Source organism: Scomber japonicus, chromosome 21 (genome assembly GCF_027409825.1).
Source record: "Scomber japonicus isolate fScoJap1 chromosome 21, fScoJap1.pri, whole genome shotgun sequence".
Taxonomy (NCBI): Eukaryota; Metazoa; Chordata; class Actinopteri; order Scombriformes; family Scombridae; genus Scomber; species Scomber japonicus.
The window spans coordinates 8,133,819-8,422,176 of NC_070598.1; the positions used below are offsets into that span (position 1 = coordinate 8,133,819).

A 288,358-nucleotide genomic window follows, 5' to 3' on the forward strand; every position below is an offset into this window, starting at 1 on the left:
AATAATTTTGTCAATTTTCAATTATAATTGTTAATAATTATAATACACTTTTCATATTGCCACCTTTTGTAAGTATACTTGACAATACTGTATTATTGCACAGCCCCAGAGGACAACTTCTTAAAAACTAACAGAAGAGTACGTCCAAAAAAAAGTCTAAACCAAGGCGATCCTACTTTGTCAAACAGCTGACGTTATAAAGATAAGATTTTCATCAGACCACAACGATACTGAACTGTCACCTTTATTGAAGATCAGCCTAAATTTGCTGCCTGCTAGGTTTTCCCCAGAGACTGGAAGCAGATGTGGACCTGTTTACATACTGAAGAATGTTTGTGTTGTGCACCTGAAGCAGCTGTTTGGCAGGTTACAACTTGCATGTGCGCCTTCAGGCTGATGAGCGCATTTTGATAGAGGACCATCCTGCGTGATTTGGCGCTCCACTACACAGTTAATGTGTTTTCAATACAAACTTCATGGCTGTGGGCCATTTTGTAGGTGTTATGTCAATAGCTCACTTCACTTGTTTTCATGCCTAGCCGTTTCAAACCACGTGAAGAAGAAGTGAAATCACAGTGCTGTTTGTCCACCTCCGCATGCACGCTGCTTTATTGATTGCTGTGCAATGCCTGCTACACCCTGCTCCATGATTTTCCAGACATCTGGTATCTGTGCACCTGTTACCCGCTGTCTTGTAGTGAGTGAGTCAGCATTGCCATCATAGCTCTTTTGACATTATTGTTGCAGCTATTCTGAAGCTGTCGGATACATCAAAAAGCGTCTGATATAAGGAGTGAGACATGTAGTAAAGACACTCTGAATAGCACAGTGATGAAAGGAAAGGAAAGCTCATATTGTTGCAGTTTCAGATCCTATGTATTGTCAGCTAATTCATTGTCTAGTTTTTCAATTAATGGATTTATGGTTTAGTTTGTGTGGAAAAATGTGCATTGCCAGTTGTTCAAGCCCACAATGTTCAGATTTGACAGTTTAAAACCTTAAGAGATCCAATTTATAGTGTTTTATAAACTGAGAAAAGTACCAAAATCTCAATAGTGAAAAGCTAAAACGAGAAAATGTTTGATGCCTTTATGCAATTGGTGTTTTTGATCAATTATTGAACTTAAAAATGAATGTAATCTGAATATATTTAAAAGCAATAAATGAAATATCCTGTCAGTTGACTAATGATTTAATTGTTTTAGAGCCATATTTGCATATAACTGCACGCCATTATGCCTTAGGGTTAGGTAAAAAGACATTCAACAGGTAACAATTATAGAGCTGATAAGGAAATTGTCTCAGAGTATTCCAATTTGCGCTCTTAACTATTTAAAAATTGTCAGTAAGTCAGTGCCACTCTGAGCTGGCCCTTCATATTGTCTGTGGGTGCTTGTGGGATATTTATGCACTTGATTGGGGTCAGCTTTTTTTTGCAAAATCAGAAATGCGGGATGCTCTGACAGGGGGAGTTGATTTATAGTGACCTTTTATGCGGGCCACAGTTTTTCAGCGGTGCCAGTGCACATTTCAGGCAGCATTTCATTAGGCACACTGGAATCCATCATACTGAGTGTCTCCCCTTCGGCTACATTTGTTTGTGGAGCAATCAAGCGAGACTGGCAGATGGCTAGAGTTATCAGCGTTTGCAGCAGAGGAGTCTTATGACAGGGGTAGTTAGTTGATTTTATTTTGTCTCATGTGAAGCCATCTTGTCTTCACGAACAGGCTCTTTACCTGTTGTTTGGTGGCAGAGGATGGGTGGATGGCAATGGATGATGCGGAATGACTAATTGTGCTTTGATGACGATCAATAAGATGTGATTTAAGGATCACTTTGTCTGGCGTTGGTATTTCTAACTTTCAAAACTCACTTTCGTGCATGTACTTTGTTACACAATGAAAATGCAGCTCCTGCTCTCTCGAAACCAAGATAAGCAGTGACAGAATAGTTTTGCAGTTACATGACAGTACTGTAGATTGCACTCTTCTTTAGATCTTTTTGTCAGATCAAATGCTGTAAAACATTTCTAATTTGGAAAATGTGACTTATGGACAGAGCTTACAGATGAGACAAATCTTTGACTGCCAATACAGGTTCATAAATGTCAATTTAATGCTACTGTTATAGTATCCATGGCTTTCTGTGTGTTTTTAAGGGGTTCATAGATCACTATCTCAGATTTTTTTATGAATGTCTAGCCTTTGCAGTGGTCTTCAGTTCAAGATATTCATTTTCCTAATGTAAGTAGTAGTTGTGGAAGGTGGTGGTCTTTATTTTTTGTCAAGAAGTTCCCCTCTTAACCATGCTATTGGTGAAAGTATTAGAGTCTGATGATACTTCATGCTGCTTCTACCTTTTTGTAAAATCCTGGATAACAGGGGATGACAACTGCCCACTGCTGATGTAATGAATGTTTCTCCTTGACCGCAGCCACATAAAACCTCCCTACAGTGAAATCTGATTTAATTTTCACATTTCATAAATTCACTTAAAACTCAAAAATATGTTTTTCTCATTTTTTTTTCCTTTCGCTTGGGTGTTTGAGCTGTGCTGTGCTGTGCCGAATGAAATATGTGCAGACACTACAAGGCTGTTTTCACATTCATCTGCTGAAAGCTGAAATGTTCCCTGTGTTCATTGTGAATCTGAATTTAAGAGTTAGGACTATGAGCAGGATTTTTGAAATCACTACTAGTTTGGAAGCCAGTATCCATCTTATACATATGTGATGTAGAAACTTGAAGCCTTCAGTGCAAATACATTGAGAAAGGACTACATAGGAGATTACTTGTGCCAGTAGTTAAACTTGAGAGAGAATATTTGCATATTCATAGATTCTGGGAGAAAGAGGAGATGCCATTTTTAGGATTTTAACATGCTATTCATACTTTTTTTTGCTGGAAAAACCTTATCAGACACACATTGTTCAAAGCAGAGTGTTTTTCATATGCCTTAATACATGTCTGGAGAGGAAGTGCTTTTTGTTAACATTTATTATTCAATTAAAGAGTGTTCCAAGTGTAGTCCTTTCATCCTGTCTTAAAGACCCGATAATGATTAATTGATTTTTGTTAGTTTGGGTTTTAAGTCTAAGTCTGACATGATGGTCTGTTTCAGTTGCTTTTAAACCCTGCCAATTGTAGGATTTCAGAGAAAACAATGAGTATTTGTATAATTTTTGGCATGCAAAGGCAGCCATTCCAAGCCATTGAAGATTTGTTCACAATAACTGGCAATCAAACCCATGTGGTAGCCGCCCAGTATACTGTACTCGCTTTTATTGTTGCCTTATTTCTTTTATTCACACCACAAAGATAATTGAATTTCTTAAACCCTTTACAGTGGTTCCACGCTGCGTGCTAGTGTCTCATTTTCACTGTCTCACGCATTGAAATATCCCACATAAAATTCCTTGAGATGTACAGAAGCGTTTTTCCTCTTTGTGCATACAGTATGTGCCGCCTCTGTCTGTTTTACCCTCTCCCTCGGCCCTGAGCAATCAATCAACACTTAGCCAGGCAACACCATGCTGAGTGCTCCAGCAAAATAATGAGTATACAGTAGCTGAATATTTCATACAGACCACCCCATCCATCCCTACATTGTTTGCATCTTGAGATTAAGGACCCATGCTAGTTAAGGTCTGATTGCTACAATGTTCCTCTTTTATGAGGAGACGTAGTAATCGGCCTTGTTCAAGTAACCGTGTTGATTTCTTTCTACTCTGTTTTTATGTGTGGTTATTCATCATAGTGAAACTGAGATAGTCTCCGTCTGCTCAGTATATACTGAATATGCAATGTAATATATGAGTGACACTTTCTGTTTTAAATAAAATATATTATTCAGGTGAATCCAAGTAAAAGCCATTATGCCTTATTTCTTCCATAATTAGTTAGGTAAGTGTTTTGAAATGCCATACCAGTGATTTGCATTGTTTCATTTTCATATCAGGTTTGCATCCCAACATTTTTCCCAAGAATACCATAGGATCTAAGAATATATACAGTATATATACCGTGTACAGTAATGTGCAAATTCTAAGGCAGTAAAAGTAAAGTGAGGATGTGTGTGTATATATAATATTTTGGTGTGACCACTCGTTGCCTTTAAAACAGCACCAGTTCTCCTCTTGCTGCAGTTCTTCTCTGGATTTCAGCATCTGAATTGCTTCTTTCTCTTCACATAATCCCAGACTGACTCAATGATGTTGAAATCACGGCTTTGTGGGGGTCATACCATCTGTTGCTAGACTCCTTGTTCTTGTTCTTTTATATTCTAGTTCTTCATGATTGATAAATATGGGACCCACTATATGCTTTCCTGGTGGTAAGTTGATGCTGGATAAGAATCTAAACATTGAAAGTGCCTGAAACCCGTGCACAGTATTTAAGATCCAGAAAAATCCACGGTTTTGTAATCAATTATCAATGGAATGTGTGGAAATCAATTATCCTCACAATTCCAGTCCATGACAAAATTGAATATCAAATAGTCTGTTTGATTAGATAATTGAATTCACATAATTTGTACAGGGTTTTGGACAAATGCACCACCTGCTGGGCTGCCATTGACATGAATCTAAGATATCAGGTGCTCAAGCTCTCTTAAACACACCACTAAGGACCATTCACAAAAAGGTGATAATGAGATAAGTTACAGCAATATAGGGAGGGAGACAGTTAGAAAGTTATTGCTTGCATATAAAAGTCGCCTTGGTCCAGACCTCTTAACAAGTTAACAATTGTTTCGTGTTTCAGGCACTTTTACAAGTAGAGAAGAAGAAAACTGTACATTCAAAGATGCTTCAAGAGATTTGAGTCAACATTGGAACACCTTACATTCATGATGCATAATGTAAAAGTAAAAATATAAATAAACCCTGACAAAATGACAAAAGGAAACAAGAATGCTGTGAAAAGCAAAATGTAAATTGTCTGTTCCTCAACATTATGAGCAGGGCTGCTATCAGAGTGTGCTTTCCAAAACACGAGCCCATTACTTCATAACCTTGACAAAAAATAAAGGTGAAGAAACATTCAGTGTGATGGATTATCCATCTCCAGCATGTTTAAAGTCTTTGCAAGTTGATTTTCATATGGTGCACTAAATTACTGGAAGCTGCCTGCAAGGAAGGAAATTAATCGAAAAGCATATGGTATACTTTGGAAGGCGGACAGCAATAACTGTATATGCAATTTGTAGTTAATGGGCTAAAAAATCCAAAGTACGGTATGGTCCCTTAAGCTTGAGACAGTCAGCTAAGATGTAGATTGTGCAAAAGGCACAGCAACTTAACATCAGGACAATGTATATTTTGTACTTTAAGACTAGTATGGTGGATTCAGACTCTGTTTCTGGACACAAAGTATACTGATTGTGATCTATACAAGCAGACTTCTAAAAGTGAACAGCATTGTAATTGGAGGCATATCTGGCAGTCTGTTGTGGTGATGTTATAGGCGAGGTTATGGGCTGAGACTGCAAAAAGTGTGCAGAGATTGGGTATACTTGTACTGGGGAAGAGAGAGATGAGTCTCTGTTTCTCTTACTGTGATTATCCCGACCTACAATGAGGAGGAAGGTCTCAGGATAATGAAAACAAAAGAGTACTGGTTTGTTTCATGAAGGCCTGTTTCCTGCCTCGCTGAGGATCTCTGTCTTTGTGCCTGGCATTAATGATGATTTCCCTCAGTACCACTCGTTAGGACTCTGACATGATAAGCTGGTTTCCACCACATACTCGTGGCATTGAGTGTAATTGCATTTTACAGGCGGACTGTGTGCAGAGAATCAGCAAGCGGGCAACTTGACTCAGTTTTTCTGAAATCACTACATCTCACTACACTGTTTACCATCTCGTGTCTACAGTCAATGCTTTCTCTATATACAGTCTATAGATATAGGGAAAGAAAGAGAGTTGGTTAAGTGTTAAAATCTGCTGAAAAGCTTTGTGTCCTGATGCAATAACATGAATGAATGATGGAGACAGGCAGAAAAAGAGTGGAGCAAACTGACAGACAGAAGGGCAGATGGAGACAGAGAGAGAGCGACTAAAAAAGGTGCAATGCCAAATTTGTGACTTTCAAATTGGACCACACAGCCCAATATGATGAGGAAGTTTGGAAACCTATTAAAAACTAAACTGAGAAAAAAAACAATTCGGCTTAACTTCTGCCAAGATTAGCTGCATGCTGTTAGACTGGGCAAATAAACATCTTTCTTACTTGGACTCTGATTTGAATCTACAACAGCAGAAGGCAGCAGAATGGGCAAGCTTACAACACTGTCTACAAGACACAGAGTGGGGATGAAAAATCATCCTGTCATGAATTTGCACATGGAAATCTTCCAGCTGGAACGTGTTTGGGATATTAACCTTCAAATGACTTTCAAATTTCATAGTTACCATTTCCTGACTGTACTCAAACTATACTGTTTTATTTTGTGCAGTAGTGAATGCAGATGACATTTCATTTTTTTTTCATTCTCAAATGAGCCACTGTAAAATGCATAACATTGTTCATGATGACATTGTAAAATAAGTAGACGCGTATCATCTCAAGAATCTTTTTGGGTAATTTACAATGATGACAAACCGTAATGTGTCTGACAAAAGCATATTGGATATGAACATATTGTATGGCAAACCTTTCTGTGCATATACCTGAAAAAAAGAAGAAGAAGAAGATTCAGAGCTGTACTCTGAAGTGGAGGATGTGTTATGTGCTTGTCTGCTGTGGGGGAGTCTGTTGTAGAAGCTGTATGATCAGCCTATAGGACCATTTTCCTCTCCTCCTTTTGCCATCAGGCAACCTATGATTAATCTATGCCATTTGATTCCTGGCAGAGGAAGTTGGGGAAACTGCCGGCTAGAATTCTGGGTAATGATGTACAACTCAGTCTAACAGGGTTCTTAGCTTGCCACTTTAGTCTCTGTGCAGCAGGGAGGGCTTTGTGCACGACCGTACATGGGGAATTCAATTAGCCTTTCTAGTACACTCTCACAGTCTTGTCCATCTTGTAAGTAAGCAGCTTCTGTTACAACTGTGACATCAGACAGATGCCCGGCCTCCCTCTTCTGCTCTGTTGTTGTACTCCCTGTCGTGTGGTAAAGATGCCATAGGCAGTTCCCCGGTTAGAGTGGCTGTCTAATGAGATCATTAAAGGTAGCCAGACAGAAAATGAAAAAGCACCTGTTGTAGAGGGGAATGTTGTGTATTCCCTAAACATGAGAATAATATTACCTCACAGTGCATTGGGAGAACGCTACATGCTGCTAAATTAACTTTTGTGCATCCTTGTGTGGCTGATATTATGATATGGATGTTGGGGATTCATTTGAATTAATTGGGGGCCTCGTGAATGCCTCACAGCCTGCCTTTTTCCTTTTTTTTGCCATTTTGTTTTTTCTTCAGAGCAACAAAAGCTTGATATTCAGTCGTCTTACAAGTGAGCTTTGATTTGCATCATTAGAATTGAGAAAAGAATCCCAACAACAATAACAGTCCTCATAATGCATTTTTCATGGGTATAAACAGACCAGTCTTTGCATCTCATAGCCAGCAGTGTCCCAACGTTTCAAAGGCTTTGCTGTCTGAAATGAATCGAGGGAGAACGTGGAGTCAAGATGAGGTGAAATGCCGACTCAATGTAGGCATCTCTTTCAGGATTTATTATGACTCCCTGCAGCTGCAAGAGTCTGCAACTTTGCAAGGTTGAGGTTATCAAAAAGCTGGCACATAAAACAGCTACAGCTACACCTGTGCAACTTTGGTTTAAATCCTGCATGATTTACTGTTTTTCAAAAAGAAAAAAAAGTAAAGTGAAGTGAATTTGTAAGCTGATTTAACAGCAATTAGCTTAACTGATGAAATTTGGTATTAAGGATAAGGTAGTCATTTGGTTATAGCTGCAGTGTCTCCAGTATGTGAACAAGTGATATAGCAGTTGCAGTTCTTTGGAGACCATTCTGACAGTCGCTGCACACCCACCTACAAAAGCTGAAATGTTATGTTTCTGCTCAGCTACTGTTGTCTGACTGTACATTACGCACAAATCCAGGGAGCATCATTCACACACATACACTGTCTTGTAATGTCTCATGCAGGCAGCTCAGTGAAGCTGAAATAATGGATTACAGTAGCATTCCAGGTTCATCTGCCAGTCCCCACTGATTGGGAAGATGCTCACTGGCAGGTATCCACACCAGCAGTACAGTGCAGGTGGTGCATCTTGCACTCATACACGGCTATTAATACAGGTACAATATAAGCTCATGGAAGATTTAGAAGAAGAATCTTTTAGCTATCTCTCCTTTGGCAGCATATTTTGTAAAAGCTTCCCCATGTAAAATCAAGCTTTGCACGTGCCTAGTGATTCATTTCTTCCAGGATGAAAACTGCTCACCTTGACCAGAACAACTGGATTGTGCTGCACAATGTGCAAATATCAGCATCACGATTGACACGTTCATATTCATTATTACTTAATAACATCATAACTGCATAATTGCTATATTTCAATAAAAAGAATTTTCTTTTCAATAAAAAATTTTTGGCCACTTGAGAGCAGCAGGAACAAGCTGTAAACACCACAATTATATTTGTACATTTGGGAATATTATCATTCATTTGCATTCATGTATCTGTAGACATGGTGATGTAAGTCCAATAAGGTCCAATATTCATCTCTTCATCAATACTCATCAATACTCATCTTTTAGCTCTTTTTTAGTCACCCCACTATCTAAATTCTTTATGTTCACCAGTTGGTCGCTTACTTAACCTGTCTGCTGTTTGCGGCTAAGCAGCTAGTGTATAGTTGGTTAATCAGAGCTTTTGGGCTGAAAAACATCTGCTGGCTGCATCTGGAAATGTCGTTGATCAGAGCAGTGAGACTAAGCCAGAACGGTAAAGTTAGAGGGTGTAAAACTAAAAGTTGGGTAATGATTTTCAGTGTTTCACATACAAGTTGTTATTGAAGCTGCTTTTAAACTAAATTTGATTATGTCATGTTGACTTTCAGTTGTCAGCATTTTGATTGCAGTAGAAATAGTTTTGATGCTCTAGTCAACATATATTGAATAAAAACAGTTCCCAATGACTGCTGGTTCTGTTACTGTCCATTTTTTTCTGTGATTATGAACTAAAAACTAGACTCAGCAGCATTCATGTCTGTATGTATTGATTGTAAGGGATATAGTAGGACATAGCCAATTTGTCATGAACAGTAGAGGCACACACCCAATGCCACTATACAGGTTCAATTCATCACAGTGTATTGACTCGCCTCGGCTTCTTCCTGGCCATCAATTATAATCTTAGGTAAAGGCATCAGCACTGTGCTCAGAGGATTCTCTTACGTTTATCATTGAAGCTATGAAAGTAGTTTGAGCTTCTAGTTATCGACTGATCTGTGTTTTAGAGCTGGTCAGTCAGCTTCGGGATATATCTCACAATAATAGCATTGAGAGGCTATAGCAGTAGTAATGGGTTACTGCACACATGCACTACAGTACATCTCTCCCTGCATCATCTATTCCTTTCATCCTTTCACTTACAGAGTTAACCTCTCATAACGTACCTTCCAATATTCCGCATTTACCCTTCGACACTCTCCTTTAAATGACAACGGCCTCAAAGCGTACTTCTCCTCCACAAACCCCATGGCATTTAATTTTCCCAGAGAACCAGAGAGAAAGTCTCCTGTGTAGATTGATAGATTTGGGCCATAATGAGAAGGCTCTGACTCGCAGGCTGTCAGGTGAGAGCGTATCTCAGCGCCCCCTGGAGCCTTGGAAAGGTCAACGTGCCTCTTAATCAAACATCAGGCAGGCCAGCCCCACTGTCAGCTGGACGTTGCTGCTTGCTCCCTGCTGAGTTTAAAGTTCACTCCCATCTGCTCCCTGAAACTTACCCCGAGCCACAAAATGGCGATGGTTATGCTGTCATAAAGCTGTCGTGAAGCAGATATGATAGCCGTTTATGGTTGAGCCCGGTGATGAAGAGGCTTTATGCTTTTAAAATGAGCCCATCTCAGCTAAATGGGATAGTGCATGTCAGTGATGCTCAAGGAGGTTTTCTTTTTACTGACTTTCATAAGGTATGCTTTATTTGCAGGGTGTCATTGCACATTATGATTTTAATAATCTGAAAGTGTGAAGCACATGAGACATGGTTGTTGATGGGGGGTGGGGGTAGGGGGGTTCACAATCTATCAGCTGATCCTTTTTATTGTGAAACCTTCAGAGGAGTTTTCTACAATCTCACCTGCATAAACAAACATCTGGGTTATTTTTCTCAGCTAGGCATTAAAAGCTTCAAGAAATTATTTATCACCTTTTTCAACATTTGTAGCAACCAGTCTTCACATTTTTATGTTTTTATTCATGACAGTGTGACGTGCGGTCTCTGGCCAAATAGCCACAGCCTCCGACTGCCTCTTTGAATCTCAAACTTTGAATGCCTTCCTGAGGAGTATCTGAACATTCTTGACTAAGCACGTGGAACTCATTACTCATTTATCTTTTGACACATTATTCTCTGGCAGAGCGAGCCTCCTCAAAGAGATTTTTGAAAATGAGTCCACTCCAGTTTCGAGCCCTTCCCAGATAGAGCGTTTAATATGAAGACAAGTCGTTCATCTACAAAGCCTGGCCAGGAGGAATGATACATTACTACGAGGCCTAATCAAGTTTGGTGTGGCTCATTGGTCCTCTGTGGGCTGCGGCACACTCAAGCACTACTATTTTCCGAAGGCAAATTGGTCGTGGGGATGATGTCCCTCTAATGATTGTTTCTAATGTAAAGCTAATGTACTGGTGATCAAAGCTTGCCTCTGGAATTTAAATAGTGTGTGTCTGAGAGAGGTGGAGAGAGAAGAAGAAGATAATTGCCTCTCGAAGTTTATAGGAAAGTAATTAGGAGGAAAGTTAAAAAATGTGTAGATGTTTTGAATATTAGCTGTGGCTGGTGACAATGAATGCATGTAGGAAGAAAAAAAATATCCAAGACAGTAGGTGAAAGAAATACAGAAATTTGCTTTAAAATTGTGCTAAATGTTAATGGAATAACTCGTGTGTGTTCGGGTGTGTCTTTTCATGTCAAAGTCGAAGTGACCACTACCTGGGACAGCAGCCATCTTTCTCAGCTGGCACTCTGGCCGCAGTGACATGAGCCAATGCCAGGTCTCTCGCTCTCTTTCTCTGTTTGTCTGTCTATCTCTCTCTTGTCCTCCACCACATCCTCTGTCTCCATCTCTCCAGTATTCCCCAAAGCCAATCCTCTCATTGCCAATAGCTCTTTTTTTTTCTTGCTCCCTCGCTCTCAGTCCATCATTACTGTTTGACACTTCAACTGCTGTTTAAAGCAGCATGTCATGCTTTCTGTGGTATTTATTTACTGCCAGATGTCTATATATATATATATACTACATTTATTTATAATGTCGGATGTCTATGTTAAACATGGACAAAGTTCTTAAATGTGATATGAATGCATGTAAAACTGCTCCCTGTAGGTCAAAAGCCAGGGCTTCAGACTTCTACTCTGAACACTGTGTTTGCAAAGTTACCTCTACATCCTCCTAATGGTGGCGACAGATTGTTTGTGCATGCCTACAAACAGCCATACATACCATAATATTTTGCTATGGTTGTTCCGTGGGCTGGTTATATTGTACACCAGCATATTTCGGACTGGTTTTAGGCTTATATTTCTGACTTCTGATTCTGGAGTCTGCAGACTACTATTGTTTACATTAAGAGACAGGAGCTAAAACGGCTTGTTTCAGAGACTGAAATGAGATGCCTCATTAAGAGCAAGTGGAAAGATGAATAGGGAGTTTTCTTTAAACTGTAAATCATATACAAATATTCAAGTAGAGCCCCAGAACACGACCTGCTCTACTGAAAATGTGTCCCTTATTTGTTGCATGGTAATCATATAATCACAGTTGTAGTGGCCTAAATAAAATTGAAATGCAACCCTTAGACAGCTTTATGTCATTGTATACACTACATGGTCAAAAAATATGTTGTTAACCCTTTCCACAAACATTGCCTTTTCCTGTTCCTGTTGGTCATTGTTTGGTTTAGACCCCTTAGCTCAGTTGAAGGGAAATATTAATACTATAATAATATTAACTTATGTTTCATTTTATGTTTGCTTTTGTGGCAAAAGCTTGTTGAAGGCTATTTCATGTTTCAAGAAGGCCCCCATGTACAAAGTGAGGTCTGTAAAAAAAAAAAAAAAAAAAAATCCCAATTTAGTGTGGAAGGCTGCACAGAGCGCTGACCTCAGCTGCATCCAACACCATTAGGATGAACTGGGACGCTGACTGTGAGCCAAACATCACAAATGTTCTCATAACTGAATGGGACCAAATCCTTGCAGTACGATTCCAAAATCTGAGAGTGGAGGCTGTTAAAGCAGCATGTTAATGCTTATGGTTTTGGAATGAGATATTTACCTCATCACATATGGGTGTAATGTTTTGAGTGTCTAGATAGTTTTGGCCATTCGATTTATTTATCATCTGTGTGTGAGCCTGTCTTCATGGTTTGTCTTTTGTTCAAATTCATATTAAAATATATAATAAAACTGAACAGAAAGGTATAAGAACAGCAACAGCAAGGGAGCTGCTTGCCTACTTAAGCCAAAAGTTAGCTGTGCCCTCTGGAGCACGCCACTGCTGAGAGAGATGTTATGTACACAGCTGGCTCTTCAGAGATAAGCAGGCGTTAAGAGGAACTCATAAAGATGAAGTTTATGAGTCATATAATCACAATATCTTGCAAAATAGTCAGGATTATTTTTTTATGTAATTGTGCAGTCAATTTGTTCAGCGCTGGTAACAACGACTTCAACAGAAGTCTTGAGAAATTGACTCATTTGCACCAATATCCTGCATCTAAGTAAATAAAAAGGAAACAGACATTCACTGCTGAGCAATAATAATTGCCTATAATGGATGTAATCACTTAATTGTGGTTTGATTGATGTTTGTGCTCATATAAATCGGTGTCTGACTTTTTTGTGGGGCGTCTGTGTCCATTCCCATAGGAAGATGTGTGAAGTGAAGTTTGCCTCTGCTACGGGCGCTTGATCTGCTTCCAGACCAATCAGCTGCGCCGTAATTATTGGAAATGCCAGGTTCTGCAACACAACACATTCCCTGAAAACTGCTGACATTTCAGAGGACAGACCAAAGCAAAGGAAAAAGGAAAAAAAAAAAAAGTTTACCTCACTGAACACAATCTCAGTGGAAAGTTGTTTTGGCATAATAGGCTTACTGTAGATGTATTTTTTTAATTAGGTTATGCAAATGGGTGTTTCTGTCAGTGTTTTAGTTTTAATTTGCTAAATAGCTCAATGCTTAACAGATGCACTTGTCAAAATGTTTTCCTAATTGTGATTAAATCTAAACTCAGTATTTAATTCACTCATACTGTAAAATAAAAATAATTAAATGTCAAGAAAGTAGTTGAACTAATAAGCAGAATGTGAATTTTCTACCTAGAACAAAAACTTTAATTGGGACTTGTTTTATGCATTTCATGAAACTATGGGCCTTAATTAAGCAAAACATCTGTCAATATAAGAAGTGACACTTTTATAGTGAAATCTTCACTTGTGCCTATAGCATACTAATTACGCTGCAGTTTACACTGGAGCATAATTGCAGAATTAGCTCTTATTCCCATGTTAACTAAGGCACTCATTGAAATTCACAGACTGGGAAGTGAATTTTGGCACTGTGCTGCTTCATCGTTAAATTGAGCAAAATATGTCCTCTGAAAGGATCTATGCGGTAAAGAAAGCCACACCGTCCCCAGGGAAATATACCAACATGTTTGTTGTGTTCCTTGCTAAAATGTAGCCTCACTATGGCTCTGTTTTGGAATCCAGAGTGAGATAATGGCGTCTAGACAAATTTGTCATTGACATTTTGCATGTGTCTCTCACACAGAAAGGAATACAAATGAATATGGTGGCCTTGTGAAGGTGGTGTTTACGTAGCGTGTCTAAGGAGTTAGTCTAACTGTGCTGCCTCCTTACTGAGATATAGTGGCACTTGGAGTGAGGGATGGTGTCAGAACTCTGGAGTATCATTTTTTGTGGTGTGTTTATTCAGTTCTTTATCAAAAGAGAGAAGGCTGCAGGTTGAAAGGGGTGGAGTAGTTAATCAGACGTATTGAAGTATTACAGATTGCTTTCATAAATGCAGGATGACAAATCTTTTATATGGGATTTGGCAAATATTTTATTATTTATTTTGTTTATTTAAGATATTAGCTTTAAGAAAAAGAACAAACATCTAAGTATTGTCATGCAAATCTCCGGGGAGGGAGGAGAGACATTTCAAACTGTCAGGTTTATCTCATGCATAATCACTTTCACAGATAATGAATGATAAGGCGAGAGCAGTGACAGGGCTTCATACCTGCAAATGAAAGGCTTGCCTCTGCGGCACTGCGAAAGAAAATAGATGGAGGAAAAACCACAGTAACCTCTACAGGGACAAACTTTGTTAGAGCTTCATAAACAATAGCAAATAAGCATATGTCTTTATGGCCTGGTAGAGCTACAAATAGCTTGTCAGAAGTGTGAACAGAGCAGTTGCCCTTTATTGCCTTCGGTGATGTTATGGTGCCTTTGAGTCTCTCTCTCTCTCGCTCCACAATAAACGAGGAGCTGCTTGCTAACTCAGACCACGTTTACCTTTGGGGCCTGTGTGACTGAAATGCCCCTTTCATCTAGGAGGGATATGTCTGTCTCAATATCCCCATGGTGCTTATGGCGCTGTGCACACAGAGGAGGGGCTGAAGGAGGAGACGAGATAGAGGGATGTGCTATTTCTTTGTCCACTATAGCGTATCCCCGTTTATGTACCCTCTCCCCCTCCCCTAATCTCTTGGGAAAAGTTTGGAGAATGCAATCAGGACAAGACGGGGGGGACACCTGGACCTGACTACAAGGAAACAAGAGGATGGTTGACTGGCAGCGCCTCCAACCCTCCTCCACCTTATTCTGTTGAGCGTCACTCCCCTCCCTTTCTTTCTACTTGTACCTGTCAGCGGTGTAGTGGTTGAGATCTCCGAAGTTCGCCGGGTGCTATCCTGCTCGCTGCTTGCACAGTATCTCTTTATCCTACGCCCCAGTGGCCCTAAAGATCGAGCTCACCGAGCGGAGCCACATTTGATATGCTACGTCAACACTTTCTGTATTCTCAAAGGCTCAACTCTGAAGATATGACATTGTTTAACTTGGAGCCAATTTTCTAAAATACACCCAATCAGTTTAGAAGTACATCTGATCCATTTTAAAAGGAAAAGTTCCACCTTAAAAACAGTACATTAATACAGCTTTTAGTGAAATCCTTTGTGATCCTAAGGCCATGTTTTTGTTTTCCCCTAAAAGCCAAATCTAAAAGATGAGTCATCACATAGACATATTTCCAGGAGAGCTAATACAGTTGAATAGCAGAACAAATCAGATTGTGGTTTCAGTCCTACAGATTTAAAAAGCAATGCCTCTTTATCTGTGTAGTCTCTCCAGTTTTCACAAATCTGTGATTAGAAGGAAACTGCTCTTTAGTACGATGAAAGGAAAATAATAGAAATTCATCCTGCGACAGCTTCAACAGCTCATAACTATTACAAGTTACAAGCAGCAAGATGCATTTCAAGTTGTCTGAAAGACCTTTTCATTTACTGGAAAAGCTGCAGCTCACATTACTTTATATCATGTAATATGATAACCTTTTCCAGAATGATTAGTACTAGTCAGTAATGCTCTGTTACTTGCACATTTGCAGTATAGCTTGCAGTCTTACAAAGAGTTTGGAGGGTTAGGGGGCCGGAGGTGTGGGAGGTAACTCTAAGATTATCTTATTTACATGTTGTGTATTATTAGCTGGCTTGCTAATGCTAACTACTATTAAAACTTAGATTCAGACACCTGGTTTTGTTCAAAGTTGGCAGGTAGGTCAACCATTGTGAGGACTCATGCATACAAACTGTTGAACTTAACGTTATAAATGGTTAATACCTTTTTAAAGTAGGCTGCCTGCTTGAACCCAAATGTCTTATTTTCTTTATGTACTATACTATATGTTATGTTAAATACAGAGTATGCAGTATTTGATTGCCATGGCATTGAAGTTGTTTGTCCATTGCCCGACTAAGTATTGATAACACTTAGTTTTTTACAATTTTTTTTATTTTTTTATTTAATGAATATAGGCTCTGATAGGTGAAAATGAACCAAATGGGTTTATTTTTATGGAAAAACACAGAAAAGGTTGACGGGCAAGTAATATAATTTGTGTATGCCCTATCACTATGTATCATTGGTGACACCTTTACAGATGGCAACACATTTTGCAACACCGCCCTGCTGGGCCCTCTGACTTTCTCTGGCGGAAACCTTGAAGATGAGACTGGTTGAGGCAAAGTGAGAGGAAAATCCATCACTGCTCCTGATGTGAGAGGTATCTGAGGGTGGAAAATTTCCTTTACTTATTTTTCATCCCCAGGATTTGTAGCTCTCCATCCCAGATAGATGGCTATTGTGCAATTGTTGGCCAGAAGATATAGCCCTGAAAGGCTGAGGGTTACGATACAAAGGTCACGGTCACAGAGTGACAGAAGCAAAATTAAATTGTAGCTGTGAACAGTTATATGACAACCATGCTGCAGTCTGGAAAATACAATTTAAAAAGAAGTGAATGTTTTGTTAAATAAATATGAAACAATTAATCCTCTTATAAACCGGTTTCACTGAAGGTTGTCATAGCAGTTTGCAAAGTCTGCATCAATTTGACTAATATCAGCTTCTTCGCTAAGAAATTTAAATTCATTGGGGGGAAAAAAACGACTGACTCCTCCACTTAAAACCAACTTAAGATTTATGACTGCAATTCATCACTCATTTATTACTAAAAATCATGCTTACATTTGACAGTGTTGAAATATTTCAATTTCATTTATTACTAAACCTCAATTTCTTGCTCTTCTCATTCTAAATGGCTTAGTACAGTATAAAACTGGCAACAAATGTTGTGATTAATCAATATCAAATCTACCACGTTATTCACCACAATAGCTCAACAAAATTAAATAAATGTGAATATGAAGTAAAGTATTTGCAGTATTATCCTCAGACATAAATCAGTCTGGATTCCAAACAAATTAGAGGAGTTACAGGAGTTCCTGTGTTTGATAAATCTGAGTGATGCAAGTATGTATAGCAGCTTTATAACAAGGTTTAAACCTTTTACATTATTGCTTAAGTGATACTCATATCATAATCATAGGGTTTATTCTCATATTGTAGTTCATGTAATTTTTAGGAGATGGTTTAGTGAGAGGAAATAGACAAGGAAAAAAAGCAAAAAGAGAGAAAGAAACTGCAAACTGTTGGTCTTACAAACCATTTGACACCAGCAGCTGTTCTCGGATAATGTCAAGTTTTCCAAGTCGCTAAAAGTTGCCTCGTTAAGATTTCCAGATGTCCTGATCACTAAATTGCTGTACAAACTAAACTTTTTTTCCCTCTTTGCTATTGTTTCTAATCTTCTTTTAAAGTTGGGTACAGTCATTTATCTTTCCAGCATGCAGCTGATCTGATGGTAGAGCTGTACAGATGCAGGAAACCACATCAGCAGGTAGTGTCTGACATTGTTGTGGGGAAATTACATTCCGCCTCCTGGTCCTCCTGTCATTTACCTTGAGACACAGTATGACAAGGCTTTACATTATTAAACACAGTGCACATGCTCCTCCATCTGTCGCCATATTGTCCTCTCCCCACCTGCACTACCTGATTGGCTGAGCTTATCATCAATCATAAGCCGCTGAATTGACCTAGTGTTCAGATCAATGGCCTGAGCGAGTAATTCTGACCTTGGCCTCATCACACCAACTCAAACCAAACTCCATGTTGGAAGGAGGAATTCAATTCCAAAACTGAGTATTTATGAGTGCTGTAAATTCCTTGACCTAAAGCATTTACTCTCTGCCCATCCCTGTCTCCCTTCAGCATGGCATGAAATTAACTATATGCCAGTGAAGTGGGCTTTTCCTCGCTCCAATTTCACTTCTGACAAGCTGGGGCTAATGGACAAGGTGCCTTGGATTAATGTCTCAGTGTTTTGGTTAAAACACCCTCTTGGCTGAGTGACAGGTAGGGTTGTTTGTTGATGTCAGTGATTTACTTTGCCCTTTTGCGACAGGCAGAAGTCAGCTTAAAAGGCAATTAGTCAAAAGGGGCCATTGTCCCTCATTTATTCTGTCCAAGACAGATTGCTGTCTTGAACACAGTATTTATTTAAATTAATCTCGCTCTGCAGACTTCTCATTAAATTTGTATTTTGTTACTCCTGAGCTTTTTGGTTGTTTAACTGGAGTGTAATCTTCCATTAAAGATTTGCTTCAACAAATTAAGGTTCATCTTACCTGTAACAAATCAAAGGGAAATTAAAGTTTCTCTGCAGTTTAAAACTCAACTTGGTTCAGCCACTTTGTCATCCTCTGATATAATGGAGATATATCTCTAAAGCTGCACCCATGCTATTAACAAAATCCACACTGACATTTTACATTTTTACTACATTTCTATGATATTGTTGTAGGTTAAAAATATTGGTATTGATTGTGTCATTAAAAATTCCAAATAAGAGGGAAAAACATAAATATAATACGTTGGGCTGCAAGTATAGTCTGCAAAGTGTAACTGTATTACTAGAGCATATTCAGAAATGCCAACAACTTTGTGTGAACACATAAATTAGTGTGGAAATCATTTAAACCAATGTCCTCTGGGTATTTTCTAGCAGCTCTGTGGGGCTGTACTTGCACCATGTCTACACAGAAAGTGTAGCATGAACAGCACTTTTAGCAGAGAAGCAGCACCGACTGCTCCATCTGTGTGTCTAACAGGAGGTGTTCAGGTATAATGTACTACACGTTTATCATCTTACTTTACTACATTAGAATGATAACAATATTGTTGCTAATTAGCACTAAATATATTCCAGTTACAAATAAGGGGGAAATCTTCAGTCAGACTTTGGGGGTATGGGGTGGTGGGTGGTGAGTGGTAGAGGTGCAGTAGTTTATTTGTAGTAATCATCAGCATCTTGCTTAGAAAATCAACATAATTGACGATTCATTTAGTTGAGAAGCTGGAGTATAGAGATGGAGACAGCAATCTCTGAGACAAAAATCTGCAAAAAAACATTTAAATGCTTATGTTAGTTGTTTTTTTCCTCATATTTTAGTAAGTTATGTATGAACAGAAGCACATTCTGAGCTATACTTGCTGCGAATGGATCTCATTTACTGCAAACTGCGGTGAATTGCATCATACAGCAGAAAATCCAATACTGTGTATGAACAGACTGTACAATCCCTGTAAAAGTGAGGGTAATCCATACTTCTCCTTCCAAAAACTTTGGTTTCAGAGTAAATTTGTATCATTTTTTAAATGATCTTTCACCTAAAATGAAATTGGTCACAAGAATGAAGGAATCACTTCTTACACAGCTTTATTTGCTGTGAGGCTATTGCTCTCCAGTGATGATTGATTAAAGTGCTTCATGGCACCGAAGTACTTTTTTTTACAAAACAGTGGAAAATGTAGGTTGAGCCTCTCCATATTGTGATATTGCATTGTGTTTAGGGATCTTTGTCTCTTTCTGAAGTGTCAGTCATTGTTCTCCATGTATTCAAAGTGAGAAATTTCCTTGACTGTTCCACTCGGTCTTCTCTTTAGAGTTTACTCACTGACTGTTCTCCTCCAAGCTGCCTCTGTAGTAATTGAGATGAGCCACAAGAGAGAAGAAACTTGGAGCCAAGTCAAAAGTTTCATATTTTATTCACAAGCTGTGTCATGAATGCCATTTCAGACTTCCTTGATCTCCTGAAATCCTCCCCAAAGATTCGTCTTGGTGTCTCTACATTTGGACCCAGCATTATATTCTGATAGTCCTATTAATAACAATTCCAATAAAATATAACAGCAGCGACTCTTTCAGACACAGGTTTTATTATGAGCAATGGGGCAATTTGGCATAGAGGCATGTGGGTGTTCAAAGAAGGCCCATCACTTATCTAAATAGCACAGAGTCATATGCTGAATGTCAAGTTATTAACTATGGCTGTAATACAAATTCAATTCAGAGGCTAGATTAAATTAGCAAAATGCTGAACCGCTTGCTAATCAAAAAAATGGAAAGCTATTTTGAAATGGATTTGTGATACATCATAGTCATTTTTCATTGGGGTGACTTCGAGTAATATGTTTTGCTTCCTATTTTTCACCAAATGATGCTTGGATTAAATTTGCCAGTTGCCTTATTAAAAGCATTCATAGCTGCTTACTCCCATTTTTTTTCTAACCAGAGTTTAACTGTCATTTCACCATTTTATTTCATGATTGATTTTTTTATTTTTTTTTATTTCAAGCCTGTTCCTTTCCTTACTAAAGAGGGGTAGCGATGAGTCTTACTTGGCTGTTCCGGCTCCATCAAACCTCATCCTAGTAGACAATATGTTGGAATTGCCTTCAGTGCTTCTTCAGACCTCAGGGACTTTTTTCATTTTGTCTCCTCGCTCCTTTCTTGTGATCTGGTGGAATTGAAAAGTCAGTGCTCAATAATGGAATAAATGTCGTAAAGGGTTGAGGTGGAGAAACCGTGTCCTTATCCAGATAACAACCTAGATACAATATCAGGCTAGTTTTTGATACTGGATACCTCCACCAACTGCATATGTGTCACTCCATTGTAGATCTGTAATGTATATGTTCAAATATTTATGTTGTATTTAATGTAATATAAATAATGTTACTTAACTAATCATCTAAAATATTACTAATTATGCTATAATAAAAAAGAGATAGACTAAATTGCAGTAATAAATGTGTTCAGCTCTTGTTAAACTCAAAGACATAAAGGAAATTTACATTTTTTAATCAAATCTCACCCTCATCGAGGCTGAAAGGCGTCGCACGGCACTTGATGCACAGTTGATGCATTTAATTACATCTTTTGTTTATTCCTCAACATAATTCAATACACAAATATGTAACCCAACTAGAAAATCAATCCATCAAATTCATTTTGTTGCTGTAGTTTTCATGAATGGAACGCATCTAATCACATGGTCTGTTGAGCTTGTGAATCATAGAATCAAAGCAATTTAAATTAAAGTAGGACTAGATGCCATTTCTTTTTCTGTGGCGGCAGCAGTAACCCGGCAGCGTGGAGTAAAACATCTGACGTCAAGGTAAAAAAATGCTCAGCCAGCGCCTGAGCCAGGTCTTCGGATAGACCAGATGGACCTGCTGAGTTTTTTTTTTACACATGATTTCCTGAAATGTCCAAAGATATTGCTGATCTTACAAAAAGGTTTTATACCTGAATGTAAACTCTACAATAGTTCACAGAGCCTTTATTTACCTCAACTGAGTGGAGAGTCAAGATTTTATTGGAGGCTTTTATTTCAAATTTCTCTTTATTTGGTCATATTTTAGCAAGAAATATCTGCCACTTTTCATGCCAGATTTGCTCCTGTTAGCAATTACTTGGCTGTCGCTGCTTTTGCTTTTAATGCATACTCAACCCTTTTTTTCTCCATTTGCTTAATTTGTTTCACATTAATAGCCTTTCAGTGGTTAAGGAGACATCATTTCTTCAATTTACAGTAATATTTTTTGTGTAAAACAAAAAATGTTGAGTTTCATCTACAATAACTTAAACCAAGAAAATGTAAAGTTGAATGAGCCTAATTAATTGATCAGTGCATAAGATAAATTATTCTGTGATGTAAAGTAGGCTAAATTTACCATGAATACTATTTTAGTGCTACTGTTTTGTTCATTTTATTCTTTTTTCCTTTGTGACAGGCTTTGGAATTGAACCAGCCTTTAGGGCTCAGCATTCTTGAAATAAACTAGGTCATACGTGTTGTCCAAACACATTAAAAAGAGTTTATAGCGGTTTCGAATGGCTACACTTGAAGGTGTGGCGAAATACCCGCTGTCATAGCCGCCATCTTCCGACTGCATCACACTGCCTTCCTGATCTCTCTCCATGAGCTCTTTTCCTTTTTGCATGTCTTTGTAGTCCTGACACAGTGAATCATTCAAATTGTAGTGTAGCTGTGTGAAGAATGAAACAAGACAGCAGAGAAGTTCAAAACCTGACTTCTTTCACACCTTTGCACACCTGACATTGTGATTATCAGACTGCCTGTTTCATAAAATTACAAAATTGACTGAAAGAACCCCAATTCTGACAGTAGAAAAGAGGATTTCAAATATGTAGCTATGCACCGATTCATTATCAGTGCTGATACTGAGTCATATTATGGACAATATCAAATCTTTTATTTGTTTGTGTGTTTCTGCTACATTCATTTGATCAACTTTGGGTGCCACAGACATACCTGACCTTATATTAACTTGATAAAAGTGATTACCATGACTTTCCACAAACAGTCTGCTGGTATTGGATTAGTTATCTTTACAGGGATATGCATTGAGAGAGAAAAAAGCCTCTCAAGCATCCCTAGAAGCTGTTTGACAATCTTACAAACTCTTCCATTTGAACAGATAGAGGTTGTTTATTAGTTCTAGCTGGATATGACTTGTATAATAGATTTTATATAAGAACATATTTGGCATACCAGGAAAGGCTGAATTATTTTTATGACGCATACCCTGGCTACATAAAGTACTCGTCTCTGAGAGAGGTTACCCAAGTTACATTTCATTCATCCTCACAATAGTGTTCATCAATATCCAGCCCAATATCACGTCAAGTAGATGCCTCAAATGTACGATTATGACCTGCAGAACAGACGCAGTTCAGATGACGTCTATATGAGATGACAAATGTTCTTTTGTGGCAGGAGGCAGTTTGGGTGAATTGGTAGATAAGCAGATGGTAAGAAGGGGACTTAACTGCAGGAGACCGCTATTCACTTCCTTTCCCGAAACACAAGTCATATTTCCAACTGTGAGTCAAGACAGTTTATTTAAAAACCGTAACTACGCTTGTCATGGTGTTTGCTGTTGTAGTGTAGACAAAGGTTGCTTAAGGTTGCAACAGCAGCCAGTTTTTTTGTCCCCCTTGTTTTCCTGACTTAACAAAAGTTGCCATTGAAAGTTTGCAGTGTTGGACCAATATTGACCAAGCAAAGTAAACATGAAGGGAAACTTCCAGAACAGTTCTGTCGCAAGTGAAACCATTCAATCATTTCCAGTTCCGGGTCAGTGCCTCTCTTGTAGTCATTCACTGCTTCTCCTTTACTAGCTGGCCTGTCCAACATTGGTCGAGGGTACAACCGGTCGTTCCACTTTGGCTCCCGACGCAGTAGCTGTAAATGCAACATAAATTTAGATTGGTCTTGCATCGTGCCCAGGACCAATCTTCCAGAGAGGTGGGGGTGATTTACGAGGGGGAATTCGTGGCATGCTTATACTGCCACTTTATTACAGCCCATCACAGGACTGATTAAATTGATCTGCAAATTGGTGGACAGCAACAGAGATTTCATTCAGCTGGTGACCTGCAGGAACACAAACTCTACTGTAGTATAAGTAAGCCACACAGAGGGCATGTAGAATATCAAGTAACATGCAGTGTAACGACTACTATACATGTAGTTTTTCTTTAAATATTACAACCAATCATGCATTTCCTTCATTTATTTTATCAGCACACATATTTTTTTTTCCCCCGTCTGTTTCCCTCACCCTCTCTTCCTCTGTCTCTCTGTCTCTTTGCCCACCTGCCAACTGCAAGCAGACTCACACACACCTTTGCCTTACAAAAGCTGTGATGGAGATGTAAAGAATGCTGTTTGGCTGTGTTTGCTGGCACATGCCTCTGCCATAGCCAGCCTGAAAGATTACATTTAAACCTCCAATTTAGTTCAGGTGCTGAACCCGCCAAAAAAAACCCCACCTAGTCTCTTGTGTGTAAGAGCTTAGCAAGGGAGGGAGAAAGGTAGGGATAAGACTGAGAATGAATCAGGGTAGACAGAGAGAGAGAGGGAGAGAGAGCAGCCAAACAAAGACTGTCTGCAGCTTCTACAAGTGAGAGTTGGAGAACATGACTTGTCTTTGAGAGGCAAAGACTGATAAACCCTAAAAGGGAACAGAGTCAATGAGAAAGATCGAGAGGCTGCGAAAAGTCAAAGAGGGATAGGCAGAGAGCTGGGGAGGAAAGAGGGGAGTGTGTGGGGGGTGGGGGGGGACAGCCAGAGCGAGTGAATCTGGGGAGCACACATTTCCAAAGAGCCCATCTTGGCGAACGGATCACCGTGCATCAGACCGAATCCTTGTCGCTATGTGATTGATTGGCTAACGTGGAAGTGGGCTTGGAGTGTATTAGTCAGATGACGGCGGGGTCTCCACTAATCCTCCCACTTTAGGTGAAGACTCCCACTCATTCTGCACTTGTCCAGAGGACTTTTCGTGTATTGAGGAAAAGGAGAGAAGAAGAGTGTTTGAGGAGCTGTTGCTGTCACTTTAGCCATGTCAATGCTAATTGCCACCCATCAGATCGACACCACCACCTCCAAAATGGTAAGCTTGAAGCTGCGCTCAGAACTAGTTTGCATATTGAAGAACTGTTGAGGCGGATCTTTGACTGTGACTGCAGCTTAGTGTTTGTGAGCCATGTCTCCTCTTAATTAGTGCTGTGGTTTGCATGATATTAATTTATTCTAAACAAACTATGCATCCCTGCTCTCCTGTCATATTTTTGCTGAATTATTCTTAATGGTAATTACTTAGGAAGGATATTTGTAAATATTCTCAGGCATGACTCTCATGGATTACAATCTGTAAATCTAAGTGTGCCTCTGGATGATCCTAGAAGCTGGCATGAGTAGCCAGGCCAGACTGTGAGTGTTATATTGTCCTGGTAAATGACAGAAGGGCTGCTTTGTTGATGGGCTGGCGCTGCCCCTGGGGCTCTCTCTTCATAACTCACTCACCGTCTCTCAAGGCTCCTGGGCTAAGGTGCGAGTAAATTCAGACTCTCCACCTGTCTCGTTAAATCAGCCTTCCTCCACCTGTGATTTTGTCTTCTTTATTTGCTTATTCGACCCCCTTAATTGAACCCTTGGAAGTTTTGTCAGGTTAGTGGTTGTAATAGAATGTGGCTCAGGCCCAAAGTGACTCTTTTATTGCTTTCATTTGCTTGTTTGGGGGGTGAGATGTAACACACTGCTGCAACACACTTATCAAGTGGCCTTGGCTGCAGTGACTTGTTTTTTAGACTTGTATGAGTTTCAGATAATGGAGAATGTATGAGTGTAATAACAAGTTTTCACTACAAACCTGGAGTTTCTGGGTTGTGAAGTCATTCACTAGACTCTGCAAAATAATTTCAACAGTTTGATCCCTTGACAAACCAAATGCCCTGAGGCACTGTGTATTAAAATGTGAGTCCAATTCATTTAAGTCATCAGTGCAGTGAGACTGAACATGTACAACTGAGATCAAAGCAAAGTAGCTATATTAACATGTGCTGCACTCACTAGATACATTTGCATTTATAAACCGTACTATTCACCTCTTAGTGCAGTTTCTTGAATTGTTACACTCTGTAAGTGGGAAGGGGAAGTGTCGCTGGAATGAGAACCAGAACGATATTTCAGGTGACAGGAGTTGGCACTTTTGGAGCACTAAAGAGACTTCATACCATATTGGCCATATCATACCAGTTCATATCAGCAGAAACGCTAATAGCTGCATTTTTAGATGAGTCATAGGGAAGACAATGTGAGGAAGGTGCTTTTTTCAGATCAAGTGTAAAAGTGAAATAGTTATTGTGAAATAATTTGAGGCTGTAACAAACAACAGATTGTGGCTTGATAAGGAATAATAATATGAATGTATACCAAGGTTGGATGTAATCCTCCAGTTGTCTGGTCTCACTAGTCCTGATGATACCAGTAAAGTCAGTTTTTAAACCAAATCTTCACACTGTAATTGATGCATCTCATACTTTTTTACTTTTACATTGGACATTTTTACCTTTTTTAAATAAAACATAAATCAAATTACACTTTACTATCTGGTCTATGTTCCTTCTCTTACAATGGACTTCCAGCCAAATGGCTTCCATCCTTCATGACAAGTTACAGATTTTAGCTTTAATGCAGAAAACAACACTTTTGCTTGTTTGTTAATTTAACAATGAAATCCATTCTAATCAGAATATTAAGTGAACAGGATTGTTATGGGGAGTTGTTGCATCATGGAAAGATCATCTCACTTTTACATTATTATCATGGTAATAGGCAAACTTTTTTATTCAGTTTGTCCATCAGCTGAATGTAAAATTGTAACATTTAAAAACACCTCTCACTATTCTTGTCATACAAATTGAAGCTAGTTCTTAGTGGCTTGGCTTGAATCTTATATCACCAAACTATCTTAACTCAGATATCAGATAACAGGCAGGTTACAAGAGAACAATGTTCATTTTACAGTGGGCAATGTGGTTATTACTGGTCGAAAGTTTTTTTTCTTTTAGCTTCATTGACATTTTGTGATCAAACCATGGACTTTAAAAAATAATGGACGTAGCCATGACATCACCCATTGGTTTTTGGGCTGCTGTTTTGAAGCCATGAGTTTACATTTTGACCTTCGCCATCTTGGATGTTTGGAGCCAGAAGTGACCCTATTTGGACGAGAGGGTGGAGCTGACCGAAACGCACAGTGCATTTAAAGTCTATTGTTAACTGTCATAATGCAAATTTACACTAGCAAGAAACTGGCTTAAAACAATTAGTACAAAATGAATCCAGACATCCAAGTCCTTAGAAGGTATTTTAGTACAACCAAACACTGAACAAGGCCTTTTTAAGGGGCCAAATGTTACAATTAACTTTCATGAACTAAAGCAACTAAGAACTGGCAACCTGCCTGTGATGCAACCTATCTAGTAAAATCAGCCACACCCTTTAATGATGTTATATAAAATATAAAAGTTATATACAAATGACCCCCCCCCCCCCCCCCCCCCCCCGGACAGTTATGAACAGGGAAATTAGCTGTACCAAAACAGTTTTTTACACCAGGCTGTAAACATGTTTATTTTTGCTGTAAAGTTAGGCAATTTACAGTAACATGGGGGTTTATGGGAATTGACTCTGGCTCTCATGCGTTGGTTTAATGTTTAATTGTTTTAATTGAAGAGAGAAAAAACAACCAAAAGCTAAACCAATTCTTATTTGTCTCAGGTGTTGGTCTCAACCAACATCCCATCTTCTCTCCGTTTCTGAGCTTGAATCCCTTAATATCTGTACATACTGTTTCATCTACCAGTCACCAGCCATGCACTTGAACACTGATGTACTGGATCCAATGGTCTCCTCCCTCGTGTCCCTGAGCCTGGGGTCAAGCTTTTCATACTTGCATATCACATGGTTTCCAGCCCAGTGGCTGCAGCCAGGCCTGTCTGAGGTTTTTGGTGTGTCAGATTTAATACAGAGCTCCCCTCATACCTCCCCAGGCGGACAGCACACATCACTACTCTATGTTAAGATGTCTCATTTCCCAGCTAATGTGTCTAATTCCAATCACTCTGTTACATTAAATTGGTTTCCACCTCATGAACTATTATCCCTGATGTCAGTTCCTCACCTTAAACACTAGTAATGCTTTACTTGCTAAGTAAGAAATGGAGAATGGGTGTGTAGCAGAGTGTAGGAATGTATTTTAAGGACATTTTGACACAAATGTTATTGGAAAAGCACTTGGTTTATGGTTCGTATATGTTACAAATTCTACTCAGGTTTCACTCCAGTGTGAAGAAATATTTGTGTGCTATGCAGCAGATTAGTTCTGTAAAAATGGGGGATATATTATAGAAGAAAAGCTAGATTCAATATTGATTCTTTTTGAAATGACAGATGATTGACTGCAACACACAGCAAAGGCTGAAATATGAATAAGTGATTTTCTCTGTGGACATTTGTCTCTGGCGCAGCTCCTCTATGACATTTAAGTCCTACTTTTCTTCAAATAAATCAATAATTACTTTAAATCCACAGTTTTCCTTTTTTTTCCTCCCCACATTCACACAACCTTTTCTCTTTCCAAGCTCGAATACCAAACCAAAAAAAAAAAAAAAAAGGTGAGTGGACAAATGACTAATGTGGGATTGAATGTATTGATTCTTGTTTTTTGTACTAATTGAAGCCTTGGCTAACACATTCTGGCCAGTTCACTTGGCCTTGAGTCAAAATTGTGACTGATACCCTCCAGTAAAACAAATTACAAAGCCATCAGATAATGACAGCAGGTTCTTGTAGTAATAACAAAGCATTTTCACAGTCATGGCTTCGAAGTTTGTGTAAGTACATGTGTGGTAAATTTTAAATGTCAGCAGTCCAGGTGAGGCAAATTTATTTTAACTTTCCTCCTTTCCCTTCCTCTCTTTCTTTTTATATGATTTCCTTTTATTCCTAGCAATTTATTCAGTTCCTGTCCACTCTGCTCTTTCTCCTTTTTTTTTTTTCTTCCTACCCCGACCTTGCCTTCTGTAAACCTCTCACAGTTATAATTTGAGGACATCTGGAGGTACAAATAAACAGAGGGCTCGGGGTGTGTGGTGTGTGTTGTGCTGCAGTCAGCAGTGCTTGCAGCAAAACAACAAGAAAAGCGATTGAGTAATAAGTGGAGGGAGCTGCAGCCAGACGCCCTAATTCTTACTGTTTTTTTTTCTAATGCTTCTCACCTGATCCTGATAACTCTACTTATAAAGTGACTGGTATAGTATTAACAGCAGCCTGCCAGTAGATCAGTCATTTCAAACTCATACTGTGCAGCCTAACATATTTCAATCTTGCAAAACTTTATTTAAATTTCTAGCTAACTTAAAGATCTAACTTAAATGTTCCAAAGATACCAAATATTGCAGGCTAGATTTTGGTGAAAGGTGTATAAACAAGAGTATAAAGACATGCTAACAGCTCTGTGAGGCTGCACTGAGAACTCATTTCAGTATGTTAATGTCCTCACAATGGCAATGCTTAAATGTTGGTATTTAGTAACTGTAAAGATTTGCTAATCACAGTAGTACTAAACACAAATTACAACTGAAACCGATGGATCTGTGATTAGTGTTCAGTCATAAAAACTGGATTTTTTTTTTAAACCTATGGAGATGGCACAAGGTTCTTGAGAAGGAGGAGAGGGCAAAGTTATTCCAATTTATCCTAAGTGGGATATGAATGTGTGTACAAAATTATATGGTGATGCCTTCAATAGTTGGTGAGCCGTTGCACTCAAAACTCCATATGTCAACCTCATAGTGACGTTGGGGATAAAAGTCATTTGGATTTTCTTTTGTTTTTTGAGTTGTTTGTTTTATTATTTACTTGAGATATTTCACTGGATAAGAGAAAACATTGACTTGCTAGAGGAAAAGTCAGACGATTATTAAAGTCAGCCTCTTCAGTTCATTCAATAGTCATTGAGATAGTTCAGTCTGGACCAAATTGTTGGACTAATTGAGCTAAATCCAGACCATCCCTAGACGTACTAGCATGGTTTGAAAAAAAATGTGTCCTAACTACTACTCATGTAGTTTCAAAGAAGGAACTGGAACAAGCTGATACAGAATATATGTCAAACGATGTACAATAATTTGGTTTTAACACCCTTTCAAGATCAAGTAAATGAGAAACTGAAAGTTAAGTGTAAAATAATTACAGTTTTTGTTCATGACACACATTGTGTAGAATAATGGTATGATTCATGGCATTTGCTTTTAAAAGCCGGGGTAGATTCAACAAGATATTGATCAACCCTGCACAGTATCTAGTCCTTTTCAACTCAGAATTTCACTTGCTTTTTCAGTCAATGTTACTGGATTTGCTGTGTTATTGCTGAGCTACCAGAATGACAAATCAACCCTCAGCAAACAGACTTTTTTCTACTTGGACCACCATCTCCACCATACGTGAAATTATTCTGCTGGCCCTGTCTGGTAAATGGGATCCAAGTCAACAGAGAAGCATGAGATAACTGAAATGCATTTTTTTTTCTCTCCCTTCCCTCCCAGTCTTGTATCTGCAAATTACCTTTGTGCCTCTTACACTTTAAATGTGCCCCATGTTTCACCCACCGTTCCAGCTCATGTCTGCTCAAAACTCCTGGCTTTTTTTTCCCTGTTTCTCCCCTTCAGCCCTCCTCCTGGCTCATTCTGTCCTTCTAAATTTCCGGGGGACTTTATCTCGCCCATTTCAAATAGGATTGGAACTCAATTTGCCATGCTTCATGTCACTTTGCTGGAGAATTCCACAGTTGATATGGACACATCATAAAACTGCAGAATGAGCAAAATATGATTTGTCAAAACTTTTTCCTCCCTATTTCTATTTGTCATTTCTGAGATTTGTTTCTCCTTCGTAATGCTTTGATTCGTCATGAGAGATTGGCACTGTGGCATTGGACAGATGGAGGTGTCGATCAAAAAATAGGTGCCGTCGTCAGATTGGTGTGGAGGCGAGTAGGTGGTTTTCACAGCAGCAACTGACAGCACCTATTAATTTGGCCATTTAATTTTAAGTCCAACAGCGTCAGGCTCCAGCTCCTTCAATCTCCCCCTGTCATTCAAAACAAGCCTCTAGCCAGCGGCCACAAACACACACACACACACACACACACTCACACACACTCTAACCGAAGCGAAAAGCTTTTAATCTAGAGTTGAAACTTATCCTAGTCCTTTCCTAAGAATGCATGAAGCCTTTAAATCAATCACTCTCATTTTCTGCCACGTTTTCAATTGATGCAGCAACATCTGGGTGATACTTGGAGACAGATGTAAGAGTGTGTAAAACGACTGCAGTTGCAAATTGGGCGCTCTTGTCATAAAGTAAGGGTCCAACAGGCCCAAATATATCGGGTAATGGCCAGATTGATCCTCCCTCTGTGAAGCTTGGGTATGAAGGTGGAGGTTTATGACAGTATTTTCTCAGTGAGAAATGGACTGCAACAGAGAAATGTGACACCACAGTATAAATTCATGAGCTCTCTCTCTCTCTCTCTCTCTCTCTCTCTCTCTCTCTCTCTCTCTCTCTCTCTCTCTCTCTCTCTCTCTCTCTCTCTCTCTCTCTCTCTCTCTCTCTCTCTCTCTCTCTCTCTCTCTCTCTCTCTCTCTCTCTCTCTCTCTCTCTCTCTCTCTCTCTCTCTCTCTCTCTCTCTCTCTCTCTCTCTCTCTCTCTCTCTCTCTCTCTCTCTCTCTCTCTCTCTCTCTCTCTCTCTCTCTCTCTCTCTTTCTTGAAACCCTGAAACTTTTCTCCTGCTGCAAATGCAGACCTCCATCACAGCTTCAATTGCATGATTTTCTTGGCTTCTGACAAGGTCAAACTTCTCTTTTTGCCTCACATATATAGATATATTTTTCAGGTTTATCAGATAAATTAATCCCCAATTGGGCCCCCAATGCGTACATTTAATCAGAGAAGCAACACCATATGACTTCCCTTGATTGAAGTTCTTTAATATTTCATTAATGTTTTATTCAATTTAAATATATCTAATGAAAAGTAGTCATGCAAATAGTTTTGGTTGAATACTGTTTTCACTGGAGCTACTTGACACTGACAAACACATTTCTGTGAATTTTTGATGTGCAATTTTTCAATGCTGTGAGAAACAAATGGAATTCCATTTTCCTCCATCGTGGTGAGGTCGAACCAGAAATCCGAGACAGCATATGTCAAAACCAGGGCAAATAAAGCCAAAACTATCTGCATGGCTTGAGCAAACCTCTTAACAAGCAGCAACTTGTTTGTGAATTTATCATTCGTCATGCTGTGCAGTGAATTCTTGAGTTTGTGTTCACACCATATGGCTTCAAAACAAGTGGTTCCTTATGCTATATGATAGCAAAGCACACACACAGATATGTGAATAGTTGATGAAAGACAGGCTATTAAATCAATTAAACCAATTACAACTTCAAATACAATGGCTCGGGATGATTTCCAAGTGTATCAAGCCTCAGGGTGTGCTGATGTTTATTCCACGTGCTTAGGTGCACAAGAACTGAAAGCAAATTTTCTTATTTCAGAATATAAACGTGGAACTTGGAGCACAAGATAGTCATTTGATTGTATATGATAAGGACCAACTTTCTAGTCTAGCAATGATGTAATATAGAGAGGTAGTGCCTCACAGATAAACAGATAGATCTATGCTACCCAACATCAAAGATAGAGATCCTCTTGTTTAATTCATGTTATTTAAAGTATGTCAGGATGATTGACCGCCTCCCTTAAGCCACATTAATTGCTTTCTAGCAGCCCGACACCTTAAAATGTGCTGGCAATGACACAGCTTTTTGGAAATACTTTGACCTGACAACTCCTTCTGCAACTTTGCTGTGGCAGCTGCTTCTACACTACCTTCATTTTTATGATGGAGGAAAGGATTTAGAGACTGGAGCTCTCCAGAGTAGTTCCAGTCCGGGGAGAGACATGTGGTTTGATAAGCACAGCTCTTGCACGGTGGCATGAAATGAGAAACTATCCATCATAAATCATGGTGGTCTGCTGACAGAACAGGATGCGCTGATAAATGTGATTTTTTTTTTACATGAAAGCACATTTGCATTTGAACTTAATCTAAATACACATAAATGACGCTATCCACTAGATGCCAGTGTTGATTCTGTTTTTGAAGATGTCATATCCATTGTTAACACATTGACTGTATTGAAGATCTTTTGTAAGGAGGTTTAACTGTTTGTTTGGTTGTGGTTTTTTTGTGTTTGGCTTTAACCTGAAATGGCTTTGTCATGAGGGAAATAAATGAATGCATAACAGGGGAAATAATGTGAGAAACAGACACAATTCCCTGTCACTGGCTTCCAGGAATCCCCCACGGTGGACCCTTGGGGTAGAGTTGCATTCATGCTTGATTACATGAGGACTCAATGATAATTGTGAGCCAAATGAAACACAAGTGAAGCGGAGTTAAAATCACAAAGAGCAGATTTTTTTTAAAAACCTATATACGTTTTCAGCAAACTGACATTTTTTTCCTCTTCTTTCATCCTCTGGAAGTTTGCAATGTTCCACATGACTGATATCAGGCAATCCTCTCCTACAGACAGAAGCTTCTGCCTTGGATTAAACCACACAGCTCTGCCCTCTGCTGCCCAGCTGCAGGGCTGATGCGTTGCAGCTTCAGAGAGCCACAGCCTGTTGTATTTAAGTCTTCGTCTAACTATATGGGAGCCCTAGAAATAATCATATTTTCATGTTTTCTATGCTGTCTTGATCAATATGATGGGGTAATCTAATAAACTGTGATGGCAAGAGAGACTCCACTGCAGGACAGGGAAATGTGTAACTTTTTTATTTTTTTTAACCAAATTAATAATCAAGTTGAGGATGTTCCACATATTCCATCCACCTTAAATTGTACCACATCAGTACCCTCAGGATTTCTTGGAGTTTGACAAATCTTGCTACCCAGCTCCCCCCCTTCCTAATCACATCACTACAGTGCCTGAAAATTGAATTACATTTCTGGGTCCTGTGCCAGAGTCTGAGATGAATATGATGTGCAGAAACACATGGAAGCGTTTTTTTTTCTTCCTTCTTTTCTTTTATGAAACCTTTCCTGAAAATCAATGGTAAAATGTTTTGCAGCACCAGAGCAGAGCAGGGAGTCTGTACTATCTGTATATGTGGGTTTGCAGCTGAGTAATCAAGTCATGCAGCGGCGGGGTGTGTTTTTAATCTTTTTTAAGAAGTCATCTTAATTGAAAGGTAATTCTAAACAGATGTGAGTTGTTTTCTGATAAACGTTGGGTAGAAGGAGGATGTTTGCATTTCATGAGGCTTTAAGCTTCTCCTCAAATCAGGTGTGCCTCTTGCTGAAACTTGTCTGTTACCATGGGCTGCGGTGAATGGATGAGTTATTCTGTGCATTTTTTTTTTTACCTCTGTGAGGCAAAATTCCCAGCATGCTCAGGGACATGCTCTGTATCTTGTGAGGTTATACAAGATCAAATCAGATTAGAGATTTGGGATTTGTCGTGTGAAAAATGACTCTTCCTTTGCAGGATTACAAATAAAGCTGTGTGATGTAATATCAGTCCTAACAGGATATTATCATATGTCATATGTCATCAGTTTGATTGTCTTTTCATTTCCTTTGTTGCATATAGACATACAGTATTCATTCCTGGAGGAAGTATTCAATTCATTAACTAAAGTATTAATACTTGAGTATGTATAAGTACTCAATTATAAGTCAAAATCCTACTTGGGTAAAAGTACACAAGTGTAAACAGCAAAATGTAAAAGTACTCAATTATGCAGAACAAATGCCCCTGTGATTGATATATATTTTGTTATTCCCAGATGCATCAAAGCATATTTTACCTCACTTGTATTGTTTTAGTTCAGCCTATATCAGTTCATTGTATTTTATAAGCTTAACATGTTTTATACTCAAATATAATAAGTTACACTCTTATATGGTAAATATATTAACTGTGATTTAACTTTAGGTTTGCATGACCCATTTCCCCAAACATGCTGTGTGTATGTCCTCAGTTTATTTTTTTTTAAAGATAATGTCTCATATATGCATGCAACACTAATTGGATGTGCTTTGCTTTGTGACTGAATGTAAACACTAAAGTGCTGTGTGGGTAGAATTTCTACAACAATACAACCAAAACACTAATGATTTGTCACCTGTCACATAAAACCTGAAAATAAAGAATACATGGTAGTAAATCTTAGTGTAGGATGTCACACAAATTAATCTTCTTATATTATGGCCTACAAAAAAAAATCAGTCCCCTTGAAAATGCCTGTTAACGTTCTCTGTGCTTTTCCTCCACATGGAGGCACTCTTGTTCTCTGCATCACACCCCTATAGACCCAAACGAGGAAAAAGATAGGAAACTAATAGAAATACTTAAGCCCTACTACATCTGCAAAGTCACGATAAGTTTCGACTGCCAGCTTCAGATATCTAATCTGTTAATGTTGCGTTGTGTCGTTTGGGGCTGTTTGGTACATCAGCGGGTCTCTGTGCTCACTTGTTAAGCAAAGACCTATTAGGCTCTGAACGTTTGTCAGCGGTCACTTTCTTTCCTACCACGAGGGAGGGAAAGAGAGACACGGGATATCGCTGAGGCTGCTTTCTGCCGTCTTTCGGGTCCGGATCATGATTGCTTTATTCAGTCTCTTGTGACTGTTTTTGCATCAAGTTGAGAAAGTGTGGAAACCGCGTCGCTGCAGCAGCGCTGAGACTCGATCAGTGAGCCTGAAAGTACGTGCTGTGCATCCTGACTACAGCTTGGAGTCTTTTTTTTTCTCCCTCTGTCAACTGAACTGGAGCATCGTCTAATCGAATTACTTAAGCCATTATTCATTGACCTCTTCTAACTTGAAGCCAGTTTGGGCATTTTTGCATTTATTGATTGAAAACAAAGACTCGCCAAGTTATTATTATCATTACATTATTTTTTTATTTTTTATTTTTTTGGGACAAATAATCGAAATGGCGTCACTGTATCAGAGATTCACCGGCAAGATCAACACAAACAAATCCTTCCCCAACCCTCCAGAGGCGAGCCATCTCCTCGGGCAAGGTGTCGAAGGAGAGAGGGCGGTGGAGAACCAGCGACCCGGGCTTCAGCATCAGTACAGTCGACACTCCGAGGACGAAGATGTAAGAAACTTACCCTGTCATCACATTTGCTTGTCCGATTAGTTACCGCTGAACCAAATGTGCTTTTAAACACGCGGTCAGTGACTTTGAAATGACAAGCTGTATTGATCGCAAAGCCAATAAAAGAATGACTTTACTTAATGCCCTTTGCTGTTAATTACAACTCCCCCTTTTTAAAGGCAAAGTTGTCAAACTTGTGCGTCATTGTCTCAATTGGCTGGCTTGTCTGTCAATGAATGACGCGTCGATTACGTCTATCTCTAAAGAAATATACGCTCAGTGGCGCTGTCTGGTCACTTAATACATCTAACAAATGTTAGATCACGTCAGCTTTTAACTACATGCTGCTGTTAGTTTATGATCGTCTGCTGGTTAAACATGTGTCAGGATGCTGTTTTACTTCAACTCTGCCTTAAAATTGGAACTAATGTCACAGAATTGATCATTTTCATCCTTAAAAAAAAATCCTTCAAACATGCTAAATACGTGTTGACTGTTTTGCGTGTTTACCCGCAATGTTATGTTGTTAAATTGCAATGGAAACTGAATAGCATAACTGAATATGACTCAGACACTGCGTTTGTTTACCCCAGATTATCTATTTCTGGAGGGATTTTAATACATTTCAACGGGGTCACCTTGGCTCTTCATGGCGGCGCTATTATAATCCTTGTTTGACTGTTGGAAGCACCTGCCTAAACCTGAAACGCTGCCAAATGCTCAGGTGGAACGAGCAGACTCACGGCGCTGTCCGTGGTGCTGAAACCCAGACTGACTGGTGTTACCCGCTGTTGTCTCTGTCTATGGTGCTGAAACACTAACTCAGGAAAGTAGCTTTTAGTAGGGGTCTGTGTTTATCAGTGTTTTATTCAGACATATAAAGTACTCCGTCTTTCTTAAGAATGCATTTGCATCATTGGATGTCTCATTTGTCATCAGCTGCTGTTGTTACTATCCATGCTTGGCCTTGTAGTACACTTGATATTCTATTGTATATTTCAAATGAGGTTTCATAGATCAGATGGATAGATGCTATTGTGCCTCTTTCTGCTGCTGTCAGAACTCACCTGGTGTCTTTTCTGCTCCCAGATTAGCTTCTATTCTTTCACCTGGATCAGCATTCATCATCATTTATTCATCATCATCATCATCATCATCATCATCATCATCATCATCATCATCATTGTTAGTATCTGGCTATATTGCCATTATGTATCCTGCAGTATACTGATTATAAACAGACATAATTGCAGTTAAAAGTATGGTAAAGTTAACATCACAATCACTAAGAGATAAGATGCAGTTGTATGAGCTGTGAGATTATCATTAGTAAGCTAGCGGCATGGTAACTAGTTGCACTGATGGGTGCAACAGGCTTCTGTGCCAGGTAGGTAGAACCTGAAATAGAGGAACAGAGAACATTTTATTTTCAAACGTTTGACAAAAATGTCTGGCAGAACCTGAGAATTCCAAGGTCACACTTTTTTTAATTGATATTTGCTTTCCATTGTTAAGCTCCATCTAAGCATTATACTCACAATACTATTTTTTGTGCTTTCATGTTTAAATGGCCGTTACTGTTGCTGCAAACTCCGGTGGTGCTCAGTAAGGTGCAGGAGATAAAACACTGGTTGAGGTTTACATGAATATAACATGAGGTTGATTTATTGACCGCCGGTCCTGTCTTTGTGTTTGTTGGTGCAGAGAACTCCAACATGATCTGAAATCAATAACAACGGTGATGTATGGTTCCTATTCATCAACCTGAGAGCGTGATGGGAGATACTACATGCAGAAGCAGCTTTGTCAGATATAAAGACTATTTGAAAACAGGTCTGTGCAGTGATTAGTTCACAGCAACATGTTACTTACAAAGCCATGCTCCACTGTTCCACCAGGGTTTGTTACATACTCTTTCCCATTCATATATGATATACACACTTTTATATGTCACAATCAGGTGCACACGACAGACAAATGCAGACTCAAGAGGCAGATAGTTTGAATAAGGGGTTTTAATCTTAGAATCAAAACGCAGGCTTACAGATCTCATCAGGAACAGCTGGAAACAGACAAGGTTGACTAGAACCAGGCAAGCCATAATAACAAACTAACAGAGAACGAAGAAACACCACTGGTATAAGCAGTGTGTCTAATGAGGGAATGAGTTGCAGGTGAGGAATGGGCCAAGTAGCTGCAGGGCTCATTGAAAGTGGGAATAGATGTGTAGATGGGGAAAAGAGGGAAAGTCAGAGAATATTTGGTGGATAACTTAAGGATAGAAGATCTGGAGTAGGAGAAAAGAACATGACCTGGGGAACTGAGAAGAGACCAGAAACAGAGAAAGAGAGCAATGCAGATGACTGGGTAATGAACGAGTGTGGCTGCAGAAAGGAAGTGAGGAGAATATTATATAATAATATTAAAAAGTATTTATATGGCAAGTTTATCCTATCTTATACTAGTACTGCATATGGGTTTTTTTAATGTCATTCTAAGCTTTGGCATCTTTCCAGCTGTGTAGCCTTAATGAACGAGTGTGGTGGAGGTGACATTTATATCACGCTGTGTGGATGAGAAGTAGAGCCCACTGGGATGAAGAGCTCATCCATGACTCAGCCTCCCCATAGGGCCGCCACACAGCCCTGCTCTGCCACTTCAAAACTTTATCCACCCTTTTCTCCTCAGCTGCTAAACCCTCCTTACACAGCACTTCTCTGTCACACATGACAATTTTATGCCAGAACTATAATCCCTAAGAGTAGCGTTGTTTTATCTAATTTTGGAACAAAAGCTGCAATTTACTGCAACATATTTTCTGTTATCATACTGCAGCACTGATTGATGCTTGCTTGTGAAGTTCATTATACCCATTGTGCTCATTGTAAGCCTCTCTGAAAGTGAAAGTGTTAGTTAAACCCCTTAATTGTTACTTCCATGGTCTCAAGACCTTCTTTTGTTTCTAACACCTCCCCCCTCCCCCACCCCCATCTCCCTGTCATCCCTAACTCTAGTTGGCTGTTTCTCTCTGCTGCATTTGTTTCCTTCCAGTCATATTTTAAACTTTTACATTTAGCTTAAGGTTGAATCCAGGATCTGATAGTGTGTGAGAGAGCAACTGGGGTTCACTGTCCAGCTGAAGGACACTTTCTTATTGATGGACACCTGCACTGTGCCAGGAATCGAATGAGTGACCTTTTTAGTTGCAGAATTACTCGGCTAGCTCATAGCCAAGTTCCTCAGGCCAAAATTTAGCTATTCCCATACTGAGCCAGTGAAAATATTCACATCCTTTTCTTTAGCAACAGTAAAAACACATCAATGTAGAAATACTCTGTTATAGGTATTATAGTTAATATATTCAAAGTCTCACCTAACTGAAAATCTTATTAGCAACATGTACTTAAAGTATCAAAAGTTAAAGTAGTTCTGCAGAGAAAATGTATCCTGTCTAACTAATATGCCATATTGTTATGTATAATACACTTCAAAAATATGTCACTTATTTATTTGACATTTAGTTATTTTCTTATGACATCATTAGATCATAAATACAAACACATCACTACATAAGTATATTTTTGCTGGTGTAGCTGGTTGAGGTGGAACTTAACTCCTTTGTATACAATTGGTTAGTTTAATCCAGTTGTTGGGCCCCTTCCAAATGGTCAGATCATACACCTTGTCGTGAGATGGGTTAATGGGGTTTGAAAGAAGAACGATTAATTTCTGCTATACAAGTTCATTTTTGTGACTTTTGCTTTCCTTTTTTTATAACTCAAACAGTTATTTAAATGAAACCATTTCAAATATAATTAGGGATCCCTGTTAGACACTGCTTTTTTTTAAGGGGTCATTAATCAAAAATATTGGGGAGTGGTTGGTTGGTTGACTCTTTGTAATGTGTTTTCTTAATATATATATTTTTTTATCTAAACTCCCAATCTGAAAAGTAACTTGTAACTATATATAGATCAATCCAAGTTAAGTGAAAGGACCTCAAGACTATACTTGAATCATTAGTTACTTCACCACTATGATATAGTCACATAATGTTAGTTTATATCCCCCATTGTACCTGTTGCACGCTACAGGCTCCAGCCCTTCCATTACTCTGAATAAGAACACATGGGAGTAATAAAATATAGGGGAGAAGGATTGGAATATATATGGGCAGTCATTGTACTGTATATAACACATACAAGTCTGGATTAATTACATAAATGAAACTCTGTCATGCATGTATTGTGATCATGGCATGAATTATAATATCATGATATTAGATTAGTTTAAACTCCCAACAGTGTTTGTTCTAAGAATGAGGAATCCAGAAAGAGGAATTACTCTCCCTCAAACAGACAATGCCTTTAAAACAAGCCATTATCGCTTTTGTTTGGCATGAGCTTGACTTATTCTCCATTGCGGGCTAAATCCTTCTCTGTCAATACATTTGATAGTGATCTTAGTCTGAAATCCTCTCTGATGATGATTCCCCAGCTGGCAAAACAACTCATTACAATCTAATCAAACATGTTTTTTTTTTGTGTTAAAGCTTTCACTCTGAAAATCTGTGTAATCGGCATCTACTCTGGCTGTTCAATTATGATTGTTGGAGTTAGTTCCACTGACGTCTGATCTGTTGACTTTCACAGTTCAGTAGGAATTTGAAGAGTTTAACGTCCAATATTGTATAGCCTTTTGGCCCAGTCCATATCTATATAGATAGCTATATTATGTAAAGCCTTTTTGGTTCCTCTTTGAGCCTCTGCTTTCCTTGGCAGCTTAATTTTAAAGTGTAAAGTCCATGCAGTCTCACATTTCAGCCTCATTAGTCAGATATCCTCTCCTATGGCATTAACACCAGTGAGAAAATGGTGAAAAAGCAGAAATGGATCTTTACTTCCACTATCAAAGGTTTGTCCCTGTGGTGTAATTTTGTTTTTCTCCACAGACACTATTACACGAGTAAACATCTCTTTTTCCTCTGTCTCTGTCTAGTACGATCAGCACAATCGTAATGAGACTCAAGAGATATCAGGCTAGAAACACTGAGATTCAGACAGAGAAAGGTGTGGAGTTTCTCTTTTTGTGTGTGTGTGTGTGTGTTAAGTGTGTGCGTGTGATTTGAGTCACGTATTCCCATAGTTCTCTTCTTTACACTCTTCCAACTCATCTCACTTATTCTGCTGTCTAATGGCTTTGCGCCTGCACTTTGCATTAAGAAGGATGGGGGGGGGGGAAAAAGATAAATCCACAGCCACACATTAATACACACTCCCTTTCTCCTCTTTGCTTTATCTCTCTGTCAAACACACACATACACACACACAGTTGCACACACACACACACACACACACACAAAAAGATATTTTTTCTGGGTATGGATTATGAAACACCGGAGTGCTGAAATGCCCTTTTAATAAGCTGGCCAATATCAGATTCACGTTTTATGATAAGACAAATAATAATGATGAAGAACAGTGCAAAGAAAACAGTAAAAATACAATATATAGTAGAATATTATGCTTTTATATCCCTTCACTGTGTCAGCAGATATAGGGGTTATTTTGGGGTATAATAGGGCTCTGAATAAGTCATGGGAATCATTTTTCCCTCTGTCAGCAGATAAAATTCATTGTTTCTTATATAGCACTGTGCTGTTTTTAATTTTAATGTGTGTCTTTATTATTCTAAAGAGCTAGCACAGTGACGGCTTTATTCTTATTGGCACTGTCATTAACATGAAGCTAAAACTCTTGAGCCAGCTAATTTTATTGAGAGATTATGGTCCCTTATATCACAAAACACACTAGTACTGGAGTTAGTGTGTGGTCTTAGTTTCTTCTGTTTCATACGCCACCCTTCATATACTGAAATATTGATGTCTTTTAAATGTTGCTTATAATCACAAACCATTTAATAGCATTGATTGAATTTACATGCATGTATGTATTGTATTACTTTGTTTGGTTTAGTTTAGTTTAACATGTAAGATCCTCTATTTACTTTTTGATTCTGTTTCAGTTGTTTTACATTAACGTTAAGCCCTCTGTGGCATAGCCTCTTTCATTGTTTACTGTCAGATCTCATCATTGTAGTTTGCATTGGTTCCAGTGCGCCACTGGGTCTGAGTGCATTGCAACAAAATATTAGTACAGCGTAGATGTGTGAGTAAACATACTGCACAGCACGCATTTGTCTAATTGTTGATTCTCTGTGTTGGAAGATCCACTTAATAAAGTCTTGTATTTGACTCTCAGTTCTGTAAAAAAAAAAAAAAAAAAAAAAAGAAATTTTAGGGCACCTTTGCTCACAAGTTACACAATTTGTTATCATGCAAACATGGTAACTTGCTTCTGCCTTGATTGATAACTTACTCTGGTTTTGAAAGATCCTGATCAGCTTTCCTAGATTCTAATGTGTTTTATCCTCTGATCAGTTTAGTTGGTAGATTATGCCCTAAACCAGCCATTTCCCTTAAATGTATGACATTTCAGTCAGGAACACTCTCGTCATAGATCCAACCATGTACTGAGACAAATGGTAGTTTTGCTCTGAGATGTTCCCTGGATTAGCCAGCAGCATAAAGCTAAACTAATATTGTGTACACATCACACCTATCCAACACCTTGTTTTTCTTTTTGGAAAGCCAAATTTCTTTGTACAAGCACACACTGGCACACACATATTCCAGACTTGATTGATTGATTCTGCGTAAAACAACACAGCTGGTTTGTTGGTGGGCTTTCTGTACATCAATGTTGTGAGAGCTCTGTGTAAAAAAGGGCTTGCTTGGACTTTTCTGCCTGTAGTTGTAACACATGAAGCATACGGCAGTCTTTTTCAAAGTGGTTAATTCAATGAAATGAATAGTTCATGTAAGCAGTTGAATGTACAGTATGAGGTTAACAACTAGGTGAATGCATGCATACTATGGTAGCCACTGCCTGTTTTCTATTCCTGGAAAACTGGTCTTAATGAGTTGGGGATAATGAACTGCTACTTGTCTAATTCTACCTGATTACAGAAACCGTGTTTACCACACTGTGCCTTTTTTGTGTGTTGATTAGTGAATAGTAAGTGAGTGATCAATATAGGTACTTGAAGGATGGAGTTATCACTCTACTCATTCGATTCAGGGTGGCATCTGGAGCCCTGTTTGATGATGTGAGCCGGTGTGTGTGTGCTTTTCAGGAGTTTCAGTATATTGCAGTATCTCCTTACAAACTAAAAAATGAGACTAAATGCCAAGGGAATCACTGGCATACATACCAATCAGACAAACAGCACATTTAACTATTTCCTCTTATTTACTGTCAATGATAACCACATTCAGCTTTCACCTGATTAGTGTCATATTCCAAATCAAAGACCTTTTGACCTCCAGCTCTCTTTCCTCATCTAGCTAATTTCTCCTTCATCAACAATTCATCAAACACTTCATGTTGATCAAACATGGCAGGCTCATATGTGTGCCATTTTCCCCGTGATTAATTATGCAACCAGCGGGGTGTAAAACAGTAGTATGGTTTATTTATCATCAGGAAGCGCTTACTAACTAAATCAGGTACACATTAAGGAAGGGTGAAACTGTACATCGCTGGCAGGTCATGTGATTAGATGGAACATAGTTTGGAGTTGATCTTAATGCATTTGTGTCAAAGTTGCTCTAGATATGATGACAAACATAGTTTAGTAATGATTGCTACATTTAGAGATCACAGAAAGGTGAAAAACCAAAATATGCCTCGTATTCACTCTGCTTTCTCTTTAAATCTCTGTGTAGCTGCGATTAAATTTGCACAGAGGGAGGGTTAGCAACATGAGATAATCCTGTAGCACTCACTGAAAGAGATTTGCTAAATAATGGCAGTTCAGAATCAATTTTGTCCTTTCCAAAGGCTGTCAAAACAAAAATAATGATAATAAGAAACTGTTAAATCGGAGCAACATTACTGCTGTCTTCCCTTTCTTTGCTAGACTTGTGTTATGTCCTTTGCAACCTGTGTTTTGCAGAAATGGATAAACAAATGCTCAGTACATAGAGGATAGGCTAGATAACTCTAAAAAAGGCTATTCATCAATACCAAGGTGGCATCATGTGCCTGACTGTTGACGTCTGCAACTCTCGAACTGGTGCTGCATTCCTCTTTGTGTTGCCGCTGCTTGTCTGGCAGCTCACTGACGATAACAGATGGTGGGCATTAATAACTTCATCTCAGCGTAAAATGAATTCATATCCGGCCTTTTCACAAGGCATTTTCACTGTAGGGAGAGGCAGGCTACAGAGGAGGAGGAGGAGGAGGAGGAGGAGGAAGAGGAGGATGGGGAGGCAGTAACCAAAATGCTCCTCCATTGGGTTTTAAGCGAAGCTCTTGCTCGTCCTCCTATCCATCTCTCTGACACATACACATAGCTGTACACTAATGCACACACAAACACACAAGCGCAGGCCTTAAGAGCTACGGCGCGTTTCACTTTTATGGGTCAGAAAACCCGAGTGCTGATTTAGTCATTATTTATGACTGGACGCAGTATTTCTAAGATTAGGGAGGAAACAGCAGAGAGGCAAATAACTCTGAAGTATTCCTACTGGTAAACAACACGTATGTGATTTACATCAACACTGTGAAGTGCTGATCATGCATATCAAATTCATCGCAATGTATATAGATTACAGTTATCAGATCTGTTTTGGCGTGGCTAAAAATCCTCTAATGGGAGTCAAGGCAGGTTCTTTAAGAGTTTGCAAAATTGTAGTTTTCTCCCTAAATGTACTTCTTCAGGCGTGTTAACTTCTGTAGGATTAGATTGGTCTTTAGATATGCCCCTTATGTGAACTGATGTGTTTTTCTTTGAGAAGTTAAATTGATATTGAAGTCTATTTCATATGATTTGACACCAAATACCCCTCAAAGTTAGAGCATGTTGCAGTGAATCTAAGCATACTGAGAAAAAATAGACTGTTTACAGTTTTAACAGTCCTCAAAATGTTGAAAATACCCATTGGATTGAAACTTAATGGCCCATTTGCGTATGCAATTTTCTAATGGGATTGTTAGTATCTGTCATTATCTCTGTTACACTTGAGCATTATGCATCAAAGTAGGTTTGAGGAGGGAAAATAGCATCAGTTGGAGTGCCTCCGGTGCACCACTAGAGGCTGTCCTGTTCCTGTCTCAGAGTGAGGTGTATCATTTTTAAGGTGCAAGTGAGAAGGCTGAAACACATTGTTCTGGAAGGAGGCTGGGTCTACGGGGAGTGAAGGCCAGTCATACAAAGTGAGGTTAAATCAATGATACAGGGATGAGGGATGATGAAAAGAAAGTGCAGAGACAGTGGGACAAAGGTAGGAAGGGACGGCAATAGACGAAATAAAGCATTTGCCTCGAAGGCAGAGGGGCCACCTTAGGAAGACGCTTGATCAAAACCAGAGGCAGATAATTGAATAGTATATTATATAATAAAGATGAATAGTGTATCTAAAGGACAATAAAAGGAGGATGTGACCCGGCCTGCTCAGACGAGGATGGAGGATCACAGCAGACGCCTGATCTGTAGTATTATAGTAACACCAGCAGGGTTTCACACTGGGGTCAGCCCACTAATAATTTAACTATTATACAGTAGTACTTATCTATACTTTTGTTTTTACTCAGTATTCAGTCATGGTATATATGTACAGTATTTGATTGTGTCCTTCAACTTTATAGTGTCTGTTGAATCTTGCACTGTTTGTACTGAATTTCCTTTAGTTATAAATAGTTATTTAGTTCAGTATCTAAAGTTGTTAATTTTGTGAAGTTCTGCTTGAGGCTAGAGCATCAGCTGTAAAACATCAGCATTTGATTTCAGTGCCTGAAGAGAAGCTTACATCTCCACAACTTTTAGCAGACAGTGACGCACATAAATTGATTATTAAAGTAGCATAGATGCTGATTTATCTGTCTAGCTTCAACAGGCTAAAATGTGTATCAAATATCTCACAGTGCTTAAAATCACCCCTAGAGTTATTTTTTAAGACCATAAGATTGATTTGATTACCTCTATCAGAGCTTTATTGGCTGTATATGCCTAAAAACAACACCGGACTGAAAACCACAATCATTAAAATGGAAAGAGATACCTGCAGTAGAGAATTTACTTTGTGGATTGCACATGTTAATTTAGGCCCCACAGTGGTGCAGTAGTTAGTACTGTCGCCTCACAGCGAGAGGGTAATGGTTTGGAACCCACCGCCCAGCTGGGGACCTTCTTTCTGGAGTTTGCATGTTTTTGTGCCTGCGTGAGTTCTCTCTGGGTACTCTGGCTTCCTCTGACAGACCAAAAACATGCAGGTTAGGTTTACTAGTGACTCTAAATTGCCTGTAGGTGTGAATGTGAGTGTGGTTGTCTTTCTATGTATTGTAAATAAGCCCTGACAACCTGTCCAGGGTGTACCCGCCTCTCTGAGATTGCACCACCACGCCCCTCTAGAGAATAAGCAGTAAAGAAAATTGATGGATGTTAATTCAATAAACTCTGATACTTGTTTTCTAACATTCACTAATGGGAGGTAATTTGCAAATAAGAAGCTATATCACTATTATAACAGCTACTTGTTAAAATACCAGTCAGCAGAAGCTTTAACTTGCGGTAGTTGATGCTGTCTGTTCCTGGTTAAAAACCTATTAAGATGCCTCACAGATATAAATATGTCCACATAATGTATCTACACAACAGTTTGCTAATGTACTTAGTGGTTTCACTTGTTAAACTAATTGCTTCTGCCATGCCATCATTGCTACACATTCTGTACAACTAACAGCTAATAACTAAAGCCTTTTGTGTGAGTTTAAACTTTTTCTGCAAAATGTAGAAAACAACATGTGGGTGTCGAGGAAGACGAATCAAGTTGATGAGCAGTAGTCAGAGGACAAAAGTTAGTTCCAACATTTACATACAATTAACCTTCACAGTGCATTTAAGGTTTTAAGTTTTTTTTTTTGGTCCACTAGATGACACAGTTTTCACCAGTCTATCTGGATGTGACTACATAACAGATGCTGTTCAGTGTACCATCCTGCCTTGAGTCTAGACGGTATCTGTGGAGAAATATGTGATAATATACAGTAATGGCAAAATATACAGAAGGGTTTTACATATGTAGGATTGCAATTAGGTAGTGTTTAATCATTAATATCAAAATAGTTCATTCTGTTCAGCACATAAACATACTGATCAGAATTCCACAAGATACACTGTAGAGGGCAGAGTTTCCTTGCAGGTAATGACTGGTGACAGGTACAGAGGTTTACACGGCAGCACACTACAATCCACTGAACAAAGCATGTCTCGCTGTTATTCCTGCACTTTTCAGAGAACAAAAAAAAACAACCAAAAAACAAAAAGAACACACTTTTCTGTTGTCTCTTCCAAACTTTGCTTTTTCAGGTGGATCCAGTCTGCCAAGTTTTGGCTGAAACGCTTTCAATCACCCCGCCTTAAATGCTGAAAAATCTCAGGAGGGAGGGAGGGGGGGGGGGGGGCTTTGACATGTTCTTTGATGTCGAAGAGTAGAAGGGCTGCAGTTTACCTTTCAGTTCCAAGGTGGGTTAGGAATAGGAAATAGCACATCTCTGATTGTCGGGCTGCTCTGAGTGGAACATGGCAGTTCTGTATTCATCTATGATAGAGAGGAGTGCAATCGTGCATTATTAATGCAGGGCGTCTGAAGAAACAAAATGTTGAAACTGTATACAGACAGTAAGGGATTTTGATTGTCACTGATGAGGGCACAGAGTACTTGTGGTGCCTGTGAGAGAAGAAACACTGCTGATATTTTTCACCTCATAATCTGAATTCAATTCAATTTTCAGTGCAAGCCAGTTTTTTTTTCCTTTATTGCTTTAAATCGATCTGTGTGTTATCTTTCCCTCTATTGCTACTTGCTCACTGATAGACAGATATGTTGCTTTAAGCCTCCACATAACCCTTTTTTCCAGTTTGCATTGCTATTTTAAGAGCATTATCTTTCCTCCCCACCTTTCACTTCTCTTTTTTGATCTACCAGAGACATATTTTAACAATTAAACATCATAAATTAAATTCAACTTACCTGCTGCTCCTCATGTGGTACTCTTAGTGCTTTTGATCAACAGAACAAATGTTTCTGATATGTCATTGCTAGTGTGGCAAGTACCAAAAATTACCATCAACAGCCAATAAGCCAGGGCCTTGGAGGTAAGTGTCCGCTTAAGCTAAAAAATAATACCACAATCATACAGTTACAACAGCATCCCTCCTTGTGTTCTAGTTACAATGGTGCTCAGGTACAGAAATACATTTGTACTAACATACAATGATAGTTAACAAGCCTCATTTTGTTACCCAACAAGCCCAGTTTTGTTACCCAACAGATCCTTTCAGTATTTATCCTCTGATCCATCACTGATTTAGAGTTTTTTTTTCCCGGAGTTCTTCACAAACTGGAATTGCTTTCTTTTCCTTTCCGCTGACCTGTTGAGAGCCCTCTGAATAGAACCGAGCCCCGGGCCATCACCACCACCACCACCGCTTCCTTCCCCGTCTGATCTATTTCCTTTTTTTCCTCCGTCTCATTGCTCGCCATTTTGACCTGGTGTCCTATTGAATGGCGTCGGCCTACTGAAGCGTAACATTACATCAGCAACCTTGCCTCCTGTCTCTGACACATGGCTCCGGCTGCAACTGTGTTGTCCAAGCTCACACATCTTTGTTTTTCCTCAGCTAAAATGAGTTGCATTGACGTGAATGTCTACGTTTTAACCTGTTATGCTGGGTGAGGTCAGGCTGGGTAGCTATGTTTCAGTCTTGCAGTCATCATCTGGAGTTCTTACTTTGTAAACTAGCAGTACAGTTTCTCTTCCAGATGTTGTTAAAAGTCTGATTTTCACACCTACAATTAATGTTGGCTTTATTTGAAGATCACAATCTTTTCCTACCCATAAGTAACCTTACTTTAACCATTACTTTTATCTACATCTACTTTATCTTAACCATACTGTATCCATACTTTTAGTTCAGTTGCCATAACCATCATCTTAACCTAATCATAAACCAAATACTTAATGTTCTACTCCTTTTTGCATTTATTGTTGGACTAATGAATGAAAAGCCACTGGCATTAAATATTTTGAAAACATGATATGGAACATTGTAGAATAGGTCTGGGGAGTGGGTTGGAGAGCATCATCCCTCCAGATTGTGTAAAAATCGGTCTGGTAGTTGGCAAGATATATTTAACAGATGATACAACCAAATCCTAAACTAAATCCTAATCCCCTCTGGCACGGAGCACAGCAAGGAGGAAGAACACTCACTTCTCAGCTGTTTGGGCGGAGTTTGTATGTTCTCTCTCGTTGTGTGTATGCTGTCACCTCACACCATCCAAAAATTTGGAAAGTCCATTGGAATGGAGACAGAAGATGCACTTCACTATCTCGTATGAAATATCTTAATGTCATTGCAAAATATTTATATATAAATGGTCCACAAATAGTACTGTAGGTTCCCTGGAGCAGGTTTCAAATCTGATTTCCTCAAACACCGTGCTTAGTGGCTTGATAAACTGGGTTGATTTGAGGGAATATTTTTATGACAAAGCATTGGGTAGGTGCAGTTGGATTTCTGTCTGGCTAAATATAATGGAAAGTGAAACAAAAGTATCAAAATTAGGTCTAACATAATGTGGTTTAAGCTGAAATTTCCCTTGAGTATAAATGTGATATTAGTAATTTCAGTTTGATCAATAGTGCTTGTATTTTTGAATGGATTTTACCTGTATGTTTCTTTATCTATAATAAAACAGGTACTGGCTTCAACTTCAGTTTATCAAGTGAAACCACTCAAGGGGTCTTGCTCTCACACATACTCCATGACCTCTATGGCAAAACAATGATGTATTATTTTCACATTTGCACCAATCATAGATCAAGGTCTTATATGGCCTCTAATCAAAAACTTCAATATAAGAACCTCATGACTAGTTGTCTTCTTCTCTCAGAGAGTTTTCACATTTAACATCTGTTCCTCATTGTACCCCACATGGACCACAGAGATTATCCACAACTATGTGTGTTCAGGCACACATAGCATATATATATATATATATAGAGAGAGAGAGAGGACATGTGTTGTGAGTCACAGTCCGTAACAAATGACCTCAGCTCTTTTTATTTGTTTCGAATCCATACAGCCATTACAGGACATTGTGGGGCCATGACTGGGCCCACGATAAATGCACCTCCCTCTATGTGTGTGAAGAATTACTTTCAGATATGAACCGAAGGGAATGGAAAAAATGTTCATTTTTATTTTCAACCAAGTATATTGGTTTTTTTTGTGGCTGCAGAGATGTATGTGCTTAGAGTGGAACTGCCTAGAAAAGGACTTTATTTGAACAATAGAAATGGAAAATAATTTGATAGAATGGTAGACAGTATTGTGATACGAGTTCATTTTCTCAAAGGTTTTACTGGATGTTGTTGTGAAAAGAATGAAAGGCAGCAGAAAGCGTATGATATAGGTTCAGAAAGAGACAAAAGGACTGCAATATATCAAAGTGGCTCACAATAACAAATGTACATCTATGTTGTTTATCCTTTCACAGGAAGTTCATCCATTTTTCCCACTTCAGCTTAATGATATAAAGGATTTTCTTGCTGCTGTTTAGAGTCACTTTGTACACAGCAAGAAATCCATCTTCATTTTTGTATTATTGTTATTGAATCCTGAATATATTTTGTCTTTGCTAAAAAAAAGGTAATATTAATTGGTTTGCAGTATCAACATGTTTTAACATTTCTTCTAAAAATGGGCAGTGGCTTGGAGACCAAGATAGCAGCATGTATAGATTCAGCTGTCCCTACAGGTCCAAATGTATGTATGTCTGACTTGCACAGGACCCTTTAGAGACAATGTATTATTCAGCTTTATGTGAGAAGTCACCTGTGGTTTAGTGGACACTTTCTGGCCATTGAAGAGGATGAAGGTTTAAGATACTTCCATATTGACTTCACTTTTCAGACCTGGAGCTAGCTGCTTGGTCCAGTAGCTTTTGAACCCCAACGTTGGATTAGAGGGGCTGTGTGCAACCATTTATGTTGGAGCCAGGGTTTGAACTTCTCTGTAGATCTTTTTTTTCATCTTTACACAACTATTTCTGTCACTTTTCACATCAACAACAACAGAATAACAGAGGGCAACACTATGAATGCCCTTCAAGAGAGACTGTCTGAAAATGTGCTGTTATCCACATACCATGGCCCCCCAACCTCCCCTCTATAATGGCAGGCTTTTCACTCTGCTTTCAAATGGAGCCATTTGGAACAACTACAGGACTTTTGATTTTTGACATGGTTAGACAACACATTATACAAAGTAGTTCTGATGGAGCATAACCTGACCTGTTCTCCTACCAATTAACTGCTTAACATAAACTCCTGTCCACTGGCCAAACCCTAATACTGTAGATAATGTTCTTAGAAATTCTGCCAAAGTAACATTTTTAATAGAAATAACTCCCACTATGCTTTCCACGATGCCCTTGTTTGCTTTTGGTTGGGTTTGGTCTAGGTTTCATTTTCCACCAACACAGTTCACAAAAACAATGCTAGTAAGCAGCTTAACCCTCAATATTGAATGCTGGAGTGTCCTTGAATGCACCCCCAAGGACAGTTAGCAGAGTGATCTCTTCTGGCAACTGCATTACCACACAACAACAACACAATCATGTTGATGCAGAAGACAAAATTACATTTTTATTGAGAGTACTTCAAAAGTAATTTGGCCATTACAGCAGAGACCTTTCTCATCATTACTCTCTCAGAAATTTTTGTGAATAACTGTAAAAAAAATGTAAAAAAAGGAAAAAGGAAAAAGTACAAAGCAAAATACAACAGAGACCAAAAAAGCAAACAAGCAGACAATACAAAATAAACAAACAAACAAAAGAAACCGGTAAGGACATCTCTCCTCTCATCTCATATTCAATCCATCTCCCATCGTGTTTCAAATCTTGGCCAAGGGTGGTGAGCATTTGAACGACTGAAGCCTCTCCCTGTAGCTTGAGCCATACACAGTTTTTTTCTTGTCCAATATTCCCATTTTAAACTGGAATAAAGACATCATAAACACATCACATTGATTTCCTTTAAATGATAATGGTAGGCGATTTATTTAATTTCCTGTACATTGCTTCTCTCTCATATTCAGTCCACTTCCCATAGTGTTTTAAATTTTGTCCAAGTGTGGTGAGCATCTGAGCAACTGAAACTTCTCCCTGAAGCTTGAGCCATACACTGTTTTTTTTCCTGTTCCATATTCCCACTTCGCTTTATGCCAGGTTAGTCGATGTGTCCAATCTCTCAGTGATTCGGGTGGATTAATCAGTACCACCCTGAAGTTTCTTGCTACCATACCTTTTGTAACTTCCTCTGCAGAGTTGTATACTTTAATTCAATCTTCATAATTCACTTGCAGCCTTGTGAAAAACATTGTTCTAAAATGGATGTTGTTTAACACTCCTCACCTTGGAGAACTTCTTGCGTTCCATTAAAACTTCTGGGGCATAATTATGGTGAAATTTGATTCTCTTTTCTTGCCAGATAAAGCTCTTTTTAGTCCAGGATAGCCTTGCAATTCTCTCTCTGACTCTAAAGCTGGCAAACTGAGCTATGATAGATCTGGGTTTAGCAGCATCCATAGACCTCTTGGTAAGTGCTCTGTGAGCCCTCTCAATTTACAGGAACTCCAAATTCGATTTCAGGAAGTTCTCCAAAAATGTTGTCATGGTGCTTCTGTCTTTTGAGCCTTGCAGTACTCCGTAAACTCTGGTTTACACTTCCTGGTCATTTAGCAGTGTAGCACTAGCTCTCCTCCATAGTCTGAATATGTGTCTATGCCTTTTGATGCATGTTTCAACTTCATCTCTTGTTGAACGTCTTTCTTTCTATCTTCCTTTATGTCGTTCAGTTGATGTTCATCTCCAAAGTTTCTGAGATCCCCAAAAATGATCTCAAGGCCAACCCAGGCTTGTTGTGGATCTGCCCTATCATTAGTGTTAACAACAGGCGAGCGGGACATTTTTACCCTTGTTCAGGTCAATGAGATTTTTTCTGTGGCTTTCCATGCATACTCACCCCCCCCACCCCCTTTTTTTATCAATGAGTAACAAATATATAGTTCTATTTTTGCTATGTTGTTGCTTTCCCCAGACCAGAAGCCCACAAAATTAAATTTTCACATATTAAATTGACCGTCAGAAATGTTGTGATTGACTAGGCTATAAAAATGTTATGATATGCTTTTGGCAATGCTTGCTTTGAATGCAAAGAAATCTGATCTGAGCAAATGAGTACAGGGGAAGGAATTATATTTTTGTGTGCTTCTAAGGGGCAAACGCTGAAAGGCTCAAATTAGTCGAGAGAGATTGCATTTGAATACTTTGCCATGGAGGATTTAAAGCCTCCAAATGAGACAGTTATTAACTGGTTATAACATCATGTCTGTGTGGTACCAGTCGTACCAGGGGGAGGAGTATTTGTAAATGAGCTTTGTGCAACTTGGGTCTGCTGGAGTTCAGATCATTACACTGCTGACGCTCCCATGTGATGGGTGTTTGGCTTGTGTCAGCACAATCAACAAAGCAAAACAGCATGAAATGCACAGGGACTCAGAGGCACATGCGTGCAAATACAAAGGCATAGGAACACTCGCACATTCCCTTCATTCTTGCTTACAAGTGCTTTTCACATACAAGTTTCGAATTGCTGTATGGCCTTAAGGAAGCATTCTCCCATCACCTCTGAACTGACAAGAAATGAATAAGCAGGAACAAGACATTAATGACTCTTTTCAAGTGCTGCAGTGGCTGTGCTTACAGTGGTGGTCTGTCTTGTCTGGCAGGGCGGAGGAAAATACACCTTTCCTCTCCTCTCCATCCCAGCAGATATTTCTCCCCGAGGGCCACCAAACCGAGCATTCACTGGACCGTTCCTCAGAATTGCCTTTTGAGTTTTTCAAAAGTGTCACTTTCTCATGGCTTCCTATTCATCTTCTCCTCCTCTTCCCATCTCCATTGCTCTCCTTTCACATTCTGCTCCTCCCTGGCTCCCTCCCTGGCTCTCACCATGCTCTCTCTCTCTCTCTCTCTCTCTCTCTCTCTCTCTCTCTCTCTCTCTCTCTCTCTCTCTCTCTCTCTCTCTCTCTCTCTCTCTCTCTCTCTCTCTCTCTCTCTCTCTCTCTCTCTCTCTCTCTCTCTCTCTCTCTCTCTCTCTACCTCTACCTCTACCTCTCTTGTCAAACAGACAGGTAGCAGCCTCGCCAGCGTTGCCCACCCCCTCCTGCAGTAGTTTGTCTTTTTTGCTCCATCTCATCCATTAGTAATCCATTTCAGGGGCTGTCAGCCATATAGCAGCCTCCAAATGCAGCCTGCACAGTTTATCTACACTGACTGGTGAAGGCCTTGAATGGGGCTGCAACAGTGGTTGGACACAGCCTAAATTATACACACTACTGATAAATACTGTAATGTCCTGTATGTCAAAGAATAGGAGATAGACAGGGCTTCTTTGGGGGTTTGGTGAGAGGAACAGTATTCTGAAAGTGCACTTTTGTTTTGGGGATGGGAAAATATAGACTTGACCCAAGACAATGTTGAAAGGAGAGAAACAAAACACTTGACTTTCTCCAACAATGTGGCAATGCCTTCAGTGTAAGTTAATTTAATCATGACTCTAAAAGCTTTTTGCTGTGTTTCAGTCATGCTGTTGTCTCCCCTCCAATTAACTCACTCCTCACTTTTAAAAGGACTAGGTTTACTCATTCCAGCCAAGAGACTGCACAGATTATGCATTATTTTTTTTATTATTTCAGCTCCAATGAAGACCCTATGAGGCCAAAACATGTTATATTTTTAGCCATTAATATCCCAAACTAAACATGTTTTTAATATAAAGTACATTTTTCCTTTAACAGTGTGTGAGCTTTAATCCTGGTTGCTGTAACAGTTTAGCTTGGTTGATAAACAGGTTTTGTGAAGCCTCATATTTCAGGTTGTAATCCTGACTGAGCCCATTTAGCACACAGCTTATTATGAATTAAAGGCTGTGTTTTTTTGCTGTGGATTTTTATTACATATTTGTCTTTGCCTGTTTTGCATGTATTTCACATCCCAAAATGAATATTGCTAATCTGTAAAGAACACATTTTACACACTGTAAATTGTTCAATGGCAGAGTTTCAAGTGACTTGTAGAAAAAAAAAGAATGCTTTGTTCAAAATGTATATTTTTATACCACTAGACTGTGTCTGTCTTTGCATTACAGACAGGATAAAGTATGCGTATGTGTTTACTGTTAGTGGAAGCTTTTTATTTTTTTAATTACTAAAGTGTGTCTTATTGTTATCAGGAGTAGCATCTCAGCTACATTAGGAGCAACTAATGAAATATTCAAAATTCAAATCAGCATTGTCAATACATCAACAAGAGTGCATGAGATTCATATTATCCAGGCTCACCAGTATTGGCAACTCAAGCTTTAATGATGAAATATATTGTTTTAAATGTGTATGCATGTGTGGGAAGAGAATGCAAATCACACTACTTTGAATTAATGTGTAGAGTTTCATTCACCATGATCAAGTATTCCCTAAGTGGGCAAATATTACACTTGTGCTTACACCCACACACTTGTACACACGCACACACACACACACACACACACACATATACAGGCGCACAGGTACACATAATTTCTCATAAGTTAACATAAATGTGCAGCACATGCTGGGGTCCTGCTGGATCAAGTGTCCTTCAAGCTAATAGAAAGTGTGAACAGCCTCACCTCTGACACATATGGGCAATTGAAGGATGATTGCAGTGGACATCAAAAGAAGATTTGTCATATTTTATAGGCTCTGGCTTAGTCAGAGATCAGATCCTGACATGGATGAAATAGTTATTATTAGGCTTCTGTTGAGATTGATTGTGCACTGAATCAGGACAGAAGAAAAACAAGATTTAATAGTATAATGATTGATTTTCTATTTATGCCATTGAATAATTTTGGTAATGTTACGGTTAAAAGACCAGCGTATAAATTACTGTATCATCCAGCTGTTACATAGCAGATTCCAACCAAATACCCCTCCCTTCTCCTTCCAAATGTGTCTTAATTATTTATCTTTAACTTTAATTTAACATGTCCTTCATTATTTAATTTGCCTTAGACTATGATGAATACTTTAATGTTCTTTGTGGATGCCAGAAAGACTAACTGGTACATTAGTTGTAGCCAATAGGAGTCCTGAATACTAACTACAAATGTTGAACTGTTTCTCACTCTGGTAAAGCTCTACATTCTGCACTCTGCAAACGCCTCCACTCTCAGCTGCAGACTTATGAACTCAAATCAGCCACTTACCTGTCAGTGCACACCAACAAACTGTGGCTCTAATGGCTGCATAAACAGTTTAGCACTGATTGTTCCTTCAGTGGCATCTCCTACAGAGGTGTTGAATTACATCTGCTCACTCTCCATCGCCTCTCTGCAGTCCTTCTGCATCCATATCTCCAAACTCTTCTTGCTCATTATCTTAAGCCCTCTAATCATATTGTTATACTGATAAGGGTAGGCATCATGCAATTTAAATAAGTTGCTGTTTATGAGGACTCTCTTGGCAGAGGTTGCCTCTAAGCATAAAGTGAAAGCTAATCTTGGCTGTGACTGTCTCTGGCCTCCATTAGGGCCCGTTAATGTGCGGGCCATGCAGCAGGGTTAGGAGACAGAGGGGCTGGCGGTTGTTTTGTTGTCATGCAGTTGCTGGGAAATACAGTGTAATGGGTCTGGGTGTGGCAGCTGTTTCGTAAATGGGATTGCTGGTGGGCTGTCAAAGCAGACAGTGGCTTGTTGGCAGAGCAGCTGTAGCATCCCCAGGACAGTAAGTGGCAAGCTTAGCAGGCAGCAAGAAGCTAACTACCTGCCACAAACTGCTTCAAAATGATGTTCGAACATCAACTGGGGACACCGCTGGGCCTTCACAGGAAGCCCTCCAGGGTGGAGACGGCTAAGAGATTCTGGAGGGTGAGTTGTGGATTAAGTCTGATTTTGAATGATTGAAAGGAGCTTTTTGCCCATGTGTGTGTGCAGCTGCATGTGTGTTTGGAAGCATCAAGTGGTGAAGCTAAGATATTTTGTATGCTGTGTGAAAAGCATGTAACCTGTTAGAGAATATAAAGTGCATCACTGTTAAAGAGCATTGCAAGATCAATTGTGGACTCACAACTCCACTATAAGCTTTCGGAACAACCGGTGAAGCACATATGTAGCAGATTGAAAGAAAGAAAGATTATACACAATGGAGTTTTAAATGCATTTAAATGAAGATTAAAGTAAAGACAGGGTTTTTATCTTCATCTCTTATACATGATTTGAGAAGGAAAGGATTACTATCAGGGCAGGTTACTGGTGTTTCAAAGAAAGATCACAGCTCTACATGTTCTTTAAATGTCTTTAAAGTAAGTTAAAAAGCTTTACTGTTGTCTAGAGAGCTGTTCCATCTTGCTGATAAAGACTTGTCCTTATCGCTCCCAGCAAATCAGTCTAATGAGCCTGTAAAAGACCAACTTCTAGTTCCTTTGAAAAGCTGTCCTCAGAAAAAGGAATCCCGTAGATCAGATTTGCCTTAGAGAGAAGCCAGCCTCAAAGTTTGTCCATTTCTTTAAAAGTTATCCCAGGAGAGGAGAAAACCTAATGAAACTCTATGCTGTCTGGAGCTATGACCAAAATGCTACAGAGAGTGTGTGGAGCACCCGCTGGAGCCAGTCAATATTGCGTTCCCCCAGGACGATGGCTTTAAAAGGGTAAAGGCAGACTCTTTTTGCTGGAGTCGGGCACTGAATACAGATGCATACGGTTTAGGGGACTCAGCTGGGTGGCTCCTCAGAATGAAATCTGGAGTTAAATCAGGAGTGTGTCTTGATCCCCCTTGTCTCGCTTGCTTTGTTTTCTTTTCTTCCAGCCTACATCAATCTTGCCTTTTTCCAATACCCAGGAGTGTTCCCTTCACTTTAATCTCTTTCACTCATCATGTGTGCGCAGGCTAAACTCTCCCCATCTCATACTGTCGACCTTTACTCTCCACTATTTGATCTGCACTATGTAGTGCTCCACCCCACTTGACTCCACTCTGTTGAGTGTCAATCAGGACGAGTCTGCACGGACACCTGGCTTTGCTCTCTAGCTCAGACCTCCTTAGCACATGTTAGATGTACACAGTTCACATTTCTGAATCATTGGCTTACAACACATTTCTGTTTGGGAAGTTTTCTCCTTTCACTCTGACCCAAATGGATTCTTTTGACTCAAAATACAACCTATATTCACAGGTGGTGAACTCTGTAGTTGAAAAGTAGATTTAATACTGCATTCTAGCACATACGTGGTTTCTTGCATTCAACTTCAACTCAAGGGTAGTCAGCTACTTGCAGAAACCCAAGACTGTTGATCTGCACATTTGTTGATGATCTGCAGTTGTGTAAGGGGCTGCGCAGTGTAATTATATTTTAATGCACAGTAGACCTTTATTATTGGCAAAAGCAAATTAAAAGTACAATGTGCAGAATGTAGTGGCATCTAGTAAAACAGACTTGGCAGAGATGTAATAAAGTAAAGTATGTTTTAATTAGTGTATAATCCCATGAAACTTTTCATTACCTTAGAGTGAGATCTTTATATCTACATTGGGAGTGGGTCCTCTTCAATGGAGGCTTCATTGTTACACCACCATGTTTCTACAGTAGCCCAGAGCAGACATACCAAACACTGGCTGTAGATAGGGCGTTTTGCATTTATTATTATTTAGTTTTTTGCAAGTTTTGCAATCTGCAATCTCACCACTAGATGCCACTAAATTCTGAATACTGGACCGTTAACTTCTTATTTTCTTCCCTAGTTTCCTTACAAATGTTTTTACATGTAGGCTTTTCAATTTGAGCATTTTCATTTAATCTTTCCTACATTTTCGCCCATTAACATTATCTTTTATTCCTAACATTAAATTATACCCTGATTGTCCTTAGGGGAGTAAAATAATCATCTATTTAGCATGTTCTCTTTTAACTTTTCTTTTAAATTTTTAATTTCTGGGTAAAATGACCATCCATATTGCAGTACACACTTTTCATGCCACTTTTCCTTTTCATAATTCAAGCCAAATCTATCATGATGATGATTACACTTGCTCTAAGCTCTTGACAGGAAAATTACTGAGCACTGTGAAAGTCCATACTTGTAAAAAAGATGACTCTCAAAATCTGCGAGAAAAACAGTTGATGATTCAAACCTCCTCTTGTGCTCACACAACCTCTATTGTCCTCCGTTCTTTAAAGCAGCGACTTCTCCACTCACCACAGTCAATGCACCACAACATCCTTTCTTATCATAACAGATTAACCTCCCACTGTCATTTTCTTCAAAATCAGAGGCCGTGATTAGAGTCCTGTTACCAATCTCCTGAGGTGTTTGTAATTCTGACGTGTCTGATTTGCCTGTTTGAGTTCATATTGAGATCTCGCAACTTGCTGATGCAGTAATTCTCTTTGTCTGCTTTGGCAGTTCATAAAGTCAGTGATGTGGAGTACAAGTCATTTCAGGGTCAGTTGAATTCTCCCTACTTCATCCCCTAGGGCAATTGTTGTTCTTCCCCCAACTGCTTCTGTTACCAGTCAAAGGCAATTCTGCTCATATCCTACTGAAAATCTGTTGTTACTTTTGATTACATGTAAAGTTGCTGAGGCAACAGGCAAGTCATTCCAGGGTCATCAAAGTTTTCTTTTCCTGGAGTATTGAAGTTAGTGCTAGAAGCAGGCTTGCCCCATCATTATGTTGAACCAGTCAGCAGCAATTTTGTTGTGTGCGCAGTTTGCAGTGATTCTCTATATAGCTTCACGGAAAGAAAAAAGAAACATGATGTGTTTTTTTGGGGTTTTTTTTGTTTTTTTCAATGCATCTGATTTCTGGGTCTTTTATCATAATTTCTGTAGTCCTGAAGATGTCAGCTCACTACAGGGAAACCAGTGCTGATACAGTATCTGTGTAGGGCAGCAGGGCGGCTTTGGCAAAGAACAGAAAGGTTACAAGTTCAGTCTTCACAGCAACCAATCTGTGTCAATCAACAGCTGGATGCGTGTGGAAGAACTTGAAGAATTTGTTGTGAGAGGTATGGTTTTGGATTTCTTATGTGTAGCTTGTCTCCTTCTGAACAAAAGCCACCCCAAAAGACTCCTGGCTAGCATGTGTATTGAACAGAGCTGCTTGCCTGTCATTAAGACTGCAATCTTATTTTGTTAGCAGGCTCCGATGAACTTTGCATAATCTCTAAGTTTGTCCTTGATGGATTTTGCTTTGCTAGACTTTCAAGTGAAGTCTGTGCTGCATATCAAAAATGTTCCCACTCTAAAGGAATCACAGTTACCTTGGAAGAGAAACAAGACCTGAATTGGAGGTTGTCTTGGTGCAGTTCTTTTTGTTTGAATAGAGCTCAGCAGATATTGTTTTTACCTACCCAGATGAACTGGACCAGAGGAGTAAAAGCACTCCAGAGTTCAAAAAAGTCCAGTCCAAGCTTGCTGAATGATGTACAATGTGTCTGAGGTCACACTGGAATGAAAGTGTGAGTTCAATGACTAAAAGGATTTGGCAGGAGAAGGTTATAGAGAAAGCAGACTAAATGTGCCCGATTGAAATGTAAGTCAGGTAAATGTGACATCAGAGCTTCGACCCACCCTACCACACTCCATCTTTACATTAGACTGGTTAGCTCACCTTTTAAAGACAGACTTTCCTAGTATAGTGAAAGTAAGATGCATTTGAAATCACAGCATGACTTTGGGTCAAAATATCAGGGCAGAAGATTACCATTCTGCCAAACCCCCACTCTTTTCACAGCAAAAACAGATATAGCATACTCTGAGATATACTGTAGCTTATGTATTTTTGGAGCTAGTTGTTATCAGAGCAAGAAACCAGTGCTACTTTAGATGTGTATTGTATTCAGTGGATGATCCGAGATATACTGATTTGCAATTCCAACTTGTTTTTTACCATTTTCTCCCCAGTTGTATGCGTTTTATGCATGGCTGCACTCAGTAATTTGACTGTAGCTGAGAGTGGTGCAGTCTGCCTTGTACCTTGTCTTGTCTTTTTTCATCAGCTCATGAAACAGGAACAATACATTTCTCCTCATTTATCAATGCCTCCCCATAACCTCCACTCGTATTCTCCCTCTCTAGCTCTCTTTCTTCATAACTCTCCCCTTCTTTTGTTGGAGCTGGGGACGTGACAGGAAGGGTTTTTTTTTGTTTGTCTGATTGCAGGGGAATCTGGCAAATGCCATTTCAGTCATGTCTTTGGTTTTATTTCTTTTCCTGTGCAGGACTCAGCTCTAAAGGTTGAACAAATGGGAACATAATGAAAATAATGAAAAACAAATAATAGTGCTGTCAGTAATAATTAGTCAGTCAATCAACTGGTTGATTTGTAGAAAATTAACAGCTGTTTTGGTAACTGACTAATTAGTGAAGCAATGTTTCTAGCAAAAATGCCAATGAACACTATCTGTTCCCAGATCCTACACTGTGAGGCCTTTTCACCTTGAATATCATAATAAGATCATTGGGGGACTGTTGTACTGTTTGTTGGCCAAAACAAGCAATCAGAAGCCACTACTTTGGGCTCTTGACACTAACTGATTGTTATTTTTTAAAGTCGATAAACAATTATATTGAATTCACCCAGTGTGCTATCGAATAAATGCTATAAGCCTTCAGTGTTTCTATTTACTTGCATCCCGCATAGTTCCTATTCCTCATAATATTCAATAAAATCTTTACTGAGCTTTTTTGTTGTTCAATAACAACACTGTTTTTCCAGCAATTATCCATCATGCTGTAGGTGTAAGGATTGTAGAGTGTTGTCCTTTCTCCATTTTTGTACTCAAGGCCATAACTCAGCTGATAAGGGTCTGAGAATGAATGTGTACAGGTAATTTATGACCCACTTAGACAAGGTACTTTATAGCCTCATACAGTATTTATATACACTGTACATATAACCTCACTTTAAGGTATATGGTCAGATAGAAAAATCCAACCCATATGACTGTGTATTGATAGAGCGATAACGAGGAGGCTGACCTTTTAAGAATTCACCTTTGGCTGAACTTGCCTTTATCATTGAATCTTTGAACTCTACACTTAAAATGTAGCCTACTTGTGCTCCAGCTGACTGTGCTACTGCTCTGATACTGTGTATTGCCATCTTTTTTTTAAAAATCTTGTAACAGTAAAAGGAAGCATAAAGGAAAAACAGAAGACTGGAGCATGTAAATGTGTTGCATAGCATTACACAGCAATAAAGTCATGTCTCCTTACGGGAAAATTGGCAGTAACTTAAACTGATATGATAGTATCAAGACAACAGGCAAACAGAGTCAATGGAGAAAGTTTGTGTTGCATTCAAATAATTCCTGAGATAGTTAAAGTCAGACCACTACATAAGAATTTAACAGCACTTTGAAAGATGTTGTTGACTGTCTTATGTTGACTTTTACATGGATCACATTGCTTTCTTATTATGCTCCAACAACCATGGTTCTACAAACCAGACAGACAGGTAGATGATGTAAAAGTAAATGAATTTAAAATCGCTTTGCTTTGTAAGTGACACCACAAAGAAAACTTAGTTTAATGTGACTCCATTTTGCAAGTGTGTGCAAGTCTGAAATACAGGATCTGGTGGTGCCCCTTATTGAGAGTAATATTGCAGTGTCAAATGTTAGATGAGGTGGATGTCTGACTGAAGAATGGGATCAGTGCAACCCCTTTATTATTCATGAGCAGGAGACTCTGGTCACTGCAGAGAAATTTATTAGAGGGCAACCTTTAAACAGAGAGCAAGAGTCATTGGGGCTGTGCATCATGTCTAGTCATTCCTCAAGCCAAATGTGAGTCTAGCTGTGTGTGTTAATAAACAATGTAGGTGATAGGGATATTAACACTAAGCCAGTATGAGTGTCCTTTAGTACTTGTGGCATGTTTCTGATTGCAGGCGTTCCTTGCTAAATTTTATTTTATTTCTTTTACAATCTGAGTCTTCTATTTTGCAAAAGTGTCCATATCAACTCTGTCTAATCTGAAAAAGATGTTCTATTTTGTTGCTGAGATCTGAGAAAACATATTAGCACAGTTTTATGGCTATGCTGTCTAATTACGGTAACTTGTTACTTAATCTGTTGAGTGTTTTTTTAGCTGAGTTGAATTAATCGTTTAAAAAAAAGTAAAATAATGCCCATTGCTTGTTATAAGGCACGTCCAAATGTTTTTAATTTTTTAATCACTTATCAACTGTAGGCTTCTCTACTATTTGGAAGTTGTTGTTTTATGACACATTCTTCCATTATTAGTTTATATAACTGATCTGCTATTCACCCTGGATAGAGGTCCCTTCATGTTCTTCTCAACGTGCTTTCCATTGTCATTCTCATACTCAATGTTTCCTCTTGAAGAGGTTAGTCCTTGACCTGACTCTATTTGATAAACAAGTAGTAAAAATGATTGTTATTCTCAATATTGGCATATATTTGTGTCAGATTTGTACAAATCTAGTTCAGTATAAGTCAACGTTGAAGCAGACAGTACCATGTGTCTCAAAGATGTGTTTATAATGGACATTTTGGGTAGCAATGTTCATAATAAACTTAATTTTCATCTCCAAATTAGGTGCTAAGGTACAGAAAGATTTATCTTGGAGAGTTTGAGCAATGATGTTGAAGTGTTGAATGTTATCATAGCTAGTAGGAATTTGAGCTTGATTTTAGGCTGCCAACTCACACCTGGCCAGGGACAACAGATGAAAACTAGCCTTTGGGCTAATTCTAATTAATATGCACTGTCCCTGACAAATACACTAATAAAATAAATAAATGATGGACAGAGCTGCAAAAATAAGATGTACATTTTTGAAAAAAATAAAATTTCCTTTGAGGTTTTTTACATTTCTGTCTTTGTCTTATGTCTTTTTCCCACCTGTTTGATAAAGCGCTAATGAGATTCTTTGTGAACATATCATGATAATGATGAGTGTGAATTTCATTCTCCCTCCCTCTGCTAATAACCTCCCTTGAACATTGCATATTGTTCATTGTGTGGTTCATTTCTAAAAATGAAATTTGTTTCTCTGAGTGTACTTCTGACATGCAAGTTGTTGATGTGAGTGCATATTTAGTTTCATTTTGTATTTATTACACACACCACAAGAGCAGCACAAGATGTGGACATCAGAAATTGATGAATACTCTCAATTCTGCTGTTATGCTCTCATTAGGCATTGTGCACCAGCACAGATTTTAAAGTTCTACACTGCAGTAATCATGTAGATTATAAGATTTAGCAACAGGATTTTTAATATTTAATGAGCACCAAAGAACACATTGGTTTTATGCTGATCTAAAATTGTTTGACCCACTGTGGTATACAGCCACACTAAGACTTAAATCCCCTCTTTGTATGCATGGCCAGGCTAACTTACAAGAGAGACCTTTTATGTTGTAATCAAATATTTATGTTATAATGATTTAGATGACAAGGCCTCTTTCTTTCTGCAATGTTAATGGCACATTTGTCTGTTCCCCGGCCTCTGTTGTATAAAAATAAGACAAGCTGTAGAAAGTTAGAGAACATATTGTGGGATAGGGCAATGACACTCTAAAATGTCTAGTTTACAATGCCAACACTGCAGCATGATGGGAACAATATTATGAAAGGGACTACAGCAGAGCTTGTAAACAACAGTGTCCCGAGCTCTACAAAATCACAGTGTTTGGTGTAGATGGCTGTAGTTTGGGATCAAGCTTCACTGGCTCCCCATGTCTAAGCTCTGTCATCTGTCCTTTGGAGTGGAAGGGGTCTTTGGTACAAATCGAAACTCTGTAGGGGTTTATCTTGTACTAATTTTAGCTGAGGTGCCTCTGAGTTTATCCAGCTCTGACTGTATGTCATGCATTGGATCTTAGAAACATATCTGCTCATTTCCCATCACCCACTTCCCTATATGTTCCAAAAAATGATCACCTTCTATTAAAAACTCAGATATTTTCTGACAGAACATCGGAGGTACTGTTTGAATCTGTTTTAACTAAATAAATTCCTTCAGTATAGGTTCTCGAAGGTTTTACGGATAACTACAACTATTAACTATTGAAGTTGCTCATTGACAACATTGCTGATTTTCAGAGTTCCATACAGACAGAAAGTATCTTAGCAGTACAGTGATCTGTGCCTCCTGCATGTTTGCACAGAGAGCACGGTGGGAAAAAAGCCTGAAGAACTTGGCTGCTGGAAAAATATATATATTTCAAGGCCTTTAATAGAACTCGACCCATGTTACCTTTCTAATACCATTAAAAATGTATTGATGCAACCTTTTAATAAAAGAAAACAAATAAAGCAAACATTTCAACAGTTTAAAATTAGTTTTCTGGGCTGTTTTGATGTAGCTGAGGTCTCATAACCTCCATCATCCCCACTTTTTTTTATTTATTTTTTTAATAAAGCCTATTATCTGCCTGAAATGTTGGCAAACAGATATAGCGCTGTAACCCACTGCGTGAGCATGTGTGTGCATGCGCAGGTGTTAGGTCCTGGCTGCCGACTGTGCTGCAGCAGATAACAGTGGAATTACTGAAGGCCGACAGCTGTAAAGGCCTGTTGATGAAACCACTGAGAGGTGATAAGACAGTGACCTCACATGGGCGGTTGGGAATCAAACAGATAGAATGCAGGGGGAGGGCTCCCTTGATGATAACAGGATGCTGTGGTTCATTGTTGAATGCTGCTGCGCCTAATGGAAAGATGAGTCAAATTGGACAGATTCGTTCTCTTTCATGCTGTCTCAGAATTGTAGTCCATACAGGAAGGACAGGTTTTTTTTATAGGATTTCCTTTTTTATTTGGATTTTATCTCATGCTTTAGGTCTAAATCCAAATGTGTGCACACACTGTACCAGCAGAAAGAAGGGTATTCATTCCCCCTATCTATACTGAGAACTGTGTACACTGAGACTCAGTTGTCATCTAAGAGCTAATCCACTACCTTTGTTTACTCTAGGAATTTATTTCCCCTCTGATCCTTCAGCACAGCTGCAGCCTGCACGTCTAGGGTATGATATGTACAATTGGCCCAAAGCCTTCCAACAACTCCATTATGCACTCTGTCTTTGGCACCAATGGACACTAATTATCGCTTCCCCACTGTTGCTTTGCATCCATTTGATGGAAAGGGGAGAGAGGGAGTGGGATGTGGACTTCCTGTCTCACTGGTGTCACTGAATCAATCTGTAAACTCTGGTACATTATTCCTCCTCAAACCTACATTTGGCTTCAGTTTCGATTTTTTTTTTCCTTGATTACAGTATCACAGCTGTCTAATGGCATTTTCATAATTACATCAATGATAAGTTGTTGTTGTCAGGGCAATCAAGTAAAAAGTCTTTTCAGCCACGCTTTGGGAGAACAGTTTGTCTAGCTTGCATGTCAGAACATGAAATTATTTTTATCTCAATGATGTAAATGGGTGCCATATTTCACTACGTCAGGCCAGGTGCTCCTGTTATCTCTTGCCTCTCTGTGGCACAAAATCAGCTTATCTCTCCTTCACCAAAATCACTGAGGATTTTCAAGATGGTGTATCAGGTGAGGCGCTAAATCAGGATTTATTTGAAGGTTAATTCCAGCACAGCAACCAATACTAACCGGATCCTCACAGAATATTCCATAAAGTTCATATTTCACGCATCGTGTGGAGCCCAAATCATTTTGTTGTAGACAGGAGGCAATTCTACACAGTGTATTTGTACTATTTAATGAAAACACAGCAACACAATCACAACAGCATCAAATCTGGACCCTTCATGTGATAAATAATAAACAAGAACAGCATAATCTTTTCCATCTCCTCCCTAGATATTATTCTGTATTGTTGGTAGAAAACATTTACTGTCTGTCCTCCCCAGATGCCTGCATCTTCTATCAAACAGCTTGTATTTCTTCTCAGCAGGAAGCGGCACAGTCTCAGAGGTCCTCATTGACACTTTGATCAGCCGACCATGCGCTGTTTTGATTTCCCTTTGATTTGACAGTCTGAGTGCACCGTTTCCCCCCCAGAAGCAGACCTTGCCTGCTTGCGCTGTGCATTGGTATTTTCAGACTGTCATTCATAGCAGATGGTGGGCAGAGTCGTCCAAATGCAACAGAAGTTGTCATTTTAGTATAAAATAGTGATTTCTGATTTATGACTATCGTTTTTTCTCTCCTGAAAGCTCAAACCTGCCAGACTGTGATGTGTGAACTGTACTGTGTCATTCTGTCAACAGCCTAGATACACACCGCGAGAGATGGTGGAAAAATGCTTCAAACTAATTGCTGGTCTTAGGTGTTTATTTACTCAGGGGCCGATGTTCACCCTTTTTGATCCATATTTACTTAAAAAATCTGACTCATATATATATATATATATCTTGAGTTGGCCCTGCCATACTTATTTTTTATTACATTTGTAAGAAGAGAAATGTGTTCTCAGTATTGCATCAAATAACACTGTTAGTCCTGTTGCACAAACAGCTGTTTTGGCTCTCTGCTTACTTTCTCTGTTGTGTTAGCAATGTTTTCCATTTTTCCCTGGCTACTTTTCCCTTTTTCTGTCCCTTCAGATAACCTTGTCTTTGGTAAAGGCCCTTTCCTGTTTCAACATGATAATGCCCCTGTGCACAAACCAAGGTTCATAACGAAATGTGTTTTTCCAGTTTTGTTGCAGAAGAAATTGAGTAGCCTCAACCCCGTCCAACTCCTTTGGGACTAGTGCTCTTGTTGTTGAATAGGAGCAAATCTCTGCAGCCAGTTGTTTCCAAAAATCTAGTGGAAAGCTTGCCTGAAAGAGTGATGGCTCTTGCATCAGTATGGTTTTGGGCTGAAATGGTCAGCAATCACATATGGGTGTAATGGTTAGCTGTCCAGATACTTTTGACCCTGTAATAGATTTCCTCTTAATGTGTTATTTATGGCATTATGTCTTATTGAAATACTTGAAATACTCATTTATATTCATGCCATAAAAATCATGCCATTCATTCATGCTATAAAAATCACTTATATTTTAATGGGTCTTTTGTGGGACCATAAACTACCTTCAGCCTAATTGAAAAGTCTGCCCATGAATTCAAGACCCCGGTAACAGTACATTAGCTACAGTAAGCTGTCTTTCTTTGTTCCTCTCTGTTATCTGTCTTTAATTCTTTCTTCTGAGCTGCCTCCTGATGTCAGACTTTGTTCTTGTCTTTAAGAGGCTGCCAGGCCTGATATATGTCGCAGTATGCATTTGCTTACAAATCCGTTTCAAGTAAATTAGTTAGGCAGGTTTTGCCCCGGCCAATCGGAAATCCTTCTGCAGCTTGTGTCCCTTGCTGGGGAACATGAGAAGGTCAAGTCATCCACCTCAGGCAATTGAGCAGCTGGCCTGTTGCTTGATAGGAGGATGAGTACTGCCAGAGAGAGAAAATGAGAGAGCTGGCTCCTGGCAGTAAAATTTCCTCTCTCCTTTACCACCTCCCCTTTGTTCTCTCCTGCTGCAAACAAAGCAGGTCATTATGTTCAATTATGTTGAGCAGCCATACAGCAATTAGCCATCAGATCAAACGTGCATCCAGATCTTATCCAATAGTCTTAAGCACTAGCTGGATGTGTGTGTGTGTGTGTGTGTGTGTGTGGTTGGACATTTGAGTGTAAAGGCTGTGTTAATTGTTATGTTAAAACTGGTTTGTTTGACACTGCAGGGTGCTGTGTTCTATCTCAAACAGACTCCTCCCCCTACTAGACTCCATGGGTAATATTCTCCTCCCATCACAAGCACACAATTTCCATTTACATAGCTGGCCAGTCAGGACGTGCCTACTTTAATTACATGTGTCTCAAATATTATAAAAGGCATCATCTCGCTACTGCTCTCATCCTTAAGATTTCAGCTACAGCTAATTCTGCTCCATGCTCCAAGCTTTTCCTGCCCATTGTGTCCTGGTTTCATCACTACTGCCGACGGGCCTCTATTCTGCTTTGAGTGCCTACGAGGGGACCATTCAGAGAGTGGCATGTTGCAACCATCACCCTATGTACACTGCAGAGGACTTTCTATGACTTGAGGGTGGCAACGGTGGGACCATTTTCAGATGTGTGACATCTTGCTCCACATGGAGACAGGCTGTCCCGGGATGCTCTCCCTGGAAGAGGACGTTGCAGCCCTCCTGATTCCTCGCTCAGCTGGCTGGGCAGCAACCAGAGAGCTGCAGGACATGATGGAATATTTTAATAAAATTGTATCAGAACTGGCAGCTGACAACCTGGGAGTGTTGGAAATTACAGCATCGCTGTAACACCCTGCCTCTCCTATAATGGTGCAGGCCAATTTTCTGGGTCGCACCATTGCCAGATAAAGAACCTGTTTCTGGGTGATTTCAGGTCCATTTCTGGAAGAGAAGCCATCATCTGCTGCTTGCAACTTCCTCTAGCCCAGAGAGGAAACGAGATGTATTCCAACATCACTATTGATAGGAGTTTCCGCCCTCAAGTGAGACCTAGCGTTGGTGCTCGAGGCCCTAGTAAGTGATCTCTATGAGCCTCTGGAGCGCTCCTCTCTGAAGGAATTGCCATTCAAGTGATAATGTCTTCAGAGTGCTGCTTGCACAGATTTCAGCTAAGAGTGAGTCAGCTGTGTGCTGCTTCATGGTGACCACATCTCCCAAGCGTACAGGCAGGCGGGTACGGACCCCCAACCTGAATTTATTCCATATGTGGTATAACATTGTCTATAACCATTTTCAGTGGGATCAGTGTCTAGGACATATGCATGGCAGCATCTTGCCTAAACACCTCGTCTGTTCAGAAGGTTATACCCATTGAGTCCGACAGAGGGCTCCATCTGTACATTTTGTTGCAGCGATTTATTTGGACTTCTTTTCTTTCTTTTTCTTTCTTTAGAAGGAGGTTTGAAGTTGTAAACATTTGTGTGAACTCATAATGCAGTCTTGGGAGAAATTGTGTTTAGAGTAGCCTGCGATAGGCTTCACATTCTTTGGAACGGACATCTTAGTTTGACATCTAATCAAACTTCTGTCTCCTCAAGTTCACAGTGTTCTCGAGACAGTCTTCTCAAAAATATCTCCTGGAACAGCACCTCTGGCAGTGCAGCTTTATTGTTATGTACAGCAACATCCAACCATGTCTACAGATCTCTGTGAGCTTGACGAGAACAAAGTCTGGTTTTGAGGAATTTGTCAAAAATCAAACACACACAGATCCATGTCAACTAATTAAGCTATTGTAAATGGATGATAAGCTCATATGTTTTCCTTACTGAAACTAAAATTGGTTTCCATCACTAATTGTCTACACTGGTATGCAGTTTATGCTCAATATTTCATGCAAGAGGGCTAAGCAATTTTTAGCAACGTTTACAATGTGCTCTATAGAAAATGTTGTTTCAAATATGCAGCCTCTGCACACACATTCGTTATCATCTGCACTTCATAATCAACTCCATTCAGGCAAAATCCTTGTTATTAAAATCCATGTCATTACTGATATGCATTGGGCTTTGACATTTAATCAGAAAAGTTTGATAAAAGGGGGTGATTTTGATAACGAATCTCTGCCATTGAGGTTATTTGGTTTGTCTTTGTCAGAATCCATCCTCTTTACCCCGTTGCTTATCTTCTGTCTTAGGAGACGAGAAGTTTTAATGAGTTATTTTATTGCCTGCTTCGAGGAAGTATCCCCCTGCTAGCAATCTCACCTTTAATATTTCGAATCCTCCTCACCTCATCCTCATACAAAAGAATACTCCGCGGGTATAAGCCACGTATCTGAAATACTTTTACTTCTATAATTAGCTCTTAAATCAGCTTGTGATCTAGGCTGATTTGTCCCATCTTAAAAGTGCCAGACAAAGTCATTGACTTTTAAATTTAACAGTATGGATCTGTTTTGACTCTTGGGATGCAGACAGAAACCTTGTTTGTAGGTTTACTTTCAAACCCTCACTTCCTTCATGATGCTTTGTTGCTCTGCTGCATTATTTTGAAGTGAAATAACACACATAGTAAGCTATATCACATCAAGGGCAGCTTTTGTTAGTTGCAGTACTCAGAGGGATGTGTCAAGTAAAATATACCAGAGCCTATAAAAGAAGATCCAATTACAGCGTTTCCCTCCTCGGGCTTCACCAAGGCTCCCTCATCGTCAGCATCCATTGTACACTTTTTTATTCATCTTTCTACAGCACTGTCACCCATTACACATATGTCAAGCACCATTTCAATGTGGCGTATGTCCATAAAGTCACAGTATTCTAATATTCCCTGTGGCACCAGCGTCCTACCTGTCAGAAACCTGGCCGCGAAACCGCCTATTCTTCATCTGGCTAGGTTAGCGAGAACCCCTCCGAGCTCCACTCTTGTCTCAGAGCCACCATGCACTGCTGGCCCTATTAGAAACCCGAAGGGCATGGCTAACACGGAGGCTCAGGCAGTGACAAATTCACAACAAAGCTTTTCTGTGAGGAATGAAACTACCATGGAGGTTGAAGGAGTGAGAGGCGAGTGGGAGAGTGAGACCGAGTGAGGGGGGAAAGAGAGAGAGACCTGGTGTGATGAAAGGACATGTGGCCCACTGTGACAAATGTTCTCCCGACTTGTGATTTATCATGGTCTAGAGACTGAGAAAGCAACATACACAGCAGCTCCAGCTCAACCATTGCAGTTGTGGATAATACAGATGACTTCTTATAGAAAAAAAAAGTAATGTAAACCTTTTTTTTGCTTTTGTTTGTGCTGTATGAGTCTGAGTCACAACTTCACAAACTGTTTTTAAGGTCATGAAGAGGTAGAACCTGATTGCCGGTTAACATTGATCACCCTCTGTAATTTAGGGGAATCCAGGCATTATCTTAATGCTTGCTGGTGTTTACACAATTCGGAGTCACACTTCTATTTCTCATTCAGGCAGAAGAACAAAACTGCTCAACCACATATTGTGTGGCTCACTGTTATTGAATAAGCTTTAATGGAGCACACTGCAATAACGCCTGACCAGTTGAATATAATTAAGAGGCAGCTTATTTTTTCCCATTGTTAATGCGTTCTCTGAACCACATTGCATTGGAAAAAATGTGTTTTCTTTATAGAAGCTTCCCAATTAAGTGAACTGATGTGAGCAAAATCGACCAGTGGTTGCTATAACGTATTTGTGACCCCTTCTATGTTTATACTTGCAGCCCCTCACCATTGGTTATATGTCCGTGTTATGAGTTAAATGAAAGAAAGATCGGAATTTAACGGTTAATTTGTTTTAATCATAGAGGTATCAATCAGGTTATCAATGTATTTCAATGGGAAAAAAATTCAAGATTAGAGGAAAGTGCGAAAAAGTAAACAATTCACAGTAAATAATTTAGTCCAGGAGTGTTTATTTTCTCCTTCCCCACTCATTTAATAATCTAATGACCCTTTAGATTAGCATTGTGACCTGTTGTTAGGGTTCTGACCCTGAACCACTGCCATTGAATGTCAGACCTTGTAACCTCCTTATGCTTGGTTTTGGGAGGGTTGAAGCATTTTGCCCCTAAAAAAATACCTTAATCGTATGATCTTTTTAGCAGAATTAAAATCCACCATTTTGCCATCAACTGTATTTTAATTAAGTTTCTCTGAAAGGAACTCAGAAGAAATAGTTTCTTTTGCTGCCAAGAGATAAAGAAAACACAGTATCTTGCCATTAATATGTGAGTTAGAACAGCATGCACATTCAAGAGGGTCATGTTGTCCCCTCTATTCACTTCCTCTGGCTTCTCTGCTTTGCTTTTTTTTATGTCCTCAATCACTACGCCATTAGGAACAAGGTGGTCCCTTTTGACAATATAGGAAATTATAGGACATATTCAAATTGTTGCTCATCACTGTCACTTCTTGGGAACTCTAAACACATTGATAGTCAGTCCATACAAGGAAGGTAGGCTGAGGTAATATTAGTAAGTACTCTAAGAGCTGTACTAAGGATGATTTGGAGGTACTTTGTGCTTCTTAATGCTTAGATCTACTACATTTAATTGTACTCTTACTCCACCACAGGTATTTTACTGACAAAACATATGATCCAGGCCCTGCCAGCATACAGTATGTTTGCAGTTACTGTGCCTAATCAGACCTGCCTTGTTGGAGTTGTGCAAAATTATGTTGGGTTTTACATAAGATCATCCAACTCCATGCTCTTATGAGAATGATAAAATGAATGTTGAACTCATCCTGCAACAAAGCTAACAGGAGTGACAGAGATGTTTTCTCAAACCCAAGATATTAAATAACTGAGATTTGAAATGTCATATTAAGAATTTTAGTGGCATTATTTTTAATATAATAATTAGTAAATAACAGTTTGTGAATTCTGTCTTCTGCTGCTCTTTGCTCTTTCTCACACTCACCTTAGACTTGTTTTGGGGATTTAGCCAAATCGGCTTTCTGTGTAGAACTATGTATTTATTTAGTTTTAGTTTCAGCAGATACTAAAATATTAATTGGCTCTGACTTCCAAGATAAATGGTAATGTCCAGTATAGCTTACCTTAAAACCTGAAAGCTGCAACCTTTTCATAACCTATACCCTGCTATATATTGTCTCAATTCTCTAATATGTTGCTGTCAAATTGGCGTTGGCCTCTGATGTATCAGTGAAAAATTAGTTTTCAGCTTTTTGCCCAGAATATTGCAGCAGCTTTGGGATTTGCAGGAAACTATAGAGAATATAACGCTTTTAGATATGGTAAAAAAAAACACATATTTTATTCTAATAACTACCTTCTTTCCCTTTTAGTAAAACTGTGAGCCTGTAGCAATTAAGAATAATGGGATGTTATTATTAAGAGCCTGTCATATGAATGAATCTGGTTCGAACCTTATGACATTTGATGCCCATACATATAAGATTACTTCCTCTGGCTTCTGCACTCACCATCTACTGTAAAGGGGAAAAAGCCCATTGTGCTGGTATTTTTCACATCAGGTTCCCTCTTCTCAGTGAAAGGAGTCCTGGATGAGGTAGTGAAATGCTCCGTTGGAGCTGTCCATTAAGTGGTGCTGAAATCTATTTCAGCACAGTGAGGCTTTTGATGGTGCCTGGATCAGTATCGAGAGCTGTCTTTTTGCCTGGTGCTGAAATGTGTTACAGTAGACCTATACCGGCCTTTTAGCATGGTCCTAAATGTGTTAGCAGGTGCACCTTGGAAGTGTGCTATTATTCTTGGTACAGCAGAAAGTGGTAGTCCTTGAAGGAGTGATAGTGTGCTGAATCAGCCATTTGTAATCACCTCAAAGAGCAGGTAGGATAGTGTTTTCTGTCACAGTTACTTTGATTGGTTTGATTTTTTTATTTCTTTTGGTGCTGCACTCTCAAGTCAAGTTCATCAGTTATATTTTATGTTGTTTTTGCTCTCCAAATGGGCTTAAAGATGACTTTAAAAAAGCCATCCACATTCAGCTCTGTTTTGCATCACATAGTATGATTTCACACAAAGAACTGACTTTAAGCAATCCTGAATGAACCCCATTTAATGCACGAAGCAACTGCTGTTGTCATGACAACAGAGCCATTCAAAAACAAGATGATGTTCATGCAACACCTGTTAAGAATATGTCATTAGCTCAGGGAGAAAAACAGGACTGTAAAGTGAAACCAAGAGTAAAACTTTAACAGTGAAATAAATAAAAAACCTACATTAGGCTTTTCACTCTATTTTCTTTGCATGCAGTTGCTCAATGTTACAACAGAAACCTCTAGAAGTGCCAGTAGTGTATGTTAATATAAGCAGTTTTTTAAAGCCTCACTAGTCAAAATCGTACTATTTGAAGACTTGATTGGCTTCTGCCTCTGTCTTTAAGGTTCGGTCTTACTCTCCAGCAGGGAGGACATACTGTACACAGACAGTATGCTAATAAGGACAAGGCTAAAAAACGCATTCACCACCATAGACGTGCTCATCAGCCGAGCAGTGGAAATGCAGGCATGCTCGTGGAATCTGGCTCTGTTGACATTTCACGGCTGAGTGGTATGAAGGCTGATGAGTCACACCTGGCATAAAGTGCTATATGCCTGCATGCATCCCGTCTCTGCCAGGGTGATGGGTCCGAGCTGTATTTATGTAAGGACCTCACATAGAGTATTCGGAGGGAGTGGGAGCAGAGGGGAGAGATGGAAAAGCAATTACTTTTTTCCAATATCCCGATGGTTGCCATCATGTGTCAGACAAATAAGACTGGAAAAATTGAGGCACACAGTCCTTCATCCCTCCATCTGCTGGGAAGCAGAGTTTCAGAGTGTGAATCCCAGACCTTTGGTCTTGCTCCATGTCAACGGTAGAGTAATCACTTATCCATCCTCGACCTCTCTCTGGGGCGATATTGGTCTTATTTTATGAGCAAGCTTCCTCCATCATACAAGATATAAGATTTGTCCATATCAAAATTTAAGTTCCAGGAAATAACACAGTAGCCCACAAGGGATACCTTCATAAAGTATTTAATCAAAACAAGTCATGGGGTGTTACAGCACTGAACAACTTTTGTTTTTGAAACATACCATTACACTTGTTCCCCTGGCTATTCTACGCACTGGGGGCTTGCTGCATTGAAGGGTTTGATACAGGAATTAATGTAACACTGACAGATGACTTTGGCCATATGCAATGACAGAATATGTTCTGGGAGAGTGGAGCTGGCTATAACTCAGAAAATACATTTTTTTAGATTCCATTTTCTCCACAAATGGTTGTATTGGGACACAGACGTATGTGCACAAGCTTAGAACCGAAGAGGGTGTGCAGATTGTATGTCTGTATGTGCAGACACTGAAAGAAAACAAACATTAAACATTTGGTTTATATATTAAATTAGTAAAAGTTTTATCTAACTTGAACTTAAGGTTTTGTTTTGTTAGAACATTCCGCTCCATTCTATCTGGGTATGATTTTAAGATAGTTTCAGCAAGAGACTAAATCACAAACACACCAGATTTCCATGTAATGTGCATGATCCCTCTCGTACCCAATGGTGTTAACAGGGATTTTATGCCTTAGCTCTCCAAATATCTCAATTAAAAAGCTGCACAGCCCAAAAAGTCGAGGAAACAACAGTTTGCTTTGAGCAAACTAAAACTCTTAGACGTTCTTTGTTCGGTTTCTTCTTCTAAAATGAAATAAAATATAAAATCAATACTTTTCGGATGCTTATTTTTCAAATTTGCAATTTTTAATGAATTAATAGAAGATACAATGGAAAATTTGAATTTGTAAGGCTAATTGTCTCTTTAGCAATAGCAGTTATTTGTATCTACATAGTCTTCAATCAGTAGCCATGATTTTGTTTCCAGTAATTCAGGAGTATATTTTAAAACTGCAGCATTTATTGATTTGTTGAAGTTTTTAATAGTGCAAAAGTGCTTCCACTTCATTACATTGGCTCCTAGCTTGGCATTGGCAGTGCAACGATTGGGCAAGAGTGGCTGGATGACTCTATTAGTTTACACAGGTTGGCACTGTCAGTCAGTTAATTCCTGACTTTCCAGGACTGTGTATTTAAACAGAGCCACCCCCAGGAGCATTCATCACTGCCGTCTCTTGTCCATTTGTCAGCATCAGACACTTGAGGTTTGTACATTCACTCTGCAACACAGTCACAGTAAGGTGGTTATTGTGTTCTTGGCTGCCGCAGTCTGACCACGTACAGTAGCATCCGTCAACAGCCAATAGGGCTTTGGCCCAGAGTGGCCGTCATTCGTTTGGAGCTGATTGATTGGCTGTTGAGAAGCCATTTCAGTTTAATACATCATTCTAGTTGTTGGAGGAGGCTTCTAATGTAATTTTGAGCCACAAGTAGATGTTATTGTGAACACTGGGTGGGCTTTCATTCCTTGTCATGAGTCAAAAATAGCATAAAAATGGTTATTATTGGCTTTGTTTGGTGAGAAAATGAAAAATGATTTCTCCAAAATTACACATTTTTAATTTTTAACATTTTGAAGAAACCAGGGAAATTAATGTTTTTCAGAAGATTACTCGTCTAAAGGTTTTGTTTGAGGCTACCGTTTGAAAGACAGTCCTTTTTTTCTGCCTGTTGCGCTCCGCCGGTCACATGAACAACACTGCAGACGTTCATTTGGGATTACAGGTTAATTGACTTCACCGAGCTGCCACCTGATTTTAATTAACAGTGCAGCACATTCGGTTGCAAACTGAGAATATAAAGAGTCAAACTGGGGACTAAAGTATTAATTAACAATAAATACATCTCAGAGCAAATCAAAGTAAGTCATGTCCTTGCTGTGTTTAATAGGGGCAGTACAACACTTCTTGTGGATGTAATTAATTGAACAAGCCAATGAAAGGAAATTTAGTTCTTATTGTTAAATGTAGACGACATGAGATGTTCACCTCTGTACTGCTGCAGTAAACTGAATATCCCTTTTCCCTGCTAATTATATTCTGCTCTCAAAGATTTAGTTAAAGTCTCAGATGGACTGAACTTTCTTAAGAGCAGTTTTTGCCTCAAAGTGCAGTTTATTGCAGCTATTTCATCTCCTGGATCATAACTTTTTAGAACCACTTGTATTTTAAACACTATTTCAAACCTTCTCACTCTTGACTCTTGGTGTTATTACTTATGCAGCTCCTGTATAAATACAAGGTTATATTATTTCATTAAAGCAGCTGTAAGTGGTAGAAGAAGCTGCTAGTGGTAGAAGAAGTATTCATTAATGCTACCCTTACCTTTGTTATATTTTTACACATTTTTTTGTTTAAGTTAAAATGCTATTAATAAGGTGATAACTCCAATCATATCATTCGGTCCGAATGATGTGATCGGCTGAGTGACCTGCCGGTTTTCCCCTTCCGCATTACGTAATCGCGCGCACACCCCCCACCCGGAAGATAATCTGTTTTGGATCCACAGCATTATAATACATCCATGATCCACAGAGGTGTGTGTGTGTGTGTGTGTGTGTGTGTGTGTGGGGGGGGGCTGTTGCTGTTCAAGTTTTTTCAGAGTGCTGTGTGAAATGCAAAAAAGGTAAGAGTCACTTTAAGTTAAGTAGAGTAAAGATTGTATATGCAGAATTGTGGAGCAATTTACATCTATTAGCCATAAATAAATGAGACCTTCCCTGACCTTCCTTGGTGCCTGTTACAGCCTGTGGACTTATTTCTATTTGAGGTTACCCGTGCTTTGTCTTGTCTCTCTCCTGCTAATGTCAACACATAACTGGCATAACTACACATTTGACAAAAACGGTGCTCTCCTAGCTAGAAATACCCTGCAGATATTAGCTCTGCAGCTAATGACACAGCTAGCTGATCCCACAACACATTTCACGACAAAACACACAATGACCACCTGTAATAGTCTTGCGCTATTAAAAGCATAAAAGTTTAAAGGCTAAAGGTGTCGCTAATGATAAGGAATTTCTGATTCTTTCATAAATAACCTTTTAATGTAAAAATAATCAAAAAAATACTTACAGGTAAAGTAAAACTAAAAGTACTTGTTCGACAGAAAGGTTTTGACTGTGATTGACAAATTACTGTAAACTACATAATTTTGGACACTCCTTTCCATTCACTTCAATGAGAAAATGGGCCCAACTTTTGACTGTTAATGTAGAGGCGAGTGGTTTCCAAATTAGCTTTTTAACCACCTGAGGCTCTGAGATGTAAAATAATAGCCTGATAAATATAAAAATACAAGTTTTGCATCCCAAATCTTTGTTTCTTTTTTTTCTTTGCTGTAAGTGTACTTTCCAACAATGCTACTCCCAGTTTACCAGCAGCTTTACCACCATATTTCTGACAACTAAAGTGGGAAATTGGACTTAGCCTAACAAGATAGGCCTTTATACTGCAATAAATATGAATAAACATTTTATGAACCGGATATTTGATACTGTTATGTTAAAATGTTCTTCTGGTTGCAAATTAATATATTATGAACTTTTATTCCTCATGAATTCAGCATTAAAGTTTCAGTACTTAATTTCAATGCGCATTTTTAATTGATATCCACTCACTCTGCAACGCATACCCACCCTTCGTTTAACTGCGAGCCAAGTAAGTGCCTGTGGAATATTGAATTGCTTTACGCGGAGTCCCGCATCAAGAGATGCGAAGCTTCTCTCTCCCTCGCTCTCTCTTCGCTGTCTCCTCCTCCTCTTCTCTTTCGCTTCCACTGAAAATCTTCTGCCTTCTCTCATCCTGAGCTGCGCGTCCTTCCACCACTTGTTATTTCACACCTTGGCCGCTGCAAAACGCAGCCTGAACAGACCTCCTTCTTGTGCCCACCAGTTATCTGCTGCACCGATATATATTTTTGCTTCTTTTTTTCTCCTGCCGGGGGAACAACAGTTTCTCCCAGCTGTAGAGAATCATGACCACGGCGAAGGAAGCCAATGCACCGTCGAAAGCGGCTCAACAGCAAGACCAGGTACCGATGAGCTTTTCTCTCACCTCTCTTTGCCCTGGCATATTAATATAAGCGTTAACCTGTGTCACCCAGCTTTGGTTGGCCAACACTGACTAATATTTGCATGCAGCGCTGCAGTGACTTTTTCTCACCGTGCATGTTGTTGTAGGAAGGGGGGGAGATCATTCGCTATGTTCGTTTGCACTCGGTGTCAATTGAAATTGATAACCGGTGCTCTGCAGCCAGTTCATCACGACTGGGTTTTTTAGTCTTTTTTTTTTTTCCCCTCCCCAGCCTCGTGTTCGGTTGTGATCATCATCATTATTATGCAGTCATCATTATTCAGTGACTTTACGCACGGGAGACAACGACCAGTTTGTGTTTTCCATTACATCCACTGCGCTTCACCTTGCAGCAGGACAAGCAAAATCAGCTCAATTAGCTCACCGGGCAACTTGAATCAGATTGTGCACGACGAAAGGCCTGTAAAAGTGCCTCTGATTTTCATACTAACAGTTCCAAGCGCATTCAAATCATCATGTCATGGCCATACATGATCTCAGATGGGAGTGAAAACCCTTAAAAGCCTCTGACCTCTGCCGAAATGCATGAGTTAAACTGTCTCTCCAGACTGGAGGTTGAGAACACTGTTGCATTTTAGAGTGGTGAAAGGTGGCTCTGCTGTTTCTTTGCAGCCTCCATCACACAGGGAGCATTTGCTGACCTGGCACCATAGAGGTATACAGGAGCCTAAACTGGAGAATACAATTTGTTAATTGTGATTATCATGATATGCATTTCTGTGCTCTGTTAATGTCAGGGTTGTCAAATGATACAGCGGCTCCTCAATCTACCCTCTACATGATAGTGACAGTAAATTTGAACAAGAATGCTCGTGAATGAGTGTCACTGTTTACATTGTTCATTAGAAGTAGTTGGGGGTTTGTGGATGAGAAGAAACACAAGTTTAACTTTTAGAACTTTGGAAAACAGGTTTTTCTTCTATATAAAAATATAGTTACATACCACAATATTCTCTTTTCATAGCGTTACCACACCACATTCCTCAGCAGTGGCTTTTAGTTGTTATACAGTTTCAGTTTGATGTCTTTGTATTAAATAATAGCTAATTATTAAGGAAAGGAAACTCTTTTTGGCTAATATCATGTTTCCCCCCCAAGGGTAATCACATTTTAAAACTTGTTCTAAACCAGACAAGACCTTGAGTGTCTGGGAATGTAAAACGTGCTGCTTACTGTCACATGCAAGTGAAGTTGGTAAATCATACGGCTATTTTCCCCCCTGCTTCAAGTAGGTCTATCAACACAATCTGTAACTTTAGACGGCATCTGTCACTGGCAGCCTCCACCTGTGTGCTGCACCTGTCTAAAGATGACAGAAAAGGTGAGAGGGACACTTGGCTTTATCCTGCCAAGCAGACAATCTTCCCCTGCTGTGATTTAGCTGCAGACTGTCAGTCACACCCTTGGATAAGAGCAAAGGTCCAACAGTCCCACCTTGCACATTTTGAACATAGAGTGCAGGCAACATAGGCATAAACATCAATATGAGCAGCTGATGGACTTTGAAGTAATATTACATACTGTTGAAAGGAACTATAGATTAATCAATAATTGAAAATTAATATTTTTGAATTTTGGACTGTTTGTCAGACAAAACAAGCTAAATTATAGTATGCATATGTTACTGTATAATATTTTTGGAATAGATCTTCCAGTTTTGACTTTTACTTCTTAGGGTACATACAGTACACATTAATACTTCGACACATTCATGCAGCAGATGTATTTTTTTTTAAATGTTAGCATCTATTTTCCCCCACTTCATTTCAAAGGTCTTTGTAATTACTGACGAGATTAGAGACCTGGTAATGCTAGAATAACAGTAAATAGTAAATGGTGGCTGTCAGTAGATATTCCTGAGGCGTGAAGCTTCAGCAAAGTGAAAAATTGCTTCAAGCATATTAGGTTGTAAAATCAGGAGTGTAACATAGACATGCATGCGTGCACACGTAAGCACACATCTGGTGTACTCAGACACACACAGTCACATACACACAAACATACACACTCGCTGTGATTACGTGAGGTCCTGTTGTGGCCTTCTGATTGATGGTCTGCTAGCAGGGCTTATGGTCCAGGGACAGAGGACGGAGATAGAGGGCAACTCACCAGAGATAGCAACAGCAGCAATAGCTCTCCAGTAATCAGTTAGCTACAGAACAGAGAGAGAGAGAGTCACACCACTAACCCTCATTACTGCAACAGGGTGGAGGTTCTGAAGGTGCCAAAGGTTGAGTCTGAGTTGGGGCAGTAATGCACTTACACAGGCGAGAGACTGTGGGCAAATTTAAAGCTACAGTAGCACTTTTTTGTTGATAAAATACACTTATTTTTGGGTAACTGCAAAGATGGTGCTGCAAAAGAGTGATTGAAACCCTACAAATGTTGTAGAGAGCATTTGTCCATATTCAATTCTGGTGCTTGAAATGAACACTTCTTTCCTAAACAGCAGCAAGACAGAAAACTATCCATGTCCTTTTGTATTCCTCCTTTCACAGACCACCTGGGTTGGTAAACATGAGCATGCTGTGCACAGTATATTGTGATAAATGGGTAACTGGATTTCTCCAAGTTCAGATTTCTCAGTTACTTCTCGGAGCCATTTGCAGCCAAGTGCAGCTTTTAAAGAAGAATCACTGCTCCCAACATTTAATGGGGAAATCTTCAGCTGAGACATCTCTGCCATTCAGCCTGATAATCAGCCTTTTACCGCTTTTGCGCATTCTGTGTGACTCACAAACCCGGGAAGCCTTAGCGGGTAATGCATGCTAAAGGGGCAGAGACTTATATACTGTCAGAGCCCAGCTGAAAAGCAAGGTCTGCCCTGCTAAAGTTGAATCAGTAGCTTCTCATACTTGCAAAGCAGTAAAGGACTTTGGCGGAGGGATTCAAAGTCAAAACCTTAGATCAGGCCATGGAGTGAAGGCAGCTTGAGAAACAGACGAGTGAGGCAGCATGTTGGTACCAAAGGCCCAAAAGAGGAAATGAATCATAGACAAGCCATAGCACAGGTAGCATGATAATACTTAGTTCCTCGTCACTTTGCTTTTTTGCTGTTTCCAGATCTTTTTTGTAATTGCTACTAGCATTTGATACATGAATGTGTTTGAAAGAATCATAGCTGTTTTTGCACTTGAGTTCTTTGCTGGCAGATGACAGTGGCTGGTGTCATTATATGTCCTGGAGGAAGCACGTGGCTGTATTTTTTCAGTATAGTTATGTGTATCGTTATTTTTCCTTTAAGATACTCTGACACCAGCTCAGTAAAATGAATGTACTCACTCAGTGTCATATATAAATAGGTAAGCTTTCTGACAATGTGCTCTTATATTGAAATGTTGTCTGTCTGCTATGAGCTGATAAATTCAAGCGTAAAATGTGAAGGTGCTTACTTGAAAGTCAAACCAAAATATCGACAAAAAGTCAAGAACATGCTCTTTTAAGATGGTGAAAGGTTTAAATATTGTAGAATTGACTTTTTCTGCTCAGAGAAAACAAATGTGGTTTTAATCAGCCATGTTTTGTTTCATCCACCTCGCTGTGGTAGAGCTGCTGCCTCAGTGGCCCGCTGATGAATAGCTCAAGTGATAAGTGCTTTAACAGATGTTAATTAAACTAGCAACTTGTACACAGAACCCAGGCGTATGACGGGGAATCATATGCGCTGCACCTGCTATGATATTTGGTGTTTATACATCAAATCTTGATGTGCTATAAAGCATCACTGCAGTGATGTATTTCACTGCCCTGCAGGTCTGTCTTTGCAGATCAGTGCCTCTGTATATACACTTGTCTAATGGTCTTGACATGAATTAATCTCCATTCAAATTTCCATATCAAAGCTAACATGATAAGCCTTTAATGGTGAAAGTGACCTCAACATATTGCCAAGGTGACCTGTTGAGTCGTATATCTGGATGGTCACAGATTAGATCACACTAAATGCAAATTTGCTCAGTTTGTCATAGTGTGTGTGGGAGGACTGGATTGCCTTTTGCTCCTTCAGTGTGAAAACCCCTCTGCATAATTAGACCCCCCCCCCATCCTGTCAGGTCCTACTGTATGACTAACATAGTATATAGAGTCAATTTTTTAAAGCAGATTTGATTTTAAACTGCACCATGCATCAGTTGTAGTCCTTTCCTTGCTTGCACATCTCCATCTTGCACAGTAGCTAGGGTGGTGTTAGGTCATCCACCGTTATCAAACACATACACACACACACACACACACACACACACTTAAGCTCTTTTGCTTATTTTCCATCTCACTGTGTTGTACCTTTCCAGCTCAGCCACTTCTTAATGAGACAGATAAGGAGCAAGGCCAAAATAGGTTTTAGAAAAGCAAAGAGTGACGAGAAGATTCACTTTTGGAATGCAAATAGATAATAGGCCAATTCCTTCTGTTTGCTGAGTGCACTTGACTGACAAGAGGGAATGGGAGATGGATTTAGAGGAGAATTGGATGCCCCCAACGTTTGTGCCATAGTTCATTTTAAGGGCAATTATGAACAATTGAGCCGTGATGTTGGGGTCTGAAGTGGAGATTAGAGGCGAGATTGCCAGGCATCCACAACAGCGATTCATCATGATTGTTGTCATGATTTAAATGTTCTTTGCAGAAATGGCTTATAACGACGGGGAGGGGAGTGCTTTAATACAGCAATAAATATTCAGTGTTTGGAGCAACGGTCAAACTAAATGTCATGACAATCCTCCATCTTACTAATAGTCGGTGTAGACATCAGGTGTGTGTATCTGTTTGTGTGTGTGTGTGTGTCTGAGGCTGTGTAAAAAAAAACAACCCCAGGAGGAGGAACTGTGTGTTAAATTGGATCATTTAGGAAAGGGTCCGCATTTTCTTTCTGTCAAGTATTGAAAAAGAAAAAGTTTTTCTTGCTTTGTGTAATTACAATCTCTATGTTATGGGAGTCAGCACAGTCAATGCATATAGATCCCATTAAACACTCCAGCTTTTTCTATATCAACCTGAGTGGTTATATTTCCATAAACGAAGCAATTCACTAAGGATTATAAACTCTTGCTTTCTTTCCTGTTTGCCTTGCATTCAGGTGAAAAGCATGGTTTTATAAGAAGGTAAATAAGCTAAATGCATTTAGAATAATTCATGTCAGAATATATATTTTTAGATGAACTACATTAGGTTTTAAACCAGAATTTTCCTGTTTCTATGGTTGCAAGTACATTTCATATGCATAACAAAAACAGTGAGTGTTCCTTCTGCTGTTAAGGCAGATAAATGATCCTTTAGACTGTCAGAGTGAATCAGCTCGTATCTGTGCGTGTGTGTGCAAATATATAGCATGAGTGGATTAGTGTGTAAGTTAATATGTCTTTGAATTCTTCCCTTTGTTTGCGTGTGTTTATCTGTGCCTCGCCTCAGTCCGTTCGAGCTGTGTTTTCTGGCCTTATCGACCCGCTGTAATTAGGAGCTCAGAGCTGTAGAGCAGGAAGGCGATCAGAAGCCGCCATGTTCTGCCGAGTCTCTAATTGAAACGTTGAGCATTGCCAGGTTCACCGTCGGCCCCCCTCGGGTCCTGCTGTCGTCTCGGCGCCACCTCCACATCGGTGACAAACATTCTGAAGAGCGAGTGCTAGTCACGAACGATAAGCAGGTAATTGCCTGTAGGCTCAGATGCGAATTAGGAGAAGCTGGTGCTCTAGCTTCATTGGACATGCTGCCAGGGGTTGTTTGTGCCAGTGTCGGGGAAGTGTGACAGCTCAAAGTGATACACACAGCTGAGGTGAGCTTGGAATGTCATTAGCTTTGTTTTATTTAAGCTCCGGTTTCAGACTTTGTCCTTAACATCTGGTGTAGGTTGTTAAAGTCCTTGTTTTTTCAGGGTTGTAATTTTTCTGTTAAAAATAGACAAAAATGCACAACAAATCTCTCCTTCCTTTCTCCTCCTCACTTACTTTGGTCAAACAAATTGCCCTACGAAGCAGCACATAGAGCCACCCGGTTGCCTGCAGGGGGCTAAAGGCTGTGCCCAAATCTTGGCATCTGGCTGCTCTTCCTGGCACAGACCTAGAGGAATGAACTTGCTTTTCAAAGCCTGGCCCCGTCTTCCAACCAGTGTTCCTGCTGACATTTATCGCCTCCAACCTTTAGTGTTATTGTTATGGCTGCAATAATTCTCGACACCAGGGAATACTGATGGCGCTCCAAATTGACCAACTCGAGGATTTTAATGTGACAGCTCATCACATTATGGTGATGGGAGCGTGAAAATAGTGGGCCCGCTGCAATATCATCTTTCTCTACTTGAAAAGCACGCATTTCTGTCATCAGTCTGACAGTCATGTTGTCAGTTCTGTCCTGGACTGCCTATCTGCTGGCATGCATCCTACTCCTGCCTCCTCTGGCAATAAAAAAATAAGTCTAGGTTGAAGGGAATTGGTCAGAGGCGACAATGTCAACCCCCTGCTGATTTTCCACGTTGAAAATATTGGCAGCCATTACATGTGTTCTCAATGGTGTTTAGTGCCCATCCCTGAAACACTGACTTTCATCATGACATTTGCTGGGTACACTCCAAACGCCCAGCGGCAGCCTAGTTTCTATGGAGATGCTGTAGCTCAGTATGCAGCTTTGTACAAAGAAATCACACACAGATTAAAACAGACAAAGTGAGTGGGGAAAAATAATATTGGTCATTAATTGTGTTCTGTCTTGTTTATGCTTTTCCTTTGTTAACTGGCTACTGAAATGGAATCAAATGCTCAGCTAATGTGCGTCTCATTCTGGCAAATGAGCATGCAGTCCTAATTTCAGAGTGTTCCAGCAAATGAGGGTCCGACTTTGTTCGAACATCAAACACCACAGGAAGCTTGATTGGGGCTTTTGATTCAGCTATTGTTCTGCTGATATGAAAATGTGGTACATTGGCACTTTGCTGAAATTGGCATTCAACACAGGGTGCTAATTACTACAGAAAGTCTGTCCCACACACATTTTAAAATGTTTTCATAATCTACTCATTCCCTGGAAATGCTGCAATTCACAGCCCTATGGAACATGCCTGTAGATGTTTTTATGCTATTTTATAGAGTTTGCTTGTTTATATAATATCATCATCCTGACGAAATGTATAATTTATTTGCAGCATATAACCAAGCAGAGATACTAAAAGATCTTAAGTGGCAGTTACACAGCATGATTGAATCTTTCTTCTTTACCATTTGAGAGATTAGGAGTTCACACAGTCACTGGGTTTGCACTCTGGAGTTTATTATCTCATTTCAGTGATCCTCAGGGTGCTGTCAATTGTTACTGAGTTATATGCTCTACCCCTGCTTATATCGGTGAAATACAGGTTCTCCCCCACTCAGTCATTTGCAATCTTTTCAGAGAAGAAGAAAAAAAACGACACTCCCGGGTAATCTCTGGCTCTGAATGAAGCTTTGGAAGCTCTTGAGTGGTTTTTTATCACATATTTATTATCAGTTGTCACTGACCCTTGAGTCCAAGCCAATAAGATATCAAATTAAGAGTGATTTTTACACTTGAGTGATTCCAATATGAATTGAGAACACTTGCCTCTTGACGTTATTGGCTTGTTAGACTTTGAAGTTCTCAATCTAATACCTTTTACATTTTATATACATTTGGAATGATAACATTATATCATGTATAATTATGACATGTACTCTAAGTAAAAATTCAGTCTACTTAAACATTTTATACAGGACCTGAACTCTTAAGTACATAATATACTCTTTGCTAAACACAGATAAGCTGAACCACGAAAAAGGAACAGAAATGTAAATGAACAAACAGAAACCTACAGTACTGCACTCCCTAACCCAAGTAGGTTAACCACAAGTCCATAAATGCTCCTTGGGGACTCATTAGTCCTCAATGTTAGCTAAATTGCTGATTACTGCTGTTCCATGTGCTTCCTTCAAAATGTTGGGCAGCTTAGTTTAAGGAAAATTTCAACGTAGGTTAGCTTGCCTATGATTAAGTTTGAATTAACCTTGATTTTTAGGGTGAACTGAAGTTCAAGATCAAGTTTGGGTCAATTTTAGGATCAATTTAGGATTAAGTTAATTTTAAGACTTTGTTTTGGTTCAATAGATTAGTTTGATTTGTAATCCCAACAGGAATGGGCAAGTAACGCAGCAAAAATGTAGTCTAGTGTAGTGAGTTTCTTGTTAGTTGTTTTGTTGTGGAGCCAACATAGGAACGTACTGTATGTCTACTGCCGCTGTCAATAAAAGGACAGTGTCTTACAGACTTTCTGATGTGTTTTTGTCAATAGGGAACAAAGAGTATGTTGGAAAATCAATTTCATCACACTAGAAAGTGTATGACGTCTGCTTTGTGGCAGCAAAATAGATTAGAGAGCATTAGTGCATTAAGACCATTGAATCGAGGATGTATTCATGTGTTCATGTCTACACACATGAATACAGGGAGAAGCTGTGACTTTACACAGCCAACATTTAGTCCGCTGTAGTGAGGTTCTTTGTTAGTTGTTTTGTTGTGGAGCCAACATAGGAACATATGTCTGCTGTTGCCTTCAATAGAAGAACAGTATCTTAGAGCTTTTCTGATGTGTTTTTGCCAATAGGGAACAAAGAGCATTTTCCAAATCAATTTCATCACACTAGAAAGTGTATGCCAATATCTGCTTTGTGGCAGCAGAATACATTAGAGAGCATTAGTGCATTAAGACCATTGAAAAGAGGCTGCATCAATGTGTTCACACGGACTTGATGCACAAAAAGGCCATGCCAATGATTTTCAATGGAGCTTTAAAAAAGTTTTTTCTTTTTTTTCAATTTGTGTCTATTCTGGTGCAGCAGTTTGATTGAATGTTTATATGTTTGAAGTGTGACCACGGCGTAAATAACACTTCTGTAGCTGTTCTCCAAAGAAAGCAAGCAAGAGTGATGGCATGACAAAAAACAGTGTGAGTCATAACTGTTTATGCCAAGACATAATGATATCGTTCCGTTTCGGTGCTAGAGGGAACATGGAGCATGACGCTTTTGCAGCACAGGAAAGCGTGACGTCTAGACCCAATGACAAACAGTCCTTCTTGTTCATTAGTCTTTTCCCTCTGGCCACTGCTAGCATGGCTGCAAACTGCACTATCTGTGGCAACAAGGTCCCAAGTTTAATTTGAACATGATATCCAAGTGTGAGAGCTTTTATCCTTCTTTTTATGATACAGTGTGCATGCCTTCTTTCTTCATGTTTTAAGGCACATAGATGAATCATATGATAGATCCATGCAAGCTGGCTTTTCACCACCCCTACATTCAGAGCAAATAAAGAAGTTGAAATGTTGCAGACGTATTGAAACCCTTATACATGCTGAACTGAAAATGATTTTATTCCCTTTTCACATCCAAACATATAGAGTTTATTTTAATTGTTGAAAATTGTATGTATAATTAGATTATCACAAATGACATCATCTCCACACTGTGAATCTGGTGCATTTGGGGCCCTAGAGAAATTGCCAGTTTTCCTCTGCTTTGTTGGTGTTTCTATGCAAAATGTTCAAATATTTGCATATCACTAAGAGAGGGAAAATGCCAAAGCTGCCTTTTTTTGGTTACTACAGCATGTATGCATAAAAGAAATGTTTGGATGAACACACAGCGATATTTTTGGTATTTCTGGTAATAATGTATAATAATGAATTTATAATAACGGTATGATTTTGTCCCAAAGAATAACAAGCCCCTAGAAGTTACTAATAAAAGCTCTCGTTGCAGAAAATCTTCTGGTTACACTTGCAAAACAACTTAAACCTGAAATGTATTATTTCAATTTCAGTCACATCTGTCATAAAAGAGCTTTGTTTGAATCTGTACTAGTGTGATATTCTCACTCTGTATCCTAATTCATCAACAGATAAGGCACTCACACAAAATCTCCCATTGGAACTGAAGGAAAACTCAATGTAATAAAACATGAAACGCATAAATCAGTTTGAAGACATGAGCTGCTGACTTCTCAGTACCTTCAAAATATTCACTTTCAGAGATGTTAAAACCACCCACATGCTGGTATATAGTAGGAAATCATCTGCTTCTGATCTCCTCGTTGTCATTTAAAGGGTTTTTAAATCAACCCGTAGTTATAGAAAGCATTGATTGACTTTTTTAATAACATTTTCTGACATTTTATACACCAACCAATTAATTGATTAATCAAGAGAATAATCAACAGATTAATTGATAATGAAGATAGTTGTTAGTTGCAGTCTTAATTACAGCAGGAGAAGACAGAGCTTGTTTTGTAACACTGAAATTATTTTATTATAGTCCAGTCAGTTCTCTGTCAAAGGAGAGCTGGGACAAAGAGTTTAGTTTATATGACATCATTGATGCCTTCATGCCTGTTTTTATCTGACTGACAGCTAAAAGAGTCTTTCAACAATACAGCTTGTTATGGGTTGGGTGACGAGGGCGTGTAGGAGACGATGCATCAAGTACCTCAACAAGTGATGGGAAGGCTCTGTATGTTGTGACCTTTCTCTTCAACTGCTGTGCAAACATTTCATGTTCTGCATCTTCCACAGCGATGGAAAATGTGTGCTGGCAGGTTATATTAATGCCTTGTCACCAAAGGTGTTTGACTGAAGCAAGCAAGCCGCAGCTCTCATAAACCTGTATGTATCCGCTGTAAAACAAGTGTTTGCTTCCACAAACACTATAGCCTGTCTTGTATATCATTCCATGTGGTTTTTAGGTCTGCATTGTCCTTTACAGATGATGCTTTGCCCTCTGTGGCTTCATCCTGTGTACTGCCCAACATAGCTTGCAACTTCCTCTTTTGGGATTTGTTGATGTCTCAGCTCAGAATGCTATGTTTCTTCATCAGCTCATCTCAGTGTCATTACTTTATCAAAGTCATATTCTGTATTCCGAAACGCACATTTTTTAGGTTGTATTTGCTGAAGTAGCCTCAGCTAGTCAGCTTCATGTTTTTTGTGTCTGGACCTTGCAGAGACTTCAGCAAGGGTCTCCAAAATTGGGCTAAAAAGAATCAAGACACACAAAGCAGTTACATTATACATCTAAATAAAATGTTAAGCAGCTACTTAGCAGAAAATAGGCTTCTGTGTGAAATGTGTGGGCTGTACACTCAGTGAAAGAGGAGGAGCTGTTTTAGTGTTATTTGTCACATTGCATGCTATTCACTGGATGATGCTGCAAAAAAGGACACCTTCTGATTGGGTGGGCCTAAGTGGCAAGCTACACGCTAGATTGGCACGAGCTGAGAATATAAATAAAGGATTAGATCTGTTAAGAGGAACATTATTCTTTGGGTCTATTTTTAATTATTGACTTCCACTTGGCTCTCATACCTCTCTCTCGAGGTGGAAGGGGCCAGAGTGCTTCAGCCAAAACCAGCCAAATACTCAACCACTGCCTGAGAAAGTTTCCTTGGTAAACCTTTCTTTCTCTCAGTTGACTCTGTACTGATCGCACTTGGGATGAACTCACAGAAAACCTGAGCTACATTTTAATGGGGCTACACTTATTTCAGCGGTGGCAGAGAAGCAATGGAAACACAAATAAGACTCTCTTTATATCCAGAGTTGTTGGCCACCAGGCATTTGCTGTTGGTGTGGAAAAGTGCTGCTTTTATGACCCTTTATCCAGAATTTCCTAAAACATTAGGATTACATGGACATTTATATAACAACAAATCAGTTATTTCTCATGTGCTTAAGCGGATAAGCATTTAAATCCATGATACTTAGTGCTGAACGGGCACAGAAAAAGATTGTAGCTTCTTCTTTGAAATGAAACAATGCAGTGCAGTGCAATGAAAGCAATCTGTTATGACCTCATGAAGTTTTCCCAGCTCATGTTAACCTGCAAATGTACTGAGCCAGCATACTGTGTTCTTGCGTGATGATAAGCCCAAGCAGTGCAGAAAGTCAAACTCTTTCCATCTACCCCACATATCAGAACAGGGTCACTGCTTTACTGCCTGTGGATTCTTATTGGACAATAATAGTGTCTGAGATACCCAGCAGGTGCCTGAATAAACCCTCTAATAGAGCAATTATTCTCAAACAAAAGGTCACCTCAGGCGTGACGACAGGCCCGGAAATCAATAAAGCTCCCAATTACGACTGAAGCACCGGGCCCATATTTGGTCTCCAGCCGCCAGCCATTCAAGAGAAGATCAGATTTCAAGGCAGCCTCATTCCCTCAGTACGTCTTTGAGATTAAGTTACCAAATTTTATTTCAGGAGTCTTTGCTTCACCACCTTTAAAAATGCATAAATGACTTGGGCCCTACTGAAGTGGTCCCCTTGGTAGCAGACACCCTGGGAGTCATATGGCTCTCTTTTCTTAGCTCTCATGAAAGATTACATTCCTTGTCCTGAGTCAGAATATTTAAGCTTTGAGAGTGGTGCTATGAGCTGTTGAAACTCAAAATAGTTTGGAATCCTGCAATGCTTGAAAAGTTCTCGTCGTTGTCAGAAAAGAAAAAAAAATGTCAGAAAAATGCTCAAGTTCATATAACCACCACCAGGTACAGTACATCACACACTCAAGCCCCCAACAGTGTTCAATGATCACTTAAACGCTTGCTCACACATGTAATAAAAGGCAAGGCAAGGCAAGGCAGTTTTATTTATATAGCACATTTCATACACAATGGGCAACTCAATGTGGTTTACATAAAACAGAAAAACATGCAATTTGAGAAACATTAAAACATACAATTAACCCCCCACCCCCCATACCCCACACTAATAATAAAAACAAAGTACAGAAAAATAGAAAGAGAGACATAAAATGCTAGAATAGAGCATTAAATATAAAAGTAGTTGTTTTTTCTTATCTTGTTAAGAGTGTTCTCGACTACTTGTAACATTTCTTCTTACTTAAGAGAAGAACAAAAACAAGAAAACAATGGTGCATCCTGCAAATACGTGGTTTGTGGGCTCTCTGGTACTAGCAAAATAAGAACAAATCAAGAGGACATTTGTCATCTATGCTTCCTTTCTGAATGTTCCTAAATGCTGTGAAACAAAACAACATGAACTGAGTTTGTGGAACTAAATTTGCTTTCTCAGGGCTATTAAATCACTACCATTTTGAAATAGGTGACAACACTGCCTTTTTAGTAACTGTAAGTTCACTGTTAGTATTTTCTGAACTCGAACAGCAATGTGATGGTGAAACAAGGTATATCATCTATGCAGACCTGAAAATGTGTAGGGAAGATACATCTCCTTGGCTGCCTGAGCACATCATAATGTGTGTGATTCTGAACTGCTGGATGTAATGTACTTCCCCCCCCCACACACACACCCTTTATTGCTGGGGCAACATTGATTTTGAGAGAATGGTTTGTGGGCTGGCTGGTTGAACAAGCTATTAGAGTTTAGTGCAAGCCTTTTCATTCAAGGTCATGGCCAAACTAAATTTGCACTGGACTAAATCAGAGGAATTGCTGCTCTTGCTCCAAGGATATGTCAGACGGCTACAAAATCATTAAACTGGCAACTGAAGTCCCTACTTGGTTCCTAAATCAGTGCAGGATTTCTCTGTATGCTCTTATTCTAAATATCTAGTAGTAGTATCATTGAGGTAGACCCTCATTTACCATGATATAAAGACAATTACAAAGATAGAAAATGAAAATAATAGCAAAAAATAGAATGCAATAAAACCAAAGAGAAAAAGAATACATTAAACATAATATAATGCCTATTTTAGTTTAAGGCACATTTCAGTATCAACACCCACCCTTGTATACTCTTCAGTGTATGACTTGTCATTTCCTGCAGTTTCAAAATCCAGTCGACAACTATCTTGCAGAGGTGTAATCCATCTTTATGAGATCAGCTGTGTCTTTCGTGCTTAGAGAAACCTTGTTCCTCTCAGGCACCGAGTCTGACAACAGGGTGACAACTTTCCAATAAGTAGTTAGCTAGTCTGTTTGTCTTGTAAAGAAAAGCATAATGGATGTAAAAGCTCCTATTCTGAGATGTCACTAATAACAGTGTGTATTATTGTCTGATGGTGCAGTAGAACCACTACTTAATGATGTTAAAAGCTTCATTACTTTATAACTGCCTGCTAACAAACTTCATCATGGTTGACAGCAGGCAACACGTTTTACCACTCCTGACTTTGCTTTGTGACAGAGCCTACTTAATGAAATTGTTTCAAAAATACAACTCTAATGGTTTGAACATTTAACCCCAGCTATGATCTACATCTGATAGTCACGTCTTGCCAGTTTTCACAGTAACCTTTGCTTAAATGAGAAGTAATTTAAAAATCCACACATTTGTCTGGAATCTGACATGGGTGATAATTGCCTACATTTTAATTTATTTTTTTGGCTTTATTGGACAGTCGACAGTGAAGCTGGTTACATGGCATGTGAAGTAACCATTCAGCTACCAAGGTGCTCCCAAAACTATTTTATCAATAATTGAAATAACCAAAAAGTTAACATGTTTTGTAGAAGCCAACAGAAAATATAATTAACAAAATTAAGTAGTTTTTCTTTAATGCCAACAGCATAACTCTGTTTAATTACAGTACAGACTTCTCTGCTCTAAGTGTGAACAAAGCATTGGAGTCTCAGCATAATTAGATGGAAAATTGACGAAGTAACATCGATAGCTTTACCCTCTAGTAATTGACATACACTATTGACTCCAGTGCAAGAGGCATTCCGCATGAACAAAAACCTTGTTAGCCATTTTTTTTCTGTGCATATTGACATCAGCATATGCATCAGAGCATTACAGTCCCTACTGGCTTCAACGTAATTGAAGTCCATGCACAAAACTCAGTCTCAGACTCCTTTTCTCCTTCACCTCCAACCACCCAACATCTCCAATTCACTACCTACCATGCAATTTTCCTCTAACCTCTACCACTCCTTCTATTGTGGTCAAGTAGGAGTGAAGAAGGAGAATTCCTCCCCCAAACTCAATGAAAAGCAACTCTCACATTTCTGAAAATTCATTATTGAGACTTCAGTATAGTATTTGCCTCTTCTGAATGTGCAAGCGAATAAGAAATGGCTCTTTGCTTCAGAAGCTTTTCTGTCTTTAAATTATTCCCACATTCATTCTACAAATGCCAGTAACCTATGTTGGAGGGGAAAAAAATACATGTAAGAGATTATGTTCTGTTGATATCTATGTCTAGTAGTAGATTTGCAAGTGTAGCATTGAGTAGGTCTCTATATGTCATGTTATACTGTAGCACACATGGCACTCTTATAAGTATCCTCACACCTATATTAATAAATAGTTTATATACGCCTATAGTTAAGTGTGGCTACGTGTTTTGCCATTTTTGGATATATGCTTCTTTGCATGATAATATCCATACTCCTCTCAAGTACATTAAGTACAGAGCTGAAGTCAGGAGCTCCACATGGAGTTTAATTACAGGTTGGAAACCACTTACCATGTTCTCTCAAAAGTAAGACAACAGGCCTCCAACACCTCTGAAACTCACTAATTATCTAATTTTATATATTTTTTTGTATGTCTTGATTCTGTAACTCTTTATACAGGCAGAAATGTAAAAATGACTAGTTGTGGATTAAGGGACAATTATTTCTCAGTGAACAGCATGATGCAGTGATTTTCCTCTTGTTGTCACAGTGAAGTTGCCAGGGAACCAGTACTGTAGCCAAAGATGCTCTATACACAAGCACTAGGCAGATGGATAATCTCTTTGTCAAGAGTTTGTTATAGCATTCAACTCCACTGGCTGGCCTAGACTAAACGCCTACAAGCTCAAATTCAGTAAGTGGTGTCCGTCTCCTCTCCCTGAAAGGATTTCCCAAAACACTGAACTGTTTTTGAACCATTATTGAACCATTTAAACAAATGTCCACTCCTTTTGTTTTTCTGAGAGAACAGTCTCATCTTAAGGCATCCTTGGAGCCCCTGGCAGTGTGAGCTTACCCTTATTTACCTTATTGATGGACACATTATCTTCATTATAAAGAGACTGACTACCACTTCTGTCTCCGAGTTCAGATTTGATGCACCCACGAAGGCTAATGCACACATTTCTTTTCTCCCTGACACTCTGGCAGGAGACACACCATCGACCTTTCTCTCCACTGTAGCTTGACAGGTGTGCAAACTGCTCGCTGCTTGTCAGAGAAGAGAGCACTTTCTTTGGGCTATTTTCAGGTGGAGGCAGCAGCAAGGTAGAGGGAGGAGGGAACAAGGCGGCAGGGAAGCATGTTTTTTTCTTTATTGAGAAATCCATTTGCCTTCTCTGTAATATTACAGTAAATATTAAAAGGTTACTGCATCAGAACTTTAAAGCATTTTAATTTGAGCTCCATCTATACTTTATTGTGTGACTTCAGTCTTGCAAGACATATTGACTTATTGCAAATAATGAAAGCAGCTTTTCATCGACTGTGAGGCAGAGTGCAATTTTCATGTGAAGCTGAATGTTACCTTTGCATGTTTAGATGTGAATGTGTTACCTCGTGTGGCTCATACTCATCCATCTGCAACAGGTCAACACTACAGCCTCTCTTGCAATCCCCGAGCCTCACCATCAGTGCTCATTAGCTGTGGCCCACTAAGCACATCCGTTAGAGCTGACTCCCTTCTCAGTCTCCTCGATCACAGCGACTGTTTTTGTGCACCTGAGGATTCGTTCAGGATCACAGATTGTTTCATTAAATGTTGTTTGAGAATCGTCCTTATTTCAGTGCGTTCTCTTTGGCAGTAATTGTCTGCTCTGCAACTGAAGTGCCAGCCTTGAATTGAAATGTCAAGCTTTGTATCCAGAAAGACGTTGCGAAGAGAGACTCTATGGGAGAGTGTTAAGCTGCATTGATGGGAATGGTTGAAAGCTATTGAAACCATGTGGTTGAAACCATGATTAATATGACTGCTTGTAATTATCATTTTAGACTAAAGGACACAACATCTGATTTGTCTGTATACCATGAGACATCTACCACTATTTAAACATAGTGTGCTTCTGTAAACACATTATAGAGATATACTTGAGAATACAAAGCCTTATACTCTGTGAGGAAACTTTCCGGCACATTTTATGCCTCCCTTTATTTCCATAATTTTCTTTTTAATGAATGCACTGTTTCTCAATGCACGCCACCCTTCATCTTTTGCATGGCGTAAAGTAGCCTGCAGCAGTAGCGTGTCTGGTAACATGGCCCTGTTGTTTAGCTAATTGATAGCAAAATATGAATTTGAATCATGAATAGTTGACATGCAGAGAAACTATATTGGTTCTGAATATGGTCCATTTCCTTAAAAACACATTTCATTTCTGTTTTTCGTAGTATGAAAAGCACATTTTTCACTGTACTGTACTGTAACTTGAAGCCAAGAGATTTTTCCTCCCTGCTACCGGATACAAAGATTACAACATTCCAACCTTGTCTTCTTTTATACAGAGTGTAAAACAGCCTTGTGTATTCAAAGTCTTTCAGCACAGGACAGGCATATCTAGTTTTGTGAAAGAAAAAGGGGAAAGGCTGATTAATATCACACATACAAATCTAAAATAACATGTATTTGAATGTATTTCTTAAGTACAGTTGGCCTGTTGCATAAATTCTTATATAACTCAAATCTAATAAAAATGAATGTTGAAGCCAGTGGTTTCTTACTCAGTATATTCGGTTGAATGCATGTCTTTAATCTTTATTAAACCACAGAGGAAGACTGACATTGACAGTATCACTTCTGCTCTTCAGCCCAGCTGTGATTCACACCATTTGAACACTTGACATATGGGAGATGCCCAGAACATTATGTAGTTCCACATATTGAGGCTGTACTGAAGTCAGCAGGAGCTATCAGGGGGTTCAGTGCCTTGCCCTTCGCTGTCTTGGCTGTAGTTCTTGATGATCAGGAGGTTATTTTGATTTTGCTGCCTGTATCCTGATTTTTCAGCACAGCAAATTGTTAGTTATGATAATGCATCCAAAAACAAAACAGGTATCTGAATGATATGGTGTTGTTTTGCATTTTATCATGTTCACCATATTAGCTTGTGTTAGATCGCTAACATTTGTAAATTAGCACTAAATACAAAGAATGCTGGGAATAGCATTAGTTTGAATTATAGTAGTATAGTTTTATTTGGTTATAAACCAAAGTATTGGACATCTTTACTATTCATCTAGTGCTTTTATTGGGTCAACATTTTAGAAGAGCACTGGAATGACTACATTTGGAGAGAAATGAAAATATATTCATCAAAATATCATATGTGGTGATGTGGGATCACTAACGTCATTCAGATTATGCCTGGGCATCATAAATATACATATAAGGTGAAAGACCTTATATGAATATACATATAATATATAATATTTGTGACATTTCAGTCTGGACCAGTGTGATGCACCAACCGACATAGCAATTCCTAAAACCACATCACTACCATGCCTAAAACATATCAAAACACATAGGCAACTTGTTTCTCCACCAGACTTCCCTATGATCCAAAACTCATCAGCTAACCAAAGAACCTGTATTTGGCTTTTGTTGGTTTAAATCCCTACTGTTGTTTACTGATGGACTCCCAGGTCAACAGGTACTTCCTCTATAAATAAACCACAAGTCAATCGCTTGATCGTCATATGGTGGTACACTTTTGTTGTAAACGCCTACGCAGTCATGCTACATCTTGTTAACATGAAGTGTCAAATGAGTGATAGAGTGCCATCTGCCCTTCCTGTGAGCTTGACAGGGAAAAAATACAACTGAACCTACTGAGATTGCAGATGGTTTGTGAAGTTTTTGTTTGTTTTTTTCCCTCAGTGAAAACTTATAATTATTGGTGTAACTGACTGCAGCCTCTGTTCTCTATAAAGAAACTAGAAAATAGTGACCTTTCAAGCCCACAGGGGGGTGAGTGTTTTATACTCACAATAGGGAGATCTTAAAACAGTTATTTTATTATTTCTGTAATGTTCCAAAAACAAATTCAAAGTAGGCTTATCAGGAAAAACAGCTTTAGAGGAATTTTGAATGAAGAAGAAAAAAAACCCCACTTTTTTAGATTTAAAGTTCCTCTTTACAACTTGTCCCCTTGTGGCAGCAGTCAGTGTATTGGTAGTCCTGCTCTCCTCCCCCTCAGCTGGTGAAGTTCATGCCCTGAAAATTCGATGAGCTGTCTACCTTCAAACAGCATATATCCTGAGGAGGGAACCAGATCCATAGAACCTCCACAGGCCTCCAAGGCAGCAGAGAGATTCGGCTTTTGTTACTGCATCCACCACAGTCCACTACTTCCACCTTGTTGTTATTCTGACAGGTTTGGATAATACAAACGGGACATTCACTACACAGACCATACCTAAATCAAATGGCACATGCCTGAAAACATCACATGTAAAGACCTACAGATATGGTGTATTTTACCAAAAAAGAACACCCTAGAGCTTTAAGCATAGGCAGTTGATGGGGGAGAGGAATAGGGAGTGACATGCATTTGAACTCCTAGGCCAAAAGGGGAACCCAAGAAATAATTTTCAATTCACCTCAAGTTGTATCTAGCCAATATAGTTCATTTGTCTCTGAGATTTCTGCCTCCATCCTAATACTTTATTTTATATCATTTCTCATTTTTGGTGCTTACAGCATAAAAATACAACTTCTTTTTTTTTAAATCACCAAAATTTCTCTCTGAAATCAATATACCTGTCACTCTGGATAATCCACAGATCTCCCTTTTAACTGTTTTCATAGTGACTACTTGTTCGATAGAAAGAAGTTCTGCTGAATGTTTTCACTGAGACATCTGCCTGTAGCTTATGTTAGGTAATGGAGATATGTGCACATCACAACAAAACTATCTTAGTATATGTTTTTGGATGTCAATTGAGATGTCTATGATCTGACAGCCTATTAATTCTTGGATCCACAATAAGCCTATATGGATACTAAACATAACACACAGTTTCTCTATGAGCAGCTGAGTTTGTTTAGGATTGCACAATGTTTCTGTTAGAAAATAATTGAATTGACCCTGTATTGCCATTATTTGACCAACACTAATTGTTCACCAGACCAAGCACAATATGGTTGCTAGGCAATTGGTGAAGCTACTGCAGAGCAAACATCCAGGTTTTTTCCTTGGTGACATTCTTGCAGGAATGTATAGTTTCAGCGACTGAAATACACAGGGGTAAATTAATTCACAATTTATACATTCTGCACATACTAAAAGCACTCTATACATATGTGCATGAATGCTGTATTGAGTGCAGAAGGCTGTAATAGGTAATAGTCCAAAATAACCTTTAATGGAAAAAAAGAGAATAGAGTTCATTTTTGTCACACATGTACTATACACGTGCTTCAACCAGCATTGAAGAACCGAACTTGAAAAGTGCTCATGTAATATGCAGCTATATGGTGCATTGATTGTTGAGCACAAAAGCCTTAACCACCAATTATTAAATAAATATAATACTTACAATCCTGTTAAATCATTCAGTGGCCACTCTTACATGCAAAGCACGCTCTCCCATTTTCAGCTGAATAGCATGAACAATTGGGTTGCGGCAGCAACAACAGGTGGCCAGACGAGGGTAAGGGGTGAATTATTTTTGCGCCTTTGACAGGGTTGCCATGGAGACCCAGCGAGGGGCCACACAAACAAAGTGGATGAATGGCTGGAAATACCTCATATACACTCTGGCGGTACAAATATTTTGATTTATTATTCAGAATGATTTTTTTTTTTTTGGAGCCTACTGGGTCTTTATGGAGAACTCACTGAGTGTATTTGAACATCCATCGGGCAGAGACTGGGGTGCTGTTGTGTTCATAATACATGAAAGCAGCTGTCAATGTCCTGCTTCTTCTGTCTCACACCACAACTGTGGCTGTATTTGCAAGTGAAGTAGATGCCTCAAGCAGTAGATTGTTTCTTTCCATTGGAGAGAGGAGAAACTAAATGATTCTATTCCCCCCCCCCCCAAAAAAAACGAAAAGACTGCTCTTAACTATCACACATTTTTCATTGTGAGAGCACTTCAGCCAAATATTATGCCAATTATAAGAGGCTGAAAGTCTATTTTTTGTCAGTGAAAGCGATAAAAAAACAGCAGTCCAGAATATATTAGCCTGGGCAAACATCAACAGGAGCAGCAGCCTCTTTTTATTAGACCCCTGCGCCTGGAAGCAGTGGGTTGTGGGGCATTTCATTTCCAGGAAGCGAGTGCGTCTGCCGGTGCATATTGTTTCCATGACGGCAATTTATTTTGCTGGAGTGGCACGACAAGTGTGCGTTATGGAATGAAGGCTGATAGATAAGAACAATAGGAAAGATACTTTTCAATTCTTAATGTTCCTGGGAGATGCAGCACACACTTGCACTGCCGCCTGGCCACAGTGAATACCAATCGCCCTGGGTGTGGGCCGAGGGGACATGCTGCTCTGCAGTGAAATCTTCCACCCTGACTTTTCTCTCTGCTTTCCTTTTCTCTGGCTTTCTGTATTCTACCCAACTCTCTCGCCACAGCGGCTCAGATGACTTTCTAGTTAGCTTGCTCGCTGTAAAGATTCTACAGTATACAACACTTGTTATGGGTTTTTTGACAACATCAAGTAAGTCTGAACAGCAAAATAGCATCTCATAAAACTCAAGTAACTCGAGTGGGTACTATTTCCATAACAGAAAGCAGCACACAGCATAACAATGTAACTTAGCTGGTTACTTAGGTCTTAAATATTGAGATTTCCTGAAAAGCGACTTCTTGTAATCATGCAAACAATGACTGTCCCGAAGCAAAAATCAGAAGTAACATTTTTATATTGCCACAAAACTTCTTGGGGAGAAAGGAGCTTGGGATGCTTTCTCCCTAAGTCTTGGCCACAATCTTTCCCTTTACCATAACCAAGTAGTTTTACCTGTGTAAACTTAAAGAGGCTATAATTTATATTTTCATTCAACAGTGGATCAAATTAACACTTGACTCAAACAACAAATGTGAAAGGGGCCGTTATTTTCTATTCTGTAAATCTCACAGGCAAGACCCTGTTTCCACACACATTGACTGAATGATAAGTTATTTTTGACATTCAGTTCTTTCAGTTAGTTGAGAATCTACTTGCCTGATGATGTAGTGACAGCACACTATTTCCACAATTTCATTGAAGTGGCACTGAAATGAGTCACTAATTACACACAGAACATTAAAATGTATGTATATTCAGTGTCAGTGGGGATTAATGTGTACGTGATGTCTAGAATAATGATCTAATCTAACTGAGGCACATTTCTGAAAGTGTTAAATTAACGCTTCAGAGTGGCGACTTGCACAGAAAATCACCTCCCATTGATTTCTACACACATTCAGAGCAAATGAACACTTAAGATTTGCTCTCTAAAGTGAATTCCCACTAAAAAGGCAATGCTACACAGCATATTTCAGAGTTTGTTACCCCAAAGTCTAAACAGATCCAGCTTAGTTCATTTTGCTTCACAGCATCAATGCATCACACATTTTGCACACAAGAGAAAAGCTTGAGATACTTGGCAAATTGGCAAATTAAATGCTGGAACAATTCCCAGGGCTGCTTTTGAATAGACATATGTCATTAAAGTAGCAGTAACATACAACAGACCAAAGGATGACCACCACACAACTCATTTTCTATCAGCCCAATACTCTAAACAGATCTCTGCCTCCCTCTACTAGAAGTAATGTTCCATTTATCTGTTGTATCACTGCTGAAGTTAAGAGATGAAGGTAAATCTCTGATTCTGCGGAGCCGCGGCAACATTTGTGGATACATTTCATCTCCCTTGACAGATATGTAGGCACACACTGCCACAGCAAAAGTGATGAAATGGGAAGAAACTCTTGCTGTATTCTGTATTGTTCCCGTTTCCTAAAGAAAACGTATGTGTTGAGACTGGCAAGAAAAAAGCAAAGACATATATTTTCCCTCATGCATTACACATGAGAGCCAGGTAGGAAATGATTTTCTCTTATGTGTGTATGCCTCATCACAGGTTTATCCACGTCATAATGCATGTTCAAGTAGCAGAAGAGCTATAGCTATGGGGAGGCTTGTTTCCATAGTGACGAAACAGGAAAATAATACAGAATAGATAGGATTAATTGCCTCTGCAGAATGTGCACTTGCATATAAATTGGCATTTTGTCTATTGCTGCATTGGAAATATATAAAGTACATATTATTAAGTATGGGATTAATAATGAGCTCTGGGTTTTTGTCGGTTACTTTCATCACATGCAAATCATGTCAAAGTGTGCTCTGTATCCCAAGGACCATTCCCACAAGTTTATTTCCACTGTCTCAGCAGTGCTGTGCCCCCCCTCCACACACACACACACACACACACACACACACACACACTGATTCATCCTCTGGCCATGTGTATTCTATATGGCATTTTACAAAGATGTGATTTAGTGCAAATTCTGCAGAGAGAGGTCAGCTGGCGGTGGCGCCCTCCCCAGTATCTCTCTAATGGACTGGAAGAGATTCACTCGCAAATCAAACAAACCAGGCAGAAGAACCTCAAGAACAACGCACGCACGCACACAAACATACACACACACACACAAAATGGCCAGTTGGAAATTAGTTCTCCCGCTGTGAGTAACAAACAAGACTGCTTGTTTATGTACAGCCCTATCTTTGCACCTCATTGTATGACAGCAATAACAGTGTCCAAATGGGGTTGGATGCAATAATTACATTGATGTTCTTTGACCTGTGAAGTGCAGAGCTGGAATAGTCATTCAATTTTGGAATGTTTTATTTGTTCGAAAATGCTGATCACGAAAGGTTTAAAGGAAAATCTGTCTATAGGCCTACTAAGAAACACTTAAACAATAGGAGAGGATTTTGATTTGAGATTAATCCAGTCATATTTTTGTAACAATGAAGTCCGTTTAAGGAGGATGAAAGAAGCAGTGACTCCAAATCCCTCTATTTAGGGATTAAAATCACATTTCGATACTGTGTGAAAAAGAGCTGAAATGACACCTTTGCTCTGTCTTCTTATAACAGTAATTAAAGCTAAAACTGATAACAATAAATTGATATGAATATTTATCAAGCATCATTAACAAAACCAATAACATTAGCACTGTTCATAATTTTCATATTTTCTACACAAACAAAACTTATCATACAGAGAGAGAAAGAGAGAGGTGCATAATTGTTTTATAATTTACATTTTTAATTTTTTTTTTATTATTGTCTTATTTTAGTCTCCGTTTAGCTTGATTCTTAAAGGGGACATATCATGCTTTTTGTGATTTTCTGTCATTTATATTGTACACTGTTAAGGCTGAATGTCTCTAGTCAAAGTTCCAAAACATGAGGTGATTCAATGAGAAAATGTTGCCTTCAAGTTCCCCATCAAACTGACTCAGGTTGTTGACATATGCCCAGAAACTTTTGAAATGCATTTTTCATCAGGTATTCATATTTGTTAGTTATAATTAATTTTATGGAACTTAATTCTTATTCAATGTACTGTACAATAATCTGCACATAATACTCTTTAATAGTCTTAACTTAAGGTGTCATATGAATGCTTAATGATGAGTGTGTCCTAGCAGTTGCTGTTATCAGCTTCTGTTGCTATCCACTGCATCAAATATAATAATAAAACCTTGTCATCCTGAGAGACATCACTGTAATTATTTGCATCTGTTGTTAGTGAGTCTGAAGTTACAGGTTTGATCCATTTAGTCTCCAACTTTTGTCTGTCAAAGTTTCAGTGAACAAGCCACTGAACATCTGGCTGCTTCCTTGGGTGTCTCTGGATAAGTGCTTGAATTAAAAAGCATATTATCAGTTTCTCAATACTGATTGATTTGTTACATTCTGTTACTTTGATCAGTTTGATTTTAGTAGGAAAAAATACACATAATAACATTTGCTTGTTTCAGTCTGTTAGTATTCCTTTTCTGCTCTATTAAGCCTCTTCAGCTCCTTCCCCATATATTTCCGATGGCACTGTGCTATCAATGAATAAAGATATATGCTGAATAACAATGCGTTATTTTTGGCAACATTATTCATTTTGCATATTGTATAATTAAATAGATAGAATTATGTATGAAAGTACAGGAAATATGCACACCCGTGCACCGACGTACAGGCCCTTAAATAACAGATACCCTGCTATAGCTTTTTGCATGTCCATTGAGAGTCAGAATTAATGACCTATACACTGCTAATGCTGGACATTATCATTTTGTCCTCTGGGGGAATGCATGTAGCTTACTCATGTACAAGACATTTTAGTTTGGGCTATTAAAGCACCAAAGGGAGATTGGCCAAGCCTTCACCTCCACTTTAGTATCCAATAGAGCTAGCACGAATGTGAGCAGTTACTCATGCTAAACAGCCTTTCTCATGACTAGTGATTTGTCCAAATGTCTACATTTATTCTAACTATTTTGTGTTTGAGAGAAAATTATGTTTGCCATCATGCTGATAGATATAGATCAATTACTGGTAAACAGCAAAGTGCTTTACAGGGTGATTAGGCAAACAAAATGTTAGATAGAGACATAATATAAAAATAGCTACAGTATACTAAGCAGAAATGTATTGAGAAGACAGTGTTGGTGCTAACTTCAAATCAGCAGGCTGGCTGTGCTTAAGCAGCTGAATGCTCCATCACCAGATATAAAATTAGCTCTGGAAATGAGAAGTAAACATCTGTTGAGACCCAAGAATTCTGTTGGGTTGATAAGCTAGAGGCATGTCAGGTAATCAGAGGCCAGAGTTTCATAAACCAGGAGAAGGATATTAAAATCAATTTTGTATTGAACAGGCACTGAAGTGGAGATGTTTAAAAACTAGAATGAATATGTCCTGTAGGTGTGTGCTTTTTGAATCATCTGACGCTATATACACAACTCAGGAAAACCGGTGAAAAGGTGCATTTGAGTAATCTAGTCTGATGATGACTAAGGCAAGTGTGTCTGAATCAGCCTGATACAGAAAGTGTTGCATTTTTGAAAGATGCCTGAGAAGCTGGAAGGCTACCTTGGAATCTCTCCTGTGTTTCTAACCTGGAGTGGTCCTAACTCCAAATGTGGACTTTGAAAGAAAAATCTTTTTTGGGTATTGAAGTGTTTTTGTTGAAATTACTTTGGAACGAAGGCTTGTTGTTCATTAAAAAAATCTGTTGTAGTTTTGTGTTACCGTGGAAAAAAAGATAACTTTGGTAGTTGTTTACTTACTTTGTGACACATTGGAATAGTGTTGAGTTTTATACTCTCAGGTAGGAATCAACACTGATGATTCCTGTGCATGCTCTGCAGATTTACAAGACAGCTACTGAAGGCTAGAAAACACCAGGATCTTGTTTTTATTCCAGTTTGGACCTGAATCCATCTACAGTATCCCATACATATATATATATCTTTTCTCTCTCTGTCTGTCATGTTTTGGTCACGCTTCAAGCTTTCCTGTCGGGTAACTTTCCTGCCAGCCTCTCAACATGTTATTTATTTACTGTTCCTGCAAACACTGATGCCTGCCTCCTCGTATACCTCATCTCTCTTCTTCTATAGTCGCTTGTAATCATCCCGTCATTACTTCAGCACATAAGGTCTTGCTAATTAGTCCAATCATTATCATAATTACAGATCACAGAGGCATGATCAGGAAGGTTATGCAAGGTTTTTTAGTCTGTGTCTGCATCCTTATCCAGGCTGAGTATATGACTACCATTATCCCCCCCAGAGCCAAGGAGTAGGATGTCACTAGTTATTGGTGAGGTTTCTGTCCTTGCCCTTTTTCGACAGAATCGTTTGTTGTCAAATTGTTAGTATGCTTAACTCCCAGCAAGATATGGATCCTGCTGCTCATTCTTTTTCTCTCTCTCTCAGAGGGGGCTTCAGAGGATTTTTATCTACGGCAGGTGTAAGCCTGGGGGGGGGGGAATCATGTGTGGCGGAGATCATGTGTTTGGTCGTGTGTGTCCATGTGGCTGTGTGTGTAATCTTGCATACTATTGGACCCATCAACCTAATATTTTTTGTGCACATTTATGAGTCTGCAGGGACATTTTTTTTTGTTTGGGAGGGGAGGGGAGGTAGATAAGGGATTTTATTTTGTGTAGTGTGTTATAACAAAATGTTATAAATAAATAATGTTTAAAGCTTACAATACTGTAATACTATTTTATGCATCTTAAAGAAACTGAGACTAAAAAGACACACCTGGTGGAGATCTACACTTTGCACTCTTATAGTCATTTTATTTTTTTTGGATATCTTCCAATGTCAATATGTCCCCACAGAGATGCTGATCTATATAGGAAATGCTCTTTGACATTGACTCTTTAGTCATTGTAACAGTGCAATAGATCTTTCAGCATGGTGGATGTTTCTGTGGCAGAATGTGGAGAGAAAATAAGAGAAGCAATTTCTGCTGCTGCAGACTTACAGCTTTTGTCCTCTGTGTGTGTGTGTGTGTGTGTGTGTGCGTGTGTGTGTGTGTGCGTGTGCGTGTGCATGTGCTGGCTTGTTCTACGGCAGTAGAGTCGAGCATTTACTGTGATTGGACAGCCCACTCAACTTTTATACTTTCTTCAACTAGAAAGAAGTACAGTTAAGAGGAAAGGTGATCCTGTCTCTCATGTCTGTCCACCTAAGCAGAAAGGTTGCTCATAATGATAAAGTTTCGTCCACTTCAGTCAGGAAGGTTGAGTGAATCTAAAGAAAAATTTTGCTGGAAATGAGTTGTTGGTCTGAGATACGCTGTGTTTTAAGATTCAATGAGGAGCTGAGTTGATTCTTGTATAACAGATAATGGAACAAAATTGCTTGGACCTTTTAGAAGAGCCTGTTACCTTTACCAAATCACTTTAGTTTCACTCTGGAGCTTAACACAGAGTGTGAGACACGCTATAGCCCATCTAGCAACAGTATCTTCTTTAGTTCAGGTTGTCCTGCAGTATAGCTGAATGTACACACACATACTGTACACACAGATTACATTTAAGACATGATGGAATCAGATATCTACAGTGCTTATGTAGCACATATAACAAAGTCATTACTCAGCATTGTCTAGGATTTCTGTGCTCTCTTTTATTGTGTATTATACAGATTGAGCACACTCACTCTCTCACTTTATATCCCATTATTGCATGTAAGACAAGTATTTGCTCTCTATAGAGCAGTTTTTCAACAATTCTGTCACCATTTGCCATACTGTAAAACCCATTCACACCTCCCTGCAGTCACATAGTGTACTGACCACAACAATCAGCAGTGGGCTCCATGCCACTCTCATAAAATCTCCAGTCGGATTTTCATCTTTGCAGACCAGAAAAAAAGATAATAAAGATGGTTCGGAAGTGATGGCTCAGCAAAGAATTGGAGAAAATAAATCACATTGTAGACTGTCAGCTCATAACATAAGTCATTGTAGGTCTGTGAAATGATCACAGCTCAACAGAAACAACTGGACTCATGAGCGAGCAGGTTTGTTGTTTAGGCTTATAGATTGATTCATTTTGCAATAATCTGCCCTGTGTTACATTAAAGGCTTAGCTATTTCAGTTTCATTATGGACCTGTAAGAAAGTTGATTCATTGTTGAGTTTTATGAACCAGAGATGAACACATTTTTATTCTCACTCTGCCTTTGGTTCATTTTTTACTTTCCAAGAGGTTATTGTAATGTTTAAGGTTTGTGATTGAGTTCAAGTCTGCCCTTAACACGCAGATGGTCTTAGTTTTCTTTTAGTTGGCATTATTTAAAAAGATTTCTTAAGTTTATGCTGTAGAGTAGCAGTTGAAAGTTTGGTGTAAAAAGTCCTCATTATTTTTTATAGATGTAACAGGTTACAGACGGTCAAAGCAATTCCAAGGTTTGCACAATCATAAAACTCTGGCGGTTAAATATAAAAGACGAGCAACTGTGTTAGACCCATGTCACTCATGGGTATTGTAGTATTTAGAGACACTGTACGGTAAACCTTATATTTTGATACCCAGAAGGCTGCTGTGGTCACTGATTGATGGAACATTGAGTATATCATTGAGAGAAGAATACTTCTAACTGTTTGCTCTTCTAACTTTCAAACTCCTAAAGTATGTTTACCCTACTCAACCTGTATCATAAGCTCAGTAAATCCCACCTATTGACAGTAAATCCTCCGCATACCTTAGCTCACAATCTGATCTCTACATCCACAGCAAAATATGTGAAAGCTACCTAAGTTCTTTCTCAATCTTGTCTCTGCCTGAGGTGTCCTTCCTAGCTGTCACAGCTCTACAATGTGGCCATACAGCTAACTAACAGGTTCCTGTTTTAATGAATGTAGGTAATGGGTAGTCGAATAAATAGCCCCGATTGGACTTATCTGCAGGCTAATGATGTCTCAGGCTCCTTTCAATTAAGGTGGGAACGAGGTCACTCAAAGGTTTGCTTCATAGCTCATCCATTCGGCTTCATTAAAGCCGCAGTGTGTATTCATTAACGCCCCGGCCACAGGTCCCTGAAGCACATGCTCTGCTTCGCTCGTTTTATCCTCCATAAACTAATTAAGAATGTATAATCCTCCACTAACAGTTAGGGCTTTGGACCCTTTCGGAAAAGTCCCTCTTGGTCAGGGTTTTGGCGCCAAGGTATCTGTGTGGTAGCCAGACCAACCAGGCCTGAGGTGGGAAACTTTCTGCTGCTTTGTCTTGAAAGTCATATTGAACTATGGAGCTTTTTTTAAAAATTCATCTGGGTGCTTTATTGGCTAAACTGTTTCTATCCAATTTCTTCAAAGCTCTAGACTTTTAACAAGATCTAATAGCATTGTAGATATGTGGCCATCCCAGTTTTTAGCATCTCAGCAGTGCTTGCTATTATAATATATTGTGAAAATGTTGTGCTCATTAATTTGTTTTCTGAATGCAGCCACCTGCTGCAACTCACCATGTGATAAATGCATTTTACCTGCACATTATTTGATTCGGGAATGAACAAGAAACCAGAAGCTGCTTTCCCCCTGTATTGTTCAATTTCATATCCTGCGGTGATACTTTGCCTAGTGCCATATTCATTCTTTAAAATTCAGTTTTCACTTATAACAATATTAAACTGAAATAAGTTCATTTGTTTCTTGGTTTGTCAAAAAAAAAAAAATCGCCTCAAGGTTTCTCATAACTCAGACTTGTTCTCCCAACCCGAAGCCTCTCTCTACACTATTGTCAAGCATGCAATTCAGCAACGTGTCGTGGGCTCCATTTTTATCTGTCACATTCGTTTGCGGGTGATGGCCACTGATGCTCGGCTCATTAAGAATTCTCCCCCTCCTCCTCCTCCTCCTCCTCCTCCTCCTCCTCCTCCCGCTGCTGCTGCTGCTGTTGCTGCTGTTGCTGCCGTGTCTCCTTGAGAGCCGAGAGGGTGCGACTCTGACTCACGTTCGTCCTTGACTGACACCCCCCCCCCCCCCATCTTTTCTTTTCTAGAGTTTGCCATTATACTTCCTCAGATTCTTTTCCTTTTCTTTACTTTGTTCTTGTTAGATATATCTTGTCTCGCTTTTTCTAATTTGCTACGTCCCACATATTGTTCTTTTCAATTCTTTCATTTTGCCCTCATCTCTTCTTCGTAAATTGTTCTCTGATTCACTTCCACGATAGTCTTTTTACTGTTTCTGACCATGTCTTTCTTCTCCTCTCTGTCTCTCTCCGTAGGAGCTGGTGGGCAGTAACCCTCCGCAGAGGAACTGGAAGGGAATAGCGATCGCCCTTCTTGTCATTCTGGTCATCTGCTCGCTGATCGTCACCTCCGTCATCCTGTTGACACCAGGTACACAGCACAGGAAAGGGGGGGAGGAGCCGCGACACCGTACACCACACATTGCTCTGTTTACACAGCTATTATTATGCACAGACATGCCCATTAGATTTCACAATCAATCTCACCATGAACAATGCAAAGAATAATCTGTGTGTGTGTCTCGGTCTCTGTCATGTGTGTGGTCCACACTTTCGTACGATATTTGCAGTGTCACCCGCTGTAATGTCACAGTTTACTTCCACATGGACACACTCGTTCTAACGACCATTTCAGTGAAGGTCAGTAAACCTCATTGAAGTCAGCTTGTGCAACATTGCTTTCTTCATAAATGCAGTCCCCATCTGTCTCCTTCACTTAGTCCTTCTTTTCCCTTTTACACACTCAGCATACACATTTGCCTTAGTTATTTTAAGGCACCTGAGTTTTATTTCAGAATGACCTTGAGGTTTTCTGTTTGGAGATTTACATGAAAGTTTAATCAATAGGCCATCTGTTTATATTCAAGCTCATAAAGCCCGTTGATATGATTTTATGCTCTGGCAGAGCCAAATCAGTCAATACAACTGCCAATGTGTCTGCACTATAATTCAGTTACAAAGACTGTAATCACTGTGCCCTTGTTTATGATTTCTTGTCGCAGAAAATTGCAGGTAATGTTTCCCCTAAAGCCTGGGGCATGGTGGCAAAGCAGGATCAAAGATTATATAAGAGACTGCATTTTGATGTTTTTGTCTTTGTACATAATCCATAGCGGTCCAGACAGGTGTCTGAGCAAAAATATATCGCCGGTGTAGACCTTAGTTCAGCAGCAGGTGTCAAAGCAGCGAGGCCTACAACACCTCGTCACCTCCTGCTTGTGACCTGTTCCTGTCCTGGGGTGTTTGTTATGGACTCAGATGAACTCTAGCTGTTTAATGTGCCACTTCCAAACAAGGTTGGCCAGCGGGAGTCAGGCAGAAATGACGGCCGGGCAGGTGGTGTCTTCAGCTTGTACCTCAGCCTAATCTGTCCCTTACCCGCAACGACTGTGTGCGCTCAAGTAGAACTACTGTTCCACTCCAAGTCTCGACACAGGCCGGGTCTTTGCAGAAGCTCTGGGGAAGCTCTGAGGCCTCCAGCAGACTTCCTATTACAAGGCTGTTTGTAGAAAATATTTGGTATTTTAGAGTCTTTTGGGATATTAAAATATGTTCTGGCCTCATAAAATCCAGTTCTGAAAGTTGGTGCAGATTAATTAGTTATCTTGAGCAACTGAGATGAGCTTCAGGATGATGTAGCTCCATAAATCATTCCTCAAGGACATAAGTTTGTTTGTACAAAGACAGTTTCTTTTATTCTTTCTTGGGGTTATCGTAGTCTGGATAGACTGTTAATTGAATCCCTGGATTCTGTAAAGTCAAATGCACTTTCTGTATGTACTTTTACAAAGTTAGAGGAAATGTTTACCCTTAAATTCTCTTGTGCTAGCACAAATCGTCAATCTGAGATGTTCACTCAATATAACCTACAGATACATTTATTATATTATAATATTTCAGACTTTTAAGATTTGACGAGATTTGATGAGAATTTCAGGAAATCCTGTCAACATACTTTTGTAATTTAACTCAGAGACAATAATTTTGTCATAAGCCATGCCTGGATATTTAAATGACAAATAACCACTGAAAAGGCTGTTGTATTTCACATACTACTGATTATTATCTCCAAAGATGCACGTTGTGGTTCTGTTACATGCTGTTCTATATTGCACTGCAGACTATTGAGGCTCCTGTCTGTGGAGATACTGCTATCTCTTAATGTTGTGTCAACTGAGAGAAAAAAAGGAAAAAAGAACCTTATCCCTCCAAACCTGCAGAGGGCGACCCCAGAGCCAAAAAATACCAAAATAATCAGGAACAGGAACAGGAAGTGCACCTGAACACCCATGAGGTTTTAAATGGAAAAAAAGGAAAAAAGAACCTTATCCCTCCAAACCTGCAGAGGGCGACCCCAGAGCCAAAAAATACCAAAATAATCAGGAACAGGAACAGGAAGTGCACCTGAACACCCATGAGGTTTTAAATGTTTGTCTGCACTTCAGTCAGGCCCTCTCACCTCACACACGACCGCAACTGATGGTTGACCAAAGGACGCAACTGGTAGGGGAAATCAGATCTTAATAGCGGATATGTTGTGAAATTTGTAGGCAAAGTATATTAAGTTGAATTGGTTGTGTTATGATTTAAGTGATTTACTTTATTGCCTATATATTATTTATGGAGTAGTGAAATTATTGAAAATGTACTGAAATACTTTCAGTTAATGTAACAAACAAGACTTAAGTTAATTTGAAAGTTAATTTGAGTTATTACTTATACTTGTACAGTTACATTTATTTAGAAATCTTTTGAAGAAGATGTTGATTGATTTGAAACTAATTCACATTTTCTGTTGTTATCATAGATTATCAACCTACTCCACCCTACCCTGATCCATCCATAATCTGTTCTGTTCAAAACCAAACCTACCTTCAACGAAAATAAACAATACAACTATGGATTGGAGTTGAGTTGTCCCTTGCATCCCTGCGGTGAACCAAGCAGTTTTTCAAGTTTGGGCAAAGTTGTGGTCAAAGTTCACATAACTTGACAGTTGATAATCAGCTTCAACAGTGAAGACAAGGATAAAAGGCCGGACGTCAAGCTGTCGACGCAGAGGGAGAAAACTGGAAACTCTTCACCATGGCAAAGGAAACTCTCGGGAAAACAGTCAAGCAACTGAAACAAGAGAGGACACTAGCTAAAGCAACCTTCACCAAGCAAGCAAATTACCTGAGCAGGAGTGCTGAGAGCATGATAAAGCATGAACTACAAGAGGAGTTCAGCAAGCTTAATTCTCTGGCAAGGCATGTCAGCGATGCCAATGATGACTACAGGGCTGGCCTACTAGCAGACATTGAAGATAAAGTTGATGAGGGTGGAGAAGTCAAGTTAGAGAAACAGCTGCAGGACGATCTTGAAAAGACGATGGCTGAGTGTGATGCAAGACTGGATGAAGTCTGGAAAACAGTCCAATCCAACCTCTGGCAAAGGTACGGTAGGGATGAGGTGACTTCTGCAATCCAAGAAGCAGGGACAGCCTGTGACAGAGCGAATGCTTTCCCCATCACTGCCATAAATAGAGACGGCTACGAACTGCAGCTGGAAGGAGTGAGGAGACTTGTTCAGGATGCAACAGCAAGTTTGAGAGCCTGGGAAAAATGGATCCCATCAAATCAGACTGCACCCCTGGAGGCCACAGTGAAGGACCTGAGATCACATGGCAACAAGCTTGAAGCCAGGAGGGCAGAATTCCTCATTGCACAAAGGACGGCAGAGGAGGAAAGGAGAGGATTAGAGACTCAACCTATGGTAGTTCCACAACCAGTGGTGAGAATAAAGCCAACCAGTCTACCTAAATTCACTGGATGTAAGAGGACTTTCCACAGATGGAAGAAAGACTGGGAGAGCCTGCAAAGACAGGGAGAGCCGACTGGTTCAGTGGAGGTTAAGAAGTTCCAACTCCTTGACAGTGTGGATGAGCGAATAAGCAGAGACCTGCACCTGTCAACATACAACACTGCCGAAGACATATTCAGAGTTCTCGAAAACAGGTATGGAAACAAGCCAACAATCGCCTTGGAAATAATTGAGGATTTGGAGAGGATCCCCCCTTTAAAGTCACATCAGCCAAGGAAAGTAATTGACCTGATTCAAGCTGTAGAAAAGGCACTGAATGACCTCACTGAGCTTGAAAGCACTGGAGCCATCAAGAATCCCCTTGTGATCAGATCGATTGAGCGCAAACTGCCAGACGATATGAAGAGGGACTGGCTCACATTCATGGTCAATCCAGGTAACACAGTCACACCGGACAATCACTTTGACAGCCTTCTCACATTCTTAAAGACTCAGGAGGAGATTCTAGAGAAACTAGACCAACTGAGTGTGAGTGAAAAATCTGAAAAGAAGCCCACTTACCTGGAGAAGAAGTATGCCTCCACAAAGACCACAAGGAAAGGGGGATGTGTTGTCTGTGGAGACGAAAAGCATCGTGAGAAGATATTCTTTTGCAAGCGGTTCAAAGAACTAAAACCTAGTGAGAAGCTAAATGCTGTTGAAAAGCTGGGAGCATGCAGAAGATGCCTCATATGTCATGCAGAGGATGAGGAATGTACGGATACTTACCTGTGTAGGAACAGAGACTGCAAAAGAGGAAGCTCTTCGGACCACCATTACTTCCTTTGCCTGAGAGAAGGATTCAAGGGGAAGGAATCTGTGAAAGGAGGAAAATACAGCACCAGAAGGCAGACACTCACAGAAGAGCAAGAGAGGTTAATATCTGAGCTCACCCCAGACATGGCAGAGAAATTCAAGAAAGCTTTCACCAACATGGCTGCAAAATCACACTGCACCGGAAGGAACCTACCTGGAGTGATGGACTCAAACACATGTGAGTTACCAGTTATTCTCATGCTCCTTGAAGTAACTACCAATGCAGGGCAGAGAATTGGAACACTCATTGACTTAGCATCAGATACCAACTACATCACTCACAGAGCTGCCAGAAGACTGAAGCTAAAAAGTGAAAGAATCACGCTTGTTGTTCATGGAGTTGGAGGGATGGCCATGAAGGTAAAGACCAAAAGATACTTACTCAAAGTGAGGGTCAAGACACCTAGAGGTACGGAAAGAGCTCATGAACTGATCTGCTATGGCTTGGATGAAATTGCAAGAGTGCAGAGAGTCATCAAACCTCAGCAACTCAAGAAGTTCTTCCCTGACATCAGCCTAGAAGACCTTCACAGACCAGAGCATGTCGAGCTTCTTATTAGCCACCGTGAAGGAAGACTCGCTCCACAAAGGGTAAAGGTAGTAGGAGATCTCGTCCTATGGGAGAGCCCTTTGGGAAAGACTGTTGGTGGAGCACATCCAGACCTTTGTGAAGTAGTGGACATGGCCCTGCACAGTTCTGAGACTCACTTCGCACGATCAATGAGAACCACAGCAGTGAAGTATCAAGAAATTGCTGAGAGGCAGGAGTTCAGAGCGGAAACCAAAAGCACTGTCGCTGGCAGAGAGTTCTTGGACTGGTGGAAGTGGGACAGCATTGGGGCAGCTTGTGAACCCATGTGTGGAGGATGCCGGTGCGGTAACTGTCAACCAGGAGGCAAAGACATGACTTTGAGTGAGGAGAGAGAGCTGGAGATCATCAGACAAGGCCTCACCTATGTGAAAGCGGATGCCCACAGTCAGGAGCCTCACTGGGACACAAAATATCCATGGATTGAAGATCCAAATAGCCTGCCCAACAACAGGAATGCAGTGGAGGCCACTTTTCTGAGGACAGAGAGACAGCTCAAGAAAGAACCAGAGTGGCGTGCAGCATACACAGCTCAAGTCCACGAGATGGTGGAGAGAAAAGCAGCAAAGAAACTCACCAAAGAGACCATCACTGACTGGAAAGGACCAGTATGGTATGTCAGCCACTTGGTGGCGCCAAACCCACACTCCATCACAACACCTGTGCGACTGGTATGGAACAGCAGCCAGAAGTTTAAAGGGCTCAGCATGAATGACCTACTTCTGAAAGGGCCTGATGTACTCAACCCCATCCGAGCAGTGCTACTAAGATTCAGAAGAGGAGTCCATGCTGCCTTAGGGGACATCAAGAAGATGTACAATTCTGTGTGGCTTGAAGACCTGGAGATGCACCTTCATAGATTTCTCTGGAGAGACTGCGAAGATGGAGAAATTGAGGAATATGCCATCACCAGAGTTAACATTGGTGACCGACCAGCAGGGTGTATTGCACAACTGGCTATGAGGGAAACAGCAAAACTGCCCATGTTCACTCACCTGGAGGGGGAGCGTAGGATCCTCGAAGAGGATTCCTATGTAGATGACATCCTGACATCCCACGATGACCTGGAAAAGCTGGACAAAGCCACAGAGACAGTCCAAGAAATCCTGAAGGCGGGCGGATTCTTCCTCAAGCCATGGGTCCGGTCAGGCCAAAGTGGGAGGCAGGAGGATGCATCAGAACAGTGTGCACCAGCAGACCAAGTATTCATTCTTCCCAACCAGATGAGTCAAGGAGACAACAAAGCCCTTGGAGTTGGCTATCTTGTTGGCAAAGACAAACTGTACCTCATGACCTCTATCAACTTCTCGAAGAAAAGAAAGAAGATGAGGACTGACCAGAATCTCCTTGGAGAAGAGGTGAGAGGAAAAACTCCAGACCCACTGACAAGAAGGCAACTACTTAGCCAAGTCGCTAGCTTGTATGACCCAATAGGCCTTGCAACACCTGCCAAGCAGAAGGGAGCCATTCTGGTCAGGAAAGCTTTTCAAGAAGCTGGAGGCAAAGCTCTGACCCGTGATACATGGGACCAACCTCTGTCTGGAAAACTGAGGGAAGAAGCCATCCACCTGTTTGAGGAATACACACACCTCAGCCAAATCACCTTCCACAGAAGCCTTACACCAGCCAAAAGGACAGAAGGCCCCTGGGGAATAACATTCTCTGATGGAAGCGACCAGAGTTATGGAGCTGTTGCATACTTCAGATGGGAGACCGAACAAGGCATCCTGGTTCGACTGGTTGAATCCAAAGCAAAGCTCACACCACTTGACCAAAAGGGAGAACCAGTGAAGGCTGAAATCTGTGGTGCTGTTTTTGCTGCAAGACTCAGAAAATACATTGAAAAGCACATTCGAATGCAGGTTGAACGCTGGCTCCATCTTCTGGACAGTCAAACCGTGCTGGGAGCAATCCAAAGAGACAGCTATGGGTACCAGACATTCTTCGCCAATAGGGTTGGAGAGATCCAGAAGTCCACATCTGTCGAAGAATGGAGGTGGATTCCAGGTGAGCAGAACATCGCTGATCTCATAACAAGGGGAGCAAACCCAGAACACCTCAAAGAGGACTCTGAGTGGCAGAATGGACCAGAGTTTTTGAAAAGACCTGTGGAAGAATGGCCGACAAAGTCTGCTAAAGATGTAGCTGCATACGCCAGAGAAGGTATAAATAAGCTCCAAAGGAAATCTTTCACAGCGGTACTGACCAGAGCACAGTCAAAAGGAAACAAACAGGCCCCAACTACCACTGCAACTCCAGTGTCTCCAACCTCTGCCGTGACCAAAGCAGACCAAAGTAAGGACCTGCAAAGCAGCCCTAATGGAGGACAGGAAAACCAAGTCCAGAGACCACCTGCTGGTTCTGCAGTGAAGAGGATCCTTGACATCAGCAAGTTCAGCAGTTTAACTAAGCTGACCAGAGTTCTTGCCTGGGTGTGGAGAGCTGCCACAAAGTGGAGAAAGGTGCTGGACAGAACTGCAGGCACGAGTAAGCCAAAAGGGGAGGGAATTCCTTCAGCCCAGAGAATCAAGTCCAGAATCCAAGAAGCTGCACTGACCGTTAGGGAGTGTGAAGATGCACTCAGGGATATCTTCCTTGCAGCTCAGGAAGAGGCGACCTTTCCAGACACTGCACTCAACAGACTTTCTGTATTCAAGGATGAAAGTACTGGACTTTTGCTCTGCGGAGGAAGGTTCCAAATCTTTAACGAGGAGGAAACTACAGTACCGATCTTGCCCTGCACATCCTGGATATCCACTCTTCTAGCTCAAGAAGCACACAGTGCAAATCATGAGGAAATAGCAGGTACACTTCTGCGGATGAGGAGGAAAGCCTGGGTGGTAAGAGGCCGGAAACTAGCCCAGAAGATTGTCGACAGCTGTGTGTCCTGCAGAAAAGCAAAGGCCAGGAAATGCCAGCAGATCATGAGTGACCTTCCATCTGAGCGAATAACACCAGCCAAACCATTTAAGTACACAACAGTGGACTTATTCGGACCTTATGAAGTTAAGGATGAGGTGAGAAAGAAGGTGAAGCTCAAAGTGTGGGGAATTGTCTTCTGCTGCATGGCATCCAGAGCTATACACACAGATCTTGTCAGTGACCAGTCAGCTGAAGGCTTCCTGCTGGCTTACCATCGATTCACAGCACTAAGAGGACATCCTAGGAAACTGTGGTCAGATCCTGGAAAGAACTTTGTTGGAGCTAGACCTGCCCTCAAGGAGCTTTATATGTTTCTGGACCGGCTGGAAAAATCAAAGCTTGAAAATGAAGCCTCCAAACATGGCACAGAATGGAGCTGGAAAATCCACCCTGCTGACTCACCTCACAGGAACGGAGCTGCTGAAGCTGCTGTCCGCACCGTGAAGAGGGCTTTGCACAATCTGGGAGGCAATGGAGTCTTCACGTGGAGTGAGTTTCAAACCTTCCTTTACATGGCCTCAAACCTTGCTAATGAAAGACCGATTGATGCCAGAATTCAGAGCCGTGAAGAATGTGTAGAATACATCAGCCCAAATTCACTTCTGCTTGGAAGAACTGGACCCAGCGGAGATCCAGGGACTTTTGATTTCGAAGGTTACCCCTACAAGAGACTAAGAGCTATCCAAACAGAAGTGGACCGGTTTTGGAGGAAATGGAGTCAGTTAGCAGGACCAAACCTGTTTGTCAGGACCAAGTGGCACACAGTTCACAGGAACGTGGCAGTTGGAGATGTTGTCTGGCTGGCGGACCAAAATGCCTTGAGAGGACAGTTCAGGCTTGCCAGAGTGGGTGATGTCAACACTGACAAGAAAGGAATTGTAAGGGATGTGTATGTCAGGACCTTCCCCAGCTACCCAGTCTCAACTGTGAAGCCCACTCAAAAGCTGAAAAAGCCATCAACCAAAATACCTGCAACAGTTCTTCACAGGGATGTCAGACGGATAGTCGTATTGCTGCCAGTCGAAGAGCAAAACTGAAAACAAAACCACATCTGGATCGTGGACATCGTTAATGTGGTGTGACCTCCTTGGGTTGAAGAACCAGGAGGTCAAGTGGGAGGTGTTGTGTCAACTGAGAGAAAAAAAGGAAAAAAGAACCTTATCCCTCCAAACCTGCAGAGGGCGACCCCAGAGCCAAAAAATACCAAAATAATCAGGAACAGGAACAGGAAGTGCACCTGAACACCCATGAGGTTTTAAATGTTTGTCTGCACTTCAGTCAGGCCCTCTCACCTCACACACGACCGCAACTGATGGTTGACCAAAGGACGCAACTGGTAGGGGAAATCAGATCTTAATAGCGGATATGTTGTGAAATTTGTAGGCAAAGTATATTAAGTTGAATTGGTTGTGTTATGATTTAAGTGATTTACTTTATTGCCTATATATTATTTATGGAGTAGTGAAATTATTGAAAATGTACTGAAATACTTTCAGTTAATGTAACAAACAAGACTTAAGTTAATTTGAAAGTTAATTTGAGTTATTACTTATACTTGTACAGTTACATTTATTTAGAAATCTTTTGAAGAAGATGTTGATTGATTTGAAACTAATTCACATTTTCTGTTGTTATCATAGATTATCAACCTACTCCACCCTACCCTGATCCATCCATAATCTGTTCTGTTCAAAACCAAACCTACCTTCAACGAAAATAAACAATACAACTATGGATTGGAGTTGAGTTGTCCCTTGCATCCCTGCGGTGAACCAAGCAGTTTTTCAAGTTTGGGCAAAGTTGTGGTCAAAGTTCACATAACTTGACACTTAAGCATCACTAAAGACTCTGAACAAAACAGTAACTCTAGCAAGACCTTCATTCTCAGGAACTGACATCAAAACATTCTATCTATGATTTAGTCCTGAATCATGTTATTATTATTTTTCTAGTGATAAAAAACAACCTTCCAGTGCAATATGAATCTTTTAAACCTGTGTCAAAGGGAAATTTAATTCATCTTTTATATTTGAGAGTGTTTCATTTGTGCTGTCTATGTAAGGTACAGTACATTGTGCTACTGGCTTGAAAAGTCTTATACAAATAAATTATTATTACTGTTATCTAAAAACCAAAACAGAAAGATGACATGTTGATTAACTGCAATCCAGAGAAATACTTGAAACAACAAGCTTTTTTAAAAAGTTTTACCACATTTCAGAAAATATGGCTGTAAGGAGAATTAGAGACAGAAATGATGGAAAGACATTTGTTTTGCAGTGCAAATGGGCCCGGGAGTGCAAGACACATCACTAGCATTTTTCAACACTGTTTAAATGCTTTAGGGAGGATTTACCTATTCAACTCTAGCAGTGAATCAGAACAACTTATTTTGCTGTAATTACATAACAAGGAGAAATGTTTCGGGGACCAAAGGCAGCCTCCTCTCTGCAACAAACAGTAGCAATGTGAGGAGTTATGAGATAGCATGTTGTTTCCACTCAGTTAGGTGACTTTGTTGATTGATGTTCCCCTGCCAGACAGGCCAGACAGTTTCTAACTGCTCCTGACAAGCACTTTGTTCTCACACAGATACACATGCACAGAGTTTTGGTCTCATTCTCCTTTTTCCTTCTCAGACAACCTGCGTCTGCTGTAACTGATAGCTCCATATTACCAAGAGGTTGCTTTGTTCTCTACATCAATACAACTAGGTCAGATGTTCCCTATTGGCATCTGGATATTCCTCAAACTGAAGGATGCCAGACTGACTGACAGAGTGACAGCTCTGTGTGAATGTTACGTTAATTCAACCCTGTCTCCTAGAAATGACGGGATTATGTTACAGGCAGTGTTTCTTTTTAGATGAATTAAGTGCTGCATTTATGTATCCACTGAAGCCAAGGTGAGTGGTGGGACTATAAGATGCAGGACCCTGACACCTGAGAACATTCTTCATATCCTGTGTCATGTAGGTTTAGGGAACAAAAGCACTTTGGTTTAGATGCTTTTGTTGCCTAAGTTGCCACGTTTTGCTTAAATGGTAATTAAAACTTTAACCCTAATCAAGGCCTCAAGCTTTCCCTTACTGTAAACAAGTGTTGCCAGTGCCTTAACATAACCACTAAAAGTTGAATATCCCTGTAGTTTCTATTAGCTAATGTTATGCTGCAAGATTTTAGTGGAAAGGGAAAAAAAATGTCTCTGAACATTTCACTCATACATTCAGTATCAACATGTTTGCAACTTACTAAGTATGTTAATTAACAGCATTTTTCTAATTATGTTGACAGAAAATGTAATTAAGCAAGCATTAAGTTTTTAGCAAAACATATTTGCTGTTGCAATTTAGTCGTATAGCAGCGTAATTTCTAGGAGGCAAGGTTGGTTAATTTTGTGCTGCTGAACGCACACAGTCGCAATGATATGTGTAGAAAGCCAAAACTCAGTTCCAATGACCAACTGAAGCATCTTGTCAATCCGGTCATATGCCACAATGTGAAATATGGGATTAACTGTATTGTACTGTAGATGTTATTTGGATCCATGTATATTGTATTATATATTATTCTGACACTCATCTGCATAGAGTGGTGTCTTTGTTTTAGCGGCACCCTTGCCAACATACCCCTTAAAATATAGATATTAGTTATATTGAATATATTTTTTAATGGATTTTCGTTTAACATACTGCCAGTACTAAAATCATTGGGGAGAAATTAAACTTTTATTTGCTCATTATTTTGTTGGCACTTTAAGTAGTAAAATTTCCCCTATATAATTTAATTTTCTCATAAAATAGATAGGATAACTGTAAAAAAAAAAATAAATAAATAAAAAAATCAACACTCTGAACTTACTGTATTTGACTTGGTCACATAAAGACACTGAAATTATCTTTCAAATTGTCGGATTCTGTGTTGGATCAAAACTCCCTCTGCCATTGCATTGTGTTGGAAAGAGGTCGCGTCACATTAGCATATAAACTACTCATGTGAGTTGACCCTGCTGGGGCTGGCGGATCTTTTCCAGGCTAATTCAAAATTTCTGCCTATGATCACAGTACTCTGCGAGGGAGACATAAAGACATACTTAACTACAAGAAATGGATTTGCCTTCAAGAGATTGTGCAGTGTGTGAACAAATTAAAATTTAAGTGTAAACTCTCATGTGTATAACTTCAACTCTTCATTCACTGCCTCTGTGTTCATTCCATACAGTACGTATGGCTATCATAACTAATTAAAATGAGTATTTATTCCCTTTTAAACCTCACCATCTGATGGGAGGCTACAACTTATGTGCACTATTACATTTCCCTGCAGCCTATACACAGTCTGCTAACTCTGATAATCGCACTCCAAACTCAAGTGATGCACTGAGCAGATGCCTTCAAAGGTGTTTTTGTCCCCCATGATGAAAATGGGGGAGGAACTGATTATCAGTCGGTGTCTGTCCATCTGTTAGGCGCAATATGCCACACACACTCACAGGAGACGTACAAGTTTGGAAAATGATGCAAGTCATTGTTGCGTTCCTGCAATTTAAAACCCATTAGAATTGGTGAATCTACTGTATACTCAGCTCTCAGTGTATGTTTATGTCTCTGCTTGTTGTCATTAAGTGGCCTTGGTTTATGGGTTGCTTTTCTTTGCTCATCTACAGGTCATACACAAACTACTGATCAGATTATGAGTGTTTGATATTGCTTGTGACAGGGAATAAGTTTGTCATTCATAGAAGATGGCTCACATTTACTGTTGTTGCATACAAGTAACACTAGGTAGAGCATCCTTATGTAAAAAGTCTTTAATACCAGCCGACCCAAAGTAAGACAGTAACCTTCCATTGTATGTACTGCTATTCATTTTTCAATTTTTAGTAATTTATTACATTTTAACTTGATCTTCATTTAAACTGTGTTCATGCATCTTTATTTCATGTTGATTTTACATCTTGTCTTAATGTCGTCTTTATGCTTTATGTCAAGCACTTTAACTACCTTGTTGTTGAAAGGTGCAACACAAATAATCTGGTCTTCTTCGCGGGGGCCTCTGAAAGCCATTAAAATCATGTAGTAAAAACTCACACAATGTAGACATACTCTATGATGAGGGGTTACAAGATAAACAGAGGTGCTCAATATTAAAGCATCACAACCAAAAAGCATACATAGAAATTTTATTCATTGCAACTATGATAATCTATTCATGTTTCTGTCATTTATTTAAACAAAAGTGCCAAATAATCACTCATTCCAGCTTTTCTAAAGGGAGGATTTACTGAGAGATGATCAGATAAAACAAGTTATTTGAGGAAGTTACCTTGACATATTCTGTTATGTAAAAGACTAAATAATGAATCAGTTATTTGCTGTTTTAGTGCTCCAAACTCCAGTTGTATGTCTGGAGTTGAAATGCATACATGATTTCTAGACTATGCAGGACTCAAACCTATTCCCCACAATCACTTATAAATAGTTTAGATATTTGTGGGACATTTAACTATCATCACTGTCAAGTTATTTGGTGTCATTTTTCTTATGTACAATCTCTTGTGATCACACCCAATTGTGGATATTTCACACTGATTCCAAAGAGTGACGTTAAAACCATTTTTTATTAAAGCAGTGTGTAATGTGGTGATGTTAACATGACAAGAGGAAGATGTTTAGTGTCATTTTTTTTGTTGCTAACCTCTGTCTGAACCTCCATTTCTTCCATCCATCTGCTTTTTAAAGATGATTTCTGCGACAGCTGCGACACACGGATCAAAGCATGTGTCAGATTAAAATTAGAGGATGCGGTCACAGCGGGGCTTCACTGAGGAAACATTTTGAGAGTTCTTCCTCCAGTGTTGTAGCCGTCATAAAACTTGTTCTATGAAATCCCCGGTGTGTTCATCCCTACTATCCAGTATGCCCATCATCTGAATGTTTTATTGATGTTGAGACCCGGCCAGCTGTCTTCATCTCTGCTGCCTCCATCTCATGTCAGTATGGTGTGCAAAGCAACTTTGAGATACTTTGAGATATAGTCTTTATATGGGCACAGTGGACTTATGACCCTCATGTGAAGACTTTTGGATCAGGGGTGAAGTGTCCTCAAGAATCCAAAGCAAGTCCAGTTGAATTAACATTACTTCTGGATATACTAAAACCTGCATGAATCTTCACTTGAGAATTAAGATTCTTAATTACGATTTAAGAATTAAGAATAGATTTGGTTGCCAATTTTCAAGCTTTTTAAAATGAATAGTTTGACCTTTTGGGAAATGTGCTTATTTGCTCAAGATCAATCTTAAGGGCTGTACACATCAAGAACTATAACTATGATAAGAACTGTAACAATAATGATCTGAGCATCCTCACTTATGGACGATAACATTCTGTAAACAGTGGTGCCAAGCATGCACTGTCTACTCCAGCTGTGTCAGCAGCTTAAGAAAATGGATATTGATGACCTGTTATTGCTGTATGTTGAACAGAGAAGAAAACCAGAAGAGTTCACGGGCGGGTGGGGATTCAATGTGTATTGTATTTCAGGACACTGGTTGCTGTGATGTCCTAGTATTTACAGACCAAACTACACAAACTGTAGGAGATGCTGAAGTGTGACACACAGTGCACGGAACGACCAGCTTTTATTGTGCTCTGTGCAGCAACAGACAAACTCAAATCCTGATGCCTAAAAGCGTCACTGACTTTGTGTGTTTTAATGGAAATGTTAGGCTGCAGATTTTGTCCTGCCATATCGTTTAGGGGGATGGATTTTGACTGGCTGTCAGTGTTTCTATTGTCCATCAAATCGCTCTGGAAAAGATCCCAACGATATAGTTCACCACCTTTGTTGTGGTTATACTTGTGGTATGGACACTGTCATCCACTTTAATTAGAACAATTTTTAAAACTATGTAGTATAGTTATTGTTATCATTCTCAATGTGGACGGTCATTTATTCTCATGTCTGTATGGTGAATATGAAGCTAGCTTTAGTTAGCGTATCTTAAAATAAAGACTGAAACCAGGGGGAAACAGCTTACCTGGTTCTTTCCAAAGGTAACAAAATCTGCCTCTAAAGCTCAGCAGTTACTATGCTATAGCTTTTTAGTTTGTTTAACCCCTACAAAAACTGATGTTTAGAAACAACACTTGTTTTCTTTAGATTTCTTTGGTATTCTGTGACAGTAAAATGAATATCGTTGGGTTCAGTGGCAATTTTAGACCCTTTTTATATAATTTCTGACTTAAGAGCTTAAGAATATTGTTTTTAGGTAGACAACTCTTAAATGCTTTTACATACATTACATGAAAACGTTTTTTCATCTGGCGGCAATATCACAAGTTTCATGTTTCAACAATTTGACCACATACTGTAACACCTGTAATACAGTACATAAAAGGCCATACATGTATGAAGTGAACATTGGCTGGCCTGGAAAGAAGCAAAAAGCATTAACAAATCTGAGATCCAATGGAGAAGTGCAATTTTTAAAATGGCCATCTGTGATGTCAAGTGTTTGCAATTATACTACACTGCCAGCTAAAAGATGCAAACCACCAGTATGGCCTTTTGATTGCTCAGTGCTCGAGTTTCCTTTAGAAGCAAACAGGCGCAGCTCCTTATGATGACTAAAAGCATTTTTATTATTCTTGGTTTCAATAGACACTTTAAGTGTCACACAGTGTCATGCACTGACTCTCTCCCTCTTTTCGAACTTTCTTCTTTGCATGTTTGAAAAGCCTCTTAGCCTCAGTCACTCTTGGCATGAAAATGGCCACATTTTTTCCGCAGATTCAGTTGAAAAATATATTTTCCTTGCTTTTATACTTTTTCTTTGAAAACAAATTCATTTGAACACACACCACAGTGGTATGCATGTGTACAGTATACTGCTTCTTGTCATGTATTTCCATGCATAGCTTTTATACATACATTTATCAAATTGTCTCCCCTATTGAGTATACACCTCTTTTTAGTGATTTATTTTAATGCTGTGATATTATTCTAAACATCTTTTTCTTTTTGTTATTTTACCTATCTTGTTGCTTTCAGTCTTTATTCTTATTTCTTATTTCTTAGGACTGGAAAGGTTTTTGACCTATATCCTTTCTATCAAGAATTCAAAATAAATACAATTCTTATTATAATATATAATAGTATTGCTGTAGTAGTAGTACATACCAGAGATATGTACGTAAACTGGCGTGTTACTGTAACTGCTTAATCCTTAATTTAAACTATTCCAGTAATACTTGTAAATAGATTGGTAAAGCTGATATGTTTTGTTATATAGTCAGTGCTTGTTCATTCCTCTGCTGTCTCAGTCCTCCATGCAGTCCACCTCCACTGTCTCCAATCTCTTATAAGGTACAGGGCTGCAGATTCTTTTTTATTCCTTGCTGTCTGTATTGACATCTTGTGAAGGAATGTAATAACCTCGGTAATCACAGAAATATTCTTGCCATTTTCAATTCAGCAGCCTCTGCGCTGTGTGCTTTCCCCCCCCTGTTTTATCTGACTTTACCTTTTGATCTTGTCTTATTTTTTTTCTTATATTGTAGGTGTGACTCAAATGAAAAATATTTCAGATGTTGCAGCCAAAAATGTTACCCCACAGAGAACAAGAAAGATGCAGCATGGACCTAGACTAGTTTAGCAGAGGGATTAAACATCACACTTTTGAATAGAATTAACATTTTATAAGCCACTTTTAAACAGAAGCATAAAGGAAAAGTAGTAAAATCGTGCAAAATATAAGTACACTTGTACTAATAGAAGTATACAATAGAAGTTCGAGGTGAGAACGCTCTACCTAGAAGTTCATCATAATTTTCCCTTTTGCTTTTTTATCCTCCCACCATGTGTGTATGAAAGTGAAATGACTCATATCATGAAGCAAGAGCAGATATGATGAGCATTGATGGATGAAATTAAGCTGAAATGAATTGCGCGAGGCATCTGCTGTAAATATGCACGTCTGGTCTGATGATCAGAGGCTGAACTAGCCTTAATCAAAGCCCTGAGGGAGTTAAGATGATGCTCTGCTTTGTTTTTTCCATGTTTTCTTTTTCTTTTCTTGTCTGTCTCAGCTATGCTCAATTTCTTTGAAAGGTGAGCAGTTGCAAACTACAGAAAGAAGATTGTTAAGATGCTGTTGGAGGTCAAAATATAGAAAAGAAGCATGCTTATCAAACTTTTTTTCTTCTTGATGGCATTTAGTTTTTCTGACATATACAACATACTTTAACGTTACAAAAGTAACTACAAAGCTACAAAGTAATACACCAGCAAAGCCAAGGAAGACTGTTATGAAGTAAACATATATAAACAAAGCAAGTTATAAAATGTTCAAAAATATTGGCTTTGGAAAGATAATGCTCTGAAGATAACACAGAGCTCAACATTGTATTCTTTTATTCCTATCTAGTCTGTAATTGATTCACCATTATTTGGATTATGACTCAAATAATGAGAGCTTGATTAGAAGCATCAGCCCAGACTTTTATGTTTTCCTAAAACTCCACTCACAGATGCTTACCTTTGTAATGTGAAGCTTTTTTTACCTTTTATACTCAGTCCAGCCTCTTATGAATTCAAAGCCTAAAAGATATAACATTGTTTTCCAAGGATCTGTAATTGCCTCTATATGCTTCTATTTTGAGTCTTCTCTGTGTTAATGCATTTTTTCCCCCTTTGCAGGTGAGGATGACCGCCTGGCTCTCAAAGGCAAGGTGACTGCTGGAGACCTCTTTAGAAAAGACTTCAAGGTTCATGACCCTAACGCCAAATGGATAAGCAGTAAGTAATCCACTGAAACATACGGGTTTGATGAATCAGATGCTTTCAAATTTTTGTTTGTGACTTTCTCAGCGTCAAAAGGTGTTTGTTGATGATGTTGATCCCACTGAGAATCAACACCATAGTCTGTTGCTGTGTGCAGCTTTCAGGCTTTTTCAGCTAATTGATTTAATTGGTTTAATGGTGGATGCAGTTGAGCACCAGCAGCTCTCTGCCTCTCACTAACTCAAATAAGTAAATTCTACACTTTAATGGTCGTAAACCAAGACCACCATACGACTGGTGAGAACATCTGAACACTAAGCAAAAGAAACAGATACTGTTTCTCAACATTGGTTAACCAAACTGGAGCTTGAGAAGGATCATTTGAGTAGGATGTTCATGGTGCACTTTTCCTGTATTTTCTATAAATAAGCAACATAAGAAACTGAAAAGTCAAAGGTTCTGATGAGTCCTAAAACTAACTTTTAAGGCTTACAAACAACTCTAAAATTGCATTTTGTATTAGGCAGACAGTTGGACAGGATATTGTTATTGACTAATCATAATCCAAAAGGGCTGTGTCAGTCAGAGTCAGAGTGAGAGGATACTCAAACAGAGCCAAGCAGTGAGAATAAATTAATCCTGAAAAAAGAACTGATGAAACCATGGAGACAGTTACATTGAGAATAAAATACAAATAATCCAGTTCAAGTTCATCTTCAAAACCTGACAAAACTCATATATAAAGTGTTAGTACTCAATGATAATATTGTACTTATTGAAGGTATTGATGAATGTCGCCACTAATGGTATATTTCTGATTGTAGCTCTATTGCAAATGACAAAAGATTATGTGTCAATGTCACTCACCACAACTTACAACAGCAAATGTAATATTTACAAAAATGATCACTGCTGTTTGATCTTTCTTTGTCTTCTTGTACACCATCTGTCCTTCCTCTGTCTTTGTGAAGCTGCTTCTGTACATTGTGTGTGTGTGTGTATTTGTGTGTGTGTGTGTGTACCTCCTGTCTGACATTTCTCCAAAGGATTTATTCCATATGCTTCAATAGCTACTCAATTACCTGTAACCACAACCCTCATTTTCCTTTGATCAGTGACAGTGTGTGGATCCTGCTATTGTTAAAATTCATCAGCACCAATTTCAAACGCTTGGTTTTTTTTAAATAGCGGGACGGTGACAGTATAAACACTCACAGTGCCATGGGGAGCCAGCGAGAGATAATTATATACTATATTTCGTATCAAGGTAAAACAGCGGCGTGATGCCGACTCACATGTGTCAGAGCGGCTCTGAAGAGAATGATCACAGCTCCAAGATGTGAGGATTCTGTACAGCTGAAGGATTAATGAGGTGGATTTTGTCTTCTCTCGTGCCCAATGAAGCTGTCTCCTCCAATCACAGGATCTAAGATGGCTCTAAGATGAAATGGTGCAGCTGTGAAATTTTGTCTCAAATCCTGAAATTGCAAGCTTTCCCCTCTGTGATTGGCTATAATTAGAAAGCTGAAAACCCATATTTATTATATTAGTGTCAGGAAGATGCTATTCCTTGGTATCGCAGATGATAAGCCGGGTATAATTTTCTGTCCTGATTTCCGCCTTTTCTATTTAGCCACAAGTCCCCATATGTTTTTAAGTATGAGCCATCTCTCATGCGGCCGATTTGTCATCGCGACTAGCTGTGACCCACAAAAGTTGTAAACAAATCGATGGCGTGTGAATGAGCCAAACTGCTGTCGTACTATACACATCTGGAAGCTGACATCTGTTGTGTAGTGTTTACTGCAATACATCAAACAATGAATAGAAGCAACAAAGAGGCTGGATAGTATGAGACTATTATCGTTGTGGAAATTAATAAGGATTATGTTTTACCTGTTCTAACACATTCCCTTAAACTAAGAGTGTTATACTGTATGATGGACAAAAACAAGAGAGGTGCTTGTAAGAAAGGAACTCTGTATAATCTATACGTAGAGCAGCCACCATGAAACAAGACTTGTCATTAGGAAGCAGCTCACTCTTTCATCTCCTCTTTTTTTTCTGCTGTTGACAGTACCATCCTTGATCTCGAGGTATTTTTAGTGTATCATTAGATACAGCTGACAAGGAGGAGAGAAAAGGGGTGAAAGAGGTAGAGAGATCCATCAGCTGATTATTTTGTCTTCGTCGGTGTGTCATTTTTACTAGACTCAGGGCCCTTCCAACGTGCATGCTTTCAGGCCTGTCTATAGGATTTGTAATGATGGCTTCCATTGTTGGGGAGGGGGCTGCAATAGATTTTTTTTCTCAAAACCTAATTTAGCTTAGTTTTATGTTTTCCATATCCCTATCTTTCTCAATCTATCAATCAATTCCCAGGAGACACACTTCATATAACTTGTGGAATCTTTAATGATCATATATTGGGCTATTTTCTTCTCCTGACAGAATTGCTTCCTGATGCTACTTTGTTCTTGTCCAACAGTATTAGAATAAGTATGCTTGAAGATCATTAGGTGCTCTTTATCTGCTCTTCACCAAAGCTTCTAGAGATTCCAAATGACTGCTTGTGCCAACCAATGGATCATCATCATTTAAAAGGATCATTTTGGTTGATTACAACTTGGGTCTTGTTTTTCCTGGTCATTACGAATGACATTATACTCACCAAGTCAATACTGAGACCAAACATAAGCAGTCAGATAATCAAATACCTGGAATGTGTTTTTTAGGGATGTGTTATCAGACACCAAAACACTGCAAGGTAGTTTAAAATGATGATAGTATACTCTCGAATGTTATCATGGTGGCTAAAGAAAAGTAAAAAAACAGTAATACCCTGTTTGTGTTCAAAAGTAATTTAGCAGGATGTATTTGATTGGCCACCTCAGCACCTTACTGAATGTCATTTCATTTCTTTTGTGGCAGAAGTCAAGCCAGGCTCAACAGTGCTGTTGTCTGTCAAACTTATTTGGAGAAAACAAAGACGACGGTCACTTCAGCATTACTGAGTCAGCTGACAGTTTTGGGCTGCATTGCATTGCTGTGAGAATAAAATATCAACCAGGAAGTTGAGCTGGAGCTACATATTGATCCATTTAAAGGCTTAACAGACATCAAAACACAGCATAGAGGTTTGTTATATTCACAGACAGCTCTGGAAAGTTGTCACGGCAACAACTGCTTTATCTTTTGTCATGGCGATGGTGAGGTAAACATTCGAACGCATGAGTAACCCACCAGGAATTTCCACCTGCATGTACTGTATGTGATTGGCCAACACAACACCTTGTCAGATGATGTTGCAGTGAAAGTTGAATCAGGTTCAACTTACTTGCAGGATGACCTTTCTTTGTTTTGCCAGAGGTCTCTGCATTGGCAACCCCCTTGCATCAGTTCACTGCCCCCAATTCAAATGAATGTTTCATGAATGCAATGTTGATTTTGAAGTGGTTCAGATCATCTGGCTGAACTGTTGGCTTGTTTATGGACTGTGGGATCATCTGTTCACTCATTTTCCTCCATCCCATTTGCTGTAGCATGTTGCCCAGTTTCTACATCTTAGCAGTTGCTGTAATGAGTACAAAATTGTCATCATAGTGATTGCTACTCACTAAACTGGTGATTAGCTCTATAATATATCTAATATAAACTACTTTACTCTTCATTAGTATTCTGATCACTGTACTCTAAGTATCACTGGTTAGGTAATTGCAGCATTAGTAGTAACCGCAGATATCTGACAAACACCTTCTTTTTTTTTTTTTTACTACTCTGTCTGAATGAAACAGACGTAACATCAACAACATTCTCACACCAACAAGGTGAAGCCAACCCTCTGGGGCACGACGCAGGCGCTCAAAGCAGCTGCTTGCCATTTTAATAGCTGTGTTCCTCTTGTTTGCCGCTTCAGGATGCCTCTTGTCTCACTGATGTGCGTTAAATATGGTGAATGGGGAGCTATTTGTAAAGTGTTCGGCCAATTGGGACTCCCTGAAAGTTTTATCGCCATGACTTTGAGAGGGTCTTGTGACTGATTTAGATAAGAGTGGAGCATAGTGATGTTTGTTTTGTCTGTGTGTGTGTGTGTGTGTGTGTGTGTGTGTGTGTGTGTGTGTGTGTGTGTGTGTGTGTGTGTGTGTGTGTGTGTGTGTGTGTGTCTACACTCAAGTGTGCATGTCAGGGAATTACCTTGTTTCTGAATGATGCACAATCTCTCATCTCTAATGTTTATGTAAAGCAATCACATTGGAGAAGATTAGCCAGTTGTCTCACTCCCTTATTGACTTTTCATAGCTCTGCTCCCATGACACAACATGAGTAATGATGTGAATGTCATTTCTTAATGGAGTTCTGCAATGGGTCTTTTTCTTACCAATGAAACATATCTAATTAGCTCTTACACTCCCTGTTAGTATCCAGTGTTCATTCAGTGTCACAGACAATCAGCCTTTTTTAAATAGTAACATTATATGAGGCAGAAGATGCAAATATAACCTTTTCAGGTGACCTAGTTTTTCCTGCAAGCGTTACTGACGTTTTATACAAAAGGATATCTTGGCAGAAACTCAACTTCTGCTGTCTCTTTCAACCTTCAGATAGCAGCAAAAGTAGTGTGACAACTAGTCTTTTGACAGAAACAAGCTGTCACAATATACCAATGTTGTTCAGTGTTTTAATACCCAGGGAGGGACAGAAGTGACGAGCAGAAGGAGACTTTGGAGTTATACGGTTGCTTCATGGCGTCTCATGACACATTGAGCAGTCTCTTAGCTCCTTAGCCACTAACGTCGAGGCAACATCTGAAAATTTAGATGTCATATTTCTTCCAAGTTTTGAGCAACAAAAAATGGAGAAACAACTATGTCAGCAGAGTCATGTTTTGTCCAACTTAAGAATCATGGTAAATTACAAATTTCATACATGCTCTCATGAGTCTTGTGTTAATCACTGTATCTTGCTTTCATCAAGCTGCTTTCATTTTGGCAAACCCCTCCCTTGGGTTTTAGAATTGAATTCAAGTTCAGTTTTAAAGCTGAATCTTTAAAACCTTTTATGAGCCAGAGCTCAGCCGCAGGAACTCAGAGTGGGTCTCATTGCAGGTACAAGGTCAACAGATAAATAGAGAACATGACTTTCAGGTTTTCACTGGCCAGAACCCAAGGTCTTAAAATATCATGTCTGCAGGTCTCAGACTGGCTTTATCAGTGTGAAACTGTGGTACAAAAACCAACAATCGACCACTGCCCAGCCTTCTACACTTAATGTTTCTAGTTTTGAATTATGATGTGAGATACATGGATAGGCCTGGGTATGTAATCTCAGTCTGTCTGTTGGCATTGATTATCTGGCTTTTTTGCTTTTTCTTTTATTATTTTTTTTAATCACATAGTGATGTAAATCATCAATTGTCCAGTTTTAGACTAGCATTTAGATCAGAGGTTTTCAACAGGGGGTCACGAGGTACGGCGGGGGGTCACGAAAGTTTTGGTTGATTAGACTTTTTTTATATTCCCCCTGGCAATTTTTTCAACAAATTGAAATGTGTTTACACATTAACTTGAATCTAACACACTGTAGTGAACAGATAAATACAGGCAGAAGACATCTTTCAGTCAGCAATGCACCATATACAGTCTATGCAATGCACACATTCAGCGACACACAGGAGCTATTTCAAGCTGGTCACCGGTTAATTCACCGGTTAACACCTGTCCCGCCAACGAGGAGGACCCGCCCCTATCGCTGCTGTGCCAATCACGAGGCCGTACCTTGCACGTGTTTAAAATAAAAACATGAATATATGAACCTGTGTATTACAGACAGTTCTGGGAGTCTCCCGCATATTGACAGCGGCTCCCTGACGCCAGCAAATGGGATCCAATCTCCCTGAATCTGGAGCGAGCAAGAGCTAGAGAGTGACTGCGCGCGCGCGCGTGTGTGTGTTTGTGTGACTATAAATGCAGCGCATGTGAGAGCAAAGCGTCCTTATACTGTAGCTCTGTGTTGCCGCTTATTAGACCGGCTGCACCCCCCCCCACCCCGGACCGACACCAAGTGTAACAGGAACCCCACCTGGAACGGACCTCCCTGAAATTACTTTTTGCAGGTTGGGATGTGTGGTATTATTTGAATATCTTAGTATTGAATGCACAATAACAAGGTATATTTATTATACATGGCACTATAGGGCCAGTTTAATATAAAACACAATTTTATACAAATAAGTGGCAAACATGTTCATTTTCCTCAAAACAAGATATTGAAAAGAAAATGTTGTGATAGTACCAAAGTGTATTGTAAATAAGTTTATGGTAGTTTATTTGTCATAAAAATTCTTAATATTTTTTGGAACAATGCCTCCTTGATTTCAGACAGGATTAGACAAAGTCATTATTCTAATTTCAGTCGGTCATCATCAATTTAACTATCAATAGCCTAAAGTGATGACAGCTGCCTATTAGTCATTTTAATTTAGTTTTTTCTCACTCCATTTATCTTTTTACTTCCAACCCAAATTATTTTTTACTATTAATTCTATAGCTGCAGCACTAGTTGTAGAAGTAGAGTTAAAAGGATTTTCATGCATTTAGCCATCTTTTATAGCCTGCCAGTGTAGTCCCACTGCACCACAGTCCCACATAATAGTAGCGAGCAAATCAGCTTGAAAAGCACCAATTGTGCTGTCTGGCTCTGCCTGCAGAGAGGAGAGAAGATAGGGGTGGTGTTAATTAACAGCAGAAGTACACCACCCACACGCACTCACACACAGAAAAACAGACATATGCTCCCACGTGCACACTGACATACAAACACTCGTGCAGGGGATGGTTGTGTTTTGTCTTCTGCTAACTAGTTTGTCTGGAGTCTGTTTGTGATATCCTCGTGGATTTACAGTTCTGTGTTGTTAAGGCATAGAAGCAGTAAATGCATGGTGGGATCGTTCTGCAGTATCTACCACTGTGTTTAGACAGACACATCTCTAATACAGTCGAATATCTAGCGAGCACGTCTACAAATCCACATCCCTATTATGCCTACTACACATGGAATTCACATCCAATCCATGAAATGGACTTACAATCCTTTGAATTCACTTTAGCTGCCTTATCACAGAGAATTTGCAGCTTAACTGTGTTTGTGTAACACAGCAGAAAGGCTGTGAGCATCCCCTAACAAGAAGAGCCCCACTGGAAAATTTAGTTTCAGAGATTCTACAAACACATTCGTTTATACTTGTGTTTTTCTAAATAATCCACATGCAAATATTGTGCACTTGTAGACCTTGTAGATTCAAATTGTCATATTATTTGGGTTGAGAATTATGACTAATTATTACAAACAACATAAATATGGAAGTGTGTGTCCAGCGGGGTAACTCCTCCAGGACTCTCAACCCTCTGAACAAGAGAGGCTGATCATGGCTGTGATGTTTAGTGTTGTTATAATTGTTATTTTACTGGTGCAAGCCTGCCTAATGATCTTAATTATTATGAGCAGGGCAGGTCTTTTCGAGTTTAGTGATTGGTTTGCAACCCAAAGAAAACACAGCAGTACTACACTAACATACAGAGAGAAAAGGGGGAGCATGTGATGGCTGTGGACATTGAGTCAAACAGTGACAGTGAGGTTTATGAGAAGTATATTAACAGCTAGAGCTCGGTAGATGAAATGACTATCACCTAAGACAGGGAGTCAAATTGTTGACAAAGTAACTTAAAGATTAATTGCAAATTGAGGTTACAGGTTACATAAAACATGGTGGTGGTAATAAGTTTGTGGAGGGTTTAGTGAGAGTATTTCCATGCTCCCCAGAGAGTCTACTTTGATGGAGTATAGAGTTGGGTGAACAGTGGGTAACTTTTTGATGACCTAATTTTACACTATCTTGAAGTTTATTTTTTTATGTTTTATGCATGTTACTTGAGTGATTATGTTTTGGACTTTGAGCACTGCCAAAATGCAGATGACCTACACACAATACTGTCCTTGAAAACCATCACTCTCTTCTTAAATGCACCTGTGCTACTCAGCAAATCTTGGCGCTGTTTACAATTGTTACCACATTACCTCCCCCAGCTCCTTCAGTTTTGGCGCTGATCACTCAGGTGGTGATCAGCTTGGATTCTTTTGTCTTACATTTGAATTCAAAGGAGGCATATATTCACGTAAGGTTTCAAATTCGATGTGAGCTGACCTGTGTGCATGGCTGAATGTCAAAAGGGGTTTTAACACACAGTGGGCTTTGCAGTCCACAGTAAGGGATAAATTGAATTGTTCTTTGTGTCTGACTCTTCACTTTATATGGTTTGAACATCAAAGATGTTTGATTCAGTCTCATCTAAATGAAAGAGGTGTCCTTATTTTGAAGCTGGTCTTTTCTAAAATTCTGATGGAGAATCTGAGAGAGTTGTATTTTCCCAGCACATCAGGGGTCTTTGAACATGATGCTGGTCCCGTGGAGATGTGTCAACAATCTGCTATTTTATGGTTGGCTTGCATGTCTGATGCTTTATATGCCCAAGTAATAAACATTATTTGTATATCAGGAGTTAAACAGCATAACACCAACATAAATTATTGGACATATAAGTCTTTTCTCTTTTTTTTTTCAATCGTAATGGTGAATTCAGAAGCTGAAGAAGCAGTGAGTAATGAGGCCAGCAGGCACCACTGATTGGCATTCGTGATAAACATAAATGACTTCCACACTGAAAACTGGCCAGCAGCAGGTTGGCTGTAACCCTGTGTGATTTCATATTCTTCCAGCAAGTTCATTCTTGAGGCTCATTTATTAGCATTGCCATTCATTTGCTAGCTTGCTCATTTATCAAATCCATCATTCAAATTCTACTGTGAGTTCAGTTCAAGTTCAAGATATCCTTATTGTCCCCGAAGGGGCAATTTGTGGTGCAGCCAGCAGCAAAACAGTAAGCTAAAGAAAAATACACTTAGTTATAATATGGAATTCCCATTCAAGAACCACACACCATTTAAACAAAAATACTAGAAATATAAGGGGGGGGGGTTTTAATTAAAACTCGTATTGAATTTTTTATGAGCCTACTGTATATTTTACTGCACATCTAAACTGATGGGTGGCAAAGATTTAAGACTGTATTACTGCTTTGGAGACTTCATTTTATTCCGCCACAGACAGACACCATAATTCTCCCTTAGCAGCTTGTGTTGCTTTTATCAGTCCAGTCATCATCTGCAGCCTTGGGCATGGACAAATGACCTGGAACCGACAAGAAAAATCCCATTTCATCTAGAACTTAACATTGCAACCCTGGCTCACCTTGAAGCTAATAATATAGCCAAAAGAAACTAGCTATTTCTATGGCCCGAGTGGGTTTTGTAATCACATGGTGATGTATTATGTGAAGGTTAGGGTTCCTAGATAGGACCATTAAAGCAGTATCTCCAGTGTTGTAGTAGTGCCTGCTTTCAATGTAAATTATTTTATCTGAAACCAAAGAAAAAGAAAAACGTACAAGAGAAGGTATTTTTCTCCTTACTTATCTATCCGATCAACCTGTTAAGACTTACTCTACCAGAACATGCCTGTTGAGGACCCTTACAGTGCTCACTCGGAGTGTTTCAATCCTCTCAACTGTGACAAAACACACTCAGGAGAACCCTGAATGCGGTGAACAAAGCGACTTAAGATGTGACATCAAGAAAGGGTTGAGTGGGAAAGGATATGGAGGATCGAGAAGACCGTAGAATGAGCAACATTCAAAAAACTCTAAATGTGAACAATTACAGAGCAGTAGGCAATTTGACTTGGTCTAAAGACACTATGATATTGTTTCCCTGGAGTATTATTAGCCTTTCTGCACTATTCTTTCTTTTCTCGTCAAATTCTCAGCTTAGTTGAAGCTTTAATGAGGCCTGACGTAGTAGACAAAAACGTGTTTCCAGGTGAGGAAACTGAGGTAGTATAAGAACATGTTTTAGAATCATTTAGTAGTGTGAGACTTACTTATTTTGGTCACTGCAGATAACAAACAAACACTTTTCTCTTAAGGGAGACCATTCAACCTGCCTGTTTCTATAGCTAATGGTACAATAACTGTGTGTACATAGACATCCTTTGGCTAAATTCTTCTTCAAATAAGGCCTTACACTGTTGTTGTTGTTTTTTATGAGAAAAGTTGTATTTAATTTGGGTCTGGTGAGTACATATAACTACAAAAAATAGCACCCAAGTTGAAAAAACTGAACTATCCGATAAGTGGCAATTTTGTTGTAAATTACTGCTGAATATCCCTATATAAGAGGAAGTATATGAGGCTAAATTACACAAATGCAATATATGGCACTGGTCCTTCTATCTCACTTCCTCAGTGGGTCGCCTTGTAACTCTGCCTCGTTTTTTCACTCCTTCTCTGGAACTTCCTCTGTCTCCCTGGAGTTAGGCTGGATTAGGGCTGTGCCCAGGGCAGGAGGCTGTATTAATAAGACATACTGCCACGGAAAGGTATAGATCAGAGGAGAAAACAGCGCCCTGGGCTAATGCACAGCAAGTGAAGGTAGAGGAGAAAAGAGAAAGTAAGGACAAGAGGGGGAGAGAGCTAGAAAGAGATAGATTGAAGGAAAGTCATAATGCCTAGGGTACTGTGAAAGAATAGATGGCTCTCAGTCTTTGAAAAAGCAGAAAACAAAGGTGAAGAAGGGATGATAAGGTCTAAAATGATGAACTCAGCAGGAGGGCTTATAAAAGGGCAGTGATGGGAAGGATTTGAGAGATCTGAGGTATATCTGAGGTATATCTGAGGTGTCGTGGGGCGTGTGGATAAAAAAGGAGATCAGCGATTTGGTGAGATGAAAAAGGTGCCTTCAAGAAGTATACAGTGTAGGTCTGACTTTTTAAAATTAAGCCCCACTACAAAGACAGAGTAAGTCGAGAAGCAAAATAAAACTCATTCCATCACTTTGACCACTAATTTATCACCATATTGTCTTGTCTTTTTACTCATTCAAGCCCCATCAGCCACAATTACCATTTCATATATATAAAGGTAGACCGTTTATCAAGATGCCAAACAGAGTTAAACTAAAATAATGGAGCATGGAGGAAAAAAGCAGGACCCTTTTATTTAGCACCGTGATTTCCATGAAGGAGTCCATTTTATACCCTTGTTAGTATGCTGATGGTTTTTAACAAGGAGACAAAAGTCTGAAACTGCTCTCCCTAGCACATTCTGAATTAAAGCCATTGTAATGGTAATTTTGTCACCTTAATGGACAATTAGATATGCTAGCCGATAGAGAGCACTCTGCATAAGAATCTCTGGGTTCTAATTACCTCGCCAAATGGCGTGGTTGCGTGTGTGCTTATGGATCACTAAAGCAATAAGACAGAGGAGCGTAGATAGATTGAAGGTGAAAGGGGGCAGTTGCTGTATTAAACTTATCCTTCCCTGATAAAGGCCTGATGGATGAGGAGCTGTATGAACTTTCATACATCTGTCAAATAATGGCTCCTGTCAAGGGTTCCTCTAGTGGCATTAATTCACTGTGTTTGCGCTTTTGTACACAGGCACATTGAAAGCTGTGTTGTTTTTTCAATGATATCATTAAATATACCTTTAAAATAACATATATACTGTATGGTGGTCTCCTAATGACACTGTACATTGTGCAAAGGTGTATTAAAGGTCCTGAAAACCCTTTTTTAAATCAGCTCATTTTTGAGTGACGGGATCCTACATAATTACATCTTCTTTACAACAGCTTTAGTTATTTAACATAAGAAATGTATGCATTTGTGTTTTTGTGTCAGCTGTCCTTACTGACTCAAGTTGCATTTTTTGACTATTTTTTTCCAAACTTTAACTTGTATTGTTGCTTATTGAGTCATAATGTAGCCTACATAATACTTAAGGTTTGAGATTAGACCTGTACTTTACTTGGTTAATATACGTTACTCTATATCTTCAGCACAGTTGATAGGGAGGTTGATCAATAGTAGTCAGTACTATATATGTTAATTGTACTTGCTAAAAGTTGCACTAATATGCTTAAAATGGTTAATTGTAATAATGTTATTACCCTTGAACAGTTTGAGTATTTTGGGGGGATGTCCTTACAACATCCCCTAGTTTGATTCTGGCTGGAGACCTTCATTGCATGTCACCCAACTTCTCGCTCCCCATGTTTCCTGTCAATCTCGACTCCTGCCATCATCACAATAATAAACTGCTATTATAAAGAGAAACAAAACAATGTCTTCTGTAAATATGAAGCAAATTGGACTGGAAATGTGCTAATAATTATCATTGTACATTCCATCACACTTGACCTGCAGCTGCAACAGTGTTTGGGGAGCAGGCAGTGTTTAATCACTGTGTGCTTGAAACAAAAGCCTGTTAATGGCCAGACAGTTTATGATTGAGTAGGGAGCGCTTAATTCGACATGCCATTGCGAATGCGTTAAACATAACAAGACTTGCAGTAAAGCTTGATTAATTTTTGAAGCCAAAATTGTGAGCACAATCACTACACAGCTAAATGGGCAGCACAGACATCAAACTGATAGATGACCTTTTGATATGGTTGTACTTTCTTGGCTGCTGATAAAACTTTAAATTACATACTAGAAAGGTAATAAATTGTCGTATCTCTGAAAATGTAATTATGTTGTCAACAAAAGACACAATACTGTTAACTTCATTAAACATTCATTAAAACTTCATTAAACAATCTTTTTGTTTTATTTTTCATGTCGACAGCTACAAGGAGGAATCTTTACAGAATACTACATTTCAACTAAGATAATAAACTCAGTTAACACAATAACAACATCAACATTAATAATTACATAAATGCTGTGAGATATGTAGAAATATGCTAACATTGAGCAGTGGAATAAAGAACATAATCACAGAGCAAGTTCATGACTTACTCAGCTAAAATATGTTTTGCTTCCAGTGTTTTCTGTCAATGACTTAGGATAGTGGTTGTCTCTTTCTCCTGGCAGTAATTTGGCTTATTTTTTTTAAGATTTGGAGACTACACAGGGTAATACTCTATACACTGTATATTTTTATGTGATCAACAAGAGGATTTGTTGTTTGTTTGTACCACTGATGATATATATGTATGCATTTCAAGACAGCTCCTCAAAAGTGAAGCCAAAACATCTTGATCAACCCCTTGTGGCTGGCTGCAGTATAGGTCATAAATCCCGCCTCCTCCATGTTAGTGGATGGGCCAAATTAAAAAATCAAAGTGCACGTCAAATACATTTTTCCCAAAGATAATTGTTGTTGTTTTGCTGATGTTTGTTCAATCACTCATTTATCTGAAGTTAAAAAAAAAAAATTGACGATATAAAAAGGGGATGTGACATCATGATTGACAGCCATGACAGCTGCTCTCAAACCTACGTCAGTCTAGTGTGCAGACTCTGCCTCCAAATGACGTTGGCAAAGTTGAGAAAGTTGGCAGCTTCCTGAAAGGAGATATTTAGGCTTCACTTACATAGCAGCAGGAAGTGAAAATACATTATACATATTTATACATAGTCAGTGGTTTGCACATTTTGGTCATGATTCAAAGAATACCTTCTCTCCCTCTCTTACCTCACAGGTAATGAGTTATTGTACCGTAATCGTGACGGAGATGTCGTCAAGTTCAATGTCGACACTGATGACAAGACCATCTTGGTGCATAACAAGAAGTTTGTAAGTATTTTATCATCATCTCTTTGTCTTTCTCCCTCTCACACAATCACAGTACTAAAAGCCTGACCATGGCTGCCCATGAATTAAATTAAAACTTTTCTTATAGTGTCAGCAAATCAAAGAACCCAAAGCACTTTTTTATTACAAAGTTTAATCAAATGATCTATTATTGCTGTGAAATGTGAACTGCATAGTTAACACTTGGGCCTCGGTTATGCTGGAGATGTGAAAATGGAGATGTAGGGCTGCAGCGGCTTGGGTGACGACACACAACATTATGTCCACCATCAAGTCGCCAAGCCCTAGTGCAAAGATTAATGCAACTCCCATTTGCTTCAAGAGCCGAGCAATCCGTCAAACGCAGTCATTTAAGGAGTAGTCTAATGAAAAAAATACCACGCATGGTTAAAGGTTTCATCTTTTTGTCTGTTTTTTTTCTCTCCTACATCTGCCTGTGCTTCTCAGGAAATGTACAAAGCCAGCAAGTATGAGGTGTCTCCTGACATGAAGCATGTGCTGCTGGCCTACAACGTTGCACCGGTGAGCTTCTCATTTGTTTGCTTGTTTTTTGAATTAGCAAACTGACAGCCAAATATGTCAGCTGCCTCCATTGGGGGGTAGGGTATAGGCTTGTAGTGCAGCAAAGGAAAGAGAGGGAGGGAGAAAGTAATCATGGTGGGGTGTGAAGGCCTGTCGCACTCCGCTGCCTGTCAGCAATGGCGGCGGAGCCAGCACAGCAGAGTGGAACTGTAGCAAGGGAGGCAGAAACACAAACAAACCCCTCGGCGCTGCACAAGCTTGCAGGGACGGAGACGAGATCAACAGTAGAAAGAGGAAGTATCGGCTGGCACACTGCCACATGTGTTGGGAAATGTAATATAATGTTCACCTACAGCCATAAATGACTTCATATCATATCCTGGTAAGCGTGTATTGTTGGCACGCCTGATTGCAGCTTAGAAGATTCTGACTCTCTGCTAGCAACCTTCTTACACACTTACATTTACACAATGGCTAAACACTCTTCTTGATGTGAACATTATAGAGCTTGGGGTTGGGGGCGGGGTCGCAACAGTCATCACAAAAAAGGCAGTATTGGCTGTGAATCTATAATTTCTGTGCAATTTCAAAGTGTCCCATGACTACATCAGCTCTGCCTGCACCTTGATATCAAAGGGTTCCAGCTCCTGATATAGGTAGATCAAATATATTGAATAATTTTGCTAGCCGATGTCTGAGTGTTTACTTCATTCTGCTCCACCACTCAGACACTGTGGAGAGTTGGCACCTATTGTTAGTGTATGAAGGATGCTGGCAGAGAAATAACCTTGTGTTATTGCCTGAGATGAATGGAAAATATTATGACACGCCAGAGAAGTCTAGTGTGTTTGTACTGCATGTGTTTGCATTTATTATTCAATCCAAACCTCCATCACCTTGATAGATGACAATCATTCCTTCGGTACGCTCACCGTAGCAGCACATGATTACACACATGCACACATCAGCTCCATATGACACTGTATCAGATGTACTAACACAGTTTCTAATGGGCAGTGACTTAGTATATTCCTGCATTGTGCAAGATGCTATTTACACAGCATTTCTAATATTCACAAGCAATTTCTTTATTGAAAAGCAAGAACTGTTCATAAAAATTAAGATTTCAGAAATGAAGTTAAATATTAGAGATTATTCCACACTTATATATAAATATGTGCTTGGATATGAGCCAATAAGGCTTTTGGAAGCCAATACTACACTGATTATTATTCTGAACATATTTGTGGTCTAGATGTGTGGCAGTACTCAAGCTTTTAATAGTACACTTCTACAGAATTATCCAGGAACAGCTCTCCTTTTCATTGTTGAGTTCAAAAGATTAATTATTGCCAGTGTTTTTATGCTATGAAACATTTTTTTCATTATTTATTCTTCAAAAACACTTTAGTAAGTCTTATTTAACTTTGATACCCACATTTATTTTACTGAATAACAGAATAACATTTCTGTTTAAGGCAAGATGTTCAAGTGTTGCTCTGATGTGACTCCTGCCCTGTTGCCTCTTCTTCCAGGTGTACCAGCATTCTTACACGGCCTTCTACATCATCTGCAGTCTGGAGACTCCGTAAGTAGGCGACAGGGCTGCAGTGCTCCATTTACATTGTATTTCATTATCTAATCCTGTAAAATCTCGCCTGACCTCACTACCCATGAGAAAGAGAGAGACGCATTCCCACCTCTTCTCACACCCACCTACAAGAAAGCAACTCTGACAATATTTGACTTTGTAAGCTTTCAAAGCATAATACTGTTTGGGGGTATCAAGTAATCTCTGACCTCTGGTGGCAACCAGACTTACCACAACATCTGCAGATTTTGTCCACTTCTGTCTTCTTACTAATCCTTTAACAATAGACTTATAATGAAAATAAAGTCACATTTTCACAATTACATGCAACGTTGGCTGATAAGAGACCCCCAGGGACTACAATGCACTGCAGATTGATAATAATGATACTGCTTTGTGATTAGATTTGAGAATTAAGCTTTTTGCAATGTCAGTATGTCTCTTGTAGCGCTCTTGTCCTTCAGTGTTAAGCAGTTGCCTGGAGAAAGGAACAAGCATTAGTGAACCATGACGAGTCGGCAGTCACTGCTGTGGTTCAATCTGTCTGATGTCCGTTTCTTTGTGTTAAGAACACACAAGTGGCCAGAATGTTCATTATGACTTCTCATTGTGATCTCACTCCTGACAGATCACACCATGTTTAATTAAAAGAAAATCATGAGACACATTTTTGAAATATTAAGTTTAAAAAATCCAGAAAAATGAGAATCAAGTGAAGTAACAAATAATAAATGAGTATTGAGCAGCAGCCAAGACATATTATGGTTATATTGTAATAGAAACCTCACTTATTTCCCTTTTAAATTACTTCCACACCACTGTCAGCAGCCCTCCTGCTCATATCTATTTGCGTGCTGCCACCCAGTGGTAACTGGCCAGAAAAGGACCACAGCTGATGACCTCATTCATTTTAAGCTCCAGACAAAGACATAGAGGCAGTGGCACCTCTAATTCAGCAGCCTGCACTGCGCAGCACTTTTCCCAATAAGGAGAGGTGACACTGTTATAGAGCGTTGGTATTTATGAATACACTTCAGTCATTCAGTGTGTGTCTGCACTTCCATCTGATAGCATTCTTTCCTCTGTCTGTGCACCCCAGGGAGACATGGAACTTGAACCCTCCAGAGGTGCGAAATGCTCAGCTGCAGTACGCAGGCTGGGGACCTCAGGGTCAGCAACTGGTAAGAACTACAGTACCCATGACTCCCCTGCCTTATTTCTGCCTGCTGACCAATGATGTTTCAGATTCAGATTTAAACACATGTTATGGTCTTTGTCACGGAACATGATTAAGTAATAAAGAATTCAAAAAGTTAAAATGGCAATGCAAGTAACAAAGCTCAAGTACTTCATGTATTATCTTTCAATGTCAGTGAGTGAAAGAGAGAATTAATGATTTTTTGAGGTGCTGTTGGTCAGAGCGACTTTATGTCAACTACGCAATGGGAGGAGTTGAGATGATTGATGGAGGGTGTTTGAAGGGACCTTTTTCTGTATCCCATGTTTGAGGCTGCTTGGTCTTTATACGTGTCAATTGCTGTGCAGTTGCTAAATCTTTCAGAGGATGTGGGAAAAAGTCCTTCAGTCCTTTAGAGGACCTGAAAGCTGCATTGAATCCTCCTTCATAAATGATACCATCATGACTTACAGGGAACAAAACTAATGGTGCATTCAGATGCTCCTTGTCAAATTGCAAAGTCAAATATTTCAGGAAATAGACCATAAATGCTGAGCAATCTCCCGCATAAAGCTTGTACAAGTTCCATCATACCCAAACTTTATATTTAGTTAGTTTAAACTATGACTTTTCTACCTCAAGATGATTGAAAACAGCAATGGCAAATGCACCATATAACCTCTGTTTTTCTGCATTACCCTTTGGTTTACAGCATTCTGTCTGCTAACAAGAACAAACATTTGAATTTATGCCACTTCCATTGCTCACATCCTGTAGCGGCTTTTTCACTGATTCACATCATTGTGATATATTTACCAGTGATTGATGTCAACATGAACATATGTGGACTATAACACAGTCACATTACATATCCTGACTTTACAAGTTGACCAGGATCGCCTCAACGCTACATTATATTTACCAATTGACTGGTGGTCAATGGATTATGGGATGAAGAAGATTGGAAAGAGCGCACAGGTTGTGTCCTCTAAATCTTTGGCAAAGGAAGGCAGTTGGAAAGGAATAGGCTCTGTTGGCCTATTATAACAAATTCAGTCCAGAAATTGAGAATTGTGAAGCAGACAGTTTTTATCTTTCATAGACAGCAGTTTCCTCAAGTCTAGTTTCTGTCAAAACAGTGCACGCAAATAATCCTCAGGGTGGAAGTCATCCTAATGATTCACTTTGATTTCCCTGTAAACAAAATTCAAATCAAATACTGTTATTCTAGTCGCGAGATGCAATGGTCCTTTGCAACTCTTCCAAGATGAGTCATCTGCCGCCTCCATCATCACACAATCTAACTTGTCACTGCATTAATGAGCTTCACTCTGTTGGTTTGCAGGGCAGACAGACTGTAAGTGATTACATCCTGCAGCACAATGCTATTAATTACCTGTTATCTCGTCAGTGGATTAATTAACACAGTCGCTAGATTGATATAGTCTCAAGTTTCCCACCATTAGTCAGGAAGTAGTTTTACTTCCAGCAGGCAAGTTATGTTAGCGTGCTACTAAACAACAGCTGGCCTCCCTGAAGGTTCAGATGTCCTCTGTTGAAGAGGTGGAGGTTAAAGTGAAAGATGTCCATCCATTTAAACAAGCACACACTTTGTAAGCTCAGGTATGTTTTGTCATATTTAGACGTCTAATACACGTAAATTAGTCCACCTGTTATCTTTTTCCTAAATCTCTTATGTGCTTGATTAAATCCTTTACTTTCCTATCAAGCAATGAGCAAATGAGCACATACATACACATATTTACACTCACAAACACAGCTGTCCAGCCACATGTTGAGCAAGTTTTTAGGCTAGAAAGTCATGTTATTTGGCAAATTAGAGGCATCTCTTTTTAACAGAGGCATGTTTCTTATTCTTGATCCTTGTAGGTGGCTAATCTGTTATTGGTTGTACGCTCTAACTCTCATATTACATTTGAGAGGGACTATGTATGCATGTGTGTTTGTAAGATCGATGTGTAAACAAAACTGTCCAAATCATTTCAGAGCAAATTTATAGTCTTTGGTCTAGAAAATTGTTGAAATATTGCTTTGGAGCTTTCACTTCCCTCAAAAGCAACTTGTTAGAGTCCTATGTAAGACCTATCTGCCTGCCTGGTAAATGACCATGGCTTTCAAACTCCCACTGTCCATTTGTGACACTATTTTTCTGTGACAAATTTGTTGCCTCCATGACGAGATTCTCTAAATTGTGTCATTCTGACTTGACAAAACTTCTCCAGGGCTCCAGAAAACATAACAGCATGGTATTTATGGGCAAAGAGATACACTTCATATTGAATATACTGACTTTGACATTTGAAATTGGTGGATTAGCCCCTTTAAGACCAGTTACAGTAAGAGCACATTAATATATTTCTAAAACCTTACTGTTTCCTTTAGTTTTTTTAAATTTCCATACTCATATCTAAACAGCATGACAATTCATTCATGTTGTAAAAGAGCCAAATATTAATGATTAAGGAATCTACTCAGTTTCAGTTGCGTTCAGGCTTCATTCTCACCAGCCCAGACAAACCAAACTGAAGTAGTAGATATAATCTGCTCTAAATATTTGGGCGAGGTTAAATGTGGATAGCAGCTGCGTTCTACCTTCCTTCAGAGAATGGGGCCAGGTCTTCTCTCTGTGCTGTGGCCTAGATTAGCTGCTATACACAGACTCCATTTGCACCGAAGTGACACCAAACCACATGGGCCCGCAGCTCGTGTCTCCTCAAGAGAAACTAATTGTGGCAGATTCTGTGTTACCTTTAAAGGGATGCAGGGTTTCCTGGAGGAATTTTAAGAAAACTAGTTCTCACTGTGTATTATACATTCCACTTTACTGTTACATTCTGTATAATAAAAGATTTTAAAATGTTAAAAAGTGCAAGTTCATGAGGTAGCTGTAGTAGCGTCTTTGTAGCTGTTAGATCCTGTTTACTCTATAAAGAGAAGTAAAAATGTATATGCAGCAGCAGCATCAGTATTTGATTTCCTGATATACATCGTCAGCATTTTGACTGCTCAAAGAGAATATTTTTTGGGGGAAATCATGCACAAACTGATACTATGATATGAGCTTGAGGCCAAGAGTTTCCATAATCCTTGTGATACTGAGTGAACCCTTTTCTGTAATAGTTTAAGATTGATTTCAGCATAGCATTAAGGCTGTAACATTTTAAAAATCCAGCTCTGAGAGCCGCCCCGCCCTGCCACGCTCACCGTTGTTGCTGATGATCTATTATTCTCTGTAATGAAAGAGTTGACCTTCAGTTATCTGGAAAGCCCCGCAGGCCTCTCCCATCATGGCACACAATGTGGAGGAGAGCGTCAAAGTCGAAATCTGGTCCCAAGGTTTCCTGTCTTATCTGAAATTGAAAAGATTTCTCCTTTTTTTTTCTCTTTACACTTTTGTCAAATACATCCTCAAATAAAAAAGGTGCTACTTCCAATATGAGCTCTGATCTCTTGTGCCTGGCAATTGAAAAGACACCAATGCTAATGTGTGTTGCAACCCCAGAGTTGATCAAGCCTATGATACAATGACTTCTACCTAACCCGGGTCTCCCACCTCAGTCAGTCAGTAGAATTATCAGACTATCCTTAGGTTTCTTCTTATGCATGCTGATAATAATAGTGATGTAACAACGTATTGAATGCAAGGTAAATCCCTATACGAAGGCAGCAGTCAGCTACAGATCATTGTCCTTAGAGCCAAAAGGAATTTTCTATCTTACACCTCAGCAGGTTGAAAGGAGACTCTTATCCTTGATTTTACAGTTTAAATATTCCTTGTCTCCCGTCTTGCCAATACCAAACTGGATTCAATGTGTTTCCTTTTTGTTTTGATTCTTTTAGATCTTCATTTTTGAGAACAATATCTACTATCGTTCCACGGTGGAGAGTCGCTCTATTCGGCTGGTGTCCACTGGCAAAGAGGGCGTCATCTTCAATGGACTCAGTGATTGGCTGTATGAAGGTAAGGCAGAAAAAAGTGTTGCCATTAAAGGAGTAGTTATGACCTTTTGGTAAAAATGTTTTGTTTCCTGGCCAAGAGTTAGATAGGATACCATTATCATATCTGTTAAACTTTCATCTAAACCCAGGAGATGGTTAGCTTAGCTTGGTATAATGACTGAAAGCAGGTCAAACAACGAACACTTATTATCAGAAGCTTTTCTTGTTTTTCTCAGGCCCTGTTAAATGTTTTTTTAAATGAAACAGGAGGGGAAACCACTTATTGCTGGAACTACTCACAAATCATGACACATACAACATGCAGTGTGGCATTATTATGGATCCCACTGCTTTTTTGGCAAGACCTGCCCTACTCTGCCTCTGACTGATTAGTACTTGTTGCCTTCAGTGCTTGGCTAGGTTTAGGCATGAAGGGTGAGATTGGTTAAAGTAAGAATATCAGGGTAAGCCAATCAGAAGCATAGAGTAGGACAGGTGGTGCCAAGAAAAGCGGTGGGATCCATAATAATGCTGAAAGGAGAGGTAACACGTACAGTGCTTTATTTTAAGGGGTACAAATGTTGGGAACCAGACTTTTAGTCATGATAACCAATATAGTGTGTCACTATGTAAAATGTATTTTCTGCTGCTCTCCATCTCCACCCATTCCTGTAATCTGAATACTTTGCAAAACCCCATGTATTAGCAAGTAATGACATGAGACAGTATGACTCCCCAGTGTCTGCAGCCACATTAGTATTTTCGGCATGTAGCATTTGATTTCCTGCAGGTAAATTAAAATGGAAACTCTGTCAATGTGCTTCTGCTTTACACAGCTCAGAAAATGAATGAATGTTCTACATCAGTTGATTTGCATTAATTCAGCAGTGGTATGCGTCTTACACACTCTGATACAGATGTCATGTTGCTCTCCAAGCGTCAACGCCACCGATCAAAGCTCACTTATGTGCCTTGCAGTAAAAAAAGGGACAGGTACTGTGTTTAGCATTCAACTAATGAATTTATATCTGCCGCACTGGGTGCACTCTCTGCTCCAGTAGAACAGTGTTTTAATAACGGTGTGAGATGTGATATGGGGAGTGTCAGATATAGAGATAGAAGAAAGAGAGACGGCCTATGATATACAAGTTGTTAATCCTGGAGTAACAGTATACAGCTTTATATATCTGTTTTATAATGTGACTGAATGCCACCAAGGAAGATTTAAAAGCTGTGACATAGAGGTTATCTGAGGTTAGCAGAGCACCAGGACCAGAGCTGTGTGGCTGCTTTTCCTGCAGGACCGCTCTGTTTTTATTTAGTTTAGTCTACCCACGGCTGCTCTTATCTGTGCATTAGCCAGGCTGACATTTGAAACCATGTCTATCTTTTCAAGAGCAATATCCATTCTGGGCCAGTTAAACATTAATAAACGCAATATTGCAGCGTCTGACCCCCTGACTCATATTTATGCTCTGCAGAAGGCCTGGTAATTTACACTCATCATTTACTGACCAGATAAATCTTTCACACAGAGATAAAATACAGAATCTGCTTGATGATGTTTAGATAGCAGTGTGCTGTAGAACAATAGGATTGCGTTTTGCTTATGTGATTTTGTGATGTACTTTCAGTCCTTCTATAGACTGATAACAGTGGAGAAAGTTATTTTATTATCTTAATATAGCACACAATGTTACTACTATTTACTGTACAGTATATCTGGACACTTCTGTGTGGGGCAGTTTTTTCTTGTTTGGGCCAGGCCACCGGTTATGTATGGAGGACCTGAGGCGTGACCTCAACCCCATCTTGCACATTTGGGATGAACTAGAATGCCAACTCCAAGACCCTTATCGCTGAACATCAGTGCCTGACCTTGCTAATGCGCCTGTGGCTGAATGGGAGCAAATGTCTGCAGCAATGTACCAAAATCTGATGGAAAGCCTTCCCAGAAGGATAGAGGCTATTATAGCATCATGCTAATGTGCATGGTTTAGGAATGAAATCTTTAACAATCACATATGGCTGCCATTCTTTGGAATTAAAATGCCAAAATGCATTCCATGCAGCCGATGATGATGTCTTCATTTATTTTCATCTAGTGTTATTTCTTTTTTTTTTTTTTTTTAGTAATACAGTTGTAGTCCTTTTCATTCATTTTATATAAATCCCTTTTGAAAAAAGGTCTATAAGCCTGCAAATAGATTTGGCAATAGCCCAGTGGTGATGCTAGCATCTGCAGGGGAGCTTAGAAGCCGTGCCAGGCTGTGTAATGTTTACATTCATCAGTGAGACTGCAAGGCAGAAGATTTTCTATGCTAATGACTCAGGCTCTGCTCTGGCCAAGGTCAAGCTGAGGCTCAGACTGCCGCTGAGGAGAAATGAGGTCTTAAGCTCTGCCTGTCGCTGCGCGGCGGATTTGATGCCAAGGGGTGAAAGGTTGGCAAATAATCTCCCTGGCTTGAATATCCTCTGGTTTGCATTTCTTTCTTAATCCTTGAATGTGTGTCTGCGTGTTTGTAGTGTGTGCATGAAGGAGAGGAAGAAAGAGACGAGAGAGAAAAGAAAAAATTAAAAGCAAAATTTTAAAAAGTGAAGACGCAGCCAAGAGCTCCGTCAGCTGTGTGTAATCGTCCACAACGCCTCAGGAGAGTCTCAAGTGTTCTGTCATCTGTCGGCTGTCTGATTATTGAGGCTGTACTGATACTGACACATCCTGCAGTGTGACGCAGCCTGAGGAAACAGCTGTTTATTGGGCTCTGGTGCGCAGAGATAAAAACCCAGTGTTGCTTTGAGTCATGTTTGCCCCATAGATGTTTGGCTAGATGACTGTGTGCATCAAGAGGCTTGTTCGTAGGGTTGTTTCTGTTTATCGCTCTGTTTGTGGCAGAGCCTGCAGGGCATTAAGTAACCACATAATCAACACTTGTGTGTGCTGGAAAGGAAAAGATTAATAAAGGGAATACAAATGTTGGTTTTGGTGGGAATACAAGTTGCAACTGACGTGAGACACAGCACACAGTTGAAAATGATTTTGTAGAACTTTTGGAGAACTACCTGTAGCTTTTCAAAGCCAAGTTTGGGCACGCTTTGTCTCCAGTAGCTATAACAATATTCACAACACTATGTTCTGCCATATTTTACAAAAGGTAATTAATACATTTCAAGGGTTCTACTCTTGTTTATCATTTGAAATCATGAAGCAAAAGCAAATTTATATATTTTTCACATTGTTTCAGCCTCAACAAGTGATGTGTTGAAAATCTGAGCACTGAAGGGAACATAGAAAGAGACAAATTCAGCACAGAAGATTGAGAGCAAAAAAAGGACATTTCAGGAACACGTCTGCCACTCAAAGTAAAATTTGTCTGCAGTACTGTTACAGTGTACATATTTAAAGTACATGAGAGTTTAAATCCTCTCATTTACTTTCTTCTCCTTCTCGGTTTGCTTAAAATAAACCTGCAAAAACATGTTACTGTTATAGCTGCTTTCATCCTTAATCATCCACAAATGTTCTATTCGGGTTGAAACTGTAGATGAAGCTTTGAAGACGCTCCGCAAAATCCCACCTCGCTTTGTCATGTGCCTCTTTGTTCTTGCTCAATTATCACTTGCACCGTCACCTCAGTCAGCACACTGATAACTGTACTGTATTTATAGTAGCAGCTGTTCCACTGGCATGTTTTTTTGGCATGTTAGCTGATAAATACAGAAGATATGTGATCATCTTACCAATCTATGTCTCCTTGTCAGCAAGCCAGGAGGAGGGTGTGTCTCCGCTGTCAATTTGAGAAAATTAGTGGCGTACAAATTTCACCATGACAAGCAGATATAGTAATATTTGTTGTGATGTCTTTCAGTTAAATGACGGTAAATTAAGCAGTTGCTGCAATTAAGTCGAGCTAGATTTTCTTGAATTTAGTTTTGTCTCAACTTCTGATTGATAGAATTGATGCAAGTGTTACTTTGGATTGGTGAGGTGAACTACAGGCTATAAATGTCCAGGAACACAAGACTGAAAAAAACAGATTTTTGTGACCTCAAATCTGCACCAGATACTAACAACTCAGAGCAAAAGCTGCATTTCTTTCTGTACTTGTTCTGCTGCTCTGCTTTGGGATTTTTGCATGTGACACTGCTGCCCTCTGTTGGAGAGATGATATAGGAACACTCATCACATGCTACAATGATATTGTACTCTATGACTAATATCTCCAATAGGCATATATTTTTGCATTTCCTCTTTTTAAAATTAAGAAAATACCACCTGGGACATTTCATTATCTTTTCTTTTTCTCATTAGTTCAGTTTGCCTGAATCGGTCACCTTGCATTCATTATTTCCCATTAGCCACTTGACTCATGGTATTTCATGCATTAATAATATCCTCCACTTAGTGAATAATGTAGTCTGCGCAGCGGGATTGAGAGCATGGAGAGATGAGATGAGCCTGCAACAGCTCACCTGGTAATCATCACGAAGAGGCGACTGGAAGAAAGAGGGAGATACGATATTATTACTTAAGAGAAAGAAAATGATTGCTAGCTTGCAGTCCCTTCACTTACTATTACTCACTCTCTCTTTTGTTCACTCAGTTTCTTTTGTTACCACATACACTACGTATCCGTAAGCTTCTAAAAATTTAACCACTTTGTCCTTGACTAGTAGACCCCAGAGCCCAGCTGTTCCACTCCACATGGGAGGCTTTTTAAGCTGCCAGGGGTGAAGTCGGCAGCCAGCAGTGGAACCAGCTATGCAGGAAATCATTTTTATTTAATTATTTATTTTTGTTATTAGCAAATGCAGCATAATGCTGTGCTGTGTTGCTCTGTTGATCATCAGAGAGTGAGCTACGACCATTAGTCCTGTTTCTTCTCATGTCACTGGCACAGAGATGCTTTGCATTATAATTAGTTTAACACCGTCATACAGTGGAAAGCTACTGTAGGATAGACTGTGCTCTCCTGCCTTTACAGAATTGCATTAGAGAACAAATGTACATAAGTGTATGTACTGAGGGTGTTTGTCAAATGATGCTGCATATCAAGTAATTCCACCAAGCGTGCACAGTTAATGAAAATGCTAATTGGTAGTTGATGTCTGTGAATTCCCTGAAGCCAGCACCCAGTCCCTCGGATAAACAGCATTAATGAAATTTTAATTGCAGAAGTTGATATAAATGTAGCTAGTGGCATGCTGTAACAATAAGTCCAACAGTTTTGATGCTGTCTGCGTTGTCACCACTGACTTAATAATGAAGTAGAATTGTCATGGCCATTCTTTATGCTGTCAAAAGTTCCCTCAGTGAGCTTTTATTTGCATAATTTCTTAATGACTCACTGTGTGTTGACAGAGGCACTTGTATGTGTGTAGCAGCAGAATTGAAGGACATAGATTACTCTTGTCCCCCATTATTTTCTCTCTGTCGCCGTGTGTGATGGCTACATAATTACAAATGCACACACCTGTATAGGGGATCTCAAGGGAACCCTCTCGGTTACAAGTCTGAAATGAGTTAAAGTGAGTTTCAGTGTTGTAGCTGAAAATGGTACACGTACATACACACACACACACACACACGGATGTAACATCAAACCAAAAAATCTGTTATCTGGTGAGGTACACCGTGTAGTTGTACCTGGTGAAAAATTGCTGTTTGGTTCATTTCTAGGAAATGTTGCCGAGTTCTATTTTGGTCGATAGGCTGCACTGAGATTAAAAGCTGTTTTGATTTATGACTTCAATATTTGGTACAGAGAGAGAGAGAGAGAGAGAGAGAGAGAGAGAGACCAAATATAGCAAACGGGTCAAGCAAGAGTTAGTCGAGTGTATTGCTGATAGAGTAACTTTAAAATTTTGCAGGACGTTTTACTTATATCCCTTTGTCAAGCTTATGTGGTGATGAAATTGTTTGTGAAGAGCTTTTAATGCTCAGTACTGCAGTGATTAGCACTTTAAAATATAAAATGCTAGCCAATAGCATTCTTGCAATTGTATGAATTTCCTTTGAAAAGAGGGTGATTACGAAACAAAATGTACTTTTAATGATACAGCGTTTAATACATTTTAAAATATATTTTTCCCAGAACACCTATCAACCCTGGTAGATAATAGCAGTATGATTCTTTTGGCCAGCAGCCATGTAATTAACTTGCCACTGCTGTTAAAGTTTTTATTCGCTGTCTTTATGATTGATGGCCTTTTTTTTTCCTTCTAATTATTTCAGAGGAGATTTTCCAGTCCCATATTGCCCACTGGTGGTCCCCAGATGGTGCCAGGTTGGCATACGCTACGATCAACGACACCCTGGTTCCAAGGATGGAGTTGCCCATGTTCACAGGCACACCTTACCCAATGGGGAAAGAGTACCACTACCCTAAGGTAAGACTGGATTAGATGTTTTCTTTTATTTTCACCTTTTTCTAGAAGTGAATACTACTACTAAACATATTTTTCTTTTTCTCTTGTGTTCAGGCTGGTGAGGAGAACCCAGTCATCACTCTGTATGTTGTGAACCTTAATGGTCCTCTTCACACCATTGAGATGAGGAGACCTGATGATCCCAGGATAGGGTGAGGAGTGCAAACTGTAAAATCTGTCAACCGTGAAATGCTGTACTCTGTTGAGTATTTTGCTCATGTGTGTAATATGTCTCAGTTTTTTTTCTTTGAGTGCATTCAGCTTCTGCCATTGTGCATATCCTCTATAGATGCTGTAAATTGTATTTTTCCAATGGTACATTTTGCATTAATGTGTTTCATTAAGTGTAATGCCCCCATTTGCTCAAATTGTATTAATACACTTTTTTTCTCCTCATCCTCCTTCGCATTGGCTCATTATACTAAAAGCTCCAGTATCTCAATATCTCTGCGAGACATCATTAAAGTTTCATGCCTTTTGAGAATTGTATCATAATTTACAATTAGTACATGGAAATATTTTGACACTTTCTGAAGTAATTTTCTAATATTTTTGTCTCACTCATTTTAATAACTCACAATCCTAACGCTGCAGCAAACATATAAATTAATTGATGAATAATTTCTTTTTTTGCAGTGAGTACTATGTGACCATGGTGAAATGGGCCACCACCACTAAACTGGCGATCAACTGGCTGAACAGAGCCCAGAACATATCTATACTCACACTATGTGAGGCCACAACCGGGGTCTGCACAAAGGTACGCCTCAGTCTGGTGTGTGTGTGTGTGTGTGTGTGTGTGTGTGTGTGTGTGTGTGTGTGTGTGTGTGTGTGTGTGTGTGTGTGTTTTGTGTGTGTGTGTGTTTTGTGTGTAGTGTACTGTATAGATCAGAGACCCTGTATTGCTTTCATGTGCAAACTGAAGCCTGGAAACTTTTCTTCACAGAAACATGAGGATGAAAGTGAAGGATGGCTTCACAGGCAGGTGAGAATGATGAGACATCCAAATGCAAGTTGCTAAAGGTCTCTGTTTTTAAAGGTTTTTTATTTTGTGAGACAGAATTTAATTTTTGGTGGACATGGATTCATTGTGGACATTGTTATGTTTATCAAAAGTATGTATTGTAAGATATATGGATGTAATCACTACATGCTGTTTTGAATGGATTTTGTTGGTGATTATATTCTTATTTGCCATATGATGCTCCTCAAATTAAGATTAAAAACTTTTGTGTGGCCTTTAAGAAGTGACTGCATGTTGCTCTGGGGGTACTTTTGATTACTTTTTATATTGTAGTAAATAAATGATTTCATCACCTCCTCTGTGTCTTTAGAATGAGAGGCCTCTTTTTTCCAAAGATGGACTGAAGCTTTTTTTCACCCGAGCCATTCCTCAAGGAGGCAGGGGCAAGTTCTTCCACATCTCCATGTCCATCTCCCAGGTACGATAATATGCACTTTTCCTGTATTACTTTCTCAGTGAATGCTCTCTCTGTTAGCCAGTGCCCTGAATGATAACTAATAGTGTTTTATCTTCTTAAATTTCATATTTTTCATCGTAACTTCATTTAATCTTGGAAATGCAAACTTAATATTGGGCAATAGCCTGTGTTTATTGTCTTAAACACTAGGCATTATATATAAAATTGACAGTTTTTCTTTCTGTGAATCTTTCTGCACCCAAAGCCCAACACCAGTACAGACACGCTGCAGTCCATCACGTCTGGAGACTGGGATGTCACCCAAGTCCTGGCTTACAATGAGGACAGCCAGCTAATGTAAGCACCAACACACCACCCAAACCAACACCAATCCAGTCACTTCAAAGAACAGCAGTTTATCACACTTTTGTAGTAGTTTCATATGGGTCCAAATTAATTAGAAGCAAACAAAAGTCATTGGCTTACTGGACATTTATTAAATTCTGTCAATCTGTCCTTCTGTTACAGATTTTGCCTACAGAGGCATCAAAGTTAAAGCTGATCCCAGTTTCTCTAACTTCAGCTAAACACAATAAACTCATCAGAGCAGTATTTGTCCTAATGTGCCTTTTTAAGGTTACACATGCAGAAAAAGTTAGCATGAGCAGCACATAGTTTGAACACTAATGATGATTATTATTGGAATCATTTTGTGTCAGAAAACATCTTTTAAAGTTGTTTTTTTTTATTGTGTGTCCTGTAAATGAGTTTTGGGTTTTACAAAATACGTGTTGCAGCTACCTACATGTGATAAGAAAATGGGAAGAGACAAGAAACTTAATTTAAAACTTAAAAAGAAGAAGATGTAAATGTAAGGAGAGAGAATGGGCTGAATGTTTCAGCACCATGGAGAGAGACACAGAAACATATCTGTCTCTCTCCATGGTGCTTAAACCTGCAGAGTTTCAGCACCATGGACAGAACACAGCGAACCTGAGTGTGATGCATAATCCTAATAATCTGTGACTTCTGTATATTCTGAGACAGGATTTTGCGACAACTGCTCTTCTTATTGTTTATTGTTGCAGGCTTCATGGTGTGCTACCCACGCACACAATCCCACACAATAAACCCCTCTGAATGCGCTCAGTGTAAATACACTCTGCGTCTCTCTGTTGCACCCATGAGGAATGTGACTCATCCCCATCACTCCCAGATAATTTCACACCCACACATCAAGCCACAAGGCAACTATGATCGGACTGTGAGCTAACATGATCTCGCACATACACACCTGCAATCACGCTCAAAGACATAAAGAAACTCTTTGTACCCAGCATTGAAGTGACTTCACAAAAGAACACCCAAAGACCTCTGCGCTAAGGGCGTAAAAATTTGGCCTACTTCTGTTCTAAAAGGAGTCATCCCCTCTTTTTGCTCCATCATTCATTTATGAAACATTTATTTTAGTGGGCAGTTGGGTCAGTGCATGTATGTTCCAGATGCTTTTTTCTATCCCACAAGCTGAGTTGGGAACACAGTGTGCTAAACTCACAAATATAACCCAACAAACTAGTGTGGTTTGTATTGTGCATCTATGCATTCATGCTATTACATTACATTCTTGTTTTGTGTTTGTTTCATTCAACATAGATACTTCTTGAGCACTGAAGATGGTCCGAAGCGAAGACATCTGTACAGGTTATGCTTGTTCCAATGTTTTCTATACTGTATCAGCTGTTGAGTTTTTGGAAATGACACTTATTCAGATGAAAAGTAACTCCTCTCTTTTTGTTTCCATAGTGCGGACACATTTGGTTCATTCAACCGTCGCTGTCTATCATGTGCCTTGTACGACAGCTGTGGCTACATCAGCGGCTCTTTCAGCCACAACATGAGCTACTTTTTGCTCAACTGCCAAGGTAACTATAGACACACGGGACTCTATTTCAACAACACAGTCATAAAGATATTGAGTACAGAGTCAGCAAATTGGGCTATGAGCAAAAAAGGTTTACTAAAGTGGAACACACGAATCAGAGCGGTGTGATTATCCTCTGAGCCAGTTACTATAGTTGTCTCATACCTTTTTAAGAGATAGTTTTTCCATCTTCAAGTTGGGGAATCAAAGTGACATTGTGCTGAAAATAGACATATTGGCTTTTAGCAGAAAAAGAGGAACTACCATCTTGCAGTACCTCTCCATCCACCTTTGATCAATGTGTAGCGTCCTAGCCATGGAAATACCAAACGGATGAGCAAAGTGCTTTTAAATAATGTCATAAATGTCAAAGCATGCCCGATGGAATCAGAATATGTCTATGATTTAAGCCTGAATATTAAATATCTTGAATATTTAATCACTGACCCAACAACTATGTCTCAATCGCCTATGAACCTTACTAGGTGATCGTCACTGAACTCAGATCAAACAGGCAATGACTTTTAATGCCACCAAACTCCGCTGCCCCAGCCCCAGACATCACCGCTATTCACTGATGGTCAATGATCTTCTAAATGTATTTGATAAGCCTATATCATTACCACAAGAAGTGAGAGTGGGAAGAAAAAATGGAGTGAGTGTGCTAGTAGCTGGTGTATTTCCCATCATACACATTCACAATGTTCCTGTACTGTGTTCCCAATTTCCTAAGTGCATCAATCACTTCATTTGCTGTTCCCCCCTCCCCCTGTTTTGAGGTTTCAGGGCTTAGCTTGAGAGAATTTGCTTCTGTTTGTGGCCTAGATTTGGAAAAGCTTTTCCAGCTATTGAATTACATAAATAGAAAAAGCAAAGAATTCCCTCTTTGTATGCCAGACAAAAGGTTTGGGGTGTCACTCTCTCTGGTTTTTACTTCAATTGTCTTCTTATTGTGTGTCATCACTGCAGGAGACTTAGCATTAATCAGAAAATGCAGACTAATGTAGACTACTGCATGCCTGAACAGACATTAAATATAGCAGCAGTTTAAAGAGGAAAGTTCAAATTCAGAGTGTTTCCCATTCACTGGTATATTTAAAAAAAGAAAAGCAATATCTAATAGAACAGCACCCCCTCATGACATGGATGAATATGACAGTATACACATATGGAAACCTTTTTAAACTTTCTGATGTTTTCCTCAGGCCCGGACATTCCTTTTGTATCCATTTACAAGACACAGAGAGACGGAGAAAGTGAGACACAAGACCGAGAGAGTGAGTATTACAACCATCACGTATATTTGCATCTACAAGACTCTAAATTATGTTAAAAGACATTACAAGTGACCTTGTACTCATAAGCATAATAACTACACTGAAAATGACCTTGTCAAAACAAAGCAGCAGTGTTTTCATTGTTGCACACAGTGACCACCTGAGTCACTGTTTGTCTACAAGCCAAGTCTGGCATGATGGCAGTAATCACATTACTCTTCACAAAGGATGTGCTCATTAAATTACAACCTGCCCATTGGCAATATCATCCTACTATTATATGATTACTGCAGTGTGTGTGTGTGCCAGTTAGTGTCATCTTTTTACCAATATGATGGCTGCATTAAGTCTGTAAATACAGTGTGGCAGTGCTCTTGACTTCCTCTCCTCTTGTCCTCCCTTAGAGTCGGGCTGTGACAGCAGCAATGAAATTTTATTACTGCAGCTTATGTTGATGTATTTAATCATTTGGCAGCGTTATTGTAAGTGCAGTAATGTTCCCCAGATTTCCACCTAACATTTAAAGTTAAGCTTTGCTGACTTTCAACCTGCATCATTACAGTGTTGATAGTATTTGCAAATGAACAATGTTTACCTTCCCTCCATGTTGTTGCTGTTGCTGGCAAACATTGATTTCTAGACTACAAACTATAGACTAACAACTACCATGTTAAAGCAGACACTAAGATATCAGACTACTAAAGACTTTAAAATATCAGCATAAGAATAGTGTCATGATATGACGTCAAGATCTGACTCCTCATCATCAAAATAGGTAAAAGATATGTTGTAGTTTTTACCCCTTCATTCATCCCAATGTCCCAAAACTAGCTGAAATGCAGATTTGGAGGTGTTTGGACTGTCCATCAGCAACTTTTGTGCAGCTTTATGATATATCCAGACTTTGATAAAGACATTAAATTAAATATATAACACTGCTTAGCCTTTGCTTTGCTTTACACAGCATCAGTAGAGTCAGTCCGTCTAACTGATGCAATGCATATCATAGCATTTCCTCTTAAGGGCGGTTTCTTAAGGGCAGTTTCAAAAAGTTATTTCACATTCCTACTACATAGGTGACCTAGTTTTAACAAATCATCAAATTCACAGTGTTGAATTTCCCCTGTAAAATGTTTCTACCTCAACATGGCTAAAATTCTACAGAAAATAGCATGGCTGACTTAAAATATATATAAAATATGGTAAGTGTCATAAAAAAATTCAATCAGGATGCAGTGATCACAAAGTATCTTGCTTTAGTGCTTTTACATTTCAAAATGACCTCAGTCTATGACAAGTGAAATAACAATAATAAATTGTTTGCCTCAAATGTGACTGAGACTATGCACACAGCAAAAGACTTGATACATGGTCATATTAGATTAGGGTATACATTCAAACAGAAACACACTGGTTCTTGTGTACAGCTCCTGTCAGTAATCCAGACGGAGTACCTCTTCTTCTCTTCCCTTTCAGAAGGTTTAATTGAAGTTTTCCCCTGGAAGCCTGGCAAGTTTTATCTGAGTTTGTCAGAATGGGCAACAGTGGTAGCTGTCTGTTGATTTCCCTCCTGGATGCTGCATTTTGACCGCTTACACTACAAGCTATTCCCAACATACAATGTTTACTGATTCTTCTTTAACTTCAGCATTCATAGCAACCAAGGATGATAAAGTTAGTGCTGCACAAGCCTGCTGTCGCTGTTAAGTACAGCTGGATCGCTTTTTTTAGACAACCTCTCAAGGCGTGAAGTTTGCCTTCAGAGAATCCAGGTCACAGTATCAACAGCAGTCATGTCTGTTTTTCATGCTGAAAGTTTGGGAGGATGAGAGGTTTTGATATTCTTTTGAGGAGTTTTTTTTTAAATGTATTTTAGTACGCATATTCCCAAATGAACTAGTATAAATTAATGGATGAATATAATTTTGAAATGTTTCTTTTAAGTGGCAATCCAGTGAAGTCTGGCTTTAATTTCAAGATTTTTAAGTGGACTGGGAAATATGAGAATGCCAAATATAAATTTCTTTACACTTTACCAGTAGTGATTTTGCCATAATTAGGTTGCCAGGGATCAAAACTTTGACAGATACATATCCATACATAAATATTGTCTAAACAGTGAACTGATCATTGGTCTATCATTTATCTTTCTACAGGTATTGCAGAGGTATATAAACTGGAGACCAATGAGAACCTGAGGATGGCCCTGGACTCTATGCAGATGCCTATTGTGGAGTACAAGGATATCAACATGGATGACTACAGTGTGTATCATGCGTCATTATCAATAGTAATGATAGTTTGTCTGAATAAAGGAGGGCTACCTAAAACAGCATTCATATCGTTTTTTTGTATCTGCATTACAGCTTTATCGATGCAGATCCTTAAACCCGCCGGCTTCATGGAAACATCACACTACCCGCTGCTCCTGCTTGTGTATGTATGAGAGTACTTTTTCACACACACACACACACACAAAGAAAAAGTTTGAGTCTGTGAGAAGTGTCGACTTGTGTCCACGCTTCACTTTGAGTTATATGAGGATGGAGTTTTAATCAGACATGTTAATCTAACACAGAGACGTGCTGCTTTGTCCTCTGCTCTAGCTGGATAATAATTACGCTCTGAATGAGGAAATTTATTCTCTCCATCCTTTCATTAGCATTCTCCTTCCTCAGGCCTCTGACTATGTTTTACTCTGCAGCTTAAATTGAGACTTTTCAGGGTCTGGCTCTTAATGCTCCACAATTTCCTGTATGCCCATTTTCCAATCCTATGAAAGTGATCATGACGGCTTATCTATGAACATTGTTCCTTTAGCCTTAGTTGGAATACAGTTAACTTTTCAACTTTAGTGTTTTATTCAGAGGCTTGTTCCTCCCTCTCTTTGCATCTTTGTTGTATTGCAGTTTAAAAAAAGCAGTAGTTTAAGTCCTAAAATTGTCAGTAAGATTTTTTAATGATAAGACTGCAATACTAATAGCTTTAAATAAGCTGTAAACTTGGCTGTTTTTGAATGACGTGTCTGCTGAATGTTCAGATTCATCCTCCAAACTACCCTGTACATTGTAGCTCACTGCCAGATATGCCCACAGAAAATTATACACATTCAACTGAAAATCGAAAAGCAATTTTCAGAGAGTGGATGATTTTGTGTACCCACAGAGTCCCATAAAAGACACATTAAACTCATAATATATGGAAACCTATTCCCACTAGTGCTCTTACTTAAACCGAGGGAACATTGCCACATCCATTTTTAGCTATTTCTTTATATTTTATATTTATCCATTCAACTTTAAGTGATTTGCACAGTGTACTTTTGCACTTTTTCATTATGGATAGTTCTTGTCCTATTGATATGTGTCTTTTATTATAACTTCTTATATTGATGTGTCATGTTTATTCTGAATCCAAACGTCTATTTGTAGGTCTTTTAAGAGAAATGAAATGTGCTACTGTGTAGAGTTGGAACGACAATAAACTTGACTTGAATTTACTTGCTGTACTGCTGTGGTTGTGTGTGTGTGTGTGTGTGTGTGTGTGTGTGTGTGTGTGTGTGTGTGTGTGTGTGTGTATATATATAGCGATGGGACACCTGGTGGCCAGATCGTGTCAGAGCGGTTTCACATGGACTGGGCAACAGTGCTGGTCAGCACCTTTGGCGCCATCGTGGTGAGATGTGATGGACGAGGCAGCGGCTTCCACGGCACCAACCTCCTGCACCGGATCCAGAAGAAGCTTGGCGTGTTCGAGGAACAGGATCAGAAGGAAGCAATCAAGTATGTGCAGCAGGACACTTGATCAAACATTAAAAATACATCTTCTACAGCTTCTTACTGAAAACACCAGAATTCACTTCAGAGTCCCTTCAGGGTCTTTTGACTTTCCAACAAAAATGCCAAACCCTTTCTTCCCATGCTTTTGGGACATTTTGAGACATGCCTTAGACCTTTATCTTCCTGGAAAAACAATAAAAAGATTTATAAATCAGACTGTATTTTGGCTTATTAAACAGTCTGCTTTTACATATTGCACATGTCAAAAGAAAAACACTCAATCAGGATGCAAATGAGCAAACTCTCATTTAAACAAGTGGCTTAAGCCTCTCAAAATCCATTCAACAAATGGAAAATATGCCATGAGACACAGAATATATTTACTCTTCCCAAGCATGCTTACCCACGGCTGTAATCTGTTATAAATACCTTATTTCAATATAGTTGCCCTTGTGAGACAGTACATATAACAGGTTAAAATGGAAAAGCTCTACCTAACCATAAGCCATGTTTATCTTTTACAGTTTTATTCTTAAAGAGCCTTACATTGACAAAACCAGAGTCGGGGCTTTCGGAAAGGTAAGAATAGTCTCAGTCTTTAGCTGAAAGAATCATGCATGTTTGTTAACATCCAGGCTGGACTATTGTATTCTAGGAGTGTTATCTCAGGAACCTGACAGGTTGCAGTGTGTCCAAAAATGACCCTGCATAGATTAATCCACACTCCTGTCTTCCTCAAGCTGTTCAGTTTCTAAAATTAATCAAAATCCTGTTTTATGTTAAAATGTGCAGCTTCTCAGTCTCTGTGATAACAAGCGTTTATTGTATCTCAGGTGTATGGCGGCTATGTGACCAGTTTGTTGGTCAGTGGGGAGCAATCGCCTGTAAAATGTGGTGCTGTCCTCTCGCCAATCACCGACTTTGAATTATATGGTAAGGCATGTTTGTGTATGCAGTGAATTTTAAAAATCTGTTTACTGTTTTTATCCGTTGCATACAAAAGAGCTGTAGACTCTGCTGTACAGAAGGTAGAAAACAAACAGCCTCTACATAATCATTAAGGCTCCACTGTGTTGTCAGAAAGAATTAAAATGGAAAAAAAGAAAGAAATCTAGCACCTTTACCTCTATAGAGTTATTTCAGTGACTATATGTGTGTATAATATGTATGTGAGAAATAGAGATGAGCTTTTTCACCTTATCAATGTGATAGTGCAGATATACCAAGAACCCAATCATAACAGTTCAAGACAAAGTTAACTACACCAGCCTCACCTCAGCTACCCAAAGGGACTAAAATGTGTGAAATGCAGAATTGTGTGTAAGGGTAGAATGACAGAAAGAGAGACACGATGCTCTTCTAGCTGTAGGCGCACTGAGTCAGGAAACTGCAAATTAAGGAGGAGCTGGGCGTCGCGGTGTGACTGATTTCCCATCTATTTGATTTTTCTCGCTTTGCCAAAGGGGGTGAGAGACATGCACTGACACTGTATAAGTTGAGAATTGTAAATGAAGACAGCCTGCAACAGCTTTGAGACTAAGGAATATGTAGATGGGTGAATACATTTCAATATGGAGAGAAAAAAAAAGAAATATGGAAAAAGTGTATGTGACTCAGAACAGCTAAAGAAACAAATAGAAATTAATCAGCAGTCTTGTTTTTAATGAGGTTTTGATTGAATTTTGTATTAAATGAAACCTTCTTTCCTCTCCAGCCTCTGCTTTTTCAGAGAGATATCTCGGACTTCCCAAACCTGATCCAAGGGCATACACAGTAAGATTTGATTGCATTTGTTAGGTTTCAAATTCCAGTTGCGATTATTATTGCAGTATCCATTTGATTTACTATAATTGAATTTCTCCTCAGATGGCAAATTTAGCACACCGAGCATCTCAGTTCAAGGACAAGAAATTTCTTATTATCCATCCAACAGCTGATGGTAGGAATGTCATTTTTAAAGCATTACAAAAAGTATATATTTTTAAACTTTACATGAAGATAACAGACATCCAGTAGCTGATATTTTGGCATCTGTTTCATTCTGTTTTCCCAGAAAAAGTCCATTTCCAACACACAGCAAAATTCATTACTCAACTTATCAATGAAAAGGCCAACTACACCTTACAGGTATGTGGTTTCATATTCACTCCTAACTAATTACAACTGCTGCTGATCCAATTTCCTTGCTTGTCTCTTTTCCTGGTTCAGTTATTCTCCAACCTTTGGGAGCTCTGTGATCCCTGTGGAATACCACAGCTGGCAGAGGATTAGCCCACACAATGCCTTCATTTCACATAATGAGATTATCAGACCTTCATGGGCATCCTGCATTAACACTAGGACTAATCCAATTAAGATATAATGCACTGCAGCTGAATTTTCATTGTAGTTTATCACTGACCGATAGGTTACTGTGTAACATACCTGAATCTTGTTTTTTCTCAAGTAGCTTCTAATAGGTTTTTGGGCAACACATGTGAACATAACTTAGTTAAAATATCCTTTGAAAATTCAAGCTGTAAATTTAAGCCGTTTACTGCTTAGCTGATCAACAGAAGGACAAAAAATGCAAGTCCGATTATTTTGCACTGAAAATGTAATATTTGGTTTTGTCCTGTTGGTCAGACAAAATGAGATTTCATCTAGGGCATCTCTGGCACTCTTTTCTGGGGCAAACAACATATTTCAAAATCTCAAAATTATCAAAAACTTCTAGAGATGTGGTGTGGAGTGAGACCTGATGTTTGTGATGAGAGTCATGTTTCTCACTCTTTGACAGCCTCCTGTTATTGAAATCTAACCATCTGTGCATGAAATGAACCTGTATCCCCTTTGATTGTGGTCAAAGATGCATCTCTCTAATGTTCACACTTTATTCTTTTTTATCTCTCAGATCTACCCAGATGAAGGCCACTTTATTCACAGTGAAGTAACAAGGCAGCACCTCAGCCAGTCCTTGGTGAACTTCTTTGAGGAATGCTTCAGGCTACCAGAAAGAGTGTTTGAGGAGACTCTGGAGGAAGATAGTGAAGACGAGGGTTAGCTTGGTCTCATTGGGCCCCAAATCCTTCCTGTTCATCCCTCTGACCAACCTTCACTCCGTCCAACATGCCCAAGCACAACACTGGTGTCCAGTTATCCACAATATGCAACTGTCATTTGTTCTTGCTCCATTTGTTTTGGTTCAACTCACTGCATTTGGACTCTCCATGTCCGCATGCTGAACCCTGAGACTGCCTTTCCAGCAGACGACAGATCGACTCCTTTACCCCATCCTCATTCCTTCATCTTCTGCTCTGAGTTCTGATCCAAAAGGCCCTCTGGAGAGCCAACCAAGACTGATGACTTGACATGATGTTTTGGAATATACTGATTGATTTAACAGGAAGCTGTCTCCTGTACAGCAGGATGGACCAGCTCCTTCAACAGCAGTGGAGAGAGAAAGCATCAGCTCTCACACAGACTTTCAAGCTGTAAGGAGACGGAACACCTTATAGCACATAACTTGTGAGCTTGTATATTAATGAAAATCAGACACCTGATGAAAAACACTGGTTGGCAGTGTTTGTATGGAGTGTCTGAAATTGTGTGGATACAGGAAATGTTACTATTTTTAAAGTTGTGAAGAACTTTTTATGTTGGACTGTGGTTGTGTCGATTGTTCCTACAGTATGTAAAATAGCACACAAACATTCACTCGGCTACTATGGATACATTTTTCCTTTGGTGCATATGTTTGCCCTGGTGTTCGTTTCATCTCGTTGCCTCGTTTTTACGTTTTTTCAGTGATGCTGACAGAATTCTATGGCTTGCAAAATGTTTGGAAGAGATAGGAAAAAAATGCCATGGGTTTGTTATTGTCGTTTTAAAACAGCTTTGTTGTGACGCTTCCGTTTTATCACATCCTTCAAGAAAAAACAAAAGCATTAACTTGTTTTAGTCACCTTACTGCCTTACTTTGTCAGAAAAACATCCTGCTGCGGGACTGCATTTAGATACTACAACAAGGCTATCCAACTCTATTAAATATCAAGCTCCTGCTAGAAGCTGATTAGTTTAGCTTAGCATGAAGTCTGTCCAAATGTAAGAAAACCTGCCTTCCAGCACCTCTAAAGCTCACTGATTTATGTGTGTGTGACTTTTTTTTTTTTTTTTAAATGAAGTGGAGGAAAAAAGACGGGGTTATGTGCTGGAATTTCCTAGAAGTCAGGTTTTTCTTGTCTTTGAACAGAGCCAGGGTAGCGGTTTCCTGTTTCCCCTGCCTCCAGTATTCACACTAAGCTAAGCTAATGGCTAACTCTCAGCAAGAAAACCATAGTATAGGCATATTTCCTGAATCTCAAATATCCATTTGAATCTATGGCTTGAAATAAGTAATGTCTTTCTAGCACAAGTTTAAAAAAAAGATATTTTCAAAACACTTGATTTGAAAAAATTGAGTTTTTAAAAAAAGAAAATCACTGATAAAAATCACTTTGAAACTTCGAGCCCCTGCCCTTTGTATAATCAATGACATCATAACACCAAGCTAAAATGTACAGAATCTGCATGCATAATTGTTGAAAAGACATTAATGAACGGTAAGTAAATTTATACCCGGAGTCAAGACAAGAGTGTTTGTTGTTACTGCTGTGTCAATTACTCTTGGCATAAATCAGTAAATGTATTGTAAAACGGCAAAGGCAAGAAGCCATTAGGATTAGAGTTGTACCCCAAGAAATGATACATTTGTATATGAAAGGGGGGAAAGAGTCCAAGTCATGTCATATGAAATGAAGAATTCTTGAGGCACAAATGTAATTTTCCATTTTATTTAGTTTTTCTATTTAATTTGAATGACCATTTGTGTTATGTTTCAGAGCATGTTAAAGAGGTTATTTGCAGCACTATCCCTGATAGCTCAGTTCCACATGGTAATTTTGACATCTTGAATGTTCCTTACTGGATTGCATAAATTACATTTCCAGTAGTATTGTGATTGAGATCCCAGTCTCGTCAGCTTGATGTGTAAATGTTATTCAAATATAATTTTATTCTAAAGAAGAAAAAAAAGAACAATATTACCTGAGTGTTATTTGTGCATAAAGCATTTTCGAAGTTACATTTGACTACTCATTTCTGTTCTCCTGTTGCTGTACTTGAATTGAAAGTGGACTTTTAAATGCCAATGGCAACATCAAACTTTCTTGCCAGCGGTTGAGGACTTTTTCCAAAATGCTCAACTTTGTTATCCAAAGCATAGAAAGAGATTAATGGCAGATTGTGGCATGAAGGTAAATGTTAGAATAAAAAAATAGATATTTTATCAGTCTTCAATGGTTTGTTCATCTTTTATTGTTGTTGTACATTTTAAAGTTGTACTGATAGATTTGTTTTTGACAAAGCCGAGGCATAACCATACAGTATTATCACTATACAAACATCCAACACTAGCGAGCAATTCCCTATTGTGGATAACATTAGCATTCATTTAGAGTCTTTGGACAGTTTCTAATGAAGTCCAGTTCTTTTCATCTCTGTTTCCTGAGAGAAATATCCTGACTCTAGTCTGAGCTGCTAAACGCTCCACAACGTTCACAAGCTAGGTATGTTTGAGGTTTGGTGCTGAGCAGGAAGTATGAAGTTGGTTTATCTTAGCTTTTTCACTGAAATACATTCACATAAAATCAATGAGCTGAAGATAAATACAATACTCCATAATTCTCTATGGATCCATCACTACAAGCAATCCCTTACATTACACATAGTGATTGAATCCACTTTTAATTAAAAAACATTGATTAACTTAGACTTAAGAAAGTCTATTCAATGTTGATAACTATCCATTCGATCATCTGATACAGAATATCAAATTTCACATAAAACCAAGCAAAATGCCATTAAAGTGTCACTATGTGCAGTCTGCAGTGATATTCATCTAAACCCTGCTACAGCATCTGCAAAGTATGATTCATATTTGTTTAATCCTGCATTACATCAAGATTAATGTTGTTTGTATGAATCTACTCTATTTCCAGTGTACTTCTTGTCTGGATGCAGATTTAACAGTTGGAGAGAGCAGCAAAATCAAACAAGTCAAATAAGTCACATGACTGAAACAGCCAATCATCTGCTGTAAAGGACTAGCACTGTACAAACAGGCTTTAGAAATAATATTTCTGCTCAAAGGGACCCGACTGCCCAGTGTAAACCGGGTCGTAGTTGTAGATCAGCGCTGCGCTCTCATCCTCTGCAGATTCAAATTTGTGAAAGTTCTTTCTGGCTGTAGGGAGGGAAAACAAAAACAGATGTACAGGTCACAAAGATTGGACCATGCAGTAACTGACTAGAAATAGAGTTTAAAAGAAATGTAAAGAAAATGCTGTGTTCTTACCTTCATTGACAAAGAATTCAGCCATGTAGAAAGTGGTTTTGACTGCTGCTGGGGAGTGAGGAATGTAAGGCTTGGTCCATTCATATGCATTCTTCTCTGGGTGCCACTGTGTCCCGAAAATTGGGTAATGATGGGCTGTCAAGGTGTAAGAGAATAGCAAGTACTCATTAAAACAGATTCCCACAGTATCATTTTACTGTAAACTTTTACCAACATACAGTAGATGATTCATAGCTACCTTCCATTGTTGACACAAACTCTGTTATTCCATCTGTATTGGTGGTGAGAACTTTGTAAAACTTCTTCAGTTCCGGATTTGTGTTAAAAGTCTAAAAGAAAGGGGGAAAAAATAGTTTCAGTGCACCTCCTTTCTCTTTTTTTCCATTCTCTATGTTCTCAGAAACGTATTCTGTAATTAATCTGTTGTTTATTTGCCCTTTAGACTCTGGATCTTACTCTGCACTCTTTGCTATACGATATTGATCATGTTGTTGAGTGAAGCCTACAGTATTCTCATCACAATTTTGGTGAATGACATACCTCCACTGAAACACTCCACTTATGAGAGTTCTCAGTCAGTGGCTCAGTAGCCAAAGCCTCCAGAAGTTCAACTGGGAAACGTCTGAACAGCCTGCTCTCCAAGCCCTCTGCAAATGAGTCAAAGCATGATTAATAAAAACAAATGACTTTTGCAGGCAATAAGATCCATTTTTACAAGAAAAGGATCTTAAGGTATTGTGTTCAGTTCTGGATATTGTTGCTCAATATTACAAGATATGTGAAGCAGAAAATATGTGTACATTCATTGAGGAGAAGGCATACCCAAAGTGAAGTCCAGATTCAATGCCACACCGCTGGTATTGGTTCCTGTGAGTAACTTCTCTCCACTTGTCAAAACAGTCAGCATTTCAAATCCAAGACAGGTACCCCACACAGGAAAATGGACACCTCTGTCCTTTGCCTGAAACATCACAAACAGCATTGCAACATAATCTGACATAATCAACACAGAAAAATCAAGTTTACTCTAGTTTACATTTTCACCTCAATAGCAAGATCATAAAAGATCTTTCCAGCCGTGGCATAACCAGACGAAGTGATACTAGCAGCTCCGCCTGGGAAAAGGACTCTGTTAACAAAGAAGAATGGAGTCATTAGCAAAGAAACAAAGAGATTATCACCACAATGGAAACACATACAGGCTAGACAACATAATAGAAAACCCTACCCCACAATCTAAAGGGTTAGGGTTAGGGTTAGGCTAAGAGTCTTGTACATATTTAAATAGCCTAATGCTGCCATAAAAATACTGGGATACTAAATATGACTGTCGTACCACTGTCATTAGTGATGCACAATAATAATAATTGCAAATTATTACAAAACTTGTGATTCTCTTGAGATTCAGTGCTGATTTACTGTTGTTGCAGTCAGTGCATCAGTCATTAACCATGCCATATTATGCAAGACTACAAAGGTGAAATGCATGATAACCTATACTGAGAAAAGAGCCACTTAATTTGTTGCACATTTCCTTTAAAATGTTCTCAACAGTGCTGAACACATCATAAAGTTTTTGTTATTGTGTCCAATTCATCAATCCTACTCTGAAATATACATAATCAATGCCAGCAGATTCATTATTATTATTATTATTATTATTATTATCAGAGGTCAGTTAATTATTTATTGTATTTAACTTGTGCCCTACTGGTTAGTGAGCACATTAATATATCACATTATATACTGCATACTGAGGCTTACTGCTTACTGCAGCAGTATAGGCCTACCACATTTACCCATTGATGGAGTTGAAGATTTTCTTATATTCCTCCAATGTCTGGTTGATCCTGCAGAAATGAAAAAGAGAAGTTGTAGGTTTCCTTTAAAATGTGCTGTCTTAATTAACTGGGTGTTGCAAAACTTCTTGTCACATGAAGGACTGACAGTTATCAAGTTGATTAGATAGTAGGCTACAACTCACTTGATAGGGATAACCCTGGCTCCTGCTGACTCCATGTACTTTACATAAGAGGCAGCGATGTAAGATGTCTTGCCTGGTGGAACTGAACGGGACTCTTGAGACAGGATACCTAAAGGGGGGGGGGGGGAGAATAACAGCCTGATAAATACTTCTACCATCACTTTACTGGCTTGGCAGTTATGTGAGGTTGACACACTGAAACACCTTTAACTTACAAATGCTAAAACACACTTTAAACACAGGTACATTTGTTTGTTGTCACTTGCATGTGTATGTGTGTGTGTGTGTGTGTGTGTGTGTGTGAGTTTAAACTTACCGATAATAGGTTTGTCATTTGTCCTTTGGGTTGTGGGAAAAAACGGCAGACAAGTAACCGAGAGGCAAAACAACAAAATGAGTAGGTTTCTAAACCCAAAACAAACTGTTTCACGACTGATTGTCGCCATTGTGCCTCTGTTTATGCTGCTGTTGCTGTTGGTGACAAGACTTCCGGCGCAGTGTCCTCAAAGTAAAAGCACGGCGTTTGACGTTAAAGGAGCAGCGTGCACTATTTAGTTGGATCTACTAGTGAGGTCTCAGATGACAACCAAATGAGTACACCTTCCCCCTTCAAGCGTGAGGGACAATCATTGACCCCAGGGTTTATAAAAGCTGGATGTCTCAGTGGTTATTGATGGTACTGCAATGGAAAAATACCACTGCAGCCCAAAGTAAACAATGTAAAAGTTGTTCACATGACACCTCAAGGTCAATTATGACTCTTTCTATTATGATTTTTTGACCCATGGAGGGTTTATATTTGTAAAACTGTATTTAAGCCAAGAAAAGCAAAGATAAGGTAAGCTATCTTTATTAGTCCCCAAGGTAGACATTCAAAATTGACACAACAGTAGCCTTGTAATGGTGGAAGTGATAAAAAAAATACACAGATAGATAGATAGATAGATAATAAACAATCTATGTGTAAAATAATCTGTAATTATATAAATCTACAATTTACATCAATTCCTGATAGTATATACAAGTGTGCAATGTTCTTGGGATTAAATAGTTAGGACAGCCTCAGTATTTTTAGTGGGGGTGGGAGGTACTGGGAACTGTGGTGTTGTACAGTCTGATGGCTGATGGTATGAAAGAGCCCCCCAAGCACTTTGATGCTGAACGTGCTCCTGAGCTGCATTAGCTCGGCATAGAGAGGATGAGAGGGATTGTCCATGATAGTTTGCAGCTTTCCTCTCATCCTCTTCTCTGTCACTACTTCCATCCCCACTACGGAGCTGAATGGGAACTCATGGGTGGGACCGGTGGAAAAAAGACTACTGCAAATATTCAGAAGCAAAGTTTTTTTTGGCATATCAGTCAGCAGGGTAATTCTTGTTGGACCAAGGGGCACCAGGGAGCAATTGATGTTGTGGTTTTACTTTTGGGGATCTCTGTATACAGTCAATGAGGAGAACCTATGGTGGCTGCAAAACTCATAAAAAATGTGAAAGGTCAAACATGATGATTTATGGTGTAAACCTATTAAGTGTCTTATTTGATTAAACTTTCCTATAATTTAGGCCACAGTTGGAAAATTAAACTGTCAACTAAAACTTTTGGATGATCTATTATAATTATAAATAATTTAAAACATCATAAAATTCAAGGTTAAAATGTAGTATCAAAACAATCTCATTTCTCAGTGTATCCCTATGTAAGTTTTGATATTAAACATTTTAAATGTGCATTAAAAAAGCATTGATGAGACCATGAGAAGTCACAAAAATCTTCATTATGAGCAAAAAAAGAATGATATTAATTATGATATACTGTTTAACCTCAAAAAAATAAGTAATGACACACACACCAACAATAAAGTCTTATATAACTAATGCCACCTCAAGATGTATTTGTGGCGTTTTGGTGTTTTGCTGATAATATCTCAGGGCATGACCTCACAGCCAATCTGGTTGGTGATTGTAAGGCGGTTTAATGTTTTCATGTGCTGCAGTCAGCTTATCATGTAACTGGCATGTGACGGTATCATCCAGCACTGGAATGCGAGCCAGGATCCAGGCAAAGTCAATGTGGAAAAGGTCAAAGAAGTCAGAACAAGGGTAGCTAGCTTGATTTAGGTACTTTAGGCTGCTTTTCACTTCTAATTCACTCCAAAAGATAGAGCATTCAAAGAATCCCCTTTCCAAAGGATGCATCCAGATTATATTACCTTTAAAGAATTACACTCTCAGAATTGCAGGTTGAGATGGGTCTTTCACTTCAGCAGGTATCTCAATTGACTTTATCTTGCCATTAGACCTATAAAAGAGGAGAGAGAAAGGGAGAGAAGGACAACTAATGTAAAAATGGGATTTCACTTGATTATGAAGGGAAATGCAAATCCATCCATATGTATTCCTGTGAAATATATGATGAGGCAATTATATCCTTACAGCAGGTCTGCATTGCCCACCCTAACCCTGAACCTTGACCGCCCCATCAGTGAGAAGACTGTAGCTTAGACACATTTTCCTTTTTCAAACACAGTTAGGAGCTTCTCTATTTCATCCCATGTACCCATATACTAGAGGAAAAGGAGAACTAAGGTTGTTAATTAGCCTGTTGATGGGGGCAGCTATTAATGGTGTATCCTCCAGTAAGAGATTGAACATCTACTTGTTCACCTTGGCAACACTGCACACATAACCAGTCTAAACCAAATCAATACACACATGTCAAAAATCAGCAGAATGGAAAATCCCTCAATATTTTACCTTAGAGCAAGCCTGGGGCGAGCACCAGGATGTAAAGACTGACAGTTAATGTGGTTCAACTGGGTCCAGTCTAAGGTTAAATAAGGTTATAAACATTTCAATGTCAGTGGATTAAATAACTATGATACTCTTACATTTTGCATATTACAAAGGTCATTAAATGAAAAATATTTACAATACCTGTAATGCTTTCATATCTCAGTGACCTTATGATTATGTGTACTTGACTCTATCAAGTACTCTTACCTACTCTGCGCAAACTGAGCACTCTGTTTTGTTGGATGTTTTTTCTTCCTGTGCCAGACCTTCAGAAGTAAACCGTGTTTGATGAATTTTGTTTGAATGACATGCAAACAACACAATGACTAATGCAAAGTATAGTACAGTATTGTTGCTGCGAGGCTGGCTACAGTACTAGTAGTGCTGCAACTATTATTTCTGACAAAGAAGAGTGTGTTTAATAAAAATGCTGGATAGATTTTCTCACTTTTTTTTATTATCCATAATGACTCCAACAATGTTACAGAAGTTCAATTGATTACAGTGATATGCATATAACTTGTGATGTTTCTATGTTATGTTGCACCTTCATCTTTCAGCTGAAAGGTGACACAACTGTCATGGTGTAGTGGCAACCATTCTGTTCAATAGTCTGTATTAATGTATGTGTGATGTTTCAAAGTTATGTTTAGTATCCATACCATTACATATATCTACAAACTATTAGGAAAATACATTTACATATACATGTTTTCTGAGGTAATGCAAATTATCAACTTATACTCAGGGTTAAATGTAATATTAAAAACAATCTCACTTATCAGTACATCCCTGTGTATTTATTTATTAAAATCTGCCAAACACTTCTTAATTTTAAATATGCATTAAAACAAGAACTAATGAGACCATGAGAAGTCACAAAAATCTTCATTATGAGCAGAATTTCCCCCCCCTAATTATGTTATATTGTTTAACCTTAAAACAATAAGTAATGACACATGTTGTTGTAGTGAATCATTGATTTTGATAATGGTGTTTACACTACAGTTCAGAACAGGTATTCAGCATTTTGTTCCACTTTTCATGACTTTTGCATGACCTCACAGCCAGTCTGGTTGGTGACTGTCAGGCGTTTTATGTTTACACCAGCTGTAGCCAGCTTATCATGTAACTGGCTAATGACAGCATCAGTCAGCACACGAGTGCGAGCCAGGATCCAGGCAAAGTCAACGTGGAAAAGGCCAAAGAAGTCAGAACAAGAGTAGACCAGAGAATATGACTGGTAGTCTGTAGAGAGTACCCAGTATGGGGAATCTGGAACACCTGGTTACAAATACAGAAAAAAAATATGCTATTGTATATTGAGATGGTAAAATAGACTAGCTTGATTTTTGCTGCTACACTTTACGCTGCTACACTTTGAATGCATTCAGGTTATATTACCTTTAAAGAAGCTGACACCTAGATGTGCAGGTTGAGATGGATCTTTCACTTCTGCAACTCCCTCAATTGAATTTATCTTCCCATTAGACCTGTACAAAGAAAAAAGGTGGGAGAGAAAACAAGAGAGGGACAGCTAATGTTATATATTGGATTTTGCTTGAATACAAAGAGAAATGCAAATTATATTATTAATTATAATTAAGTATTCCTGTGTTACTGAGTAGCATTCAGTGAGGCAATTAAATCCTTACAGCAGCTCTGCATTGTGAACCTTCACCGTCCCATCAGCAAGGAGACTGTATGTAGCTTGGACACATTTTCCTTTTTCAAACGCAGCTGGGAGCTTTTCTATTTCATACCATGTACCCATATACTAGAGGAAAAGGAGAACAAATGCTGTTAGTTAGCCTGTTGATGGGGGGCAGCTGTGTTTTAATGGCATCTCTTTCAGTAGGAGATTAATTATCTACTTGTTCACCATGGCAACACTGCACCCATGACCAGTATAAAACTAAATCAATACACACATGACAAAAATCAACAGAATGGACAGTCCCTCAATATTTTACCTTTGTGACATTAAAATGGTCTTGGACAGGTGGCCTGGGGCAAGCACCAGAATGGAAAGACTGACCGTGAGCTGTCATAGCAGACAGGTAGAGCACAAACAGGACCTTTTTAAAGTTAGAACAGTTAATATGATTAAACTAGGTCCAGTCTTTTGGGTAAAACAAAAACTTACAGTCCAATGTCAGTACATAGATAGACATAACTATTATGATACTCTTACATTTTCCATATTACAAATGGCAATAAATGAAAAATCCTTACAGTACCTTGAATGCCTTCATGTCTCAGTGGCCTTGTGATGATGTTTACTGAGCAGCCATCATGTCCTTTTACCTACCTAGTGCAAACTGAGTACTGTTTGGTTTGTTGTATGTTTTGCCTTCCATGCCAGACCTTTGGAAGTAAACTAGTTTGACGAGCTATGTTTGGATTGTGTTTAGAAAACCTTTAACCAAATTAACAACACAAATAACAAATATGCAAATAACACAATGGCTCATACAGTACTGCTACAGCCAACTATGATTTCTGACAAGGAAGTAGTGTGTGAATAAAGATCATTATATCCATCATGACTCCAACAATGTTACAGAAGTTCAATGCTTAATTGGTGCAGTACTTTTCTAAGGTTTGAGGTCTTTCTTTGATACCCTGCACTGCACTGACAATGAAACAAACACAGGTTATGAAAAGAGGAAACTTTATTCAACAAAAGCACCCATATTTATACAAAACATGTGCTTCACTTTTGCCCTTGTATTTAAATGTTGTTTTTTTTTTAACACAAATATTCATTGCCTGTTTGAATGGCATTTCTCTACTCGCTGGAATTTAATTTAGACTGTTGTCAACATTTTCCTGAAATCTCTGAACTTAATAATGATAAAAAAAACTGTACAAAAGATAGAAAAAGAGGCAAAAAGTGAAAAGAAACAGTCATTTGACAAACAACAAACGATAAATTACATTCTTAAATTTATTCATCTGATTTCATGTTATGTGCTGTGACGGTATAAATAAAATCAATGGATTTAAATTAAATAGCCTATTGAGATAAAGACTAAGAGATCACCGTCTAAAAAAAAAAAAATACAACACAAACACTGCGTTCAAGGATGAAAATGTTGAACTAGAAACTATTTTAAACAATGAAATACAGTGCATCAAAAATTACTTTGGTGGCAAGACTGGTTGTCTGATGGAAGGAATATTGTGGAATCAATGTTCTGACCTTTAAAGCTATAGGTAAACTTCTCCTGACATTTTCAAAATTGTCAAAAATGAATCTCCATGACAACCTGTAAACAAAATGGTAGTAGTATGTCTTTGGAAATTGGTTAAAACTGCCATATTTAACAACAATTCCTGTGACCCTCATGTCTTCAATCTCTACTTTCAGTCTAATAAAAAAATGACAGTTTTAAAGAGACACCCATCTACAAAACACCTGGGTGCCAATTTAGGGACGCCACCATAAATACAATACATGTTAATATATTTGTTTCTTATAAAGTGGCACACGTGTCTTGTTGCAGTTTAGTCCATTTCTCTCAAATAAAAGGTTAAAGGTGCTGTATATACCATTTTAACTTTGATCAATCATTACCACATTTACTGTGAGACATTAGCATTATTGCCACAAATAAACATGACTATTGCTAATTACACTGGTAGCCTCTATCAGCATCTATGCTGCATTTTATATTATGTGCCACCAAGTTGGAATCAATGGGAAACCTTTTTTTTTATTGCTTTACATAACAAAGGGATATTCCTCTACGGCACAAATGGGATGTGAATTTTCTTTGCAAGCAATCCACCACATTATTCCAGTTCCACAGCATAGCATCAACTTCATGTTAGCTGACCTTACATATTGGCTGTGTCAAGAGTTTGTTACTGAATCTTTACCATATTCTCACTCTTCAGAGACAACATGGGGTGACGTCAGAAGAGGGAGGAGGGTGACAAGTAGTAACATCCTCTTTGCAAAAGAAAGCAACAGGGAGTCAGATGTGGTCTTGCGTTTTTAACCACAAAGTCCTACATGTAGCACCAATGGAGACATCCTTTTCTAAATGTGTGGAATTTCCATATCAAAAGACACTCAATTTTCATCCGAGAGTGTTTAATATTTAAGGTGGCTGAGAGGGGTTCCATGCTAGAGTGGTATTGGGGGGCATTTAAGGGGATTTGTGGGTCTCGATGCAAAGGACAATATACTGGTTGGAACAACTCCTCGTCTGCTGTCCCAGGAGCAGACCTGAGGTCAGGCTTGATGACTGGCCCATGACAGACATGTGGTTTGCCCGCCACATCTCACAGTGTTTGTCCACCATTCTAAGACCCCTGCTGCTGGAACCATGCCAGATGCTCTTCTGAGGCCTGTTAGATGGAAGATAAAACACATCTCAACATGGCCAACAAACACAAAGAAACAAAAAAGTAGAGACTCAATCAAGTTTACTGACCAGAAGGGGTCAGCTAAAACATCCCGGCCATCAAAGGAGTAGATGGGTACCCTGGCATTGATTGGCCCCCCGTTGCCACTGAAGATTGAACGCCAATTTCTGAACATCACGTCTCCCTGAAAGGAGACATCATGGGTTAGGCACAGTAAGAAATTCTCTGTCTGTGGAGGATTCATGCATGAAAAGCAGACTCACCCTGAGGTTTGTTATTGGCAGAGTCTCCCTGAAACCGGGAGAGACCACATGGACCAGGTCTTGCCTGTGGGAAGAAATGAAGGCGCGGTAGTTTGGAGCCAAGCCCATTGCCTTGGCCTGCTCATAACACAACCGGTCAGCGGTGTTGAGCCCCATCATGTCCCCTGAGTGGGGTTGGTTCAAGGCCACCAGGTTGAGCTGGAAGGACAAGAGGCAAAAAAAACATATTCATATCGTACTTGCCATGTATTAAAAAAAAACAAAACTGAATTGTTTACTATGGAGTCAAATCACGTACATAATCTCAAACAATGTAATGAATACTGATTAGAGTCTTATTGACACTCACCCTTTCTTTAACTGATTGTACTCGTTGCATTGTGTCTCCTCTTATCTGATATGCAACTCGAGGCTAAATGAACAGTTGAACAGAGATGTTAAATGGATTATGACGGCGGATATAATATTCAATAACAGTTATACAATGGCATTCATTTAATTATATGAAATAGTTACAAGTAATAGTAATGGTCGTTAAAGTAATAAAAATAAGCGTTAAGTACCTCATCTTGTGGTATAATGTTATTGGAGAGGTAGATCAAACTGCCAAGCTATAGGGACAAGCAGAAAAATCAAGAATTAATTTTGTGTTATTTTGTCAACAGTTTCAGCATAAATAATAACAGTCAATATCCTTTCACGAAACCTCCTAAAACACAGTTTGATTGAATAATCAATGATTATTTATTCAGAAGAGATAGACTTCGGCTTTCGCAAAAATGATTTCAGTGACTGATACTGGAGTGCTGATTCAAAGCCAGTGAATAGTGCTTGCAGTTGTTTTTAATGCCAATGTAATCTTTAATTAGAATTTTTAATTTGGCAAGTTTAAAAGCCAAATCATGAAACTAAACTCAATGCTTCCCTGATGATGAATGTAAATGACCATGAAGTAACAAAAAGAAAAGCAATCAAACTGCTGTTACACCACCATTTGCCACATCAGTTTATCTTTGACCTACAGTACCAGTCAAATGTTTGGACACACTTTACCATTCAAATGTAAAAATAATCTGACATTAATGTACATGTATGATTTTTCAAAGTTATGTTTAGTATTCATACTATTACATATCTTTAGTACAGCATTATATAACCTAAATAAACAACACCAGTCCAAGTCTGTACCTGTATCTCTTTCCATCCCTGGGAGACCTTGATGAAGAGACTTCCTGTCACTGTGACGTATGACAGAGTTCCCTCTGGGTCCCTGACGGTCTGCTGCATCATACTCTCACGGGTAGAAAATGTTTTCAGCTGGAAAAAACCCACAAGATCATCAAGAAAAACTACATATCACTGGAAATGTTTGACATTTTTGTTCTGTTTTTAAAGAACTACAGTTCATGTTCTATGGTAGATAATATTCACTAGTTTATGACATACTGTTATAATATGCTCATATATAAATACTATATAGCCAGTAGAAATAGGTTAACTTACAGATGCTGAGTTACTTGAAGGTCCAGGAGGTCCAGGTGGTCCAGGTGGTCCTTGTGGGCCAGCGATCACAGCTGCCAAAACCAAAACATCATCATTTATACCTGCTCATTAAAAGCTGTTCCTACCACCTCTAGAGGAGGAATGTATAATACATATTAATTATTTACTGACTTGTTGTACCTGAGCCATATCTTGAGTGTGACACTGGGAGTCCTGGAGGCCCTGGTGGCCCTGGTGGCCCAACAGGACCTGGTCTGCCATAGCCTGGGATTCCTGGTGAGCCTGGCACTCCAGGGTGGCCTGGAGGGCCGAGTACTGACTCTCCTTTGGGTCCCTGAAACATGTCAGAAAGAAGTTACTTGTTAGTTTTTGTCACAGTTTTTGTTACAAAGATGACATGTGTGTGTATCCATGGAACCTTGACTCACCACAGGTCCTGGTCTCCCGGGGATACCTGGTCGCCCAGGTAACCCTGCCTCTCCCTGGTCTCCCTTCTCTCCCATGAAGCCCTGTTCACCTTTCTCCCCCTAAAATTACAATGCATAGGTATGTGAAACACCACACATGGAAAACTTGAGTGTCATGGTGCATAAGGTCAGCTTGTCCCAGAATAACAACTACAACAAAAATAACAAGAAACAGCTTTCATGTGAAACTTACCCAGCCTCCTCTGGGAAACAATGAGACTAAGAGAAAATAAGGGGAATAGGAGAAAAAAAAGGATTTATTACTTACAAGGAAATATTTATTGTTTATTTAATTCCAGGGAAATGCTATGAAATTGTATGTGTGTGTAATTTTTTCTTTATTATTATTGATGAATTTTTTGGTCATTTATTACACTAAGAGCACCATTATGCTCTTCAATCAGATTTGGATGACAAATTCTTAAGTGTTGAATCACCTGGTGGCGATGGCAACCCAGGAAGACCTCTCTCTCCCTTTTCTCCCTTTAGTCCTGTCTGGCAGTTGCCTAGGAGACCAAAAAATTAACTTGCATTTCCTCATTTTTGACTTGAACATATCGATTTTAAAAGTTTTTAAAAAATTAAATATTCTGTAATGTTAGTCTATATAAAACATTTTGATAAACACGGTTTAAACAGACTTAAAGATTTATAATTTATATTAAAACAAAAGATGATCCAACCTACCAATTGAAATACTTCCATTTGGATTAAGCTGAAATAATGTAGCACAAACACATTAACAGCAGTCAGCAATGACTGGTAATGATCAAAGAAAATTAAAACAATGGCAGATTATATTCCATTATAAATATTAAATGATCCAATCTTATGTTGTGGTATGTTATCTTATGTTATTATCCAATGTTAATATTATAATCAGCATGCAGATATCACATGCAGATATGTGATATAATACCTCATATCGTTTTTGGCATGATGCCTTCACCTTTCAAGACTGGACATGCTGCATGCAGGAATATTTTAAAGCCATCCTTGAAAATTTCTGAGTGATAAAAAGTTTGGTGGTAACAACATGCACTTGCTCAGTACAATGGTGGAAAAGAGGGGAGACGTGTTAAAGAGTATTTGTGAGTAGGGAAGGGTGCTGTATGTGATCAACACAAAAAGTCATTTTGGTACTACACAGGCAACCAAGATTTAATGGTAACAAAGAACTAGGAGCTGCACTCTAAAGGCCTGTAGATAATAGATTTATCTGAACATTGACTTTTATACAGCCTGTGCCAAAGGAAATGGAAGATCCACCATAGCATATCTGAAAGACTCCTATGTGTCTTTTTTAACCTTTAAGGTCATTATATCTAAATTGAATATATGATTTGGAATATAGACAAAAAGAGAGGTTGACAGGTTGTATGAGATTTCATTTGCCAATAGAAATAAATAGTGGTTCATGAAAAAACAAAATGATATGCACTTACACAGGCTGTAATAAAAGCATGTATTATTATTTAGTATGGTTAGAAACTTACACCCATTTTGCAGTGTGGTCTTGGAGGGATGGGGAACACGGTCTTCAGGAATCATAGGAGGGAGAGGATACAGTTAGTATGAAACATGATGACTAAGAAAAGTAGAGTCACAACTGTGTGTTTCTAAGTATGATCTTACTCCTTTGGGACAGTTGAATATTCCTGGGCGCCCTGGTGGCCCAGGAGGGCCAGGAACTCCCTAAAAAGAGTAGATAAAGAAAAAATGATTTTTTAAAAACCCAAAAGAAACAAAGAGAAAATGATGAGATAAAAGAAAGTAGACAGTAACTAAAGAAGTAGGTAATCAACTAAAGGCCCAAATAGTTTAAATGATATTTATATGAAATATGCATTCCTTTCATTAAAACTTGGTACATGTCTTCTAGAGTATTTTCAAGTACTGTTAATTTAACTTTGAGTGTTTGACTCACCGGCAGGCCCAAAGAGTCCCCTCTCTCTCCTTTAGGTCCCATCATGCCTGGACGACCCTAAACAGATAGATACTTTTAAAAATGGTCACTATTGAGTTACAACAACAAAAGTATGGGAAGTGAGATTGGATTACATTTCTTCCCAATTGCATAGGACTAAACTTCCTCCTTGGAAATTTGGGGATATTGGGTAGTTTGTTGTGGGTGTGATTCAATTCAATTCATCGTAAAACTCATCAAACAGCAGTTTTATTGCAATTAAACACTGAGTTACAAGCTGTGTTTTTCATGGCAGAATACAAAAAGATTCTTTCTTTAAGCCGACACAGAAAACATATTTTTAACCTGAATCTCCTGATTAAAGAACTAACAGTGAACATGAGGAATTCATACGTTGAGGTTTTTATATGTAAAATGAAAATGGTAATGTTAGGTGAGTTCATGGTGCTTACAGGTCTTCCAGGGTAACCAAATTCTCCCTTGGGTCCTTGTGGTCCAACAGGCCCCTGTTAGGAACAAAAAAACAGTTTCTTCAATATGCATTTACTGCAATCTTCATCCACAAAGCTGGAAACCATTGAATTTAATAGTTTTAGTTAATAGTTTTGTGGTATTTGCATTTGTTGATTGCTGTCAATACTTACTGGAAGTCCATGGGGTCCAGTTAAACCATTATCTCCCTGAAAACAAAAATGCAATTACATTTATTTGTACAGTTTAATTGACAATGTTTTGAAGATCATGGTTAAGCTGTCTCACTGTCACTAATATTCCATGCAAACAAAACTTTTTAAAAAGAGAAATGTGAGGAAAATGTATTTGGATCTAAAAAGTAAAAACTGTGATGGGAAACATCACCTTGTTTCCTTTGGGTCCCACTGAGCCAGGCAGGCCTGACATCAAGGATCCATCTGCTGCGATGACAAATCCTGGCTCACCCTTTTCACCCTGAACACACACAAAAGTAAATAAACAGAGCTAGAATACATGAAAACAAATATGCAATTTATACAAAACTGTGTGCACAGAAGAAGAAGCCATCAGGAAAGCTTGCTCTTTTAATACAATTAGGATTACATTGAAAACCTAAGACATGATTTCATCTACATAATATGCTTGGACATTAAAAAGCCGCAAGCCAGCATTAGACCATGGCCCTATAAGGATGGCAATAACAGTTGGTCTGTAGGTTAGTCCACCACTTAGGGCCAGTTTGTTTATTTCAAGTTAGCAAATGTTAGCAAAAACTAAACTGAGATGGTAAACATTGGAAATATTATACTTGCTAAGCATCAGCATGGTAGCATTGCCATTGTGAGATCAGATTGCTAGCCTTCTGTTAGCAAGACTATAGACTCTTATAGTCTTATTTCTAATATTTCCTACAATTTGTGTATGTGTGAGAATGGAGACACTTACCTTCAGTCCTGGTGGCCCATTAATACCTGGCAACCCAATGTCACCTTTTGGACCCTGTGGCCCCTGCAAGCATTAAGGGAATTAAAACATTAGGACAAGCAGAAAATCACTAAACTCCATGTCTAACATAAATGTTGCTATATGCATGTTTGTGTCCTGTCTACTCTACATCATTTATGATGTTGTTTAGAATAGAACACGTGACAGCTAAAATACAAGACTGTTAACTGACAAGTTTTTTAATCTGATACTTACAGAAAGTCCCTGAGCTTCAGAAATCCCTGAGAAGTTGAAGGCACCATCTGTGTCGTTAAGAAGAAGCTGAGGAAGAGGCAGAAGGAGAATATTGTTAGCTGAGTCACTGAACAGATCAAATCAAGATCACAAACAATCAAATCGACAAGGGTTGTACAGGGCCAGATACTACTTACATCCTGGATGTTGATAACGGGTCCCGGGGGTCCAGGTGGCCCTGGAGGGCCCTGTACACTGAGCCCATCCCGTCCTGCCTCCCCCTGAAAAACAAATTTGACATTTTAGCATTTCATTCAGTAAATATGTGTGCAGGTATGTATGTGTGAATGTGGTCACATCATATATTTACTCTCTGTTGGTTTTACCTTTTGTCCTGGGTCACCTTTGTCCCCTTTTGGTCCCTGTAGATTACAGAAGGTAAAACGCAGATTATCAAAGCTCAACATCCGGTTATGTTGAGTGTTTCATGGATGTACTTGTCATTTTGTTTTGTTTTCAAATGGCTGACAGTGTTACAATAAGCCATGAGTTAAAATGTGTATACAATGTTTTTTTTTTACTCTTTGACAAGTAGACAGACATTGTAAATGACAAGACATCCATCAATCCATCTGTCTCTATTATTCAAATTCTAGTTTTTAACACAGGCTTATCAGTTATTTATTTCACAGAAAGACACAGCCAGTAGTGATTGGTAGTGATTGATTGACATTTTAATCAAATCTTTACTCTGTTTGTGTATCCATCAAGTCCATCAATTTACTGACCTCTTCTCCTTTTATTCCCTCCAGTCCTGGAAACCCTGATGGCCCTGTAGCACCTGCCTCCCCCTGTAGAAATGATGAAGAAACATTAATCAAGTTTCACACATCATATGACAACTATTTTCTACATTTTTCCAGGGCTACAATGCAAGGAAGTAAAAACTGAAACAAAGTGACTTGGTTTCTGCTGCAATAAGGACATTCCTCTATTTAAGTTTCGGTGATGTTGAGTTGAATCAGAGATAATGTTAGGTGTTCAGGTCACATTCAGTAATAACTACAACGTCCAGGTCCTGAACCTGTTGAGTATACAATGTCTCTGCTCTGTCGAATACCTTGCTGCCAAAAGCTGACATCCCTTGTGGCAATGGGGCCTTTCATTTTACAGCTGTTCACTCTGACCTCAAGGGACTAGACTTTTCGAAAGAGTGTCCGATGCTAAAATAACCCTTACATCTCAAAAAAGCAACCAGGAGCTAAACACTCACCTTTTGCCCTGGTTGTCCTGTAGAGCCCTTCAAACCTTCTTCTCCCTATGACAGGAAAAAAAAAGCTCAATATTGGTAGAAATTGTAAAAGTTCATTTGCTGTAGACTTACCTGAACCTCAACCATACAATTACATTCCTAGCCCCCAACCAAATCTCAATCCAGATATAAAGCATTAACAGTGTGGGCGCAGACACATGCCTACATTTAACAAGTATACACACACACACACATCATACCTTGGATCCTGGAAGTCCAGGAATTCCTGAAGGACCCTGTGGAAAACAGAAACATTGAATAACTGAGGTGACACAATGAATCGATGTGATGAAATGATAATGTGACATGAAAAAATAAAACATAAGAAAATACTGTTACACAGAATTCTCCTCTCTGTTATCACACTCAATGCAGTTGTACCTGTGGGCCTCTGGACACAGCTCCAAATCCACTCTGCAACCCAGATCCTTCCAGGTCCTAAAAAAAAGACATTTTGAGTCTAACAGAAAACAGTCTCCACAAACTAAAAAATAAAATTCAACAGACCACTAGTTTAAAAAGCAACTTCAGATTTGTCTAACGAGTATTAACGATTAATAATTCAACACACATTTCAACCTAGTCTGGAAATATAAGAAATACACACACTGATTCCATGCTTGTTACCAAGCAGATACAGAGTGGGATGTTTAGTGGATATTACACTAAAACAACTGCCAGGGTCATGCTCTGCTTACAGGAACTGAGCAGAAACAACCAACAAGCTCTAATTCTTCAACAATAGTAGCACTAATGTTTGCCAACTTTGCGTATCAATATTTATTCATTCCTCAGGATTACAATCATACTAATATTATCAGTCGAAATATAACTTGAGCGGTCGTGAAGCAATGAAATAGGCTGTACCTCAAAGTCCATCATGAAGCCTCTTGTAGGGGGGCCTGGGGGCCCAGGAGGGCCAGGTGGACCCCTAGGGCCAGGCCTCCCTTCTGGACCCTCTGACCCTGGAAGGCCTGGAAATCCTGCAGGACCCTGATCTCCCTGGGTGAGATATTATGATACTATTTATATTCAAAAGGATCAGATTATCTTTATAACAGCACTGGTAGTATAGGTAAAAGACTATAAAGGAGAGTGGGTGACATGATGAAAAGATAAATAGAAATGGTGAGCTAGATGGAGAAAAGTGAAAAACCTGGGTACAGTAACAATATAAAGGCACAGCATAATACAGTTTGTGCAATAAACCACCATAGAAATGATAGTCTGTCAAGGATGGCAAACAATGGGATTTTACCTTTGATCCTGGTGGGCCGCTCACACCAGGCTCTCCCTGTTAAACAAATAAAATACAATAGAATTTCATTAACTTGGGCAACAACTGAATAGGGACTGCAGTGTCTGTTTTGCACAAAAAGGCAGAGTAGCTATTGCAACACAGACTTGTTTACACTCAAGCCCCTTAGCTTATTATTCTGGGGGTCAACTCATTAAGAGCTTGGCCCTTTGTATTAGCTGGTTATTTGCCTTGTGGCGATTGTTTTTGCTAACAGAGTACTGAGAAGCCTGCTCAAAGGAAATCAGAGTGGGATCACACAGAAGATAGCGTGGTAGAAATCACATAAGCAAGAGCCAGATCAAGGTTGGTGTGCTCTGAGGAAATAACACAAAATATTGATGTTCTGCAAAGACTTAGTTGAATCAGTAAGAGCAGTATGATGAGAGCACTTAATGGTTAACAGGTGGACTTCTGAACCGTGGTACTAAGACATTGTGATAATGTTATAAACCAATATGCAGTAGCCTCACCGTGTCTCCCTTTTCCCCAGCAGGTCCTGGATCCCCATCTTTTCCATCAACTCCCTGCAACAGTGATAGGACTATTTACTGCACATTTCAATGTTTAGATGCATCTATTTCAGATACTTGTTGTACTTTTTTTTGTATATTCATTGCAAAGTTTAATTGTTGCTGAACAGAAGTGGATGATATATGGAAGCTAACAAGGGTGGATTGTTTAAAATGAGAATATATAAAACAAAGCTAATGAGCTGTTCTGAACTGTGATGCACCAAATCAGTGCTGCAATAAATATAAACCTGTGAGTAGTTCATTCACACAGTTAGTTAAAGCTTCTGATATTTTGAAGAAAAAAAGACACATTTCCCCCAACAGATGCCGCTGCTCAGACCATGTTCTGAAGCTCTATCGGTAGTTTCTGCTAAAATGCTGTTAGCTTCCTGTGCTATCTGGGAATAATGGGAAAAGACTCTACCTGTTATAACTGCATACAGCTTGTGCCTCACTGAGGAGCTGGACCATAAAGCAGTAACATTTACAAATAAGCACACAAATACACATATTGATGACTAGTACCAGTACGAATTTGGACCCATTTTCTAATTCAAGGGAATGGGAAGGTGTGTCCAAACTGTACTTCATACATCAATATATTCACATATGTACAAAATGTTTTTGCACACTTACTGTAATGTATTTGCATATTGATCACTACTGTGCTGCAAGCAATGACAGAAAGCAGTGAATGAACATGGGGTTTTCAAATAAAGTTGGGGGAAATACTGTCTTTTGGGCCCCTTAGATTTAATGGGACCAAGTGTTTATACCTGACCAGACCCTGAACCAGAATCAAAATCAGAGCCAGAACCAGAACCAGAACCAGATTCAGAACCAGAACCACTAAACCACTCCTCAATCACCTGAAAAAAGAGGCTGGGTAAGCAGTGCAAGTTTTCTGGACACTAGAGAGGCATAACGTCAGGCAGTAAACTTCCAGTTGCACTTGCTGCATTTTTCCAGAAAAATAAATGATCTTCTAGCAAACTCTGCTTTAAATTCAGTTGTGCCACTTTGAGTAATTAAGCTCAGGTGTAAAGAAACATTTAAAAAATGTATATCATAAGAACTATACTTACTTAATATGAGCCACAATTAAGAAATTATTGACATTTATGCATAAGTCATTGTTACATGTACTTTCTGTGGTATTTATAAAACATTAAGTTTAGATTTTGCTTTAATTGATAAACTGAGAATGAAGAAAGAATGTTTCACTTACAGGGACTCCAGGTTCACCATTCTGTCCATTTTTCCCAGGGACTCCAGGCGCTCCAGGAAAGATGTCCTCAGATGAAGAAACTGCAGATCCCGGGTGCCCTGGGGGGCCAGGAGGCCCTGGAGGCCCTGGAGGCCCCTGATAACACAAGTCAATATATCATGTCAGTCACAAAGTGGAAATGAGATACTGTCCATGTGTGCAGCTCATGTTGTTAATAATTGTCCTACTGGGTCAACATGCAACGAGTGTATCTTTATATCAAAAAGATGAAGCACTGTACAGCTACATGACAAAAAATAATACATTTGCACATATTTTTAACAGTGTTATATCATTGTGCTGTAATATCTTAAATAAAAACATGATGTGAGATGGCATTGGAATGATGGTATGAATGATAAAACACATCAGCAGTTAGCCAGAAGGCAAAGAAAGTAGATGCAACATGATGCAAAATATGATCCAATGTCCTTTCTGAAGGTAACTTACCCTAATAATCTCTGCATCACTGTCAAAGTCTTCATATCCTGACCCCTCCTGGTGAACACATGACACAACACCAGATATCAGTTAATAATAAAATAAACCCAGCTAGTTAATAAACTGACAGATGGCGTCAGATTACAAGAACTGAAGAGTCTCATTACAAAGTGTTATACATTTCTTAGGGATTGATTTCAGTATATAAATGTTTAATTAGACACTTCCAAAACAGAAATGCTTCAGTCATCAAAAAACAGTATCTTCAGCTGTGTTTCACTTTCATGCTGGAAGATATGTAATCAGGACAAATGTCAGTCATTTCAGATGCTGAATATGTAGATATGAATTTATATGACAGTCACATAAACTAAACTGAGAAAATAACACAAAAATACAAAAGAGATCAATGACTATAATGACATTACCTATAAATGCTCAAACATCAAGACTGAAAACTCTAAGTACTAATAAAGCAATAATAAGTATCTACTGAATAAATGATGTTTTTAAATGCTAAAACTACATTGTTCCTTTATGTTATCAATACTTAGCTTAAGATTGGACTTAAATATTGATTTCTGGAAGTCAAGTTTTCTGAGAACCTTGTAAAGGTCAAAGAAACATGTTTAACAACCTACCAGGAACATGGAAGACTTGCCACCTGGAGGACCAGGTGGCCCTGGAGGACCTGGTAATCCAACACCAGGATCACCCTGTGGGAGACGGCATTGGCATATTTATGCATTTGTTTTTACATTCAGTGATCAACATAATTATTGATTTTGATTTACTTATTGGGCCATTTTATCAGTCAATAAGAATCCTTGAATATTGCAATGAGTCTACCAGCATGCTATACATAATGACCCAAATGTACATCAGAGTTGTGTTTAATGTGTTTTAAAGGAATATCTACCTTGTCTCCTTTAGTTCCAGGCTCTCCCTGAAGCCCTGGATGTCCTGGAATCCCAATCTCACCCTGAGAAAAAAGACAATCACAGCTATGCTCAATATCAGAGGTTATAGTTCAGCACACTGACACACACTACTGGACAGAGAGCATGCAGTGGTAAGAAGTTAAAGCAGAATATTTTAGATACTCCCCTAATGTTAGATGTGACCCCAACAAATACACATACATCTACAGTACACTGTTCATAAAGGTCAATGGTTGGTTCAGCATTTAGTATCAGCTAGCACACTGAATTGGTACCTGGTTGCTAAAAGCATGTATAGTCCTGCAATTTCCCTTCTAAAAGCTGACTCATGGAAGAACAGACATAAAAATCTAAAAAGACAGGAAACACTTACTGGAGCACCAGTTTCCCCGTTGTGTCCCTGTGAAGACAAAAATGGAAAAACAATCCAGTATTTTACCTTCTGACCTGTAGGACTGACATAAACAACTGAATGCACTTTAAATAATTCATCTGATGTTCTGTGAATAAATAGCTACATCGTTTTGTTTGGGATTTTTTGGGTTTGTTTTTTTTTTAGAAAATTCTTTCAGTAAAGCAAAACAACTGAGTATATAAATCTTACAGGCCGTCCATCTGAACCAGGAAGTCCAGGTGGGCCTGGATTCCCGTGTGGTCCTGCCGGACCTCGGGGTCCCGGCTCCCCTCTATCTCCCCCTCCTGTAGATCGTCCTGGAGGGCCGGGGGATCCTGAAGGACCACGTGGACCTGGTTCACCTGGCTCCCCTTTCTGTCCGGGAGACACCTGCAGGGACTGAGTGTTGGACGGACTCATTAGTTACTAATTCATTTATTGATTCATTGAATTATAGCAAGACATCAAACATACACAGACTCTAGTTTACATAGATTACACTGACATTAATTAAAAGGTAGAGAAAGTATTATTTGCTCATTTATACATAATTGAAAGGGATCAATGAGCAGCAAGTTGATTGACTATTTTATACTGTTATGTTGATAATTTAAGCTTTTTATGGATTGATATGGTTCTTGAAAATTCCCACCAGAACTTCACGTGGGCAGATAGAGTCTCATTCATAGGAAATGACCACTCTTCCAAAAAACGATTTAGGTTAATCAGTGGGTGTATTTTTTATAGTAAATCTTGGCTAGTGTTATTCTAATTAAACATTAAATGACACAGTTGTTAATGCATGTCCAATGAACAACCATATAAGTGCATGTATTAACTAGATAAAAAGTCAAATATATACTCTACATCATGCAACTAAATCATGTAGAAACTCCTACTTACACTGTCAAGCATGGAGGCTGGGGTAGCTGTCTGCAATGATCTTACTGTAAAAAAGACAAAGTGAAGACAAAAACATTTGCCAGTTCAGTTTAAACAGAATAATTACTTTTATCATTATGCAACTTTAATTTAAGGCAGGTCATAAAACAGAAAAGATGGTGCTTCTATAAGGAAGACAGCAACAGCACCATCTGCTGGTGGATTGATGAATTACACCCAAAGAAGGCACAGTCTTTGATGTATGATATGGTACATGACCACACGCTTGTCCATGTGTGCGAAATTAAGATAGGTGTGTGTTTTGCTAAATTTTTGCAAGGCCAAGGTCAGCAGTTGAATCACTGCAGTCTGCTGGCAACAAAGACAGTTTCCCTAAAATAATTATAGTGATAAAGAAAATATTCTTCACCTTCAACTGTGGTCATCTCCAACTCCTGCCCAGAAGTCTCCTCTATGTCTTCATCTTCATTATCATCATAGTCTATTGGCATCTCAGTGGGCGGAGCCTGGACCGGGGTGCTGTAAGTTGGGTCCACCTCAGGGAAGGGCTAAAAAAGGAAATAATGTCATCTACAAAAAAATGCTACTGGAAGACTTGATCCATGATTTTCTGAAATATTCCATGGCCTTTATCTTATTATTTATTTTATTTTATTATTTAATAAGAACATTGCAATTCTGACTTGTTTTGTGCTATGCTTTCATGCTTTTTTTGCAAAGACAATTTTTATGTAAAATTATGCATGTGTGAATAATAATAACATTTTAGCTTTTGTCTGTTTGACATGTTCATAAACAGCTGCTCAGATTGAAAAAAAAGAAAAAAAACAGGGGAGAGAAAGTGAGTGTTTGCCACAGATGGTAGGAAATGTTTTCTCTCAGAGCAGACCCAACTACAGTGTCAGACTGAGATTGAAAGCAACATTCCACACATTGCACCAAGATGGCTCAGTGCGCCACATTATTTCAATATTATTCCAACATTACTTAATCTTTTTTATTTGTACAAGATCTACTATGTTGATAAATGTCTTGACCTTATGCCCCAGAAAAGCTGCCTGTCCTGTGTATGAATGATCCATGAATATGGCTGCCAATGAAAGAGCAATGGATGTTTTCTTACTCTGAGAGGTATTGACTTGGGTTTGAATCTGTCATCTCACTGTACTGATGTGGCTGAAGGAGACATATTTCAAATTGTTATGAGCTGGCTAAGAGCTGCACACATCTGGATAAGAGCTGTCACAAAACACCTCATGGATCCATATTTTCACATCTTTGTGACACAAAAATAAATCAGGTAACACCAACAAACAAACCAAAAGTATTTAATTTGGGCAAATAATGGCCTGAATTCGAGAAAGAAAATGGGTAAAGAAAAAAACAAGTCACTCTCCTCTAACAGTTTCTATTTATGTGCTCAGGCAAGGCTGAGATCCTTTCCAGTGTAAATTTGGAACAGAAAAAACATAATTAAAAGTGGGACCTGTAAAGCAATCAGAGAAATAATGAATTGCTTTGTAAGTTAACAAATTTTAGTAATAAAAAGGAGTTAGAACTCTCTACATGGACGTAAAATAATTAAATACAAGTAGTCTGATGAGGTATTGTATTTAAACAAGAATACCAGAATAGCTCCAGTTTATGAGGAAATAAGTCAGAAAGACAATTTAAGTTTGCTTGTTTAAAAAACTACACAGAAGAAGAGGACAAATTTGAAGACGGCATTTGGACTATGGAGGTATTTTGTCTTGGCCATTTGGCAAGGTTCCAATGAAACTGTATTTAAAGTATAATCTAGTGTTTTTTCCACCCTGGCCTCTTCCCTGTTACCCTGTTGATTATTTTTCTCTTCCTTTCAAAGAGCAGCACATATATCACCATTGCTCCGGTCTCCTCCAGGCCTGTGAGGATAAGAGCTGTTTTCTTTGGGCCAAGTCCAGCCCAGCTAGATGGAAAGGGCAGAGGGACAGTGTGCCACGTGTGTGCCTTGTGTATGTGTATGTACACACCATGTTATACTCTCTCTCCTCCACAATCTTCTTCACTTCATCTCTTCCCTCCATGTCATCATAAGCATCATCACCACTTCCATATCCAGAGGCCTGGTGAGAAAATCAGAGCAGGGAAGAATCGAATCAGTAGATAAACAGAGATAAGGAGAAATAATTAAATCCTCTTTAACAGACAAGTCCCACATGAGTTCAAGCTGTGGGAATGAGAAAGAAAAATGCGAAAAACAAACTAAAAACTGCGTGTGCTCATTATTTAAGGGAAAAATAAAACAATGCTTTCATACCCCGAGGAGAGTAAGATCAAATGTATGACCTTTCAATCACAAATAGCATACAAAAATGCATAAAACTAGGATACCAGATGTATACAACCATAACACCTGAAGCAACAGTTGTAAAAGAATTGTGTAACTGCATCTGACATATGTCTACTGTGGTAAATGTCTTATTTTTAAAACAATGTACATAAGAACTGATAAAATTACATTTAATGATCCAAAATAAGATTTCTTTTGATACATGTAGATGAAATACATTTATTAAGCAAATTATTATATGCAAAATAATCGTAATGTAGTGAAAATACTATATATTATTACACTACATGACCAAAAGTGTGTAGACACCCATGTGTGATTGTAGATAATTGCTTTAATATGCTGCTACTCCAGCTGCCACTCTTGATTTTGGAACCTGTAGTGCACTTCTTCCACCAGCAGAGGGAGTGATATTTCTAGGTTTGGATTGCTGTGGGCTCTGACACCCAGGCTGTGTTTTTTCATGCACACTCACATAAGGATCGTCCTCCTCGCACTGGTCATCTGGGGCCGTGGGATCTGACTTCAACACCAGCTGCTGAATGGAGCCCTGGAGAAAGACAGAGGAGTGTGGAGGAAGAGAAGAGTCTGTATTATGTTGCATGGTAATTAAATTAATTAGTTCATTCTGTCCCTTTCCCACACGGCAGCATAGAACTCATGTCTTTCGGTCTCTCTCAATTATTACCTCACATATTATTTGGCTATTAACACGTCTTCTCAAATGCACATTCACACACTGCAAGCAACATCTGGCAGTGAACTGTCAGTGCTCCAAAGACTATTTTCATTTGAACCTTAAAGCTCCAGACTATATTTTAAATATAATACAACTATAATATTAGGCTTTAAGAGCTGTACTGTATACTTAATGACTAAAATAAATAATAGTTGGACCATCTTTATGTCTGCTAACAGCTGTTACACATCATACCAGTGGCTCATCAGGGACCTGTACTTGTATTCAATTTCACACTTTAACACACTAACAGTTTATCGGTGTTTAAGCTGACAACACAATAATCTGTGCTTCAACTGGCCAACATTGATGGGTGGATCTGCTGCATTTGAGTTCATCCAATCAGGTTGATATCAGAGTACTGTAGTTATTTTCATTATTATCTTTTCACCTGAATCCTCTTCAAATTATCCTTGAATTACTATTTACTCAGGGAACACTGATTACTCATTCCTTTGATTAGAACTGCAAAGATTAGATGATTAATCAATATGTCGTTAAGTTGACTAAATGTAATCGGAAACTATTTTAATACTAAAACAATCATTTCTTTTCTTTTTTTTTTTAAAGCAGAATGCCAAAACTTTAGTGGTTGCAGCTTCCCACATATGAGAATTTCAATGAGAAATTCAATATGAGAAATTGATTTTAGGTATAATGCAACACAATTTGATGCCATTATGGGGTCACACAGAAAATGATGCTTCTTTATTTGTTACAATTAACATTCTAGGTCCCATCCCCATTTTTCTGCAAGCACCAATCAGCGCACACATGTTTAAGACCTCTAATCTTTTCTTTAATGTGGAAATATCTGGTTCATGCAGCTGTTCATACATGCCAGTGAAAAGGGAGGCTCACACCATCTGCAAAGGCAAGGTGTATTTTTCAATTTATGTAGTATATGAATGACTTTGTGCAATTGTGAATGATCCTTTAAATCTAAGAGCTGTTAGATAAAGACTTATCAGCCAAATTTATTGATATTGAGTTCTGGCCAGAGGAAAACACCTGTTTTTAATAGAATGAAGAACAGTTTATGAAATTTAATGGTGGTGAGGGAGTGAGATATGGACAGGGAGGAAAAGAATAGAGGCGTGGATATGAGTTGGGGTAGGAACTGAATCAGAAACATCTGTTTGTGAAGTAAACAACATGTGTGAAACAAACAAAGAATACACCATGCAACCTTTTCTCCGTCTTTCAAACATTTTAGTTTGTGAATTACCCCCTTAAGTTGAATCTGAATGGTTTAGTTGGTCAGTTTATAAAACTCAATTCAATTATATAAATGAAATGGGCAGTGGAAGGATTTGGCAGCGCAACCAGTTTGTCCACTTGATTATATCAAATAATGGTGGGAAACTGTCAGGGAGTTCACTAAAGTATCTAAGAACTGAGCCTGTACATGTCTACCTGTGGCATGTACTAAATGGTTGCTGTGCATGTACTGTAAATCACTTTCTAAAGACATAAAACTTATTGGTCGTTCAGAAGAATAATTCTTCTTTATTACAATTTACTTTTATTTCATTTAGCAGATGTTTTTATCCAAAGTGACATACATATGAGACCTGATACAACACAAGTAGGGATCTAGTCAATACGAGTTAGTGGCATAAAGCTATGTTTAAGTCTGATAGGATGTAGGTGCCAACATGCAGTGCATTATTTTTGTTCCCTTTTCAGTCCATCAAAGTCCATCTCACTTACAGTACGTTGAAACATATCAGCCTCTGGTTGTCATCTCACAGCTTGGACATGAGGTTTGTTTGTATATACTTTTCTGTCTGAGTAATGTCCACAGACTGGTCATCACAAGTTTTTTAGATGTCTGGGACGCCTGAGAAGAAGGTTAAGTACTTCCAAGGTACTGTTCTGTGTTTGCAGTTACTGGCAGTCACCATGTTGAGGAAAGTGCTGTTGCCAAAGCAACAGAGAGTGAGTCACTTTGCCTGCTGCTGGTTAACTACGTATAAATGAATGCCACCATAACGGTCGTCAAGGTCACTTTTAATTGATTTTTATAGATGACTGAAGGAGCTCTGACACATTCATGTTTCATTCAGTGTAGTCGATGTCTGTATAGGACAATGTGCTGAGAGCCTATTTTGCCACAAGGTGTCGCCAGTTAATTTGATAACAATTTTTTTTTTAAAGTGTCGTGATTTTTGTCATTCATCTAATCTTACATATAATAGTGTTTTTTTTAACACTCCCAGGCAAATCCACATTGTGCATACATACATATATGTTTGATCTGATCTTCCAAAACCCAGGACCCAGGATAATTGTCCTTCAGACTCTGCCCTTTTAAAAAAGGGGGATGTTGCCATCTCTTACAGTAAGAAATATTCTTGCCATTGTGACGAAAGGAAAGCAAGTTGCAGATTTAATTTCAATAGCAAACTTTAATTTAGCTCAATATTTGTATACTAAAACAGTAGCAAGAAATACTCAACACACATGCACACACTGTGATCATAAAAATACTTCCTTAACATTATGGGTTAAGAATATAAATTCAGTTACTCAGGGAGAATCAGAAGACTCATAAAACTCGATCTCTCGTTCTATTTTTCTTTCCTCACAAACACACATCTACAGATGGTGCCAACCACACATAAACATTTCCCAACACCCATCATGGGGTGCATTCAGGGAAACTGAGGAAAGCAAAAAGAGCTGTGTGTGCTGCAGAGAACTACTGCTGCTGCTGCGTGGCTGTTATTGCTCTCTCTGGGTTGAGATGGAGGATCTCTGACAGAGCTGCCAGTTTAAACACTGAACAGCTGGGAACAGACAGTGACTACTGGTCTTCTTTCTCTGAGAAAGGAGGGAAGAGGAGCGCAAAGGGGAAGGACTATATGAAGAGAGGAAAGGGAGTAGTAAAGGAGATGGAAGATAAAGTGAAGAGGGTGGAGAGAGAAAGCTCTTCAGAGTTTCTGGGTGATGTCTCTCAGCCACCTACAATGTTTTTTTATGCCATTAGTAGGCATAGTATGAGGGGACTAAACTGTTTTCTTGCAAAGAGTTAGATGAGAAGATTGTTGCCATTCATATGATGTAAGATGTTATGCCATACTCATTATGGAGCTAGAATGAGCAGATGATTGTTTTACAGTAGCTTTGAATAAAGCCTGGAAGCAGGGGGGGGGACTCCAGCCCAACTCCATCCAAAGTTTAACAATCTGCTTCCTATTCCTTTAACACAGTGTAGAGTTTTAAATTGTGTCCTTTTGACAAGTTAAAATATGTTGCTGGGGTTCAAAGAAATTGGTTTTCGATCAATTTAACTTGTTCCCACGAGGTTTGAAAGCAACATAAATGATAAGATTTGTGGAGTAAAATAATAGTAATTGAATTATGGGGGAAATCAATTTCTTGTTGTCTTTGTCATTGGTTTAGTTATTCTACTAACCACAAATAAACTGTTAAGTCAATTAAAGTCATCCTCTTAAAAGTTTTAACCTGTTGAGGAAATCAAAACATTACTTTGTTTTTGGCTCGCCAAGGTGACCACACAATATTTCTGGGATTTGAAGAGGAGCTACAGTGAGTTCATTTTTTGTTCTAAAAATAAATATTGTGATGTAAATACCCACGTCAGCTTTGGTTTTAAATGACAGCAGGTAGAGGAATCTATTTGATATATTCTTCCAGTAATAAAATGGACTCTCCTCTGAGACCATGAATTCACAAATAAACACGTGCACTCCCTCCCTGGATTTCTTTGAAACTCGTCTCAGATTTCTCCATAAAAAACATTAATGAGAGAGAGTGGGTAGATCTGGGCAATAAGAACTTTCCACTGTAAACTAAACATCTTGTAGTTTGTCTGACATGTAAACTTACACAAGGATGAGTCAGAGGAAAACAGCACAAAAGGTTGCAATGCAGCAGGTCTGGTTTTTGCTTTTAGGGATTGCAGATCAGTTACTCTGTTTGTTTAGCTACTGGTCACAAGCTGATGTATTCAGAAAAACATTGCTGGCATGTTTTCTAGTACAGGATGTGCTTGGCTCATCTCTTATTCAAATTTAATATTCTACTCCACTTCAGATTTAACATTTTGATAAAACAGAAAACTAATAATAAAAAATAAAAAATCAGGCTAAGATAAATATCTCTACTTGCTTATCCCATCCAGATAGCACATAACTACATAATACTTTTCCCTTTAAACAAAACTTTTTTCCTCTCATCATCCCTCTTGAAACCCAACCTTTTTGTTTGTTTGTTTGTTTGTTTGTTTTTTTTGTTGCAATTACAAATTAGCAAATCATGGATGTTTGGGAGGAAAGCACTGAAGCATTTACTGGTTTATTTTCTTTTACAAGAGCACTGAGACCAGAATATAGCATTGTACCTCTTCTCCTGGATCTGATGTGTCAGCATTTCTCTACCACACACCCTCATTATAACCACACAGGAATATTTCATTTTATTAACTAGGATTGGAAGTTAAACCCTTGCATTCTTACCTTTGTTTAATTGTACTGTTAAATTAAAGTATTGGCAAGTACAGTTGCACTCGGTTAGCTAAGTCATCCAAGATGACAGTCTATCAGCCATATTCCAAAATGTAAATCACATACAGCTTGTCATTTATGAGCTCTCACGGGATAAGGCAGTGCTCATAAACACATGTGGTCATTCAATCTTTGTCTCCTGTGGCGGTCATGAAGCTGCCAGCAAAGACTTTTGTCTTCATGTCTCAAACAGGCAATCACCCAAATGCCACGTTTGTTTCTTTATGTAGTTGTGGGTTTGACCATCAGTTCTCAACTCATTGATCTAAACCATATTACAGTGGAAATGAGGAATAATCTATGCTAAAATTCAGCTTCTACATCAAGATTAAAAGTGAGACACAGAGGAGGAAGTAATGAAAAAATCCTCAAAAACATTTTGCTAACATTGTATACACTTGTGCACACATACACACAACAGTAAATCTAGCTCCATCCAGACTCACCACAAACCTCGCCAGGCCTGTACCCCCAGCGTTCCCCACAAAGACGCCTGAGCTGGCCTCGAAGGTCAGAGGCTGTCGGCTTCTAGAGAAGTCGACTCGGTGGTATTCCTCACAGTCCATGTAGAGACGCACCTGGGGAACAAGGACAAATCAATCAGTCAGTCAGTCAGTCAGTCAGTCTTTATTTATATAGCATCTCAAGGCACTTCTCACAGGTCTAGACCATACTCTTTAATTTAATTCAAAGAGACCCAACATTCCCACATGAGCAAGCCCTCACATCTTTCAGCTTGACGGAAAACCACAAGCAAATTGATAACAAATGGAATACTTGCAGAATATAGAACATGTAGGAAACCGTATCCCCTGCATGTGCACATGGACAGATTGTTTTATATAAGGTGCACAAGAATTTCCCAATTTGGGATAAGTATCTATTTAAGCTTTAAGCTTTCAATTTATCATAACATTTTCACATACTTAAGAATAATCTGTAAAAGATAGAAGTGCCACATGTAGCCTAATTAAAGCCCCTGTGTCTAAAATCTGAAAAGTTCTGACATTGGCGGCTCCTCATTTTGGAATGAAATCATGACACTCTCCAAGACAAGTATGTTAAAAATGTGACTGAAAGCAACACAGACTCTATCAACATTTTCTACAAACACAACCTCATTATATCACAATGAACACAGGAACTGTAGTGTACTTTGAGGCAGTTTCGTGTACACTATGATGCTGCTCACTGAAGCTGCAGCTGAAAATAGTCTCAAAAATTAACAATTTGCTCTATTTTTTTAAATGCAGTGTAGGAGTTGGTAGATGCAACCAATATTTGTTGAAAGGTGATAAATACTGTATCTTCCAGACAATACAGTACACTACACCCACCTCAGCTCCCTGTACAGTCAGGGTAAACCTCGCCCATCTTCCTGTCAGGTCTCCCATCTTGAAGGAAGCAGCTTCTTGGGTTCCAGCTGTTGTTCCTGGGTCAGTGTAGTATAAAACCACTCTCTGGGAACCATCTTCCACTTCAGACAACGCTATACCTAAGTGTACAATCTTAACAGAAAACAATAATAATAACCAAGTGATGCAGAAAATTGTCATTTACTTTTTTTTGTGTTTATATGTGGTAGGATATTGATGCTGGGATTACAAAGAATTACATTGTCTTACTTTTTGGTAAGCATCAGTGATGGCGAACAGCATGCCACCTTGTCTCGTGGTGGGTTTAGCTGTGACTGTGATGGCAAAGTCATAGTAGAATGGATCTGGGATGAATGACTTTGTGAGGCGGCCAACGTTGGCATCAGGGCCGAAGCTGTAGGCAGGATAACCCTCGAAGCCCGTAACAAAGGAAACTGAGGGTGGGAGGGGAACACCGATCAACTCTGTCAGGTCCAAGGCTCCCTGAAAACCAGGGTCTAAAAACATGGAGGAGGAAACCATGTCAGTGGAGGGGAAAAGAAAATACACTTCTCATCCAACAAGTGTGTCACACTCAAACAAAAGGGTAAAAAAGTATTTATTATATTTTGAGCACATAAAAACAATATAATCTAAAAAGGTTCAATTGAATTTAACTGGTGCAAAATGTAGCCATCATGCATTTGCCAGATGTTCCCTTTAGTCATTGTCTCATTTGAAGTTATAATCAACTGCGTTCTGAGCTCTGAATGTTAAAATGTCTGTCTATATGCTCTCTCTTTGATGAGTACTTGATGGTGACAGGGTACATACACAATGTACAGAGCAGTGGGAGTGAGAGGGGGCAGTTAATTTTTCCCCCCAGAGCCCCCTAGTGGGATAATGGAGCAATGAGTCATAAGAATGAAACACTTCTCCACAGAGACAGTGTGGGAGTTGCAATCATCTTATAATTTCCCACAGCACTGAAAATAAAATGAAAGTAACTGATTAAATTTGCACTAGATGTTGAAAACTTTAGGAATCTTCCCAACATTTTTATACTGATTTTCATTTGGCCATGAAGTTGGAGCATACCTGCTAGGCTGTAAATCCCCTCTGATATTCTTCACAACTTTTCTACACGAGTGCTCTGGATCCAGTCTGGAGTGTTACAACATCACTGCTTGCGTCTTTAGACATTTTGATGACTGACAACTTGTCAGATACACCCCATAAAGTCTGCCAAGAGGTTATGAAGGGCCTCCATCTCTCAATGTCATCTTACTCTGTAAACTTTCTATTACTGTATGCACGCCTGGATGCACATTTGCTTGCTCGCTGTCTGTCACGCATGCACATATAAATGCACACACAGGCACACACGTTCTCCAACTATGCCAGATGCATAAGCATGTCTCTTATACTCTGTCTGTTAGATGTGCAAGCACTTTCTGAATGCCAACTTATCGCAACATCTCTTTTCTTCACTTCTTGCTCTTTGTCTTTCTGTCCATCACTCACACTCTCACACACACACACACACACACACACACCATCCCCTCCACACCTGGTTCTCCTTAGTGGGAAGACCCTGGGAACAATCGTCTGTTCTTTGAGTGTGTATGGGCAGCAGGGTATAGAGGCCGGGCATCTGGAAAGCATTAGGCTAGACTAATACACACGTGCTGCGCAGTGGCAGCTCCTGTAAATTAGGCTTACCGCGTGGCGTGTGTGTCTGTGTGTGTGTGCGCGTGTGTGCACAGGATCGACAAAAACAAAAAGAGTGAGGAAAAAAGAGAGAGAGAGTGAAATGAGAGTGCAAACATTCAGACTTTTCATGAATGCAGTATGAGCGTGTGTGTGGTCAGTAAGGCTTCCCACAGGAAGAGAGGCACACTCCTTCCCCTGTGCATTAATTGGATTGAAACCCTGACAGACTGCAGCAATTAAAAAATAACAATGAAATGCAACTCACACCATTCTGCTGTATAACCTCCACTGCAGCTGAATACTTTAAATTAGCTGGACTGTAGTTCAGAGCTGCTTCTGTTGAATGTTGGATGGTATTTGTTTAATCTATCATGATTTTAGATATTATAGTCATGGTTGGAGAGCTATCTTTCATCCTCTGGATTATTATCTTAGACTGCATCCACAGACAACTAAATCTGAAAACAGCACCAAAATGGCTCCAATAAATTTCTTCTTCTTCTTCATCTTTCTGGCCAAAAAGGCATTTAAATGAGTGATCATGGAGTGCTTTAGAAATGACACAAATCTGGCTAAGCCTTATGTCTGAGTGGGCGTACACGAGTTTCTAAAAGCTTGGTTTTGATAAAGCCAAAATCTGTGACTGTGATGAAAACAGACCTTGGACAGAACTCTAAAAAACTTCATTGCATTATTATTAAATTCTTGTGGAGGAAACACATGCTCAAGGCGACTTACAGTAAATGCATACAGTGCTGGTGCTTTGATTTTGTTTTTAGAAGAATTCAATCAGAAGTAGGATTGAGTACAGTAAAAATAGAGTAGGTAAAAAGTTCAGGTAAGGTCTGAATTGTCAAAAGGTTTGATTGGTTTGACTTTTAGGTAGTCGCTTTGTTAAGTAGATGCAGTGAAATCTAATAACACAAAAAAAAAAGCTTGAAGCAAGCAAGACATGTTTTCCAAACAGTCTTTGACCCACTTCGGATTCCAGAGAATCCTGGAATCAGAAGACTGGCTCATTGGTGGCTTTGTCTCTAGATGCAGACTTCACCATGTTGTCAGCGGTGAACTTCCGCCGCGAGTGTGTCAGCCAACATTCCCACATCTTGTCACCTCTCTCTGTCTTTTCCTAAAAGTGACATCAGTGCCTCCACTGGGTCAAAGACTTAACAGCTGGACAGATCACCATGGAAACCAAGACACACTGTCCTTGCTCAAGTTCTCATGATGCAGCATGAACATACTGTATAAGAGCAACGCCAAATCAGTGTTTCCCCCGTGTGTGCATCATGTCATCAGTGCATTTGTAAGTAGATCAGGTTTAAGAAATTTGGCTTCACTAATGAGTTATGAATGTGTTCCTCTTAACAAAGCTGTGAGGAATGAAACTAGAGCCGCAAAAATATAAAAAATCACCCAGTGAATGAAGATGTCAGCTGTGTGAATATTCTGAGTAATTCTGGTTAGGGTGCGACCCTCACTGTAATCAGCCTTGGCTGAGTCTGAGTACCACCTGCACTGGAACAAGTCAAAAAAAATGAGAGGGGGAAGGCTCGGGAGATACAGTACATGCACTCTAGCTAATGTTCACCATAATAACTTCAAGGTGCATAAATGGAAGTACAAGACGCTGCCATCTTATTAGGTCCTTGAGTCATTGAGGAATAATGCTGATGTGAAAAGTGAACTCCCTTTTCCTGGGAAGTTGATGATGTATTGGACGGAGGGGCGATCAGAATACACAGATAGAGTGTGACCTAAGTTGAGTGCAGACTCATAAGGGACAATGTGAATTCACATTAAATACTCACAGTATGCCTACATACCAGGATATGACAGTAAGTGTAAGCAGAGAGTGTGACATATTCAATGGAAAGCAGTTTATCATCATATATATATGATGATATATGATGATATGATGATAGCATGCGTCACTGTGATACCCTATGTTTTGCGGGATATATTTCATTTGTGGTATCAGATGTAATTTTATTATTTCATTACAAATTTCCTTCAGCAGAAACAGTAAATCAGTTTTCATTTCAGAGCAAGTGAAAAATGTGTTAGAGAATAAACAGATATTCATGTCTCCAGTGACTGTAGCCTCAATAGACCACCTCCATCATGGGAAAAGAAATGATTATTTGAAGTACAAGCAGCTAGATCAAAAGAAAATATAAATTACAACACTACAGGAATAATAATGATATTATGTTTTATATACAGTAACCAGAAACTACAGCACTTCCACATAATAACACTGTCTGTTTGTATCTAATGTTTGCATGCTTGCACCCTGTCCAAACTCTGTTGTCTCCACAGGACTGTTTCCTAAACAGGTCACTGTGTTGAAGTGAGTGTCTGACTGCAACGTCCCATTGTGAAACACTGCTAGGGCAAAATCCAGACTGTTACAAATAGCAAGAGAAGCTGTGGCCTGCTCTCACTTAAGCAGCACTTAAAAGACACGAAGACTGTCATTTAAAAATGAAGCAGCCACTCTTCATTCCAGGAGTGGAGTGTTAAAAAACATTTTGTGGGAACTGTTTCAGGACTTCCATCTCGTTTGCTGCTGAAATTAGAAATATGTCTTTTTGCAGGATGAGTGTACAACAGGAAAACTGCAGTTCCCATTGATTGAAAACAGATTAACCCAACACCACAGCACTTACTGCACAAATGAAAAAATGAACAAATGCTGCATATATTATCATATTAGGACAGATAGCTAAGGGCAAAACACCTAATGCACCACAACTGATATAATCTATTTACATGTAAAGGCATATTTAAAGCTCTCTCACACACACACACAGCTGCACAAGTCGACACATAGCTTATGATGGACAGGATGGCGTCTTCTGTACAGAACGTGAATATGATATGAATGACTCTGTTGTGATGTAGGTCTGGTTACGGTGTATACGGTATATCAGCACTAGGCACTTATGAGCTTTAAAAACTTTTCTACTTGTACTTGGCTAAGATGTCAAGATGTTTGGGCCTGATCGTAAAGAAAATGGGAGTATGAAGGGTCTTAATAACGTGGTGATGATGGATAAATTATTTGGACGGCTCTAAATCTTGCCGGCCAGAGTCACTCATCTCATCCCGTCAGTCTACGGGAGTTTCAGTTAAATCTAATGAGAGAACGAGTCTGCAATCTGATCAAACATCAGTCATAGATATTGAGATAGGCACAAACCCAACTCTGGATTGTATTTACTCACACAAAACCTTGTGTCAGCACAAACAATGCAGATTAAATGACTGAAACTTTATCAAGTGTTTAGAGATGTAAATTGACTTAAATCCTCCTGTAGGGTTGTGCAGAGGTGTGGGTGTGTTTAGTTGTGTTTTAGAACATAACCGCTGTGAAACAATCAGAAAATAAAGTTTTATTTATCTGAGTCATTGTTTCGTTCTCACTACCGTCACACCATTTCTTCATTTACTTTAGTCTTAAATTAAAAATTAGTTGGGAAGCTGTCACTAAAGCCTAACTTTATTTTTTTAAATGTCCTCCCCTCAACTTAGTAAACATCATTGTACTCCCTCATAGCATGGATTCTTCAGTCTGATTGTCAGCCTACGTGAGTAGCAAACGCAGCGTAAATTGGATTGTGTTTCAACAAAAGCTGGATCTGGCTCAACTTCTTCCCACATGGCTGCTAGCATTTTGTTTTGTTTTCTATATGGATCCCACTCCCTAAATGCCTAAATGTACTACACTCACTCAAATGAATGGACGCACTGGCATTTTTTCCCACGTTGCCAGTTTTGTGTGATTGCAGACTTACACAGCAAATCTTCTGTGACTGTGGTAACACTACATCTTGCAAACACACTGCTCTCACTCCCAAGCTGCATTCACTATGTAGTCACATTAAATCTTGTCTGTTGTCACAAATCACTTAGACTGACTTGAACTCTGAACTTATAAAAAGTTTGCTGAAAATGTTTAATGACTATGAAGTGCAATCAATCACAATGAGAGACAGCTCTGAGAAAAAAAAAGAAGAAAAGAAAATCAATAATGAGCTACAGTATTTTGGGGTAAATTACTGTATAACTAGACAACAAAGAATAAAGAAACACTGATGTAACAACAAATGCAAATTTGTTCATTTATTCCATGAAAAAAATAAAATACCTTTTAATAATGCATGTTTGAGTGTCCCTGAATACAACAGCTGGGAAGGCACCTGCTAACAATTGCAATACTAGGCAACAATAATCTAAAAGCTAACAAAACGTGCATGTGAATGATTAGATTCAAAAGCTGATTAGAAGGTAAGAAATCAAAAACGTGTATACATTTTGAAAGCGATTAGTGGTTTTATTAAGCACATGGTTTGTAGTTAATCGGCTAAAACATAAAACCACAGGCACGAGTCTTTAAGTTATTATGGACCATGGCAGTTAATCGGCACCTGTTTAACTTTGGAGATAACTACATGTCCTCCTCAGATCTGACAAGACAAGAAAAGTCCATTCTACAACTACAGATTAACTCTACCAGGTGTTAAAATGACCTCATATGCTCTATTCAAAGACAAAACAAAACATTACACATCCTTTTATGTCAAAGGCAGTGTTTGATTGACAGCACAGAAGTGATGTTAGCCATGTGTTGTCATGAGAGGCAGGAAGTTCGAGGTAAATTGCCAAGACCACACACACAACTTGTGATGGCATACATGCATGTGTGTGTCCAGGTGAGGCTACAGGCCTCCCATTTAGCACAAAGCTGCTCTGTTAGTGTTGAGTTAAAGCGCCAAGTCGGGTCGGTCATTAAAAAGAGAAGCAGAGGTAGGTGTTAACGCTCTGATTGTGATCAAAGGCTCACAGTGCTAAGCTCAGTGATGAATGCAGCTCGTTTAGCATGACGTCGGAAAATAAGTCAGGTTTTTTTCCCCACATACATGAACATCTGAGAGAAGATGTTAAGCGTGTCTGTTTTGATATAATATACAGTATAGAGAAACAGACCTGAATTACTCAAGTAGTGATTCACTTTTTATTTCACTTTGAGAAAGCATATGGAATCAGTTTTGATGTCACACTTCCTAGAATAACATGATTTGTATGTCCAAGAGAGAGGGGAAGATTCTAGCAATGATACAAACAAATCTAATTCTTGGCCTTGTAAATTAGATTTTGACAATCTGTTTGAACTCCGTGGATTTATACAAACTAACAAGTGCAGCACAGTATGTTTTCATTATCAGTAATATAACTGATAAATGTATTGTGGGAATGTGGCTGTCATGAATGTATCTTAGGAATGAGGTAGCACCTGCACATATGACTCTCCTGTATGTTAAGAATGTGATGCTCAGATAAGAATAAGAGGCCTGCATGGTATAATGTGCAGAAAAGATACAATCTAATACACAAAGAATGCCTCAAGTCAACAAGCTACCACATTTATTCAATTTAATGCAGCTTTTCAGAGCCGTTTTATCCAAAACAGAGTTTGCGGTTAATATTGCGTCAGCCACAGATGACACAATGTCACAAACACCTTACTGCAGTAACTGAAAACAAATGAGCCACACATGGAGACAAATAATAGAAATATGCACTATATAAAGAGGATTTGTATGGAGAAATCATTCCTACTGTGTAAAGGGTTGGCTCATCCACATTACAAATACAAGTTATCTCATGCCCTGTGGCATCTAGCCATGCAGATAGTGTTTGTGCTTCACGATTCAAGACACACTATATGGCCTATATGCCTTTATATGCATACATGATTTTTGGTCTGGGGTTTGAGTAGGGCCACTTCCCTCCAATTAAGTGAAATCGTAATGCTAAAGAATACAATAACATGCTTGACATTAATGAGCTTCCAACTTTATGTTAGTGTGCTTAAATATTAGTGGTAATAGTCTGGGGAAGGCACTTGCCTAAAACAACATGACAAGACTACCATGCATAAAAAGACGTTCATGACGAAAAGCGAAGATCCTTAGCGAAGTTATAACTGTCTCTTCACTCCAACCTATACAATGAAGGTGGATGGAACTTCTATAGAGAATATGGAGTAAGTCAGAAAACTGTTTTCTTTTTCTTGTTTATTATAGGATTTTTGGTTTTTGGGTGGACAGATATTCAAAGCACAAATTAGGGCTGCAACAGAAAACTGTAAAGTCACCCTTGATACAACTATTTCGTCCTAAACAGTTACAATGGAGCCCTTCATATGTTCGGAAATGCAAACAGATATTTGGAGCTGCCGTGCGGGATTTCCAAAGTGGGAAGTTACCTAGTGCAGCTTTAATGTACAGCAGTTGTATAAAAGAGGCTTGTTCTCAGTTTGGTCCAATCCTGAAACTGTCAGTAGCCAGTAAGCTTACCTAATGTCAAGAGACGGAAGGTTCCTTTGAAGTAAAGTTTGACATGACCTCTAAAAAACCTTTGCGAGAGTCCAATATATGTACATTTGAAGATATAACCTATACAAAAACTTTACATTATTAAATATATTTGTTTCTGTCACACATTGAGTACAAAACAGTTGGCTCCAGCAGTCCTCATTAACTAGAAGAACATGTTCCACAATAAAGCCAACATGAGTTCATTCTCTAACAGCCGTCCAACAGGTCATCAACACAACACAACACAGCTGATTATCCCATAAAATGGAATAAGTATTTATGGCCATTTAAATTTCGACTGCTTTTGAGATGAACCAGATGGTATACGAGAATCTGAATAAGCCGTTTCAAAACCTCACCATCCTCCCTGCTGGAAGGTGGCCATGCATATTTCCACAGGTATTTTAAGTCTCTACCTCCCACTTTTCTTTTCAACAAACATTTGACCATTGCGTATCAGGTCAATGGCAGTTAAAAAAAAACACAATAAAAAACATACAGGACTAATTTGTGGAGCCAATCAGTCTCCACCCAACAAGCCATGAAAGTTTTTGGCCTATTTCCTACTCAAACTTTATGAGATCATAACATTTGGGAACACTTGAAATGACAGAATTTGTTTAAAAAATAACAAGATCACAAGACCCTTTTTCTGCTGTTGCACGCCACATTTATCAGTGTTGATGCTGAGTAGGTGTGCTCCACAATTTCACTCTCAATAGTTGGTTATATAAACTAAGACCTCCTGATGCACATTAGTTACTGACTGGAATAGAAAAGAAAATCCTGACTTCATAATCAATCCGTTTCAATGATTCATTATGCTCTTGACTCACCAACGCTGCTCTACAAAGTCTCAGTGCCAAGTCTGACTCAACCAAAAACTTTGTCCGTGTCCCCAGTTAACCCCTGTACATAACTCTGGTCTGCACTGAGAAAAAAAATAAAAGAGGCAACTTCAGCATTGTGTAGGGGTCTGATTATTCAGACACGAGCGATTAGTTCCCAGAGTGGAAAAATAAATAAATAAAAGAAAATAGAGTTAACTTGATGGGCAAAGGGAAACAAATCTCAAAACATTGAATGTTTTCTGGGAAATTCCACAGTAGCCAAACCACTATAAATAATACATGATCCTGCAGGGAGGTAGTGATAAGCTGGAAAGAGAGCTAATATTAAATGGCATTGGTCACAGACTAAGTAATACAAATCTTTGTGGTCAGTATCTCCAAAACTCAAGTATTCAGGAAATTTCTCAAAAAAACATTAAAAGTCTGGGAACAATATTTCCTTGAGTATTTCTAATTAGATTTTGAACATGTTTTTCTAGCCGTCAGTTTATCAACTTGGCTTCTCTCACAGGATCACCCACATATTCAATTTCTAATTACTATAATAATTACTTGTCCAGTAAGAATGACTGCTTTTCTTAAGAGTGCAGCCACACTTGAAAATGAACCTCTCTGCAAAAGGACCGACCCTTCACTCTTTCGAATTTGTTTCACTTCAATCAATTTCTCAGACACTGCCTTGAAATTAAGTGGAAACACCACACTGCAATTGTGGCCCAAACAGACACACCTCTTCATGTTGTTGTTGAACAAGTAAAAAGCATCCAGCGCCAATCTGCCAATTTCTGCTCCAAGAAATGACTCGCTGTACCCACCACAACAAAATGAGGTAGTGCACACTGGCTCATCCTTATTGATGCCAGCTGCAGGATTGAAACCAACAAACAAGAGTCCCAGATGTGAAGACATGGGACTTGTTATAGCAGTGGCTGTGTCAGCAATTCTATTTGTTATTTTCACAGAGAGTATTTGAGGGCGTACACCAGAAGTGGAAGTGACCCATTGGGTGGCCTCAAGATTGCAGTTCTGATGAAATTCTGTCGGATGTATCAGACTGTGACATCCAGTGTTCACTGTGCATTAATCAGCTGGTATGAGACTGGGTGTTGTTATCCACAAGAAAACGGAGCTTTGTCATCTTCAGATTGGAAGGACAGACTCTCTTAGGTAGGTGTACATTCCAAGACTTTGGGTCACAAGCAAAGAAGATGGCATGCAAGTGCAGACAAAATTTGCCTTTGCAGGGTGTCGTAGCTCATGGTTAGGGACAAAATAAGGGTTGCGGACAACCTCAAAGAGGACGAAGGAGAACCAATGCCTCTGCTCTAAGAGGAGCCAGTTGAGATTGTTCAGGCATCTGTTCATGATGTCTTCTTGAAGACATGACTAGTGAGATGGACATTTTGGGTACCTTGCTGATCTTACTACCACTACACCTGGACCCAGATGAATGGATGGAATTTACAATCAATATACTGTACATATGAAGCATTTTCAAAGTCCCATCCTTTGTGGATTCTTCTTCTTGGTTCAAGCTAAAGAGGAATACACCAATGAGGTTCCAATGGACAACAATCAATAACTACAGTTTGCCAGTATTATAGCAGTCTAGAGGCAGTATGGAAATTGTGAGAGTAACTCCCACTGTTGAATATTCTGATTTCCAATCTATCTGAGCTAAACTGCTCTGCTTCTGCAGGATTAAGGAATCATTAATCACCAAGATGGGTTCATGCTCTTCTTCATGATGGTTGATGAAGGTGGATTTAAAGGTTCGTTCATCATTTTTAGATCCAGTTTTCTCTGGATTGAGTGCTTTGTATTTTGCCATTAAACATTCAGTTTGTCACTTGTGTGCCAAGAGGATTTTCTGCACATGGCCATTTTATTTGGGTAAATTGAGCCTGCACACAGAAAATTAGAGGCAGGATCAGTTTGCATTACAAGATTCAAGTTGCAATGATGAGTGTTACTACATTAAAAATCCTTGAGCTTTGAACGGGCTCTCTTTCTATACCTCTCTCACACTGAACTACACAAACACACAAATGCACACACAACGGGAGCCTTATGTGCGACAGGTAAAGTGAGGTCTGCACTGGGGTAAAAGGGGCTACTTGGTAAGCGGAGCGCATTTTTGTGTTTCATCCAACATTCATCTTAGGGAACAGGGTTGACTATTCCTCAGTGAGGCGGGCCAGCTTCTTCTCAGTCGGTGGTCTTACAGACTACTGTCCACTAAATGTATGATAATGTATGCAGTGGACAGCTCTTAAAGAAATACACAGATTATTTATGTAAATATGCTCTTTGATTAACTTTCTCTTCTGTGCAAAAATACTTGCACTTGTATGGTCTATCTACTTTTTATGTAGTATGCACCAGAGCAAATTAAATACCAAAAATTCAAAGATGAAATATGGGAAGATTTGACGTTCCAGCTCCATCAAAGATATATGTTTTGGTAAATTGTTTTCTGAAAATAGTAATTTGATATCACTGACTCCCTATGTTCTTGCTTAGTTCTGAGTATGACTTGGAAAAAAGTACAACTTTGCCAGGAAACTCTGGCTGACGCTACACTGCGGTTTATTAGCTGCACTGTTGTAGGTTTCACAGGGGGTTAAAGGTCTTGGTGTGATTCCAACAGACCGTGGAAGAGAAGCATATAATGACTTCCTAGTGACAACAGTGTAATCGTACCATCAAGGAGGAGGAGGTCAGAGTAGAATAGGTTTATGTCATTAATTATGTCCGTGGTGTATTCCTTTACTTTTTTTTGTATTTCTAAACTCTCATTCAACTTTTTTGGTGCAAATAACTCATGCATTGCTCAATTTGTATCCCACCTGCTGTGCATACCACACTCTTTTCACGTCTTGTTACACTCAATCATTTTTTTCTGCTAAAATGTTAAATTGTGCCTCAGCATGGGTAAAATCAAGTTCTGAAATCTATTTGGCTCATAGGAATTCAAACTGTCCCTGCAGATTTAATGTTGCTTTGGTAAAAGTCTGGACTGGTGATTCAAAGCTCTGGAGTGTGCCCATATAAGCCAAACTGGACAGGAGTAGGGTCACTGAGAAGGGTCTTTTTTCTCCATGCCCGTACAAGCTGGCATGTCCAAGGCTGCAGAGAGCTAAAGGCCAAATAGTTTAGACAGTTAGGTCAGTGGAGCCAAGTATCCCTCCCGTCTGTCTCAGCAGACACACACACAAACACACACACACACACACACACACTGCCGCCAGTTCTCTGCTCCTTCTGAATTCTTATCTTCCATCTCAATATGGGGTACCAACTTGGCAGCATCGGCAGGAGAACAGTATTACCTTTGTAAAGTGGAATATTTGCAGTATTTTGCTTAATTTTTCACTTAAAGCCCTTCAGGTAACTTTTCAGCAGAATATCAGAGTTACATGTGGGTTTCAGATGCATGTATTTGCCATTTGAAAACACAAAAAAAGATGAAACTTTACAGAAAATGCATAGTGCTTTACTTAGGTACACAAATATCAGTAGCAGAGTGGTTCCACTATGCCCCAGTACTGTACTGTATATTAATCATGCTTTCTCATTCTACTCTCAGAATACAAAGATTGAATGTTTCCAATGGTTATTTATTCAAGAAAACCTCAAAATATACAAGAAAGCCTTAATAGCTGGACTGAAATTTTATAAAGAAAATAGAAGGATGCTGGTAAGACATTTTTTTATGAAATAAAACCCTATCACATAAGTTGACCAAATACAACAAAACTTGGTTTTCTGAGACAACTGGTTCTGCATCCTTAACAGTCTTTCTCTACAGTTTATTGCAAGAATAATCCAAGTGACTTTTGAGGAAATAAAAACATCAAAAGGCACACTGAATGACAGTAAAAGGTATATGGACTCACAGGTCAAATGGCAAAACATCAGAGTAGCATATAAAGAGTCTATGCAGCGAGCAAAAGCCACATCACAAAGACCATTGTTAGGTTTGATTCTTTTTTACCTCTCATTACCATTTGATCATCATTCATTGGACCTGTAAATATATTAAGTGTTGCCTAATAATGTAGTTATTTTTCTGCCTTCATGTTAATTAAAGCAGCTAGAGGCTGGTAGTTAAAAGCTGACATCCACAGGGTTCAGATGTCATGGGGCTCCATGTAAACGACACATTGTTTAAGCTTAGCCCAAGCTGTGTTTAACCAGCTGTAGAAACTACACTCTGACCAAAGTGTCAGAGGAATGATGGTCAAGCTAAAAAAAACAAAAAAACCCATCAAAACACTGCCTGTTTTTGGCAGCTTGCTGACACAATGTTCAGCCTTCAACATAGAGCTTTTGGAGAGAAGGCACAAAAGCTCCCTCTCCTTCCACTGTGAAAAAAGTGGGAACAAGATCAATCGATTATTTCTCAATTTCACTTTGACAAAAGTGCAAGAAGGTGCAAGAGAGGAGAGGCACTAACGTGTATGGTAAGGAAATAAGTGATCAATCACAAATTAACAGAGGCTAATGAGAGGCTGCCGCAAAGCTACTTTCTACTTAATCAACTATGTAATTGGGATCTTTTGACATGGCTCCTGCCAGAAGAGGATGAAGAAAAGGAGTGGAAAATGTTGACTGAGTAAGAAAAAATGAAAGTGTGACAGGGAAATGAAACAAGATGGTGAAAAAGAGAAAAAAAAAACTAAAATAGTTGTAGAAAATGTACTAAGGTGCGAAGGGTCAACATCTGTAACTGAACATTGCCCTTTGACCTTTTCATCGTCATCCATCTCAGCTCCTCAAGCCATAAAAAAAAATCTCTTAAGATCTCCTTTCCTTCTTTTCCAGTGATGAATGCCAAAGCTTTGCAGTCAGGCAAAGGTTTGGCATGTTTGTATTCATCACATAGTAGATACTCGTGTAGCTTATCCAAACTGTTCCTACGGAGGGAGGGAGGAGAAGGGGGTCTGAGTGATACCATCTGCTTTGGCTCTGTAGTGTGAGTTGTTCCCTACAGTTTGAAGAGCGGGCCCTCGGCCAATCCACTTGCAGTCCGGTGTATTCATTGACTCAAGTGTGGCCGCTCCTATGGCGCCGGTGGACTGTCAATGTTTAAAGAGTTTTGACCGGTCTGGCCGACCCGGATTGAAAAGACCAAGATAATAATGACCTGAGATACCTGAGTGCAATGTGTTCTTTTCATTTCAGTCTGTTCATTTAGAGCTCCCATTAGTCATACAGATAAAGGAGAAAAAAGAAAACAAACTGCATGAGTCATTAAAAATGTTGACAAAATCTGAAAGAAAATCATCTTGTATCTTCCAAATATGTGGATGCATCATATGTAGGAAAATGCAGATGCTAGGAAGATTAATTCATTCATGTATTCATTAAAACCCTCTTAATGGTCATTTCTCAAGGTGCCAACCTGCCATCAGTGTATGAATGTGTGTGGGGGTGTAATAATTATCTATCTATTGTTCACTATATTTCCATTGTAGGGTCTTGCAATTTGAGCCACAGCTGGCTCTGTGAGGAGTGAGGATGTCTCTCTGGATTGCATTTTGTTTTTTCTCATTTTTGGCTTTTCTTTGTTTTCTCAGGATGGGTCAAGAACCGTGACTATTATGAAGCCAAAAGGCCAGTTTAGAATGTGTAGGTGGTATTGTTGTCTATATACATAATTTGTATTTCAAATAGTTACAATTTTAGAGTAATTCAGCCTATTTATCCCTTCACTGACTGTTGTAAACACAGGTAAGTCTTTCAAGGGTAAGTACTGGCACAGAGGAAGTGTTTTACATTTTTTGGCAGCGACAGCAATTTGTTGGAATAGAGGAAGAACTGTCAGCCACTGCTACCAAGGTGGAGTTTTCTCTATCATTTCACTGTTTTTGTGATTCTTGTGAGTGCCAAGTGATTTCTTAAGAAGTTCAGTGAAACAACGCTGCTGCTGCAATTACTCATCACTGATCCTGGTGCCAAAATACAGATTACCACTGTAGACAAAAGTGCTGCTCTAGAAACCTTTCAGCAAATCAAGTAACAGTCTTCTTGCAACCCAACTGTCTCCCAATGCACTGGTCAATTAGTTGCTAAATTGGGTCAAAATGCAGTCTGGGTTCAACCTGGGGAGGAAATGACCCTAATCCTTGACCTTAGTGTCCTACAACAACTCAGAACACTCAGCAGCTGTTAGCATCATTTATCAGGTCAGAACCAGGTCAAGCTCATTGGCTTGTTATTTTAAACTTGAAATTCCTTTAGTCTCCAAGTGTTTGGAGTGTTGTGGCCAAAACAAAGGCTGAGCCTTTTAAAGACTCCTTTGGAGGTGGACAGGCATTTATTTAATACGTTTAGAGGGTGGCTCTTTTTTTCTGTTCAGGGGAGCAGGATATGGGGTGGTTTTAATTTCCATTTGTCTGGACAAACTCAAAATAGTAAGAGAATTGGTCTAATCTGCAGGATTTAGACAGAACAGTGTGTGTTGAACTTGGCCTGCGTTTAACATGCAAAAAGAAGAAGATTGAAGAAAGAAGTAAGAGAGGGAGAAAGCAAGGATATGTTATTGAAATAAAGGCAAATTAAAGAAAAAAAGAATTACACAGGATATGAAAAATAGAGGATGTGCAAAAAATTCCTAACCCTCATTAAAAAGGCAATAAAAACACTGTTAGGTGAATGCTCTGATGATACCAGCTCTTATTCACCTTGTAAAACCTAAATCAGGTATTGAAACAGTTATGCTGTTTAAATCACCTATTCTTCTTTGCCTTTGGTCTTTACTTAGTGAAGACAATCTCAAATGTCAATTCAGAGAGGAACCAAAAGGGTATTAAAACACATAAAAACAGCACACATCTGAGTGTCTCTCAGCTTTATAACCAAAATCCCAACAGTGCAGTTACTTATAATGTGCACAGTAACGCTCCAGCTCCTTGGAGCCCCAAAGCCTGTGATGTCTCTGCATGGTGGAAAACATTGGCCATGTTTTTACAGTCAAGGCTAGTAGAATCGAACATGTTTTTATTTGCCATATTCACTGTGGATCCATATTACTCCACAGAGAACAGCTTGTGTATCTCTAGAACTTGCCAATGTGAATTTAGCATCGTCTTTAGCCTTGGTTTGATGACAGTTTTTGAGCCAACGCCAATGGGTGTTGGCCCAAAAGATCGAACAACTGAAGAGAGAATTAGAGCTATGGAGATCTTCACTTCAACTGTTTGACACATTTACAGCAGAGATGAAACCAACTAAGTAAAAGCTAGTATGCTGTTATTACTGGCACTAACACCTGGCATTTCACACTGTTGAGCTTACATTGTGAAATGAGTTTCAGAAATGGAGACAAGCTGGTGGGGTCTGCTTTGTGAGGGCTGTTTTTATATTGTATTTGATGTTACAAAGAAAATACAGATGACAGAGAAGGGGATGAGAGGAAGGCCATAAAGTACATTTCAATATGAAACATCAGAACTAAATGAGCATTGAATACTATCTGTTTCTCCTTCTACACATAAATTGTATTGAAATATCTTTGCCCAAAGCACTAATAGCCCCAAGTGCATAATACTGCGATTGTAGTAAGTCAATGAACCGCAAGTGTCAAAGTCTTAAGACTTAATGTGAAGCAGATCCATGCTAAAAAAGCAAAAAGTGCTGAACATGAAGATCAGCTCCTTCAGTTGCGGCTGGATTTGATCTCAGTTTGATTTATCGTCAATAAAATGTGTAGAAAAGGCCAACTGCAAGTTTCCAGAAATCTTGAGGTGTCATCTTCAATTGTGTGTTTTTCCCGATCAACAGTTAACCTCCAAATTGTACAAGTAGTAACATGTATGAACTGACTGAGATGGAAATTGTTTCAGCACTCGAGGTGGCATGACTTAAAAACTGGTGGTAAGAGAAAATGTTTCATACTGATCCAAGCTCTCCACTGAACAAACTCTATTCAGTGTTTCATCTCCATCTAATCACTGTCTCTTCTTAACATGAACTGAATATAATCAGTTAAATGAAATTAAACTTTGTCACTGTAAAAAAATAGTTTCATAACCATGAACCCTGCTGCATATGCACACAATGTTCAGTCATCAAACTGGAGACAAAGCTGCAATTCTTAACTACTGACACACACACACACACACACACACACACACACACACACACACACACACACACACACACACACACACACGAAGATAGCTACAACCTTTTTCTTATCTTACTAATAAGGGATAGACTATGCACCTCTCCAAAATGAGCACTTTGGGCCATTGTTGAAGTAACTTAATCCAGAAGCAAATGTTGCAACTCAACCGCAGTTCAGTAGGTGTGTGTGTCTGTGTGTGTGTGTGTGTCAAGGGGGTGGGGGAAGTTTTTGCATGGGTGTAAAGCTTTCCAGATTTAGAAGCTGGCTTCTCTCTTTGCTAACAGTCCTGCTATAACAGGAAGGATTGCACATAGCTGTTAGCCTCCATAAAAATCCTCAACAAGTACCTGCTGGCAACCTGACAGGCTCTTTGATCCTCAACATCTGACCCAAAGTTCATTTCCTCATTCAGGAGATAAACTGACAGCATGCCAGTCTTGTCCTCTGCATGCATAAAGTATCTCAAAAAACAGATAATCAGCATTTGTTTATGGAGCTGAAGTTTCAAACCTTCTGATGTCATTTCACAGCGCATGATGAATCACATCGGCTAGAGTTTTAGTTTTGGACATATTAGAAGTTGACAATTGTGTTTTATTGTTAGCCGTTGTTTGCTAAATAATCACAGATGGATTTCTGTTCCACCTCAAAACTGTTTCAAAACTTGAACCTGCAACAGTTTACTACATGCATTGTATATAAATATGATTTTTCAAAGTGAATTGATTCCAGCTGTTCTGCCTTGTACTGACATTGCATACAAATTACTAACAAATGCTGGAAAACCAAAACACCTGTTGGGACAAATACTTCTCTTTTAGATTACGCACTTCTTATTCCAAGATGTTTTGATGTAAACATGTTTATGTTTCTGTGCGTTTCTTTGCCAAAGTCATGTTCATCTCTACAGTCTCACCTGACCTGAAAAAACTTAACTGGATTCTGTTTGCAAAGATTTTGGTCAATTTAGCAATGATTGTATCGCTTGTACTGTAGTTAAACTTTATTTCATGTCTTCCCTTTACATATATTATTATAGAAGAAAAGTATATATTATCATTTCCTTATTACAGTCTTTTTCTGTGCTTTAGACTTTCCTGACCCAGTTTCTTCAAAGTCGACCTTATTCTGGGATTACACAATATTAGCTCAAAAATGGCTCAATCCAACAGATGGGAGGTTGGGGACAGTTTATCCCCTAATGGAGACGGATGACTCATTCTACATCTAAGACGCCTCACAAGACCGAGACCCAAAGACACACATATTAGAATATTTTTGCTTTCTCTCACATAATTTGACATCTTCAGCAAGCTCCGTCATGCTTCAATCAGCCAGACTATTGACATTCCTGATCTTGAAAGTCTATTTCTGGCCCCTATTATCACATTTGCTAATCATCCACATCATGAAAGACTACAAGATGTATTGGTCAGGGTTCATTGTGTAGTCTGAAATCTTTTGACCCACTTAGGGTGGGAACATGATCACCTCATCTGACACAGTAACCATTTCCAAAGACTGTTGTGCTGTTGGATGTCAGCTGTTATGAAAAAACAGTCAGTTTTGTTTCCATCTATAGCAATTAGTGATGTAAAGGAAGTACATTTGTCTCTGTCAACACTGTTACTGTATGTTTCCATCAGGATATTGTGACACAGTATTTAAAGACTATTCATTAATACTATTGACATAATTATATAATGACATTATTACCATCGATTATGTGGTTTGTAAAATGTTAGTTAATTGTCAAAATGTCCATTCTAAGTTTCCAGAGCCCATAATCAGTTCTCAAAATGTCTCGTTTTGTCTGACTATAGTCCCTACTTAAAGATCAATCAGTACATAATCAGAGAATGAGAACCAGACAATATTCACATTTGGGAAACTGGAATCGGTGAATTTGCCATTTTTGCTCAAAACAGCATGGATCAATTATTCAAATTCCAAGTATCAAATTGGTTGCAGATTCATTTTCTGTTGACCTAGACATGGTTGCAGCTTGTCGCAGCAAGAAAGTTATCCAAACACACTACAGGAAACATTGTCAAAATGCTAATGTCATCATTTAAACTGTAAAGAGTGATCACACTTTAAGTGAACTTCATGTAGACAATATTTGTGAATAAAAAATAAATCCACTATTTTTCCAAGGCAGTTTTTCAGTTATAGTTGTGCACTGCTGCTGAACGAAAGAAACATGTAGAAACATAGAAGAAACATGTATTTGAAACCGCTTCCACTCCCATCATAAACTAGAGGAAGTCATAACGATGTGGAGTTAATAGATGAACTCTTCTATAGGCCAAAGCTGTAATAATAATAATAATAATCATCATCATGATACTGCCTGTGCCCCTCTTTCCTGCTCCAGATCATTACATGTATGTTGCATCACTTTTTGGCAGCTTCACAGGAAGACCTTGAAACCACTCAGCAGACTTCATCTTGTACGAAAACACATGGCCAATAGGGGCAGGTTTAAAATCTTGCCATCAAAAACATGGCTTTAAGAGTGAGATGAGGAAAAGAAAGATGAAAGGAAACTAATACACTTAGTGGTGACAATGACAGCCTGCACAACACATACACAGTCTGAAATAGAACTTTATGTACTTTTTAGTATCCTGTTTTTTAAAAATTATTGTTTTTATTTTTTACTTGATTGGATAGTGGTCAGTGAAGAGGCATACAGGAAACAAGGGGAGATAGATACAACATGCAACAAAGGTCCCTGCTGGAATCGGACCAGGGATGTTGTGGTTATATTACATGTGCAGTAACCATCCAACTATTGGGGCATTCAATGCCCTGTATTTTTAACCGCATATCACATGTATGCATTTCTCACCCCAAAGTGCCTGACCACAAAATCCTGAAGGAAAACAGACAAACGCCTGAGGTTTCCTTTTGGTAGCCCAAAACCAAAAAGGGAAAAGTACTTCTTTGTAGCTGTCATTGACAAAAATGGACTTTTACTGTTCTGAGCTGTAGCAAAGATTCCTCCACTCCACAGGTACTGAATTCATCCGCTTACAGTTGTGTTCAGCTAAGCCACAAAGAGGAAAATGAAAATATCAAAACAAAAGACAGAACCACTGCCAAAACTGGAATTCTTGCCACAAGTGTTTTGCAGTCAGGTTATGCTAAATAATTCATCAAAAGCAAAGCCATTTCCCTGTTTGTGTTATTTGCTGTGAGGAAATTGGGGCAGAGTTCATGTTTCATATCTGCTGCCAGTGGGGGAGTTATCAAGGTTTGCCTGCTAAATGGGCAAAAGTCTCCTCCGGCAACCACAACATCACATTGAATTGCTTTCACTTCCCCTTGGCCACGTTGCCAGGTTTGACTCAGCTGTTTAAGTTTGATGATGAGAGGATGAAAAGAGCATTGTTCAAATGGAAAGAGACAAGACTTTTCATTCAGAGCAGGGAGCGGGTGTTTTTTTGCTTCCAATCTTGTCAGAACTAGACTTTACATCTATAAAAGCTGTTTTATCAAAGTAATAGATAAAAGATCCATTCCCAAATTTCAACATTTTGCCATGACAATATATCCATGAAAGATCCATTTTACAGCTCATGATATGAGAGGAAATAAGAGATTCAAACAAAAACTATTGCATTACAAAAACCAAGGATGCCAAAGAACAAATTGTTGACAGTTATAATAGATTAAAACATACAACATAAAAGAATGGACTCTGCACAGCTCTCTATCAAAGTGTCCACTAGATTTGCCAGACAAACCATCGTTTCGCTGTTTCAGTGCAATTCATTTCAGGCACTGCTTTCCAAATACATCCTGCTAACCACCATGATTTTCCATTAGAACTATTGCATTTAGCTACTCAACATTGCCAAGTTTTACTCACTACTCAATTCAGTGAACCATGAGGGAAGTAGCTGTTTTTGGGATGGCAAATTACTTCATACCAGGAGCGCTTATGCAAAATAAACAGAAAAGTCTGCTGGTTATCTAATTCCAATTGAGGCAGCAGGGATTCTGTCAAATCTAAAACAATTAACTGCCCCTTGTTGTAAACCTAGTTACTGTTGCCAGATCTGACTCAGGACCTTCTGGGAGCTGCTGAAACAGCAAGGAAATGGCAAAAGGAAAGGGGTTAGAATAAGGACTGCCCTTTTCTCTACTGATCTGTTTTTCTCTACACTTTTTCTGGAAGCTGTTGAAAAGTTTGTGGCACAGGTCTGAGTGCCACATTGGGACATCCGGTCTTATGACTGTGACAAAAAAACAACCCACAAGTATCTGTCCTAAAATTGGATATCTAATTTCATAAACCCAATAAATTGGTCATCCAAGTTTGGTTCCTTGTTGATTCAAAAGCCAGACCAATTACATATAGAATAACCAGAGATTTCCAATCAAGTGTAATAAATACATCAAGATTGTTTTCATCAGAATAGGTGTTGAATTTGCTCAAGTCTCAAAGCTTTTAGGAAAACAGATTTGTTTTTCTCTCCACTCTGTTCAAGAGAGGCTGCTGAAAGCTTTAGGGGCCCGAGCACCATATTGGGTGTCTGGTTTTGTCTGAGGGATAGGGCGATGACAGTATTGTTCAACCCGGGCCTGACGCAGAAGAAGTTCTCCGCACTCGCCAAGTTCACAATAATAATTAATTTTAGTCAGAAGATGTCCAAGCTTTTGTTCCTGCTTTCACAAATGCTACAATAGCTTTAGCAAGGCTTTTTAACTTCTTAAGAAAGATGTCCTGCATTTACGCATACGATTAGTGTCTTTCAATAGCTGCATTGGGCGTTTGTTAAAAATGCTTTGTAGCCACGTAAATGCATTCATCTCCAGATACTGGCAGAGTCAGCACAATGTTCATCCAATTAAACCGCTTGCTTGTCAACTTTGGTACACAGATCTGGTTCTCATTTTAAACTGAGCAGCTTCCAAATGGGAATGGTGCTTAACTTTCTTAATTATGCGAAGGCTAAACAGAAATGGACCAACATATATTTACCTCTAACAGACAAGTCAGAGATGGTACAGCCTGCATTAGTGCACTTGGTAACTTGATACCCTGCTGGAACTCTTCTTATGTTTATTCTATGTTTACTATGATCACATGATGGTAAAGTTTTAAACCCGACAGTTAGCCCCCTGCCCTAATCGACCATCTGTTTTCGTACAAGATGAAGTCTGCCGAGTGGCTTCAAGACCTTCACGTGAAGTTGCCAATAGATGATGCAACATACATGTAATGATCTGGAACAAAAAGAAGGGGACAGGCAGTATCATTATTGTTATTATTATCATCATTATTGTTATTATCACAGCCTTGACCTGCAGAACAGCGCATCTCGTAACCCTGTATCATAGAAATGTTGCAGATTCATTGAAAACTGTACTGTACTGGAGGCTGAAGTGAGATCCAACATTGACAAGAGAGAACAGAAAAATGAAAAACACCCAAAACACGTTCTCTAGTCCACACTGAAGCAGTTTGCACGGTTATTTAGGAGTCCTTTGAGAAATTCGGAGAGCTGTTTTGACCATGTATAATTACATACAGCTCAACATCGTGACTTTCACAATGCTGCATGCCATGACGACACATTTTAGTATACAATTCATTATTCAAGAAGAATCATATAAAACCAGACACTAAAAACGTCCAGTCTTTACTATTGGCACACACACTTTGATCAGTGTTTGCAGCCTTTTTTACCAGCCTGCAAAATTTAGCTGAATCAGGTTTTTCTAGCTTCAATTATAGTGATGATACAAGAACAACTAAATCAGCCATCATCACTTCCACAAGTGGCAAGAACTCCTAACTGAATTAAGTCTGAGGAAAAAAACAGGTTGACATTACTGGGTTACATTACTTTTGCCCTTTTTTGATGGAAATGTGTCAAATATAATGGTTTCAGAGTCAAAGTGAACCACTTTACTACACGCATAACCGTAATAAGTGGTACTGCTAATGGGAGAACAGCAGAAACAGCAACAGTGCAAACCACAGACCAAGATGAGGAATCCAGTTGTTGAGTTGCACAGTTATTTCCTGGATTTCAAAAGATCACAGAAGAACAAACAGTGTTTCACTAAAGCAAAGAAAGCAAATGAATAAATAAGGAGGAATGGATATGTATTTATTTATTTGACTTATTTCATGAGATGAGTGAGAAAAACATGAAGTGGGAAACTGGCAATGAAAAAAAGAAGACATACAGGAGAAATGAAGACATAAGAAGAGGATAGAAGTATTAACTGAAACTTAAAGAAAGAAGAGACAGAAAGAGACAGATGTTGGTTGATGTTTATTAGCGAGCAGTGGGGAAACAAGCAAGTAAACTCTGACCGAACCATTAATTAGGTCTGTGGTGGGATTTTTGTGGAAGTGAGTAGAGAGTGTGTTAAAAAACAACGCAGCTGCAGACCAGCTGAGCGCACACACACACACTGAACCACACACACACACACACAATGAACCACACACACACCCACCACAAAACGACCATCAACACCACCACTAATCCCACCTCCCACTGGGAGATTATCAAGATCCCACTACAGATGCTCTTCAGGGAACATCTGTCAATAGCTCTCTCTCCAGCTATTATCATATAGGTCTTTGCCCATCTTACACTTGAAGCTGCCAAAGAAAAACAGCTGTCCCTTAGGAATTACAAGAAGTTTGCCAGAAATACTTACATCATACAAGCACTTCATAATTACACAAAGAATCCAGCAGGTGGTATTCAGATAAGTTCTCCCACTATGACAACAAGACTAAATGGTTTAACAGAAGATACAAGGTTCAAGTTTCTGTGGTGAAATGTTCAGACTCTTAGACAAACAAAGACTTTCTTTGAACTTTTTTTCTGGTCTGCTGATGACCAGAAGTCATCCATTAACTAGACAGGAGACCAAGCCAGAGCCATAAGGATTCAAGGTTGCGTTGGCTGGACCGTGACCTGGTGTAACCTTGTCTGCTGTGAGTATAGACATGTTATCTTGTTTTACTAAAAGAGAAACAATTATGTTCATATTACCAATGTGCAACATAAAAGATATTCACTTGGTTAATTTGCACCCCCTCACACAATATGGCCAAAAGAATGTGGACAGCTTTGTCTACATTTTAATCTTATGGCATTCATTTTTATTTCAGACAGTCTTGTGTGTCAGAACTCAACTGGCACGCCCAGAATACTGAACTCAGCCTCATCCATCACCCTTGTGATGAATTTGAACACTACCAGGCCAACATGAGAGGCCCTCCATCTGTTATCTTTCAGTGACTTAAGCTGTTTCACCATTTGATGATGATTAGCTAAACTTCAAATAAAAATAATCAAAGTACAAATAAAATGTTATCCTCAGTCATATAGCAATTAGTGTAACCAGGACCAAACATGCTTATCTTTAAACACTGACATCCTAGAAGAGGAAACAGACTAAGGAAACTAATCGGAGCATGAAAGAGGGTAAAGGTGATATTTCAGAATGAAAAAGGAAACCTTCATAAATCTGTTCACACTGGTGACTGCTCGGTCATTAGAAGAGCTCTCCTCCAGTGACAAAACACACATCCACATGCAGGAACACACATAATTTAGAGGAAAAAATAATATCACTTAGGGATCCTTAAGTCTTCATTTCTCATACGCATGCACATTCTCAGACACACACACACACACACTACAGTTCTGCACTCCGTGACCCCATTAGATGCTCAGATTCTCTGTTGCTCTATGACAGGACATGTCCTCTCTCTCTGTGGTCTCCACACAGCTGCACAGACACCTGCTTGTTTCAACTCTATCTTTCCTCCCTGACAGACACTTTCCAGGCTGTTAGAAATTCCATGTTTTAACCCAATGGGCTAAAGCCAGGGAGCCGGCCGCTCCCAGAAAAATAAACACTCTAATTCAGTCCACTTTACATTATGGTAAATTGCCGTTTTGATGCACCTCTAAGCCCTTCTGATGGCAACTATGAGCATGTCATTTCCTACAGGAATGCAGGAGGACTCATAACCTATATCATGTATCACATTTTATTCAGGATAATGCCCTCATGGTACACACGATGCACTGTTAGTCACCCACTTCTCCGCCCTTTACAGCTGTAACCATGTTTACATGCCCCAATATTCCAACACTGAGCTACAAAGAGAATTTTTCTCTTTTCATCCTGTTTCACATTTAAAGTTACACTCACTCAAACCATCCACAGCCAGTCTTACTATTGACCCTGGAACAGTTTTACAGGAGCAACTGGGAGTTCAGAGGCCTTGTTCAAGGAGACTTCTGAGGGGATAGGAAGGGGAAATACACTAAAACACTGTTAGAAGTCCAATTACAAGGCCCACTCCTAAAGTTCAGAGTTGAATAACAAGGGAGCTTGACCTATGACCTACTAGTAGTTGTCAGTAGTGATACTTGCACAGTGAAAGGGCACAAGGTCTGAAGAATTGAAGGAATGGCTAAAGGATTCACTTTGAGGCTGTCACAACAAAGAATCCATCATGACCCCTTCATAGTGAGCGTTCATCCCCTCAAGTTTCACATTCAGTTTAGGTTCAGTATTGGCACAGTGCAAATGGGGCCTCAGAATCTGCTGGAAGAAATCACAAAATTCTCCAACTGTATGGCCACTTGACCCCCCAAAGATGGCAAGGGTGGTCCTTTTAAGATGTCCATGCCCATGAGCCCATAATTTTAATCATTCATCCATGTATGAAAGACGCAACTGCTGTTCCATCTGATCTGCCTGACTTCCAACATTATAATGAAGGCCCTGCAGAGAAAACAGTTGACCACATCAAACGAAGTGTTCAGGCCTGCAGCATTTGGTATAAAAGCTCTTTGATGGCCGAAGCTTTGATTTCACCGAGTGACGACTGATGCTCAGATAAAGAGGAATAAATGAGAAGTTAAGATATGTTATCTCAGGAATTCAAATGTAACAATACGCCATCAAACTTTCCCATTAAAACTGCTTTTTATGATAAAGAGCTATTAGTGTTTAGAAGCAGTATTGAGATTATTCTGATAGACCTGTTCACAAGGTCATTATAAATTAACTTGTGGAATTTGTGACATTTGACTTTACCACCTTCCCATGGAGAAACCTTCCTACACTCAACACATCCTGTATTTGTCTGCTGGTTTCATGCTTTGAAGAGAGTCATCTATCTCATCTAACACCAACTGTTCCCACTGTGTCCATGACTTAAAATAGTGGCTTGTTTTGTCCAGGACTAATTTAGCTGATCCTGTTTACTTTACTTTACTTTGGTCCAGGTTTGTTTAGTTTTAGATTGTTCACAGATATAATAGTTGAGGCCCAGAGAGCCTGTAGAGCACCTTCCCCTTAAAGTATCACGTCAGCAGAATCCATAGTCACTTATCATATTTGACAGTGATCTCCTTCACTGCTTAGAACATCGTCTTCTGTTTTCTTTGCAAACTTTTCCATCAACGTACCAAAACTGCTCATGAAAAACAGCAACAACAAAAAAATAAATAAATCATGGTAACATTACAAAACTTTCTGCCAACTCAAATGACTGCAAAACTCATCACTTGGAGGAAGTCACAATAATAACAAACTGCATTGATTATGACAGAAAATTAATTGGGACCTAGATGAAGACAATAACAAGTGTCACACACTGGACCAGACTTGGCATCTGGTGGGAATCAACAGGAATAATCTGGGATTCAGCGACATGTGCAACACACACAAACACAAACACACACACACACACACACACACGCGTACACACATCTTGAAGCAGTTTGAGATTGCTGACACATGAAAGTGTAAACAGCCACAAGAAGTACTCGCTCACTACCCCAAACAGAAACACACATGTTCAGAAATATGGATACAGTGAAATTATTAATCGAATATCATTTTAGTAGCCTCAAAGGCAAAGACTTTATTTCCCCCCAAAGGTTTCAATAATAAGACATTGTTGCTGTTTGGTGGCCATGGAAATGATATGACACTTGTAGTTTATAGTACATAAATTGGCATATTTTCACACCAAATTTTTTTCCCAGTTCTGAATTTGTTGACTTATTTTTGTATTTGTCCATCATTTTGAAAAAGGAAATGCATTCCCTTGAACTACCAATTCGTACCAAAGTGTAACCGCTCACCCGCTGTACAACAGAGAAGACACCATCAATAAAATAGAACTTAAATTAGTGTTAAAGGGTTAGAGTTGTTATGGTTTTGCATATAGCAGTAAATTACTTTTGCTTCTAAGAGTCTGCTAAACGTCTGAAATATAAACTCCTACAGCCCACTTATACATTTGACATGGGAAATGTAAACACATCTGTATGGTCAAAGAAAACATCTGGCTACTCTTTACATTATGGGTAACTTTTAGTGATATCCCTTGGTTGTTGTTTTTTATTATGTGGTGAGCTCTGATTTCATTTCTTTTATTGTTGTGGATTTTTCCTATAATGACCTGCATAACTTCATGTGTCTCAAGCAAAAAAAAAAGTAAAACTTTTCCTGGACTGGATACAAGTTGTTGCACTTTTTTTGTGACGTGATGTATGTGGTGGATGGAAACAAAGAGTCACAGAATTGCCAACACTGTATGCATGTTTTTTTTGCTCATTCATGAAATCATTGTTGGACGTGACTGAGAATCTTACTGTGCTGGAGTTGAAATCACACTTTTAATTAAAACCTGACGTTACAACTCTGTGCAAGGCTGCAGTCCTGATGACCCATATCAAACTGAAGCCAAACCAAGGTCTTGTTAAAATGGACACAAGTCCAAGTGAGTATTGTGATTAGGAGAGATTTACAGCTTAGGCTACTTCATTAAACCCAATGTTTTCTTATTTCAGGTAGTGGACATGTGATGAATCTACATGGATTATTGATAATTATTTCAAGTAGTCTTATATATTTTCAAAGACATGTGGAATTATTGAATTAGCCATGTTCAGATAGATTTACAATCAATTCTGGGTTGATTTGCTGTTTATACATTTGATTTAAAAAGGGTTTCTGTCTTTGTATAAACACTGTGTGCCGATTTTCTCAACAAATTTTGTTTGGACACAGGAGAGACAGCATCTTCTTCTATAGCTCACTTAAAAAATGAATAATAATCAGCACACTCTCTCTCTCTCTCTTTCCCCCTAATGCTTTCCAGAATTTGGAAAAGAAATCGTTCAGCTTTCAAAAACAAAGACCAGTCAATACAGCAGCCAAGCCCACAGCTCAGAATTTAGGTCCAAAAAAAGAAAAGACAAAGACCATAGTGTTGTGATAATGTGATATATAAAAACTGTTTAACAACACAAACGTTTGCAGCAATATTTAGTCAGTCAATACCTACTTTTAAGAGATGCTTCTTATTAACTTGAGCTAATGGTTCATGACTAACCCCTGCCATAGCTATTCTTGATGCAGACCACAGTGAGTCACAGGGTTTTTGTGTGCAAGAAGCTCCCATTCATAAATCAATCCAGCCGACAGTCAGTCAGCCAATTACTTGTAAATCATGAACAGTCACACACAAATCTTCCTCTTTAAACCAAAGCATTCATTTATAAATCTGATTGGCTTCATTCCAAAAGTTAAAAACATTCAGGGAAAGTTGTGACATAAAACAAACTCTTCTTTATTTAAATACAAAAGGTTAACTGTAAATCTTTTGAGATGGTTTGTATGGGTGGAGATACAGAGCACCAGTTCTGTTGTGTAGAGGAAGGACCAGTGTCACAAACAAACAAGTTGATTTGTTGGTGACACGAAGATCCTGTACTGCTTTGACCCTCACAACAGCAGGAAAATGGAAAGAATGAGGGGGTGGGGGAAACGAAAGAAATATCCTCAGTTGACCTTCCCTGAACAAACAAAAGATAAAAAGAGGAAAATAATGAGTCCTGCCTTGATAGTAGACCAGCATGTATGGCGCCTGTTTAGTTTAGAGATCAAATTATTCAACTGTTCAGATATGACTGAAGTGATTTGAAACAGCCTCATCACTTATGAAGTCAGTCAATCCTGTTTAGGACATCTGTGTTGGGTAATGTAAACCAGTTTTCGCCAACACCCTATATAAATCTCTAAGGTCTCACATCATCATCATCATCATCATCATCATTCTCATCATCCACATTTCGTGCATTATCCTCATCACCACCCAAAATGTAATGATCATAACCACATTCTCTGAGACTCACATCATCATCCACATCATCTTAATCACTTAATAGCCAACCGCATCCTGGTCATTCATGTTGTTCCATCAAACCAATTAAGAACATTATTATTTGTGATTATTATTTACATGTGTATAGCAGATGGAGCATCAGGAATGAGCTGCATGTGTGTATTCTGTTTGTAGGTGTGGTATAAAGACATATGCAGGTGGGTGCATATAACTGTTGATTCACCTTTGGACTCCAGGCTGAAGATGATGACCTGTTTAGATGTCTGTTAACACTAATAAAGATTAAAAGTTTTAAAATGCTTTTATGATCCCTGTGTCAAATGACAACAACTATATCACTGTTGGGAACTGGTAACACTTGAAGCGTATTCACATCTGGATCCTTCACAACTTGGGTCAAAGCCAATTTATTGTTTTGTTGTGGGATTGTTTACTTATTTACATTAGATTTCAGACATACTTGTTTAATCATTAATGTACTACATGTATTATTTGCCCATTCACTCATGCATCCATTTTTTAATCCATATGCCTACGCATTCATTTATTCAATGCTCAGTCATGGCCAGCCATGCATTAATTTACTAATGAATTCAACTATTAACTTTCTCATTCATTTTTACTTTCTACATGATTTCTGATTAATCAGAAAATGTGTGCATGTATTATTAAGCAGGTAATAAATCTGTTCCTTATCTAATAATGTGTTCATATAGCTAAAGTCCAGTCCACATATTGTCATAAGAATCATGAATATAATTCATTGTTTCTGTTAAAGTTATAATATGAGATGACAAGAGAGATTCCATGAATGGAAGATCAATGTCCTGCCAGCTCAGTTCTGCTGCATCCACCTAACAGCATCAGGACACACTAGTAAAAGACACAGACGAAGGAAACAGTGTGCACTATTTCACACTGAGGAAAAGGATTATATCAGCGTCATTTCAACAAACGTGCGCAGAAATGTGAATGTTGCCACGGCGACAGTTCTGTTTTCAAGAATATTTACAGCCTGGAAATATTTGTCCCTGGTGCTCTTTCAAGCAAGCTAGCCAGCGTGCGTGTGAACACACACATACACACTCAGACACACAGCTCTTTTTCCCCCTCTTGAAAAAATGAATCATGGTGGTGGATTATGAATATGGCAATAGCACAAACAGCCTTAGAGACAGCCAGCCTCTGCAGGATCTACACTGAAGAATCATGAAATCACACTTATTTAAAAACATATTTAGTCAGACTCACAGCAAGTCAACTCCACCCACATCCTCACACAGATCAATTGTCAAGTTCTGTTCAGTTGCAAACATTAATTTCCCACATTTCAAACTTCTTTTGAATCAAATCTCATTCCTACAAGATCATATTTCCCTAACATAACCCCTAAGTCTTATCTTAAAACTGGGAACAAGGTTTTATTGCATAGACACTTTTTTTAGCCACCAGCTGCCAAAGTGATGTTTAATTCAAAATGTCAGACTATGACAATTAAGTTCCATGGGGTCACACTAGCTAGAGAGACCCCATAATTATTTGACTATGTCAAGACAATGCTGCTTTTGTGACATGGAGGTTCTTGTGGTGATCATAGGTCAAGATATCCACACAGACACACATACATACAGCTACAAATGCCAATCTGGATTCCAGCACACTGACGAAGGCAGGCATATTAGCCTGTCTGTCTGAGGACCTTCATGAAAACTAATAAAATGAAGCTCGCAGGCATAATTGACAATGACCTTCATGTCTGACGAGCACCTTCCAACACACACATCTTAAAAATCAGTAGCTGTGGCATTACATCATCTTCACTGCCTTAATTATGCGGTGCTACTGATTGCAGAGCCTGTCTGTCACGTTGTTTCCAATTGTAATGGAAAAAGAAAGTCTGCGGTTCTTTCAGTGCTAATTGGTAACATGTTTTAGTGTCCTGATTGATCCATTAATCATGGGAAAAAAAATCCAAGTTTGAGCTGTGAAAACAGTCTGCAGACACAGAAAAGCACTACACAGGGGTGAAGAGAAACATTTCAGTAAAGACAATAATTGAAATCATCGTAAAGCCCAGACACTGACAGGCATCCCTCTCTCATGCACTCTGATGTCATGTAGCAGTGGTTCCCAAAGTAGAAGCTGGGGATCTCCTTGTTTCCCTTGCCACACCGTTAGAAGCCTACTTGCAGTATAAACAGTGAGTCTGGAACCAACATTAAGCATCCCATGGGATTTACTGATCTTATCAAAGGTGGGTCTAATGCAAATATGCCGTCAAAACTCAGACTGGAAACCCCTCAGGACTTTCTCAGAGTCTTAACTATATAAGCACTTTAGTAAAGAGCCAAGATGATGTGCAGTGAAAGAATGAAAAAAAACTTTGATATTACTGTCATATTATATCACAGGGATTTCAAATGCTTGTTTCAAATGAGCTACTTAATATTGACTTGACACTTTAGTTTTCCTTTCTGAATAATATATCACTATTTCCATGTGACTACATTCATTTTGTTCATCATGTCTTAAAGTAATAGCATTGTATCCCTATTATCTTCCAATAAGAGCACACCAGCCTTGTTGTAACATATAAGTAATATCATGCTGTACCTCAGTGTAGCACTTTCATTCCTGGACAAGAGCGCAACAGTTTCACCATTCATATTCAGCACATGAAAACTCCTGAGCCAGCAGAAAGTTCACCAACAGCAAAAAAGAAAACCTTGCTCCAGCAACATGCAAACAACAAACAGAGGGAGCACATACCGTCCAGCAGCTGATAGGCAGAGGAGCGACCGCAGCAGAGCCGGGGGACTAGTAGAAATAATCCAACAAACCAGGGAGGAATGCTGCATAAAGAATCAAAGAGTGAGAAAACAATCTAAAAAAAGTTGACTTCAAAACAGCTTGTTCATTCAAAAACACAGTGGCTTTCATTTACCGTGAAGTCATCTTCAGTGACAGTAAGCTTAGATCCAAACTAAAGTCGTCCTGTTCATGTGTGATAGTGACAGTTAAAGAGGGAGAGAGAGATGGAGCTCACTCTGCCTCCCTCTCTCACACACTCCAAACTAAAAGCCTCTGACTCTCCTCCTCCTCTCTCGCTCTCTCACTCACACTCTCTCTCTCTCTCTGGTTCCCAGTCAAACAAAGGCAGCTTCAGTACGTTGGGACTCAAGAGGCCCCCGCAAAGCCTGAAACCTGACTCCTCTCGTCTCCCTCTACGGACCACCGCTTACTAATCCAGTCCTCCCCTCAGACATCACCACCCCAGATACAAATTAACACACTCCAGTTAAGTCCCCCCCACCCCCTTTGCTCCTCCTCAACGGTGTGGTTTCTCTCACTTTCCTTGTATTTTAAAGCTCAACGCTTGTGTGGCCTTGACCTGTTGGGGGAGATGCCTCAAGAGCAGCAGCATCAAGTTCAAAACTTTCTTTTAAGTATGGTGAAGACACAAAGTTATCATTGGATCAAAGAAAATATTTAAAACTGCTAAAACCAAGGTCACTTTTAAACATTACAGGAATTGGATTTAAGTGTAGTAGTTTTTATTGGCAATGTTGGAATCTGCCATTCTCATGCTGGATTCACACCAATGCAACTATTGATCTCAAACTCATATTTCAACTCACCAATCTTAACAAGATACTTGAACTACTACAATTACAATTCACTCCCCAAGTCATACAAAGTGCTCAGAGCCATGAACCTTTGTTGGATGTCAGACCCTCACTATCGAACAAAGGCCTCCTGAAATAAACAAAATATGGTTATTTACGTTATTTACCGAATTTAGGTGCATGTAGGTTTCATTTCAGCTCAGTGTGAAAACCTCTATCACATTTTCTATCATTTATGGTCACATTAGTTACTCTTCTCTGGCCTGGGCATGCAGTACTCATTGAACAGTCAGCCAATAAGAAGAAAGACATCCATTAAACAGCCCATTTCAGGTTGAGTGAGATGGAGCGGTTGTATCCATTGCTTATACAGCTGTAAGTAGGTGCTTTTTGGCTGTAAAAACATACAAATGTTTGTAAATAGGCAACAAGTCAAAATTTCCCATGAGTGTGTGCTTAGGGTGACAGTCTGGTGTAGCCAACAATATAACATCATCAGCAAAGAAAAGTACTCCTGAGATCTCCAAGCTATACTTTTCAGCTGCTCCTAGACATTCGCTCCATGAATATTACAAATGGAATTGGTGGCAAATGATAATGATAATTTCGGCACATACCACAAATGTGTTTACTCAATTAAAAAAAAAAGTTTTGTTTTTTTTTTTTTTCATTTTTTTGAATTATAGGGATATGTTCAATACGTGGCTTGATGTGCATGGGAATTTAAAACATTTTTTATCCAGTTAAATACACTCAAACTAATCTCTGCTGGTGGTAATGCTAGTGGCGATGACTCGTCTGCCACTGTGTCTGGAATCAAGAGCATACTGACGTGGTGCCGAATGGAATCTGCCTAGAACAAACAGAAACCCACAGTGGTCTTAGCTGCAGGAGCCAGTAGAGGGGGAGGACAGATAAAGATGTGTTCAGACCTTGATTCTGACAGCTCAGACTGATAAGAGCCATCACAGCCTGTGAGTGATGCTGCTGAAGGTGGCATCAGTGATAAGCAGTCTTCACTTCACTGACCTCATGTGAACTGACCGATTGTGCCGGCAGGAAACATTCCTCCAAACATTGTTTTGTTTCAAGTCTGTCAAATGCTACAATTAACTTCATTTGAATTCATATTACCTTCTTTACGGTCAGTCATACAAGGCCAGGCCCAAAGTGTCATCTTAAGTCGTACCAACAAGAGATAGTGGGCAACATACTGACACACACATTCTGAAATAATCAGCCAAACAAGAACATTTCACCCCTCACCTCAAAATGCCTGACAAGTGTTGTGCTTCATCTCTTTTTGTGAGTGTCTTGTCTGCTGCTGTCAGGTTTTCATATTAGGTAATCATTTGCAGTGGTTCCACTTCTAACATAAGGGCTGCTGTGTTAAAGCGGAGTTCACATGTCTATTCTGGCTTGCATAGAGGCTGCAATTTTGTTTGGTTTAGTCGGAAGTTATCATAACCCAAGATGAAAGAAAATGTGTGTGGGTGGTCAAGTTGCCTCACAGGTGTCCAGTTTAGTCGGTTTATCTCAGAGCAGATGGTGGTGAGCTGAAGATAAGCTTTCAACTAAGAAATGTACATGTTAGAAGAGACTGTTTGTTTCATTTAACTTTACACAGAACTGTAGTTCAGCTTGTAGAAGCTGCCCCAAGGGAGACTTGCACTGGCTGCCTAGGCTAATTCAACAAACCATGAAAAAACTATAGTAGTAGGATTTAGCAGCTTTTTCTGGTTCTTTATTTGAAATCTCAATTGCTCAAATACATGCGTACATGTTCGAGCCGGAATCTGATCTGAAATCTTAGCTCAGATAATACAAGTAACATATGGAAAAACCTTAGCAACAACCTCAGCAACAAAGGCTATAGGCTCTGGGCATGTGCCATGAGCTGACGTCAGCTTGATGACAAGCTAGAAGAAAAAAAAAACATTGTAAATGGAGGGTTCAGAGCAGGTTAAAGCCCCGGCTTTTGATTTGCAGGGAGGATCGCTACAATGGTTAACTCATGGTTTTGAAACTTTGACCATGCTTAGCATAGGCATCCAATATCACAACAGTAAACAAATAACAAAAATCACAAAAGGTATAATATGTCCCTTTAATGAAGTGTTTCATTAGCCCAAGCCTAACCACGCCTGAGCCATGGGATGTGAATCTGACTCTGGTGTCAAAATCATGTGCTATGTACACTCAACCATCCATTCTGAGCAAGGACTTGGCTGCAGTATAAGAACATCATGTTGCCAGTTAAACATAATAGAGTTATATTTCCTGCAGAACACAGCAAACAAGTTCTATATAAACTAGAAATTTCCACATGCAAGAGAAAGTAATGAATCACTGATTCATAAATATTTGAGGGCAACTCACATTTCTTTAATGGATGTTGGTTTTTGGCAAAATCTCAAGTGAACAAAATACATTTTGTGGATTTCCAAGATTACTCTACGCCTACTCTACACCCACACTAAGACTTCTGGTTCAGTGTCCTGAGATCACCATAGTAGTCTGTATATTTGGAAGTAAACAAAGCGAAAAAGTCCACTCTTTTGTGATGAGAGACAAGGAGACAAAGAGCAACAGACTTGTGTTTCCATGCAAAGAAAACAGTAACAGAGAAGAGGGGGAGAAGAAGGGGTTTTAGCCTGTGGGTGGCTGCAGATTAAAAACGGGTCCAGTCAGAGGTCTTACTCGTATGAGTCAGTGAGATACCAGAATGTCATCGTTCTTTAACTGACGGCTGAGAGCTGAAACCAAGAGCTGAGCTGCCCCAGCTGACATCAAAAAGTGCCAGAGAACAAAAAGAAAACACATCTGCTAGCAGTGCATGGCTCTGAATCTGAAAATGGGGCTTTTTTTTTTTTTTTAGGGAATTTCCATGTTATGAACTTAAGCAGCTTGTGGCTGTAACAGACTGCACTGCTGCTTAAAGACACTCAGATGTAGGACAGGACAAACACCAAGAATTAATTTTGTTCATTTGTATTTTTCTATGACTGAAAATCATTTGGGATCTCTTAATCCTGGAATTGTGACTGATGAAGAGGGGAGATGAAATCCAAGTTTTCTCAAATGGAACAGAAAAGAGTAGAGGAAGGTAGATTGGGGGCCCCAAAAAGTCTACTACACGACAGATAAGCCTTTTCTGTAGCTCATATTTTGAATATTTCTTATCACGGAGGCCAGGATTCCTTGCAGCACCTCTGACCCACTGTAGGGTATCCATTAGCCTTCAGCTAGAAATGAATGGAACAGTGATAAATGCTGTGTGAGGAGAATGAATGCAGGGACGGTGAGTAGACGTGAGATTATATGCATGTCAATCTACAGCTTGTTCAAGAAGTCTCATTATTCATTATTATCAGTTGACTCGCGTAAACATCACGTCCTGGTCGCCACCATACTTTGTCATCCTCACCTTCCTACTACTATCACAGTGAAAGTGGCATGAAAGTTAAGAAGACAGTTCGTAATTCATTCATTCATCTGTTTATGTTTTGTTAATTGCACTTTCAATAATTTGGCCTTGACATAATGATGTGCCTAAGATGACAGACTAAAGATTAATTTAGTTTAATTTTAGACTTTTAAAGTTTAAATAGCCAAATTCAATTCACAGCTGCAATTCATTTACCATTAACTCCCTCATGTTTCCTATGCATCTGCACCCGAGTTTATGAGTCTGTGTTAAGGCCCATTTATGCTCAGCGTACGTACGGAAACATCCTTTTCAAACGTTGTTACCGTCACTGCTCACATACTTCCATTCGTCCTTTACGTTGGCATGGATGTTAACCCATACATCCACCAGGGGGCAGCACTGAGTCAAACGTTTATGACAACAACAAACATGGCGACTGTAGAGGAGATATTGATAATGTTCCTCCTGCATAAAAGACAAAAATGATATGTTTAAAGTTTCTAACCAACTCACACAACCTTTCCTCAAAAAGTTCCGCCATTGTTATTTCTTCTTCGTGTCTCACTAGAGCTACATATCGAGTAGTAACAGCAACACTGCCCCCCATGGTTTCCAGTGGTACTGCTCCGTTTGGTCCGTATTCGTAAGCTTTATGGAAACGTGCAGAAATACGGACGAAATGAATGCAGAGTACGGACAGAAGGCTCCGTCCGTATCCGTATTTATTGTTGAGCATAAATGTGCCTTTATGGTCCACATCAAGTTTATGCAATGAGTTTTGACTACAAGATGTTATGCAGGTGACAGAACACACTATGCAGTGTTTTTGTACAATATTCCAAAATAAATAAAAAGTCAGGTCAAGTTTTTTATTAATAGTGTACATAGTATTAACACTAATTAAAATGTTAACACAATGAACTCTGTGCTCACACTGCACTGTACGTTTCATCAACTGGTCATGATGCTGCTGGTCCATGTGGATTTCCCGCAAACTACACGCCTTGCAGCACATTGCTGCCTCTCACAGGGGGACCAAACACCTGTGAACAGTTTGTTCATTGACAATTTCTTGTTCTATTCAAACAAGAAGGACATATCCTCAAAAGGTGTTGTCAACAGAGAGAAAGACAACTTTACTTTTAGCCGTTTTACTCTGTATGGAAACCACCTCAGCACTTGATAAACCATGTCTCCATAGATTCTGTTCACCCAACATACTCTCTCTCATGTATGTAATTGGTAACTTCTATGTTCAGGCAGGCGCACTAGGATAACTTTATGCTGAATTGTGGAAAACTGGACTGTGGAACTGCTCAAACTTCAAGACAGCCGAGCAAAATTACTGACATGCCAGAAATCAAACCAATCATCCAAGAGCCAGATTGTTGATTGTTTGGGTAATTAATCTGGCGTCATGACCTTCCTGAAACTGCACGCGAAATGACAACCGATCTGGCTGAAATTTGGCCGACTTATAAAATCTTTCGGGGTGACTTGGGGGTTGAAATCTGTACGGTGTCTGTCTGGACTGAAGTATAACCATTCCAGATGAATACTGGAAACATAAACTAAACCAAATGAAAGTTGTGAAATACAGTCATAAACAGGCTTTTAATAGCAATGGTGGATGTCTTCTAGGAACTGAGCAAAGATTTGACAGAATCATGTGTGACAGATCTGGGATCAGCTTGCCCAGATAGGATTTATGATGAATAATAACAATGGTTCCAAATCAGCTCCTTACCATTTCCATTTGAATAAAATGGCATGTTGTAATTATCAAACTTTTCCAACATGTTCCAATTTTGTGAAACATACAAAAATAAAAAGGTAGTTTCTTTGTATTTTAGCCACTCTTCTACCCCTCCTTTGTTATTACTCTCTCTCCAATCGCGCCTATGACTGACATAGACTCCCAGTCCTCAGATCGGAGAGTAGGAGTCTGCAGCGTTTTGGAGCCTCTTTACAAAGCCGGGGGAGGGTGTCATGAGTTCAAAGGTCATACTACGTCTCTGAGGGTGGGATGATGGTAGAGCTGCAGTATGCAGCCCTGCAAATAACAAGTGCTTCTAGTGTTTTTTGAGCTGAAATCCAAACACAATGTTAACAAAAGGGAAGCCACACTACTGAAAACAAATGAGGAGTCCACCATTCAGCCTCAGAGTGATTGGCAGGGACAAACTGCAGACTGCTTTTGAAAAAGTGAAAGTTGAGCTTCAAATGGATTTAGGCCATGAATAGTCTAGATCCAGATCACAAATGCACACATGAAAAATAAACAGCGGTATAATGACATCAAAAACCACTATAAGGCATTTGTCAATCAAGGCTTTTTTATGTTTATCTAACAAAATAGACATAACAGAGTTTTCTCCACTTCTAGATTTCATGCAATCAGTCCAGTTCAAATGGATAGACACTTGCCATGATTGCACATGCCTTTTGACACTTGATTAAATAATTTAAAAGGCTTAACTCTCTTATTCAGATTATTGGCATATTATTGAACTGCCAAAAGTTTGTACATAAACCTTCCACAGTGAAAATACAGCCAAGAGTGCACCCTAAAAAAGGTCAGAAAAAAAAAGTACAAATGTTGGCTTTAAAATACAAATTTGCCTCAATTTAAGATTTCCTTTCCACTCTTGTTATTTTATAGGAATGTGGTTGTGTTTACAGGTGTTTAAGCTGCTGGATCAGAGAGCATGCCAAGCCATAAGAGATGTCAGTGTTGTCGAGTTGCATTTTAAATAATATTACTCTTTACATCCACTGCTCCAGTGTGGATGCAATTATTGTCACCAGTTGTAATCCTCCTGACAGGTGTTCTTCTGTAGAGCGCCAAAAGTTTGACCTCTGGTCATCCTTGACACTAGAAATATACACATGGTTTACTTATTGTATGTAACCCTGGGTGATGATTGAATCCTGTGCATGTTTGGGAGAGACTGGGCCGTCATCTGCATGGTAATTATGATGTTAAATTGTCATACCGTGTTAACGTTTTGTTTGGAATTTAAAGAGTAAATGTAAGCAGCCTGAATGTAATGGAAACGTCTGTCAGGGGAGGATTCAGTAGCAGCAGCAGCCAGATATTGTTCATTCATCCTGCGCTCTGCTGCAGCTGCAGCAAGGAGGGAAAAAGTGAAGCGGAAAAATGAAGGATGGAAATTGCAGCATACACAGTACATATACCTACAGTACAGTGCTGCAGTCCAAGACATGAGTTATGGGCTAATTTTTGGTAGAAACAACAACTGGATGTAAAATATTCAAGAGGATCTTGTCCAAGGACGTCAGTCATGTTGTTACTATTTCGTCACCTTTCACTTTAAAGTGGATCTTATTTAGAGAGAAAATCCTAAAATGTAGTTACAAGACATGTTTTTTGAATACTACCTGGCATTAAATCCCAGTTTTGGTTCCCATTTACTTTCCGCTTACTCCTGGAACAAGATGCCTGGTTCGTCCAAAAAAACACCCACATTACTGCTGCAAATGTTATTTTCTGTGCACAGATCATACTAAAAGTAACAGACACTGTCGTCTTCTCCACTGACGTACTAGTGTACAAGTAGGGGAAAAGGAAGGTTATTCCAGGTGCTTTCGGGCACTAAGAGTTGAACTTATATTACACTTCAGAAGAGGTCAAGATTCTATTTTGCTATTGTATTTGATGCATGTGATTCTTCAGTTGACTGCATTGCTTACAATGAGCATGAGACAGGAAAGAGAGTTAAATTACAATATGTGATCTGGCATTTGAGAGAAACATGTCAGATAAAATTAAAGGAGGAATGTAGAGAGGCTTTCGCCATAAGCATGGGATACAGATACAGTGCAGTATAGATGTGCAGGTAATTATCTTCAGTGAGCAACAGCTGGTTTCAATGAACAGCAAAGGATTAGGTGCATTCCAGCACTGCCTGCCCACCTGATCCAATTTACTTCACTAAAATTGTCTTTTTTCTTCACACAATTTTAAGTGTGTAAAATGTCACAGAGGCATTGTTTAGCATTATGCTTGAAGGTCATACTTAATAATAAATACTGTATTATTGAAAGCCTGGCTCAGACTGGTTCTAATCTGCTTAAGTGAGGGAAATATTGCAGATCACCACTTACAATGTACACTTAATGTTCCATTTTTGACTCTACAAAGAGTTTTCTCAACTAAAATTGGCATTGTGTATCATTGTTAAACAAAAATATACACGCATGACCTGACACAGGACAATGTGATTATGGAAAAAACACTGTTGCATAGCCTACATGCAATTTAATGTAATGAGGAATTTCAGTGCTGTAAATATATGGTTAAAAAAAACCCAAAAAAAAAGGTTGTAAATAAGCGCTCTAAAAAATGGGACTACCGCAACACCCAGAATGCATTGCGTGCGGTCCAATCTAATGTTACTAATGGTGTGTTTGTGGAACGCAGGCGGCAAATAAACGTTTCCTAACAGAGAGGCCAGTTAGTGGACACAAAGTTTGTAGTGATCAGCACTATTTCTAATTACTGAGGCTTTTTCTAGTCTGTATTTATCCTATCAGTGTGCAAGGATTAGAAAACAAACAGTATGTTAAAGTTAGTTACGTGGATCACTGCAAACTTACTGAGAGCTGCACACAAGCCAGAATACTGCCAGAGCACATCTGTGACGGTAGATAGTCAAAACACTTCTGAGTCAGCAGTCTCCATTTCAGCTTGGTTTGTGAAACTACAACCTAATGCTGTTTCCTTTATCGTTATGGATGAAGAGAAACTAGGACCTGATTGTGCTCAAGATGGAGGCAGCCATAAGTTACAGGTAACACAAGGTCGCTGTTGTGCTGTTTTGTGTTCAGAGTTGGCGAAGTCCAATATAATGTTACACAAAGTTTAATGCTGCACAGTTTTCACTTCTGTCTCCATTCTTTCTGATGATCCTCAACAGGCACCGGTTGATGCTGCAAAGCCTCTCTTTCAGTTGCAGCTGTAATGTAGCACTGGTGTTTTCTCCTCCATACTCTGTTTCTGTTTCCACAATATGATATTGTGTCTTGTAACAATAGCGCTGTAACCTGTACTCTAATATGATCATAAAAGTGAATACATTTTAGATTATGTTTTCTGTCCACCCGAATTCCTCGAAATTCTCTGGGTCATTTTCAGCAGAATCAGTTTATCCAAAAAAAAACTCAGCAGCTGAAGTTTGTGTCAGGCTGCGGCTATCGCTTCCTCCTCCATACTCTGTTGTGTCTCATTCCACAGCACGATAATCATACTCGTAAAAGTAGCGCCACATCTCTGATTCCAACACGTTATCATGAAATCAGTTTTCTTTCAAATATACTGATATTTTATTCTGCTTTCCCCATTGCTACTGAGAAAACAACATGGCGGACAGAGTTTTTTGGGAGACCCCCTTTTGAAGGTCCTTGAAGGCACTACAATAAAAATGAGGAAAAGCAGATTGTAGTCCAAGGCACATTTCCAAAGTCTTTTACAGCTGGATAAAGAGGGATATTTTATTACAGGGACGACAGAGGAACATTTAATGTCATCCATATATAATTCCTGTCATCCAAATAAGTAAGTAGCTACATGTTGTTCATCCTGTACTGCAAAACACACTGAACATTCTTGTTCAGGTTATCTGAGCAAGCTGAGTATAAAGTCGTTTTTAAACCAATTTGTTTGCTTCAGACCGAATCAGTGAATGAGCTGATAAACTTGGTGCATTTTCCCTTTTGGTGTGTTTCTTTTCACACAAAGAAAAATCCAAGCGAACCAAAATGCATCACTACAAGAACGTTTACCCCACTTATGGGTTAGTTAGGTCTGGGGTGATCAAATGATAGAAGGTTCAGACGGTCCTTCCAAATATCAAAACTGCAATGTATTCAATTGTTCTAGTCCAGGTTGGACCTTGATACACTGTCCGGCTAGCTGCTGGCAAGTCATCTTCATCCCAGTGTGCGAAGTGCACCTGTCTACCGGAGCCATCCATCTCAAATTTGCAGAGTACACCTTGTATGTCCCCACCAGAGTCCGATTCAACCGGACTCAACGGCACAGGTCTGAAAACGCCCTTCGTGTATGTTTTGGCTAGCGTACTAGCCAGAGAGCTATTTTATAAAGGCAATGCATGTGAACCTTTCTGCTTACCACTAAGGTTTGCTTGGCTAGATAAATGCTATCCAAACACAAAATCTGATCCTATGTAAAATAATCAGTTCCTGTTCAAACAGCTACAGCAGAAATTCATCATGTGCATCGCATAAAAATTCAGAAGACCCCTAATATGGCTGCCAGATGATGTGTATCACTGTATAAAAAGGTCTCCATACAGAAAAGCATTAATTATGATGGTAAAATACAGAATACCCACAATTAAAGAATGGTAGTTTAATTTTTAATTTAAATGTCGGAGTGCATGCATGTGCATGTACATATTCATGTGTGTATGTACAGGTGTTGCTGACACTGACATTCCTCTGATGTTAAAGAAAACATGGCTGGTAAACACTGAGACGTGGTCAGGCTTTAAGCCATAAGTCTACCTCTGCAATATTTCCCTCCCTGGACAGGAGGATATATTCACTGGGTTTTTTCACATGCTGTCATCTGTCTGCCAAGAAGCTCAATATATCCCCAATGTTTTTTTTTTTTATAAAAAGAAAACACTGTTCAAATATTTTTGTACATCATCACCTTCCTGGGTCTCGAGGTGTGAGAAACGGGGTCATGAAGTTTGTTGAAAGCCAAACTTTTTGTATTTATATTTCATTTCTCTGCAGTTTTCTTTGTTCGTATATCACGTTCTCTATAAGATCATTTACAAATGAAACATCTTGTATATATCTAAACTGTACCTCGCCCTTTGGTTTGAGTTTATTTCTACATGTGCACAAGTAATTATGCTCATTAACAGGTCTGGGCTGCTGGGATTTGTGTTACTCATGGACATGTACACACTGCAATCAAAGAGTTTACTCTGAATGCCCAAACGCCCAAAACAATCCGTGTTTAAAAAAAAAAAAGAATACAAGAGTCCACAACAATAAATACAACTGTTGCATCAAGAAAAATGAGCTATAACGTCCATATCTTAGAAAGGATTTGAGAAAAATCCCTCTGTATGTTTTCTCTCTTCTGCTTAGAGCCAAAGTGCTTTGCGACATGCATAAATGTATCTGAAAGGAGACACAAGGAATCAATTACCTACAGCGCAGTGTTGAGATTACAACAACAAAAATTGTCTTGAGAGAAAAGTGGCCCTTGTACGCACAATTTGGAGAAGGCTTTGGAAAAGACATGTTTGCAACACTGTTCACTGCTCATCACTCAGGGTTTGCAAATGTCTCCTGTACGTTGCTCTTTACACAAATTTAAAAGGTGAGGAATTGTCATCAGGGAGCTTTTTTTCCCCTTTTGCGAGCGTGCAAGTGTATGTGCTGAGTGGCGTCTCATCCAAAAGTCTGGTATGAACATCTGACTTGGGACAATTCAGTCTCTTCCCCTCCATGTTTGTGGCCCCGACAAAAGTCCCTCAGACCATAAATAATCTCCATCATTCCATCCAGTATTTCCATGCGGATCTCGGACAAGAGACGTCTTAGTTATGGATGGATCACATTTTTGAGTATTGATCAAAAGTCACTTTTCCAGATGGGAAGGTGAATTTCAACTAAAAAAAATCCTCCACTCAGCATTTTCTGTGAATCGTATATGTTATGTGCTCTGCATGTGAGGAGAAAAGCTTTGTTTGGGCCAAATTCAGAGTTCAACTTCACCGCCATACAGTGATGTGTGAAATGAAGCTCAAAGATAACCACTGAGCCCAGAAATTGATGCAATCAATCTTTTCAGTCACTTTGGTCTCTCAAAGCTCTTGATAATGGTATAATTTAAATTACTACAATTAGTTTCAAGTCCATTTTACATTAAGAAATACTCAAGGATCCGCATAAACTAACGACTTCATTCCTGGGCACCTATCAGTGCATTGGCATATTTCTGGGATCTTTCCGAAGTGATGTCAGGGACTGAGTTCAGTACCAACCAACACCCTTTACCTCATGGAACCCTTTTGACTGAAAAAAAGATTTTAATAGCAATTCTTCTTCTCTTCTGTTCGAATACAGTTGTGTGGGATTTGCCAGTGTTATTGCTGATTTTATCATAACTTATTGAAACACTGAAAACGTACTCCTAAATGGGGTCAGTGTTTCTCTTCTGCCAAGCATTACAGCCCTTGTAGACATCATGAGGACTGATCAACAGCAGCAACGCCAGCTGAGGTCATCCACAAAGTCTGGCCCAGACATCCTCAACGGATCTACGTCTTTAGTTGGTTTTCATTGCTGGAAAGGGGTGATGCAGTGGTACATAAATCTTGGCAAGAAAGCAACTACATGTCCAAATAAAGAGGCGTGATGTTAACCAAGGGTGGATGCATATGATTAGTCCACATTCTTGGACTAATCAGTACTAGAGTTGCCATCCATGATACATTTTCTAAACTGCTGTTGTAAACAGTTTTTACAGGTCTGATGGGATTTGCTTGACATTATCCTGAATTTCTGTGGAAATTCTTAAATTGTTTTACAATCTGAAAGTGTGTGATCACCCGATGACAAATAGGGTGAGAAACAGAAAAAATAAAGAAAAGTTTGTTTTTTTTTAATTGGAAAACGTACGCAGCTGAGAAACTACTGTGAACTGTCATAAGAGACGAACTCAAGCTCATGGTTGGATAGTGGTCAGACATTACTGTCTGACAAAAGCTTGCCTAAGCATGCAGACAAAACCACACACACACCTGGTCACCCAATGATGACACTGGCAAATAGCCAGAGACAAAGAGGCCTCTTCTCTTAACCGCCCAGACTGATGGTTTCTTTGTTCTTTGTGTGTTGAGTAACTCCACAATCCTTGACCACCATTCAGCTTACTGTCACCACTATATAACACCACACTATCGCCACAGCCCTCTTCAAGGACATGCCTGAGCGCATATGGCGGTGTGTTATTGTAAAAGCTGTGAGGTAAAGGGATGACAAATCTCACTTTAAACTCAACAAACACTCACCTTTCAGCGAGGATCTTCAACTCTGCCAAGGCTGCAGAACGATTCACCTCTATCTCTTAAAAACAGCAGTTGAATACGTTTCCAGCTTTCAACTTTGGCAGCCAATAAAAGCTGCATGTCTGATTACAAAGCGATAAGACAAAGGTTTCTTTCTTAAGAGAGGTCACTACTGGGTTGAGGTTTTCAGCAGTGCAGCTGACTTAGTTCATTAGCATGGAAATACTAACCTTTTGCTCAAACAGATATTCAATTTGATTATTTAAAAATAATCAAACATAACCCCTTAGGGCTGGTATTCACAGTAACTCACAATGATGCTATAAGCAACGGGAGATTATCTTGCAAGAAAATCATCTTCAATACAACTCCATATCTGTCTCTGAAAAGCAAAGTAGAGCGATATAAAAGGAAAACTTATTTTGACAAAGCAAACTTCTACTGGATTTTTTCACTCCATTGTAAAAAAACTTTTGTTTCACATAATTTTAAAGACAGCGAGACAGACACAGCTTGTGACAAAGTGGAAAGAGTGTGAGCCTTTTTAATATCCGAAGCAACATGAACCATCACTTCAATGTCACACAGCCCTAAGAGTTCAAATGTCTGCAGGGGGAGAGAGAAATCTCTCTGTCTCAGGAACACTGCAACTCCATGAATACCATTTATTTTATGTCAAACTATTGCATTAGCATCACATTTTAATGACTATAGTAGTATTCCTCAGTGCAGTAAAAACGAGTTAACTCTAACTTATAGCAGTTAAGGATGGCATCACCAAGACTTTGCACTGCAAGAAACCACTCTATCCATGAAAAATACATGATAAATGACTTTCTTGCAGAACAAAGTCATCAATACAGCATAATCAACACATACTTGCACATATTTACAGAGTGAAAACTCTTTTGCCTTGTTCGTGTTTCAAAAGTTAATGAGTAAAAAATATAAATCAGCATTAACTATTGATTAAATTGCCAATTCTGACACTTGACCGCTCTTAGCCTGATAAGGAGGATTATGCAGTTTAAAATTAAATGATCCACTGCAGTCTGCAGAGAAACATCCCCCTTACTCCCACTAACATGAGGTCTGTGGGAGGTCAGATAAGTTGGAAAGAAACTTCCACAGATAAAAAAAAATTAAAAGTTAAAAATACTTTAACAGGAAATGTGGATATATCCGAATGAAACTATTGTTGAAAGCACAGCTTTCACAGCACGCCGGTGAATTGATTTACTTTAAATTATGATCTAAAGATGAAAGAACACTGCCTTTCCCTTCATGGTTATTGGAAATAGTGATCTAGCAGAGAGGTGTCTGCTACACCAGACATTACATTTTTGTGACAACGTGTCCTATCAACTGATGTGTGGCATTTGTGAACTTTAACTCCCTAGTGTCCCACAGTGTACAGGTTATTTGCTTTTAATGACTGTACTAATGCTACAGTGTGATGAATGCTCATATTGGTCATCTACTTTACATGATATCAGGATAAGATGACCTGCTTACAATCCAAGACCTCATGTGTAATTTTAATCTTCCTACTTTTTCCTGTGTTGTGGGAGGGACGTGGGACAGGCTCAGTTAGAAGTCTAATAATGTTTTATTGCACATTTAATGAATTTTGCTTTGCAGTTTTTCCTTTTTCCCCATTTATTTGTATTAACACTGGAAGTGTACTTTACAGTATGTATGTGGGAGGATTCATCATTGGTTTGACCATGTACTGTAATGGACCAAAAAGAGATATCTTGCACTGTGGAAAACATTTGAACAATTCATTATGACCTCAGCGTATTTGTATGTGGTAAATCAAATAGTTACAACAAACTGTCACATTTTCAAAACAGTTTTCAACAATGTTTCTATTCACGGCAGCCGCATCACATCTCTGAAACGTAACAGTAGGCATCATAACTTTCCCACTTTGGTAGGTTGTTAAAATACCTACTTGCAGTTTTCTGATAGCATTTGAAGGCAGCATCAGACTACTTGGTTCTCAAATTAATTAGCCCCGGAATATTCTGGGTTACACTGCAGATGATCAGTCTCCATCAGTTCTTCTCTAGCCTGCTGCTTTCAGATTAAGCCCTTTTCCAGAGAAGCTCAGTCTTTGAATGGGCTCTTTTCACCAACATGTGTCCTGTTATTGCCAGGTTTGGGATTCATCTTGGCTTATGTTTTTCAAACAATCCCAATTGATGCACACTCCTGTTTTTCCAGATATTATGCTTCTGCCAGGTATTATGTAAATCTATTTCCACTAAAGTTCTGAGTGTTTTCTCAGAGGATGAGCGGTTGTCCGCCTCCGTGCTGGCAGATATGTCCGTTTTTGGCAAATTCATTTCCACCAAACTCTTTCAGAATTTGGGATCATTCATCAGGTTGTAACAAGAGGAGCCTCCGGACTGCCAGGTCTAAAGCTGGACTAGCACGTTTCTTTCCACAGGAACCCCTGATGCTTTTTTTTCTGTGTTGATCAAAAGACATGCCTGTGGCTGCTGTTGTTTGACATGGAACACACATGGGCCCATTTAGTGAAAAGCAATTCACACAGACTCATAAAAAAGAACAATCAATGAGTTGTGGGTCTGTTTTTTTTTTTCTTCGTTTTCCTGTCCTGCCTACAGTAACACCAAACCGTATGTTAACTGTTGCAATGGTGACTTTTTACCACCGGCTTTGCTTTGTTGTTTAATTATAATGTTTCTACCTTCAGACCTTGAGAAGATTTTTTTTTTTAAAGTTGAAACCTTTTCTTCTTTCTTTCCCTTCCAAGTGATGCAATTTCACAGTAAGCTTCTGATTTTGGTCAATTCAAGCTCAAGTGAACACTGAGTAAAAATCCAATTTCACCTTTCAAAACAGCCTTGTGTTCATTATATAAAATATGACTTTGATTATATAACCCTCTATAAGTGGAAAGAGGTTTAAAACTTAATTAATTCAATTTGGAGGAGGGCATTAGTTGAGTCAGGGATACCAATGCTTATTCAGTACAGTAGAGTAATTGTTCCCAGAGTGACCCAGACTTTCCACGGCTTTAACAATAACAGAGTCATTAATCTCCTGTATCCCATCTTATCTCTAGCACCAGAGACTAGAAGCTAATACCACAGTGGATGTGTCACTGTCCACATCCTGATCTGTGTGTGTGTGTGAAGGGAAAAAATGGGGTAGAGGGGCTGTCTGCTGTTGTAACTGCTGGCTATTTATCTACATTAGCCAGGAATTATATCATCAGTTACCTTCATATTGAGACAGATGTTTAACATGTCCTTCTGTCCACATTACCTACTGTGTGTATTAGGAATGCTACTGCTGCCAGGTGTGCTCCTCAGATGTCAAAAAATGAAAACAAAAAAACAACAACAAAAATAGTATATATATCCTTCATTTAAGCAGGTTAAAGTCTCACTGACAATAAGATCTCTTTTCCAAGAGTCGCTTGGCCAAGAGAGCAGCATAAACATTGCTACAACAATGAACATGAACACAAACAATACAAAACAGACAAATTCAGCTGACACACACTAGAAAAGCAAGAGAGCAACATATCCAGTTGATATGCAATACAAGGTCAAGGACAAACAAACAGTTATGATGCATAGACAGGTACAAATTTCTGAAATCATTTCAGTGAAAATTGAGAAGCAATTTCATTTACCAAGTATACTTTCTTGATTATTTAAAATTGACTCAAATTGGGGCGCGCAGGTGGTCGAGTGGTTAGAGCGCATACCATATACGCAGCCGACCCCGGTTCGAATCCCGATCGGAGGTCCTTTGCTGCATGTCACACCCCCCTCTCTCTCCCATGTTTCCTGTCTATCTACTGATAAATAAAAGCGTCTATGCCAACAAAATCTTAAAAAAAAAAAAAAAATTGACTCAAATTCATCCATCAGCTCTGACTCTGCCCAATTATGTTTGAACTCTAGGGACCAACATATGTAGGATATCATAAGAGGGCAGGCTGTATTGACTTTGTTGGGTTTTTTTCCACGTATATTTACACAGATAAGGAGGAACCATCCCAAGGAGAGATTTAAAAATATAAAAGCCAACCAATGTGAAAGTCTACGGACATAAAAGAGTGGTGCATACAGGTAGCTGAGGTGATGCCGGGTCTATTTCTGTGTGCAAATGGCCACTTAGCAGCAGTATACAGTGTGGAGTGGCATATAAAAATGCATAAAACAGTAATAAAACATAAAGCACAGTGTATACAGTATCCAACGGCAGTTCAATCATAAATAATTGATGATGTGACCATTTGAATTTCAACTCCATGAGCAGTTGAGATTATATGGTAACTTTCTGCCATTTGATAATAGCACAAATTTGGATTTGTTTTAATTTAACACCAACTTAAGTTCAGTCTGTGTTAAATGTAGGCAAATAAAAATTCATACTATAGTATAACTAAAAGGTATTTCCTGAAGGAAATGCAGTGTGATTGCAAGCAGCTGCTGCTCAAAGCATGCATATATTGACCTAAAGACATGTGTTGACTAAGTATGAACAGATGAATCTTTTTAGATCTATTACTTAACCAAATTATAGCAAGACATCCCATTGTTTCTAAGCATAACTGCAGCGTCATCCATTGGCTGATGTCTTTACAATTCTTCACAGTATTTCGAGATTCACAATTTGGACTGGAAAGTAAAACTAAACCATACGACTTAAAATCTCTGGCTGGTTGACGTTATGGTGCTGCCGTAATGACAGCTGTCAACAAGCACTTGAAGGCAGCATGAAACTACTGCTGCGATAGTCTATAAACCTCTGCTTAACACTGCAGATCATCAGTCACCATAAGGAGTACTTCCTCTGGCCTGCAGCTTTCAGATTAAGCCCTTTTCCAGAGAAGCTCAGTCTGTGAAAGGGCTCTTTGCACCAACATGCGTCCTGTGTTGCCAGGTTTGGGATTCAGCTTGTCATATTTTTCCAAATAATCACAATCAATCCACACTTCTGTTTGTCCAGATATTACGCTTCTGCCGGGTATTATGTAAATCTATTTCCACTAAAGTTCTGGGTTTCCAGGATTTGGATCTAACGGAGTGTTTTCTCAGAGGATGCGAGGTCGTGTGCCTCTGTCTAGCAGACACGTCTGTTTTTGGCAAATTCACTTTCACCAAACTGTTTCAGATTTTGGGATAATTTTTGCCTGTGCCTGGATTGCCTGGTATAAAGCTGGACAAGCACATTTTTTTCCACAGGAAGCCCTGATGCTTTTTTTTCCTGCATTGATCAAATTACATGCCTGTATCGGCTGTTGTTTGACATGGAACACACATGGGCCAAACTAGTGAACAACAATTCACACTGGGGGTCGGTGACTATGGTGAAAAATATCATTCTTTCAGGCAGGATCACGATCCACAATCTTTGCACAATTCTTTTCCACACTGGTTTAAGATTATTTGGCAAGTTACTGAACAATACAATCAAACAAATTTTCCTATTTAAAAAATATAGCCCTCCAAAACTTAAGAAAATAGGAAAAACAGACCATTTGTACGTCATACACTGTTGTTGATGGAACAATCTGAAAGGTGGTCTAAAAAATTAGCACTGAACTTGTAACAACATGCCATCAACACCAGCACGATAAATAGTTATAAGCCCACATTAAACATAGTTAAGACTAAAAGGTAGAACAAAACAAGACTAATTTGTGTCTTTAAAAAAATTAAAATGCTCATTTATGATAGTTAATGCTAACTAAGTAGCTGCACCTAGCTTGTGAGCTGTCGTTACCTAAGCCGGTGTTGGCAAAGATAACTCATATGTAGTATGCCTCCCAACCAGTTAATGTTAGACAACATCAATTATATTTTTAGGTGCTAGCTAACTGGCCTAACTCTATCCTCCAGGCCCGGGTGCACAGCTCTGGAATGCAAGCGTGGCCAATGTTAGCTATTAACGGTGCAGAATCAGCGAGTTCAACAGCTTGAACTACCTTATACTTGTTCAAGTGTCAGACTAAACCATTGCTTTTTCTTTTTACAGATTTCCACAGTTCCATGAGTTTTCATAAAAATAAGAAATAAAAAATTACCTGTAATCAGGACAGAGGCCAGATTTGTCTTCAAGTGCAACTTATAGATTGTGCACTGCAGTGCCTTACTAACGATCTCTGTCTGTAAAGGCAGATCATGGAGACATTTTAATTGTATAAAATCTAGATATACCTAGATATAAAATGTGATTTTGATCATATAATCCTCTATAAGTGGAAATAGATTTAAAACTAGGGCATTAGCTGAGTCAGGGATACAGATGTTTATTCACTACAGTAGAGTAAGGTTTTTGTGGTGTGATCCAGACTTTACATTGCTTTAGCAATAACAAAGTTATTACTCTTCTGTGTCCCATCTTATCGCTATCACCAGAGACTAGAAGCTAATACCACAGTGGATGTGTCACTGTCCACATCCTGGTCATTGTGTGTGGGAAAGGAAAGATGGTGTAGAGTGGGTGTCTGCTATTGTAACTGCAGCCTATTCATCTACATTTGCCAGGAATTATAGTATCAGTGTTATTTTCATGTTGAGACAGATGTTTAACATGTCCTTCTGTCCACAAAACCTACTGTACTGTGCGTATTTTAGGACAAACTGCTGCTGCTTTCTGGTGTGCTGCTCAGATGTGTAAAAAAAATGTATTTGTAAAAACATATTTCCTGTAGGAAATGCAGTGCAAATGCAGGCAGCTGCTGCTCAAAGCATGAACGTTGACCTAAAGACATGTGTTGAAGAAGTATGAACAGATGAATATTACTTAAATAACTAAATTATGGCAAGACATCCTATTGCTTCCAAGCATAACTGCAGCACCATCCACTGCGTGATGTTTTCCAAATTATTTATAATACTTCAAGATACACACTTTGGACCAAATAGAAAATAAAAAGTCTCAGCATTATAGCTGGTTGAAGTTATGATGCTGCCACAGCAACAGCCAGAAAATGAAAGTTTATATATGGTCCATTGCACAGCTCTGTGCAAGCAATAAACCAAATTCAAAATTGCTCAAACTCGTAGTTCTGTCACTTGTGAATAAGAGAAGTGGCAGGCAGTTATGTCAAGACTTGCCAAGATTTATATCTGTTATTTTTTGATGCAACCCCCCACTGACAGCTGTCCCTTAAAATTCTGCAGAGTTACTTGCTGAAATTGTTTGCCTGCCATCCACAAAATGTATGGAAGAAGAAATAATAAAGAGCCAAGTGAACTTAAGGAAAAAGAGACAGGTAGAGGAAGAAAAAATAGGAATGGGGTAAAGCTGTACACAAGTGACAAAAAGCATGCGTTTTTGTTCCCACGACTTCATATTCACAGTCAATTACAGTTCATCCCACACTGAGGGCAACATTTGTTCCTCTAATGGCAAGATTACCCATAATTCTCTACCTCCCCAGTGTATGATCCATTCTTCCAGGGATCCTACCTACTGTACTGCAGGCACGGATTAATATTTAAAGAGACCCCAAATCCTCTCCTTAGAGACTTCTACCTACTCTGTGCTTCACTTCAAATCCTCCTGGGTTTATTAAAGTTGAGAGGCAAAAACATCAAATCATTGTCAGTGTACGTTTACCATTGCTTTGTAGCACTAATTTAGAGCCACAGACACTATAACATATTAATACAACATAGCTATAAAAACTACATTAAATATGGCATGTGAGTTCAAGACGAATAATTTCCAGATGATCCCATATTTTTTTTAAAAAGAAGTTAGACAGTCAGGTCAATAGTTCACAATCTGGGACTCACTAAGAAATTGTGGGGGGCTTTTGAGTCAGAGCCTTAATTTAATTTGAATCATATAGTCATCGTCCATCGATTAATCAAATAAATAAAATATTATTACTTGCTGTTCATCATGTCACTCCCCCTACATCTGTAGCAGGACACTTGATCACATCAAGAGGCACCTCCCGTTCATCCTACCCCTATGAATCTTCCTTTCCAAATAAAACTTTTTCCTTGAAAATACAAAACGTGTTCCATATTTTTTCCATATTTAATTTATTTCCCTGCACGTCTTTGTTGCCTATTCATCTCTTAAAAGGGTTAAAAGGAAAATTGTCAAGTCAAGTGACGAGCCATATGATGTACAACACTTTGAGGATAAAGCTGGAAGAAAGCTGATCTGAAATTTTGATAGCATCCCCCATTACACTGGAAAACTGCACGTGCACAACTAGCGCAAGTATGGTAGGTCAAAGTTAAACCGTGAAATTGGTATGACACTAATGTGATAAATTGAGTCTGGGTAAACATGTACTGTTCACCTTTATACCTCTTCCCAATAAATTTGGTTAAATGGGAGGAGATGTCAAGTGCTGGGACTTCCGCTATTGGCTTAGTGAATACAATAACAACAACGGCCACATTACAAATACAAGAGGTCATAATAAACTAGAATTTCCTTTAAACTGAAAATCTATGGTACACTGAGGGGAGAGGGGACACTTATGGGATGACATTAGGATGTGATGTCAGGAGTCAACATACTTTTTATTTAAGCTTTGATTTTCCAAAATGCCCCCATGTTTTCCCCTTAGAGGTTTTAAGCCAAATGTGTAATGTAAAGGATGAGTAAAGGCTCTGTACTGTAAATATCTTTTCACAGCTGAATCAGAAAAGTTCTTTGTGCTTTCTTGAAGGGGATACATCATGCTTTTTGAGATTTTCTGTCATTTATACGCTGTTATAATGTCTTTGTCAAAGTTCCAAAAGTTGAGCATATGTGAAAATACTCCCCAAAAGTCAAAAGCCAGAAGTGTGTTCCTGTGTCCTCAGTGATGGAATGTGAAAGTTCATCCTTGTACTTGATGATGCCTGATGATGGTTGTGGAGGTTTTCTGTTTAGGCCCTGTGGTGCGGCATTTTGAGAGAAACCTAAACACCGGCTGCTTTGAGGATGGCTCTTCAGACTGGTCCTCCTGCTTTGTGTGTGGTAAAGTACATTTGACCACATAGTCTTCTGCCTGTTTCAGCAGTTCCTGGACATTTCCATCAGCCACATCAACATTAACAAGGATTTCACAGACAGTTGGGTTGACAAAGCAGGCAAGCTGCTGCAAGTGGTGAGAATTTTTCATCGGTTGAATCCAAGAGGCAAGCAAAACGCTGGTTCAGATTTGATCTCATTTTCTCTGCAAGAGTGGCAAGGTCTCTGTACCGAGTGTTCTCTGCAAAGTCAGAGTTTGTTTTGTTGTGCCTGCTTTTGCCACAGATTTTTAAAATGACTCCGCTGCTTCTGCATAGATCAACCTAACCTCAAAAGATTCGCTCTGATTGGATTTCTTCCCAACTTGTCCAACAAACAGTAGTTCTGATTGGCTCTCTTCTCCATTCGTCCCGCCCAACATTTTCATCTCGTTTTTATTCGTTGACTAAAGGGTCAGTTATATTTCGTCACTGTCTTCATCATCATCATCATATCTGACTTTTATTTAGTTTTTGTCCATGAAAAAGGTTCGTTGACGAATATTTTTTGTCATAGTCTACGAAACGTCGACGAAATTAACACTGGAGAGACATGAGCTAAAACGGCCCGTTTCAGACAGAGGCTGAACTGAGGGGCTGCATAAACAGCCAGTAAAAGATATAAATATTTATAAATACATATTTTTTTAATCTGTAAATGATGCAAACATATTCCTGTTGACCTCCAGAATATAAATATAGACCTGGGACTGTGCATATGTCCTATTCAAAGTGTTTACACAACAGGCATTCTCATGTAAACACACTATGATTATGTGAGTAAATGAACCCATCGTCAGTCACCCTAAATCATCTTTTCTTGCAAACACACATATACACACATATACACACACACACAAACTCCTGGTCACACAGGAATGCAAGCTTTACAGACACACTAAATTCCTGCATATACAGTCATATGTAAGACGCCGATGGTGCCAACTGTCAACTGAAAACCTTGAGCTTTTCCAGACTGAAAGCATTCCTCTGGACTGAAGACTGCATACGCTTTCATCTTTACTATCTTATACAAAAGGTATGAATATCACTGCATTGATATCGCTGCAATGGAAAGCATTTTAAAACAACTGTGTTTAACAAGATGTTTATGTAGGAATACACCTACGCTTACGTGTGTGTGTGTGTGTGTGTGTGTGTGTGTATGTGTGTGTGTGTGTAGTAGACACCATATCAACAGAAATAAGTGGCCTTGGTCTCTTTTGTGGGGGTGTTAAGGATTTGGGGAAGCTGCTACCATGAATAAACACACTCCCCACTGTTGAGAACACTGGGGATTGTGCATACACACACACACACACACACACCTTTGTGTAAGGCCTGCAATGGTAGTGGCACACAGATGTAAACCAGACGTCAGCAAGGAGGCAGGGGGGGGGGGGGGACGCTTTTCCGGCAAATGAAAACATGAGCTAAATGTGTGTTTTACCCTGCTTTGATGTAGAGTGCTGATGAGGCAAAGAGAAAATGGGAATGAGACTGGCGATTAAGAAAGTTGTGATTAAGGAGCAGTCAGTCGCACGGGTTTTGGGGGGCTTTTAGATTAAAACCTTTTTTGGTGAGGCAGTAACTCACCAAACACAGCTATTTAAAAATTTGAGCTAATTCTCTTGCCCTTCTTTGCCCTGTTATCAAGATGACACTCGTTTTCCTTTCATCATGTATAAATGATCTGAATTGGGCCCTCCACCAATTTTACTCATCACGATCAGTTCACATGTCGCAACGAGTCAGCCTGTGAAAAACACTCGTATAAAGTCTTCTGAGGCTCTGGAGGAGCTTTGTCAAGGCTGAGAAAATAACTGATGATATCTTAAAAGGGGGTTATCTCAGTTTGGGCTTAGCGATTTTTATCAGGAAAGCTTGTATTACCAACTTGCTACAAGGAGTTTAAATGGCATGGAATTTACTAGCAGGGAGGATCTAACACAGTCACTATTGAGGTGCATTTGGATATTTGAGCTTGACAATGCTATGAGATAATTGCTGTTAGAAGGGCTTTTAAAAATGCTATCACAAAATGTAGCTATTACCCTTTTTTAGCTATTAAAATTGTATAACAGAAACATATACATTGTTCTAAATCAGTGTACAAAGGTCTATTTGATGAGAAACACAGCAGATACCATCTTAATCCATTCTAAAAAAAAAAATCAAAGTAAAATGTTGTGCCAAAGGACATTTATGCACCATTTTTGTGCTCAGTCCCACTTTCCTCACAATCTCTGAGGACTTTAATGGATAAAAAAGGGGGACATAATTGGTAACACAGCACAGAAGCCTACAGTCACCCTTTTTTTGTCTCACATGAATGACACTGAAACTGATTCACAATGTGTACACAGTCCTGTTAGATCCAAAGACTGAAAAAACACTTAGTGGAAATACCATGTGCCAGCTAATGATTCTAAGAGGTATATTGAGGGGAGATTCTTGTGGTCTACTGCTTTGTTTCACTAAGACGAAGATGGAAATCCTGACACTTTTATGTGCCATTAATCCACCGTTCATGGAAATTCACACAGACGTTGATAATTGTTTGGCAGTAATGATAATAAATGAAATGAACTGCAAATGTCAAAAAACCCTGACACTTCTATTTGGCTCTATGTAAACCAGATCTGCCTTGTTTTTGTGGATTATTGTGTTTTAAACTGCAAGTCGAAGCCACAATCTGCCCTTAAAACGATTCCTGGTGGGCCAAGACTAGTAATGTGGTTGGAAATGTGATTGTGGGGAAACAAGTGAGAGAGATCCTGGAAACGAATGTACTCATGAACTGATTTTTTTTTTTCATTTTTGGGTCCTTAAAACAATCCTAAACAGACCTTCCCAGCACAGAATTGTTTGTTCATTTATAAACAAACATCAGTGCAGTATCTAATCATCTTCATGTAATTTTAGAGTGTAAAACTTCTCAGATGGGAGCTTAAAAAGTCGAAAAAACTACTGCAGCTGGTTAGACTTCTGGACTATTAAAAGAAGTGCAATCTGTACTAATAGGAAGCCGATGACCACTTGCTTCATTATCAGCATGTGTTCTTTTTTTCTGGGTTAGTTTTTCCAGTCCACCTCTGAGAGGAAACAGCAGCAGGAAAAGCAGGCCCTGCAGCTGATGGGGACAGAGTGGGACGACACAGGTGGTCCTTCCATTTGACTGGGGGTGGAAACAACGCACAAAAGCACATGTAGAGTAAATGCTTTTGTTATTGTGCTGACTACATTCATTCCTGAGCCTCTCAGCCTGAATCCAATCATGATTGTAAAATCGTATCATATCCTTAGTGTTATACAGGCACATAGGTAAGACAGACTATTAATACAACTTTTTCCATGACATAAAAGTAGTGTGTAGTAGTGGCTAAATGTTAACCTAAATAATCATTTTAGGAGTGGGATAAACTACTGTACAAAAGTTGCACACATTTTTGGGGGAACATAAACAAGATATTCAATGAGTAAACCTTAAGAGATAACATTTAGACATGGAATGCAACTATCTTCCTTTCTTACTCCCTCCTTTCCTTCCTTCCTTCCTTCCTTCCCCCTCCTTTCCTTCCTTCCTAACACCCTCCTTTCCTTCCTTCCTAACACCCTCCTGTCCTTACTTCTTTCCTCCCTCCTTTCCTTCCTTCCTTCCTTCCTTCCTCCTTTCCTTCCTTCCTCCCTTCCTCCCTCCTTTCCTTCCTTCCTTCTTTCCTTGACTCGAGGACAAAACGAGGGTTAAAGTAGTAATTGATTAAGCCAGTTAAAATTAATTGACTGATCAACTATTTGTTTTGACACAAAAACAAACAGCATTGCAAATATGGCTTACACACATTCATCGTAGGCCTGTACCCTGTTAAACTACAAAACTAGTACTGCAAAGCTCATACTCAATAGCCTACATGCCGAGGAATACCAAAAACACACACATTTATATTAAAACATGACTTACACACTCTTCATCTCAATATTGGACACATACAAAGCCTACAAACAGCTACCAGACCTTCTGCACAATCACAAATCCCACAAAGCTAAACTGGCTGATAACAAATCCAAGGGGAAATCATGAATTTATTGTCAATGTAGCAAGCAATTTAACATAGCAACAGCATAGCAACCTCAGTGTCCATGCATAGAAAGAAGAGATACAACCTCAATAAACTCAACAACTAACTGTACAGCATGAAAAACAAATCGATAGCCACAAACACAGGGACGCAGACAGAAAACAAGAAGACATATGTAACTCACATTATTTGAAGATGAAGGCCATTATGGTGTAGTCGATATCCATGTCATACTTCCCTCTTCATTTGTTGCTTGTAGTTTTTACCACCAAAACCCAGTCGCCACCAATTAGTGTTGCTAGCTAATTAGTATTACAAAAACGAACTAAGCCCAGCACTCTCCTGGTTATTTCCATATACTGTATATAAGAAAGGTTATTTCTCATGAATGGCATTGCTTACTTCCGGTTATTTGTTTGGTGTGAGGCTAAAGTGTCCCTGACTTCACCGTCTTGCAGTAGCATGAGAATGTCAACATGTGATAGACTGATACCTTAATGACAAGATATTAGCTTCACCTGGCCTGTCCTCAGCACACTGACATGTAATACCCATTGTAAACCATAGGGGCGCTGTTTCACTCATTTAAAGAAATGTAATAAAATAGGTGAAAGGGTTTTGTTGCTGAACTACACATTCATTTGTATGTGTCAAACAAGGTGAGGAGATATTTTTAAAAATAAAAAGATGCTAATTTTAATGAGACCCAGCTCCAGTCCCTGGAGGAAAACTCAGTGTAAGGGAGTGTTGGGCAACCATTGTGCATCTGTTGGTTGTTGTCTGGCCTGCGTGTGTGTGTGACTGTTTTGCAGACCAGTTGGAACTTCTTAATGACATATTCTCATGAAAACTGCTTGGGTCATGAATACTGATCCATACTCAAGAACTGACCTGGCTTAACCCACCTAGTACTGACAACATTGAGACTGAACTTGACCAAATTTAAGACTAAAGGTTATACATTTGCTATTTTTTATTCATAACATTTGCCACACTGTCTCTTTCCCTCCACTTACTGGACATAACATATCTACTTAATACATGACATGTATGGATGCAGATAAAACGTACAGTAAGAGAGAGAGAACATGTATTAAAACATACCATTTAAAAAATAAATAGGTCTAGTACACACAGTATTGGTTTTAGGTCAGGTATGCACCTTGTTGGGTAAAGCTTAAAGTCTGAGCTGGCAGGGGTAGTAGAACTCTTCTGTTAACTATTTTTTTTACTCCCACATAGCCACAGAACAAATGTGCATGATGGTGGTCAGCTGGTTGTTGGCTTTAATCTTTGAGTTGTGTTCAAGTACAACTTTCAACAGAGGACATGAGGTGACACAGAGCATTTGATTAGATAACCGTTAACAGCGCTCAACTTTTAAACTTTTATGTGTCTGGGTCCTTCCGTTTCACAATTTTCTCAGTGTGTGTGAAAATTTAGACATTTGTTTATTCCATTTGCATAAGATGTTTGCAAGCATTGAATTGGATGTGTTCTTATGCATGCATTAAAACGTGCAGGAGGAAATGTGTGTGTTTCAGTGGGTGTGTGTGTGTGTGTGTGTGTGTGTGTGTGTGTGTAGCTGTCAGTATGATAAGCCCGTGGCTTTCTTTCTTTAATTCATTTTGTTTGTTCCTGTTTACTCTCAGAGCAGCTCCAAAGTGAGGACCATTAAAGGCTGGCAGAATTGCTGCAAACATCATTACAAAACTCAGGAAGACAGATTAAAAACGGCCATCTTCCTGTCCAAAAGAAACAGTTTTCTTATTGAGAACAGTCTAATTTCCCAAATGTATCTCAGCACTCTGATACCTTTTAAGGAAACAGCAGCAGCAGCATTATCAAGGAGTGCTGGTCTGAAACAGGACACAGTGGCTGTTAACATGATTTTTCAATTTTAGTCTATGTGGACTTTTCTCTGTTTTCCCTGCATTTTCAAGAGGTCGCTTACTAATCCAACACTATCCGGTGCTGAAATATTTAGTTTCTTGGATAGTTTCTTCTCTTTAAATCATCCCAGTTAAACACATGATGGTTTAACTACACCAGAGGGTTTTAACCAACTTTGAATCAAACACAGTCGTTCTGGTATTTATTAAAAAACACAGTAGTTCCTGTATTTATTCAAAACAAACTGTGGTTGCTGCTGCTAAATATGTAAAACTCTGCAGTAACTTTCTGAGAGCTTACATTCAAACCTTCTTTCTCCTGCAACAGCCACTGGCGTACATTAAAAACCAGATCACATGGGGGGGGGGGGGGTGCATTTGCAATTAAATACACAGTGAGCTCTAATGAATGGAATCAGGAAGCCCATTAGAGATTGTTTTACTCATACAGTGACAGAGCAGGAAAAAGCCAGGAAATGTATCATCTCTGGAGTGTTGGAGCCATTGACATCCTGCTGGTCTTTGTATCAGTTGACCTACTTCCTTGTTTAACGTTTGACTTTTTCAAAAGGGTACTGCCTAACCTCATTTCCATACTGGGATCATTAAAGCTCCCTTAAAACTTTCTCAAAAGAAAGGCTTTGTCATTTTTTTTTGCATTTCTCACTTTTTTTGCCTTTATCACCAGCATGTGCTGTCACATAGAGGACATCGGGACAGGCTGCCCTGCTCACCTCGTTGAAACGCTTGCCAAGCTTGGAGCACACTTACATAAGCTCCTACTTCAAATGAATCAAGTTGAAAGCATGCAAGCAGCACAAGGGAAGGAATCCTTCAAGAGAAACCGTTTCCAGAGCTGGCAGAGGTTTTTCAGAGGAGAGTCTAATGAAGCAACTGGCTGTAATCCAGTTTATGAAACCTTGGAAGTTTGGGGTGGAGGGCTTCTTATTCTTTCTCTTATCACATCTTGAGTTTAATGCACTTGAGTTTTAAAAGCGGCATTTTTCCCTTGGGTTTAGAAGGTTGTTCACACTTTTTAAGCTGTTTTTTTAAGGAAAGGATCAATCTTGTTTGTGGATGATAAATTGAATGTTTCAGATCAGAGAAAGTTTCTGGTACCTTTATGATAATCTCCTTCCTCTTTCTGAGGTTACCAGCAGACTTTCCAAAGTGCCTGTGTGGCTGCTCTGCTCAGGTTTAGAGGATATCACTTACATGTAATGAATGCTCCCCCCTATCTCCCAAAACCTCCAGACAAACCCCTACCGCCTTTCCCACAGGGATTACTATATCTGTATGTGTCCATGATTGTGCATTTTTTTCTTTTTGCCTGTGTCCTGTATGCGTGTATGTGTGCGAGAGAGAGAGTAAGTGGATCCATGTGTGTATCCGTTGGCTATATGGCGAACGCCACGGCAGAGTTATCTCCAAGGTAACAGTGAAGGACTGGCGGAAAACCATCCTAGCTGTGAGGTGAATGATGTGTGGCAGCTGACAGATGTAGCGTTCCCTCACATTCATCTTTATGCAGAGAAAGTGAGAGTGAGCCAAGTGAAACATTTAATTCTTTATGTGCCGTTTGACATGTGTTTATGTTTGATTTGCTGCAAAACTGATTGTGTTGCAACTGTGTATGATATTATTTTGAATAGTTCCTTTAAACTGAGATTTCTTACTTTATCCTCACATAATATGTACATATTCTGACTCATAATTATTCATAAATTCCCCATCAGTCATTAATAAATGTTTGATTAATCCTTAATGAATAGTGTATTATATTTATTTATGGAAAAAAATACATTTAAAATCACTATTTTATGGTCCAAGAGAACATTTGATAGAATATAAAGAATGCAGCAACATGTTTTAATACTGAATTTTGAATTTTGTAATAAAAACAAGTCAACTTTGGACATCAGCTACAAAAAATTAAAAGAAAGGATATATTTTATTTCCATTTTTGTATATTTACGGTCACAGTAGGAAAAGTCCACCAAGCAGAAATGTGTATAGGGTGTTTTTGCAGCTCTCAAATGTAGAAATTGGTCAAATATGACAGAATATAAAGGTTAAAAATGTCTATAAACATCTATTATATTTAATAATTGTGAAGAGATTTTATATGTATATACAATATATTCTGCAAGCAACCCTAAGAGAACAAAAAACATGTTCTCAGCACACAAGTTTGGTCCATTTTCACAGTTACTGTAGCAGAAAAACTGAATTTATAATGTCTAAACTGAATCATCATCCCGCTAACTCACAGCTGCTTCTCTGTACTTGAAACTTTAGATTTGGCATTTTGAAAATAACAGCCCAACAAGTGGCACACATTTCAAAAATCATAGTTTTTAGCTCTTATCCAGCAGTAGCAGGAAACCGCTGATTGTATTTTAAACATGCAGCAGTTTCAGTAGTTTAACAGTAGATATGGTTGATTTTTGTAATGTTATTTCACCAATTTTGTGTTTACGTAATGTCTGGTTATTTTCAAGGAGAGTCTCTGGTAATCATGTCTGGAAGTTGCATGCCTAATTTACCTGATGAAGCTGTTTTTGTGTTTTTTAGTACAGGTTGTTTGTGCCAAAGACAAATTCCTCTGACCTTAAATTAAATGTCAGAACAAATCTAAATATTCATTATATTCACCAGTTTCTTACAGGAGTAGTTTGACATTTTGAGACTGACACTTATTTGCTTCCTTGGTGAGTTGAATGAGAAAATTAACTCATGTCAGTGCCTTTAAGTATTCCTCCCTTTTTCTAGTGTGCTACTGAGGTATTTGGATATTATGATGAAAATGGGATTGCTCTGTGATTCCAGACTTTACTAAACATCCTTTTGCAGAGGTGAACAGCCACAGTCTCTCTTTGTCTCTTCTTCCACATGTTTTCTCAATCAGATTAACCTTGGCAAGTTAATATACACACATACAGAATATCACTCTGAGAATGATATCAACATGTAAGCACCCACACTAAGAGAAGCGCAACTATGATCCAAAGAAACAGCAACCTGAGCACACACGCAGTCACACACTATTCACATTGTAAATGCAATTCAAGTGTGTCAAGACGCCTGCGGGGGCTCACTCCCACTTCCGATGTTCTCTGGTTACAGGGACGTGTGGGTGCTCGCACACCATCAGGCGTAAAACGGACGTCCTCTCCAGCAGCTGATGACATGGGCAGGGAGTCGCCCACTTGTGTAACTCTACTTAGGTTCCAACCTGGAAATTCAATGTTTGGCCCACAAGATGTTCAGTTGATGCAGTGACTTAAACCTCAAATCTGCAAAGGAAATCTGTGACCATGTCCAACAAGCTCACTGTGTGCTATGAGACTGGTGTCTGATGTGAGTTATATGATCTGGATCGTTTTGATGGTTTATATGTCCAACAATAGTGCCACAAATCCAAATAACCGTTTCTGCTGAATGCATAAATGTTCATACTTTTCCTGTTGTTGTCACCACGAGCGTTGATGGTGAACAGTGTTGAAGGACATCCTCATGACTCACTGCTCTTAAGTTTCAGATATTCCCCAATTTCAACTGTTTACACTGTCCGCTGTGTTTGCTCTTCAGTCATTCAAGTCTGGTCCATATCGAATACTGGAAAGTAATCTTTAAAAACAGGCCTCTGAGCTTCTCATATCTTTACATGCAAATTTCATTTCATGGGAATGGTCAGCCAGAGCGGAGTAATTCATTCAATACATTGCTTAAAGGCACACTGTTTTCTGGATTTGTTGGAGTTTTTGCGTATTATTACTCCCAGATGTGACGTGTGTGTAATTTTGAATATGTTTGATTTCAAGGTGGCTGAAAAAAAAGGACAGTGTCTTTGAATTAGAAAGAAAATAGAGAGGAAATTTAAGCAGGACACAGATTATACAGTGTAATTAAATAAGTCCTCTATTAAGGTTTGTTTAGGTTTTGATTTCATAAGATTTTTTTGTAATTGCTACACAAAAACAGATAAATATTGTTTAGGATATCGAGATGATGCATGGTTTACACTGCACAACAAACCTCAAACGTTTTCTAATCTCTAATGAAGATCATGAACCACCAAGGGATCTGATATTTCAGGATTTGCAGCAACCCAACACTATGGATATGCTGTAGAAAGCTGCTTCCAGAGGCCAGCTCTGCAGAAACTCTGGAGAGGACAAACCTCCCATTTAAAATGATCCTCAGAGGAACGCCAGGCTGAGGAATATCCTCCCTGCCCTCCAGGCCAATATCCTGATATAGTAGTGTTTCCTCTAAATGTTGCTCTTTGGGATCTGGAGAGACCTTTGAATAGCTTTTTCCCCCCTTATGACAATGAAATCCTCCACTGAAGCCAAATAACTCAATAAATTAAGTTGCAACATGTGTGTGTCATCTTTAGGTACAGTGAGTCAACAGTTTATTTGTGTGAAATCAAGAAAAATACTATAATATGCACTGAGAACATCAGAGGATCGTTCAACATTATGAGGTGGACAAAATATTAGAAATACCTTAACCTTTTTCGAACGAATGGATGTGCATGAGGTTTAATAAGTGGCAATACTGTTAATAGCACAACTTCGCCATTTGTAACGTATTTGGTTAACAGTGGTTTATTTTAGGAAAGATGTTTTTCATGGGATCATACACTGTCTCCGCCTACATTCAACCTGCAGTGCACTGACCTTCCTGTCAGCCTCAACAGCCTTGAAGGTCAGACATTTCAAGGTCCTGCACATACCAACACTGAATCCTTTGAATTCCAGAGGGGTGGTGGTATTGTGTAAGAGTGACCATCAAAGGCAGTCCAGTTAATTTCTACTGGTAACAGACTTTGGCTCAGAACATTTGTTTTCCCAGTTTTTTCATATTCAAAAGTATCTGTAACCAATATGAAATAAAATTGTAACATTTCAAACAACAAAAATAGTTTTATTGGTTGCAATTAAATAAAAATGTGGTTTTCATTTTAGCAATACTTTATTTTCCTTTTCTATTCATTTACTCATAAACACAAAACAGGAAATAAGCAGTTCATCTGACGGTTGGTCTTGTCCTGCAGCCTCATACTGATTAAATCCCTGCATTTTGCCAAAATGTTACGGATGTTATGAAAAAGGAACTTTTTTCAAACGAAAATTCGACTAAATGTGTCATATTGTTATTTACCAATTGAATAGGTCATAGCCCTATCATGTAAAGTCTCTGTTTTGTCATCCTTCATCTCTGTCTACCTTATTTACTGCCAGCTACAGAACAAAAGTCAAAATGTAGTCAATAATTATATAAGAAATGTTCTTTCCTACTTCTTCTCCTGTTCTACCATGTTAATCATCACATGGCCATCTCATGACCCCTGATATTTATGCTGGGACCCTTTCTGAGCCACAGAAACATTACCTGGTTAACAATTAATTTAGTATACCACCAGCTGTGGTGCACATGCTTGTAAAGTCTTTCCTTTAATCGCTATGGCTCAGTGAAAGTCAGATGCTATGCTATAAGTATTTTGTTGGTATTTTGTAACATCCAATCTGTGCTTTGGCCTTATAATAGGAGGTCAAAGAAAATAAACCCCCTCAGAGCAGGAAATGATGCAAATTGTGGACATCACAAGATCAAACTGTTCCAATCTGGAGTCTGAGCTTGATTAAAGAAAGTTGCATCAAACAAGTTGTTATGCACTTCATCTTTCTTCTCTATCCCCCCCTTCTACCTTCTTTGTATGTCTTTCTCTCTCTCCTCCTTCAGCTTTTCTCTCCATCTTTTCCCCCCCTGCCTCCCTGCATCCCCTCTCAGGGGAAACAACCATGACGAGCAAATTCTGATGTGAAGTTTTTCATTACAACCCATCCTGCGCTTCAACACTGATTTCCAAAGGGCCTCTGCTTTTAATTTGGTTATTATCATATTGTGTGGCTTTCAGAATTAAATAAATAAAAATAAAATAAATAAAGCATCTTTTTTGCCAAAAAAGGTATTTTCAGCCCCTGAGTGAGACATCTCTGACTTTATAGGATTATGCATTCAAAAAGGCGGGTATTTCCCAGCAGGTCAGTTTTTCACACATGATTCACCCTCTTGTTGAACATTTCCTTATTAATGTCCTTAAGGAGTCTGAGCTGTGCTGCATGGGGGAACAAATGTAAGAACAATGGAATTTAGATGGAGTGACACAGTCCTCCCGTGGACTGTACAATGCGGAAAGCTGCATCCTGTGGAGCGCTGCCACGGCAACACAGACAACAATACAGTCATGGCAGTAAAATTGCAGTTTGGAGGGATTTTAATAGGAAAGAATTACAGTGAACCCCCCTAAATACTGCACCACATCACAATACCTGGTCCCACAACATGTTTAAAATGACGAGTGCACCATTGCTCATTGTCTATGTTGTCATGTTGTATTCCTCCTCCTTATTTTTAGAGCCTTTTTTTTAGAATAATAAACTTAAACCTACCTACTCAAACTGTTGAGACATATATCACTGTGGAGTGTGTTTTCCTGTGAAGATCTTAAAGACCGTGTAAAGTGAATTCAGACTTTTTCTTCTAAATACATTTTAAAAAAGCATTTCAACCATTTAAATGTGTATTGTGGAGCTAGGCTTCATAAACTGTGCTTCAAGATTTCTATACTACAGTCTACGGTTAGCCAGTTAGCTGAGTTAGCCGCCGAGTTAGCCGCCGAGCTAGTAGCATAGGCTAGCAGCCGAGTTAGCCGCCGAGCTAGCAGCAGAAAGCTCTCAAAGGTAGCATCCATGTTTCGGTCATAGACTGTATAGGTTTCGGCAGAGGTGGTGACTTTGATTGACAGGTGACACTTGGTAGGACACCAATATCTTATTTGTAATTTTGTTCTTTACATTTAATGGCAGGTGAGTGGTGCAGGAAGACTTCTATACCAGTAGGACAACTTCATTGCTGGACAATGCTTGAGCAAGTCATTGAATCTGTACAAAGTATCTCAGTTTACGTGGTGTTTGTAACATCTTACTGTAAAGGTTGAGTCCAGGTTAACTACAGAAATTAAATATATTGTGATATTTATGTGGTACTAACAAGTTGGTCATTTTAAAACATAGCTTGCTTCATTTTATGGACAAACAGAAGCTTCAACAGAAGCTTCTGGCAGCACTGCACCATGCTTTCTCAATTGCACTCCACTGGGTGAGTGAAGAAGCTATGTCTGCAGTGGACTTGACTGTGATTCATAGTGACAAATGTATCTTAAACCACTGAAATGGGTGGATTGTGATAAGTAGTATGAGGATCTAATTCTATGTAACATTTCTAAATCACCATATTTCAAAAAACACTTTAAAGCATCAAAAAATCTGAATATATATTATCCTTGCTGAGATTTGACATTGTTAATTACTGTAATGCTTTTAGTGCAATACAGTCCAGTCAGTTCCTCTGCAGGGTGGGGCATCAAAGTAACTGCTGTTAAGCGAGCATGAAAAAAGGGCCTCTCTAATGGCTAATTATGTGTCAGATAAGGTCAACGGAAGATAACGGTCAACTGCATGTCGATTTTTTTATAGTGGGTTTCTCGTGCATTGAGTGAAGCAGCAGAGCCACTCACAGGAAATCCACAACGTCTGGTAATGGGGCTTTCCAGTGTTGCTATGACACTAATGACCACAAATATACTTTGACCCCAGAAAAGTGAGCGTGTGTTTGTGTGTGTAATGGAGGAAATTGCACTTCAAATGTGACTGGTGTCCATAATTACTTACTGGCAAGTAAAAACGTCTTTGGATTTTGGTAATTTCTGCTGTCTCTGTAAGTGCCTGTATTTGTGTGTGTTTATTTTATGTTGTATATGTGCATGATTGTCTTTGTTGCTAGCTTGTATGTAGCTTTGTCTTCCTAACACAGCTGCTGTAGTGAATCAGTGTTTATCCCCTTGTGAAATGAAGCAACAGTTTGGGGTTCGGTCCATTTTTTTTTCCATCATTTTTGATCTACAGAGAGAAATTAAAGTTTATGAGTTTTCAGTATGACCAATAATCACACCATCAAGACAGTTTTTCTCAGTTTTGAGGTCAGAATCAAATCTGAGCTGAAATGTTCAATTCAACAATCAAACATGGAATATTTGTTGATCCAAAACTAATGTTTTCAAGTTTTATGTACAAGCAGAACCTCACATAAAAGAGAAAAGATATCAACATTTTAAACAAGACAAATTCCCACTAAAGATATCAAAGCCAACTTGCCCTTCCCAGTTCACTCACAGCACCCGCCACTTCCTTCACCCACGTAACTGGCTTTTATGTTCATTTAGTGGTCAAATGTGAGGTTAGCACGGCACTGTTCATGTCTCACAAGGTTCTCGCAAGGTCAAAAAATCTAATGTTGGCTCTCAGTCACAGGATGAGAATAACTAAGATCTGAGGATGAAGGGGAGTCTACAGCGATGTTAGCAGCTCTGTGAGTCAAAAGCAAACCAAACTGTTGAACTGATAAAATTTACAGTCTAAAATTTGATCTTTAACAGTAGTGGTGAAATCAGTGTAATAATTGAGGATGGTTTTGCTGCCCTTAGACATTTTTCAGGTCATGTGCTTCTATAGATAAACTCTACTTACTTCAGTATAGTGAATTCTAATGTACTTCCTATTGTCTTTGATTGTTTATGAAATATTTATTATTAAACTCGACCTCTGATGGAAACAATGTACAGAAACCAAATCGCTTGATACATTTGTGTTAATAGTGCTAGAGGAAAGGTCAATGGATTACCAACGTCATTAGGATTCATCCTCTGGAGACCATGAATGTCTGTACAAAATTCATGACAATCCATCCAATAGTTGTTGAGATATTTAAGTCTGGACTTAAGTTGCAGATCAACCAACTGACATTACCATTCATACCACCATGCTGTTAGTGTGGCTAAAAACTAAAACTAAAAAGCCTCAAAACACAGCACAGCAGCTTTCATTGAACATATGACTCCACTTACTAATCTAGACTCTCACGTCATGCTGAGCCAGCTCTTCACACATGCTGTAATGGCAATGCAAGGACATCAACTGAGGTTTAAATGGCAGCTGAAGCATGGCAAGCACAAAGATCATCTGCTCACAAACTAGCTGGATGGGAAATGCAAGATAAAAATGTATTACGATATAAAAGAGTAGACACATGCACAAAATACATCATAAGACATCCACCACCACCACCACCAGAAGTCCTCCAAACATGCTGACACAATGTCATGATCTCTTTCTGTGTCTTGCCTGCATCGTGTATTTGTGGAAACTGTGAGCCGCCACAGAACGAGGGGCCAGCAGCTCGCCAAGCCACATGATAAGAGCCTCCCGTCAGAGGAACAAGCTGGGAGTGAAACCTCATGTGGGAAGTCGCAGCCTGACCATGTTGCAGCAACGGTGCAGAGGAGACTAACTCTCATTTCATTGCTCTCACTATGTCTTCCCATGTGTCATTATTTAAAGAGTAACTACACGGCCAAATTCTGCTAGCATATTTAAACAAAGCAGCAGAGGACCGCAGGGCAACGACTGAAGAGTGGCATGACCTTGTGGCAATGTAGTGTGTGACACGGGAGGGATTTCATGATGTAGATAAGTCAGCATAGGAAAGTTCAGTGCTGATTTAAAACACAACTCCTGACCAATGAAATGGTTATAAATATTCAATATAACATCAGCACTGCACTGATGCCTTTCACCACAACACAGCCATTTAATTTAGTATACAGCTTAAAAAGTCTGTTTAAGGTTTAAGTGTGCTGTAATTGTTTTTCACCCCTTCATTTAAAATGTGCAACCAAGATGTGAGTTCCTGTCACTTAACAACAGGTCTTACTTGTTTGAAATGTAAAATGTGTCACTTTCTGTGCACCAGAAAAATGTTTACCTGGAAAATACTTGCCCAGTATTGATGGTTTACAGCTGTAAATGCTCTCAGGAGATGGGAGTGGGCTGAATCTTGTGTTAAATCTGTGGGACAGAGAAACAAAAACATACTTTTGTGGATTATTACAAAAAAATTTCACATTTCTCTTTAGACTTTGGCCAAAATACCTCATTCAGCTAGAAAACAGAATGTTCTCTTACTCTTCAATATGATCACTGACAAGAGACACCATATCTGTGTCAACAGTGGTAAAAAAGGACGATTCAGGTTGGCAGTTTAAATGAAACCAGACAAACAGCTTGCTGGCAAAGAGGGGGGAGAGAGGGGAGCGGGGGTCTTTATATTCTTGGGTGGCATTCAATGCTCTGTGAACACTTAGCGTCATACTAGATTCTCTGGCTGTCTGCAGACAACACAAAACATTTCCAAATGGAACAGGGGCAACAAAACTGGAGACAGAAATGTGTAGTGTTGCAGATAAGGAAAAAAAGAAGTGAAAATAAAACTGAATGAACACCAATGCAACATTAAGCAATTAAAGGTAATTTAAAATCAGTCGTAAAGGTTAATGTTTGAAGGTAATAAAATGGGAGCAATTGGGCAACGCTTTAACTTAACAGTGTTAGAATGAGTCTGTTCATATATCATACTCAGATTTTTGGAGAGAACAGAGACATCTCCCCCCAAAAATGTCAGCAGATCAATTTAAAAACGACTTCCTATAGTGTCAAACTCTGCACATACTGTACATCATTCTGCACAGTGAAGCTCAAACATCCAACTGAAGAAACAAGAAGGAAAAAATATTTTTTGAGTAGAGGGAGACGGTGAAAAATAATTGAATCTACAGCACAGCATTCTAAAATCAGTTTGCTAATTTTGTGGGTTTTTGTAGAGGCATTAAAGTAAATGTAGCCTTAGAGTCTCAACCCAGGCTCACAAAGCAGCCATCTCAATGTTTATGTGTGAAAATGTGGTTACAAGCTGAATAATTTCAATATTTATACAGAAACAATAGTTCAACATATTAGATTACATGGCAGCATTAATACAACATACCAAACCTAGATGGGATAGTATCACTTTGAAACCACTAGAGGGAGCCACAATGCAGGAGAAAGGCTCCTGAATCAATATTTTCACAGTTGTGATGTAAGGTAATGTACAGTTAATGCCAGAATCAACATTTTTAAATGAATCTTACACAGTCTATAATGGTTTAGTTGGAGAGAAATGGGCTGATACACAAACTCATACAGAGTATCTTGGTACATCATGTGTCCAAGATATGTATTTTGTTCAATCTGATTAGTTTGGGGGTGTGAGTTAATTCAGTTAATTGCTTTGGAAGCTGTTCATTGTGGATGCATCTTTCAGCACTTTGCAATTTAGTCACAACTGACAAAACACAACCATGACTTATGCTTTAAATTGCTGATCATTCACACATGTAAATGTTGTGATTTACAGGTGACTTGGCTACTTCTGTTCATGTGGCTTTGAGGTATAGCATCTGGACGATTTGCACAATATTAGAAATTTCCACATTAGATACAGATGTGCTAATAAAACCGCCCCAACAATAACACAGTTGCATGATGAGGAAAAAATAACACAGGAGATTCGAGGATGAGTCATAGCCTGGAGAGAAATGGAGGAAGATGAGGAGAGAGGAAAGGCATCAGTAGTGTTTGAACAAGGAATAACCAACATAGAAAAGGGATAAAAGGAGGGAAGAAAGACATCTGGAGAAACTGAAAGGTTGATGGAGAGCACTTGTATTGATGAGCCATATTCATTATCTGATGAAAAGGGGAGACAGGGAGAGATGAAAGAAGAAGATGAGTCCAAGAGCCAGCCCAGGCGATAAAAAAAAAATAAGGGCGATGAGTCAGAGTGTTGGAGAGAAAGAAAGGGGGTAAGGAGTGAGGAAGGGAACACAGTAAGTGAGAAGTGAGAGTAAAAAAAAGAAAAAAAGAAAAAAGGAGATAAGAGGAATTAAGGAGAAAATGAGGGAAAGAGAAACAAATAAGATGAGTTTTTGGGAGCAAAGTGAGAAGAAAGAAGATAATTAGGTAGTCGGTGCGAAGAAATAAATAAACCTGGATAAACAAATAGATGGAAAGTTAATGAGAATGGAAATGAAGACAAAGGGGACATAGAGAAGAGGTTGTGATCTGAATAGGTTGGGTAGGATAAAAGGATGAGGCAGAGTGGGAGTTGAAACGAGATATACACTTGCATAAATAAAAAACAGAAGGAGGAATTAATGTGTTGAGATTAGGTGAGGACATTTAAAAGGACATGGTCTGCTGATTAGTTAATTGGCAGCTGTCAATCACTGTGATTTTGTATTGTGGGAAGGTCTGTAATGACTCCTAGAAAGCATATAGTATCCAGAAGGTTGACTGAGGCCTTCCTATTTGATTAACATGCTCAAAGTCTGGTGTTATGGCATTATTACAAATTTACAGCAAGTAGTTTTAATATCATATAGATTCACAAAACAAGCAGGTATGAGCAATTACAGACAACTGTTATCGTTAAAGGGAAACATGTGTCCTGTTGTTTGTGTGTGTTTGCCAGGAAGGAACTTATCTGTATAAAGCTTTCATTTAAGCGTACCAACATTTTAAAGTACACACACATTTGCACTTGTATTTGCTTTTGCACTTATATGATATAACAGGGACATTTGTAGGATGGAACAAGTAGTTCATGTTTCTAAATGTGAAACAGCATCTCCCTCTGCTGCCTAGAAAACACACACTCTTCAGAGAGCATAAAGTGTGTAGGAGCACCACTATACACCAAACTAAACATACTTCCAAAAAAAGGGTCGAAGAGATTAGTGAGAAAAAGATGAGATACCGTAAACAAAAGTAAAAGCTATGGTAAAGATGAATTAGCACAAAACTTAAGTAAAGACTAGCTGCCAGATTCATTTCAGTGTCTCTGGTGACAGGAGGAAACCAGTGATAAATAGTCAATTAAATCAACATAGGAAGTACATAATAGTAGTAGCTAGTCTATAATATTCGTAAATTAATAGAATGTCAGGGCACGGTGAGGTTACTAGTGGAAGTATTTTTTTAGCAGAATTTTTGTGATTTTTTTTAAGTATCTGATTCAGGACACAGCAACGTTAGTAGATGAAGTACATTTTAACTAGAATGTTCTAAAGTAAAGTAAAGTAAATTAACATTTTCTTTAGAACGTACTATTGGACACAGCCTGAATCAACTAATACTACAGTGATACAATGATTTAGCTTGGTTAACAAGAAACTGATTTACAATAAGGACATTAAATCAACAGATAACGAATCAACAATAGCAAAATTATAATAACAATGAAAAAGTACCTGAAGATGCCACAGCATGGACATTGGTGGAGTAGATGGTAGATCCCTGTAATGGTCACAGATCTGAAAAAAAGACTGTAAAAACAGAACTATGGAATCATGGAAACATGGAAGTAATGAACTATGGAACTCAGTTGCTACTAGCAACGGGAATCACTTAACTGACCTTACAAATCTTGAAAAAAAAAAAGAAGATAAGTGTGATAGTGCTGATGTCATTTCACGAGCTAAGTCGACATATTTTGATGGTACTATATTTGCACAGTGATGGGGTTTTGCATTATGTGACTTATTTTTGTTTCTGCATTTGACTAAATTTAACTTTAATTGTCAAAGAAAAATATCAAATCCTTTATGATGGCTAGTTTTAATAATACAGGAAGTCCTGCCTTTCCATTTGGTCCTGGGTGCACCATGTACACTCTGTATTATAACATTACATGGATAATTATGTGTAACAAATACTGTGTGATATTAAAATGTATGAGCTTTTCTGTTGTTTAATATCATATTAGAGTGCAATGACAAACTGCGCCACATGGTGGAGCTACAAATCTGTGCTATTACAGACTGATAGCCTACTTTGTGAATGGAATAAAATACCAAGGGATTTGAATGTGCCAAACATATTTCTCCTCCAAATTGTAGACTTGTGAATAATCTTGTATTTGTTTATGAAAACTGGGACATGACTGGGACTATTTTATAGTATTCTCACCATTAGAAAAATATAATATTATATAATAAGGACACTTGCAAACTTTTTAAAATATTTATATTCAGGTCATGCATAATTGCTTTTGGTTTGTGTATTGTAGTACACTAGTGAAAATAAGGAAGTGTTAGGTTTGTCAATCACTGAAGAATATGAATGGGTTTTATGCTTAGTGGGTTTCTGTGTGTGTGTGTGTCTCAGCGCTCCTCATCATGTCTCAACCCAGTCTGGTAATGACGCCCAGTTAAGCATTTACTGGGCAACCTGTTGTGATATTAAGAGGTCACCAGAGTTCATTCTCAATCTCCTAACAGCCCTGCCATTGGCCTGTAGTTTGTGCCAGCATAAGATTAGCCTTTAGGCCGGGACTGTCTTAGTGCATTGGGCATAAGGTGGCCCAAGATTAGTGTTAAGTAGTTTGTGAAGATAGCATTCACATTGGAACAGATTGGAGTTTAACATATTTAAGATGCAGAGTTGCTGTCTTGGCAAAAATAATCTCATTGGTTAGGTTTAATTTCAAGAGGTGGAGATAAACCATCTTGAACCAGAGGTGAAGTTAAGGTGGGTTAAAACCAGAGGTGACAGTGAAGGCTAATCTGTGATCACCCACCAAAAAATAGGAATGCTACAAAATCATGAATGCAGATGTTATGAAATGATAAACAAGGCTCAGTCTGCAGCCAGTCTAGCAGCTCTGTGGGGGTTTTATTTAGGCACAGCGGTGCTTTGACATGAAAGTCACCATGCTAACATGTTCACAGTGGGAAAGCTAACATAACAATTGCTTTTCTGTTTACCAGATTACATCAACCATGTTCACCATTGTATCTTATTGTTAACATGTGCCAAACAGCACAAAGAACAAAGGGCAGATGAGGCCGCTATGAATGTCATTCATTAGGTATTTGGATAAACCAAAGTATTGGATGAATAGAAAATTTGACCTCATCATGGTGCTAGATAATGATACATTAGTGTGGACACAATCCCCCTGTAAAAACCACAGTTTGACAGTTTTAAATTTTGGTTATTTGAATTAGGCAAACCAAATATGGGGATAGACAGATTTTGTTACCTTTAGAAAGAGCAATGTTAGCTGCTTCCCCTTCTTTTCATTCATGCAAAGATTACTGGTATTGTATTAAACAGACGGATATGAAAGTGGTATTGATCTTATTCTTCTCTAACTCTGAGCAAGAAAGCAAAAAAAGGTCAAACCACTGCTGTACGTCATTTAATCAGCCACAAGATGAGGTCATATTGTTCCAAAAAATATATATTTCAAGAAAACACTATTTTTAGACTCAATACCAGACTCACTGACTAAACCTGAATTTTTTTGCAGTGCAGGAAAAACACTCAGCTGGATTGTATGTCACGCTGACTGTGAGGCTCAAACTATTGAGATGTAGAACAAAGATGAGTGGCTGATGAAGACGCCACTGGAGAGGCACTACAGCAGTGAATAGGAAGTTGGATGAATAGGATTTGGAGGGGTGACAAATCGAACGAGGGATTAGGTGTGTGTGTGTGTGTGTGTGTGTGTGTGTGTGTGTGTGTGTGTGTGTGTGTGTGTGTGTGTGTGTGCGTGAGTGTGTACACATGAGCATGGGTGTTTGTGTGTGTAAGCTACACCAGCTGGCTGAGTCCTCTTTCCCATTAACTGAGGAGGCGTGTGTAAATGTATGTGTGTGTGAGGCATGTGCCTCATCTGTTTGTGCTGAAACACAGAATCACGTACGCCTAAGCACGATTTGGATGATCCCCCACAAACATATGCATGTTTCAGAAGTTAGTATATAGTTACTGATACTATAGTCTCTTATAAACAATGTGCAGTATAGATTTTGCATATTAAAAAGTACATGTATGCCTAATATTAGTATGTCTTTATACTTAAAATTGATTTTGATTGACGTGTTTAATGTCTGACTTCCAACTTCCCTGGCAAAATAATGAAGTTTAAAATGGTATTTCATATATTCTACCAATGTCAGCCACCTTCACTGCATAATAATCATAAAAAATAGCTGCCATTATGATTTTCTTGGCAAAAGTTTTCAACAATATGAATTTTAATTTTGTATTCAGCTAGGATTATTTCAGAAATGGAAAATGTTTAATTCAAATACCTTAACATCATGCATAATGATTCCTCATACAAAGGAACATTTTTTTTTATGAATATATTTTCTTTTAATTGATTTTAGGAATAGGAACAAGATCATATCGGTTTACGTTTTTGTTTTTTTTTCTAGCTGCGAGTAGTTGCTATTCCCAGTAGATTCCCCAAAAAAACAAAGAGTGGATGCTGTCATGGTTGGAACATGCATGTTGTTTAGGCTCCAGTGCCAAATGATGTGGGCGCAAGTGAGCAAAGAGAACTTTCTGCCTCCACAAATAGATTTACACCCTTTAAATCATGTTTTTAGAATTTAGGTGATGATACATGAATTAACTGACTTTGCTGCTGCTAAACCCAATGAAAGAGCTGAGAGATGTATCACACCTATTTCACAGCAGACTCTTTGACATAAGCACAGGTGTAGCTAATACCATTAATGAAGGCTGCTTCCCATTTAGTTTTGCCAGTTCTGGGGCCATGTGGCTCATTTGTATGGCTTACCGGGACATTTAAATTAGTGTTGTTAGTTCCGCCTGTGCTTTCCTGCTCTGACAAGTCAAGATGTCTGATTATGAGAAAGATCTGTAGCCCTCTAATTATTTCACAATATACAGATTACAATTGACAGTTCATTAAGCTGCCCCTTACTCACTGTTGCTATGTCTGTTAAGCTTTCTATTCTCACACAGCACATTTGGATTTTTAAAATGATAACAGTGGCAGATGTTCCATTTTTGAAATAATTAGTCCTTGATTGCAGACAGAAGAAGACCATCGCTAGCACATTTTATTAGTTGCAGATCACTTGTAGCTAGCTAGCTAACAAAACTAACATTAGTTTCATATGGTTGAAAATAAGTCTCCAGCTGTTTTAAAATATGAGCATCATATCATAGGGTCTAACATGTGTACCCGGTGGCTACATGGCTAGTGGATGTGCTAGTCAGTAAGCTAATTGAAACGTACTATAAAACGTACTAAACATGCTAACAACACTTTGTTAAATAAATCTTCACACTTGTGTTTTTGGTTTTTAAAATATTTGGGGTATTTTGAAAAGACTAAACAAAAAACCACACATAAACCATCCTCCAAACTTTAACAGAAGCCAAGAATTGCTCTTATCCGAGTCCCACATGGTGCAGAAATCCAAAGCATGACAGGCTTGCTGTGCCTTATTGTTGCACATTTAAAAGGTATTCAAAGAGTGAATAGAATGCACCCCATTTATGGAGGTCGCACACCAGGTGCCTAAGGCTGCATACAAACATATGACTCAGATTGTGATATATAGTGTTGACACAAAAAAGAGTGATGCTCAGACAAATACATCAATTGGGAAGTTTATTTTGGCCACTTTGGTCAGAAATTGCACCACAGTGGCTTTCAACATGGTTTTTCCAGCCATATCGAAAAGGTTGTCTCCAACTTTTCAGATTGTTATTCATGCAATACTGAGAAAGTTGTTTCTCTGATATGTGTAACAGCACTGACTACAAATATACATTCAGCGCCTGCTTTGTACATAACATTTTTATATTTATTACAAAGATTTTAGTCATTATTTTCCCATTTTTATTTTCCCTAGCTATGCTTTGACGCACCACTGATCATGATGAGGTCTTACAGCCAACGTGCTCTGGCCTGAACATACAGCAAAACAAACACACACACACACACGCAGGCACACACACAACACACACATACACATATTTCTCAGAATCACTGTAGCACTGCTCCAAAGGCACTTTTAAAGCTGCAGTTACAATTAAAATACAAAGAATGTTTACTAGTCATGCATGGACAGCAGTAGCTTTCACTAATGCATCCAAACCAACAAGCCAATTATCTTCAGCATAATTATTTGCAACAGGCGGTATGAATAGACTCAGCTTGTCATTGATTGACCATTGACTGGCAGGATTCGCCCTTGTGGCAAATTGCTTTTCAAAAATTCTTCTGCCTCCTTGCATTGATCTTCAAGGGACAAAGGGGGAAGTCAATAACAAATCTAAGGTTTTAACACCACTGATTTAAACTGATGCTGAGGCACATAAAGGAGTGTTTCAGTATAACCTTGCACAAGCAAACTGAAATCTCACAAGGTCAGTTTTTGTTAAGGAATATTAGGCTTGAGGTCTTCTGTTGAGAATCGATTGAGGCTGGCAGCTGAAAGTAAGACCAATCAGCAGAGTGTGTTGGTTTATACAACACACAACGAACAAGAGCGGGGCTGTAGTTTTAAGACAATGGATGAGCTTGAAGAGGCTGGGATCAATGCAGCTGCAGAGTGGGGTTATCAACATTCATTTTAGTAGAAAAACAATGCTTATGGGCTGGTTTTGTGAGCCAATTTTATAAAGTGTCAGGGATATTCAGTACAATTATGTCACAATTTAAATTTCATAATTGATGTGCACCTCCCCCAAACAGCAGTTGTCCAATCATAGCTTAGCAACGGTAACTAGGCACAGCAGGACTGTCAAGCATTGAATTTCTCTCTATGTTGAAGAGTATAAGAGAAGTACTCTGCATTAAAGAGTTGGGAGGGCGGTGTCTTTTTTTTCTTTTTAAAACCAAAGAACAAAAGTAGAAAGAAAGGATCAAACAATCTGCTCTAATGTAAGCTGCAGTTGTTAGCATGTCCAGCTAACTAGCTTACATCCTACAGTAACTGGGCTTACATTTGGTTAGTTTATATAGTCAAACTAGACTTCTGGGTTATATGTTACATAAAAATGAATCTTAATGGTGATGGGTAATGATATCTCTTGGTGCTCTTTATTGTGTTTATTCAGTCCTTATCCTAAAAGCCTTTTCTGTTGTAACATGTTGAAAATACTCATACTTTTACCCCATCTTTTTGCATGATATCATTTCATCAGACCATTTTACATGGTTCCTGTTTTAAAATGACTCAGCTTTAAACATTCATATACAGAGCTACTAGTGACTGTTATCATGTCTGCTAGCAAAATTGACAGTTGCCAGCTAGAAATGCTTTTGTTAGCCTCTCTCTGAAATCAAAGACTCATTGATTCAAAGAATTTAGCGTGGTAAATCTGCCATGGATATAATTTTAAATTGCATTACGCACAGTGTAAGACGCTTGACAGGCTAAGCAACAATAAGGGGGGACCGAGCTTAGAGAACAGTCAATTAACTCTTCATAATTATTCAGTGAACATCATCTGGAGACGAGCTAGTATTTTGTGAATGAGATTTCTCCTAGTTTAGGTCCAGTGGGGGAAGGAAGTACCTGGCAGAGTTTGTCTAAGTGGACAGTAAAAGACCTTCTTTGTGATGTAACACACACGTGCACGCTCTTTTGCACGGTATGCACACACACCCATACAACCATCCCCCCCCACCCTTAGGATTCTCCATGCACCGGCCTTAAGAGGAATTTTGTTGCCGGGTAATGAAGAGGAGGGAAGCGGCAAGGCAGGTGCTGCTGCTGGAGAACAGTGGACCACTTGTAGCTCCTTTGAGTGTCTCTCCACACTCATCTCTCTATCTCTCTACCCCCACCCCCAACACCATCACCACCAACATTCACTTCATCTCACACTGTTTCACTCCCACCATCATCAGAAACAGGTGTGAGTGTGATTCCTTGCCTCCTGCCTGTCAATTCACCCACTCCTCTTCATCGTTTTCTCTCTCTACCTCTAGTATGTCTGTGCCTAGAAGTATTCAAATTCTGATTTAAAAAGCCACACTAAGTCTATGTCATGTCCTGCGGTGTGCAACCTACTGTATGTGTGACTCAGCATCTGTTTGTTGCCAATTTATGTGAATAGTTTTTTGTCCACTGCTGCTTAGCTGTGTGGAAGCTGGAAAGACGTAACACAACAAAGGAAAAAAAAAATCATCTTTAAAATATAAGAGATAGTTTTTGTATAAACATAACTACTTTTTATGATTTCTTTTACTTCTGCCACCATTAATGTGCACAACATCTGTTCTGCAGATGAGTCTCTCTCTGCCGTGACAATTCTCTCAAGGGTAATGGGCTCTGAAAGGGGTGATGAACTATTAAAAAGTGATCCAACTCCCATTTAGGCCATCAGTACAGCTCATTTTTCTGTGCTTGTCTCAGCACAGACAGGTGACTCTGCAGAAAAACAAAACCAGATTTCAACCAGTATGTGAAGTTTTTAAAAATGTTTTAGTTATTTTCCCTTTGTGCGGCATGACATTTTGAAATCAGCAAATCAATATCATTTCCATTTTGTGTCTACTGAAATTGTATTTTGAAACCACACTGAAATCTGTGTAATACCCTCAAGAATTTCCTATACTTACCGTATGTTTAGTATTTAGTAATATTTACAGTAAAATATGAATTATTTATTTATTTCCATGATTTATTTAAGTCAGGTTAACTACACAAAGCCATCAACATCAACAATGGACCTGAGCAGGGAGCCTTTATGAAAGAGTTTTTGTGAAGAGCAACTCAGCTCAGTTGACGTAAAGGAACAACAACAGCAGGTCATTGGATATTTTTAGTTTATAATACCTGATGAGAAAACACATTTCCACGCTGTAATGCTTCTGTGCTTGTGTAAATGATATTGTACACCACCTAGAATCTAAAGTTAACATATGTCCAGACTGTTTCTACCAGATGAGTCAGCAAGGCTAGAGAACAATCTTTATATATTTACCATGATAATATTTGAGTGGCCTGCTGCTAGAATGCTACCACAATATAGAGCTTTATGCTGTGGAATCTACTATATGAATCAGTACATCCAACTCTTCTATAACGGTTTAACATTTAAAAATGAATTCTGCCTCATCGGGACTGTGTGGGTGTAGTTTGATCAAATCTGAATAAACAGCGCTGACAACAGCCCACACTTTCATTCAAATACTGTATTGCTAGAAGCTGACTGGCGCACGGAAGAATGGGACATCACCTTTTCCCAACTAAGCAGTGAGACGAGAACAGATACAGAAATGTCTTTTGTGAGCAAAACCATTATTTTATGATTGCTGCACCTGCTCTCACACTATTCTTTGTTCTTTTAATTTTTATTCCATTGTTGTTATTCGGTAACTAACTGGTCCCACACGCTTACAGCTAGAAACATGGTACCAATTCTATCATGTAGCATGTTTCCATATGTACTATTACACATTCCTGTGATTTTACATATATTATAAAGTAATACAATTTACAATAGAAAGTGTATACGAGGACTGTTTTTCATATCTCAAAAACATTCACATACAATATAATGTGTATTGTAATCCTACCTGCAGGCAACATCAGTCTATGTAGAATTATAATATTATTCAGCTTCCAGCACTGCAGTGCAATCAATTTCAGCTTTCAGCAATCAATGTCTTCCCAAACTGCATATTCCTAGTTTTATTATTAAGATATTAATTAAGAGGATGGTTGAAAAAAAAGGAAAACATTTCTAGGCCCTTTAAGGCTAGTTGATTCATTTAAAGAAAAAAAGAGAAAACTACACCAGTACTACCCACAACTTTAAAATTCAAGCCTCATAGCAAACCACTAATTACTGTCTCATCAGTCATGCAGGATGTACAATTAAGACCCTTTCCATTCTCTGCCAGCCAATGCAAAACTGTCTTGATTGTGTTTTCACATGGCCAACACTTGAGATGACTCATCCTAAAGTAATTTGAAGGTTGTCTGCCATTGAGGAGAAATGACAATTACAGGCGTGACATACAGAAAAGAGCACCTCGGTGAACGTTGCTGCCAGCAGCCCAGCTCGTGCGTGGCCACAGCAGCCATGAATCAAATGCCCTCTCATCTCCAGCGACCAGCCGCAATCTATTTCTCATTCTCTTCTCATTGTTGACACACTGTCATTGCGGGGCCTTGCTGCCTAGCAACAAAATCCGGCCAGACGTTTTTCCAATCTTCTATCAGGAAAAAGCTCCGCCCCTTTCCGTCCCTGGAGGAATGATTGAAAGGTCACTTCACTACTCGCCTTGTCTGACAGCACACAGATTGTCTTTTCTGAAAACTCTGAAGTGTGTGTATGTTAAGGGAGGTAGAGGGAGGAGGGGGGGAGTGGGCAGAGTGGCATAGACCCTGGTGATCGAAGCAGTGAAGGAGTGGTTTGCTACCAGATCGATGATGCCACACTTTCCTCAACACAAGCTGAATGTGACCCCCCATCAGATTGCTCCATTATTATTCTTGGAGAGGTCAGAGGCCCTCTGGAGTGCTATTGAAGGAAAAGTCTGTGTCTTTTCCCTTTTTTTATCTGTTCAAAAGTGGGTCATAGTATTGTATTTTTGGCTATGTTTCAGATCAGAGATAACAAGGGGAACACTCTACTCACCCATTTCATGCTGAGATATAGGGAACAAGCGGGTTCCCCTTTGAAACAGCTTTACAATGGAGCTCACCAGGCAACCCACATGAGAGTTCAGGCAGGTTTTAGAGCAAATATAGAATCTACACTGTTCTGTACTCTCAAAATAACTGATGTGTTATGCGGGTATTTTTGTGGATTTTAATTAGGTACAAAACACTGTATATCATTAAACACACATGGTACGACAAAGCAAATGAAGCCCTTTACACAGACCTCACAACACCAGGCCTACAGATTGTGCATGTAAATTCAATCTGTTTCACCTTTGACCTTAAATTGTAAGTGACCTTTCATTACGCAACCAATGACATAACAGCTGCCCAGATTGCTAACTGAAATGATGAATAATGGATGAAGAACGAATTCTGTGTGTCACTATTTGTAACATGGATGGTAACGTAGGAGACTATCAGCTGTCAGACGGGGCTATTATTAGGTTTGTGAATAGAGAGATAGTAAGAGTTTAGATTTAGAATGGAACTCCTATAATATTATAAGACTCACATTTGGACAGTTTAAAAAAAAAAGAGAAGGGAACTAGTGCCTACATTACCCACAATGCAACACGACCAGCACCAGCACCAGCACCAGCCTGGTTTGGTCTGGTCTTCAAACTTTTCTGAACCACTTATGTGGAAGTGAACATGAAGGTGACAGACAAAAGACTCAAGTGCCTACAATTAAGTGCTTATCCACTGTTAAAGAACTTTATCATCTACAATAAATAGGCTACAATGTGATAGAGGTCTTTTTTTCATAAAATATTTGTCTTGGACTTGTTTCAGACAGACATAAGACTTGACTTAAAACATGTTGAGGCACTTAAGATTTGATTTATATTTGTCTAAATTGACTTGAAACTTGAAACGTGACTTGGATCTGTCTCAAATGACTGAGAAATGCTTTAAACATTTTTCCATCACATGTATTTTTCATATTTTTTAATTACAAAATGAGCATCCATAACATTACATTTTAATCTAAGCCACTTTTGTCAGCGTTTCTTTCGATCTCGAGATCTGATCACGACCGTTTCACATTATCATTGCACGAAGAGCACGACAGACAAAAGCTACACGCAACCCTCAAAGCTACAGGATGCATAATGGAAAAGAACTAAAGAGCCCCATCTCTCATTAACATTCCCTCCAGTCACCTTCAACAATACATTTTGCCTGACTGCGAGTGGCAGCACTCAGCAGGGAGATGTATTTCTCTGTTCTCGTGTCAGAATATTTTAATGTGTCATCAAAGTGGCAGCTCATTTCTGGCACAGCGAAATACTAAGCCCCAGCCAAACACTGGAACAAGAACTCTGTCTGAAGGATAATATTAGCATACTGCCTCTGTGGTTTGATACGAGAACCAATTCAGACAAGACTTTATTGACTCTGAGGCTGAATGGTGCAGTGATTGTGGACCTTTGTGCCACTGGCATGAAATAGAGATTGCAGCACAGGCTGTGGATGCATGTAAAGTATGTGAGTGTGAGTGTGTGTGTGTGTGTGTGAGCATAAAAGAGTGGGCTCCTTTCTCTGATTCAAGGAGAGCACTGAAACAAGTCTCTTTAATCCCAGTTCCATTTAAACAAACCCTGATTTATCAAGCCTGTATTCCTCAGAGCATCCAAGAAGAATTTCAACGTGCACACAAGCTGGAAACTGCAAACTCAGACAGTTAAAAAGTTAGAAGAACAATTTGACATTTGGGGCATCAGGGTGAGATGAGAAGATGGGTATTCATTTAATCATTGAGCTCCGAACACAGAAATCAGTCTGGGGAGTGTTTAGATTTGCTTAGCACAAAGACGGGAAGAAACTATTTAAAAAGGAGCATAGGAGGAATTGTTTCCAACAGTTAGATTAGAAGATGATCGATACTACTTTGCCTGTTAAAAGATACTTTCCTCATTATCAACAAATCTCCAGTGTAGAGCCAAAGCAACACTGAACTGATCTACTTGACAATGTAATACGTATTTTATTCCTCTGTGCCGTAGACCTGCTAACTATTAAAAACATGGCTAGCTTGTTCTGCTACATATCACAACCTCTTGACTTTATATCTCATCTCTTTGTTTTAACCCTCATGTCGTCCTCCCGGGTCAAATTGACCCCGTCTGTTTTGACTGTTCTTTCTTTCCTTCCTCCAACCCCCTTTCTTCCTTCCTTCTGTCCTTCCTTCCTTCGTTCCTTCTCTCCTTCCTTCCTTCTTTCCTACCTCCCTCCTTGTCTCTTTCTTTCCTCCCCATGATCTTCCTTCTTTCCTTTCTCCTTCCTTCTTTCTTCCCTCCCTCCCTCCTCCTTTCCTTCTTTCCAATCCTCCCTTCCTTCCTCTCTCCTTTTTCCTCCCTCCTTTCCTTTCCTCCCTTCCTTCCTCCCTCCCTTCCTCCATTCCCTCCTTCTTTCCTCCCTTCCATCCTTTCCTTCCTTCTTCCTCCCTTCCTTCCTTGACTCGAGGACAACAGGAGGGTTAATTGGTTAAACCCAACAGGATATAACATGTTCATCAGTAAGGTTATAGAGGTGCTGGTGCTGATGTACTTTTAGGTTTTTGGTCAGAGATAGAGCTAGTTGTTTGTCTTTGTGCTAAGCTAATACAAACGATAAAAATCATCCACCATCCTAGAAACAATCAAAAACATCACTTTAAAATCAACGAGACGAGCTGTTTAAAGCCATGAACAATGAAGTAATGAGGCTAAAAACACCTAGACCCTAAAATACTGCAAAATAGGTAATAATGAGGTTCACTTGGTTAGGCTTTACTTGGCCTTCATGAAAAAAGTATAGTCACAGTATCACAGCAGTACGTTATCTCTGTCAGTGCACATCTCACCTGCGGTTAACACCTTCACCACAAGCGCTTCACCTTCTTGTTTCTCTGAATTGCTGTCACATGGAGGGCTTATATACTTGTGCTTGGCTGCTGTTGCTGCATTGCACCTCGCTGTCCACAAGTGTGTGTGTGTGTGTGACTCATTTCCTCTGCAGAGGGTCTGAGCTCAGTAGATGAAGAAGGGGCCATGACCAAAAAAATCACACGTCATTGGAAACAAACTCAAATTTAACACGCTCGGTTGTTAAGCCAGTAATTCAAAACTCTGTCGCCCTTTTTTTTTTGTTCTGACTTAATTGTGCTTGTAAGTGCGCGTGTCATTTGCTTGTTACTCGATTACTTGGAAAGAGGATTCACCTTACACATCTTACACGGAACCAGACGTCAGAACTGCTACCCTCCAGCCTCAACACCTGTTGTCTGGGACCGCAGAGAGGCGACCGAAGTGTGAGCAGTGTGAGCAGTGTGAACAGTGTGAACAGGCCTGGCCCCTCTGCCCCCCTCCAATTACAACCCTGACAAGGACATCTGATCTAGCAGAGGCCAACAGCTGCAATGGGGTTTTCAACACCGCCACGCCTTTATGCCTCCCTGTTTGTCCTGAATATGTTGTGGATGCAGTTTTTTAGAATTTTTTTATTTAATTGAATATTGAATAAACTTTCCTAGTGAGAACCTGGACTCCGCTGACAAATTACTCACCAGTGGAAAAAAAAAAAAAAAAAACCTGGCTTGCCTGGCCTGGAAGAGTGGACGTTAACTCTCACGCCACGCTTTGCTCCAGCTACAGACTAAATTATAGCTGAGAGCAAAAGAAAGAGCCGTGCACGCTCCGGTTGCACGTACCTAAGCCGTTTGGGGGGGAAAAAATGTGCGGTGAGTTTAATGGGAAAAATTCAAAGATATGAGCTACAGTTTCAGCTATCTTCCCCCCCACCCCCAGAAGACACAGGTGATTTATTTTGGCCACAAAGATGGTGTTAACATCCAGAAAAGCTGATGAGAAAAACAATTTTATTCCAGGTCTGCAGCACAAAAATTGGTCACTGTAGTAATGAGAAAGCGTGTGGCAGACTTAACGCCCCCACCCTGCAGATTGTGAGGTAGGCCCGGATGTCTTACTGCTGACTGATTTCTCTTCTGCAACATAAATAATCTGTGGTTGAATAATGCTGGCAGCGCTCCACCAGGGCTAAATTGAAAAACTTTTAGAGTAATTTGACCCCTGATGAGTAAGAGATATCTATATACAGTTGAGTTGATGCAGGGAAGCGTGTGTGTTGTTTTTAACCGTCCTGAAATGGTGATGGTGACTAAAGTGTACAGTATGGGAGGTGTGCAGCTTCTGAATCCACCTCGCATAGCTACTGAGGTCTGTGGGTTATCCAGTTCAACAGGGACACTGTAGATTGACTTCCATTGTGTCTGATGAAAAGTCCTAAGAGACATGTGAAAACCTGGACAACTACGTGCCTGGCTAGATACTACCTGATCAATAAGAACATACATTTTGTTATTTGGGTAACCTTGAGACTTCAGTTTTGACTTGGTAAAATCATTGAGCAATAAAATATATATACCAGGCAGGTCTAGTATAGCCAGAGCTTAAATATTTAATTATTAGGTCTGAACCATAGACT

General features: G+C 39.1%; 4 protein-coding genes across 4 annotated transcripts; 1 reads left to right on the plus strand and 3 right to left on the minus strand.

Annotated features, from left to right (window-relative positions):
• The first annotated feature begins 35,574 nt into the window (after positions 1-35,574).
• LOC128382037 (dipeptidyl aminopeptidase-like protein 6) lies at positions 35,575-166,680 on the plus strand. Its single transcript, XM_053342013.1, has 26 exons — positions 35,575-35,745; positions 110,152-110,266; positions 127,765-127,863; positions 141,451-141,545; positions 142,011-142,085; positions 143,621-143,673; positions 144,776-144,857; positions 148,715-148,835; positions 155,046-155,200; positions 155,294-155,391; positions 155,876-155,999; positions 156,186-156,224; positions 156,574-156,681; positions 156,926-157,017; positions 158,314-158,361; positions 158,464-158,582; positions 159,787-159,837; positions 162,024-162,122; positions 162,225-162,294; positions 163,446-163,640; positions 164,162-164,216; positions 164,471-164,570; positions 165,352-165,410; positions 165,504-165,576; positions 165,691-165,764; positions 166,531-166,680. Exons 1-26 carry the CDS (start codon positions 35,575-35,577, stop codon positions 166,678-166,680), a joined length of 2,520 nt encoding a protein of 839 aa, XP_053197988.1.
• Positions 166,681-168,937: 2,257 nt separating this feature from the next.
• Positions 168,938-172,622, minus strand: ggh (gamma-glutamyl hydrolase (conjugase, folylpolygammaglutamyl hydrolase)). The gene is made up of 9 exons (XM_053342014.1): positions 172,311-172,622; positions 171,995-172,103; positions 171,810-171,860; positions 171,055-171,139; positions 170,833-170,971; positions 170,551-170,657; positions 170,249-170,339; positions 170,011-170,145; positions 168,938-169,899 (listed from the first exon to the last, which is right to left on the minus strand). Exons 1-9 carry the CDS (start codon positions 172,438-172,440, stop codon positions 169,781-169,783), a joined length of 966 nt encoding a protein of 321 aa, XP_053197989.1. The 5' UTR covers positions 172,441-172,622; the 3' UTR covers positions 168,938-169,780.
• A 2,607-nt stretch (positions 172,623-175,229) lies between these two features.
• Positions 175,230-177,177, minus strand: LOC128382039 (apolipoprotein D-like). The gene is made up of 5 exons (XM_053342015.1): positions 177,027-177,177; positions 176,760-176,864; positions 176,442-176,563; positions 176,191-176,279; positions 175,230-176,070 (listed from the first exon to the last, which is right to left on the minus strand). Exons 1-5 carry the CDS (start codon positions 177,039-177,041, stop codon positions 175,829-175,831), a joined length of 573 nt encoding a protein of 190 aa, XP_053197990.1. The 5' UTR covers positions 177,042-177,177; the 3' UTR covers positions 175,230-175,828.
• A 361-nt stretch (positions 177,178-177,538) lies between these two features.
• LOC128382040 (collagen alpha-1(XVIII) chain-like) lies at positions 177,539-233,323 on the minus strand. Its single transcript, XM_053342016.1, has 44 exons — positions 233,232-233,323; positions 233,057-233,139; positions 201,275-201,522; positions 200,987-201,157; positions 200,096-200,227; positions 194,854-194,928; positions 194,059-194,151; positions 192,456-192,594; positions 192,047-192,090; positions 191,354-191,542; positions 191,123-191,149; positions 190,728-190,790; positions 190,450-190,524; positions 189,818-189,865; positions 189,329-189,463; positions 188,059-188,112; positions 187,547-187,582; positions 187,156-187,290; positions 186,670-186,726; positions 186,489-186,524; positions 186,250-186,294; positions 185,765-185,827; positions 185,363-185,398; positions 185,174-185,257; positions 184,998-185,063; positions 184,743-184,805; positions 184,182-184,271; positions 183,968-184,003; positions 183,776-183,829; positions 183,324-183,380; positions 183,032-183,091; positions 182,893-182,934; positions 182,084-182,111; positions 181,834-181,902; positions 181,590-181,615; positions 181,358-181,456; positions 181,110-181,263; positions 180,930-181,000; positions 180,615-180,743; positions 179,990-180,037; positions 179,776-179,838; positions 179,427-179,624; positions 179,232-179,347; positions 177,539-179,145 (listed from the first exon to the last, which is right to left on the minus strand). The coding sequence occupies exons 1-44, from the start codon at positions 233,240-233,242 to the stop codon at positions 178,944-178,946; spliced, it is 3,750 nt and encodes a 1,249-aa protein (XP_053197991.1). The 5' UTR covers positions 233,243-233,323; the 3' UTR covers positions 177,539-178,943.
• Positions 233,324-288,358: the final 55,035 nt, after the last annotated feature.

What these genes read in the sequence shown, in the direction of transcription:
- LOC128382037 (XM_053342013.1), top strand. Translation starts at nt 35,575, where the DNA reads ATGGCGTCACTGTATCAGAGATTCACCGGCAAGATCAACACAAACAAA. An exon ending in CAGTGATTGGCTGTATGAAG is followed by an intron (nt 148,836 to 155,045) that starts GTAAGGCAGAAA and finishes TAATTATTTCAG; the next exon opens with AGGAGATTTTCCAGTCCCAT. An exon ending in CTGATCCAAGGGCATACACA is followed by an intron (nt 165,411 to 165,503) that starts GTAAGATTTGAT and finishes ATTTCTCCTCAG; the next exon opens with ATGGCAAATTTAGCACACCG.
- LOC128382039 (XM_053342015.1), bottom strand. An exon ending in ACCATTTTAATGTCACAAAG is followed by an intron (nt 176,564 to 176,759) that starts GTAAAATATTGA and finishes CTTTTCCTCTAG; the next exon opens with TATATGGGTACATGGTATGA. An exon ending in AGGTGTCAGCTTCTTTAAAG is followed by an intron (nt 176,071 to 176,190) that starts GTAATATAACCT and finishes ATTTGTAACCAG; the next exon opens with GTGTTCCAGATTCCCCATAC.
- ggh (XM_053342014.1), bottom strand. Translation starts at nt 172,440, where the DNA reads ATGGCGACAATCAGTCGTGAAACAGTTTGTTTTGGGTTTAGAAACCTA. An exon ending in AGTGGAGTGTTTCAGTGGAG is followed by an intron (nt 170,340 to 170,550) that starts GTATGTCATTCA and finishes CCTTTCTTTTAG; the next exon opens with ACTTTTAACACAAATCCGGA. An exon ending in GTTTGTGTCAACAATGGAAG is followed by an intron (nt 170,146 to 170,248) that starts GTAGCTATGAAT and finishes ACACCTTGACAG; the next exon opens with CCCATCATTACCCAATTTTC.
- LOC128382040 (XM_053342016.1), bottom strand. An exon ending in CAGGCCTGGCGAGGTTTGTG is followed by an intron (nt 194,929 to 200,095) that starts GTGAGTCTGGAT and finishes GTCTTTCTCCAG; the next exon opens with GGCTCCATTCAGCAGCTGGT. An exon ending in GACCACACTGCAAAATGGGT is followed by an intron (nt 182,112 to 182,892) that starts GTAAGTTTCTAA and finishes ACATTATTTCAG; the next exon opens with CTTAATCCAAATGGAAGTAT.